General features: G+C 40.0%; 5 protein-coding genes, 2 long non-coding RNA genes and 1 other non-coding gene across 10 annotated transcripts; 3 read left to right on the top strand and 5 right to left on the bottom strand.

Annotated features, from left to right (window-relative positions):
- Window positions 1-38,483: 38,483 nt before the first annotated feature.
- On the bottom strand, window positions 38,484-39,526 carry LOC115517250. Its single transcript, XR_003969753.1, has 2 exons — window positions 39,098-39,526; window positions 38,484-38,711 (listed from the first exon to the last, which is right to left on the bottom strand). It is a non-coding gene; the product is annotated as an uncharacterized LOC115517250 (long non-coding RNA).
- A 9,070-nt stretch (window positions 39,527-48,596) lies between these two features.
- PLEK2 (pleckstrin 2) lies at window positions 48,597-67,044 on the top strand. Its single transcript, XM_030319362.1, is given in 13 exon segments — window positions 48,597-48,653; window positions 57,472-57,636; window positions 61,075-61,120; window positions 61,123-61,170; window positions 61,173-61,196; window positions 61,199-61,253; window positions 62,510-62,601; window positions 62,863-62,908; window positions 62,910-63,048; window positions 63,280-63,381; window positions 64,816-64,899; window positions 65,782-65,860; window positions 66,569-67,044. Coding segments are annotated over 13 exon segments (1,050 nt in total). The 5' UTR covers window positions 48,597-48,611; the 3' UTR covers window positions 66,697-67,044.
- A 541-nt stretch (window positions 67,045-67,585) lies between these two features.
- Window positions 67,586-89,814, bottom strand: EIF2S1 (eukaryotic translation initiation factor 2 subunit alpha). The gene is made up of 8 exons (XM_030319363.1): window positions 89,680-89,814; window positions 85,262-85,503; window positions 81,388-81,467; window positions 78,153-78,304; window positions 74,422-74,528; window positions 72,749-72,846; window positions 71,457-71,600; window positions 67,586-70,547 (listed from the first exon to the last, which is right to left on the bottom strand). Exons 2-8 carry the CDS (start codon window positions 85,500-85,502, stop codon window positions 70,422-70,424), a joined length of 948 nt encoding a protein of 315 aa, XP_030175223.1. The 5' UTR covers window position 85,503; window positions 89,680-89,814; the 3' UTR covers window positions 67,586-70,421.
- A 530-nt stretch (window positions 89,815-90,344) lies between these two features.
- ATP6V1D (ATPase H+ transporting V1 subunit D) lies at window positions 90,345-112,857 on the top strand. The gene is made up of 9 exons (XM_030319364.1): window positions 90,345-90,502; window positions 95,130-95,247; window positions 104,511-104,590; window positions 106,358-106,425; window positions 107,346-107,390; window positions 108,513-108,616; window positions 109,210-109,276; window positions 110,588-110,666; window positions 111,609-112,857. The coding sequence occupies exons 1-9, from the start codon at window positions 90,462-90,464 to the stop codon at window positions 111,748-111,750; spliced, it is 744 nt and encodes a 247-aa protein (XP_030175224.1). The 5' UTR covers window positions 90,345-90,461; the 3' UTR covers window positions 111,751-112,857.
- Window positions 112,858-114,060: 1,203 nt separating this feature from the next.
- MPP5 (membrane palmitoylated protein 5) lies at window positions 114,061-208,686 on the bottom strand. 3 transcript variants are annotated; one of them, XM_030319359.2, is made up of 14 exons: window positions 208,478-208,686; window positions 171,134-171,664; window positions 157,230-157,438; window positions 149,584-149,661; window positions 148,346-148,492; window positions 146,705-146,866; window positions 144,947-145,024; window positions 133,245-133,428; window positions 129,494-129,565; window positions 129,065-129,136; window positions 126,678-126,845; window positions 125,553-125,755; window positions 124,188-124,298; window positions 114,061-116,938 (listed from the first exon to the last, which is right to left on the bottom strand). In XM_030319359.2, the coding sequence occupies exons 2-14, from the start codon at window positions 171,498-171,500 to the stop codon at window positions 116,762-116,764; spliced, it is 2,028 nt and encodes a 675-aa protein (XP_030175219.1). In that variant the 5' UTR covers window positions 171,501-171,664; window positions 208,478-208,686; the 3' UTR covers window positions 114,061-116,761. The 3 variants fall into 3 exon arrangements, with proteins under 3 accessions (XP_030175219.1, XP_030175218.1, XP_030175220.1); XM_030319358.1 differs by having other exon boundaries at window positions 208,600-208,657; XM_030319360.1 differs by having other exon boundaries at window positions 171,134-171,421; window positions 208,600-208,654.
- LOC115517316 lies at window positions 122,351-122,457 on the bottom strand. The gene has a single exon (XR_003969780.1). It is a non-coding gene; the product is annotated as a U6 spliceosomal RNA (small nuclear RNA).
- Window positions 125,690-134,285, top strand: LOC115516584. Its single transcript, XR_003969591.1, has 3 exons — window positions 125,690-125,773; window positions 133,295-133,444; window positions 134,070-134,285. It is a non-coding gene; the product is annotated as an uncharacterized LOC115516584 (long non-coding RNA).
- A 922-nt stretch (window positions 208,687-209,608) lies between the features above and the next one.
- On the bottom strand, window positions 209,609-238,427 carry FAM71D (family with sequence similarity 71 member D). The gene is made up of 8 exons (XM_030320230.1): window positions 238,269-238,427; window positions 235,743-235,942; window positions 234,286-234,820; window positions 230,986-231,236; window positions 221,485-221,552; window positions 219,865-219,963; window positions 218,460-218,494; window positions 209,609-209,722 (listed from the first exon to the last, which is right to left on the bottom strand). Exons 1-8 carry the CDS (start codon window positions 238,425-238,427, stop codon window positions 209,609-209,611), a joined length of 1,461 nt encoding a protein of 486 aa, XP_030176090.1.
- Window positions 238,428-239,735: the final 1,308 nt, after the last annotated feature.

Here is a 239,735-nt window from a genome sequence, read left to right as displayed (position 1 = left end):
GAGGGGATAGGGAAGAGAGATGGAGAGAGTTCTTAAGGATGGAAAACTGTGAGGTCCCTCCTGAGGGAACAGGACCAGGCAGGGGAGGACTGCAGGCAGAGCCTGGGGTCCCTTGTACCCTTAGCATGTCCTCCTAGAGGCTGGGTCATGGATGGGGTTAGCATAACTGAAGAGTGGGTCTGTTTGGTTTCTGCAAACCCTTCTCTTTACATAAGCATTCCCAACCTGGAGAAGATTGCATGCAGGGTCCTGCAGAGCTCTACAAATGAAACCTCTCTCCTTCTCTCTCTCTTGCACGCACATGCACACACACACACACACACACACACACACACCTCACCTCACCTCATATGCTCTAACCTTTGTGAGATGGGCCTTCAGAGGCCCTCCTGAAGCTACCAGGAAGCTCAGACCCCCATCCCACCCACAGACCTTGGGGTCTCCAGGGACTGGTAGTATTAGGACACCCCAGAAGAGGGCAATGGTGGGGGAACGGCACAGGTATCGAATCAGACTTAAGTCTAACCTTGGCTTTGCCACTTACTATCTGTATAACTTTTTTTTAAGTTTATTTTTATATATTTTGAGAGAGAGAGCACAAGCGGGGGGAAGAGTAGAGAGAGAGAGGGACAGAGAGAATCCCAAGCAGGCTCCACACTGTCAGCACAGAGCCTAACGTGGGGCTCGAACTCATGAGCCGTGAGATCATGACCTGAGCCGAAATCAAGCTGGACACCAACTGAGCCACCAAGGCAGCCCAACTATCTATATGACTCTTGACAAGTTGCTGAGCTCCTCTGAGATTTAGCTTGGTGGATGTAGTTCAAATTTAGTCAGCTTAGTTTAATTCACTGGGAGCACATTCTAGCCTCCCCTCTAAGACTGAATGTAAGAGTGACTGCATCAAAGGCTTGGAGCAACAAGAAGGGCATTAGATTCCGGTTCAGTGCAGAAAATATTGTAAAATGGAATAGACATTTATGTTATTAAAAGTTTTGTGAACATTGCCCATGAGGAATTTTCTCTGGTCAACTCTGGCCCACCACCCTGCTGGTTGTAGGATGACCAGTCACCCTGGTCTGCCTGGGACCTTAAAGGCCTTTCCTAGGATGTGGGACTTCCTGTGCCAAAGCTGGGAAAGTCTTGGGCAGACCAGGGCACATTGGTAACCCTAGTTGGTGAGAGTTTAAAACATCCCACCATTTGGGTTTTTTTTTCTAAGCGTGTCCTTTGGCCTTTCCTTTGACTCCTTGAGGTGCCCCTCAGCATTTTCCAATTAACTCCTTTTTGGTTTATGTTAGTTGACTCTGTTGCTTATAACCAACCCCATCCCCTGCTCTCTGCACAGTAGTAAGAATCTTCTGTAGGTTGACAATCCAGATCCCTGCTATATACCTGACTTTTAAACATCTGACTGTTAGCTGCGATCAGACCTTAGCCCTCACACTCCCCCTTCCTAACCTTCATGAGATGCTGCTCAGGCCTTGAATTAAACCTCCCATCTAGTTCCTGCTCCATCTCCAGGAGACCTTGCCAGTTATGGTGTATGCTTGGCACCCCTGCACCTGTTTTTGAGTCTTAGGTTGATTGCTGAAAGCTAGAGGAAGCTCTGACATGGGAGCACCCAGACCTAAGCCCTTCTTTCATAAACTATAAAGCACCCAGAAGTATAGATCAGGACCTTTCAAATTTTGCATATATCCCAGGATTCAGCTCTAATCCAATTGGGATTAATCTGATTTAGGACCTATCCTTTTCTGTAGTAGGGTCCCCAAGAGTCCTTTAAAGATAGGCAGTCTGCCAGCCACCTCTGGGTGGACAGTCAAGGACATCTACTAGTGCCTACTACACCTCCCTGGCTTGCCCGCAGGCAGCTCCCTGAGACAGTCCCTCCTGCTGAACCAAAGGTCAAGGCAGGGGACAGAACTTTGTCTAGACCTCTTTGATACCAAAAACCAAACCTCTTCCTTGGATAACTTTAGAAACGAAAACGAAATGACATTAGGTGTTATTTTGCTGACTTTCACTCAATCTGTTACCCCAAGGTCTTAGGCCTGCTGACCAGCAGGACCAGATGGTGCCTTTTACAGGAATATCTCATCATTTCTGCTTTTGTGTAGGCCCTGAACATTCTAAGAAACAACACGTTTTCTCCTTCTGATTGACATATCTGTGCATCAGATATATTTTCATATATTTTTCCTATGACTCTGCTGAAAGCACTTGGCACCCAAGCCTAGTTTACATTTCATGTCCTCGAGATGAGAGCTGACCTCGTTGAACAGAAGGGAAGGGAAGGGAAGGGAAGGGAAGGGAAGGGAAGGGAAGGGAAGGGAAGGGAAGGGAAGGGAAGGGAAGGGAAGGGAAGGGAAGGGAAGGGAAGAGGAAGGATTAGATGGTTCCACATTCATGACTCTATTTTGCAACCAGCCGTTTTTTGGTCTCCGGAATGTGACCATCTACACTCCACATTGCCCTAAGAACTTCCTGGCTGCCTCATGAAAGATGCAACATCTCTGACTTTGAAGTCTTTAGACCTGAGTTTGAATCCCAGGTCCCTGACTTACTTGGGCATGTTATATAACCTATCTAAGCCTCCATTTTGGCTAATACTAGGCCAAATCTCCCAGAGATGTGGAGATCAGATGAGGCAACGCTTGACAAGTGGTTGGCATGCACTCAGTGTCAGATATTAGGAGAAACATTCTCGTAGTCTCACAAGTCAAATGCAAGCAGATGTCACTCCAGCAAGCATTTTTGGACTCCTACATGCTCATCATGGCCAAAACCATGGGCTTTGAATGCTTCTGATCTGAACTGGCCCACTTATTAATTGGGAGGCAAATTAATCTCTATACACACAAGTTTTCTCATCTGTAAAATGGGAATGATAAAACCTACTCTGTAGGATTATTGTGAAGGTTAAGTTAAATAAAATGATATGTCTAACATGCTTAGTACAGATCCATGATTCCTTAACTCAAAACCCATGGGGTTTTGCAAAGCTTTTTGGATTTCAGAAAGATAATAACATTTATATGCTGTATATTTTGTAGTTTCTGGACCAGGTGTGAATAGGACCTCACAGTCCAACACATTATTACTTCTACATGGAAATCTATAAATATCATATTAAGTGGGGGGGGGGTAAATAAAAACTTGAAATGGCCTTACATCCTACCTTGTGAGACAGGACAAGTGTAAAATTCACACTTGACAGATAACAAACTAAAGATCAGGATAGTGGATGGTTCAAGATCACATGGTCCAGAATTGACAACATGAGGGTCCCTGGGCCATCTAAGTCCAAGGGACTCTCCCCCTTACACCACACAGTGTGACAGATTCGACCCTACCTACAACCATCCTCTTGGCTTAATGAACTTTTCCCCCTCCATATACACACAAAGTGCCTACTAAACAGTTTTCTTCTCATCTTTTGAAGTGTATGTATGTATACTTCTGTGTTCTTTGCAGATTCTGCTTTTCTTTACTTTGGTACCTGGTACACATTTCTCTGTGTGGCATTTTAAGATCACTTTTAAAAACTAAAGAGTCTTCCAGAATCATAATATAACCTTAATATAGCTTAGTTATTCCCCTATCACTGAGTATTTGCATGTTTCCAATTTTACGCTGTTCTAAAATAATGCTCAGTCACTCACTTTAAACTTTGCCTTGGAGATGAACAAGCACATCCATCAGAAAACACCTGTCCCTTGAGCCCCTGGCTGGCTGGCAGCCTTTGGGAGATTGTATTTCCAGGCACTTCAACTATATATTTGTTGTTCCCAATCAAGTAATCAATTAAGGTTTATTGATTACCTGCATGGGGAACAGGGTGCTCTTTGGTGCGGAAGGAAGCACAGAAGCACAAGCATAGAAGAGTAAGATTCTGAGTATTATGAAGTGTACGTGTAACAAGCAGGTGTTTCAACTTCAAACCAAGTTGGGTTTGCGTCCAGCCGGTGAGGTCTTCTAAGAAAAACTGATCAGGGTGGGCACCAAAGTGTGACATTAGGGGTGAATGGCAAGAACTTCAAATAGGTCTCTGATCTACCTTTTTGCCTGTCAAGGGTGTTGGTTCTATTCAGGACTAAGGCACTAAAAATGAAATAGTGAATAGGGAAAATAAGGTCAGGGGTTCCATGAAGCCTTCCCTAATTTGTCAAGTTTTACTTTCCGACTCTAATGGTAAGGGTGAACCATTAAAAATCAATATAGTACCACTTCCCTGACTCCCCTTGGTGGGGGCTCAGCAAAAGGATAAACAAGACCCAGTTGTTGGTTTTATCTTGCTTCCCCTTAAGCAAATTAACCTTTTTTCCCCATCCATCAAATGGTAACAACAGTAATGCTCTCATGGGACTCCCAGGATTGTAACAAGGATTGCTTAAGATCCTGACGAGTTTTTTAGAAAGAACGAAATGTTGCCCAGGTGACCTGAGGGAGGTCAAGGACCACATCTCATTCACTGCCACATCACAGGCAACCAGCACAGTGTGGGTCTGCACAAAGTAGGAGCTCAATAAACATTTGTTGAATGAACAAGGGAATTGGCAGGTGTTATCATGAACCCATAAAGGGCAGAGAACTGCCCATCATTTCATCAACTCTGAGCCTGAGGGAGAGGCTCCCTCCACTCCAGCTGCACCCCCATGTCCATCCTCCCTAGAGCAGTCCCCACACTGACTCTGTTACCCATGTATCTACTATAAGGAGTCCCATGTTCAGGGCAGTAAAGATTCATAGCCTAACATTCACCCCCAGTGGGGAAGCGTCGGCAAGCACTGACTTCAAGCCATCTCCTCAGGTTTCAAGGCTGCAGGACTCACTGTCACAAGGGACTGGCCAGCTCAGCCCTCACTTCCCGCTCCTGGCTGCTGAGGCAGGGGTACGTCAGGCCATTGTGTCAGCAGCAAATAGAAGCTCTCTGGCCAGCGGAAGACACCTGGCAACAGACAACAGCTGTGCCTTATCTACCTCCATCTGGGGCCTCAGGTGTCCCATCACCTCCTAGCCCAGCCAGCCTGCTGCTTCTCCTGAGCATTTGGTGCCAACAACAGAGACCCACCCCCCCATACACAGCCCCCCTGCAAGCCTGCACTAGGGAGCCAGTTCCAGGTGGCTCAAGTCCGGAACACTGGCTGGACTTTTCTAAGGCGCTCTCCTGGATTTCCTGAGTCATTCATGCTTCTCCTTGAGATATCCTAGAGAACAGGATGAGCTGTGAAGGTCGGCAGCTGTGGGGTTATAACAGCTGGTCACTTTCTAAAGCCTGATTTCTTTCCTCATGCCTTTGTCACTTTATGCCTTTGTCTCTTTATTTTATCTTCTCCACCAGACACACGGTCCAGAGAGCACGGCGCATTGCTAACTCATTGCTTTCTCATCCCAGTGCTGAGAACTGTGACCACCCCCAAAGAGGTGCTTCATTAATATTTGTGAATGAGTGAACAAATGAACTTTTTGCAATGCTTATTACATATAATAAATGATAGTTATTATAAATAAGTGATTATGATAAGTACCTTTAAAAGGAAGCAGAAATTTCCAGTCTTTCAGGATTAACATACACATTGTCCCACCTTATTCAGTGATTATGTATTCATTCATTCAGTTATTCATTTAACCTTGTGTTTGATCTGTAAGAGATGAGAATTAAACAGTTGTATAATGTAGTCAGGGCTACAAAATAGGGGTGCAAATTTTTAGGAGTGTGTCTGATGGGGAGATTTAACCTAGTCAGAGAGGTCAGGGGAAACTACCTGGAGGAAGTCCCATTTGAACCCAGATCTAAACAAAGTCATTAACTGGGAGCCAAAGAATACTGCTGGGAGAGGGGATGCCATGTGAAAGGCCTAGTGGCAGGAGGGAATGTGCAAGGAGCAGAAACTGAGGGTCAGCTGGGGAGTAGGACTGAGTCAGCCACCTTGGAGAGGACAGCACAGCAGATGGCCAGCAGTGTCCACAGGTGCTCAACAGGTGCCCTGGGCCAGGGCATGGTGCCCTTTAGGAGATGTCACCTCTTCTAGGAGACTGTTCCCAATCTCCCCTTCCCCTCCTTGGTTAGAGTCCCTCCTTTGTGTTCCCATGGGACTCAGGGCTTCCTCTCATTGTTTAACCTATACAAGTCTACTTTAATGATCTGTTTTCTCACTTTTTGACCTCCTCATCTCTTGACTTGTGAGTTCTGTAAGTGCAGAGAACTTGGCTATTCATCTTATGCCACCAGTGCCTAACACAGTGCCTAGGACATGATGGGGACCCCACTAGTGTTTGATGAATGAATGAACAGACAGCGTTCCAATCATGGAGCGAACTGGACAGGTATTTGGATTTCTGCACACTCAGGAAGCCCCCGCTGAGCCCAGTGCTGCAAACAGGAGAGAGTGGACAGCGATCTATGCTGGCTTCTGGAGACGAAGAGAGCCAGAAGGCTGGGGGAAAAACAGTCAGGGGATACTGTGCAATTAGTGACACATGAAGGAAAGGACTTACAGTGCAATCCTTAATAGGAAGGAGAGATGACAGTTTCAAGGAGGATATGTTTACCAGATGCGGAAAAGAAATTTCAACAGGTAAAATTGCATGAGTTTACATGGATGAAAAAGAACATCAGCTGGTATTTAACAGATTCTAGTGTATTATGTGCCAAACGCTGTTCTAAGTGTTTTTCAAGTACTAAACCATTTAAATTCTCATAACAATTGCAAGAAGCATTTGTCTGTGTCTATTTTGTCAGTGAGGAAACTGAAGAGCAAAGTACTCCTCCCCAGCCCCCCACAGTACCTCCAGGTCCAAGCAGCCAGAAAGTGACAGAACCAGGGTCTGAGCCCAAGCACTTTGATCTGGAAGCCAGGCTCTTACCCCCACCCCATCCTGCTCGCAAGCCAGCCCCTTGCTCTGCAGCTGGTATACCTGAGGATTTGGTATCTTTTCAAAGATCCTCCTGAGAGGGAGGTATGATTCTTCCCTATTTTGCAGATAAGAAAATTGAGGCTCAAAGACATTAGTTTGCCAGAGATCAGCCAGCTGGTAAGTGGTAGAGCCAGGGTCAAGGATGACAGCCACCCTTACTACCTTTCTTATTCTCTCAATGCTCTCAGCTGAGCTCTAAACCTGGGTCATCTTCTGTGCCACTCCTTTGGCAGCTTAGGAACCACAGCCCCGGCCTGGCAGATGGCCGTACCTTGCACACATTTCTGATCAGCAGCCCCTTATCTACTCCCTGGCTTCCTATCCCAACTCTGAGCCTCTAAACCGCATGACAGAGACGGGGACATCACCCCGACCTGGCATGGGATTAGGAACAGCCAAATCCATCAGCAACTTTTGGGGGAAAAAATAGGTACAGTTGAAATCTATTTATACTACCCTGATGGGCAGGAAGGCGACAGCCTGATCTAGGGAAGGTGGTTGAGGATTCAGCATCCCAGGGACCTGTGAGGCCAAGGTGAAGCATTCTGGGCAGGGCTTGGAGCCTCAAGCAGACCTGCTGTCTCACCACTTGGGTGCCAGGGTGCTTTTCCTAGTGCTGCTGTATCTTTGCTCTCTCCTGCTCCACCCCTCAGGGGTTCCCTCTTCCAATGGCTAGCAGGCTCATGGTGACCTGAAACCAGGGCAAAGGGCAATTGGACCCAATCTAGCCTCTTTACACTGAGTCCTAGGGCCAAGTTGATAGCTCAGGCCTTTATTCTGTATCTTGTGGTTACTTTTCACTTCAATAACCTGACTCAAAAGCCATCTGATGCAGGTTTCACTACTCAGTTCCCCTTCCTGAAGGTGACATGTTGTTGTGACAGTCTGTGCCTCAGTTTCCCCATGTGTGAGAACAGAAACTTCTCAAGCTTCTAGCACATACAAGCTTGACCAAGGGAGCCCTCCCTGAGAAAATAACTGAAAAGATTTCCTTTTATGGGCTGAGAGAGGCAGCCTGGTGAGGGTAAGGGGCAAGAGACACTTGGCTTTTAGGATCAAACAGATCTGGGTTCAAGTCCTGGATTTGCCTCTTCCTATCTATGTGATCTCTGAGCCTTGGAAATCACAACCAGTCCAATCCTCAAAACAGCCTCTGAAGTAGATGCTATAATTGAGAAACGGGTAGAGAGGTAAGTTAGCTTGCCCACAGTCACAGAGCTGGTAGGTAGCAGAATCAGGTGGCCGAGCTCTGGCCTCTGCGCCTAACCACCACCCTACACTGCCCTGCTTCCTATAAGACCTTGAAGAGCAGAATTCTGATCCTGGCCCGGCCAGTAGCTTAAGTTGCATTGTCGCTTGGGCCTCATCTATAAAACGAGGGAAGAAGACCCCTGATTCTACACAATGTAGCACTATCTTAGTCTTTAAGTTGTTTCTGGGAGTGTGTTGTTTCTGCCCCTCAGACCACAAGGTCCTGGGACAGTTGTTAGGAGATCTCTCCTCCTTGCCCCCCACATCACTATGCCTTGCCTCCTAGCCTTGGCTTCAAGGATCAGCAACCAGGGCTGTGAAAGAGCCTGTTCCCAGGGTCTCCTGGGTGTCCACAGCAGCCCTCTTCCAGGGCTCCAGTGTGCTGTGAGGAAGGAGGCTGTCTCTGGACAGCGTGGACCATGATGTGCCAAAGTTCACTTGGCCTTTTGGTCACATCAAAGTTCACTTGGCCTTTTGGTCACACTGGGTGACCAATTTAAAGTAATTCTGAGAATCTCAGTATTAGAGGGGAATGGGCAACCAGGACAGGAATGCAGGAGTGTCATCTTCAGCGGCTCTGACCCACCTGGCTGGTGTGGCCTCATAACAGCCATCTCAGCCTAACCTAGGACTCGTTAGGGCTAAAAGAGTCAGCCCCTCCTAGCTGGTCCAAATAGAAAGTTCTTCCTCAAGTTGTGCTGCAGTGTGACTTTCCTGTCATGTTCACCTTCTGGGGCGAGTGTGGCCCTTTGGAGAATGGCAGGGTCCCTCTCATGGGATAGTCCTTTATCAACTTGAAGAGAGTCCCTGTGTCCCTGCCAACTCCTCCATTTCCTAGATTAAACGTTCACATTTCCTTTAATTCTACATCTTGGGTCAGAGTTCTTTGAGGCTTTTTCCTCACCACCCTACTCTCTCTTCTTTCCAATCTGTCTTAATGGATTTTCCAGGAATCCCAACTCAGGATCTCTTTAAAGATACTATTCTCAGAGGGGTGCCTGAGTGATTCAATTGGTTAAGTGTTGACTCTTGATTTTAACTCAAGTCTTGATCTCTGTGTCATGGGTTCGAGCCGTGTGTTGGGCTCTGTGCTGGGGATGGTGCCTACTTAAAAAAAAACAAAACACTATTCTCAGAGCATAACACTCCAATGCTTGGTAGGCCAGGACTATTGTCTATTGTCTCCCTTTGCCATTTCTTCCCTCCACCCCCTCCAAGTCTCCAGGCTTTCTTCTGGAAACTGCACCCCCCAAAACTCCACCACGTGGTCCTTGTAGGGATTGCCTTGCTCAGCTATGATTCTGTCCCCAAGGATAGCTGATTGGCCAAGAGGTTGGTACTATATTTAAGCTGCTCCAATCAATTAATTTCTTGGGATCTGGGGACTTGAGTGCCTCTCTGGTGGCTACAACTGTGAGATACAAAAACTCAGCAGCTATTGGCAGCTATATTGATCAGGACAGAGTAGGCTATGCCGTGGAAATGAATCAATCCTGAGATGTTAGTGGCTTATTCCAATGAAAATATATTTCCTTTCCATGTAAAGTTTGATGGGGGTTGGGTACTTCTCCTCGGAAGCTTTTCTCCAAGTGGTGATTTAGGGATCCAAGATCTTTCCACCCTAAGGTTCCATCCTCTTAAAAGTCTTTCACTTCCAGGGGCGACTGGGTGGCTCAGTCAGTTGAGTGTCTGACTTTGGCTCGGGTCACAGTCTCACGGTTTGTGAGTTCGAGCCCTGTATGAGGCTCACTGCTGTCAGCACAGAGCCTGTTCCAGATCCTCTGTCCCCCTCTCTCTCTGCCCCTCCCCAACTCACAATCACTCTCTCAAAAATAAACATTAAAAAACAAAGTCCTTCACTTCCAGCTGCACAGATGGGGGTGAAGGAATGGAAGGGGTGGGGGGAGGACATGGAGAAATCCTGTCTGCTTTGAACAGCTTCTACCTTAAAGGATGCACATCACTTCCACTCACATTCCCCAGTCAGGCTGCAGTCTAAAGCCTCACTTAACTAACTGCAGGGTGGAGACTGGGAGAGGTCATCCTTCTTTGTGCTGAGGGAGAAGAGAAAAAACAGAGATCTGTGAAAATTATCAAACTTGGGATAGGAAACTTGCTGTTGCCATGTTATGTGCAGAAAGCTGGTCTGTACTGAGAGAAGCAGGCATAGGCAGGAGAGGTGAGAGATGGGGAGAAAGTTCCTGACTAGATGGCTCCTGAGGTTCACCACCTTCTCTAGGGCTTCTTTTCTGTGAGATACCACGGCATACCTCCAGTACATTTCTCCTGTGGTAATTCTGTATTACTTTTGGTCACCTACATCTAAAAGGAGACTTATTGAAAGCATACCTTGTCTTCACATTATAATGCTACTCATGCAGACTAAATGATTTTTTTTTTTTAACCTTTTCACTCAAGCTGTTATAAATTCAAATCTCTGCATCAGGACTTGTCTATTTCATGTGACCTCTGCTAGCAAATATTTTAGACATTGTAGACCATACGATCCCTGTACAACTACTCAATTCTGTTGCTGTAGTGTGACAGCAGCCACAGATAGTATATAAACAATTGAACGTGGCTGTGTTCCAATAAAATCTAATTTTACAAAAACGGCTGCAGGCTGGATTTGGCACACAGGCTGTGGTTTGACAACCCCTGATCTAGGTGGTCTTTTTTAGATCTGAGCTTGAGATTCTCATATCTCCCTATAAAACATAATCTTGTTAACTTCGACCCATCTTTCATGTCAGCAGACATATTTTTGGATCCTGACTCTACCATTAGCATAGCAGATTCCCCTCCCAGCCCCTGCTCTGTGTCATGTGCATATTAAATGAGATTTCAGTGTCTTAACAGTTTGTCTAGACTAGCAGGCCCTTGAAAATGTAATAGGTGGTGACTGTGCTGCCCCTCCTGAGAAAGGACACACTGGGAAGCCAGGACCCAAAGATAAGATGTGTGACAGGACACCCTCCTAATCATTCCATGCCCGGCCTCTGCTGACCTGGGCCTAACACCCTATCTATCTGTTTCTCTGATTTCATGGAGGGCATCTGGCTCAGGGGTGGGGCGGGAGTAATTTGGGGCTGTTTGCTTCCCTGAAGAATTCCTTTACTCAACATTAATTGTGATTCAATGTGATAAGCCCCAAAGGGACTTATTCCTTAACTGTGTCCTCCAGCAATCTCTGGGGCATCCTCCATAGGTTAGAGGCATGGATGGCAATCTTAGGGCTGGGTGGAATTTAGCAATCATCAAGTCCAGTACCCCCCATTATGTAGATGAGAAATCATGAAGGTGGAGATGTGAACAACTTGCCCAAAGGCAAGGAGGGCATCTGTGGAAGAGGCAAGCTGGAACCTGGTGTCCTGCTTCCTCCTTCCACATCCTTCCAAAAGGAACTGCTTCCAGTGAGCTTCCAGGCCATGAAGCCCCAGGAACCCTGGGTACTCAGTGCCTCTATTTGGGCTTTCCAGCTTAGCATCAAAATGAACAGAAGATCTAATTTTTCTTGGGGAAAAAACTGGTTTTGTGGACTCTCATTGCCTTGGCTGTAAAGCCAAAAGGACTTTGAATTAGTCATAAGAAAACTGTGAAGTCCATGAGCTGCTTTGTAAATTGTCTTCCTTAAACCAAGGTGATGATGTTTCCTTATGAATTGTGATTTCTATGTGCATGTTTTTTTTTTTTCTGACTCCCATGAGTGTTTTTTCCCAACACCAAATATGTGTTGTTTTCTCCATCAATTCTCCATCACCAACTAGGTGTCTAGCAATTCAATTCAATTCAATTCAATCCTGACACTATCTACCTGGAGTTAGCATCAGATCCCACAAGCTTTAGGACTCAGTCCCAAAGACTCTCCCCACTTTAAATACCAGCAAGTGGAATCCCCAGATGACACTTAACTTTTACCTGACCCATTCAGAGGTTTCCACAATTTCCCCCAAACCAGGTCTGATAATTCACTGAAATGACTCACAGAACTAAAGAAAGTCCTCTACTTATGATTACCATTTCATTATAAAGGATACAACTCAGGAAGAGACAAATAGTAGAGATACATAGAGCAAAGAATGAGGCTAGAGGGGAGAGTGGAACTTCTATTCCCTTTCAGGGCACATTACTCACTGAACACTTTGATGTGTTCACCAACCTGGAAGTTCTCTGAATCTCATTGTTTCAGAGTTTATATAACTGAATCTCCAGCCCCCTCCCCCACCCCCAAGAGTTTGAGAGCTGGGGCTGAACATTTCCACCCTCTAATCGTGTTTGGTCTTTCTGGTGATCAGCTCCCCATCCTGAAGCTAGCTGGAGACTCTACCCTGAGTCACCTCCTTAGCATAAACTACTGTGTGTTCAAAAGGACTCAGTATGAATATCAAAAGACATTCCTATCAGGGAATTCCAAGGGTTTGAGGAGTTTTGTGCCAGGGACCCAGGATAAAGAACCAAAAAGTACATATATTTTTATTATACCGTATTATACTATATAGCTCCTAAATCAGCTAGGATATTTATAGCTGGATCCCTAGAAACACACTCTGGACACACAGTTTATCACACTTATCACTAAGAGGCCACCCACGTACCACAAAAGGCAAGGATACTCCTTGTCTTACTTAGTACCTGTTTCCTCATTTGGGATATGAGGCTTGACTGGGGCCATGCTAGTGTTATATTCCTGTTTCTGACTTGACAGCATTACCGCCATTCCCAGAACCTGGCCCTCCTCCCCTTTGCCTGTGCCAAGCCATCTCCTTGGAATGCTCTTCTTTCCCCTCTTTTCCTGTCAGATTGCAGGTGAGTAAAAAGACCTCAGGACACAGAATAGTTTGTGATAGTGGTAGGTCTTCTATGACAGGATGCTCTTAATTTGCATTTCTTTCATTTTTCCCTTTGGCTAGAAGAAAGTTTTACACTGTCAGTTTTACACTGTCACAGAACAAACACTTGCACTTTTTGGCTCACAACTTACAGAGCTCATTTAATGCAATTTTGTTGCTTCTGTCACATTTCTGACTATCACAAACAAATCCTTCCCTATGGGGGTTGGAAGGACACATGCCCATCCTCCCCTTTTCCCTGAGGCTACATTTGTGGTAAAAATCATATTCATCTTCACAAGCCCTCCTCAAGTGCTTCCTCCTCTGTGAAGCCTTCAGGGTTCATCCAGGTAGAATTAAAAGGATCTTTGCATAGCACTTTGCACCCTGGGCTCTAACATCTTGTTTATGAGGCTGTTGCCTGCAAAGGCTGCATTTGTTGTTTACCTTTGCCCTGAGGAGTATCTGACACATAATGTGGGCTTACTAAATATTTAGTCCTGATCTATAGGAGAGAGAAGTCAACCTAATTAGACAAGAACCAGGACAGGACACAGAGGAAAACTGGTGGTGGGGGCAGGGAAGGTGCTCCTTGATAGCCATCCTCTTTTCAGAGGAGAGGCTATTACTCATCTATGCCTGGTTCTGGTTTACTCTGCTTTTGGCACTGCTGGACCCACCTCCCACTAGACACACACATAGTTCTATTAATAGATATAACTCAAAGACAACAACTCCAAAAATAATCTCTTCTTCAAGGTCAATGCAAGGCCACAGAAACACCATCCTGGTCAACCCATGGAACCAATGGGTGGACATTGGGTCCTAGGCAAAAAGACTCCCAACCCTCAAGGATGGGGCACTGTGGAGTGTTAGAAGGGCCACATTATGACTTTCATGGGACTTAGGCACTTGTGCCTTTATGGGCTCATCCCTCCATAAAAATATACGTAAAATTATATTTTACAATTACGTTGGCATAAAGACAAATATAATCCAGTCTTGACTCATTTTTATATGTCTATTATTATTACATTCATCTCCTGATTTTAAAAGAAATTAAAACATTTTCATGGGTCCCTAAAAGTATTGTGGGTCTGTATTTGCCTGGGTTCTCCAGAAAAATAGAACCAATAGGAGATATATAGATTATGTACACATATTATAGATATGTACTATAAGGAATTGGCTCATGCAGTATTGGAGGCTGAGAAGTCCCACAGTCTGCAGTTAGCAAGCTACAGACCCAGGAAAGCCGATGGTGTAAATTCCAGTCCAAGTCTGAGATCAAAGGCAGGAGAAAAATCAATGTGCCAGCTCAAAGACAATCAGGCAGAGAAAGTGAATTCTCCCTTACTCTGCCTTTTTTGTTCTATTCAGGCTTCCAACAGATTGGATGAGGCCTACCCATGTTGGGGAGGACAATCTGCTTTACTTGATCTATGGATTCAATTGTTAATCTCATCCAGAAACGCCCTCACAGACATACCCTGAATAATGCTTAACCAAACATCTGGGCACCTAATAGCCCAGTCAAGTAGACCCATAAAATTAACCATCACAAGCTCACCCTTCATCAACTAGGCATCCATACACATCTTCTTAAACCATACTTATTCTCCAAATACAGACAATAAAAAAGGCCATAAACCTGCCTAACATGATACAACAATCTTGCATACAACCAAAAATGCACTCCTTCCCCAGAAGCGATAAACTCCTTTAATGATGTTTACTCTTCTTTCTGATATAATAGAACTTAAATACTATGATGTAAAATTAACAAATCTTTAAAACTATTATAGAAGGACAATATATCTTATGTTACATGATAAGAGAATGGGGGGAGGGAAGAAAAAAGATATTTGCATACCAGTATATTCATAAAAAAATAAAGAGGAAACATTCTTTACAATTATAGCCCTCATTTCTGTAACTGGTCATGTGGTCATAGCCTGTATTTATTTATTTTTAATAATAATGTCATTTTAAAAAATTTAATTTTTTTTTAATGTTTATTTATTTTTGAGACAGAGAGAGACAGAGCATGAATGGGGAAGGGTCAGAGAGAGAGGGAGACAGAGAATCCGAAGCAGGCTCCAGGCTCTGATCTGTCAGCACGGAGCCAGACGCAGGGCTGGAACTCACAGACTGTGAGATCATGGCCTGAGCTGAAGTCACATGCTCAACCGAAAATTTAATTTTTTTTTAGAGAGAGCGAGAGAGAGCACGCACATGAGCAAGGCAGAGGGGCAGACGGAGGGAGACAGAGAATCTCAAGAAGGCTCCACGCTCAGTGCAGAGCAAGACATGGGGCTCTATCCCATGACCCTGGGATCATGACCTGAGCCCAAATCAAGAGTCAAATGCTCAACCAACTGAGCCACCCAGGTGCCGGCATAGTTGGTATTTAGAACGATTTTCTTCCATTAACCACTCTGTATTCCTTTTGCCTTCAGCAAGCACCTCAAGTAGTCATGGTTCTTTACCTGGTGGGGTGACCCAAACCTTCATTCCTGTAGGATCTGGGCCATTTAGAAGCCGTGCCTGGACTGAGTTGTTGCAGTTTTTCACTGACCTTACTCACAGGTCATGGTAATACCAAGAGACATCCTGAGAGAGCTCCTACATTCCAGACACACTCTCCTTTACCTCAGTGTGCATTCACAGTCCAATTTCCCCTTGTTAGTGAAGACCAATCATCCCCTTTAGTGGGGTAACTTGGTCTTCTTTGCCTGTTGATTCAGGGGCGTGGGGAGTCCAAACTGGCTGGGCTGTAGTCTTAACTTCCAGTTCAGTAGAATAATTGTTGTGTCTCCAGGTGAAAACATTCCTCCCTTTGGAGCTAAGGCCTCTAGGCCAGCAGAGCATAAGGTCATGGGAACAGGAAGCAAAAATGTTGCTAGTGAGTAAGTAGGGGTAATAGTGAGCAGTGCCACTCCCGTTTCTATCTCTTGATTCCTGGGTCTGTGAATCCTGGCTATGGGGGAAACAGCACCATATTTTGACACTAATTCAGAGTTTATACAGCCTTCTGGAGAACTTTATCCCAGTCCTGCAAGGTATTGCCACCTAGCTGGTACTATAAATGAGTCTTCAAAAGATCACTCCACACTTCTATCAAACCATATCAAACCAGAATGGTGGGGAACATGGCAAGACTAGTGAATTCCACAATCATGGACCTATCGTTGCACTTCTTTTGCTGTGAAGTAAGTTCCCTGATCAGAAGCAATGTTGGGTGGAATTCCATGATGGCGTATCAGGCATTCTGTAAGTCCCTGGATGGTAGTTTTAGCAGAAGCATTGCACTATAGGTAAGGCAATTCTGTATCCAGGGTATCTATTCTAGTAAGAACAAAATGCTGCCCCTTCTACAACAGAAGTGGTTCAATGTAATCAACCTACCCCAGGTAAGTGGACTGAGCACCCTGGAAAGTTGTGCCGTATCAGGGGCTCAGTGTTTGCCTCTGCTGCCGGTAGTTTGGACACTCATCAGTGGCCAGCTAGGCTAGCTTTGGTGAATAGAAGTCCATGTTGCTGAGCCCTATATAACCACCACCCCTGCCACGATGGCCACTTGGTTCATGAGCCTGTTGGGTGATGGTGGGGTGGGTGGGGAAAGAGGCTGACTGGTATCCACAGAACAGGTCATCTGATTCATTTGAATATTAAAATTCTCCTCTGCTGAGGTCACCCTTTGGTGAGAATTCACACGGGACACAAATATCTTCATGTTTTCCCCTGCTCCATTCAGAGAGGTTTATCCACATAACTCTTCCTCAAATTTCCTTATCACCAATTTTCCAATCATGTTCGTCCCAGATCCCTGGCCATCCAAACCATTGGCCATAGCCCAATGGATCAATGTATAATCACATGTCTGGTATTTCTTCTTCCACACAAAGTGAAAAACCCAGTGCATCCTCCCAAGAGTTCTGCCCACTGGGAGGATTTCCCTTCACCATTGCCTTCAGGGATGTCTCAGAGAGGGGCAGCAGTGCTGTAGCTGTCCACAGTCAGATGTGCCTGCATGCCATGCAGAACCATCTGCAAGCCAGGCCTGAGTCTTCTCTTCTCCTGTCAACTGATCATAGGGAACTCCCCATGAGGCTGTATGTGCAGGCTGGGAGAGAGAAGGCAGTGGAGCAGGGGTGGGGACCATGAGCATTTGGGTAACTTACTTTTGCCTTCAGGGTCTGCTCAAGCAGGATCATGTATATATTATTCCCATGTGATGATGGAATACATGCTGGACTTCATGGTTTGGTAGGTCAGATAACATCTGGTTCACGACAGGGAGCTCAGGTTGCCTGATAACTTGGTTAAGTGTTCAGTCTCTGCTGAGGCCCAGTAGCAGACAAAAAGTTGTTTCTCAAAAGGAGAGTACTTAACTTCAGAGGATGGGAGGGCTTTGCTGCAAAATCCTAAGGTCCTGGTGCTGTGATTCACCTACAAGGGCCAGTCAAGGACTCTGAACAGCATGTCTATCTGCTGCTGACACTACAAGCATCATTGGGTCTACTGGATCATATGCCTAAGTGGCAGAATAGCTGTGTGGCAGCCTGGATCTGTGGCAGAGCCTCTCCTTTTCTGACCCCACTGAAAACTAGCAACTTTTTGGGTCCCTTAGTAAATGGGCTGGATAACATACCCAATGAGGAATATGTCACCTCTAAAATCTAGAGGCACTACAAAGCATTGTGTTTCTTTCTTGGTTGTAGGAGGAGTCAGATGCAACTAATCCTTCACGTTTCAAGGGCTATCTTGACATGTTTCACACTACTGGACACGTAGAAATTTCACTGAGGTAAAGGGCCCCTGGATTTTTGTGGGATTAATAAATCCTACCCTCCGACATGCAAATGTCTTACCGACGACTCTAGAGTCATTGCTTTTTGTTCTGTAGGTCAGTTAGCTAATGTCATCAATGTAATGGACCAGTGTGACATCTTGTGGAAGAAAAAAGTGATCAAGATCCCTGTGAACTAAATGATGACATAGGGCGTGAGGGTTGATATACCCCCAAGGGAGGACAGTGCAGATACATTGCTGGCCTTGCCCACTGAAAGCAAAAAGCTTCTGGTGAAATTCTGTTGTCAAGAAAAAAGCATTTGCCAGACCAATTGCTGCATGTGAGGTATCACGGACATGCTAGTTTGGCACTAATTCCCAGTCCCTCCAGGAATGTGGTATTGCTTTTGTTTCCTTTTTTTTTCTAGATAGATGCTTCTAGTGGACTTTCCCACCATAATAATCCTCACTCCACAGGTCAGGGAACCCATGTGGGGATTATACCAGCTGCTGAGTAGATCTATTCCAATCATGAATTTTGGAACTAGGGAAATAACCACAGGATGGGTTTGAGGACTGCTAGGGTCTGAATGTTTGTTTTAAAATTCATATGTTAAAATCCTAACCCCTAAAGGTGATGGTGTTAGTAGGTGGGGCCTTTGGGATGTGATTAGGTCATGAAGGTGGAGACCTCATGAACAGGAGTAGTGCTCTTGTGAAAAAGATCCCACAGGGCTCCCTAGCTCCCTCCACCATGTGAGGATACAATAAGAAGTCTGCAGCTCAGAAGACAGCCCTCACCCAACCATGTTGGCACCCTGATCTTAGACTTCTAGCTTTTGGAATTGTGAGCAACAAATTTCTGAGCCACCCAGTCTGTGGCATTTTGTTATAGCAGCCTGAATGGACTCATTCCCCACTGGGAAATGAATCAGAGTTAAAATTCCACTGATCACCTGACTTCCATAAGCCTCTGCTCTGGTAGACGACAGTGACATTTTGAGTCTCTCGGAATTAATGTCACTTTGGAGTCAATGCCTAGTAGTCCCTGAAGGGCCTGATTATTTCCCAATTCACAATTAAAAGTAAAAAGTTAAAGTTTTTTATTTTATTTTTTAAAGTTTATTATTGTGTGTGTGTGTGTGTGTGTGTGTGAGAGAGAGAGAGAGAGAGAGAGAGAGAGAGAGAGAGAGAGAGAGAGAGAGAGAACAGACTTGGGTTGGGGAGGGGCAGAAAGAGAGGGAGAGAGAGAATCCCAAACAGGCTCCGCACTGTCAGTACAGAGTCCAAAACCTGCTTGGGATTCTCCCTCCCTCCCTCTCTCAAAATAAATAAATAAATATTTAAAACAATTAAAAAGTATACGTAAAAGGCTGTAGGTCTCTTTTGGAAAGGCCAGGAGAAAAATTCACAGTATAAATTCTGGCAGTGTACTGGGGTTCTTCATTAAGGGAAACTGACTTCTCCTTCATTCCCGGGGTTCTGGGTCTATAAACCTGCTCACATTTGGGAGTTGACTGAGGGAGCATGACTTTTTTTTATGATTCAGGTTAAACTTTTGTTCATTTGACCCAGAACTTGTCTGCTTATACAGATCAAGTAAGAATTTAATAGGCTCCCTATCTATTTCACTTCTAGGTACACCATGATCAACTAGCTAACACCATAGATCTATGGGAGTCAGACTATTCTGATTGCTGCTTTGGATCTGCTGTCCTTTACCATAACCATGCCCACTTTGCTTCCGGTAGTTGAGCGCTGACATTTGACCCCTACCATACCAGGATACAATTACTCCCATTGCATTTAGGTTTCCTGATTCAGTGACTGTGGTCCTTACTATAAGGTCTGGCCTACAGATAAGAGTGATCCCAGAGATTTTCAAGGATTCCTGGGCTCGTTTCACAGATTTATTTCTCACAGTAGTGGTGAAGGGTGGGTATTCTGGACTCTTCCAGTGTGGGTGAGTAAATCTTAAATGATTAATCCACTCTAAAATTCCAACCCCCTTAACCTTTGACTCTCTTCCTCTGCATTAAACTAAGGCTGGCATGGCATTTGTAATTCACCCACCGTGGGTCACCTTTTGATCCATATTTTAGCCAACCAGACAAACTGTTAGAGCCCTTCACGATGCCCTCAGCTGAAACATTAAATGCAGAATTTCTGCTTAGTGAACCCATGTCAATAAATTTGGCCTGATCCAACTTTACGTTCTTTCCACCATCATCCTACACTCCCAAGCTTCATTTGCACAAACATTACCCAAATTTTTGTCTGTATAAATCAGAAAACTCAAATAGTTCTTTTGGAGTGCAGCACACCTCCTCATGGGTCCTACTTTGTAGCTCATCTTTAGGGACTTGAGTCTGGCTGTAGGTCTAGGAGCAGAGAGGTGATGGAGGTGGGTCCTGAGGAGAATCAGCATCGTCTTGCACGGCAAATGCCTCAGGGGAGGACATTACTGTTTCTTCAGGTTGTGCAGGGTTAGTGCCCTCAGATGAGAGGGAAAAGTTACTACTGGAGGTGGGGAGGCTGCTTCCTCTGGCAAAGAAGACTCTTCAGAATTTAGGGCCTTACCGTCCCCAGCTTCATCAGGGTCTTCTTACCTATCCCCACTCCAATTTATAGGATCCCATTCTTTCTCAGTCAATGCCTTCACATTAACAGTAGACACCTCGCAAGAGAGGGAGCTCAATTTGTGCTGTAACTCAGCTAGTGGCACTTTTTTATTTTAAAAATGTCATCCAAGGGGCGCTTGGGTGGCTCAGTGGGTTAAGCAATCAATTCTTGATTTTGGCTCAGGTCATGATCTCACCATTTGTGAGATGGACTCCCACATCAGGCTCTGCGCTGACAGCATGGAGCTTGCTTGGGATTTTTACTCTTCCTGCCCCTCCCCTGCTTACCCTCTCTCTCTTACAAAATAAATAAACTTAAAAAAATTATTGCATTAATTGCATATAATTATTGCATTATTGCATATAATCCAAATTTTGCATTATACTCCATATTTACTTATTCTTCCCCTAAATATTTGCATAAAAGATGATGCTCCATTTTTATCCCATAACTCCACAAGTCCTGGAATACAGGTCCCCTACTTGAAGAAAAATGGATTAGAGAGAAAGGCCAGCTCTGAGGCTCTTTGTCAGAGACTAATGACACTACAAAAGTTAGGATCAATATTCTGCTGTCTTTCCTGCCTTCTCTTCTATCTTCCCATTTTCCAGATGGGGAAAGTAAGGCCTAGAGAAGGGTGCCTATTTGCTTAGTGTGTCAAGGCAGGGGATGAGACAGAATCAGAGCAGCAACACAGCAAACCAGGAGATCTTCTGGGTGTGTCTTCCATATCCTAAGCATCATCCAGAGACAGACAAATCCTACCTACCTATGTATTCAAATAGACCACACTCCATGTACCTAAGGCCCATTTAATATAACTTCACATCCATATCAAGGAAGTTCAATCTTTGAGAAAATAAACATTGACCCAGCTTCAAATCAGTGAGACCTTCTGCTGTTTATTTTTAGTTCTCTGGATGTGTGATCATCACTAATGCAATAAAGAAAATGCAGATGCTTCCCATAATTACCCAGATAATAAATCATGGTTGAAAGGCTGCTAGGGACAGTGTGTTCTGATGGCCTTGGCTAGGGAGGTAGCTCTGTCCCTGAGGAATAAGTGAGATGCATTGGATGGGGAATGGATTAGACACTCCTGGCTGGTGTGTCCTGAGAGAAGGCTTGAGTGGGTATGCAATGTGTCAAAGAATGGATCTTAAGGGGTCTACATAGAATGAGTGTGGTGTGGTGTGTGTATGTGTGGTGTGTGTGGCATGGTGTGTGTGTGTGTGTGTGTGTGTTGGCATGTTTATGTGGCATATGTGTGGTCTGTTTATGTGGTATATGTTTTTGTATGTGGGGTGTGTGTATATGTGGTGTGGGGTGGGTGTAGGTATTGTGTAGTACGTGTGGTGTGTGGTGTATGTGTAGTGTGGTATGTGTGAATGTGTGTGGTGTGTATATGTGTGTGGTATGTATGTGTGTGCAGTGTATGTGTGGTATATACGCAGTATGGTATGTTTGTGTGTGGTGTGTGTGTAAATGTGTGATGTGTGGTGTGTGGCATGGTTTGCATGTGTATGGTTTGTACAGTTTGTATGGAGTGTGTGTGTGGTGTGTGTGGTGTAGCGTGTGGTGTGTATGTGTGCAGTGTGCGTGTGGTGTATGTATATGTGTATTGTAAGTATGGTGCATGTATGTGGATGTAGTATATGTAGGTTTGTGTGTATGTATGTGTGGATTGTGTATGTGTGTGGTATGTGTGTGGTGTGTGTTGAATGGTGTATATGTTTGTGTGGTGAATGTTCGTATCTTGTATATGGGGTATCTGTGTCTGCTTGTGTGGTATGTGTGTGTGTGCTACATATGTGAGTAGTATATGGTATGGTATGTATAGTGTGGTATGTATGTGAGTGTAGTGTGTGTGGTGTGTGTATGTAGTGTGATGCATATGTGTGGTATGTGTATTGTGCAGTATGTGTGTGGTATGTGTATGGTGTGGTGTCTATGTGGTGTATGTATGTGTGGAGTGTGTGTGGTATGGGTGTGTTATGGTGTGTGTATGTGTGTGATGTGTGCATGTGTGGTGTGTATATAATATGTGGTGTAGGGGCGCCTGGGTGGCGCAGTCGGTTAAGCGTCCGACTTCAGCCAGGTCACGATCTCACGGTCCATGGGTTCGAGCCCGGCGTCGGGCTCTGGGCTGATGGCTCAGAGCCTGGAGCCTGTTTCCGATTCTGTGTCTCCCTCTCTCTCTGCCCCTCCCCCGTTCATGCTCTGTCTCTCTCTGTCCCAAAAATAAATAAAAACGTTGAAAAAAAAAATTTAAAAAATATGTGGTGTATATGTGGAATGTGTGGTGTGTGTGGTGTGTGCATGTGTGGTATGTGTGGTGTTTATGTGGTATACGTTTGTGTATGTGGCATGTGTATGGTGTGGTGTATCCATGGTGTGTGTACATTCATGAAGTGTTTGTGTGGTATGTGTATGTGTGGCATGTGTGTGGTGTGTGTATGTGTTTATGGTGTGTGTTTATGTGTGGTGTGTGGTATGTGTGGTGTGGTGCACATATGTGCATGTGGTGTATGTTTTTGTGCTGTGTATGTGCATGTATTATGTTTGTTTGGTGCTGTGTACGTGTGTGGGGTGTGTGTGTGTGTGATGTGCTATGTGTGTATGTGTGTATGTATTTGTGGCATGTTGTGTGGTGTGTGTAGTATGGTGCGTATGTGCACGTAGTGTGTGTTTGTGTGGTGCATGTGTATGTGTGGTATGTATGTGTGGTGTGTGTGGTATGTGTGTATGTGTGTGGTGTGTAAGTATGGTATGTGTGTGGTGTGTGTGTGGTGTGATATGTATGTGCATGTAGTATGTGTTTGCATGGTGTGTGTGTGTGTGTGTGTGGTGTGTGGGGTATATGTATGTGTGTGGTGTGTACGTGTGGTATGTGTGGTGTGGTACATGGATGTATGTAGTGTGTGGGTGATGGATGGGTGGTGTGTGTATGTGGGGTGTGGTATGTGGGGTGTGGTGTGTATGTGGTGTAGTGTGTGTTTGTGCGGTATGTGTGGGGTGTGTGTGTGCACTGGAAGGGATGGGGGTGGGAAATGAAAAGACTGGGGGAGCCAGCTGATGGGTTTTGAACCACAGCGGGGAGGCTGGTGGCAATGGCATCTACTTCCAGGTGTCTAATGAGCATCCAAAGTGTTTTCCTGCCAAGACCCTATTTCTCTTTCTTTCTGGTTGAAATTCTTGAATTTCCCTTTTGCCAAAGACAGTTTGAGTTTAGTTTCAGCCACTGGCAAGTGAAAGAGCCCTAGGCAGCCATGGAAGAGTCCTGTGAAAAGAGCATTAGGCTGAAAGTCATGAGCAGAGGCTCTGTCACAAACTGCACTTATGACCTAGACTTAGTTTCTCCATTTGTAAAAAGATGAGTCGTTCCAGATTTTGGATTTCATGGGCCAGTTAATATCATTGCAAACAACCATGTCACCCACAACTATCACTAACATTTTATAAAGAGAGAATATTTTAATATTGAAAGTGTGAAGGACAACATCTCAAAATTAAAAAACAGAATTAAGCTGGATTTTAAGAAAAACCCACCATATCATTTGTATTTTTTCTCCATATTGCCCTAGACTGGATAAAACATCATTGTGCACTGGTACTGTTCTGGTGCCTGGGGTTTGGAGACTTTTACATTTCATGAACTCTCGGGTCCATCTTCAAGCTCCAATATGGTAGCATTAATCTTCCAGCTCTGCACCTTCTTTCAAAATTGTCAGTCTGTGACTTGTCACTAGCCTAGCCCTTAGCGATTCTTTCCTCCTTCTGCAGCTGAGAAAACAGAAGTGTCTACTCTAATAAGGAGACATTTCCTCCTCAAGCACACACACTGATGAAAACCTACTGCTACTGCTACTGCTGCTACTACTACTAAAATATGGCCAAGAGCCTATTCCTGACACGATTCTAAATGCTTTACTTGTTTCATGTTTAAAAAGCTAACTCACTTCCATTTCACAACAACCTTATGAGATAGGTGTGATTGTTATCTTCATTTTGCAGATAAGGACACAGGCACAGAGACCCAGGGGAGGGCACTGGAAAAGGCCTTCTGAGAAAAGGAGGAAGGCTCAAGGGGAGATTAGGGATGGGACAAAATATCTTGGGGCCAGAGCATCCTACCCTGGGAGCTTTGCCAAGATGAGTCAAAGTGGCCTTGGGGAGATCTCTGGGAGACAGCTCCATAGCTGGGCTGGGAAGGGTGTTAGACTGGATGCAGAACACAGATGGCAGATGGACTCTTTGGTGTTATCTCAGCCCAAACCCTTGACTCACTGGGCTTAACCTGTAAAATTGGGTTAACAGGACTTACTTGAGGCTGGGAAGGAAGATGAGATAATAACTTCCTTGACTTTGGAGTCAGGGCAGGTCTGAAGACATTGTCCTGTTCTCGCTCCCCACTCCTTGTCCCCCTGGCCCCTACCAACCTTCCCCACCTTGGTAAATGGCACCACCCAGCACTGGGCTGCTCAAGCTGGAAGTCAGAGATTCAGCCTGACTCCTCCCCATCACCTACTCCAGCCCAGCAGCACGTCCTCTGGGTCCAACCTTCCAAACACGTCTCCAAATCCCCACCTCTCTCTCAGCTCCACCAACAATTCCAAGCAGCATCCTCTTTCACTTGGACACTGCAGGGGTTCCTAAATGTTCTTCTTTCTCCCACTCCTGCCCCTAAAGCCTGTTCCCAGACCTGCAGCCACAGTGATGCTTGAAAATGTAAGCCACAAAGGGTCCCTTGCTTAAAGACTTCCAACGATTTTCTGTTCTCCTCAGACAAAAATAAAAATCCCTAAACTTAGTCTGATTGGTCTGGTCCCTGCCCACCCCTCCAACCATCTCAGGCCACAGGTCTTGCCTTCACTCACTGAACCCCAACTCCGATGAGACTGCAGTTCCTAGAACAGACCAAGCTCTTTTCTGCAGGACCTTTGCACCTGCTGGTATCTCAGCCTTGTGCTATTCCCTGTCAACTGCTTCTATCACCCAGACTCAGAGAGGCCTTCCCTGACCATCTTATCGGAAGCAGAATTTTATTTTATTTTCTATCACAGTACCTGTTTGTTTCCTTTGAGCCCTCATTATAATATAAACATGTCATTCCCTGACTTTGCCTATTTTTTGCCTTGAGTTCACTGGACTGTAATGTCCATGAAGGCAAGGTCATGTCTGTCTTTTCATGGTTGTAGCTTCCTTGCGCAGCATTTGGCACACAGTAGGCACTCAAGAAATACTTTTGGATAAAAGATGAAAGATCTATTCCGCAGGTCACAATAGGATCCCATCCCAGTGTCTCTTCTTGTCCCCCACCCTGCCTGCTTCTGTCCCTCTGCTCTCTTCCTCCAGAGGGTAGGTCACCACACAGGAGGCTGGGAAAGTGCTGAATCCACTCTCAGAACTGGTTTCTGACCTCATGAGGAGGGCTTACACAAGGTCTGAAGGTGGCAGTGAGGTTATGGGGTGGCAGATGGAGGCTGGGAGGAGTGACAGCTCCCAAGCACCTACTCTGACATCCTGAGAGAACTCTTTCCCCAGCCTGATCTCCCTTAGAGAAAAGGCGCCCCCTCTGCTGGACTGTGTGAAGCTGCTAAAGATTGGGTACCACCCGGGGTGCCTGGGTGCCTCAGTCTGTAGAGTGTCTGACTTCAGCTCAGGTCATGACCTCACTGTTCAGGAGTTCGAGCCCCGGGTCAGGCTCTGTACTGATAGCTCAGAGCCTGGAGCCTGCTTTGGACTCTATGTCTCTGCCTCTGCCCCTTCCCTGCTCGTACTCTGTCTCTCTCTCTCAAAAAACAAAAACAAAAACAAAAACAAAAACAATTTAAAGAATGGGTACCACCCAGGGGAGAAGTGGTCAGGTATCCAGGAAGAGGTGAAACTTGGTATTTCAGGGCCAGGGAACCGATGTGCTGGTTTGAGAGGAAGAGTTTAGATTCTTCCCCAGGGCTGCAGGACATCAAGAATGAAATCTGGGGTATGTTGTTGCCTTGCTGCCCCCCTCTCCCCCAGCAACTCTGTGGTACAAAGTAGACTCTCCCTTCCTACATAGATGCCCACTGGCCTGGCATCCTGGGCATTTGCCCAGCCTTCATGGGGAGGCTGGCCAACCTTGACTGGAAAGTAGTATCTTGTGACATCCACAGATCCTGGCAAGAAGCCCCAAGGCTTCAGGCAAGAATGGATCTGTAGGTTCCAGGAAAGAGGCTTCTGTGGGAAGCAGAGCCACAGTGGCATTTCTGCACCTCAGTGATCAGCCCACAGAAAAGTTAGAATCGTCTGGGAGCCAGAGAAGTTCAGAATCGCATTTGCAACACTCCCCATCTCCTCTGCTTATCCTGAAAAGTCAATACTTAACAGTCTCCACCATGCTGCCTTCTGATCTCTCTCCCTGCTCTCAATTTGGTGCAAAAATGGGTGATCAGAAAAATATCCTGATGCGCTGATCCCACACAGCAAGATTCAACACGAGACATGACCAAGGGTATAGTGGGATGACGCTTATGGGATGCCAGGCCTTGGATCAAATCCAAGGCAAAAAAGACCTGTTATCACCCAGGATCTGGGGGCCCAAGGGAGGAAAAGGACAGGGGGTGACATCCAGGCAAGGATGCTTTGAGGCGGGGACCCTAAAGATCTGGTATTCCAGGGGTGCCTGGGTGGCTCAGTCAAGCAACCGACTCTTGATTTCAGCTCAGGTCATGATCTCATGGTTCATGAGTTCGAACCTGGCATTGGGGTCTGCACTGTGTGGAGCCTGCTTGGGATATTCATATTCATATTCATATTCTCTCTCTCTCTCTCTCTCTCTCTCTCCCCCCTCTCTCCCCCTCCCTGGGATGCGCACGTGTGTGTGTATGCCTGTGTGTGCACGTGAGCACTCTCTCTCAAAATAAGCTCAAAAAAAAAAAAAAAAAAAAGGAAAATAGTTAAAAAAAAATCCAGTATTCTGTTAACTCTTCATGTGACCCTCCTAGGAGTTTGACAAATACCTGAAAACTTGTATTACCACGATGGAGTTTAAAAACAATTTATAGAACAAAATACAACATGATGAGCACCCAATGAGTGCTCTGTTACTCTGTCCTGTTGTGGCCACTGCTCTGTGGGCATCTCACACACGTGCATTTGCTGCCCACAGAGCTGGGTATTCTCTCTGCAGTCCTCATAATTTATTCCCTTTTCATTTCTGTACATGCACAGGGGCTGTTGCTTCAAACACAGTTTGGTCCTCCAAATGCCCCCCTGCACTGTGGTTGGCTTACAGTATAGTGGCTCTCACATCAGCACAATTATGAGTCATCTAGCCTGCCTGATAAAATGAATATTCCTAGGCCCCCTTCAGATTATGATTTACGAGGTCTGAAATGTGACCCAAGAACCTGTCTTTCCACACCATCCCAGGGGATTCTGGTTAGAGGGTCATAAGACGCCCCTGCCCCACCCTTTGAAAGGTACTGACTTAGAAGTCATTGTGCAAATGGTTGGTTTCTAATGTTTTCCTATTTAAATAATACTGCAATGAAAACTTTGTAGAAATGATTTTTTTCTTTTACATTATTTTCTTTAGACATTTCCTTATAAGAAGTATTATGGAATCAAAGGATAGGAATTACTTTGTAGTTTTTGCCAAATTAGTCTCCAGGGAATTTGAATAATTGAACATTAAGTCTTAGCATTTAAATTGATTTTTATAACAGTATACAAGTTGCTAAAACTGCAAGTTCAAGATTTATAGTGGGGCTGCACATTTTTCTATGTAGAGGTTGGTGTGTAAATGATGTGCTCACTTCCTTTGACTACTTATCAAAAAAGGAACAGGATACTGGCCTTTTATAGTTATATCAATTCCTTAGCTTTTTTTGGATAAAAAGCTTTATTTGCCACATAGAATTCTCCTCCTTCTGTGGCTTTCATTTTTATGTTTGCTTTATTACATTCAGTGGCACAAAAGGCTCTTAAAAACACATTTGGATCCATCTACCCTGTCTGTGATATCTCTTTCATCAATAGTCAAAATGGTTTCTCCTCTTCATGGTTGAAACACATTTGCTTTTCCATTGTCTTCTCTGGCTTTTTATGACCCATTTCAAATGTATTGTAGTGCACGAGGTGAAAAATATGAATATAAGCTCATTCTGATTCATGCGGATGTCTCACTATTTAGATGAAATTTATTCAATAATGATTCTTATAGCATTGTGTTGATGCTTATTCATCTTACATAAAGTTCTTAAATACCTTCAACCTATTTTTTCAGTATATTTCCCTCGTCAATTTTTCTTGTCTTTACCCTGATAGATTGTAGTGATAGCTATCTGGTTATTTTAAGTTCCCTAAAACATTTTTTTTTCTAAATATTTTGCCCATTCATACTCCAGATGAGTTTTACTATTTATTTGTTAAGCCCTGCAATGCAGCTCATTGTGTCTTTATATTCTATTGTAATCTTAACTTTATTTAGATTTCACAATCAAGATCAAGGTGCAGCTCTTCAGGGGCACCTCAGTGGCTCAGTCAGTTAAGCGTCTGACTTTGGCTCAGGTCATGATTTCATGGTTTGTGAGCTGGAGCCCCACATCAGGCTCTGCACTGACAGCATGGAGCCCGCTTGGGATTCTCTATCTCTCTCTCCCCCAATAAACAAACAAACTAAAAAAAAAAGTATAGCTCTTCATTCACTCATGTTTTCCTTTACACCTTAACATTTTCTTTGAAAAAAATCATTTATTCTAAGTTAAATTAATTCCCAGCTATTTACTTTTTGTTGGTTTGCTTTTTGTTGTTCTTTTTTTCAATGCAGAAAAGGAACCTACAGTGTGTGTTAAGGTTTGATTAGCTGTTATCTCCTCTTTATCTGCCTAGGACTTGGCCCCAGCTATTTACTGTTGCGGGGGACAGGAGGAGATTATTCTTGTGACTAAGCCAGCTCTCTCCTTTCTTCTCTCCACCTCACTCCTATTCTCATTCTCATGTTCACTAAAACACAAGCATTTTGACCCGAAAGCCTTGCAATAAAATGATACACTGTCCCCCCAAGCCCAGCCCAACCCAGCTCATGCTATTTCTTGGTTTCAGCCAGCAGTAATCTGTACACTCCTCTGAGGAGTCCTCCATTTATCTTTCTCTCCTTTCCTTTCCCTCTCTTAAGATGGGCAGAATTGTCCTGCCTTCAGGACTCAGCATATTCCATTTATTAAATAAAACAGGAAGACACAGTATACTAGGTTGAATAAGCATCCTCTCAAAACTGATGTCCACGAAGGACCTCAGAATGTGAACTTACTTGGAAATATGGTCTTTGTGGATATAGTTAGTTAAGATGAGGTCATGCCTGGATTAGAATGGGCCCTAAATCCAATGACTGATGTCTTGATAAAAGGGATAACAGAGACACAGGCAAAAACAGGAAGATAGACAGACAAACAGGCAGACACACACACACACACACACACGGGCGAAGGCTATGAGACAACAGAGGCAAAGATTGGACCAAGGAATCCCAAGGATACCTGACAAGCACCAGAAGCCAGGAGAGGCCTGGAGACCTGAAACAGATTCTCCCTCTGAGCCTCCAGAAAGAACCAACACTACCAATACCTTCTAGACTTCTAGCCTCCAGAGCAGAGAGAAGTTGTTTCTGTTGATTTAAGCCACCTAGTCTGTGGTACTTTGTTATGGTGGCCCTAGAAAACCAGTCCACACAGCATCCTTGGTCTCGCCTGAAAGCACCCCAATGATTTTAATTGTAGAATTCTCTAAAACACAGGGAAGTGTCTTTGTAAATCTGCCCCAAAGCTGAGAATGAACAGTTCACTCTGGAATGTAAACACTTAAGAAATGATGAGGTTTTTCCTGTTTCCTGACCAACTAAAAGTCTCTCTCTGTAGAAGGCAAACTATGTATGGCATATTCCAAGTTCTAAAAACCCAAGACTCTTTCACTAAGGGAGGTAGTGTGGTGTATTTCAAAAGGTTCAGGGGCGCCTGGGTGGCGCAGTCGGTTAAGCGTCCGACTTCAGCCAGGTCACGATCTCGCGGTCCGTGAGTTCGAGCCCCGCGTCGGGCTCTGGGCTGATGGCTCGGAGCCTGGAGCCTGTTTCCGATTCTGTGTCTCCCTCTCTCTCTGCCCCTCCCCCGTTCATGCTCTGTCTCTCTCTGTCCCAAAAATAAATAAACGTTGAAAAAAAAATTAAAAAAAAAAAAAAAAAGATTTTCAAAAGGTTCAGAAGGTGGTCTCAGATGACCAGGGTCTTAATCTTGGCTCTGCCATTTACTAGAAGCCTAAGTGAGCAAGTTATAATCTCTTTGAGCTAGGCTCCCAATTTGTAAAAGGAGACAATAAAAACTTATGCCTAACATATTTTAGGAAGCTGTTGCTGGAATCTGATGAGATAATTTCTGGGAAATTATTGTTTAAAACTGTAAAGTGTCGGGCGGATGTTACCAATCAATAGTGGTTGCCTGTGAGGTTGGAGGAACAGGGTAAAAGGGTGTGAGGGAAACTTACTTCTCACTGTATCCTCTTTTGTTCCATGTAGTAATGGAAATAATATGTTAAAGAATATTTAATGTGCACCCACAAACATACGGCCAACTAATCTTTGACAAAGCAGGAAAGACTATCCAATGGAATAAAGACAGTATCTTCAGCAAGTGGTGCTGGGAAAACTGGACAGCGACATGCAGAAGAAAGAACCTGGACCACTTTCTTACACCACACACAAAAATAAACTCAAAATGGATGAAAGACCTAAATGTAAGACAGGAAGCCATCAAAATCCCTGAGGAGAAAGCAGGCAAAAACCTCTTTGACCTTGGCCGCAGCAACTTCTTACTCAACACATCTCTGGAAGCAAGGGAAACAAAAGCAAAAATGAACTACTGGGACCTCATCAAAATAAAAAGCTTCTGCACAGCGAAGAAAAACAATCAGCAAAACTAAAAGGCAACCGACAGAATGGGAGAAGATATTTGCAAACAACATATCAGATAAAGGGTTAGTATCCAAAATCTATAAAGAACTTATCAAACTCAACACGCCCAAAACAAATAACCCAGTGAAGAAATGGGCAAAAGACATGAATACACACTTCTCCAAAGAAGACATCCAGATGGTCAACCAACATATGAAAAAATGCTCAACATCACTCATCATCAGGGAAATACAAATCAAAACCACAATGAGATGCCACCTCACACCTGTCAGAATGACTAACATTGACAACTCAGGCAACAACAGATGTTGGGGAGGATGCAGAGAAAGAAGATCTCTTTTGCATTGCTGCTGGGAATGCAAGCTGGTGCAGCCACTATAGAAAAGAGTGTGGAGGTTCCTCAAAAAATTAAAAATAGAACTACCCTACAACCCAGCAATTGCACTACTAGGTATTTATCCAAGGGATACAGTATGCAATGTTTCAAAGGGACACATGCACCCCAATGTTTATAGCAGCACTATCAACAACAGCCAAAGTACGGAAAGAGCCCAAATGTCCATCGATGGATGAATGGATAAAGAAGATGTGGTATATATATACAATGGAGTATTACTCGGCAATCAAAAAGAATGAAATCTTGCCATTTGCAACTATGTGGATGGAACTAGAGGGTATTATTCTAAGGGAAATTAGTCAGAGAAAGACAAACATCATATGACTTCACTCATATGAGGGCTTTAAGATACAAAACAGATGAACTTAAGGGAAGGGAAGCAAAAATAATATAAAAACAGGGAGGGGGACAAAACATAAAACACTCTTAAATACGGAGAAGAGAGGGTTGCTGGAGGGGTTGTGGGAGAGGGGATGTTTAAATGGGTAAGGGTCATTAAGGAATCTACCCCTGAAATCATTGTTGCACTGTATGATAACTAACTTGAATGTAAATTTAAAAAAGAAAATGAGATAAAATAAACAATAATTAAAAACAGACAGACCTGGGTTCAATCCCAGCCCTATAGCTTAAAGACCATGTGATCTTGAGCAAGTTATTCAGTCTCTTGGAATTGGTTTCTCATTTGAAAAATACAGAACAGAGCTAGGCCACAGGAACATTGAGTTAAACAAGATAATGCATTTATGGGGTTTAGTGTTGGCACCCAGCGTGTAGTAAGTGTTGAATAAATGTTAGACGTTGTTGTTAGCAGAATAATCTGGTTGGTTGGTTTCTAGTCATGGCTTTAGCCCACTTGAGTTTTGTGAACTTGAATGAAGTATTTCACCCCTGCAAGGCACTTATTTCATATAAAAAGAGAGGATAGGTCTTGAACCTTAATATTCCTCTGACTCTAGGATTCTATGATCCCTTTAGTCCTAATGGGATAATTCCACTTGCCATGAGAACCAACATTAGGATAATCACATGAGGTATCTGCCTAAAAGGCAAGATAAGAGAGGTTGCCAAAGTTAACCTGGCTTCTGCAGACCAAAGCCCATCTCTGTCTCCTGTCCTAGATCCCAGGCAGCAGTAGGGAGGCGCTGTGGGGAGCTGGTCTGTGGAGCATCCTGGGAAGGAAGGAAGGAAGGAAGGAAGGAAGGAAGGAAGGAAGGAAGGAAGGAAGGAAGGAAGGGAGGGAGGGAGGGAGGGAGGGAGGGAGGGAGGGAGGAAGGAAGGAAGGAAGGAAGGAAGGAAGGAAGGAAGGAAGGAATGCATGCCAGGCCCTTAGGGCTACCTGAAAAACAGATTCAGAGGTCTGCAGGAAGGGGAAGTACTGGGCAGGGCAAGAGTCTGCCCCAGACTGAGTGCCAGTGAGAAAGGAGGCTGTGAGGAGGCTGAAATTGCAGTTTCTGGAGCTGTCTGAAGAGGCATTGTGTGCACTGGTTAAAAACCTAGCTGCGGAGCCAGATTGCCTGGGTTTGAATCTTGCCTCTTCCATTTATCAGCTGTGTGATCATGGTCAAAGTACTTAACATCTCTGGGCCTCAAATCCTCCATTTGTGAAACAGGAGTAAGGATGATAGTTCCCCCTACTGGGTTGTTGTGGAGAATAGTGTATATAAGAACTTAGCAAAGTGCCAGGCATATGATAAGTGCTACACAAGTGCCGGCTGTGAATATTTTTATGATATTGGGGAGCAAGATATCATTTTGGCCTTGGAACACTTGAGAATACATGTGTAGGTAGGTGGGTGGGGGAGTTGTCCCTCTGTTGTTTCATTAGAAACAGTTGGCCCATCTGAGGGAATAAGAACTGGAACTGGTTGGGGCAGGTCAGTCCTGCCATGAGCTCTGTGTGAGACAGAAGGTGGGTGGGGTCCTGGGTGGCAGACAAGAAGTTCTAAGTGTGCTTTGGGTGAGATACGAGGATGCTAGAGAGTAAGGAGAGGGGCATTGACAAAGGTGGCCTGCTTAAGTTTGGCCTTGGAGCCCCTGGGCCTTGGGTTGGCTGAATTTCCATGGCCACAGCCCATGAGGGCTGTTCCTCTGGCCCTCCTCCCCTGGTGGACCTTACTTGCCAGGGATATCTCAACTGCATGGGACTTGGCTGCCTCCTAGTGGCCACTGGGCAGACGTTCTCTTAAAATGGGCAGAAACAACAGGAAGATTTTACAAAAGCCATTTGGATAGTGCTTCACAGTTATAAGGCACTGTCACAAAAATGACAGTGTAGCTTTTCTGCTTGAATATGCCCCCTGTCTTCCCATAGTCTTCATCTAATTTCTCCTAATAGGTGGAGAGGGTCCTGGAGCTTGGAGAAGCAAGGGAAGACTGGTGAGCTGACTCCTCCAGGGCCTTGGGTCCTTGCTCTAGCCAGAGATTAGAGAGTGTGGCTGGAAGATGACAGTCCCCTTCACTCAGCTTGTGCACACTCTCCCCTCTTCACATAGTGGTCCTGGTTCCCTGGACACGCCTCAGGACTAGAACTGCCCTGAGCTGCCTTCGCTTCCAAGCCACAAACCCCAGGAGTCCTTAGACTTTAAGTTCCTCTTAAAACCAGACTATCCACCACCACTCCCTTCCCCAAATCAGCACAAAGTCTGCCCTTTCTCTGATGCTATGGAAGGTACTCACACTTGGCCATTTGAGAGGCTTACCAATTGTCCCTATAGTGAAGGTGGCAGCAGGCAATGAAACATCCATCACAGCAAGATACATAGGGTCCCACACTTTGAAAGGACTCAGTCATGGTCCCCAGTTTTTGGTTCCTAACTTTGCTGAGATCACTGAAAACCCCAAGGGTGAGGCTGACATCCTGCTCCCTGGGTAGCTCAGCCGAGATGCTATCAGACCCAACAATACGCTCCCTTGTGTGCAGAGTATCCTAGTAACCATTGTTCTGATTGTCTTTCCACAGGAAAAGGTAATCTGAGAGTCATACTGAATATTTTAAATGTTGGATGTTGAGTGTGTTTTGGTTTCTGATGTGTTATCTTGAGAAACCACTTAGAGATGTTTTATTTGGGGCAGCACAAAGCAGCCATTAAAATGGTTTCATTTGCAGTATTAAACTTTGTTTCTCCAGGCACAATACAGCAGTTGAGCCTGTTGGGATGATGTCCCTCCTTTCCAAGTAGGACTTGAGAAGAATTAAGGCAGAGAAAGGCAAGGATGCAGTGGAGGGGGCCTCGGACTTCTCTGATGGACAAGAGCTGAGCTAGGACCATGTGGAACCAACTTCTAGGCACAAAGTAGGGTCAGAGCAGAGGGTCCTTTCTGGTCCAATGGCACCCCAAGAGCCAACCCAACCCTGTCAGATTCATCCCTCCATGGAAGCCTCAGTAGGGACCCTGTTCAGGCAGGTCACGACCCAAGAGAGAATGCCAGATGTTGAGCATGGAAACGAGGGGGAAAATGAGGGTGGGGGGTGGGATCAGTGGTTTTACTTCCTTCTCTCTTAACAACCCTCAATATTTTAGCTTCTCTCCCCTGCCTGCTATTGGTATTCAATTCCACAGGACCATAATAGGTGAGAATGGAGAAGAGGATTTCAATTCGTTTCATCACTCCAAATACTGCAGGAGCTGTAGAAATACCCACCAAGGACTCATTTGCACTTGGATGCTTCTGAGGAGAGGGACAGCCATATACTTGCCCTCTCTGGAAGGAAACAACACCCACTGAGATGGAAGAAAACCTCAGGACATATAGGAAGCTGGATTGGCACAAACCCCTGGGTCTACACCCTTCCCTTTTTTTTTTTTTTTTTTTTTTTTTTTTTTTTACAGCTCCTTACCAACTGTGCCAGTAATCACCACAGCTCCCCCCTTCTCCTCTCAGACTCACTACTTCCTGTTTCCTGTGCTATGAGCACCCTGATGCCCACTTTCCCTCCGAGTTCCCCAGTTCTGGCAATGGACACAGCCCATATCCCCACTTCAGACCTTCCCGGCCTCTCTCACTCTTGGTTTCCCCCTTCTGCAAGCACCATGGCTGCCTGGGGACTGTGCTAGAGGCTGATGAAGGGCATTTCCAAAATAGCCTCTGTTAGGAAAAAGCTGGTTGGGGAGGTTACTGGGGAGGGGTGCTCATAGATAAAGAATTAACTGCAAAACCATGTTGTTAAGTACTATCCTAGAGGCTGGTACAGATGGTCATTTTATTCTTTAAATTCATCTTGCAAACAAACACCCTCCCAATCCCTTCTTGTCCCTTTCCTTCCTGCTTGAGACAGTGTTTTGAGAGAATGATGTTTGTTGCTGTGGCAACAAATGCCTGAATGAGGACAGGGCAGGAAGTTGGGAAAAGCCTGATTTGTGATGGCAGCATTGAGCCATTGGGTCAACTCTGATGTCACCTACCTCCAGGCTCCTTGTTAAGTAGATAAACACATCTCCCTAGGGTTTAAGCCATTGTTGGTGGACTTTTGGTTACTTGGAACCCAAAGCATTGTAACTGATTTTCTTCTAGGTATGAATGAAGAAGTTAAGAGTGACTTAGGGACAGACTCATCACAGTTCTGGTGATCAGTCTGGGCAGAGTCAACTTCTTTGTGGAAAGGGACAGAAAGCCCCATGGTGGATGGACCCACTTAACCTGCATTCACTGAACTTATTCAGCCCTTATTTATGGAATGGTGCCTATGTGCCAGGCATCATGAGGAGTTGCTGTGGCTAAAATCAAGAGTAAAACCACACATAGTCCTAGTTTTCATGAAGCTTAGAATCCAATGAGGGAATAAGACATTAATCAAATAATAACAAGTAAACAATTAAAAGATGAGCTAAGCACATGGAGGAAAGAAGTTGCCGTAAGAACATGCAACATGATACATGTGAGAACATGCAACACGATACATATTAAATAAAGCCTGGGAGCCAGAAAGATATCCTTGAGAAAGTAATCTTTAAACTGGGACCTGAAAGAGGAAGAGGAGGGGTGTGCCAAGCAGAGGCTAGTGAGGCTTGGAGTACAGGGAGCTGTGCATGCAAAGGCCATGGGGCATGAGAGAACCAGGCTGGCATGAGAGCCCTGAGAGGAACAGACTGAGTTTAGGTGGGTTGAAAGTTTGCCTTCAGTGCCTCCCCAAAATCTGGCCTACTAATACTCTTTGCCATGTCCCCTGCTTCTTCACTCATCCCACACTGCCCCCCCCCCCCCCCCGCCGGGAACCCTGTGTCTTCAAGGCTCTTTGACTAAAGTGCCATGCTGGGGTTCCACCCAGTTCTGCCCTTCCCTCTACTCTACCTTGCAAATGACTCTCCCCTCTATCAAAATCTCCTTTTCCTCTCCATAAATCAAGCTATTAAAGAATCTCTTCTACACTTTGTTGAGAGAGAGAAAGAACCATTGGTGGAATTCAGACAGCAAGCAAAGAATTTCAGGCAGGAGGAAGGCCTTGGACATATGTCCCGCTCAGCGGTCTCCTGGCCTCCTCCATAAGACACTTGTGGGCTGGGGTGCAGGTCAGTCTGTGCGGGTGAACTGGCCACTCCCCTCCTTTCCTGGATAGGCCAGTAACTTCCCCTCAGCAGCTGAACTCAGAAGTCTCCATACCCTAGTTTTTTTTAAATTTTTTTTTTTCAATGTTTATTTATTTTTGGGACAGAGAGAGACAGAGCATGAACGGGGGAGGGGCAGAGCGAGAGGGAGACACAGAACCGGAAACAGGCTCCAGGCTCCGAGCCATCAGCCCGGAGCCTGACGCGGGGCTCGAACTCACGGACCGCGAGATCGTGACCTGGCTGAAGTCGGACGCTTAACCGACTGCGCCACCCAGGCGCCCCTCCATACCCTAGTTTTTTACTGCAGCAGCACCCAGGGCTTTGTGGGAGGGCTGGGCCACCCTCTGATGAATGGACTTCAAAGCGCCTAAAGAGAGGCAGTGGGAGGAGCCTCGCTTTGGAACCAGAGCAGGAGCCACACAGTTCTGGGGATGAGGCTGATCCCCAGTGTGCTGCGTGAGCTCAGGCTGTCACTTAGCTCTCTGGGCCTCAGTTGCCTCATCTGCAAAAATAAAGATGATCTTCTTTACAGAGTTGCTGGGAGGATTAGAAATAAAAATCTATAGGGGCGCCTGGGTGGCTCAGTCGGTTAAGCGTCCGACTTCAGCTCAGGTCATGATCTCGCGGTCCGCGAGTTGGAGCCCCGCGTCGGGCTCTCGGCTGATGGCTCAGAGCCTGGAGCCTGCTTCCGATTCTATGTCTCCCTCTCTCTCTGCCCCTCCCCCCGTTCATGCTGTGTCTCTCTCGTCTAAAAAATAAATAAACGTTAAAAAAATTTAATAAAAAAGAAATAAAAATGTATAAAAAGGGGGACAAAGATGAGGTTTTAAATCTGAGCTCAAGCACAGATGTAGCATAGAGATTAACGTCCAGTCCCAATTCCAATAGATTGCCTATACATCTACTCCCCACCTATCAGGCCCCTGGGGTCCTGAGTTTTTATTGGAAACCTGACAATCCCTAGATCTGCATTGTCTGATTTGCTAGCCCACTGGTCACAGGTGGCGGTATAAATTCTAATTAAAATGAATAAAATTTAAACTTCAGTTCTTTACACTAGGTCTCATTTTAAGTGGCTCAATAGCCTTTCATGGTGTCGGACAGAGCAGATATAGAACATTTCCATCAGCAAAGAAAGTTCTATTGGACAACAGGAACTTAGAGAAAGGAGCCACTTGTAAAGAGGAGGTATGTTTATTTTACTTGTCATCTCACTCCTGGACCAAGACACTGATTGGGACAAACTGGCAGTTAGAGATCAATGCGAGTTTGGCACACATGAGTGCACGTATGTGTGTGTGTGTGCCTGCACATGCATAAGTGTATGGGTAGCAGACAGGCCATGGGTCCAAGCCTTCAGGCCTTCCAGATGATCTCATTGACAGTCACCACTTGCAGGGCTCGACCTGGTGAGTAAAGTCACAGAATGAAAAACCCACCACAGAGATCTCAAACTTGCCCCACCTTGAGACCCAGGTTGGGGACAGGGAAGAGGTCCACAATCCTGGAATCTAGTCCTGACTCAGGACCCAGGAGGAAAGGATCTCCTGGTGTTGCTTCTAAGGCAGAAGGAGAGAAGACGACACAGAGCTACAAGATACAAGTGTGCCGCCCCTTAGGACAGAGGGACATGCAACCCTGATTGCTACCTTGATTCAAGGGCTAAGACAAGGACTTGGCAGATAAAACAAATGGGCTCCCCAGGGAGTCTGCTCTACAAAAGATACATAAGGAGGGGACTGGGTCATTCCAGAGCCTATAGTAGGTCTGCCTCCGTGGGTTTCTTACTCACAAGTATAGCAGTCTCTCAAGCTGTTCCTGGTCATGAGACACAACGTGGACTGTTTTCCCAGCAGGCCTACTTCCCAGAGACCTTGGCATCATAGGTGACAGACTTCCTAGCTGACTCCACTTCCAAGAGCCACAAATGTCCTGAGCGGGCCACAGCCACAAAGAGAAATGCCCAGGGAACCCCAAAGCATTTCAGTGCTGTAGACTCAGCTCCCTGGAATTGTGCTGCAGGGATGCCTGCCCTCCCAAACGCCTCCCTCCTCTGCACTCACTCATGAGTTTCACTCAGAAGTCATTGGAGCCCCAGGCCTCTAGTCTGCATCTTGAGAGATTGTCTCCATAGTATATGATATTCAGTAAACCTTTTGAGTTAAGAGCCCAAAATTTGGAGTCAGCTCTGTACAAGCTTGGCAAGTTACTTCCATTTCATCATCTGCAAATGCAAATAACAGCATCTACTTCTTTGGGCTGTTGGCATTAATGGATGACTTAGCACAGTGGCCCAAATATGGCAGCTATTACTATTATTAGTTCTACCAAGATGCAGTGACATACAAGGCTGAGCCCCAACTCTGGGAGAGAGCTGGAGAGAGCTTCAGAAGAGGGGCCACAGAGGTGGGTCTGAGAGAGAAGCAGGATCCTGCTAGAGAGGGAAGTGGGGAAGACCATTCTTGGAGGACAGTTGTCTTGCTCAGCACTTAGGTCTACCTGACTGGGCAGACACCTGAGGCTCACCTTCTTCCTTCCTAAGCAATCATGAGACACCTGGAGGGGTAAGAGGGAGAGAGGGAAGGAAGAGGTAGCCATGGTCTGTGCCCTGGTTTGGGGTAGACACAAATCTGAGGGCTGGATAACTCACTACCCCATCTTCACATTGCTGGCTACAGTGTATCCCCATGTCTGGAAAGTGCAATTAGGGGTCAAGAGCAAAGCGCTGTCTTCAATAGAAGCTGTCTTGAGAGCGGCCTCTAGAAAGAGAAGGCACTACTGTTACCATGAAATGGCTTCCCCTGATTTATAATAGGAAGTGAAGAGCTGGTCTTGTTCTCAGAACGGCCTCAGAAATTCACTGTCAATTTTCCTGTCCTAATAGTGACGACTAAAATAGTAATAATGGCAATAATTCTTAAAACCTGCAATTTTTCTATTATCAATTTCCTTATTGTTACAGTGATAACTCATTCATCCAGAATTCAATATTTGGCAACCTCACTCATGCAAAACAAAGCACAGAATCAGAAATCAGGTGAAAAAGCAAAAGCCTGGAGAAGTTTTGGAGCAGCACATATCATGTGACGAGAGCACTCAGACACCATTTATCCTTATTTTCTGCACAGTTCTAATACCTTGGGTTATGTTTCTAAATTTAATCCGATTGTAAGCAATTTATAGAGTAGCTGCTGGAGATGGGCACCCTGACAGCAGTAGGTGGCAACAAGGGAGGAGGCAAAGAAACTTTGAAGGGCAGACCAAGAACCGCAAAGCACAGCAACTGGATCTGTTTAAGAGGCAGTGGTTGAGGGCACCTGTGCCATTCCCACAGGATGCTAGGTTCTTACCAAGGAGCTCAGGACATACATCCCAAAAGTCCAACAGGTGTGTGATCCAATGATTTGGACTGTGTTCCTGCAGGGACAACCGGCACCCATCTAGTCTCAACCTCCCCTCAGCATTTCTGAGATGCTAGGTTACCTTCCTGCTGCCTGTCCCCCACCCCCACCCCCACCCTCCCACACACATACTGAATACAGCCCAGGAGGAAAAGCCCTGGCATAGAGGTCTGAGTTCTGAGTGTGACCTCACAAGTTGTCCCTCTGACCTATCATTTATTCTTTGAACTCTTCCCAGGAAGCTCAATTTCCTCCCCCGTAAAAGGAATGTTGGACTACATAAGGTCTGACAGTCCATGTGTTCAGGGAGAGGCTGTCTGGGGCTGAGGGATAATGATCACCGACATGATCAAGGACATGCACAGGTGATATCTAAGTGCTTTACGGGCTAACCTTTAATCCTCTCAACAACCCTGTGAGGCTCCAACAGTGGCATAGGGCCCCACGACTGTTTTAACAGTCTGCTGCTGATACCTTGAAATTCTTAAGTTTTGAAACTGGAGCCTACCTTTTCATTCTGTAGTGGAACCTGCAAATTGTGCAGCCAGACCTGAGTTCGAGGTCTCCTCTTTACAGGAGCTAAGTAACTTCTGTGGTTCCTGACCAAGGACAGTAGCATCATCTGGTGACTAGTTACATGTGCAAAGTCCCAGGCCCAGCATAGCTCTCTAGAGTCGGATCTGCACTTTAAGGAGATCAAATGCAGAGTCTGCCATCTTAGCCACTGTTTGTCTGCTATTTTCTTCCATGTCTGCACTTGCTGGAAACGTATCCTTAATTGAACAGGAAAGATCTCAATTTCTGATCTTCAAGTGAGAGGAGATTCACCTTGCTCGTGGGAGGTGGGCTTCTACATGGCCGGGCAACCCCAAAAGCTGTGGAGGAGCCAGGTAATTCAGAAGTTGCACCCACGGTGGTCAGGACTCAGGCTGGGACTGGGGCGGGACTAGCAGGAGAAACAGCACAAAATTTAAGGAGACACGCGCTTTCAGGGGTGGACCTTGCACCTCCACACTCCGAGAGCCTCCTTAAACTCTTCGTCCAAGGCTCCCGCTCGCCAGGTGTTGGTGGGAAGTCTGCCTCGGCCTCCACAGCTGACCTCTGCGCGGCGCCTGCCCCGCCCAGCCCACGTGGTTCCGCGTTTGGAATGCGGTGAAGCGTCAGCCTCCAGTCCTGGGAAGTTCTGGCCCCAGCTTCCCCCTCACTGGAAACTCCCAAAAGGGGTGTGAGTGATTGCTACTTTGAGAATTCAGTCTTCACGCCATCTCTTAGCATTTTTAACCTCACGAAGCCCGCAGCAACCCCCTACTCCTCACTTTGTCTAGGTTCAGAGCTCTGTGTTGGGGATTGTTGGGGCAGGCTTCGCCCTCTTCTAATCTCCCGAGCAGACCGCCCCACCTAGCAACTGATAGCCTCTCCCGAGGGCGGAGCTGGGTGCGTGGGGGCTGGGGACGCTTTAATGCCGCCCGGCCTGAATGCAGGTGGGAGACCAGCCTGGAGACTGACTTGCACACCCGAATTCAGCTCGAGCCACATCACCTGGGGGACGCACAGGATTTCCCTCCTCCTGCCCCCGTCGTAGTCAGCAATGGGGCTGGTCTTCAGTCGGCACCCACGTTTGAATTCAGAGGGCCCTTCCCCCTAAGAGGGCTGAGAAGCTCAGGGGGTTTTCAGGACTAAGGTTCCCAGAGCTGACCCACCTCCTCACCAGGACAGGTTTCTTAAATGAGGCTTCTCCAATCCACAAATCAGAATCTCCTGGGGATGGGCATGGTCCCTGCTACTTTGTATGAAATAGAAGAAGGTGCCTTCTCTGGGCAGAAGCAGTCTTGCTAGGAGGTGACTTGGCAAGTGGACAGAGACTTTAGGTTAAGAAAAATCCCCCCTCCCTTTAGAGAATGCAGCCCTGAGTTGAGGGCATGTGTGGACTGTGGAGCATAGCTTGCACTTTGGCTTCCATTTGCCCTCTTTATGCAGTACACAACCTGCCTTGTTATGAGTGGAGGCCCTGAGTGGGGCTGGTTAAAAGCCCTGCAGGTGATTCTGATGATTGGCCAGGTGGGAGCCTCTGAGACCAGAGAACAAATATGACCAGATGTGATAGTGATACACGGTGGCCAGCACATGGCACCTTAGCCAGCCCCTTCCTGCTGGGGTTCCTCAGACATTCCCAGGCCAAGGTTCTACCACCCCCCCCCCTTTAAAAAATGTATTTATTTATTTTGGGAGAGGGAGAGAGAGAGAATCCTAACTAAGCAGGCTCTGTGCTGTCAGTGTGGACCCTGATGCCGGACTCCATCAGGAACTGTGAGATCACGACATGAGTTAAAATCAAGAGTCAGATGCTTAACCGACTGAGCCACCCAGGCGCCCTGCTCCCCCACGTTGCCCCCCCCCTTTTTTTTACACACACAAAATAAGCCAAAAGAAAGCCTAACCTCCAGGAATGACATTTAGAGAAGGGGGGAAGGGGGGAGAGAAGGAGGGGAGGGCCCTTATCTATATTAAACAGGTCCAGTTCTCCCTGAACAGACAGCTGAGTCATGAGATGCATCCTGCTCCACCCCCTGCCCTTCCTGTCCAGGAGACAGCTGCCACAAGTATTTCTCCTAAAAGGCTGGGTTCTGAGGGACAGGCAGGATGGAGGGCACTGGTGGGGAAGCAGGGAGTCTGGGCTGTCCCCGACCAAAGGCTGGCTGAACACCCTGGAGAGACTGACAGCTCTCTCAGGGTGTTTTGTTTCAGCTTTGCCAGTGGAACAGGGAGGTGAGTTTCAGGGTGTTCATGAGAGGGCACTCCACCCGTCCATGTTAGGTGTTCCAAGCTGCACAGTCCTGGCATTGCCCAGTAGCGTCCAGGATCTGGGACGCAGCTGAGGTGGAGAGCTGTGGGTATCAATGAACTTTCACCAGTTACACCGTGGTAGCAAACAACCCTCCCCCAACCTCAGTGTCTACAACAACAAAGGCTTACTTCTTACTCACGTTGGCTGTAGTTCTTTTCCCAAGTTGTGTGCACTCCTGGACCCAAGTTGTGGAAGCAGCCCCGATTTGGGCCATGCCGGGCTTGTGGAAAGAGCAAGGGTGGAACCAGGTGATGGCGCTTAAATCTTCCACTGGGATGTGCAGGTGATGTTCTGTGGGTCAAAGCAAGTTACAAGACCCACCCTGAGTCAAAGGGTCAGGGAAGCCTACCACAGGCAGTGAATAATTGGGAACAAGAATGCAACTTACCACAGTAACCCTCTGACTTAGGCCAATGGGATTCCTTCTCCAAAGAGAGAACATCCTTTAGCCAAAGGAGACAGTATGAAGTAGTGGAAAGAACAAGGCTTGGAATCAGGTCTAGATTTTAACCTGGACTGAGCCATATACTAGCTTTGTGATGTTGGCCAAGTTATTTAACTTCTCTGAATCTTCATTTCCATCTACAGAATGGGTATAATCCCCAATTCACAGGGAATTTTTGAGGATTAGATAAAATAGTATATGCTAAGTCTTTGGCACATAATAGGAACACAGTAAACATAAACTCTCTGCTCTTCTACCCCCTTCCCAGCTTTGGTATTTTATCCATAACTGTGGGGTACTTACAACCAATACTCCTACTAACTTCACAAGGTTGGGATCAAATGGAATTGAGGGAATTTATTGTGTCCTACTGTGTGCCAGGCATTGGCACTACACAATTTACTTTTATTCATCTCATTTATTTTACCCAATAACCCCATGAGACAGGCACTTTCTTACCCCATTTTATGGATGAGGAAAATAAGGATCAGAGAAGATAAGTAATTTGCCAAAGGTCATGTAATGGCTGAAATAAGATGTGAAGTTTCCAGAACTCACACTCGAAGTGTGGTTTATTTTATGAGTGGTCTGTTTGGTACTGCTCTATGATAAGCTAAGAACAGAAATGGAGAGTGTTTGGAAACTTTTATGGCAGCTGGGCATTGCCACGACATTCAAGTGCATGATGGATGGTTTTATTTCATTGAACAGAATATAGATGAGTTTGGTTGATGCAGAAGTCTCTGGTAAGTTGCCTGTGGTGGAGGCTATGTTCTAGTCATGCACACTAGGACCACACAATAGTCCACGACTCAGGGGAAATCAAAAGCACTGGTCTTCAGCACAGATGGTGTGGGTAGCACTGTTCTGGAACACCACTTTTTGTGTTGGTGGGCCTGCCCTGCCACCTGTGGCAGACCAGGGGGATATTCATGGTTAATCAAAGTGGTACTTTGTCTACACTGATGTGTAAGGCCTGGGGCCAGGCTCTGTGTATTCCTCCTGGCAAGTGGTTTGTGCTTTGTACGTGGAACATATTCAATATGAGTCTCCACCTTGGTGAGTGAATGAATGAAATGATGAATGAATGAATACGTTTCTGGCTGTAAGAGAGCAACTTGGGATGGCTTTGAGCAAAACCATGAATTGGGCAAAATTTCTCTACCGGCTCTCTCTGCTGCCTTCACTTCTAGCTCCCTTCTCCTTCCTCTTTTTTCTGCCCAATGCCTTCAGGGTGCTTTCCCGGCTGCCCAAGACCCCACATGCCCCCCTTTTCCTGTGAGTGGTGCTCTACACTGCACCTCTTCGCTGCCCTCTTTCCTGGCCACTTCCCAGTTCCGAGTCTCTTCCAGGGGGATTTCCCCCAGCTAGCCATCCCCTGATAATGACAACACAGAGCCTATACATCTAGGAAGGGGCTCTGCTCCTCCCAGTAAAATCAGCAAAGATTTCCAAAAATACTACAGGTAATACTGGTGTAGACACCCGAGACTGCCATTATCATATGCTGCTGGTAAAGGCATCTTGTGGTATGTTTCTAAAAGGCAGTTTGGAGATGTGTATCAAGAATTTTAAAAATACACCTTTTAACCTAAAAGCATGCTTTCAACATTTATCCAAAAATAATCAGGGATGTGGCAGAATGTTTATGTACTGAGGTATTTATCATAACATCATTTACACAGTAAAATAGGGAATTCAACCTAAATGAAAATGATGAAATACATTATGATATAGGCAGGATGAAATGTTATTCAACCATTAAAATTATGTTTTTGAATTATTTTTAATGATCTGCTAAGATGCTTATTAGCTATTATAAATGAAAAAAAGACAAGGTTCAAGAATTTTTAAATAAAAATACAGGTGAATGTAAAAATATTATCTGCCTGGATGATGGGATTTGTGTGGTGTTATCTTTTTTTTTTTTTTTTGTAATTTCTAAACTTTCTATAATGAGCACAAAAATTATTTATGGTCAGAAAAAACATGGAAGACATTGTTTAAAGTCTTTTCTGGCTTTGCAGACAGAACTCTTTCCAGTGTGTGTAGTTAATACCCTCAAGGCAGTCCTGTTCTGATGCAGGACACTGCTAGGGAAAGTGCCCTTGGCGTTTGCTGAGAGCTAGCCTTGAAGTACTTGAAGTACCTTGAAGTACTGTTAGCCTGTTTCCTGGTCTTGCATTGCCACTAACTGGCTGTTGGGCCTTGGACAAGTCATTTTATTTCTCTGGGCTTTGGGAGTCTTCATTTATAAAATTCTGATTAGATTCTGATTCTGGATTCTGATACACTCATTAAGTCAATGTATTCATTGTGAGTAAGGATTCATGATTTACCGTTCTCTACTGTGAGTATCTTAAACAGTGGATCCTTATCTATAGCTAGAGGAATGACTCTCTAATGATGGAATTTCACATTGGAATTTCACATGAATCACCTACAAGCAAACACTGACCATATAGCCCTGTACAACTCACACATTCTAGATATTATCTGACCTTCTGAGAGAGTCAAGGATCCTTCCACATCAGCCTAAGTCTTGAGAGGGAGAGGAGAGTTGTCTGCCTGGAAGAGTAAGATAAGCTCTTGTGTTCTGAGCTTCCTTACCTTTCCCTCTCCTTTCTCCAAGTCTCAGCTGTTCACCACTGTCTGCTACCTCTGTCTTCATCCTCTTCCCCATGGTTGAGTTGGGCTTATGTCAGTGTGGTTCCCTGGTGGGCTGGTGGCTCAGCCACTACAGCTGGGTGAGGAAAGAGTGTGACTCATGCCATGGGTCCAGTGAGTCAGACGGGGTGGGCTGGACCAGGGGCTTCCCCAGGACAGGAAGCAGGTTCTAAGTATGCAGAGGCCTTAGTTTCCTCCTGGTAGGGGGCACTTCCAGGAGAGAGGACCAGTATTGTTCCCTTTTCCATCTCTGTGAACTCATTCAGGAACACTTCTTGTCAAATGTATTGCCACCTCTTCCAAGTCTTAGTATGCTGTGTTAGTCTGTGCCAATCCCCTGCTTTCCTGGATTTGAGAGGAAGAAGGAGATGAGCAGGCCACAGCCAGAGCCAAAGAAGATAAGAATTTCCCATTCTATCCTCCCATGTCCTAGGTTTGAGCCCAGCAAGATTTCAGAGCTCATGTGATTCTTTACTCCTCCTTCTAGCTCAAGAACTGAGAAGTAAGTGTAGTATCCACACTGCCCTGGAGTTAAAATCCTACGTTGTGTGACCTTGGTCAAGTTATTCAACTATTTTGAGTTTCAGTTTCCTTTGCTGGGAAAAAACAAATAAAGGGATAATAAACTCACCTAATGGGATTGTTGTACATTAAATAAAACCTTGCACCACTACAGACCTGGCTTCAGAAGGTACTGAGTCTATGTGCGTTTTGAAATGGAGTGGAAGATACATTCATTACTTTTGGAATCACGGGGAGATCTGAAGTCAGTCAGTGAGAAGGCATTTCCGGGGCATTGGCACCGGTTGGGAATTGTGCACCAGGCTGGTTCTGAAAGGCAACCTGGGGTACTTTGTTCTGACAGAAACTTTTCTTCTCTTCTAAGCAGCTAGGGCCTTTCCGCTTCCTGGTGAACAATCCTTAGGGGGCCCTTCACACCCAGTGCAAACAATGAACAAGCTGAATGTGTCCTAAGGATTACTAGAAAGAATCAGTATTGCTATGTTTCCTTTTGTTGCAGGCTCCAATATGGTCTGGTAGGACATGACTGACCCCGTCCTCATTTAAATTTTTGTTATTTTGTTCATCTGGGGATTTTTTTTTTTTTGCATTATTTTTGATTTTCAAAAATACTGCATTAAAATATAATTTATCTAGATTACTGAGTTCCTCGGCATGCCCTTAAATTTTGCACCTAATGAAGTAATCCCCAGCTGTAGCTTTTTTGGGGGTGGGTGGGTATATTCTGGAGGCAGAGGGCTCCTGCAATCTGCGCCTGCTTCTTTAAACCTGTGACCGTTTGTTTTTTTTTTTTTTTTTTTTTTTTTTTTTTTTGTCAACGGGAACTTTGCCCTGCGCCCACCAGGGGCCAGGATAAAGTTCCCAGCTGGTTCCACTCCATCCATTCTCCCCCACCCCCATCCCCCCCCATTTCCACTGAGCTCGGGATTACTCGGAATCCCTGCAAATCCTTTCAGTGCCGTTTAATTCCGTAAGTATTACTCGAGGGCCATACACTAAGTGCCAGGCAGGCACCTGGTTAAGGCTGGGGGCTGGCGAAGATGGGCAAAGACCAGACAGCCAGAGGCGCCGCGCGCGCTCAGGGGCACCTGGATGGGGCACCCCGCCCGGTCGGAGAGCGCGGGACGGGGAAGGCTCCCGGAGGCGACGGCAGGGCGGGACGCTCAGAGCCCGCAGACTCTGTACCCGGAGGCCTAACCGCAGACCCTAGCGCGCCTTTGCGGGGGCGACCACGTCAGAAACGCCGACCTGGCGTGGCTTCCTGCCCGGGAGGCCCCGCGGTCTCGGGCTCTGGACGCGGGCCAGGGAGGCGTCGCCCGCGCGGGGTCGGAGGTGCTTCCTGGGCGCCGCGGGCGCGCAGAGGAGCGGGCGGCGCGGGGACAGCGCACCTGGAGCGCCCGGAGGCCCGGCTGGCGCGCGCAGCGACATGGAGGACGGCGTGCTCAAGGAGGGTTTCCTCGTCAAGAGGGTGAGCGGACACTGGCCCGGAGGGCGGCTCCCGGAGCCGGGTCCCCAGCCCGCGCCCGACGGCGGTCTCGGCGGCCTGGGGACAGCCGGGTGCCAGGGTTGGAGGGCGGCTTCAGGTGGAACAGAGCGGCCGGGGCACACAGGCAAGGAGGAGAGTTCAGCTTGGCTAGTGGTAGGAGGCGGGGGGCGACTCCTGAAGGGTTATGTTAATTAAAACAACGTATTAAGCTGGAAAGAGTACAGTATTTAAATATGCTATATTGAAGCAACCTAAGTGTGCTCGCGGCGCCCGTCTATGCACGAACGCATCATCTCCTGTACTATTCACAGTAACCCCTGAGCGAGGAGGCAGCCCAGGCTTCTGAATGAAGCTCTTAGCGTGTAGGAGTCCCGGACCTCGTGTTCTTCAGCCCCCCGCAGTCCCACACGTGTAGCACCACTTTCCTCCCTTTCCCCAAAGGAGAAACTAGGTTCGGGGAGGTTAATTAAGCAGCTTGCTTAGGATCTGGGTGCTAGTGGTGATGGAGCGGGTGCAAACCCATAAGGTTGACTCCAAATCTTATTCTGTCCACAGCAGGGTGGGTGTTGTTATCACTGAATTACAGATGAGGAAACTGAGGGGCAGAAAGATGAAACCGCTTGCCCAGAGCCGGGGGACTAATAACTGGGACTGCAGTCTCCATCCTCAGTCCATGGCCCATGGCCTCATGCCCATGGCCCATGTCGCCTTTCCCACAGCTTACAAGACTTCAGACAGACAAAGAGCACACAGATCAAGGTGGAAAATGAACCAAAGAGCAGCAGCAAGAGGAAGTTCAATATTTTAAAATTCTTTTAACATTGATGTCCACACTAAGGGTTTATACTAACATAACAGCAGGGCATAAAATCTGGGGATGAGACTTTTGGCTCTTCTACCGAGATTGTAGCTTTGGGAGGGAGATGGATGAAGAGAGATGACGGGGCTCCCCCTTCCATTGCCTCCCCTGGCGGTCAGAGCAGCCCTGAAGTCTCAGATTGCTTTCAGGTCCATGGGTAATGTAGCCATGCTATGTTATACATTATTTGTATAGGAGGGCAGGGGTGTTGTTTGCTCAAAACTACAAGCAGGAGATCTAGTAGGAGGCTGATGCCGGATCAAGGGTCAGGCTGGACACAAGCAGGTACCAAATTCCAAGCCACTGTGGTTAGTCCTTCTCGTTCTGTGGAAGCATCTGCACCTCAGAAAGACAACCTGTGGCGGGGTTGCTCCAACTTTCTTGCACCTTGTGAGGTGAGAGGGAGAGTGTGAGCTGGGCAGGGCATCTGATAGGCATCTTTGATTGTCCACATAGCTTGGCCCTAGTAGGGGTCTCCCCCAGTTGCTGGAGTTTCCTCCCAAGATTCCCCACCACCACCCCCATGCAGAATCCGGGAATGCTAGAAGCAAGGATGTGAATTCTCTTCTGGATGGCTGCCCAGTCCTGGGTCGCTGGCCAAGGGAGTTCAGGGTGCAGGGAAGTGAGAACAGTCTACAGGTCCAGCCCAAACGCCCACAGAAGGCACTTGGCTGAAATACTGAATGCTCATTCCAGCTAAACCCAAAGCCTGGGGTTTGGAGGCTGGCCCTGAAGCTAGCGGAAGCCACACCCTTTCCTGCAAGGTGAGGGACCTGGCTGGGTGCCCCTGCTAACAGTTCCCGCCTATTGATCAATCTCAACTTTTTCTCCCCCCCACCCCCACTCCCTCTCCTCCTGGGTGGTGCCGGCAGCAGCTTCTGTATCCACTGGACTAGTTTCAAGGCTAGGGCCATGGGATTCCATAGATTTAGGACCGTTTAAAGCCTGGGGTGGGGGCAGGGCCTGAGCTGGAAGCCCAGAGTACAAAACAGTCATCACCCAGGAGGGTGAAAGCAGTTGACGGGCAGGGGCATGATAGATCTGGCTCTCACTCCCGCCCAGACAAGAAAGAAGCAAAGCTCCAGGCAAAATGCAGGGCACTCACTTGGCCTGGCTTTAAAGGAGGGTGAGGGGGAAGGACGTGAGATCAGCACGGACAAGATTGCTTTTCCTTTAAGAAGACACTGAGGTACTTCAGGCCTTGCTGCCTGGCTCATACCTCTGATGACCCTCTTAGAAAATGACATGGCAATGCTAACACCCTTTGGCCTGAAAATGTCCTTTGTAGGAAGGACTCTATCCCAAGAAAATACCATCAAAGCTTTATGAACACAGTATTATTTATGTAGTGAAAAAACTGGAAACTACCTATATGTCCGCACAAATAAACAAATGACTAAGTATATTATGGTTTTGCAGATGTTAAAAATGCTGATAATCTAATAACCCAAAAAGTGAAAATATAAAAGGTATTATTAGTAAGGAAAAATAGGCATAGAAGAAACAAGTCTGGAAGGAGTTCTGCAGGCTAGAAGTCTGAAATCAAGGTGTTAGCAGGGCCATGCTTCCTCTGAAACCTATAGGGGAGAATCCTCCCTTGGCTCTTTTGCTTTGACGTTTGCAGATTTTTCCTTCCCATGTAGGGAAAACCTTATAGGGAACAACCTATTGTTTCTTTATCCTGTGAATTTCCTTTACTTGTACTCACAACACTTCCCTTCTGACGCTGCTGGTCACCAAAAGTGTAGAGGTTTTCCCCAACACCAAGCAGTTCTCTGTGATACCAGCTACATGTCCTGCCATTTAACTCAATTCTGACACTATCTACCTAGAGATAGTATCATATCCCATGGGTTAAGAGATCAGTCCCACAAAACTGCCCCCCTCCACCCCACCCCACCCATACTTTAGACACTAGCTGCACTTCTGACTGACCAATGGGCTATCGATTGGAGATTCCAATACACCCCCTTTTCCATTTCAGTTAATTTGCTACAGTGACTCACAGAACTCAGGAAAATATATTTACCAGTTTATTAAAGGATATGATAAGTGATACAGATGAAGAGCCAGTTGGAAAACCTGGGTAGGGCAAGGTATGTGGGAAGGGGCATGAAGCTGCTATGTACTCTCTAGGCATGCCAGGCTCAGCACTTCCATGTATTTACCAACCCAGAAGCTCTCTGAACCCTGTATTTTTGGGATTTTGTGGAGACTTCATCACATAGGCATGATTGATCATTAACTCCATTTTCAGCCATTCTCCCTTCTCAAGAGAATTGGGGTGGGGCTGAAAATGCCAAGCTTCTAATTGTGGTTCTTTATGGTGACCAGCCTTCATCCAGGAGCCCACTTGAGTCACCTCATTAGAAAAAAGACGTTCCTATTACCCAGGAAATTACAAGGGTTTCAGGAGCTCTGTGCCAGGAGCAGGGGACAGAGACCTAAATATAAAACCTATTATCTCACGCAGGCAATTCTTGCCATTCTTGGTTTGTAGATGCATCACTCTAATCTCTGCCTCCACTGTCCCATGACCATCTTCTTCCTGTATATCTCACTGTCCAAATTCTCCTCTTCGTATAAGGAATTCCAGTATTAGTATTAGGTCCGCCCTAATCCTTTATGACTTCACGGTATCCTAATTACATCTGCAAAGACTCTGTTTCTAAATGAGATCACATGCATAGGTACCAGGGGTTAAAACTTCATACCTTTTGGGGAGGGAAACATAATTCAATCTGTAACAAGTACCATCTCTGCTTTTCTAGGGTTGTAAGGTCTTGGGTAAGACCTTTATGGGCCTCAGTTCCCTCATCATTAAAGTAGGGAGTAGTATGGACTTTCTCAAAGGGTGCCTCCAGCTATAATATTCCATGCCTCTTGAACCCATAGGTTTGTTATCCCAGCTATGGACTCTCCTCCCTCTCCCTAAAGGGGTTCTAGGGACTCTAAGCACTTGTGGTTGGTCAAGTGGGCCTCTGGCCTTGGCCAGTCATTTGCAGACAAGGAGCCTGGAGAGGGAGGAAACTCCCTGGGTAGAGGGAAGCCTGGGATATCTTTCAACTTATACCACAGTAGTTTTGGCCTCAATCCCTTTACCTGGTGACATTAGACCAGTTCCTTATTTCTGCTGAACATGGTGTGCTTTTCTGTAGACCAGGGATAATGGAGTTCTCCTTCCCATTTTGTGGATTATTATGGCATCTGCCAACTGAACTGCCTGCTCCAGTCTGGCCCACTTCATTCAGCTGTTCTGCCACAGTGTGGTCAAGGTGATCTTCTTAACATGAGAACCTAAGCCTTTCTTAGCAGCGTCTTCTTAGAAGTCTTCCAGGACTCCCCTCTGGCCACAGTATACAGATCAAACTTTACTGCATGGAACTTGAAACTGACTGTGCCTGCATCACTTCTGTCCTTTGCCCACAGGCCTCTGAGCCTCATCCATACAGAACCAGTTGGAGTTTCTCAAAAGTGGAAGTGGTTCAAGCTCTCCTTTCCCTGCTTCCTGACCTGACCAACTCTACACAACCTTCAAGACTCAGCCCCAGTAGCAGCTCTTCAGGGAGCCAACCTAACCCCACTCACTCTCTTTTGAGCTTCTTCTTCCACCTAAGCTGCTTTTCGGGGTTTGCATCATGACCTATATCACTTCTCTATTGTTCTATAATAGTTGCCTCAAACCTTAATGTCTTTTTTTTTTTTTTTTTTTTTTTTTAATTTTGAGAGTGAAAGAACAAGCAGGGAAGGGGCAGAGAGAGAGGGAGACAGTACTGACAGTGCAGAGCCCAGTGCAGGGCTCGAACTCATGAACCTTGAGATCATGACCTGAAGTGAAACCAAGAGTCAAGACACTTAACTGACTGAGCTAGCCGGGTGCCCTGCCAGAGCTTAACATCTTAAAGCCATAAACATTTATTGTCTCACATAATTTATGAGGGGCATGTATTCAGGAAGAGCTTAGCTGCAAGATTCAAGTCTCTCATGTAGTTACAGCCAAAATATTGCCTAGTGTGGCACTCTTCTGAAGGCTTGGCTGACTGGAGGGTCCAATTCCAAACTCAATCACATGGCTAGTGGCTGGAGGTCTTAGTTCCTCACCTCTCTATAGGGGCCGGTCATGATGTGGCATCTAGCTTTCCTCAGAGTCCGTCTTTTCTAACCTAACCTGACAAATCATTACTCTGCCATATTCTCTTGGTCACACAGATCAGCCCTTGTACAACGTGGGGAAATATAAGGTTGTGAATACCAAAAGGTGGATATCCTGGGGGACCCCACCAGTCATCTGTCCTGGAACTTATCACATTGAGTGGCATCATTGTGTGTCTCCTCTGCTGTCTTGGGTCAGTATCTTGTTCATCTTTGTCTCCCTGCTGCCAGCCCAGTGCTTGGTGCAGTAGTAGTTAGTCGTTGATTGTTGAATGAATAGATAAGTGAATGAATTCTTTCCCTAATCATCTCATCAGGATTTTTGTTTGTTTGAATTAAAATTAATTTTCCATTATAAAAATAATACATACTTTTATTAAAAAAAACTAGAAAAGGACTCAAGGCTGTATATTGAAAAATAAGTTTTCATTCTTGTTGCCTTATGTCCAGTCTTAGTCCTTAGAGATGACTATTAACAATCCTGAGGTATCCCTTCAGAAATTTTCTAAAATAGCTACTAGAGTCATTTTTAGGTATCGTATGAAAAAATGTAAGTAAAAGTGCTTTACCTGTGTTAAAGACCATTGGCGCTGTGATTCTTGTTGACTCAGACTGCTGTGTTTGACCTTGAGGGCTCCACCAATGACCTTTCCTGCCATCTGTAAGGATTGGAATGCCTCCCCTATAGCCACAGTGGGCATGGTATTGTTACACAGTTAGAATATTTTGCATTATTTTATTATAAGCAATGATCCTAAGTGTCTCAATACATAAAACCTTTTCCCTCTCCTAGATGATTTACTCCACACACATCCCCGGAAGTAGAATTATTGGGTCAGAAGATTTGAACATTTTTTTTGAGGGTCACAAGCTGCTTCAGGGTTTCTACCTACACAGTAAATCCTTTCTCATCAGCCTTTCTCCTCAGACCTCTCACCCTTACTGTCAGGATCTGTAGTTGCTCATAAACACATTCCACTCTAGTGAGTTTGAACAGAAAGGGATTTCATGGAGGAATAATAACTATTAAGTAACTCAGGAATATTTGGGAGGGCCAGAGAACCTGGCTGGGATGCTATAAAGCCAGAGATGATGTAGCTAGACAAAAATACCTACCAGCACCAGCAGACATTTCTAGCGGAAACATCATTGCTGACATTGTTTGCTATTTGTCCCTGGTAGCCCTGGGGACTGGGTGTCAGAAGAAACTATTCTTCCAACATTGTTCTCTCCAAAAATTCCTGTTTCCCGTGGGAAACCGTGCATAGGGGTGGCAGCCACTTGGTCACCTATCAGTTCCCTTCGTGCCAGGGATTCCGAGAAATGTAGCATTTTGTCCAGGAAAGTACAGTATCTCCAAACTGGTTTGTCCTGTTCAACATCTGTTGGTGACACTTTCTTGAACGTCTCCAGCCCCATTTCTCCTCTCCCTGTTGCTTTAGTTTGCTAGAGTGTTGAAATAAAATACCACAGACAAGACAGCTAAACAGATTTATTTTCTCACAGTTGTGGAGGCTAGGGTAAAAGGTCAAACTGTCAGCAGGTTTGGTTTCTTCTGAGGCCTCTCTTCAGCTTGCACATGGGCACCTTCTTGCCATGTGCTCACATGGTCTTTCCTCTGTGCATATTCCTCCCTGATGTCTCTCTGTGTCTCTGAGTGTCCTTTTCTTATAAGGACCCCAGTCAGATTGGATTAGGGTCCACTTGATGACCTCATCCTAATCTAATCACATTTCTAGGGCCCTATCTGCACCTACAGTCAACACTGAAAGTTAGGGCTTTAATATGTGAATTTGTGTGTGTGAGGAGTGACATAATTTAGCCTGTAACACCTATGTTTTAAGATATAAGATTATTTGACCTTCTTCACTTCTCTACCTCACACCAGCCCCCATTCCATCAACTAGGATTGCCTTCTCCCTGTACACAATCTTTTAAGCCAACAATCTACTGCTAATGCTGCTTCAACAGCCCCTCAGAAGGGGGTCATCGAAAAAGAGGACCCGAGTCTGGGCCATGTGGGGAGCAGTAGAGAACCCCAACTGCTGAGACGTCAAAACCAAATCTTCTTTGTTTCTTGAAACATGTCTGCCCACATCAAGAAAAGCTGTCACCCGTCATGTTACATGTCGATCCTAAGTATGGGAGAGAGCAAAAAATGTAAACTTGAACTTGACTATGAAAGTTATCTTCTGTGAAGAGCTTGATCGCCATGCAATGTAATAGCACTTAGTCATATTAATAAATTCTTGTCATATTAACATAGTTAAAAGTTTTATTGAGTTGCCACAGTAAATTGTTTGGGCATAGCCCAGTGCTCACTCGGTCAATTCCCACAACTTTTGGTTCCCTAACAGCACTGTGCACAGTACACATCGAACAATCACAGTTCCACAGATGTGAGAACACGAGGAGACTTTGAACTTAATAAATGCTAGGAAATGTAAGGAAAGGAGTGAACTAGGGAAATGGTCTCTGATTCAGATAAAGCCCATCTCTCTTAGTTAGAAGCTCGCTCTTATTGGGCTCTGCTCTGGGAAATATGCCATGAAAGTTGCTTTCATGAGTATGTACTAAACCCATTCCTTTCTGATTCCTCAGCAGACATTCCCTCATCTGTTGGTCTGTTCTAGAAATAGGCTCTTTGCCTTTACCTTACTATCCTGTCCATTGGCTCTATGACTCACTTGAGAACCCCCAAACTACCCTGTCTTTCAGTCTTGCCATACCAAGCTAAGCAAGATTATTAGGGTCCTTAGCACTGGTAGACTGTTTGTGGCTTCAACTTTACAAATTGCCTACATCTTTGACTAGTGACATTCTTTCTAGGAATATATGCTAAGGAAAAGAAAATCTGAGATGCAGATCAGAATTTATGTGCAAGAATATTCATTGCAGAATTGTTTATAACAGTGAAAAAAAGAAACAACCTCAGTTCAAACAATAGAAGATTGACAAGTAAATATTGCATCCACCTAGCGGTCATTCAAAAACATGTTTTAAAGAAATACATCGGTGTGAGACGATGCTCAGCAAAGCTCAACAAAACAAAAACTAGATAATGAAACGATATGTAACATGGTCGTGATTTTTTTTTTAAACCAGAAAGTAAAAACTAAGGAAAAAAGACAATAAGAAAACAAAATGTTAGCAACAGCGGTCTCCTAGTAGTAGGACTTCCTCTTCAGTATACTTTGTAGTTTCTTTCAAGGTTTATAACCACAAACAAGGTCAAATGGGAACTGGAAGGTCAATGCCAAAGGTCTTGGTTACATACTCAGATGACAAAGAGATCCAGACTGATAATGCTTTTTTCATGCACATGAAAATAAAACGTATGATTCTGAACTAGATCCTTTGGCTATTGAAGATATTACTAGGGCAATTGGTGAAACTTGGCTGGGGGTTGTGGAATCGATGATAATAATATATTAATGGAAATTTCCTGATGTTGATGGTTGCATTGTGGTTATGTTGGAAATATCCGCCCCCTTTTTTTGTAGGAGATGCACAATAAAATATTCAGAAGTGTTGGAGCATCATGTTAAGAATTTACTCTTAAATGATTCTATCATACAAGTTCTTAATACTATTCTTCAGCTTTTCTATGAATTGAAATTATTTTAAAATAAAAAAATTAAGTGAAGTTAAAAAAGATAATGCTGTCCCCCTTTCTGGGCAGTTGATCCCACGGCACAGTCTGGCTACCTGTGCTGTGGGACACCTCTCCCTGAACACAGTGTCGTCCCCTCAGCCATCTCACCACAGGGCTGTGCTGTCCATCCTCAGGGTCACATTGTCCACAACTGGAAAGCACGATGGTTCATCCTCCGGCAGAACACGCTGCTGTACTACAAGCTCCAGGGGGGTCGGAAGGTGACCCCTCCCAAGGGCCGGATCCTTCTGGATGGCTGCACCATCACCTGCCCCTGCCTGGAGTATGAAAACCGACCCGTAAGTGAAGGCCCCTGCTTCTCGGCTCCTTTCTGCCCGGGACCCTCTCATCTCTGGCCTCTTTGGTGAAGGTGATGTGGATAATAGGAAGAGCTGAGTTATCATTGAAAAAACCTAAATTCAAGTCCTGCTGAGCTGTGTAGCAGGTGTGACCGTGGGCAAGTAATTGAGCCTCTCTGAGCCTTAGTTCCTCCTCTATAAAATGGGGTAAAATAGTGACACCTCACTATCCCCCATGATTGTGTTGAGAATCATGCAGAAGGTAACAGTCTGTCAAAGCACCTTGTAGGCTAGGAGGAACCTCACAAATGGGAGCAACTATTGCTATCTTGGGGTTCAATGTGATGGCTTTCATCCTCTAAGGGGGTGAGTGTTCTAAAAGTCAGGCGCAGCTTCAACCCTACCATGAAAAATTATCTGAATCAGTCGTTTTTTGTAAGGGCCCATTTTGTGCCAAGAAATTTGCTAGGCTTGGAGGAGTCAAGGAAGAAAATGGTAAGAGTGCTTTCCCTGGAGTTAGTCATCTTATTATGAAAACAAGTGGTTAATCGAAAAACATTCAGAGTTCCAAATGTTGGTATAAACATGATTAGTCATAGAGAACACCATATTCCTGAAGAGGAGGAAGACGTATTTATAGGCTGTTGAGTCAGGTACAGCATTGGGAGGAATAGAGACTTGGCAAAGATCTGAAAGAGGAGAGACGCAGATATTCTGGCATGTCAAGTGGAAAGTCTTGAGTGAAAGTGAGGGGAGAGATAGGGATAGATTTGGAGATGACGATGGCCAGTGTGGCAAAAGGAGAATGTTCACCAAGGGAGCAATGGGAGATTGGCTGGGGCCAGATGGAGGTAATGGGGAGTCACTGAAGGTTCTGAAGTAAGAGAATGGACTGGTGGAAACACTCTTAGGAGGACTAAAATGAGGAACTACGCTCTGATTCTAATAGGTTACTAGATCAATAAAGAAGGGATCTAACCACTTATGTTTTTCTTCTTTGACTTTTCTAAACCAATTGACAAGCCTTCTAAGTATAAGAAAACGTTTGTGACAGTCCATTCTGGGAGGTGGGTTTCCTGGTATTATGTTAACTGCTGTACTCTTTCGTAGTTTTGACTTTTTCTCAAATAAGAAAACAAAGGGAGCTATTAAAATAGTGAGGCATGAAATAAGGCAAAAAGTAGGGGGAAACACAAGAAAATGTTATGAAGGACATGTCAACAGGACCTGGTTGACTGGATGTTGAGGACAAGGGAGAGGAAGGTATTGAGTGTCATTCCACCCTATGAGGCTGCAAAAATGAAATGTCATTCTACAATTTCCTCTGCTAATCTGGAAGTGCCACTGATTAAGGGAAAAAGTCAGGTGGGGTAGCATTCTGTTGGGTGGAGGTGGGGCTGCCGGAGGATGCCCAGCCTGGGAAGACTGGGGCTGTACCTTCTTCCTTGTGGGTCAGAAGACCAAACACAATGTCTGGACACATAGCAGATGATTAGTAAATGTTTGTTGAATTGATGTTTAAGAAAGAAGAAACATTTACAGCGGAGACGTTTTTAAGAGGAAAAACCCCTAGTTTTCTAAGTGAAGTTAAGACTCTAGTTCTCAATAAATTAAACCCCAGACCTTGTAGGGTTGCTCGTTAACCTGATGCCCTTTAACAATCTTTAAGGGACAGTGGAAAGCAAGAGTGCTGGTAGAACGGGCTGGAGATAGAGAAGCTTTCAAAAAAGGAAATAAGTGAAATTTGCTAACTGGAGTTGTGAACTTCATGTTAGTTTTCCCTAACATTCTCAGATTGTCATCCTCCCAGTTCAAGAGTACTTGACCTGCAAGAGGTCAAGAGGAGCCAGCAAGTTCGCTAAGAACACGTTATAAAGTATATACATGTGTATGTGAATATATATATGTGTATACACACACACACATACACACATATATATATTTATTTATTTATTTTATTTTTTTAATTTGGGAAGCTATGAAAGAGTATGTGTGGATTTCACATGGAATTATATAGTCTCTCCTGAAATTCTTTCATTAAAATGTTGATTACAGACTGCCAGTGCAGGTGCAGGGAGCTGGGTGAATTTGTTCCCCTACGATGCTGATGAGTGAGTCAGTGTTAACTTGGAGGAACGGATTTGTGGTATCCTTTGGGACTGTGAACCAGCCTCATCTCATCACTGTTTTTACTGTTAGTTGAGGTGAGGGATGTTGAGTCTGCAAACAAAGCAAGTTGGGAATTAATGCACTGGAAGACAGAATCAGAATGAAATAGAATGCATCCGCTTTCCCAAAAGAAGCAGTAGGCTTCTAAGATGACATTTAATAGGGTCAACATCAGAATCCCACAGTGGCCAAAAATAACCCAAAAAACCCTAAATGCACATTTAAGGAATGGAGGAGATGTGGCCTACATCAAAAAGACTGTCTGCTGACCTCATAGAGTGCGAGTCTATGGTGCCACCAGAGCTACCTCGGGCCGTCAGCCGTGCCACCCTGTGCCCCTCAGAGCTTTCCTGGAGCAGCCGGCTCCATTCCATGGGTCATAGTTTATGAGAATGGCAACCACCTGCAGAACATGTAACAGAGCATGAGCTGATTAAGGGTTTAAGCCATATGATATGAGAAGTGTGTGAAAGATGGGGGATGACTGAAGAAAAGAGGACCAAAAGGAGCATAAGGAACAGTTCCTCCAACGTAGGTGTTAATATCCCCATATGACAGATAAAGAGACTAAGGCTTGGTGGGGTTCCTTTTTTGTTTTGTTTTGTTTTTTGAGAGAGGGAGAGGGCCCAGTGAGTGAGGGGCAGAGACGGGGGCTGAGGGGGGGAGAGGGACGGAGAGGAGGGAGAGAGAGAAAAGTGGGGCTTCACCCGAAGCAGGGCTCATGGTTTACCCGAAGTGGGGCTCGAGCTTACTCGATGAGGGACTTGAACTCATAAACCGTGAGATCATGCCCTGAGCCTAAGTCAGATGCTTAACGGTCTGAGCCACCCAGGCACCCCTTAGTGAGGTTCCTTAATGTGCCCAAGCGTTCATAGCTAAGTGGCTAAGCTAGGATTTGCATTCAGATCAGTTGGACTTGAAAGCCAGTACACTTCTCACTTCAGCACAGGGGCTGTCATGGGAGGTAAGTTTAGTCCTGTGTGATTAGAAGCAAGGAGGCAAAGTGCCCAATGGCAACAGGTCCCTACGCTAACTAGTCTGTCCAAGAGGGAGAGCTTGACTTGTGAGCCATGAGCTCCCTGTTGCTTCAGGTTGACAAGTGAATCTTTGAAGACCACCCCCTGGGACATGGTTGAGGGGTTGGGAGTTCGGCAGCCACCAGATCTGTGTGTCCTGGGCTTGCTGTGGCCCGTCATCTTTGTTTGGGGCCAACATTCTCTGGCCTGCCAGGCCTTGAGTGCTGGTCTGACGAGCCATCTCTTCCTGCAGCTTCTCATTAAGTTGAAGACTCAAACATCCACTGAGTACTTCCTGGAACCTGTTCTCGAGAGGAGAGGGACGCCTGGGCCTTTGAGATAACAGGAGCTATCACGCTGGTCAGCCGTGGAAAGTCCACAACTCCACATATTGAAGAACTCCTTCAAGCTGCCCCCTCACATCAGTCTGCAGTGAGTACCCAGCCCACCCCCCCGCCCCTCACCCTGCCTGGCTTTGTGCAGCCGCTTCTGTCAGTGCTACTGGGGAGGGGGTGGGTTCTGTTGTTACCACACAACGCCTTCTGGTGCCCACCATTGTGCGTCAGGGTTTTCTGCTGTCACTGTCCTGTTTGTATTATTTTTTTCTGCCTGGGAGTGGCCCTCCCTCCCTGCCCTGCTCCTATGTATATCTTGGGGGCCTCTGCTGCTTTCCTACCTCAATGTCTTGAGACCCTCCTTCAATTTTAGCCAGGGTGCCTGGGGCTATGTCACAGCCCCCTAGGAATCTCCACGCACCAAGTCACTGGTCTTGTTTGCAGCCTGGTGGCAAGAATGGTGTGTTCTGGTAGTGGCTGCATTCTTGCTCTGTGAGGTTCCTCATTCATCCATCCATTCATGCATGCATGCATCCATCCATCCATCCATTCAGGAAATAGTTATAGAGGGCTTCTTGAATGCCATATACTGTACTAGGTGCTCAGGAGATGCAAATATGAATAAATAAGGTCTCATCTCAGTGGCTTTCCAACTCAGGGGCATAAATAGAAAATGAGAAAAGATCTTCCATTGGTGGCGGGAATCATCTCACAGAACAGAAAGGAAAGCAGATCACTGGTGGAGGCAATACTCTAAAGTGGGGACGTCAGAAAGGGAGTGCCATCATGGAAACTGTTACATCTACAGGAAACACCCCCTAGCCTCCCAGGCAGCAGAACTGTTACACCCATCAAAGACAAGGCACGAGTCCATTCCTGGGCTCCCAGAAAGCTCCATGCCAGTCCCTGAAATCTTGATTGTGCAGCCTGGGTGCTTGCTAGACCATGGTGAGTGCAGGAGGAGCAGTGGAGGTAGAGGGGTTGAAGTGGATGGGTGACTTTGAGAAGTAGCTGGAGGAGGTCCGACTTCTGCAGATCATAGAGAATCATTATTGTATATTATTTGCTTTAAGTTGAAAGTAATAGCTCTTAAGTTTTGCTACAAAAGTAATACCCATCTAGTGTAGAGACATGAGAGCATTTAGATGAGCAGAAGAAAAGAAACAATCCTGAAATCCTACCTCTCCAATCTGATGCATTACGGAAACGCCTCTTGCTTTGTGATGTGTATCACACCGGTTGCCACTTGCTTTATACCTGTAGCAGCACTCTTGGACTCCCCCTCCTACCTGCTGGTGTGATGTGGGTATCACACACTGTGGGTCCCCTCTCCTTTGCCTTCCTTCTGTGTAGTCGCATTGTGGACAAGATGCACGACAGCAGCAGTGGAATCGCGGCCAAGCCCCACATGGAACAGGGAAGCACCTACAAAAAGACCTTCATAGGTGAGCATCCCCTCTTGGGGGCTGGGCTGGGCAGTGGAAACCTGGGGCGTGGCGACCTGAGACTCAGCCATGCTTGCCTTGCTGTGCTGAGGCCAGAGCTGCCTGTGCCAATGGTCCTGGTCTGACATGGCCACATGCTCTCGGGTAGGAACCCAAGGCTGCCCAGGAAGTTAGGGTCCAATGAGGTCACAGCCCAAGCACCCCCAGGGAGGCTGGTCTGTAGCCTGTCATCTGACTGCTGCGGCCCTTGCCCCAATGCATGCTCCGCCCTAGTGGACTGGCTCATCTCCACAGCTTTTCCGCTAACCGTCTGAGGCTGTGACCCTGGCCTCCATGCTCATGGAAGAGAATTTCCTTAAGCCAGTAGGCGTCCGAAGCATGGGAGCCATTCGCTCTGGAGACCTGGCCGAGCAGTTCCTGGATGACTCCACGGCCCTGTACACTTTCGTAAGTTAGGGAGTGGGTTCTTCTTGCCACTGGGGCAGAGGGAAGGAGAAGGTAACCGAGTGAGGGCCAGGGGATCCACAGTCATGGGCCAGAGGCCTAGGGTTTGGGGACTTCTTCACCCTCAGGGGGAGTGAGGTTTCTGTACCAAGGATTTTCCTGTCCCCTGTGGTAGTCCCAGAGCCTGGAACTGGAGCCTTTTTGTAACAGAGCCCTGTTCACTCCTTCCACTAGGCTGAGAGCTACAAGAAGAAGATAAGCTCCAAGGAAGAAATTAGCCTCAGCACTGTGGAGTTGAGTGGCACAGTGGTAAAACAAGGCTATCTGGCCAAGCAGGTATGCTTGTCTTGGAGAGGGAGATGGACAGAATGCCCCCAAAGGGTGGGAGGGGCTGAGCTGCTAAAGGGCACTCATTACCAGCAGAATCTGCTAAAGCAGGAGCCGGTGGCGGCTGCAGGGAGCAAGTCAAGAGGCATGAATGTGCCCGTTCACACACGTGTGTGTGTGTGTGTCCCAGACAGGGGAAAGTACGCACAAGTCAGTATCACAATGCTAAAAAACGTCTGCAGCACTGCCCAGTTCATGCATTTGTCTGGAAGGACATTGCTTACTGGATCAGTGTTTTGCATTTGCTGGCCTTCAGCTCCAGGATGCTTCCTGGGGTTTCTGTCTTCTTCTGTGGGACTCTGCATACCCTCCAGATACACTTTTCGAAAAAAAAAAAAAAGTCTTTTAAGACAAAATTCTGCAGTGTAATGTCAGTGTTTAAAACCTGTCTGTGGTCACTACCGTTAACCGTGTTTGGAGAGAAGCCCTGTCCCAGGCACACATGCGGCCTTTCTACCTGTGCCTGACACACAGGCTATTCTGTGAACAGAATCCCCACATCCCAGCATGTGACGTGACCTCTGCACACCCCTCGTGTTTGTGCATTTCCCACACACCGTGCGAATGTGCATGTCTGTACCATGGACACACGTGCTGCTCAGTGCCCTGCCCATTTTTACTTGGAGCACATGGCTGTCCTTGTCACCTGCTTCTTGCATATCAGGATCCCCATCTGCTCTTGGATTATTTACTGTGCATGCAACTGCCTGTCTACCCCAGATAGATCTCTACTGCCGCTCCCAGGCCTGACAGGAGTCTAGTGAGGGGAGGCAGTGAGGCCCTGGAAGACCACGAGGAAGGTGTGGGAGGGGCTCTGGGTGTTCCAGGCTAAAGGGTTGAGGAAGCTTTGCGATCCAGGGGGTGAAGCCAAAGAGAGTTACACACACACCAATGTCTTACACATTTAGATTTTAACATAAAAGTGATCATTTCTTTTGCTGATGCAGAATGTTGAAGTGGTTTTCGCTGTATTTGTGTGCACATAAGTACATGCAACTGTGTGTAGGTTTGTTTTTTTTCCTAAGTTGACACTTAAAGTTGGTGCCCTTGGGTTCAAGTTTGCCCGTGAGCTCTTAGTGTAGCTGACACCTGCTGCCTCCCTGTCCACCTTACACGCTGAGTGGGCTCTGAGTCATGCTCCCCTCTTCCTTCAGTGTGACCCTCTTTGGTTCTGGGAACTTGGCTAACTGTGACAGTGTTTTTGCTAATGTGTCTCTGAGCAGGGAAGTCCAAGTCACTGCAATCCCTGGGTCTCCAGCAGACTCCTCTTAGAAAGTAGTCTGTTGGAGCCAGCTGGCTTGGATGTTTGGCATTAGCTGCATGGAGGTGGGAGGAAGGGACAGAGCTGTCACAGATGAGCCTTGAACCCTTTCTTTGCCTCAGGGACACAAAAGGAAAAACTGGAAGGTGCGGCGCTTTGTTCTGAGGAAGGATCCGGCTTTTCTGCATTACTATGACCCTTCCAAAGTGAGTGTCACATGTTCACTTGGTACCCGTGTGTGATACTTCCAGACCCTTCTGTCCTGGGCACAGCAGGCAGCTGGCTGTACTTCCTTCCTTTCTCTCAGCATCCCTCCCTCCCTCTCCTCCCACAATCCAAGCTGCACTCAATGGTCTGATCATTCCCTTCAGCACACTGTTGCCTGCGCAAGAGGGTTATCATTATTTTGAGAGGAAAGCATCTTTTAGTTTCTCCAAAGCTTTTTGTGTGGCTGGGGAGGGTGGAGCGGGCTGATAGACTCCTAACTAGTGCTTTCCAGCCACTTCACCCCTTTCTATGAGGAGATCCCATGAACCCTGCCCCTTAACCTTTTGTCCCCACCAGTGTTGTGGAAAGTTTCTTTTACCATGTACTGTTTAGGCCATAATTTACTAATTTTGTTTTCTTTTTTCTAATTGGTCAAAGGATTGCTACTCTGAGTTTCGGATATAAGAATTATTGTGTGATGAGTTAATTCCAGTCAAAAGCAAAGAAAAATGGCCTTTTAGTTGGCCTGTCCAGCCTTGTCTTGGTAGATGTAGGATTTTCATTCATTTTTTGAAATATTGGAGAGTGGGCAGTTCCTCCATCACCAGGCTTCAGTCAGGAATTCCCACCCTAACAGTGGCACACGAAGGAGTGAGGGGAGGAATGTGGCCCTGCCACTGCTGGCAGTGAAATGAAGCCCAGATTTCCTTACTGGTGCATGTCACATGGCCATGTAATGTCTAAATTCAGCCTCACCTACTCTTCCAGATGACTCTCTGACTTCTTTAGCGGGCCTCAGGGTGGTTACAGGCAAGAGTTCAACTCCTTTTTCCCTTTAATGCATTCACACTATGCCTAATGAGGAATCCTTTCCGCTGCAGGAAGAGAACCGGCCAGTGGGTGGGTTTTCTCTTCGTGGTTCCCTCGTGTCTGCTCTGGAGGATAACGGCGTTCCCACTGGTAAGGTGCAACTTCACGCTGGCCTGCAGGCCTCAGGCTCCTCCTCAAATCCCCCCCCTTGCTGTGCTGTCAGCAGTGCTCTGCTGATGGACTGAGCTATGGGAGCGGAGTATGCTCTCTCAGTGAGACGAATGGTGTGAGTTTGAAGCCAATTTCAGAATTAGGGAAAAGGGCAAGGGGGGTGGTGTTCTTAGTCTTTTAACAACACAACTAAATAATCCTTGTCTCTGGTATTCTTTCCCCTCAGTTTCTGTGCCTACTGGCAGATAAATTGCCACCTAAGAATAGAAGCCTACAGTGTTTAAGGGTTAGCAACACAGCTGAATGTCTATTAGCACGCTAATTTCACAATGGCCAGCTAAGACAGTATTATTCCCATTTTATGGACATGGAAATTGAGGTTCAAAGAAGTGAAACAAGTTAATATCAGGTCCCAAATCTGTGCCTGCTTTTATCATATGCATACTGGATTCTTTGATGTGAATGGAACTGTAGATCTGTGGTTGGTGCAGGGAGCAGGCCAGGAGGGCACAGGTGAAGGACAGGGAATGGAAAGGAGGAAAAAAGGGAAGCGGGCATTGGGTGGGATTCCCTAACCACATATGTTGGCATTGAAAAACACTTCATGTGTATTTTTGTTTTTGGCTCAGTTGACTTCTAGCTGAAAGCAGACATGGATACTCACTCACTGATTTTTCTTCTGCCCAGGGGTTAAAGGAAATGTCCAGGGGAATCTCTTCAAAGTGATTACCAAGGATGACACACACTATTACATCCAGGCCAGCAGCAAGGCTGAGCGAGCTGAGTGGATTGAAGCTATCAAAAAGCTAACGTGACAAGGGAGCGTGTTCCTGAAGGAACAGGACAAGGTTTCCTCCCTCCTACTGGATGGTACAGACAAGATTTCCTGGAGAATGGGTGTGTGCAGACTTATAGCTTCTTTGTATATTTTGCACTGCTTTGCAGTGAGACTGGTGATCCTTAGATCACAATCGGCAGTGGTGCTATTTCCTTCCCCACCTTCCTGTTAACAGCCTGGAAATGCTAGAACAACCATTAGGCGTCAGCATCTTGACTTTCACCCATCTTCACAGCCAGCCATTCCTCGGGCACCAAGGTAGGGTTCCCTGTTGTAACACTAACTAGCCACGTTGCAGTACTAAATAAAATGCTAATATCGTGTTGGCTGTCTCTGAAGTGCTGTTAAAAACTAACTCCTTCCTTGGAATTAATAAAAACTGCCATGTTTTTAGCTATTAGAATTTCCTGGACAAAGGTGTATGGTTTTCAAAGGTTTTCCATACTCGAGCCTATGTAAATTACTATGCAAGATTATGAAAACATGTCAAGTGACCTGTCACTTCATCTTAAAATGCTTCATCTTAAAATGGGGATGATGGCAAAATTTTGGTTGAACATTCCTTGAATATTGATTTGCTTTGAAAAAGAAGCCTGCATAAGCATATATACTGCAGAAATCATGGGCTCAGTTGGGAGAGATTACTCACACATACAAAAAAGAGTGAAGTTACAGTGTTTCTATGAAAAATGGCATTCAGAAAGAGATGCAGAGCAGAAGCTGCTAAAGGACAGAGAAAGATGTAAAAGAATTAAATTAAGGCATGAAATTTTTGTTTTAAAGTTAACATTGAGACATGTAAGTACCAAGAAGCTTCACCAGTGGGGTTAATCTGAAGTAGTGAAAAGTCTGTTTCATACAGTATCTTTAAAAACATTTTTATTACTTTCAAGTTTATACAGTAATCTGGCACAAGCTACTGCCAGCATTCTTGCCAAGTACAAGTGCTTAGACTTCCTTTAATGAATAGATATGTAACTTACATTTAAGGGGAATAGTATTTCCAAAGTGCTTAAGGAAAAAATTTTCCTTTTAGTTTGAACTGTCTCCTCTTAATCTGGTCTAGAAATACCTGACCTGAATGATCAGGAATTCCAAGCTAATGAGGTTTTATTTTATTCCTTACATTGTAAGAGACTGCCTTTTAAAGCACCATTTTCCATTTGGCATTTCACCAAGGTCTAATGTCCCTGGAATTAGTTTCTTTATTGCTCTTTGAATATCAACAAGTGTTTATCTAAATTAAACCGCATTTGGCTTGATGGCTTGACTCCAAATTGGTGCAACGGCACCGTTCTATATAGGTGTATTAGAATCTTCATGCATTGAAAAAAGTAGATGGCCATCACCTTGAGGCAAATCAGGGGGCAACTGTTGCCAAGGTACCAGTACTTGAATTTTTAAAAATCCCAAACCATTTTAATTGATGGATCTTCATACAAAAGTAGCTAAAATGTTTGAAAGTATGGCAGCTGAGTAATCATTATAATGCTTGGCGTGATTTAGTGCTTAGCAGGTCTCTGTAGGTTTCCCCTAAATGAAAATGACCCATGTACGTACTGGTCCATCTTCTTTTGCTATAAAATACAGCAAATGAAATGTTTTGAATGTTCCCACTTTTTCTCGGCTGGTTTTGACTTTCAATTATGATTAAACGAGACCCAAACTACTGCTAATTTTCAGTTGTGTGAGCTGATATAACTGCTTTTACCTCAAAGGCAGAATGGGGAGTAGATGAAATTGTCAGTTTTTAATGAAAAGACGCTGTGGGGAGATGCAAGATTTGGATAAAGTTGTCAATTGTCCTTGTCAATCTGTTCCTCAGGTTATTTGGAGATGGGTGTGTAGCTTGTCCTCACGTTTGAAAGTGATCTTGTTAGGGCAGCAGGGTATATGTATGCTTTTGCTTAGTTCTCTCCTTCAAGGTATCAGTGAGGTATTAACCTTTTCTCTGGGACGGGTCATAAATTTGCAAAATTGTTGTAGAGCTGAGCAAAAGGCTTGCATGGGATAAAATCACTCACCATAGAGGTCACCGGTACTTCTCAACAGTTACGCCTTCGAAGTACAAAAACGTCAGTAAACAAGGTGAAAATTCAATTCTCCTGCCTACAGCAAACATTTAGGGAGCATCGGTTATATTTTGATGACATTCTTGATGTCACAAGCCTTATAGACTAGTTTTTTGACTCCTCAAAAAGACCAAAGTGAAGTGAAAATCATGTGCCAATATTTAGATCCTCCTCTAAATATTCCCAGTATGGCATGCTAGCTGGCAATCAAGGCTATCTCGTGGAAATAGCCATATGAAGTTATACTTTGGGATTTAAAAAGCTACTAGAGGCTGCTGAATTAAATAAAGGGACAAACCTCCAAAAATGGCATTGACTGTTTCACCAACACACTCTTCTATTTCCTAGTCCCTTTAATAACTGAATTAAGTCTAGTCCTCAGTCAAGTAAGGTGGGTTAGGTTTAATCTTTTACGTTTTTAAATAGCTATTCTTAGGAGTAATTAATAAAATGAATACATCTAGTACCTCAAGTATCCAAAGAGATTAAATCTATGAAACAGACCAATCTTCAAACTCAAGACTTTCTACACCCTGGCTACTGTAACTTAACTTCAAATAGTAACTTAGATATGTATCTAAGTTCCTATGTTATCTATGAAATTTCTTTACATTTCTTTACCTTTAGATTCATATACCTTTAAAACAATTAGCTCTTAAACATACAAATGATGGAAATATAGAAAAATCATTGTAATTGTGTTCAATCAGATCCCTATTTGTTATAAAGAACTAAAGCTCTAGGTGGCACCTAGTGAATGATTTAATGGGAGAGAGAAAAAAAAATCAAAAGCTGAGCAATGATACTCAAAATAACTAAGGCAGCATCTTTAAAAACAAACAAAAAAAACTTTACCACCCTAAATTACAAACTCAGGGCGAGCAGCTTAGTACACCAACAAGAACCAGTGTGATAAATTCTCCCTCATACCATGTAGTCTCAGTCTCAAACTGGCAAAAGGCACACATCCTATGTAATTTTTATATTGTGTTTTAAGGCTTTTTCTCCCTAAGAGTCAACTGTAACTGTGGTTAAAATTGAGAAATTATTTTCTCCAAACCCTTCTTTGAAAGGATCCGCTGTATAGATCCTTTGGTCACCTGCCCTTATGTTTCTTCTACATCTAGACTAAAAGGAAGATAATAGAATTAGGATCTTAGTAATCATAATGCTTTTAACTGGTGACAAGAAGGAAGAAGCCTATAGTTAAATATCCCAGAAATTTATTTAATGTTTGCTTGATACATTTTATATAGAAAGGTTGAGGCTATTTGCTTTGGGTGCCCCCTTGTAAATCTCATGGAGGCACTGAACTACAAAGGGGTGCCAATCTGGAGACATCAGAAATGGAAACCACAAGCCCAATTTTATGTTCTTAAAGATTTATCTCTAGTGAAATTAGGCCCACTCCCTTAAAAAATGCTGAATGTTGGAGCTATTGTGTGAAAACAGCTGACTTTTTGACTTTTAGGAGGGCATTTCACATTTTGGTCTGTTGGAACATTTAAATACTTGGAAATAAAAAATATTCAGCTTTGAAGTTTTCAATACTGGAAAACTTTCAGTCTAGGGTTTACAGCCAGGAAGGGCTGTTCTGTGTTCCTTAAACTGGACTCTGTTTCCCACAAAGTTAATCTTCGGCTTTGGCTTCCATTTCTTCTGCATCATCATCTCCATCCACTTCTGCATTCTCTCTCTCAAGCCTCTCAAGCTGCCTTGCAAGTTCGGTCTCATCTGTATCTGTGACCACTTTAGGCTGTGGAAGCAGAGGCATAATTTCAAAGTGAGATGGTTAAACAGTATACGAATTCAACTTTAATACTCTTATTGCCTAGTATTTTAAGTCTTAAAAAAATACTTTTCCTTCACCAACTCTGCCATCTGTTCACTCTTGAGTGCTGCTGCATCATTAACAAATTCCATTAGATAAATAATGGGAGAAATGTAAAAGAGTGAGAGTATGGGGAAAAGAAATGTGTATTAAAAGAAAATATTCCCTTCTATCATTTTTATAAGCCAAAACTGAAAAATATGAAAATCATCTCGGTGGCTGTATCTTTCAAACCCATAAGATGTCTTTTATAAAAATGCATCCTCTGGGTTTAAATTACTTACCATTTTTTTCTAATTAGGTTTCATTCTTGTTGAGATGAAGAAAACATTACTCTTGTTCCTAATCCTTAGATCAAATTTTAAGCCTTCCACATTAAATTCTGACAATAACCACTCATTTTTATTGTCTATTTTTTTTCTCTTTTGGGGGGATAAACCCAACATCCATCAGTGACCTTACTCCTGAATAACCATCATAGTTCTCATTTACTTCTAAATGAGTGACAGTTCTCATTTACTTCTAAAAAGCCCCTTTAAGGGCCCTCTGAGTCAATGATTATTTTATGCTTAGCAGAATTATAATCCTGGATGTATCTCATGTTTTAAAAGGCAGTGATTAAGTATTTTAGAATGCAAATCATTTAGAGATTTAAATTCCGTATGTATGTACATACATACATATGTATGTATCTAAGTAATCTCTAACCCCAAGATGAGATTTGAACTCATGACCCCAAGATCAAGAGTTGCATACTCTACTGACTGAGCCAGCTGGGGACCCCTAAATTTCTTATATATTTTAAGAACAAGGCAAAAACAGTATAGACCTTACCTCCATTTGGACATTGAAGACACCCCTCTTTTCCTCAATCTTTTCTTTTATAACAGCCATAGCTTGATTGAGGACAGAGAGGCCTTCTGTTCTCTCCAGGGTTGTTGTTGTCATCACATATCTAGGAGGAGCTATTAGATTAATCTAAGAAAGAAGAAAAAAATCAATTATGAACATAACAATACAACACAAAACCATCAGCATGTTTGAGAACTTTTTTGCTAATCTGCTGCCTTAACAAATCACCCTAAAACTTAGTTTCTAATTCTGTAAGTCAGCAATTGGGGCTGGTTTGTTAATGCAGCAAAAACTAGTTGATACAGTGATATAATCCAATGTAAACAGTCCACTGAAAGACAATATATACAATTAAGACTTCTCCCTCTTTGGTGGCTAAAATAACTACAGCCATCATCAGAACAATGGATAATTTGTTTCTAAAAGCAACAAAAATTCTTATTTGGTTCTAAACTAAACTGACAGAAGAAAATCTAAGATTCTGAATAACAACCATCTGGTTAATTGTACTGCTTAGAAGATTCAGACCAAAACTCCTAAAAGATGTGTGAATATGAGAATATGTTATCCTTTTCATGATCCTATGGGCATTATGGGCACAGCAATTCTTTTTTTTTTGTTTATTTTATTATTATTATTTTTTTTAATTTTTTTTAACGTTTATTTATTTTTGGGACAGAGAGAGACAGAGCATGAACGGGGGAGGGGCAGAGAGAGAGGGAGACACAGAATCGGAAGCAGGCTCCAGGCTCTGAGCCATCAGCCCAGAGCCCGACGCGGGGCTCGAACTCATGAACCGTGAGATCGTGACCTGAGCCGAAGTCGGACTCTCAACCGACTGAGCCACCCAGGCGCCCCTTTTTTGTTTATTTTTGAGAGAAGAGAAGAGACAGCCAGCAGAGGAGGAGCAGAGAAAATGAGGGGGAACAGAGGATCTGAAGCAGGCTCTGTGCTAACAGCAGACAGCCCAATGCGGGGCTCAAACTCACGAGCCACAAGATCATGACCTGGGCTGAAGCTGGACGCTTAACTGACTGAGCCACCCAGATGCCCCATAGCAACTCTTTATATTATAAAGGAGGTTTAGCACAGCCGGCACTCTGGCACTAAATACCAATAGAAATCTTTATCCACTGTGACAGTAGCAGTAGCATCCTTTAGACAACAGCACCAAGAACCACTCTGCCCGACACCTGTTATGAAACATGATCATAAAAAGAATCTGATTTGGTTTAGGTTGGTATTTTAGCAGGGAGAGAGAAAACATTACTCACCTTGATGGGCATGGTTTCTGTAGAACAATTCAAACCTGCTCTCAGGGCTTCTTTTACAGCATCAATGCCTTCATAACCATAACAAGCCACTTCAATATCTAAAAGTACAGAAATTGAAAAACGTATACCAAATAATGCAAAAAAGTACTGAAAGGCTTAAAAATCAGAGATGTGGCAGATACACTAGCACTCAAACACTTATGAAAGCTTTCATAATCCTTTCAGTATAGAAATAACCCTATATGTTAACTTTCATAATTATAAAATCTGAATATGCAGTGAAATGATATCTTTTCCTCCATATCAAGCCCCTGAATGATGACTATAAAGGAGAGAAATTCAACAAACACCTTGATTTCTGCCTATGCCTGGGTTAAAATCATGATTCCAACATCTCTATGCCTCAGTTCCTTATTTGTCAAGTGGAGAGGAGGAGGAGTGTGATAAAGGCTGAATGAAACAATAACTGCAAGTTGCTTAGAACAGTTTAGAAATTGCATACCCTCTGACCCAGCAATTGCACTTCTCGGAGTTTCCCTAACAGAACACTCATATAACTGGGTAAGTGTCTATGTTACAAGCATGCCAATTTGTAATATTTTTTTCTCACAGTGAAAAAACTGGCAGAAGATAAATGTCCATCAAGAGAAGACTGGTTTATACTGGTTTCACTGTTCTATAAAATATCACACCTAGCTGGGGCGCCTGGGTGGCTCAATCGGTTGAGCGTCCCGACTTCAGCTCAGGTCATGATCTCATAGTTCATGAGTTTAAGGCCTGAGTCGGGCTCTGTGCTGACAGCTCAGAGCCTGGAGCCTGCTTCAGATTCTGTGTCTCCCTCTCTCTGCCCCTGCCTTACTCGCACTCTGTCTCTCTCTCTCTGTCAACAAACATTAAAAATATCACACCAAGCCATTAAAAAAAAATGAGAAATAGTCCCATGTTTTGCATGGAAAGGCAACCATGCTAGTTGAGGAAAATTTTTCATAGTATGATCCCATCTTTGTAAAAAACAAAAAAATCAGGGGCGCCTGAGTGGCTCAGTCGGTTAAGCGTCCGACTTCGGCTCAGGTCACGATCTCGCGGTCCGTGAGTTCGAGCCCCGCGTCGGGCTCTGTGCTGACGGCTCAGAGCCTGGAGCCTGTTTCGGATTCTGTGTCCCTCTCTCTGACCCTCCCCCATTCATGCTCTGTCTCTGTCTCAAAAATAAATAAACGTTAAAAAAAAAAATTTTTTTTAAATTTAAAAAAACAAAAAAATCTATGAATGTAAATAGCATATATTCCTATACAGTGTATATGTGTAGGAAAAATGTCTGAAAGAATATACTCCAAACTATATTAACAGTGGTTAATCTGCAGGCATAAAAGGATATTACTGTACTATTAGAATATTTTAAAGTTATTTTCTAAAACAAAATTACACCCCCCCTTTAAAAAAAGGGGCTAACTTAATGTTAGTTGAATGCATATATGACAGTTTTCCCTTGTGTCAATATATACATTTTATGATTCAGTAGAAGCAAAAATAATTTCTTCAACTTTTGTTATAAGAAATAGACATTTAGAAAAATTTATAGATGTTGATATAGCAAAATATTCTTTGGTAAGTCTCATCATTTAACAACTTTTTAATCTATGCAACGTATTTTAAACATTTAAAAAATCACTTACCTGCTCGAATTTTGACAGCTTGTGGTGTCAAACGCCTATTAATATTGTTAATAAGTACTCCCCGTTCATCTTCATTCAAATCTAAACTATCCAAAATAGATGGGTCTCTAATTAAAGCAAAACAAAACACACACACAAACATAAAAGATCAAAGTTACTTTACTAATAACTGACATCAAACACAGTACCACAGAATGTTTAAGAGCACAGGCTTTAGTGTCAAGACTGAGTTCAAATCTTAGCTCTGCACTTTAATAATGGTGTTTCGGGGCCCTTCCAGACCTCAGTTTCGAAACTTGTAAAATGAGGATGAAAACTCATTCACCCAGTCACTGGACTGTGGTATTAAATGAAAGTGCAAGTAGAGCACTTAGGACAATTATGACAAATAGAAAACACCTAACTGATTACTATGTAAAGAAAAATTTTAGAGATCTGGCTAAAACAAGGAATTTAAAATGTCTTCTAAAACATCTGGCATCTCACAATAATTAAGCATTTCCATGTAATTAGCAGTCTCTGTTTCAAGGAGCCTGAAAAGAACAAAAACATACAAGCAAATTTAAAAATAAAAGTGCATCCTTGGGAATCAGTAGAGGAAGGGATTACTTTCAGTCAGTGGGCTCAGGAAGGGCTGCATGGACTAACGTGGCATTTCACCCAACCCTTCTGAGTGCCACAAGGCAGGGACCAGGGTCTTAGTCACCAGCATGGTTGCGGAACATGAACAAATGAAAAAACTGAATGACTAAAAGGATGGTAGGACTTTAAAAAGCAAAGGTAGAAGTGTTGTAAGAAAGTTATAAAGTATTAAAGTAGAAATGGCATGAGCAAGCATCAGGCCTAAACAGCAGGGGTTTGGGAATGAAAAGCAAAAGAATTTGGGTGGAGGGAACTTTCATTCAGCTAATACTGCCTACAAAATGTAACAAGACAAACCATCAGAAAATGAGCAATAAGATGAACAGATGTTTCATAGAAGCAGCAGTAAGCACAGGAAAACTGTTAACTTCACCAACAACCAGTAAAATGCAAACCACAACAAGATACTATTACACCTATCAGTTTGGCAAAAGGGAAAACAATCTGAGACATATACCAAATGTTGGTGAGGATAAAGAGAAATAGGAACGCTCATACATCTGCTAGAGGAAATATAAATTGTAGAACCAATTCGGAGAATATTTTGACAAAACTGAGTCAATTTAAAGATGTGTGTAATCAGTCCTATGAGCCAACAACTCTACTGCTATGTGTATACCTCAGAAACTCCCAAACATAGAGAAACGTACATGTATATTCTTAATAGCACTGTTCAAAAATATGGGATAAGGGTGTGTGTGTGACCTTATATCTCTTAATAGAGGAATAAAGTATATTCTCGAAATACTGTATAAAAATTAATATGAAGTAGGCACACATCTATCAATTTCGAGAATCTTGCTCTTAACAGCCTTATAAGTAAAACTGTAAGGTACAGAGATCTGCAATGACAATAAATTTTGTTTTTCAGTTTACATGAATAAGAAATATTTTTAAATACAAAAATTCTATATGTACTTTACAGATATATATATGTAATAAAACTATAAAAATGTAAATAATAATGATGCATACTAATTATAGTAGTTACCACTTATGAGGGGAATGGGTTGGGAAGGGTAAAATATGGTTTCCAACTATCTCAGAAATTTTATTTCTTAATTAAAAGAAAAAAATATGAAGCACATGTGGCATAGAATTATCTTTAAATGTGGTCACTCCATGGCTGATGAAACAAAAGAATGTTAGGGAAAAGGAAAGACAACATATACCAATGCCGAGCAGTAATGGAGGGGGTGCTGGAGGTGGAAGTGAGAGAGCTAAGCCAGGACTGGAAGATGACAGCACATCAAATTATGAAATGTACTGGCTGACAGATGCAGGACTGAAATCAGGGAGGAAAGAAATATACCACAGTGCTTAATGGTTAATAGCATAAGCTCCATATGGAGCCAGTATCTAGGTCTGAATCGGGGCTCTACCACTTGCTAGCTCTGTGCACATGGACAAATTATTTAATCTCTGCTTCAATTTTCTCACCTGTAAGACTGGGATAATAACAGCACTTATACCACAGGTTGTTGTGAGGCATATATAAATGTTAGCTATTCTAACTATTCTTCTTACCTTTCCCACAACGTAATATGAAGAAAAAAGTCACATGGGGGGACCAGGGGGACTGTAAGGGATTTGGAGCCCCAGATGAGTTGGCTTGCTGGCGACTCTAACAGTCCCAGGTCTTACTTGGCCATTCTGAGAGCTGAGGGGACCAATATCCTTTGGCAGCACAAAGGCTGGGAAATTAACCTTGGTGTAGTGGTGAGGCTGCTTGTGGGGCATTAACATTTGGGAAAGAGTAGGAGGTGCAGAAGGAGAGACAGGAAGTACACAAAAGTGAAGGAGTCTGGCTATTAGAAAGGATACGATACTTGCTACAGGAGAAAGTAGAGGAAGGTAGTAAAGAAGTTTGCTTTTAGTATAAATGGGAGAAGGTAGAGCATATTTTTGTACTAATGGAGCAAAACCAACAAAGATAAAGGCTGAAAACCCAAAAGAGAGAATAATGGATAAAAAGAGATCCCTGAGCAGTAGCTGTGCACAGGTGGTAAGATTAGTTTGAGAGCAGGAAGGATATGAATTCCAGCACAGGAGGTAATGATGGATGGGAGGGAGAAGTTTGCTGAGATAGTGGAAGGACTACAGGAGATCCTGTGCAATGGCTTATATTGTCTTTATAAAATAGGTAGTGAAACATACCAGTTGAGAGGGAGGGAAGAGGGGGGGGGACTGGGTATCTGATGGAGAGTGTGGAAAAGCTCTAAAATAGCCACTCTAAGAATGGGAGAAGAACTGACAAAGAGCAGAGAGAATGTGAGGCAGCAGTGAAGGCGCAGCTGAGGTTGGAGACCATGAGTATGCAGTGGCACCAACCTGCAAGACTGTGGTTTTTCCTAGCAGCACCCAGTAGTCTACAAGTGTAGAGAAGGCAGGAACATCGATCCAAGGCTGGATGTAACAGAAGGAAAAACAGGGCAAAAGCTCATGACATTGGCAAGAAAGTTGTTGGAATGATGGACCATGGTATGTCTATGCTGAATAAGAAAGAGAAGGCAGGAAAGGGTGAAAAGACAGGGAGGAAAAAAAAGGTCTGGAATCATAGACTGGCAAAAGAATTAGGAAGACACAGAGTAGAGCTAACTATGGGGGAGCTGGAAGGACAGGAAGCTGTGCTAAAAGAACAGAATGTATGAATTACAGGTTTTGGAAACACAGCAAATTCTGGTGATAATAAGACCCAGGGTGAGGCCATATGAAGACTAGCTTAAGTGGCATGGGCTGAAGGCCAAAGGAACTAAGGTAAAGAAAATAAGGTTACTGTTATAGATGAGACATTTACACTGGACCTGAAGTTAACCAGAATAACAAAACTAGGAGGGGAAAATGTGTAAGCGGATAATGTGAAACCATATGGTTTACAAAAACTATGGTGTACAAAATTACAGATGCTTGGTTATATAGGATTGGCCCATATTATGGGCCTTTTATACGGAAATGTTTTAACCTAAATTTGGCAAGGACAGAATACGTGGATGTTGTGCTTTTATTACATGTCAGGCTCTCAACCCATGTGCTAGACCTAGCACAGCTGTGGTATCAAGGTAGAAACAGAGCCAAGAAGATGTTCTTACGAGACTGCATGCTTAAATGCATCATAGGCACCGTATCCGGGTCTCTTGTATTTGTCATCAAAGACCCAGGCAGTCCTCTGGAACAGGCTCTCCAGCTGCTCGTCCTTGGTGTACTCTAACACCTCAGCAACATGACGAAGAATACTGTAAACCTAGAAACAAAATGAAGAGTTCAACAATTCAAAGATTCAAGAGAGCTATTAAAAAATAGGTATTTTTATATTTCAGTAGACAGCATATAAAACCTTGGTTAATTAGACTACAATAATTTCTTAACAAAAGATTAACATACAAGTTCTTTTTTCATAGAGAAATATTGGCTTTCCAATAGTAGTTAACTCAAGTAGGTATAACAAGTAGAAACAGGATGTAATTTAGTGTCCTAAGACCCAGACTATGAGTTGACTCTGGGACTAATTAACCTCTCTGAATTTGTTTCCTCTTCTGGAAGAAGGAACTACTAACATCTCTCCTTGTTACAGCAGTGAGCTCTCACACAGGTCAAATATATCCAAATGCAGCACACTATAAATGGAAAATATTGTACAAATGTACAAAATTTATAAATTATACAAATCCTCTTATGCAAGTGCAAGCTATTATTACTACTCCATATGACAGCATGGAACCAGAATTGAGATTTTAATATTTTTCTGCTCTGTTATCATTTTAACAGTTATCCTTCAATCCTACCTACCTCCCACTCACTGCTGCCAAACCCTTTTTTTAATTTCCTAAAAATAAAAGGGCTTAAAGACAAGAAAAGAGGTTTTCATATTACATATGAAAATTGAGTGAGGAGAGGTACTAACATTGCCTATTTCATTCTATCACCTTATCATCCTGATAAGATCTACTAACATACTCATTTTACAATATTCTAAGGGGACAAAACAAAGTGAAAGTTTCCTAGAGTGGAGCTTATCAAACTTAGTGGGACTTGAAATACTGCATTAAGTGGTCAGGTGATGTCAATGCTGCTGGTCCAGAAACTACATTTTGGTTTTTTTGTTTTGTTTTTATTTAAAAAAATGTCTTTAATGTTTACTTATTATTGAGAGACTAAGAGAGACAGAGCATGAGCAGGGGAGGGGCAGAGAGAGAGGGAGACACAGAATCCGAAGCAGGCTCGAGGCTCTGAGCTGTCAGCACAGAGCCCATGAGATCATGACCTGAGCGAAAGTCAGACACTCAACCGACTGAGCCACCCAGGTGCCCCTAGAGACTACATTTTGAATGGCAAGGGCCTCAGATTATTATTATTTTTTAATTTACTTACTTGTTTTTTAAAAGTTTATTTATTTTTGAGAGAGAGAGAGAGAGACACACACACACACACACACACACACACACACACACACCATGCGCTTGAGCACACAAACAAGGGAAGAGCTGAAAGAGCGGGAGACACAGAATCCGAAGCAGGCTCCAGGCTCCAAGCTGTTAGTACAGAGCCTGACGCAGGGCTTCAACTCCAGAACTGGGAGACCATGACCTGAGCCAAAGTCAGACACTTAACCAACTGAGCCACCTAGGTGCCCCAGGTCATCAGATTATTAAGAAGGGATTTTAATGATTGTGTTTTCTAATGTGTAAACCATACTGCAGTAATAGTAAACAGATCAGTAAAACAAAAGGAAAGGTTTGGATAATGGTCTTTTGGTTGTTTAGATTTGTATTCTCTTATTTATTGGGGTTAATCAAGATTTCAAAAATCTCTTCATTTAAAGCATTGTTTTCTTGGCATTTTACCTTGAGGACAGAAACACACAAGAGAGAGAGAACAAAAGAAAAAGAAAACAGAAACAATGGAAACAGTGCCATTAAGAACCTAAGACCTAGAGAATAAAGGATAATCTATATGGGACCAGAGAAGAGAAAAATATAGACAGAAGATAAAGAATGAAAAAAATGACTGTTCTTGCTTAATTAAGGCTTACTGCACAGAAGTAGGGAATTTCAGCAGAAATTAGAAAATGAAACAGAAAAGATCCCTAGCAAAGCGGGGGAGGGGAACTAGTAACAGGCCCCTGCCTGCCTTGCTTTCCTGGATTCACAAACCCTTGCTTATTCTTTTTTTATTTTATTTTTAATGCTTACTTCTTTTGAGAGAGAGAGAGAGAGAGAGAGAGAGAGAGAGAGAGGGAGGAGACAGGGAGAGAGGGAGAAAGGGAGAGAGGGAGAAAGGGGGAGAGGGGAAGAGAGGGAGAGGGGGATAGGGGAGAGAGGGAGAGAGGGAGAGAGGGAGAGGGGGAGAGGGGGAGAGAGGGAGAGGGGGAGAGGGGGAGAGGGGGAGAGGGGGAGAGGGGGGGAGAGGGGGAGAGAGGGGGAGAGGGGGAGAGAGGGAGAGGGGGAGAGGGAGAGAGGGGGGGAGAGGGGGAGAGAGGGGGGAGAGGGGGAGAGAGGGGGGGAGAGGGGGAGAGAGGGGGGGAGAGGGGGAGAGAGGGGGGGAGAGGGGGAGGGCGGGGAGGGAGAGAGACAGAACAAGCAGGTGAGGGGCAGAGAGAGAGGGAGACACAGAAACTGAAGCAGCCTCAAGGCTCCATCTGAGCTGTCAGAGCCCAATACGGGGCTTGAACTCACGAACCATGAAATCATGCCTGAGCTGAAGTTGGATGCTTAACTGACTGAGCCACCCAGGCGCCCCTTTCATTTTATTTTAGAGAGGGAGGGAGTGCAAGTGGGGGGTGGGGGAAGGCCAGAGGGAGAGAGAATCTTAAGCAGGCTCCACTTTCAGCATGGAGCCCAACTTGGGGCTTGATCCCACGACCCTGGGATCATGACCTAAGCTGAAATCAAGAATCAGATGCTCAACTGGCCGAGTGACCTAGATGCCCCGACCCTTGCTTATTCTTAACATACAATAGCTGGTTGTCTCGAATATCACCAAACAGGGTTTAAAGCCAGAAACTACATGTTACCGTAAGTCAAGCTGACTGAAATCACCCACAGTTAATTTAACCTAAAATAACTTAAAAACACTAACATCCAATATACTCATTATAGAATAGCAAACCATAAGCAATGCCTTAAGGTAGTACCACCACCAGATAAAACACTGCAGTCATAACTCTTTTGAAATTAAGACTTCAAATTATTCTTCTCAACTCATAGTTGTAAATGGAAATACAGTTACAGAAAATTCAGGGGTTTTTTTTTTCCTGCCTATAATATTACATGCTGATTATTAAATATATTAAATAGTGAACTAATTTCACTCAAATATCAAACTTACAGTTTTGGATTTGGTGAATTTATCTTCACATTTGATTGCTTCCTCTGGAGAAACTCTTCTTTTTGACAAATCAATATATCCTGTATGAGAAAAGTTTGAAAAAAAGCTTAGCACTGTGATAAATTTTTGCAACCATGTTGTTTGGTTGGCATATCTACACTTATTTCCCACTAAAATTATTATCAATAAAATGCTGCATAAGAAATATAAGATGAGAGATTTCTGTTTTCAGAAGGCACTTGTATCATGTAACTGCATATTCTGCATCACTTTAGTAGAGGGAACTAATACTTTCAATTACCCAAATGAAAGTTAGTCAAAAGATTCTCTATACTTGTCTTTTTGGCATCCATCATCACAAGGTCAATTGTATTATCTATTTTTTCTGTATTCTTGATGCTCCTTCTGTCTCCTGACCAAAACTGGTGCTTCCTCATGGTGGCCCTACATGGCATGATGTGGCCACAGCACTGGCCTCTTCATGTTGTCAATCACATCCATAAATTAAAATCCCATGGGTATATAACGAGACAAGCACTTAAATGTATTTTGAAGAATTTAAGAGAAAAATAGTCTTTTACATTTACCCGCATATTTCCTATGTCGGGCCTCACAGCTCATCGGCCTGCACAACTTCCTTTATTGTTTCTTATAATGGAGATTTATTAGGTAATACATCCCCTTAAGTTTCTATTTACCCAAAAATGTCATCATTTTTGATCTTCACTATTGAATATTTTCTTAAAATATAGAATTCTGGGTTGACAATTTTTCTTTCAGTGCTTTAAATGGTCAGTCATTCAATGCTAAGACAGCCACTATTTTCAGTAATACCATACTAATTCATATTACTATTCCCCTGTAAATGAGTCGTTTTCTTTTGGCTACTTTCAAGATTTTCCCTATCTCTGTTTTTCAATGGTTTAACATGCCTAGATGTGGTCTTATTAGTATTTATCCTGCTTGAGGTTTGCCAAGCTTCTCCAGGTTGTAGATGTTTTTTTCAGTAAATACAGGAAACTTTTGACAACTATTTCCTCAAATATATTTTCTGCCCTTTCTCTCTCTTCTTTTGGAATAGAGCTTTTAATATTTGACACATTTTTTTTTCCTGCTCTGTTCTTCAGATTGGTTCTTTTACATTTATTTATTTATTTAAATAGACACATATTATTATTATTTTAATCTTTATTTATTTTTGAGAGAGAGACAGCGTGTGAGCAGGGGAGGAGCAGAGAGAGAGGGAGACACAGAATCCGAAGCAGGCTCCAGGCTCCGAGCTGTCAGCCCAGAGCCTGACGCGGGGCTCGAACTCACCAACCGTGAGATCATGACCTGAGCCAAAGCCAGACGCTCAGCTGACTGAGCCACCCAGGTGCCCCTATTTATTTTTTGATAGTGAGAGACAAAGCACAAGTGGAGGAGGAACAGAGAGAGGAGACAGAATCTGAAGCAGGCTCCAGGCTCCTACCTGTCAGCACAGAGCCTGACGCCGGGCTTGAACTCACAAACTGCAAGATCATGACCTGAGCCGAAGTCGGATGCTTAAGCGACTGAGCCACCCAGGCGCCCCAAAACTGGCTCTTTTAAATGAACTCACTGCAAGTTTGACTTGAGCCTTCTGCCATCTATGCTGTTAGCCCAGTGAGTTTAGATATTAAACTTTTAATTTTAGAATTTGTATTTAGTTCTTTGTGAGAGTTTCTAATTTCTCTGAGATTTCATTTTTTTCATTCATTACAAGCTTATTTTCCTAATATTCTTGAGCAGTTAACAACATCTGCTTTAAAATCCTTGTCTGTTAACTCCAATATTAAGGTCACCTCTGGGTTGGTCTCCACTGACTGACTGCCTTTTCTCTCCTGTTTTCTGAAATGTTTAGCAATTTTGGACATCGTGAATAATATGTGCCAGAGAGTCTGAGTTCCTTTATGTTCCTCTTGATACTGATTTTTTGTTTTAGTAAGCAAAACTTGTCTGAATTCAAATATTAAAGCTCTGTTTCCCCAGGTGGAAAGCAACCAAAATCTGTTTAGATTTTTACCCTGTTGCCCCTCATGGGGCTGTACCCCATCCTATACATTACTGGTTCAGGGTTCAGGCAGAGATTTGAGAATTTATAATTTAAACTAAGGGGCTCTCCTTGAGTTGGTCCTTTCTCTAATCCTCATCACTACCTTCCAAATGTTGTGGTTGTCCAGAACTCTCATCTGATTCTCAAGCCATTGAAACACTATAGACTTTCCACTAGAATTTTAGCTGCCCTGCTGGAAGCTATCTATGGCATGCACTCAGACAAACAACTGTAAAACTTATCCAGTGCAGTTCCTCTCTTCCAAGGGTTGACCTACCTTCAGTTTTGGCCTGCCTTTGGTTGCTCCCAACATCTTTAGGCACTTTTTTTTTTTTTTAATATATATATTTGTTCACAGCTTTTCACTGTTTAACTGTTACATTGGAACATTTGTCCAACAGAACCTAATCCTCCAATATCAGAAGTGGATGCCCTCTATAGGATCTTCTGTACTTTGCTTGTATCTTACTCTAGGATCTTTCCATATCAGAACACTGAGATCTCATTCCGTACAAAGTTGCTCTGCATGAATGTTACAATTTATTTAACCATGATTTTGATTGTTTCTTGTTTTTAATTAATACTGTGCAAACAGTGCTGCTATGAAAATACTTTTACATCTACTGTACTTAAGTATACCTTTTCACTTTTTTCTGATTGCAACTGAAAATATATTTGATTCCTTCTTGTGTATATATTTTCTATGATAGAAAATAAAATACTAGACAAGACACCATCACAGTGGGGCAGTGATATGAAGACTTAACACAAGTTTAAGGTATAGTTTGTCTTTAGTAGTTTAATAATAGGGGGATCTAGAAGTTAAGCCCTACCAAAACATATATAATAATCAATATGCTAAGTGGTAGTCACTATCTAAGGGATAACAAAATGTCTCTAAAGTTTATCACCTACGACTATAATCAGAGAAAAAAAATGTCAGTTATGTATAAAACCAATCACTTGCAGAAGTGTCACAATTAACTAGATGGCTGAGGTATTCAAAAAGACAAGTTCAATCAAGGTGATTGGTCTTTTAAGCAACGATGGTAACTACTATGTAAAACTAACACCTAATAAATTATAGTGAGACAATTATAACCAATTATTTTAAGGAAGTTGAACCCCAAACTTACTTAATGGTATTGTACACCGTGTCTAGAAAAAAATGTGTTCACAAAGGTGAAGATTTACATGGAGTCCAGAAAAAAGGGGACAAGTAAAAAAATGAATACACATTCAGCACTATCTGAAATCTCCCACATGATTTTGGGGGAGTCACAAACATTCTGATAACTGAAGAGATACAGAATACTGGGTTTTGGGTGTGTGTTTGCAGCATATTGCTTTTTCAAAGCTTATGTAAAATGTTCCTAAAATCCACTGACCTTTGCCCCATTTCCACGTTCATCCAATAATCTCATTGCAAATTTAGCTTTAAATCAGGAAAAAAGCATCTTACAAATCTAAATGAACTAGTACTCTGGTTTACTTATCCTATCTCTTCTGAGTTTAGCCAAAATGAGTCAACTACCAAGATCCTGTAACCTCTGGGAATAAAAGTCATTTCACCACAGAAACTAGTCCTGGGATGTGCTAAGTAAGCCACTACTAACTTAAGAAGTCTTACTTAGATGGCTAATCGGCATCCTTCTCTAACAACTCTGTATGTAAAAAGAATTTAAGCATAAAAGGAGATGTTTTTGTTTTGTTTTTACAGCAGCCAGCAATTAAAAAGAAAAACTAAAATAAAACATTTTTAAATCCAAAATAAGTATTTTAGATATTTTTCCCACTTACCTTTTTCTTTGTCCACTCTAATGACTACCACACATTCATTCCTGCCAATTCTGATGAGTTTGTTTATAGAACGGATACGCCTTCTGGACAACTCACTAAGAAGAATCATGCCTTCAATATTGTTGTATTCCAGCAAGCTGACATAAGCCCCCATTTCAGCAATGGACCTTACGTTCACCATCACTACATCTTCCACCTCAGGAAATTTGTGTTGATAAAATCTACAACTTAGACCCGGCATTCTGCATTTTAAACAAAAGAATCAAGTCAATCAGTTAAGGTCAAAATAAAGAAATGTCAATTTTCCACATCTTGCCACTGGAAGAAATGATTAGTCTTCTCAACTCTTCAAACTTCTTAAATGGTACCAGAAAACAGATGGATGTTCAGGAACGAAGCTTTAATTTTTACGTTGCTCCACATTTTTGTAGGGCTTGAGTGATTCTCTGACATCAGTTTTAGAGGAATCATAAAAACTAATGACCATCTATGAAGTACTCTGAGACTTAAGGATTAAAGGTACACCTTGAAACACTATTTTAAATACCACCACTTTAAGAAATAACAAATGATGGGAAGCATCACTACTACTATAAACCTATCAACAAAACCAAAGCTACTCATTCTCCAAGTCAGCTAAGATTTTATATACTACCACCCACATAAAGGGAAGAATCTTCCCACTACTTAAACCACAACCCTCACCATATATCAAACAATATACCCTATCATTTATTCTAGCCAAACTCACAGTATCATGTTACGACAAAGACCAAAAACTTATTAACAAAAAAATAAATATAACTAAATACAACTAAACACTTTACTTCTAAAAATTTTTTTTTTTTTCAACGTTTATTTATTTTTGGGACAGAGAGAGACAGAGCATGAACGGGGGAGGGGCAGAGAGAGAGGGAGACACAGAATCGGAAACAGGCTCCAGGCTCTGAGCCATCAGCCCAGAGCCCGACACGGGGCTCGAACTCCCGGACCGCGAGATCGTGACCTGGCTGAAGTCGGACACTCAACCGACTGCGCCACCCAGGCGCCCCAAAACACTTTACTTCTATTGAATAGGTATACCCAATCTTGAGAATAGCTTTATAGAACTCCATTACTATAAAGTTCAAGCATCTCTTAAACTCCAAGCACTAAATATATTTATTTATTTTTATTTTTTATTTTGGGGGGAGCACACGCGTGAGAATAGGGAAGAAAGGGAGAGCGAGAGACAGAAAATCCTGAGCAGGCTCTATGCTCAGCGTAGCCCAACAGAAGGCTTGATCCCACGACCCTGGGATCATGACCCAAGTGAAATCAAGAGAAGGATGCTCAACCAACTGAGCCACCCAGGCGTCCCAACCACCAAGCATTAAATATATTTAAAACTATTCCCTTTGATCTACCCAACCTACTTTCAGCACCACTCCTTTCATGACCCACAAGACTGAAATTATACCATGCACAGGAACGTATTTTTAAAAGAAAGCTCTAAAATGAATCACAGCTGATTTTCATGTTTTTCTACTAACCTTAACCAATTTACTATTGTCAAAGTTCAGAAAACAGGCAGTAATAGGATCTAAAGGCCTACGAAAAATGTGTGAAAATTCACTTACTTATTTTTTTCCTAATTGGGCAATAAGGCTGCCATTACTTGATCTTAAAGACAGACCAACCACATCCAGCCCACAGAACACCAGAGTTCTGCTGCAGTTCAGTTTGAGAACTAATTGCATCCACATGTATCTGCACAGTGGCTTCCCACTGATTTTTACATCTACCACCTATAGGTATTGGCTACTGCCTGAGTACCACTCTTCCCCTAGTTCTATATTATAAATGAAGAAATTCAAACAGGCTAAGCAACTTGTTCTGTCATATACTGCTAACAACTGATAGTCAGAATTTGAACCTATGAAGTCTGGATCCATAGTCTGTGCTCTGATTCATCAGGCTATATATTCTCTCAGTATTACTGATAGATATATCAGAAGCATCTTTAAAAAAATGCAATATACATATTCATTGCTGAATCATAGATCATAGATTAACGCAAACTTTTAGTACCAATCTATCCTGTTTAACAACAAAAATAAAGTGGCATATTAATAATAGGGCCAAAATGTAGTTCTCTTGTAGCTTGACAAAATAGGGATTTAGCAAATAAAGGGAAGTAGACATTCAATGGCCAGAATTACCCAGCAAGAAACAGCTGAGCTGGTTGTTTCATTCTTAAATGGCTTTTTTTTTTCTTTTTGGACAGCTGTTGTCAAATATCTGTATGTAAAGCACTAAAATTTGAGAGCCAGAAAAGTCTCAAACTGGGTATCAAAGTAAATGATGTCACAGAATGTGTGAAACAGTTTTAAGAGATTTAATAGAGGCTAACCACATTTACTTACCAAATTTATGCAAATAGTAAAGCTGATAATTCTGGGGAATCAAGGCTTAATTTGATAATTAAAGAATACCAGCAATACTGTAAAAGAATCCTAATGGGAGAGATGAATGCTACTGCTCTAGGAGGTACCAGTCTCTTTACAATATACAAAGTAAAAAAAAAAAAAAGAACATAGCTGATGGTATGTTATTCAACACAAAGAATAGCCAGTAAGTACAAAATAGCTCTAGACATGGGTTTCAGCCCTTGCTCTCCTACCTCCAACAACTACCTGTTGTTGCTTGGGAAATGCATTCACATTAAACTGTAGTTTCTAGTCTGTGTCATGGACCTTGCAGGTTTGTGGAGTGTATCAAATTAGATTAAAATATATGTAAATCTGCAAAGTGTACTGTGCTATACAAATAATGATGATAAAAGGCAAAGGAGTAATTTTTTTGTATTTTGTAACTTAATTCGTTAAACAATTATTTTTGCAGTATCTACTACGTAGTATTACTAACACTTAAAGATTCTTACCTAAGGAAGTTAATCATAGAGTGGGAAACAAACTGGTAAGCATATCAATTGCAATATGGGGTACTAGGAAAGGAGTACAGTGAAGCAGGGTTCCAGGGAACCAAGGAACAGAAATATTAAATGACTTCCTCAAGGATAAATACTTAAAAGGTACTGGAACAGGAACTAAAACCAAGACTTCGCATAGTAAATCCAGAATACCTTTAACCCACAGAATCTCAGTATGTCAGAATACTGCAATATGGTATGTGTTCTTCAATGCTGAATATCCACCTTTCAAAATGTATTAACTGAACTCCAAGCCAATTTCAAATACCTTGTGCCTGGTCAAATGGTAGGTAGGACTCCTTAAACCAGTGCATGGTCAAGTAACCATAATAGATCCAGGACGTCCACATTCCTTTCCAAAGTTAAGTGTGTTATGTGACAGAGACAATTCACGATAATTTTAATTTGTCTCTCACTGTCACCAGTAACGCTCTCTGAATGGTAGTTTCTAGAAGTGCTACACAAATAAGCTTTTAAACTATTTCACTGTAGTTGAAATAGGAAGCCCTGATTCCTACAAATATTACTGGGTGTCTTTTTGAGATCTTAGAATCAGTAACTGTCACTTGGCATTATATCAACTCAGTAGTAAAGCTCTATATAATTCACACACTGTTGAAAGACACATAATCACAAGTTTTTTTCCTTGAACAACTTCAATCGGGAGAAAAACCAGGACTTCTCTGCTACAACTTTTCTCCAAGAAACAAAGTAGCCTAAGTTTGGGGGATAATAAAGGGGACCTGAGGCTGAATACGCATTTAACCCTAAAATTCCCTTATCTTTTTAGTTATGTTTAACTGTGAGGCCACAGCGTGTAATTCTCTTCTCATTGGTGCTGAAATACGGCAAACCGATACTAAGATTAGTGAACTCTTCAACAGTATGTTTTAGCTTCGATGCAAAGGGTGACTCATTCTGTAAAAATGCACAAGTCAAGCGATACAGTAATATGAGCATCAATTAAAAAAAATCAATTATCGGACAAATAAACTATTCTTGGATCTTTCTAACCCAGCTCTTGTCAACGTTACGGACCACCCCAATGGTCCCTTCACGTGTCTGGTCTGGTTTCCACTGAGAGGTAGCATTTGCTTGGGGCGGAAGGAAAAAAAAGGGGTGGGAGCGGAATTCTTAGTGTCCTGGGGTGGGGGTGTCACAGCGTTTTCCCAAGGCCACCCCCTCGTCTCAAGGTACCCTCACTTTCAGTATATTGAAGGTGTACAGTCGTTTGGCCCACTTTCCTTCACAAGATCCCTCCGCTCGTATAATGACACCTCTGTTAACACTGCCGACCAAGCCGGCGCTGGCGGGTGGTGTCGGACACTTCCCGCGCAGGAACGGGAAAGGGAGGGGTGTTAGCCCAGGGCCTACTCTCTCTCGACCACCAGTCAACCGACACAACCAAAGTGAGTTCTTGAAGAAACCGATCTGGGGGACTAATCACCTGAGGTATGTATGTGAATCCCGCGCCGGGATCCCGTGCCGTGCTCTTTAATCGCAGAGATTAGACAGTCCAGCCGCAGCGGCAGCCGAACCTCAGCGTGCGCTTCGCTCTATCCCACCGCGCATGCGGAACCACCTCGCATTGCGCATGCGCCAGTGGAACAGCGGTCCCTCTTCCTCACTGATCATAGAGTCTAGGTCCTCCGAAGAAAAGGAAGAAAGTAGATCATAGGAGGACCTGAAAAGTACGTTTTCTCGATTATCTGTCGTTTTCGTTAAGTAACCTTCAAGGCGCAGGGAACTGGTAGGACTCTGATTCCTTGTCCTTGAAGAATTAAGTCTCTCTCAAAGCTTCTGTCAACCATGAGGTGGCGCTGTGACCAAAGACGAAAAGTGGAGGAAGAGAAGGAGTGTACTCCTCCCCTGTTCTTTCACCTCGCGCGTGCAAAGCCTTACTCAGCCTCCTGGGAGGGGGAGGGGGAGGGGCTAGGAGGCGAACCGGAAGTGAGGGGCGGTTCGGGGGTGGAGGGGGGCGAGGCCTCAACATCCGGGCATCGCCTTATTTTTTTTTTTTTTTTTTTTTGTCCTCCCCAACCGCCCCCGCCAAGTGCCAACAGGAAGCGGAAGTTAAGAATGCGTTTGTAAGAATCCCGGCTGCCACTTAGCAACGCGAGGAGGTCAGGTGATACAACCAGCTGACTCCCGTAGAGGAGGTCCCTGTGGCTGTGGGTGTTGCAGCCACGATAGCCCGGCCCAGACTCGAACCGAACTATCATCGTCAGAATGTCGGGCAAAGACCGAATTGAAATCTTTCCCTCGCGCATGTAAGTAAAAGAACGGGTCGAACAGCATTCATAGGTTCATGAACGCCTGTTCGGAGCAGCGACCCCTCCATACCCTGGACTAGCAGGGAGGTTCATTGTTTCCTGGGTAGATCCTGAGCTCACCCCGTACCTTTTCGTGAGTCTGGGACGACGCTTCCTGATGACCCCCTCACATATTCCTTTGAGGGAACCAGACTGGACAGATCCCAAGCCGTAGGAACAGTCTGTCCGAACTGCTGGTTTTTATGGAGGTCCGCAGTCTTTATTCATTAATCGAGCCATTCGTTCCATATTCCCTTATTGAGCTGGGCACTGGGTTTATAGAACTATGAATCGTCGCCAGTTTTGCCTTAGAGAGCTTACAGTTTAGCGGAGAGATGGACAGGCCAGCGAGCTTTCATAAATACTTTGAGAAGGGAAGTTTACTGTGGTAAGCACATAGAAGAGGCTTCTAGGCCAAATTGGGTGTTGAATCGAATTGCACTAGCGTGGACGTCAGATTCGATCTTGGATCCCTTTTCTCATTTTCTAAGATCCCATGAAATGTCACCTGCGGCTGGAAGATATCCCTGAGTTTCCCAGGCACTCTTTTTTTGCTTCATCACCATTGCCCCTTGTTCAGACATCTGTTAATACCACCCATCACACTGTAAAGTGGATATTTGTTTACATATCTTTCCTCCTGGACTGTGAGCTTTCTCCAGGAGAAGAGTGTCTTAATAATTAATCAATAGAAAGTCTACAAAAAATGTTCCTTGAGTGAACCTATGCCTTGGAATCTGCCCAGTTGTGGCCTGCCTTTCTCTTTTGTCTGAATTCTTTGGCAGGAGAAAAAGCCGTAAGTGTTTGAACAGTTGTAAAAGGTTTTGTAGTTTTCTCAAATGTGCCTAACAATGTGTGGAAAGTATAGATTGTTGTTTTCTCTCTCTTCTTCCACTTCCTTTTGTCTTGTTTGTTTGTTTTTTCCAGCAAGGAGCAGGAAATCAGGTTTGCCTCTGACATTTAGATCTTTAGATTGTGGTCCTATTTCTTTGGGGGTGTTCTGTTCTTTTTCTTCATCTTGATCTTTTTCTTAGAGAATCTGAGAATGCTTAAAATAAAAGAATTATATTCAAACTCACTCCTAGATTTCTTTCCAGGGTGGCTGCAGTTCTTAATGAAATGAAAGCGTTTTGGGATTTTGTTATTTTTTACCTTTACCTGCTGATTTTCTAATAGATATTTGTATTAGGTGGGAAGCAAGCCCATTGTGGAGAAAGGCACTGCCTGTAAAATAGGTCAGGATCAAGGCTACTTTGAAGTAGTGAGATCTGCAGAACTCCCAGTACTTGAGTTTGAGTCTTACCAAATGTCTGTGCTGAGAGACCACCAAATTCTAGCATGGCCTAAGGCCATCAACATGGCTGCCTGAGAAAGCTCAGTGCTTCCAGGAGAATTTATTGTTTGTTCTATCCAGTACTTTTTTTTTCTTTTCTTCTTTTTTTTTTTTTTTTTTTTTTTTTTAGAGAGACAGAGAGCAAGAGGGGGAGGGGCAGAGAGAGAGGGAGACACAGAACCCAAAGCAGATTCCAGGCTCTGAGCGGCCAGCACAGAGCCTGATGCGGGTCTCGAACTCATGCACTGCAAGATACTGACCCAAGCCAAAGTCAGACGCTTAACCAACTGAGCCACCCAGATGCCACGATCCAATACTTGACAATAGGCTCCTGACTTCCCTTTCTTAAGGCATTCAGTAAAAGTAGCTTACAATTATGAATCCTTTCTTTTCTTTTTGAGATGTATATGTCTATTCTACAACTTAGAAGTCCCTTTCTCAAGGACCTGAAAGCCATTTCTTTGAAACATAGATATTAGGAAGGATAGGGCCTCTGTCTGCCAGTCTCTGTGGGAGGATAGAATCCTAACATCATGATTGCCAGCTAGTAGACACAGCTTGCCTAAAGTCATTTTTACTGACTAACCCTTGGTAATTTTTCAGTTCTGTGACCCTTCTTGAGGCTGCTCTTAGTCCTCTCCCTTATTCCTTTGAAATACCCAACCACTTCTGCACAAATCAGAATGGAGCTCAGCTCTTTCTCCCACTGTTAGTGGTTACTGAACAAATTCTGTTTTCACCATTTTAATGTCTGGCTGTGTTTATCTTTGATAGTAGTCAGAATGTTAGCATTTTTGTTTTGTTTTTACTTTGAGACTAAAGTGAAAATAAACTTCTTTGGGCTTATACAGGAAGACTAATAGGTTCCAAAAGGTGAAAACTGCTATTTAAGAGCACTCAGCTTGCTGATTGAGAGGAAAATCAGGTGCAGGAAGTAACTGCTTCTCTAAATATTTTCCCTAAGGCTTAGCAGTGGGTATTTTGTCATGCAGTCAGATGCGTTTGATTCAGCTGAAAACAGTCATCATTCTAGATGAAGGTCATACATTTTTCCTATGGTCAAGTGGCTCTGAAACTTCTAAAAGAATATGTGTTTTAAGAGCTAGGAGAGAAAATACTTTCGTGACTTCTGTGTCAGATACTTGCATCTTACAGGTTTTATGACATACTGGCCGTAAGTCCTTGGGCAAGTCACTCTTCAAATCTCAAGAATTAAAATTTGTCTGTTTCATAGAAGTGCCATTAGCTGGGAGGAAATTAAAATTAGCATGGTAAATTCAGTTTTATCAACCAGATTATCTTTTTTACAATAAACTTGCTGGAATCTGCAGTACTGGGATTTGACTTAAATTTGATCCAACCCTTCGAGCTCAAATTCTGGTCCTTAGTGTCAACAATATGATATGTTAAATGTACACATTGGGGAGGATAGCTCCAGCTCAGGCTGGAAACTGAACCAGCTTTGCTTAGACCTTCAGTGAGGCCAGTCAGTACAAAGTCAGCCACTGATAGTTTTCAAAGAGAGAACTGTTCATCTGATGCTGTTTCTTTTTTTTTTTTTTAATTTTTTTTAACATTTATTTTTGAGAGAGAGAGTCGAGAAGGGGCAGAGAGAGAGAGAGGGAGACAGAATCTGAAGCAGCCTCCGAGCTGTCAGCACAGAGCCTGATGCGGGGCTCGAACCCATGAACCGTGAGGTGAGACCATGACCTGAGCCAAAGTCTGGCGGCTCTCAACCTACTGAGACACGCAGGCATCCCCCGCCCTGGCTGATGCTGTTTCTAATAGGCAGCGTGGCATGTGGTTGGGATACAGTGGGACTAGGTTTGAGCCTTGATTTGAGCCTTGGACAAGGCACTGGAGTCAGAAATCTGTTTCAGTCTGTTTATTTTTTTCACCTAGAGTGAGAAAGTGTTTCGTTTTTCTAAGTCTCATTTTCAAGATAATGTTTAAAGTTTCTTCCAGCTATAGAATTATCTCAGTAACGTTTCCCCTATGGTAAAAGATGAGTAAAATCTAGGAATTTACCCAAAAGTCCATTAATACATGATACTTTGCAGTTTGTTACAACACTGGTAATATGAAATTATATCCCCTTATACAAATCATTTTATCAGCATTATACAACATATTGTTAAATTGTATTACCCACTTTTTTTAAAAATTAAATTTTACCTGGCATAGGGTAGGAAGGACAGAAATGTCAATTTCTGCTATTACTTTCTTGACTTGTATTGGGATTTCTGATAGGAAAAGATTGGAATAAGGAGGTAAGGAGACTTCAGTAGTTTGCCACTTCTCAGAAGTCTTTACTTATATGTGTCATTGTTTCCTAGAATCATTTATAAATTAATAAAATGATTGCTGGTAGGATTTTGACTGATGATATGAAAACATTAGTGCCACACTTCTAATAGAAAAAGTAATAAATGGTTGTGGTATAAAACTCAAAAGGTTCAAAGGAATATAAATATAATAGTAAAAAGTAATCCATTTTTTTTTCACTCAGTCCCATTTCCCAAAGGAAACTTATCAGTTTCTGTGAATCTTTTCTAGAACTATTCTCTGTATCAAAATAAGCATATTTATCCCTTATTTTGTATGAGTAAGAGAATATAAAATAGGGAGCATATGTAGATCTACCCTCCTCTTATTTTTTTTTATGACTGCATAACATTCCCTTGGAAGAACCATGATTTATGGGACACTAATATCCACCCTTTTGCTATTACATATAAGGCTGGAGTACTCATCCTTAACCTTGTGTATATTTTTGTGTATATGTGGGAGTAAATCTGTAGGATAAATTCCTCAAAGTGGAATTGTTGGTCCTGAGGTAAGTGCATTTCAAATTATGATATTTATTAGTGGACAGATTTTTTTTTAAAATGCTTAATACATGTGTAATGGAAACACAGATATTATTTTAACTTACAAATCAAATTAATATTTTAACTATGGTGGCATTATAAGATAGAACTCCTGATAAATTTTATCATAATTTAATAACTAATTCCAGATATTGGTTAAAGAATTGTTTCTGTTTTAAATAAATGAACTTCTTATTTATGGAATGCTGAGGGTGGAAATCTACAGTATTGAGAAACCAATTAATTGTAACTCAGCACAAGTGCTATATATTCTTATTCTCATGACATCAAAGAATGAAGCATGATTTTAACACTGTATTGGGGAGATATTTGTATGTCTTTTAAACAGTGTGAATAAATGTCTCTAACTTTGTTTGTGTAGGGCACAGACCATCATGAAGGCTCGATTAAAAGGAGCACAGACAGGTCGAAACCTCCTGAAGAAAAAATCTGATGCCTTAACTCTTCGATTTCGACAGATCCTAAAGAAGATAATAGAGGTAGAATGAACTGTTTTTAGAACAGATACTTTAGAGGTATCTAAGGAAAATCTAGCATGGCTATTGGCATTTAAATTTTTCTTTAAGTTATTTTAATTTAAAATTTTGTCTTTTTATTATTTAAAAAAATTTTTTTTGTGTGTTTATTTATTTTTGAGAGAGAGAGACAGAGTGTGAGCAGGGGAGGGGCAGAGAGAGAGGGAGACACAGAACTGAAGCAGGCTCTAGGCTTTGAGCTGTCTGCGCAGAGCCCGACGCGGGGCTCGAACCCACGAACTGTGAGATCGTGACCTGAGCTGAAGTCGGACACCCAACTGACTGAGCCACCAGCTGCCCCTAATTTTTTTTCTCTCAAAAGTAAAAATACCATTATCACTGTAACAAGTTTCAGATTACTTAATAAAATTCAAACTCATTACTCTTGCCTGCAAAGCCCCACTTGATCCCATCTGGCCCCTGCCTGCCTCTCTGATCTCATTTGGAACATTCTCCCTACCATCTTCCTCCAGGACCTTTTCAGTAGCTGTTTCTTCTGCCTGAAATGTTCTTTCCTCAGAACTTCTTGTGATTTGCTCCTCTGGCCATTCTGGTCTCTTCAGAGAGGCCATCCCTCATTACCTAATCAGAAGTGACCACCATATTTACTTCTGTCACATTTCCTTATTTTAGTTGTAGTATGTATTACTGCATATTTTCTTGTTTGGTTGGTTAGTTCCTTGAGAGCAGAGACTTTCTTGTCCCTAGAACATTGCTGGCCCATAGTATGTTTCAATTCATTGCTTTTTGGGTAATTGCTATGTGAATATGGAAGTATATTTAAAAAGTGAAAGTGACTCCTCTTCCCCTCACTACCCTTGTTTCATTTCCCAGAGGAGTTCTTCATGACACTCATTTTTAGTCTTTCAGTCTCCCTGTCTGTCTTTCATGATGTTTTTAGCAACAGACATGCAATTGTTATATAATTCAATAACGTTTCCTGGCTGCTCCCCCTGGCAGAGTTTGGACAGCTATCTACATCAGTGCATAGATTTTCCTTTTTCTTTATAGCAGCTGCATGGTACTCCATTGAATGGACAATGGAATTTAGCCGTTTTCCTGTTGATGAATGTGTAGTTTTACTATTTTGTGGGGGAGGGTACTCTTAAATCCTTTTGTGTATGTGTAAGAGTACTGACAACACTGACTCCATCTTTGGCCCTCCATCTTGTTCATGCCTGCACTGTGACTTTGGGGCTATGTGTTCCAGGCTCCATGGAGGTTAATGTTTGCCGTAACCAGAATGTGGGAAGGCTTGTCTTGATCTTTCCTAAAGTGGCCCACAGAGGGCACCACTTTAGGTAACTAGTAGAGATGGCTGGCACACAGAAGGTGCCACTTTAGGTAAGTAGTAGAGGTGGTTGGAGGAGCTGCTCGAGGTAACTAATGGGGTGGTTGGTGCACAGAAGGTGCCACTTTAGGTAATTATCCTGTAACCGCTCCACCATGCCCCTTGCTCTATAAAAGCAGGGGATTATGGGCCAGGCTTGGCGGACAGTAGCTCTTTGGGTCGTTAGGCTTCCTGATCCCCCCCAGTCGGTAAGTTACTGTGAGTAAAAGGGTGTAACCGGTTCTGAGAGGCTTGCATTGTTTTTCTGAGTGCCTTCTCAGTGTCCCTCCTCCATCTTCTACCAGCCGGCAAGCCAGCCAGGAAACTGAAAGTGAAGCTAGCCTGGTCTAGGGGCCAGGGGTGGGGGGAGCCTGAGCTGGCTAGCCACCGCCACGTGGGGAGACTTGGCCGGGTGTGTGAGTGCGGGGGTGCCCTGAAAATGGCCAAGGGGTTGGTGTATAGCCTGCCTGAAACCGGGAGAGGGGGAGAAAAGGAGAAGGGAGAGTGGAATAGCAGTTGTGGCGGTGGCTTGGCAGTTGGTCTGTGTGTTGTGAGGTGCCATGGAGGGAGAGTTGGGAGTAGAGAGGGATTTGGAACGGACCGGAGAGGTGGCATTGGCTTTGTAAGAGGATGTGGGAGCAGCACGTTCTTCCCCTAGGGTTGTTCTGTCCGGAGGAATCCAGCAGCGGGGTTGGGGGGGTGGGGCACTTGGGAATGATGGCCGTTGGTGGTGGGCGGAGGAGGGTGAGTGCCCACTACCTCGCACTAAAGGGAGAACTGTGAGGTCTCAGGAGAGTTGGCGTCCTGAGGCCTGCGATCCCTGGGGTAATGGCTCTGATGAGGAGGATGTTTTCCTAGAGGGGGAAGATGATTTATAGGCATGCCCTTTGGTTGGAACAGAGCCCCAGGCTGCTTGTTTGCCTGAGGATGAGCAGAAGAAATTCCCATGCTCAGGAAACGACTGTGAGGGAATATTCTGCCCCTGACGTAGTGGAGCCAGTCAGCCACTTTAAGAAGGAGGGCCGAAAAAGGGGTGGCAGCTTGAGTGTTGGGACTGTGGGATACTGGGGAAGATGGTGTTCTGGTGGAGGTTTGGGACGTCAAAAATGGCCTCAGTCCCTGCTCAACCTGCCTTGTGACAAATACATGCCACAGTCCTAGGTGAGAATCATGGGCACTTAGCTAATTTGACTGGATAAATGCTAATATTAAGATAACTTGGCCTAACTGAAGCCTGTCTCTGGCTTGCAGATGGCTGTGTCCTCACATGGTTTTTCCTCTGTGGTGTCTCTCTGTGTGTTGTAATGTTCTTATTAAAAGGACGTCAGATTGAATTAGATTCCAGCCTAAAGGCCTCATTTTAACCGGGGTTAGGACTTCAACATATACCTCATGGGGACCCAATTCAGCTTTAATTATATATGTATATATTCTATATATAGTAATGAATAAACAAATTAGAGAATAAATAATGCGTTACATACCAGTGTGCTGAACTTGTGACTGTGACGGTGAGCCAACCATTAATAAAAACTGAAATATAATGGGAATTAAAAAAAAAAACTTGGCCTAGCAAAGGGGATATTCCCTGATCTCTATGCAAGAACTACAAGAAATTATACGTGAACTGGGAATGAAACCTGCCATTTATGCCTAGCATTTTAGAGGCCTCAACAAAGAATTATTTTTCTCTGGTATTGAAGACCTTATATTACAGTCAGCCCCAGGGGCATGATATGGGACTTAGTATCTGTTCTTGTCCCTTTGGTTAATCAACCCATTTGCTATAGTAGCTACTATGGTGGCTGACTTAAGTCAAACCAGAAGAATCTGTCATAAGGGAAATAGGTTGAAAAATGGGAAAACAAAAGGTCCTGCCAATGATAAAATGGCAGAGAGGGGGTCCATCAAGGTCTCTCAAAAATTATTGCCAAGATCTAATTTTACATAGATCCCGGAGAGAAAATCTGCACAGCCCAGTTTGGTCTTGGTAAGCCTATGGAAGACACTGCTTAAGGGAAAGCAGTTTATTCCCTTGGAGGAAAGCTCAAGAAAACCAGGTGTGTTCCCCAGAGCACCTCTGCTAACAGGAATTTTGGGAGCAGATACACCTTACCCCTAGAGACTAGGGATTATGCTAACATTGCTTGCAGTAGGGGGCAAACAGAGGCTGCATGTTGAATTAACCATTTATTGGTCTTGCACTTACAGACTACCAGCTCTAATAGACACTGGAGCTGAATGCACACTTACGGAAACCCCTTGAAATTTGGGGGAAAAGTAAAGGCAGTAGATATTTATGTGGGGCAGATTATCAAAGTTCTGCAAACTAGTCTTTACTTACAGATTGCAGGCTTCCTGCCTGTTGTTTTCTAGTGCATATCTCCCACATTTCTGAGTATTTTGGGCATCAATGTTCTGCAGGATCTGAATCTAACAACGACAAGTGGATTCAGTTGTGTTTCCAAGTAGTGAAACTTGTTGTGGGTCATGGCAAAATGCGCACCTATACAGCTGCTGGTTTCTAAAGAGTAATAAACATAAAATGATATGAGCTACTTATTGGGGGGGGGGGCATGATGAGATTGCCACCATTAAAGAATTAGAAAAGGTGGAGGTAATCAGGCCTGCTCAAAGCCCATTCAGTAGTTGGTTTGGCCTATAATGAAATTTAATGGGACCTGGCAAATGACAGTAGATTATAGGGAACTCAGTAAAATTACTCTGCTCATCCATGCCATGATACCTAATACAGCCTTATTGTTAGGGGAAATCATGGCATCCATTAAGACTTATCATTACCTGCTAGACTTGTCTGATGCCTTTTCCAGCATTCATTAGGATGTGAATCCCAAGACCAATTTCCCTTCGTGTGGAACCCGAGTGACCTTCCAGGTGTTGCCCAAGGGTATCTCCTTAGTCCCTCTGTTTGTCACAGGATGGTAGCCAGAGATTTGGAAAAATGAATATTTTCAGAAGAGATGGTGCTTTATCATCATGTCAGTATTATGTTAACTTATGATGATTTATCCTCCCTGTCTCAAGCAGCCACCTCATTCCAGGTGTGAAGTCTTGAGGGTGAGAGGTAAATACCAGCAAATCCAAAGACTGGGTTAATCAGTAAAGTTCCCGGGCATCATCAGTTTGTGTAAGACCAGTGATGCCACAGATGGTCATTGATAAAATGTAAACCTTCCTAGTCCCTAAAACGGTAAAGGAATTATAGGCTTTTTGTTGGTTTACTGGGTTACTGAAGACTACTTATTGCCTGTCTAGTGATAGGGCAGACATTAAGACCTTTTATATGCCTTGGTTAGGAGGGGAAGCTAATGAGATTGGGGTGCAAACCAACAAGAGGCTATCCTAAAAAATGACAGTAAAACAAGTACAGACCTTGGGGATATTAATGCCAGCTGTGACTTGTGAATTAGATGTAAATTCATGTCTAGAAGGGTTTGGTTGGGGCTTGTGGGATGGATGAAATGGGAAACGGATCCTGTTAGGATTCTGTGGCTTCAATTATGGAAGGAAACAGAAGCCAGGTAGAATCCGTGGAAGCACAGGTATTAGTTATATATCTTGCACTGCAGCAGATGGAAGGCCTGAGTGCTGATTTGCCTGTGATGGTACGAACCTCTCTGCTGGTAGGAGGATGAACTAAGGACAGACATGTTCAGCAAACCTAAGAGTGCCTGTGCCCAGGTAAGCACCTTACAGAAATGGCATGCTTATCTACAGAGGAGGAACCTCCTCTCTCATGAGCTGCACCTGGTACTAGGGCTGGTCACTTAAATCGACCCTGCCCAACTTCAGAATTGTCTGACTTTATGCTTCCTCCCCGCCCCCAGTAAGGGAACAGGTAGGCTCATCTCCAGCAGGTGCATAGTATACTGATGGCTGTTGCTGGGGAAACTTGCCTATTTGGCATTCCTCTGCCATCCAGCTGGATTCTGATGTACTTTGGTTTGAAGGAACTAATCAAAGTCAGTGGGCAGAATTGAAAATGGTATGGATTGTATTGACACATGAGCCAGTGCCCATCAGTTTGGCTGCTGACAGCTGGGCAGTGTTGTAAAGGTTGACAACATAGATGCAATGATGGCACAAAGAAGGCTGGGCTATATTAAATAGACCCCTGTGGAAAGTAGAACTGTGAGAAGATGTTTGGGTAGTATGCTCTAAGCCCAGTGCAGCCATCGAACAGCCATCCAAGTATGGCATATGTCCCTGCTCACTCCCCATCCACACTACCAGGCAATCCTGAGGCAAATGCTCTAGTCTGGGTATGAGCCCTTCAGCTGGAGAAAATGCTGACCCTGTCTGATGTAGCAGAATGGGTCCATCATAAATCAGGACACTGAGGTCCCAAAAGTACCTGAGAAATGAGATTACATTTTTCTGTAAAATATTCAGTCTACAAGCTGCTGACAAGAACTGCCCCCAGTGCCATCTCAAGCGATGGACCATATGCCACACCCTGGGGTGTATTGGGTGGACTATAAACTCTGTTTCTCACTGGCAGATCTATTACATAAGCCCTTTGCCAGTAATTGGGAGGGCACAAATATGTACAGACCTGTGTGGACACTTGCACAGGACTTGTACAAGCCTTAGCCTATAAAAAGAGCTAATCAGGCTGCAACTGTAACAGATTAACAAAACTGGAGAGCATGTACAAACACCCCCTACTCAGTGATCAAGGGACACATTTTACTGGCCATGATATCCAAAAATGGGCAGAGACCTGGGTATATTCTGGACTTCCCACCTGCCATACAGCCTCACTGTTGCAGGCCTAATTGAAAGGATGAATGGGCTAATAGCACATTAAAGACTTTATCACGGGTGGATCCCTGAAAGGATGGTCTCCAAGACTAACCAGCAATTCATCTCCTTAAAGCTATGCCCATAGCAAGACAGACATCTACATATGAACACCTCACCAGCAACACCCATGCAGTTTGCAGCTCTTGTGCAGGTGTTATCTGGAGACCCATGGTCTGTTGGGGGAGGAGGGCCTCCTTTTGTGATTGCTACAAGACCTCCCACGTGGTAAGACTTTAGTTCATTGGAAATAAACTTGGAATGCCTCCTCCAGGTGGCTTGGTATCCTAATCCCTTGGGGCCACAGCCTCCCATCCAGTAGTAGTCTTAACCCTTTATTATGCATTGGTCAGGGCCCAGCACATGCAAATAACTGCTTCTGAATTTCTGATGCTTGGTATTGAGGTAGGGTTGTTAGTGCAAACCGAAATGCCCCTGTACAATATAGGTACACCCTTTGATGATACTAAGGGGCAAAATACATGGGGTCTTTTCCCAGGGAAAATACCTAAGCCAGGGGTGTTCTTAGCTCATGGGGCCCAAACCACTACCCTGTTGTTTATGAATGAAGATTTGCCACACCTGTTGCCTGTAAAACATTTCTTACTGCCCTTAACCTTGCATCGTTAATGTTTCTATTGTGTCTGGAAACGTCTTCTTGTCATAGGCCACCACTTACGCTGAAGTTGACAATTGCTCTGACTGCTGGGTCTGCAGAAAGCGTTGCTGGGAAATTGTAGTTCTAAGTATTTTCTTTGGTTGTACAGATCTGTTGTTGCTGCTGTGGTATAGAGATGCAAGTCCCCTCCCAATACCTGTCCGTAGGGTCATTGTGGAAGAATGGTGTGTAAAGGTTATACGGGCCATAAAGATGTTGAGGGTAGTGTGTAGTGATGCTGACAACACTGACTCCCATTTGTCAGTGCTCCATCTTGTTCATGCTGCGCAATGACTTCGCTTGGCAACTGGTAGAGATGGCTGGTGCACAGAGGGTATCACTTTAGGTAACTCCCTTGTGATCTCCCCACCATACCCCCCACCCCCTCTATAAAAGCTGGGGGTTTATGATCCAGACTTGGCAGAGATCGCCGCATAGCTGCCTGGATTGTTGGTCCCTCCCTGCATAAAACTGTAAATGGTCTGCAGTGCCTTGCATTGGGTTTCGGTCTCAGACTGTCGTCTTAGCCTGGAAGATGCTCGACTGTCCCTTCTCCACCTTCTGACAGTATATGTACTGGCATTTCTCTGGAGAATCTTAGAATCTCAAGGATCTATTCGTTTAAATTTTTGATGGATAACTGTCAAATTGTTTTCCAAGTTGTTATACTAATTTACATTCCTGTCAAATGATTATGAGAGCACCTATTCTCTCAAATTCATCATAACTGGGTATTAGTAATCTTTTTTATTTGTTGCCAATCTATGGGACTAAAATTGGTATCTTTTAATTTGCACTACTTTTGATTGTCAGGTTGAGCATCTTTTCATGTTTACTGGTAATTTGATTTTCTTGGTGAATATCTTTTTGTAGAAGTTCTACAATAGTCTGGTTAGTGTGTAAAATGCCAAAAATATTTTCTCCTAGCCTTTTTAAAAAATATTTCTTGTTTGGTGAAGTCTTTTTTTTTCTTTTTAACATAGTACTTGGGTTATACATAATGCTTAGAAAGGCCCTTTTAAAAAGATTAAGAAAATATTCTATGCTTTATAGTTTTTTTTGAAACTAATGACTTCTGGAGAGAGAGAGAGAGAGAGAGTGTGTGTGTGTGTGAGTGAGAGAGATGTGAAGAGGTAGGGATTTAGCTTTATCATTTTGTAAGTGGGTGGCCAGTTGAATGGTCTCTTTGTTACCAAATTCCCATATAGGCTTGCGGCTCTTTCTGAGTACTGTTCTGTTTCATTGTCTTATTTTTCCCATATCGAATGAATTTCCTTATTGTAGGTATACCTTTTTAAAAAATTAAAAAAAAATTTTTTTTTTTTTTTAGCGTTTACTCATTTTTTGAGAGACCAAGCATGAGTGGGGGAGGGGCAGAGAGAGGGAGACACAGAATCCGAAGCAAGCTCCAGGCTCAGAACTGACAGCACAGAGCCTGACGTGGGGCTCAAGCTCACAAACCTTGTGATCATGACCTGAGCCGAAGTCGGACGCTTAACCCACTGAGCCACCCAGGCACCCCATTAAAAACAATTTTTCTAATGTTTATTTTTTGAGCAAGAAACTGAGTGCAAGGGGGGGAGGGGGCAGAGACAAAGGGGGACACAGAATCTGAAGCAGGCTCCAGGCTCTGAGCTGTCAGCACAGAGCCCATTGCAGGGTTCAAACCCACAAATTGTGAGATCATGACCTGAGCTGAAGTCAGATGCTAAACTGACTGAGCCACTTAGGCACCCGTGTAGCTATACATTTTTAATACTTGGCAACTCTGCCCATCTGCCCTAACTTTTTTTTAAAAAAGGTTATTGAATATTCTCAAACATTAAATATTTCTTTTTTTTTTTAATTTTTTTTTTTAACATTTATTTATTTTTGAGACAGGGAGAGACAGCATGAATGGGGGAGGGTCAGAGAGAGAGGGAGACACAGAATCTGAAACAGGCTCCAGGCTCTGAGCTGTCAGCACAGAGCCTGACGCGGGGCTCGAACTCACAGACCGCGAGATCATGACCTGAGCCGAAGTCGGCCACTTAACCGACTGAGCCACCCAGGCGCCCCAAACATTAAATATTTCAGGTTTATATTAAAGCCACTATGCCATTAAGATTTTGACTGCATTGCAGTGAGCAAATTGGCATGAACTCATTCAGGAATAAGGTTGGTCCTTCAGTGAAGATCATATTCTATTTCTTAATGTCATTATTCTGATGTTTTAATTATAAACTGTATGGTTTTGTAACACTATTAACTGACCATAACCAAAACTGTTAAAACAAAATTGGATATTTTTGTTATCAAGTCATTATTTTAGGCACGCACCTGGCATAAAATACTGGTTATTAAAGAAATGTAATTTTGATGTTTTTTCCTTGTAATAAACTTGGTTGGATCAGTTGTTGGTTTATGCTTTTCCAGACTAAAATGTTGATGGGTGAAGTGATGAGAGAAGCTGCCTTTTCACTTGCAGAGGCCAAGTTCACGGCAGGGGACTTCAGGTAAGACTTAATGGGGTGTTTTGAAAAATCAAAGTGCTTTCATGTTCATAATTTCACTTCAAAGCTGTTCTTAATGAAAACCATAGAAGCAATAAAGACAAACGATGGGGGTGCAAGTGTTCGTTGCTACTACTCTGTCACCCTAACACTAGTGCCTTTATTATCATCCACATGTGTCTGTTACACAGTTGGAGGCACAGCGTACTTAACATTTTATAGTTTTCTTTTTTTTTTTATAAATTTTTTTTTTTAACGTTTCTTTATTTTTGAGACAGAGACAGAGCATGAACGGGGGAGGGTCAGAGAGAGGGAGACACAGAATCAGAAGCAGGCTCCAGGCTCTGAGCCGTCAGCACAGAGCCTGACGTGGGCCTCGAACTCACAGACCACGAGATCATGACCTGAGCCGAAGTCGGCCGCTTAACCTACTGAGCCACCCAGGCGCCCCTAGTCTGTTTTCATTTAACATTGTATCATGAAAATTTTTCCTGGTTTTTACATAGCTGTATAACCTTTCTCTAAATGTACATAATTTATTAACCATTTCTAATGGTGGACTTTTGGGTTGATTTTCAGATTTTTTGAATATTAGAAAAGATGTTGTAAACATCTTCATGTATATATATTTTTTTGTTTCTGTAGAATTACTTCCTTAGGATAAGTTTGAGAATGGAATTGGTTGTTAAAGGGCATAAATTCTCTAAGGCCTTCGTCACATCAGTACATGCTTTACAAAGAATATAAAATGTTTTTGTTTTACAAAGGGGGTTTTGCCAGTTACATTGTATGATTCTCCCCAAATAACCTTGTGAGGTAAAGCAGGCAAGCATTGTTATTCCTCATTTAAATTCAGTGCCTTCCTGAAGGCAAATGGCTATTTGGGGGCAGAGGTGGAAATTTTCAGGGTTTTTCATTTTTGTTGTCTTTACCCAATGACACAGTGTCTCCATTCTTAGTTTGTGTTATCCAGGAGCATTACCTAATGGGCAGGTCTTACAGCCTCAGGGGCAGAAGGCCTTTTGTGAAGAGATGGACTTTAATTTTGCCAGTGTTTGTGGGACAGCACCTTGCATTGACTTTTCTAGCAGAGACAGGGAATCAGTAGTATGAGTGGAATGTGAATGTGTTTTAGGGTGGTTATGGTGAAAACACTATAAGAACAAACTGGGGAGTCAGACAAAACCAGATGGAAGTTAGGTTCCAGGTTAAAGGAATTAAAGTCCTGCTTAGCCAAATCTAGAAGGTTAGAAGGAACGAATTTTCTCTAAATTACATTAGCTGAATAAAAGCCCTTAAATCACCTTTCTGGCACCACATGCCTGACTGAAAACTCAATCCATGTACTTTAAAATAATTTTTTGTTATTTTCTTATGGTTAATTTTTTTATATTAAATATAATTTGTTGTCAAATTGATTTCCATACAACACCCAGTGCTCATCCCAACAAGTGCCCTCCTCCATTTTCCCCTCTCCCCCACCCCCATCAACCCTCAGTTCTCAGTATTTAAGAGTCTCTTATGGTTTGCCTCCCTCCCCCTCTGTAACTTTTTTTTTCCCCCTTAATGTTTTGAAAAATTGTTCATTCTTTACTCTCTGAGGCCCTCTTCTGGCAGCAGTGATTTTTTTTTTTTTTCTTTTTCTGGAAAGACCATTCTCGGAACATACTTAATTGTGCTATCTCATCCTTGTTGAAATTACCTGATCGGTCTCTGTAGTTTTCTCACTCTAAAATCTCAACTAAATCATGGCCTTTTCTCTTTCTGCAGCACCACAGTAATTCAAAATGTAAATAAAGCCCAAGTGAAGATTCGAGCTAAGAAAGATAATGTAGCAGGTAACTTTTCAACCCTTTAGCATGCCTGGGAAGAAAAGATGACGTTTATTTATTTTTTTAATGTTTTTATTTTTGAGACAGCACGAGTGGGAGAGGGGCAGAGAGAGAGAGAGAAATGTAGACTGAGAGTCCAAAGCAGGCTCCAGGCTCTGAGCTGTCAGCATAGAGCCTGATGTGGGGCTCAAACCCATGAACTTGCGAGATCATGTCCTGAGACGAAGTCGGACGCTTAACCGACTGAGGTGCCCCAAGAAAAAAATGACATTTAAAAACTAATGTGTTCATACAGCAAGATCTTCATGTCCTAACTAATCTCTTCTACTTAGAACAAGTTTATTGGCTTTACATGTTGAAACCATTGCCAGAGGATGGGGGTGGGGGAAATGGGGAGCTGTTCAATAGCTATAAAGTTAGTTACACAAGATAAATAAGTTCCAGAGATCTGCTGTACAACATAGTGCCTATAGTTAACAATGCAGTGTTGTGTACCTAAAAACTTAGGGTAGATCTTGTGTTGAGTGTTCTTAACACACACGAAAAGGGACACAATAAATCTTTTGGAGGTGATAGATGGGTTGATTGCCTTGATTGTGGTGATGGTATCATGGGTGTACCCAGGTATCTAAATTCATCAAAATGTATGTGTAAAATATGTGCAGTTTTTTTCCTGCATTTTATGTATACCTCAAAACTGAAAGGAAGAAAATTGTGACAGATCTCTTATGACTCAGGATAATTTGATTATTAAATAGGAATGAACGCTTAAGATAGCAAGTTCCTAAATTCATTTATTGAAACCAGGTCCAGACAGACTCTTGACTTTTGAGTATTTGCTGAAAAAGAAACACAGGGGAAGAGTGGTGATTAAGAAACAGTACTTCAAGGGCATGTTTGTAATTCACACGTTTTGTATTTAACAGGAGTTACTTTGCCAGTGTTCGAACATTACCATGAAGGAACTGACAGTAAGTGTGAAACTTGGGTAGTCTGTGTCTCTGGATTCTCCAGGTTCCTCTTTAAACTTTTTTCTGGAAAATGGTGCTAGATAGACCTTCTTTGATTTTAGTGGCTCCAGTGTGTTAGCAGCCTTCTCATCTGGTACAATTGGGACGATGGTTAGTTAAAGTGTTATGGCAGGGGTCTTAAAACATTGTGATGTCTTAAAATGTTTTATTTCCACCTAGATATACTTAAATATACAGTCATTTGCTATTAAAAAAAGACTTCTGTGTTGTCTTTCTGCATAAACTGCACCCATAATGCATTGTTTATAATTTCCAGTTTGAATTTCTTTAAGGTTTTAGACTCTCTGCTGAATCTTCCTAGATTTTATAGCTCAGCCTCAATTTTTTTACAATTGTATTAGAATTTCCTAATTTGATAGCATTTTTTGGGTAGTAACACATCTTTGTTGAGTCTTTTCAAAGTAATCAACTTTTCTTCATAGAAACAACAGTTTTGGGTACTATTCTTTCATTGGCTCACAGAGGATATTTAGTACAGCTTGAATAAAGAAATGGAGCATCCTAGAGAGTCACTTGTTAATGGAGAGTTACTGTACTATGGGCAGGCATCAGGCCATATGATACAAGGGGATGGGCACAATGTGAATAAAGTGAAGGTTGGTTAAAAGCTTCTTCTATAGTTATACTTAGAATAGCTTCCTTGGGGAGAAAAGTATGTTCACTGTTAAGTCTGAACTCTGGAGAACAAACTGATGGCTACCAGAGAGGAGCTGGGTGGGGGGATGGGTTACATAGGTGATGGTGATGGGGATTAAGGAGTACATTTGTGATGAGTACCGGGTATTATATGGAAGTGTTGAATCACTGTATTGTATGCCTGAAACAAATATTACACTGTATGGTAACTAACCTGAATTTAAATAAAAACTTAAATGCTTAAAACTTCACATCAAAACAAACATGTTCACTGTTCAGCATGCCTAGGGAGTAGGATGGGTACTTAATGTTTCCATTTAACAGGGGTTAGTGAATTTGTTTCTTCTTGGTTGGTATTATTCTGACTTCGTTATCGGGAAGATTATTTACGTCTACCTACAAGTGTTGCCTAACTGGTTCTTTCAGGTTATGAACTGACTGGTTTAGCCAGAGGTGGGGAACAATTGGCTAAATTAAAGAGGAATTATGCCAAAGCAGTGGAATTACTGGTGGAACTGGCTTCACTTCAGGTCAGTAGCAGGAGAACTAGAGACCTGCTTCGGTTTGAGAGCTGAGAGCTGAGAGCCGAGAGGGGAAGCTTCAGGTCTTGAATCCACACATCCTGCACTTACTGCTTTAAACTGTTTCCGTGACTTTATGTAAAAAAAAGCCAGGGATGTTTTGATTCCTTAAATGATGGCTTCTGTACCTTTGTGTCTACTTCTTACTACTAACAAAATGTGTGTGCAATGGTATAGTTTCACTCTTGTGTAGGTGAGAACAGCAACAGTGGATACTGGATTTAAATGTAAATATAACCTAGTTTATGCATGAAAGCTATTTTTTCCCTTTTGTGACCAGTTAATGTAGATCTATGTAATAGTGCCTGATTCTTTCCCTTTGCCACTTTTATAACATTAGGCAAATCTGAAGTGAACAAATTAGAATAGCATAGAAATAGTGTTAGCTCTGTGGCAATCTCACGAGAATTTTCCTGTTTAAGCAGATTGAAAAGTAGTCTTGGTTTCCAAATGTTCTCTACAAGTGCAGTCTGAGTGAAGCCAAGTGAACAGGACATGATTAGGAAGACTTCATGCTTACATTATTTGTTCTCTTATTTTAGACTTCCTTTGTTACTTTGGATGAAGCTATTAAGATAACCAACAGGCGTGTAAATGCCATTGAACATGGTGAGTGTAAGCTTCTGTGAGGCTCTTTGTTCACCCGCTTGTCCATACCTCCACATTTGTTATGTAGCTGCTGGGAATCCGGCACTGATCACAAGGTGAATAAGACCTTGCCCCCACAGTGGGAAGGGCCATGAGTCAGCAGTAAAGTGTTACTAAGTGCTTTGATAGAAGTATGTTTATGATTTGGGGGTGAGTTACACAATGGAATGGGAAGTTAAAAGTTCTGAAGTGTTTTATTCATTCCTGGTTATGAATAAAGGGCAAAACTATTTTTCAAGAGCTCTCGTGTTTTCTCTAGTTCTTTCCAGTGATTCAGTAATCTTTTGAACACATTAAATATTTAACTTTAAATCCCTTTTCCTGTAAGCTTTATGTCCTGCTCTTCTTGATTCCTAAAAATTTTCCCATTTGATGCATTTTTTTTTCCGCCTCTTATTGTTCTAAAACTACACTTAATGTTGGCACAATACTTTCCGTTCAAAGAACTCCGTTTTCATTAAAGAAATGCTCAATTTTAAGGTAAGAAAGGAATAGATTTTGAACAGCACAGAACTTATTTTGGTCTTTTGGTGTTAAAGATGAGGTTATCTCATTTTTCAAAACTCCACACACATTTCCTGGCTGGTTGCTAGTGCCAGGCTTTGTCAGTGGAATTGCAAGCAAAACAAAATGGGTAAGGTTATAAATCGTTCCAACTCTTCAGTCAGTTCAGTTTTTAGAAGCAGATAGGCAAATTCTATGTAAAATAGCACCTTATGACTACCGTAAAACTCTACAACTTAGTGCATGCTCTTTGCTTGATGATCTACTTTTTATCTTAATTTTTTTTTTTTTTTAAGAGTGCGAGTTAGAAAGAGGGGCAGAGGGAGAGAGAGAATCCCAAGCAGGCTCCATGCTGTGCATGGAGCCTGACATGGGGCTTGATCTCCTGACCCTGGTATTCCCTGATGATTTACTTTTTTACAGTGGATTGGTGTTCTGTTTAAACTAGCATCTGTGGTTCAGTGTTACATATTCATATAAATCCAGTATATTCAGTGTTGTGTATATTGTGATTCAGTGTTATTGGTCTATAGAAAGGACACTAGAAAGGTATATACCAAAATATTTACAGTAGTTATTTTAGGGTGGTTGGATTATACTTTATTTTTTTTGTTTTCCAACTTTCCTGTATTAAATGTACATTAATTTTACAATTAGAAAAAGTATCTATTATACAGATGAGCACTGGCAGTTTGAAAAAAGGTTTGAAGTTCTCATATATATATATACACATATATATATACACATATCTATTTTTTTAAACCCTAGTCATCATTCCCCGGATCGAACGTACCCTTGCTTATATCATCACAGAGCTGGATGAGAGAGAGCGAGAAGAGTTCTATAGGTTTGTTGGAATTGGTCATTTTTTTGTTTTCATATTCCAAAGGCTAGATTTTCTCAGAGACATGTTGGCTTATGTTCTTTAGAATTAGCACAGCCTGTATTTTATTGTGATAAATGAGAAGCAAGACCTAATATTGGCATAAGGCTATGGAGACTAATGTATGCTGAGTTTTGCATATACTTAAAATGTGGCACTCTAGAAAGGCCCTTAGGAGAAACTATTGATAGACTTGATTATTCTTTAAAATGAAATCCTAATTTAGATCAGGTGTCTCCCACATAAAAAGAAACTGGAATTAATCAGTTAACATTTATGTATTGCATAGTGAACATGCTCCAGGAGAAAGTATAAAGTACTGGGGGGCATTATGTAATTAGATAAATGACACCATTAGAGGATTAGCACAGTCCTCAGAAATGATGCATCTACCTGAGTCGGTTATCAACAGTTAGGCCTTGTAGGGACAGCAGATCCTCTATAGGTATAGTACACAGGGGTCAGTGTGCCAGCTTCCGAGAAGTGGGAGACAGGTGAAGGCAAGTATTCAGGAAGGATGTGGCCTTCTTGGATCTTGAGTAGCATCTGAGTATGATTTATAATCTTAATTATAAGAGGTTATTGTGTTTCTGTCCTTCAGTGACATTCAGGGTTGTAGTGATCCAGATGGAATGATCCAAAATTTTATTAAATGTCTGAATGCTCAAACGCTGTTCCATTATTAAGGGGCGGATTTCAAAGTTTATTCAGTCTGGGATAGGAACTTTTGAAGTCTGTTACTAGCTTAAAATGTCTATGTTCTACCTCAAATACTTTAAAAATGGGTTATAAATCACTAAAAATGAAAGTTTTCTAGTTTGTAGATGTTATTGTTACAAAACTAGAAGAAATCACATCTACTTAGAACTGAAACCATGTTCAGAAAATCCCCTCCTTGTTTCACAGGTTAAAGAAAATCCAAGAGAAGAAAAAGATTCTCAAGGAAAAATCAGAGAAGGACTTGGAACAGCGGAGGGCAGCTGGAGAGGTGATGGAGCCTGCTAATCTTTTGGCTGAAGAGAAGGATGAGGATCTTTTGTTTGAATAGTTTCCTGCTCTGGTTCTTTCATAAGCCCTAACATGGCACCATTTTAATTCACGGTGTGTAGGTTTGGTACGTGTGGCTATTTATTTTTTGGCCTAAGAATTTCACTGGTGGTAACATTTCCCAGGATGTTGGTTATGGGGCTGCCTTTGCAAAATCCTAATTCAGCAACCATTTATATCATGTGAGATTTGTAGACCTTGCCCAGGAACCTGTAGAATTTACTCTGCAGAAATGGTACCCTATTCTGTTTACATCTGTTACAAGTGCTCTGCTTACCAAGCATATTAGGAAATTCCCCTTAGAAAACAGCAGTGGCCTCAGGCCAGCTGTCACTGTAGCACCCTTTGTTCCTACCTGCTCCCTGAGATTGCTGCAGCCATCCTTGTGTTACCGTGGTACTTCTCTCAAGCTTTACGAAACCTTCACTATTTTTCCTTGCATGACAGGTCTCTGTCTTGTCTGTCATGGGAGTTCTGCCAATTTTAATGTGACTATGGTGTAAACAGTAAAATGATTTAAAAATGAGTTGTTCCTTTATTTAAGAAATTTACTGCTAAAATCAGTCACGTTCTGCTCAGATTGGCACATGGGATTGTTACCTAAAGCGTTTTCTCTGCAGACATGCAGGAGGTGGATAGCCTCCCTTTATCCCCTCTTCATATGAAGTGCTTTACTGATAAACTTACTGAGAGGACTGTTGAATTTTGGGGTACTCATAAATATGAGTGAGTTAAGGGGGGTCATTAATATTTTCTCATCTAAGAAAAAATACCTTGTTTCTTACTCTCAGGTGGTAACTTTTTATCTTCTAAACTATAACAACTTGCTGTCTTCCACATAGGAAGATGAGGCATTTGAGTGGCTCTGTTAGAAGCAGACCGAGGTTTTTGGTGCTGTTTGATTTGGTGTGAGCCATCCATGATTACTCAGGCTTTCTTGTACCCACTGTCTGAGGTGACTGGCTGTGGGAGAGTTTTTAGTGAAATTGTTAACACTAGGCTTATGAGTATTTAAGTCCATTGATAGCACAGCCAAGGCTTTTTAAAGTACCAAGTAATCTTGCAAACATTTAATACCTGCTATAAAATAATCTTAGTTGTGTGCCAACTGTTTTAAGTGTTTTATTTATCTTGTCACAACAACCATAAAGAGATACTTATTTTAACGCCACTTTTCACAGAAGAAAACTTTGAGGCACAAGGAGCTTCAGTAATTGGTCCTAGGCCAAAAAGCTAGAAGTAGTGAATCTAGGCAGTCAGCCCTTAGTGTTTTGATACCTTTAACCTCTATCCTTTTTTGCCTCCCCTAGATTTAAAACTTTGGGTAAAGGTAAGACACAAGGCTTGCGCTGGAGGAGCTGAGTTTTAGGAAATCCTGTTACATTGAATCTGAGCTTTTATTCTGTAAGTAACTTTGATAATGGTTGGAAAACCAGTGAGTGAGTTCCTGAGCTTTGAAAATAGGTAACCTTGACCTGCTTACATTTAATCCTCCCACTATCGGAGTAAGGTGTAAATCCTATCCTCTCCATTTTGCAGATGAGAAAACTGAAGCTTTGTCAGGTCAAATAGCAGAGCTGGCATGGAGGCATTGGTTCTTAAGCAGTATGTACTGCCTCTCTAGGAGGCAAAAGTTAGCTTGAAGTGTACTTATAGAAAGCCAGGTTACTTAAGTTTTTCATTTAGGTAAAATTAGTGTTCACCTTAAAGCACTGAGGCCAGAGAAAAACCTAGATTTTTCCCATGGCTTCTTAAAACTCCATTTTTTATTGGCCTTGGCCAAACTCCCTACACAACTTCAGATGACTTTATAGTTTTAGTATACTGATCAACTAGAAATTGTGAACAGTTTGTGTGGGGTGATGTGATCCATAGGGGAAGGGAATGATCAAGAATGGAAAGCCAGCTGGGTAGCAGGTATGAATATGTGTGACACTTTTTGTTGGTATGATTTGCTTCCTCTGGGAGATCTAGAGAGGTAGAGTAGAAAAGGGAGAAGTGAATGTAGTCTACTTGAGGCTAGGGTGGGAGTTAACCATGTCCTACAATCCTTGGCTGCATAGAAGTGGAATTTGCCTATTAATGTGATTAAGTTCACAATGTTAAGCTATCTTTAATTTTTTAAAACCAGGAGACAGAACCTACTTCTGTACCAAAAGGGGGCACTCCCCCGCCATTAAGAATACACGAAAAGGTATTTGACGTTTCACCCAGAGAATCCAGTGAGTGAACTTTATGGCAAAAAGTTGAAGACAGGGTGGTTACGAGTTGAAACCTTGAATAGTGGACATAAACACAACTTACTCAATGGTTTTATTTGAAATATAATTTTACTTTTGTTTTTACAAGACAGTGTGCAGTAGGACAACTCAAAATAAGAGTGCAGATACAAGATAAGAGTACAAAGGAGGATTAACAATAGATGTCAAGAATGGTTACCTTTTATTAAGGCTAAATCCCTGGTTTATATTTTCCATACACATTCAGAAAATTACATTCAAATTATTCCTTATCAATATTCCTTAGGCCATAAGGAAAAAAAATCCAGACATTACATTTTTCATATAAAGCAAATCTGAATTAGTGTTAAGTACTGTTTTCCTTTCCAGTTGTTGTGACTTATGAAAATTTAGCAAAGGAAGAGATTTCCTTATTTGAACTAATAGCATTTTTGTAGCTATTGATACCATTCTATAAGTGGATAAGACCTCTCCCACACTGGAGTCGCCAATCAGAACCACAAGGGACAGGAAATGAACTGTGGCCAGAGCAGTTGGACAACTGGGTGTATAGCAAGGTTTTTTGTTTTTTTTTTTAAGGAAGTCAAAAACAACTAAGTTTTCACTTTGTGTAGGGGGATGCTGTGTTGAATATCAACACAATACATCCATGTTACTGGGACTGAAAAAAGTTTGGGATGTGAACAGTTCTATCCCTCTACCAGTGCTAATGAGATCTATAGGACTTCACTGACCCTCAAAAAGTATACTTTGACATGGCATGTGCCTTGGTAGGAGATTTGCTTTTAAAGCCTGCAGGCTTAGGAACTGGCACAAGAGCTACTTAAACTGCCACCATTTTAGATGCTAGGGCTGAAAACAGTCTTATGAAAAGCAGCTCAAAAAACTCCACTGTCTACCATAGACTACTTTCGCCTAAGGAATGAAAGGTAAACTGGAGAACTGAAGAGTTAAGTGCTAATATTCCTTGGTTTTCACTGCCCGAAGCTGGAGTGTTTCAGACCTGAAAAATAGTATGTGTGGCATTCCTTCCCTTAACCCAGGAATGTTACTTTCAAGATAACCTTTCCTTAGGAAGAATTTCCACATAAGACACATTGCAGCCAACTTCAAGGCCATGCAAATTTGAACAGAGAACGGCAACATAAACTATCTACATTTGTTCAAATAAAATTACACAGAAATCAAATACATACACGACACCAAGAAAAACACCTTAAAAACAATTGCTTATGTTAAATTAAGTGACAACTCCATGTTATTCCAGTGTTTAGCTTTGGGAACAGGAAATGCTGTAGCTAAAGTCATCATAAAAATAAAATCAAGACATTCACATTTGAGGTCATTTGACACACATCACACCATCCCTAAAGGCTTGAAAAGACTACAAAATAACTTTCCATGCCAATTACAGAAGCTAAAATTTAAAGCTACAGCTATAGAGATAGTATGAAAATCCCATTAGCTTAAACATTTATGGTGTAGCAAGCTGCTGCATTCTGGTCATAAGAGGCAGACCGTGATAGGATAAAAACCTGTTTCTATATGCTTAACACCCCCCCCCCCCCCCCCCAGTTCTTTTCCTACAATGTTCAAATGACTTTCAGGTCATCCTTTCCTTGTGATCTCAAAGTCAATTGTTCTAGCATTTCCCCTTGGATATAATTTTATTCCAATGCTGAATGAGTGTTATCAATAACCATTTGTCAATCTATTAAATATCAGTATACAGTACAGCAGCTATATTCATCACAGAATTCCAGTTTATTACCTATATGGCATAGTCCTCAAATTCTACTGTGCTCATATATAAAAATGCAAAAACTGTCGAATGTGCTGTCTTCTCATGTATATGAAAAACTACTTGCATCATGAGGAAGAAACGATCAACAGTTTATGACCATCTGCCATTCATAAGTGTAACTTATACATTCTATTGTACTATACAGATTAAAGAAAGCAAGGTTATAGAATCAGTTGTGACAGTTTTAAAAAGATCAGCATATGCTGTGTAAGTTTAACTAGATCAGAATCTGTTGAATGTGCAGTGAAATCTGATCCACAAAGTAGCTAAAAAAACTGGTGTTTCTAACGGAATGTTTTAAGAATTAAAAGACACACAAATGAATTCAAGCCTAACAGAGTAGCTTGAGACCAAAGTGGCACCATTTTTCTTACTTTTCAGGAAAACACATTTTTTAAAGTATCTCTACACCCAGTGTGGTGCTCCAGAGATCAGTTTCATGCTCCACCAACTGAGCCAGCTAGGAATCCCCAGGAAACGATTTCTGATGACAAAACCAGCCTTCTAACCAAATACTGTCTTGCCCAGTGCACAGAAGCACAGTCCCCATCCCCCCAATTCCCACAAAGTCCTTTAACTGTTAAATAGCATCAATATTTATAACTATGCGAGATATGGCCTGTTGGGTACAGTCCCACAAGTTTTTCATGGAACTAGGGCCAGGCAGAAAAGATTTAGTTAGGTGAAAACAGAATTAAAGTTTTTACATGGATAAAATGGAACTGGTCTGTTGAAAGCTTCCATTTAGAATCCCCAAAGGAGCCAAGAACCTCTGAAGCCATGTATACAGAATAATAACCGCTATGAACAAATTGCCTAAGGGGATTTTCTTCTCCCTAGTTTGAGATCAAAGAATAGCTTATTTGGCCTTCCACCTGTACTCAGGGTCTTGCTGAAGTATCAAGGCTATCTTCCTAGTGGTAGGCTGCCAGATCAGGTCCAATCACACCACAGAACGGATGTTTCCCTCACCTGAGCCAAGTGGATGGCACCCACTGAGGTTCAGTATCGAGTTTGTTAATTAACCTAAGCAATTCTTGATAGGCTTTATCAAGATCTGAATTCACAATTGCCGTGTCAAAGTAGTGCCCATTGTTCTGCTCCATCTCTCTAGTCTTCTCGATGATTTCTCTCAATTCTTCAGGCTATAAAAAGAAGACAAAAACAGGTAATTCCGTTAACAAAATAGACGATGAGTCAGAGATGACTCAAGAACAAAAAATGACCTTATATTGCCTGCTGTCTCAATATATGCAACTTCAGGAGCTCCTCCTCAACCCTGTCTTGGCCTCAGTGATTTCCTTTGCTCTGGCGTCAATTAGGACTCATACTGAATTATTTGGAACGCAACATAATCTGTTTGTACTGTTACTCAGGTTTTCAAATATTTCTGTCTTACCCACTAGACTAGAGGCTTCAAGAGCAAAGACTGTTACTTTGAATTCCCTACAGACCTTCCTTTTCAAGCATTTTAGGGCATTATAAACTTTCCCTAAAAAATAACATCTTTTGTAATACAGAGTGAACCCTTCCAGTTGAAGCAAGGGTGGTAGGACCCAAAATGCCATCTACTCTTGGCTTTATAAAGAGCCACTGCCCTTTATATCTGGTCGGCAGGGTAAATAAACATCAAGGGAAAAGAAAAGGATCAACAGAGTGGATATCTTTCTATGAAAACACTGGTCAACCCAAGATTTAATAATCTAATAAATGTTTACTTGCCTTTAAACTGCTTCTCTATTTTCAGTACACAAAGGAGGTCTTTAAAGATGCAAAAGAAGTATCCTAAGAAGAGTTTCAGAAATGATACAGAGTAGGCTACTTTAAAATACTGGGTAAAGGAAACAGCTGTTTCATATAGATGAGCCTTAGAGATAAAGCTAGGTGCAAAACTTCTTCAGAATCCTCTGGATTACCAGGCACATGTGTTCAAGAAAGTAAAACAGCACCCAGATCACCCCTTGTCAATGAAGAGAACTAATTAAACTCAAGTCCAAATGTCTCAGATATAAAAGACACACCAATACTATATTGGACACTCAATGCAAAACAACTTCTATCATTCAACTGGTTGAACTTCTGTAACAGTAGGAAAACCTATTAAAAATATGACAGCTCTGGCTTGTCCTGCAGCAGTTTCTTGTGTGGCTCTCTAATTTTCATTCTGGAATGTTGTGCATCTGGCTGTGGTACACAGAATCCTTTGTTTCCTAGGGGATTCTACTACACCATGATAACTAAATACACTGTAACATTCTTGCTAAAATTTATTCTACTCAAATCTCAGTATTATTGAAAGAACATTCCAGAACTCAAAACAATCTAAATTTTGTGGTGCTAGAGCTGAAATGTAAAACCCTACATCTTACGAAGATTCACATGAACAATCCATCTGTTTTTTCTTTATCAAATTTAAGACATTATTTTGTCCTTTGCCAAAATGGCATCTACCATTTGGTACTTTTAATTTCCTCTTATTTTTCAAATAACAATTTATAACTAAGATGAAACAAAATGTTTTTGCTCAAAAAGTTTTGGACTGAAAAAACTGGCATAGGAGTTTATTAGCCCTCTCAGACCCCCATTCTAGCAGGAATTCAGAGTACAATCAGATTAACTGATTATTTACATTCTGCATCCAGGGAGGAACACCATCACTTTCCTGACTGGTCCATGTGGACTTGTTTTTGCTCAATACTTCTATCGTATGAGTGACAAAAAGCACTACTAGAAATACCAAAGGAGATAAAACATAAGTGGAATAAAAAGGCAATCAGATACACCACCCTCTATACATTCTAACCATTACATTTATGGAACATGCACACAGAACTGATGTTGGGTCATAAAAATAAGGCTCAAACATTTTTGAAAGGCTACAATGTTCTTGGACCATAATGGAATTACAAATCAATAAAGTATTTTTTTAAATCTCCAAATTGGTGAAAATTACATTCTTCTAAATAACCCATGTATTAAAGAAAAGGACAAAGGGAATTAGTATTTCTGACAAGATGATAATGGAAAAATTACCTCAAAATTTGTAGGATGCCATTAAGGAACTGCTTAAAGGGATTTATAACTGCCTATTAGAAAAGAAAGATTTTAAAATCTAAGTTTTCTTCAGGAAACTAGAGCAAGTGCAAATTAAAGCCAAAGTAAGTATAAGTTAATGAAATGAGAGACCGACAATAAAGAAAATTAACAAAGACAAAAGGCCTCTGACTCTGTTCTTTTTCTAAAGTGTTTGTTTATTCTTTTTAATTTCCATATAAACTTTAAAGTCATCTTTTCAGAAAAATTTTTTTTTCATGTTTATTTTTGAGAGAGATAGTGTGAGCAGGAGAAGGGCAGAGAAAGAGGAAGACACAGAATCTGAAGCAGGCTCTAGGCTCTGAGCTGTCAGCACAGAGCCCAATTCAGGGTTTGAACCCACGAACCGTGAGATCATGACCTGAGCCAAAGTCGGATGCTTAACCAACTGAGCCACCCAGGTGCCCCTGAAATCATCTTTTCAATTTCACAGAAACATCTGGGATTTTCTTTTTTGATAACACTTTTCTTGAGATACAATTCATTTATAATTCACCCATTTTAAAATGAATGACTCAATCATTTTTAGTATAGTCACAGAGTTCTGCATTCAACAGCACAATTTTAGAATATTTTCATCATCCTCCCACCCCAGCCAAAAAACCCATACCCCTAGGCAGCCACTCTCCATTGTCTCCCAACCCCCAGCCCCAGGCAACCACTAATCTACTTTAGGTCCCTACAGGTTTGCCATAAAATGTAATCATACAACATGTAGTCTTTTGTGACTGGCTTCTCTTACTTATAATGTTTTCGAGGTTCATCCATGATGCACCATGTAGGAATACTTCATTCCTTTTTCTGACTTTTTTGAAACTTCTAAATAAAACTGCAGTAATCAAGACAGTGTGTAATTAGCATAAATACAGCATGGAGTCCAGAAATAATCCTACCCCACTCTCCACTGTATATTTGGCCAGGTGATTTTTTAAAAACATGCCAATTGAATTCAATGGGAAAAAGGACGGTCTTTTTCAAGAAATGATGCTAGAGCAACTGAACATCCACATGTGATTAAAAAAAATAATAAAAAAACCACCAAACCAACACCATCCTTACTTCATACTAAAACAAAGACATTTTAGAGATTGTAGACCTAAGAGTAAAAGCCAAATACAAGAAAGCTATTACAAGAAAACATAGGATAAAATCTTTATAATCTTGGAAGTAGGCAAATATTTTTAGACAGATGCAAAAATCATTAAAAGAAAAATGAAAAAGAGTGCTTCTTTAAAATTAAAAATATTTTGAGAAAATATTTCCAGAATATATAAAAAAAATTTACAACTCAATAAAACCACCATTTTAAAAAATAAGACATGGGGCGCCTGGGTGGCACAGTCGGTTAAGCGTCCGACTTCAGCCAGGTCACGATCTCGCGGTCCGTGAGTTCGAGCCCCGCGTCGGGCTCTGGGCTGATGGCTCAGAGCCTGGAGCCTGTTTCCGATTCTGTGTCTCCCTCTCTCTCTGCCCCTCCCCCATTCATGCTCTGTCTCTCTCTGTCCCAAAAATGAACGTTGAAAAAAAAAAATAAAATAAAAAATAAGACATTTCACAAAAGAATATACTTAAATAACCACATGAAAAAATACTATCATTAGTCATCAGGAAAATGCAAATGAAAACCTTAATGATACTTCACACTTATTAGAATGGCAAAAGTTGTTGACAAACCAACAAAAGCGAAAGCTGGTAAGATGTGAAGCAAATGGAACCAAAGTGGGAGCAAGTGGAACCAAACTGTTTTAAAACAGCTTTACAACTTTATACAGTTAAAATATACACTCACTATTTGATCCAGCAATTCAAAAAAACCCGAAAACATCCACGTCCACCAAAAGACTGAGTATTTCAAGCTGCTTTAATCCCACCAGCTCAAAATTGGAAACAACCCAAATGGTTTTTAACTGATGAATGAACCAACTGTGATATATTTAGCTCATGCAATATGTAGGTATGAACTGTTAGATGCAACACTGATAAATCTCAGTAACACTATGCTAATCAAAAGCCAGATGCAAACTTAATTATACACTATGGTTCCACTTAAATGAACTGCTAGAACAGACAAATCCACAGTCACAGAAAGGAAATTAGTGGTTGCCTAGGGAAGAATGGAGGGGTATTAACTTCAGAGAAGCATGGGGGCACCTGGGTAGCTCAAGTAAAAATCTCGTGCTTGTGGGATGGAGCCCCACATTGGGCTCTATGCTGAGCATGGAGCCTGCTTGGGATTCTGTCTCTCTCCCACCCCTTCTCTTTCAGAATAATAAACTCTTTTATTTTTAATTTATATAAAGAAGCAGGAGAGAATTTTCTAAAGTGATGAAAATGTTCTAAATCTTGACTGGCATGGCAGTGACACAGCTATACATTTTGCCAAAACTCACTGAATTATACAGGTAAAATATATAAAATAATTTCAATAAAGTTAATTTTTAAAAATTAGAAATTTCTCATTAGAAAATCAAGCATACTGTAAACTAGTAAAACATCTTGGTCCTGATTAAGTTCTTCATTTAAAAATATGTATAACTGGTATCATTCTAGACCTTACTCAATTTGGGATAGCTAATTCAAAATAAATAATAGGATAAATAATCCCATGAGAGCACTCCAGACCACCAACCCAAAGAAGGTTGCCTAACATGTTCTGGAATGGTATACAGATAGCCCTTTGCACAATACTGAATCCTTGGAGAAGAAAAAACTAACAAAAAAGTTAAGTGTGCAAATTAGAAAATTGAAAAATTAGGCTGAACAAGTAGGATGAAGTCCACTCTCGTCCTTAATATCCAGCCTTTTCCTTAAGCAACCATGGTATTTCTTCTGGTCTACCAAAGTAATTACTGGGCACTAAGTTTCATAGAGTATCAGTTTTGTTTTCTTTATTGTGACCCCCTCAAGAACAGCCAGTGACCATGTCTCATTTTTTTGGGTATCATCCCAAGTGCTAAGAACATCAGATACTTTGACTCTATTAATTAATGAACTTAACAATTATGTTGCAAAAACTGAAAAAAGCGTGAAACACTACTTTAACCAGATAGCCTACTTTAACCAGATTGCCTAAAGAAAGCAACCAGAATTACGCTCATCATGTAGGATGAGAAAGTCCTTGATTGTCTATAGCCTAAGACACTGAAAAATATGACCTTCACATATAGATTGAATAAGAAACATAAGCAGACTGAGAACGGGAAAAGATATTATCTTGGGGAGGAAGAAAGAGGGCTGGTGGCTATGGTGTATAGCCAAGAATCAGGAAAGGAGTGATGTTATGCTTTTAATGACTTTTTTTTTTTTAATAAATGTTAAAAAAAATTTTTTTTTCAATATATGAAGTTTATTGTCAAATTGGTTTCCATACAACACCCAGTGCTCATCCCAAAAGGTGCCCTCCTCAATACCCATCAACCACCCTCCCCACCCTCCCAACCCCCATCAGCCCTCAGTTTGTTCTAAAAAATATGGAATGCTTCACGAATTTGCGTGTCATCCTTGCACAGGGGCCATGCTAATCTTCTCTGTATCGTTCCAATTTTACTATATGTGCTGCCGAAGCGAGCACGCTTTTAGTGACTTTTAAGGATATTATACAAAAGTGTGACGATGTGTGTTTATGGTTTTTTTTTTTTAATTTTTTTTTTTAACGTTTATTTATTTTTGAGACAGAGAGAGACACAGCATGAATGGGGGAGGGGCAGAGAGAGAGGGAGACACAGAATCGGAAGCAGGCTCCAGGCTCTGAGCCATCAGCCCAGAGCCCTACGCGGGGCTCGAACTCGCGGACCGCGAGATCGTGACCCGAGCTAAGTCGGACGCTCAACCGACTGAGCCACCCAGGCGTCCCTGTTTGTTTTTTGAGAGAGGGCACAAGTGAGTGAAGAGCAGAGAGAGAGAGAGAGAGACAGAGAGAAAGAGAGAGAAGCCGGGCTCGCCAGCGGCTTGTGTTTTTTACCTGAAGCAGGACACAAGCTCATCTGACATGGGACTCGCACTCACCAACTATGAGATCATGACCTGAGCTCAAGTCATATGCTTAACGACTGAGCCACCCAGGCACCCTGTTTATGGTTTTTAAGGAGATTTAGAGAGAACAAATGAAATGAGGAGACTAAATGATTCCTCTGTAAAACAGAAATATTTAAGATATTTGGGGCATCTGAGTGGCTCATCAGTAGAGCATTTGACTTTGGCTCAGGTCATGATCTCATGGTTCCCTGAGTTTGAGCCCCCCATCAGGCTCTCTACTGTCAGCAAAGAGCCCGCTTTGGATCCTCTGTCCCCTTTCTTTTTGTCCCTCCCCCACTCACACACCCTCTCTCTCAAAAATAAGCATTAAAAAAAAGCGGGGGGGTGGGGAGTGCCTGGGTGGCTCAGCTGGTTAAGCATCCAACTCTTGGTTTCAGCTGAGGTCATGATCTCACACAACTTGTGGGTTTGAGCCCTGTGTCAGGCTCTGTGCTGACAGCATGGGGCCTTTTCCTATTTGCTGGCTGATGATTCTGTATCCCTGTCTCTCTCTGCCCCTCCACCCTCATGCTCACTCACTTTCTCTCAGAAATAAACATTAAAAAATAAAAAATTAGAAAAAATTTTTTTAAAAATCAGCAAAAAACAAGGGAAAGTACTTGTTACTTTGATATAGTAAGTCACTTGACAGTTTTCATTTCACATATTTAAACAAAGTCAATGCTTTCTGATTAAGTACATCAGTATAGTTTTGTTACTAACAATGTTTAGTAAAATGTGAACTACCTCAACCATGTCCAGCATCTAAAATAATTAAAAAAAATTTTTCCATTTCAGGTCATTTGAGAAGACCAAAGGGGGAAGGCAAATAGAACATAAATTTCAATGAGAAAAAAGAGAAAAAAGAAGAGAAAATCAAGAGCACCCAAGTCGGCTCCCCACATATACAGAGTATCTAACAAAGAAAAGTGGGTAATCCCTAAGAATCTGCTGAGAACTTTTTTCTTTGGGGGTAGAAAGCAGGGAGGTCACATAATCTCTATTGGAAATAACAGGGACCCATGTAAAGAAGGTTAAGGAATACCAAGAGTAACCACACATTTGGGATAACAATAGAGACTGTGTGGGGAACAACAAGGGAAGTCCCTGCTTTGGAGAGCTGTCACAGTCCAGCCAGAAGCAACAACAGAAATTTTGGGAAAAGTGACAGGGCTCAAAGAATAATCAGTTTGAAAGCTCAAGCCGATGTAGCTTTTAAGCACTTGTGACATATTAGGTCATGACTCTTTCATGTTTACTTTCAGTGGAACAGTACAACATTATTACCTTTGGATTCTTGCCTTCCTTGGCCAATAATGCACGAAGTCTCTCTTGTGAAGGGGGTGCAATGAAGATAATATAAGGTTTCAAGTCTGAATTCCGGAGAGTCTTCAATGACTATTAAAAAAAAAATATTTTGGATCTTTATAATAATTTTCATCATTTATTTGCTTCCCAGTAATATACTTCAAATAATATCATTTAAAAAAAAAAAAAACATTGCCTATGAATGTTTCCAAACATCTTTGTAACAATTCACAATATTTTAAGATCCTACCATTCACTGTAAGAATATATTATGTACCTATGCAACACACACACACAAATTAGCTTGCCCTGTTTATATAATGAAATAAAAATGACACTGAAGGTATACAACTATGTGATGCTAAAATATCCTCTAATAAGATCACATAAAGATTATAAATAACCATATTCAAATTCCATTTTGGAGGAAGTAGAAATAAGCAGTAATGTTATTGGGTGCTGGGATCTAAATACAAGCAGAATATAAAGAAAAATTTCACACACATATATAAAAAGAAGTTCTGGAAAAGTACACCCAAGAAAAAGCAGACTGAATTAGGAGATTGTGGTTTTCACCCTGCCTTTGCCACTGCATGACTGTGTGTTCCTCAACTGAAGCACACTGTCTAAACAGGGATTACAGGAACATGCTTTTTCTATCTAATAACATTATTAAGACAACACGCTTTAACTACCCTAAGTTCTTTGATAAATGTTTTCACCCAATTTAACATTAAAGAATTCTGAAGGCATTTAGTGAAAGCATTTATACTTTCTTTAAAATGTTTTTAATGTTTATTTATTTTTGACAGAGAGAGACAGAGACAACAGTGTGAGCAGGGAAGGGGCAGAGAGGGAGACACAGAATCTGAAGCAGGCTCCAGGCTCTGAGCTCCAAGCTGTCAGCCCAGAGCCCGATTTGGGGCTTGAACCCAAGAACTGCAACCGCAAGATCATGACCTGACCTGAGGTTGGACGCTTAACTGACTGAGCCACGAGGTGCCCCGCATTTATACTTTTCTTTTTTGTTTTTTTACATTTATTTTTGAGACAGAAAGAGACAGAGCACAAGTGGGGGAGGGGCAGAGAGAGAAGGAGACAGAATCCGAAGCAGGCTCCAGGCTCTGAACTGTCAGCACAGAGCCCGACGCGGGGCTCCAACTCACAAACCATGAGATCATGACCTGAGCCAAAGTCGGGCACTTATCCGACTGAGCCACCCAGGTGCGCCCCTGTACTTTTCTTAAATCAAATGTTTATAATTGAAATAGTAGAGACTAAGTTCTTTTGTCCACTAAAAAAACAGATGACCAGTGGAAAAAATAGTATGAGAACTTTATTTACCTGTGTACGAAGACTTAAAAGACATATTTTGCCAGAGTTGATCACTTGCCGTACAGAATCTATGCTGGTTCCATACAGATTCTTCTCAAATTCACCATGTTCAATGAACTTTCCAGCTGCTATGTCTGCCTCAAATGCTTGCCGTGAAACAAAGTGGTAATCTCTACCAGCTACTTCGTGGTCTCGCCTACTCCGAGTTGTATCTAGGCAAACAAAATCAGGTAAAAATAACGGGCATGGATCAGAGTAAAGATGGGGGATATTTCTGCTAGTCAGGAAAAATTTTAATTTTGTAATACAGAGGAAATGTAAAATGACGAACTGAGGAAATGTTAAGAGCCCATGTGTTTAACACTGACTGGTTTTATTTCTAGACTGAGAAATGAACAAAAATGTGGTTTTAGTATCTTAATAATAGTTACATTTAATTGCCGTAACACATTTTATGCTTACACTTTAAATTGCTTCTTGCATTTAAACACTACCATTTTTTTCCTAAAGTTTATTTCCATAAGATTAGGCACTGTGTAGTATTTATTCACTTACTTACCTATTTATTATTTACTTATACTATTTAATTTTAAGATATAGCTTTTTTTTAAACGTTTATTCATTTTTGAAAGAGACAGAGCACGAGTAGGGGAGGGGCAGAGAGAGGAGACACAGAATCCAAAGCAGGCTCCAGGCTCTGAGTTGTCAGCATAGAGCCCGATGTAGGGCAAGATCATGACCAGAGCCGAAGTCAGACACTTAACCAACTGAGCCACCCAGGCACCCCTAGGTACTATAAAATCTTTAAACAGAACTTCTGTGTTCAGACATTCGGTCTACATTTCTATCTTCTGCATCAGTTTAAAAAACAGAAGCTGATTCCATATTGAATAGGGAATCGTAAGAAACCCAAATTGAAATTCATTTAGAAAGTAATTAGTACCACAGGAAAAATGGAAATTTCTCAATAATGACTATCTTGAGTTACATATTCTCAAAAGATTTGATTAAAACAAAGTTCCTCTTTTCTGGGCAAAACTATTTTTGATGAACTGGATGAAAAATTTCCCTCCAGTTAGGTTCTAAGATAGAAAATTGAAAAGCACAGGAAAATGAGAATGCATCCAAACTTACGAGGAACCGCAGATGCAAAGCGGTCTTTTTCCTTGTTCATGAGCCTCTGACGCAATTCATTCTGGCCACAGTTCTGTGGACCAATCAGAATGATAGGTCTTTTCCTATTTGCCGGCTGATGATAAAGTGACATTTCCTCATAAGTTAAGATCTCTTCATTGTCATAATCTTTGAAAAAGAAAAAGTTAAGCCCTTCAGACAGAATTATTGCCATGTAATAAAAATGTACTCAAATTTTCCAAAAAATTGGAGAGAAGACACTTTATTATCATTAAAAATGCTTAGCTTTTTGGATCAAGATAGTAATAACTGGGTAGGATTAGATGAATATTTTCCAATATGAATATATACTTCCCAGGATACTACGAAAATAAATCAGACAATATACTGATCCTTCTGGAAGTGTTTACTGCTCCTTATGCTTCATAGTTTGTTTTAATACAATATAACTACACTCCTTCTTATGTAAAATAACTAGTTTGCAGTCAATACTCTGTCAGAGGGTGGGCACCAGGGGATAAACTAATGAGAATATTATCTGCCATTTTTTAAAATGGAGATAATACTTCACTTAGAGGGTTGGTTTAAGGATCAGACACAATATATATGTTGAGCACAACACCTGGCACTGACAAACATTTACAAATAGTAGCTACAACTAGTGTTATCAGAGAAAGTAGGGATACTTTTCTGTGATTATATAACTTGAAATCAGATCATATGTGTGCTATCCGAACTTGGAATACTAACTTGAGGTCACGATTCAAGATGTATAAATTGTGAAAGGTGGGGTAACATTCCTAAAGCCCATAACCCAGATGAAATCAGAGCTGTCAAGTGGTAAGAACAAAGGCAGAGAACTAGCAGCCTGCTATCTTCTCACTCCTGTTCTCACTCCCTGACGGGGAAAGAGCACCAGATATATGGTCACACTTGGCTGTAAGTTCCACGGGGTCAGGCAATCATTTTAGTCTTGCCAGTGCTTTGCACAGAGTGCAGAGTAGGAACCCAAACTGTCTAGATTCGAGCTCAACTATATATGCTTTAAGAACTAAAGCAGATTTTTAATATTTGAACTTCAGTTTGTTAATCTGTAATCTCAAGGAATTTATTGTGAGGCCTAAATGGATGAAAGTATCTAAAGTATATAGTTACTACCCCTGGAATAGAATGGTTATTATAAATGATAGTTATTATTGTAGAAATATAATTCCTGCCTTTCCCAAAATACTTTACACTCTGAAAAATCTGAGTTCTTCCTTCTAACATATACAATCAGACTGTGGCAGCGTTTTTATTTATAAAGACTTAGTTTATAGATCTGTAAGCTTCAGATTTTCTATAATCTGAATAAGCAGGTTTTCTATAATAGCTATTAGAGCTGAACCAATTTAGTATGTTTCAAAAGATGCAGAAACATATGTTACTTATCCAAATATAGAGCAAAGGATTAAAAATTCAATAAATCTTAATGACATAGTGATTTAATTAGCATTATGGATATTTATTTTGGAAAAAAATTTTTATTAAAGTAGACTGAATCTCTTTTAAATAGAATTTTTCAATAACCTATAATATTTTATTTTTGTGTTTAATTTATGCTACCTAAAAAAAAAAAAACTCAAGATATTGAGAGAATAATAAGCCTTATAAATTGTATAAGAAGTTAAGGAGTGCCTTTGCTTTATTATTTGGCTTGTTTCTGACATGAAGCAAAGCAGGGGGAGAAAATTCTAATGCACGTTAAGGACCAATGAAGAAGGTAATGAAAAGCAGTAAATGAGGTTGGGTTTATAAAAATTGGATGAGGAAACTGCCGAACTAAGGTAGTTGGTGCCTAATAGAGAGGCAACAGTCATCACTCAGGTCCAGCAGACTGCTGTCACTTGTGAACACAAACCCTGTGTTACTAGAGCCTTTGATGTGTAGAGAAGCTACACTTAAAAATTTTTTTTAAATCTTAGTAATAAAACAAAACAAAAACACTCTCCTTTTGTGCCTGACTCAGCCAACAGGTAGCAGGCTCTGTGGAAGGGTTGTCTTGGTGACATGAGTTACTGTAAACAAAATACTCATTTGGAGGCATGTATTAATTTTGCAAAGAATTTAAGTAGGAAAAACAGGAATCTATCAAACACTACATAGTGCTAAATTGTACTTTAATTTTTATGCCAGTTTTTCTCTAAACTCAAAACACTGCATTACTCATAGGATTCCAAAAGAAAATAATTTCTGCTAAACGACTTTCTTAAGCACATATGTTACATTAAGAAGCAAAATAGGACTAATAGTATAACTCCCTAAAAATAGCAGTTTAATTTCTTTCAAGTGTTAGATATAGACCTCTTTGAGATGTAAATCCAGCTATATCTTAGAGGAGAACTCACCATCATTTTTATTTGCATTATATAAAACCTTTTTCCTCTTCTTTTTATTCTTCTTTGCACACCATAGTTTTCCTGTTGAACAATCAGAAACAACTATAAATGTGGTACTTGTTTCCTTGAACAAAGCTATGTTATTTCAAATTGAAGAACTGAAATGGTTTTCCATTGAAATTTATAAACACATATTACATTGTTCACAGAACTATTTTTCAGGGAAACAGTTACAATTTTCCATTAGTCTCACATCACAGACACTGTTTAACACTTAAATCTTGTTCTTCATTTAGAGTCCTAAGATAATCAGTTTTGCTGCTATGATCATATCACTCTTACCATGAATACATCTTTCTTGACAGTTCTAACTGATTTAAACAGTTCAGATGGAGACCCAAGAAACCTCTCATTAATGCCAAATATTAAGTGTCCAACCTGATTTTTCTGGCTCCTTATCTTCCTCTATGGTTTGCTTCATAGCTTCCCTTTGCTGCTGAAAGCTTTTCCCTTAGTAGCAGAAAGAAAATTATTAGTATAATTAAATTAGTATAATTTAAGACAAAAGAATAGAAGGGTTTTTGTTTTTTTAATCAAGGGGAAAACACCAGAAGTAACTCTTCACTTATATTCCTTTTTTTGGTTATGGTAATCTTCTTTTAATATAAACATATAAACCACAAAAGAAACAAACAGGCAACAATAATACAATCCATTATAAGATGTTTCTAATATGTCAAACACTAATGTTGGACTATGATCAAATGTAAATTAGAGGGTACATTATTTAATGGTAAGACACGTATTTTAAAAAGTTCTTGTGAATTCCCCTCTGTGGTCTCAGTCTAAGAGATGGATTGTGACAAATAGTTTTCCTTTTCACTCTCTTTTCCTCAACATGCAATTTTCAACAAAACTTAAAAGTTGTATTCTCTGTATTCTAGCACACAGTAATGTTTTATGACTAAAAGTATTAACTGGCCTCTTTTCAGCATTATTGTTATCAGTAATAATTACTGATATTTATACATTATAACTGTTTGATTCTTTGGTTCAAGGTTTCTGTGAGTAGGATCAACATTTATTTGCTTTTCAAAGAACCTTCCAGCCCTTACCTCCCTACCCACTTTCCAGTGGTTCTTATTTATTTCCCTTTCTCATATACAAACAAATGAAAAAACAAAAAATTAGACACAGAAATAACTGGATGGATTCAATCATAAGATATAAATATGTTCTAGAGATTACTGGGTTAACTCCCAAAGAATAGATCGTACTTACTTGACACAAAATTTTATCCAAAACAGAGTCTTTTTAATTTTTCAATTTAACCAACAAGTAGCATTTGGAAAAGGTTTTTCTGAGGGGAGGATCACCATAAAGTAAACTAAAATAGTGGTAGATACCATTTGTTTCCAGTTACGATTTCTTATCAGGCCCCAATTGACAGATTTTTATGCATAACACTGATGTTTTTATGAAGCATTATTTTCTGAATTTACAGGTGAGGTAGCTACACCTCAATGAAATTAAATGATTTACTGAAGACTCAAAAGGAGCAGAATTAGGATTCAAATTCCTATCTCTTACTCTCCAAGACAGTGCTCTTTTCATGGTACTATGAAACCATAACATTTTATTTCCTCTTTTTTATGTTTTCCTCCCTTCAATGGAATTGACTGCTCTTTCTTCTCAATAACTAATAATGTATAATGAGATCAGTTTAATTTTAGATCATGTAGTAAAGAATCTGTGATACATATGGAAGACACCAGGCTATGTGCTGAGGGTACAAAGACATGAAACTCAGTCTAGTTGGCAGAATATATTCCCTTTTAAATCTTCCTGCCATCATATGAGAGTATGTCAGCTATAATTATAAGCCTCCAAATGTTTAAAGTATTAAGTTTCAGCCTCACTATCAACCAATCCTAGGACATGTTTTACTAGAATATAGTATCTTCTAATAGAAGATAAATAATAAACCAGTGTTAGAAAATTTAATAGTTCAATTTTTACAAAGCTTTCATTAAGCATTTACTATGTAGAAAGTACTACGTTGGATCTTGGTTCTGGATCATTTAAAATTATCTCAAATTAAAGAAATTAATTCCAGGAGATCACTTTACAAAATAATATGTGAACATTCACCATTTGAATTTAAGATACTACTCAATGTATTCCCTTGCATTTATTCTTCTCAATCCCTTTTTCTTCACATATACATATGTACATATATATGTTTTAATCATTTTTTTACTTCCACCTTTCAGCTACCAATGATACAAATAAATGAAAAACATTTCATTCTAAGTTTTTCCTTTTAGAATTAAGATTTTAATATAGGCGGCTTTCAAAGTTTTTGATTTTCATCTTGTTTTCAGAGATCTACCTTAAAATCAAATGTATTTTTTTTGAAAGATAAAAGTGGTTTTACTTAAAAAACTTGGACTAGAGTTCAACTTTTTAAATTTTTATATCTAGTTTTTTTTTTTTTTGTTTCAAGCCAAGGATTCTTGGAAATCAATAAGCAAATTCCATCTATGTTGGCGTAATCTGCAGAACTCAGTGTATTTCATAAGAACAAAAGCAAAACCATTAATACTGAGTCTGATACACTCAAGAAGCATTAAAGATAACCAAGTTATCTTCAGGAGCTATACAGATTGCATTCCTATTAAAAACAAGTAACTATGGTGATGGAAAATTTTAGAGCACTAAAATTTTAAAGTAAGTAGAAAAGAAATAAATATAAGTATCTGATGTTAACAGATTTAGAAAAAATAAGGAGCAAAATAATTTTGATCAGTTACCTATTAAAATGTTTAAAAGCATTATAGTCATGTACTTCTATGGCACATTTTTATAGTACATATGGATGTAGACTGTTGTTATGACAGCAGACATTAATGGAAGGTAGACAATATGACTTCTTAAGAAGTCTTCTAACAAAACCATCATCAAACTCAAACTAAGGTGGGTTCATTTATTTGTCCTATAAAAAAACCTTTACAAATGATATCACTGAAATCTCCTTGGTGCATCTCTATACTTTTAGAAACTCAATACAATCAGTCAATATACTCTAGTTCTAAATATTTATGGGCTAAGGCTGGCATGATGAGAAGATATAAAATTGATATTTGGCACAAGCACTAAGTAGAACATGATGGCTGCTAAATACCACAGGATTTCTAGAGGAACATCTCATGTCTGTTACTGTGAAGAATCAAAGGTGTAGCATCATCCCCTGAAGTTAATATAAGAAGCCCATTCCTCATTCCTTGAAATATGACTGAGTATAGACAAAATCTGTTTTCAGCTTTTGGATTTTAAAGCAGATGGTTTGTGGCCTTCTGTGGTTTTATACACATAGACTCAACTGCATGAAAAAGTAACTACATCCGTTTTTAAAGGACATGAAAAAGTGAGTTCTTCTCTGTGAAGCCTTATATTTTAAATATATTTTTTTTAAGTTTATTTGTTTTTAGAAAGAGTGAACAGGGGTGAGGCAGAGAGGGAGAGAGAGAAAATCCCAAGCAGGCTCCACACTGTCAGTGGCAGAGCCTGATATGGGGCTTGATCTCACAAACTGTGAGATCATGAACTGAGCCAAAACCAAGAGCCAGATGCTTAACTGACTGAGCCACCCAGATGCCCCAAAATGATTTTTTTTTAATTTTTAAAAAAATTTTTAAAATTTACATCCGAGTTAGTTAGCATATGGTACAACAATGATTTCAGGAGTAGATTCCTTAATGCCCCTTACACATTTAGCCCTTCCCCCCTCCCACAACCCTTCCAGTAACCCTCTGTTTGTTCTCCATATTTAAGTCTCTTATGTTTTGTTCCCCTCCCTGTTTTTATATCATTTTTGCTTCCCTTCCCTTTGTTCATCTGTTCTGTGTCTTAAAGTCCTCACATGAGTGAAGTCATAAGATATTTGTCTTTCTCTAATTTCGCTTAAAATAATACCCTCTAGTTCCATCCACATAGTTGCAAATGGCAAGATTTCATTCTTTTTTATTGCCGGGTAATACTCCATTGTGTGTGTGTGTGTGTGTGTGTGTGTGTGTGTGTGTATACACACACACCACATCTTCTTTATCCATTCATCCATCGATGGACATTTGGGCTCTTTCCAAAATGTTCTTTTAAATATGTACTTTATACTATATTGTCTTTTTACCTGGAACAAGCCCAGCTAGAGGTTGATTATCTTCGTCCCCTTCTCTATAGGCTTGCCACCAATTTGGATCTTCTTGACTGATGACATGAAGTATATCGCCTTTTTGAAAAGATAGACCTAACTCTCGACACGGAACATAAGGGTCATCTGAGGGGTCATAGTCAAAATGAGCTTTCACATGGATCTAAAAGATAAAAAGGGTAAAAATCAAAACAACGGTAATGATGAAATGGCAACACAAAATATTCAGCATAAATATAATCAAAATGTTACCATTTTATTAGTGCAAAGCAATTATGAGTTGAAAGAAGGGAGGTTTAGTTAAGTAACTGCAGTATTTTCTCAGGCTTGTTTTCTTCAGTTAAGTTCATCACTCTGTTGATTACAAACATGTACTAGAGTACAAACAACAAACAAAAACTGTATAAAAGTATGCACAGGACTGCACTGTTAGCTGCCAACTGAGCCTGAAGTGCTAAGGGGCCTCAAAGGCTTGAGAGAAGCAGAAGGAATGTAACTGAGACCCTTTCCCCCTCTATTCCTGACCTTTGAAAACAATGACTCTGCAGTAAGGTATGTAATTTCTAAACCACTACTATCTAGAAATGTGGACTAAACCTCACCACATCTGTCACCTATGCAGGAGAGTGTCAGTTTCCCTGGTGCTGTTACCCTTTGAATACACTGTCAGTGCGACTGTGCCTTAAACTTCTCTCAGTGTTTCTTTTAAAAGGGATCTGTTTAGGTTCAGAAACAATCACACCCCAAACTGCTAAAATCACCTAAATCAAGTTTATAATAAATTCCTGTGTATTCTATTTGCAGGCTTTGAAATTTAACTAGTTGTACGATTATAATTTTTGCTAACAATTTTTCTGCATATCAAAAAAATGTGTTACACTTGCAGCATTAAAGGTAGGTAAGAATTCACATGAATCTTACTGAGAGCTAAGTTATTCCTATACTATTTCCTCCAATATACCTCTGTAAGATGTAACAAAGTTGTCTTAATTTTAATAAAGTAAAAAGAATTAATATTAATATTCTCTTTAACTTTCCATTATAATTTTCATCCAGCCTGGTTAAGGGACATGTGGCATTTCCAAAATCTGTAAGAAGTCCATTTTCATCTAATGAAATCCAGCACCTATATGCAATGAGTGTTTCTGCCCCATAGAGGTTAAACTTCAGGTTTCAGCTCAATGAGCCAAGCAACTAATTGACAGCTTAAGAATTTTATTATTCGGAGTCCTTTTCTATCCAACTGTTATTGCCTTTTACATCCTCACCATAATTGAGGCCACCTATCATAAAAATAATACTGGTCTGCTTCAAGAATTGTTTTATGAAAGTACAGTATCTTTTTTCAGCTCCTAAAACACAAAATTGAGTATTTTCAATGATGATGGATATATGAAATTTGATAAAACACTTTCTAAGTGATAAAAATATATCTCTATCGGGGCGCCTGGGTGGCGCAGTCGGTTAAGCGTCCGACTTCAGCCAGGTCACGATCTCGCGGTCCGTGAGTTCGAGCCCCGCGTCAGGCTCTGGGCTGGTGGCTCAGAGCCTGGAGCCTGTTTCCGATTCTGTGTCTCCCTCTCTCTCTGCTCCTCCCCCGTTCATGCTCTGTCTCTCTCTGTCCCAAAAATAAATAAATGTTGGGAAAAAAAAATTAAAAAAAAAAAAATATATATATCTCTATCTATCTAATCCATCTCCCTCCATAAGGCATAACCAAGAATCCTCATGAAAGTAACAGCCTCTTTCAGAAATTATGCTTGAGGGTGTCTTAAATATTTTTATAATTTCAGAAAAATATTTTACTAACTACTATATATAGGAAATGAGAAAATCCAACTCCCAATATAAAACTGGCAATACTGAAATAAAGCAAATGATCCAGTTAAAAATGCAGAACTTACATAGCTAGTCTGCTTTTTTGGGGTTATCTTTTCATGGATGTACTCTGTGAGTTCAAATAGTACACAAAGTCATAAATGTATGGCTCAATGAATTCCACAAATGAAACATACCTGTATAACCAGCATGCAAATCAAGAACGAGAATATCACCAGCACGCAAGAAGCCCTGACTCCTGTACCTTTCGGTCACTAACCACTCTATGTCCTCCAAGGGCAAACATCATCCTGATTTCTAGAAGCATAGATTAGTTTTCCCGGTACTTTGCTTCATACAAATGGAATCACAACGTACACACTCTTGGATTAAATATGGTTAAGAGACCTCTTTCATTTGGACTGTGTTCTGCTGCATTCCAGCTAGAGAGTGCCCTAAAGAGCCTTACTGTTAATGTGAAAACAGAGTTTTAACACCTTGAAAACTCTGCCAGGTAAAACCAAAAATAAATTTTAGAAAGTTATATAAAAGTAGCAGAGAATCAAAACACAGTTGAGACTTTGATTAAAGAGATTATACATACAATTTATAACCTTGGCATAAAATGTAGGATAATCTAGAAGTCCCTGTCAACTATCCCTGTCAACCAACCTTCCAAAATCTGCTTAAATTGTTGCCTTTTTAGCCAAAGAGTCTTAGGAATCTAATTATGGAATCACAGGGATTATTTAAGGAGGTAGAGAGATTTTTGTTATCAGGCTTTTATTTTAGACATCTAGGAGATCAGACTAATTTGGTCACCTGACTGACGATTTTATCAAATAGCTTTCTGAAAGCAATACAGAGCATGTTTTCAAAGTGTTCTGCTAAGATCACTTGCCTAGAATGTTTATCAAAATACTAAATTCTTATGCCACATCTCTGACTTTGACTCTGCATTTTAACTAGGTTCCTCGGATAACTGTTACACACATGCCATTTAAAATGTACCCTAGTGCCTGGGTGGCTCAGTCGGTTAAGCATCCAACATCAGCTCAGGTCATGATCTCATAGTTTGTGATTCGGGCCCTGTGTTGGGCTCTGCGCTGACAGCTCAGAGCCTGGAGCCTGCTTCAGATTCTGTCTCCCTCTTTCTCTGCCCTTCCCCCGCTTGTGTGCTGTCTCTCTCAAAAATAAATAAATAAGCATTTAAAAATAAATAGGAAGGAAGGAAGGAAGGAAGGAAGGGAGGGAGGGAGGGAGGGAGGAAGGAAGGGACCCTAAAATCTTAGGGAACTACTACCCTAAGGGAAACTAATTAGACCACTGTGGAGGCTGTATCTAGTTCAACGACCTTTGCCAAAGTCCAACAAAATCAGCCAGAGATGCTTTTCACTCTACTCCTGCCTTGGGGTCACCCCTTGACCATTCAGATTTAGCTGGTTTGGAATGGGGCCTCTCTTTGTGTAGGCTGAGGAAGAGTACAGAGGGGAAATGCTTTGCTTATGTGACAAGTTTATCTAGAGCTGTATACAATGTACCCTAAAATTAAGAGCAAAGCAAAAAAAAAAAAAAAAAAGCAAAGTTTTTTCACAACAGAGCTTGACCATTTGGTTGAGTTAAAGTCTGAGCATTGCCTTGCCATACTCTATGTGACTTCTATCCATATATTCTACCGATCAACTCTTATCAGTGCTAGAAGGTATCTCCATCCATTTTTCCTCTCCAGCTCCTTTAGTGGCTATTTTTTTTTTTTTTTTTTTACCATACAAAGGAAAACAAAGCCTTTTTAAAATGGAGAGATGCTGACCCTTCTAGAAGACTCCAGGGTTTAACAATGCTGCAATATCAGTACAATGTATCTCATGTTCAAAATATTGTTTGGTTTCAAAACAAAACAAAATCTTGTGTTTATATACAATTACCTTCCAGCCCAACATTTTTCTCTGGGCCTTTTCATAGTACCTGTAAACTATTCACATTCGAAGTCCTAATGATGGGGATATGGTAAAGAGATAACAATTCATCAATTTATTTACATCTTTCCTAAGGGAGTCCATGCTCCAAAATAATTTTTCTTTGTAATTTTTATTTCTGTATTTCTTATTATAGATTTATCTTGAAGTTTTAAAATTATTTGTGGAAGAGAAAAGAATGAAAGTCTATCTATCTTCCTTTAGCTTTGGCCTAAACTCTACCCCTTGCTCACACTGTAAAATTAAGGGCAGCATCAAGAAAAGCCTTTCCAGTGTGTTATAACAGTTTCCAAATTCCTCCTCCAACCCTAGATTCCTCCGCCCGATGCCCACTCAAGGATTATCTTTGTCTGCTTCCATATTTTATATGAGAAGTTTTGGGTATCTGTGGGACATCCAGAAGTTGTTTAATAGAAGGGAGACAGAAATATGAACCTTAGAATAACAGCAAACTTAACACAACAATTGCCCTAACTTGAAAAGGGATGTCCATCTAATATACACTGAAATTTCATAAAAATCTTAAATTTTTAAAAAATGTTTATTCTTGAGAGAGAGAGAGACAGAGAGAGCAAGAGCGAGAGCATGAACGGGGGAGAGGCAGAGAGAGAAGGAGACACAGAATCCAAAGAAGACTCCAGGCTCTGAGCTGTGAGCACAGAGCCCGATGTAGGGCTCAAACTCACAAGCCGTGAGATCATGACCTGAGCTGAAGTCGGACGCTTAACCAATTGAGTCACCCAGGCGCCCCAGTATTCATAAAAATCTTACTGCATTATAAAATTCCAGATCCTCTTCCAAAGGAGAGAAAAAATTAAGATGAAAATTAGAGAATACATTTTATACTTCTTAACAGAAAAGTAAATACATTTGACAAAGGCAGTTCTCAACTCTTTAAAAATTGTGAACATCCTTAATCATTTTTTTTTAAACTGTAGAATTTCTTGCAAACACATAATACATATAAACAGACTGCTCCCCTGACCTGCTCTCCCCACAGTAAATACAACTATAGCCCAGATCTCTCCTTAGAATTACAGACTGATACATTCAATTCTATGTACTCAACTCAGTATGTCCACATGAATGCCCTTCAACCTGGAAAATAGACCTCTTCATTTTTCTCCCCAAATCTATTTCCTCCAGACTTCCCTTTAGTAAGCAGAACCACTATCCACTCAGTGGGTTATTCAAGCATCCTTGCTTCCTCTTTTACTCTCTGCATTCTTTTTTTTTTTTTTTTCAACGTTTATTTATTTTTGGGACAGAGAGAGACAGAGCATGAACGGGCGAGGGGCAAAGAGAGAGGGAGACACAGAATCAGAAACAGGCTCCAGGCTCTGAGCCATCAGCCCAGAGCCCGACGCGGGGCTCGAACTCACGGACCGCGAGATCGTGACCTGGCTGAAGTCGGACGCTTAACCGACTGCGCCACCCAGGCGCCCCTACTCTCTGCATTCTTTACAAGGTCTTGCCATCTCTACTTCTAGAACACAACCTGATCTATTTTCTCTATTGCCACTGCTATCATCCTAGTTTAAGCCATCATCATACTTTATAATGATTTCAGTTTCCTAAGTCTCCTTGCTTCCCTTACTGGCTCTACTAATCCAATTTCCACACAGCGGCCAGATGATTTTTTTTATGTGTATTTATTTTTGAGAGTGAGCATGAGTGGGGGTAGGGGCAAAAAGAGAGCGGAACAGAGGATCTGAAGTGGGCTCTGCACCAAAAGAAGAAAGCCTGACATGGACCTCAAAGTCACAAACCATGAGATCATGACCTGAGCTGATGTAGGCCACTTAACCGACAGAGTCACCCAGGCGCCCCAAAAATTGTTTTTTTAAATTTTTTATTCTTATTTATTTAAATATATGTTTTAATGTTTATTTTTGAGAGAGCCAGAGACAGAGCACGAGCAGGGGAGGGGCAGAAAGAGAGAGGCAGACAGAATCTGAAGCAGGCTCCAGGCTCTGAGCTGTCAGCACAGAGCTCGACATGGGGCTCAAAATCACGAGCTGTGAGATCATGACCTGAGCCGAAGTTGGACACTTAACCGACTGAGCCACCCAGGCACCCAAGAAATGTTTTTTTTTAATACAAATCAGATCATGATACTAGATTTGATATCCAAACTTCCTGCTGTGGCCACAGAGATCTACTTGACCTGGTCCTACCTACCTCTCCAGCTTCATCTCTTTGAATCCTCTCCCCACCTTTCCACTCCCCCACTTTCCTCCACCTCCAAGGATTTCCAAATAGAAAGGTCTTCTGGCAATTAATAGGCCTAGCTTCATCTCTTCTTGCAGGTCTCAGCCTCATGTTGCCTCCACCCAGAGGACTTTCCTGACCACTTAATCCTATTTCTTTTTATTCTTCAGTGTTCAAGGCTGCTTATTTCCATTTTATCATTTACTACAAGCTATAGCTATTTTATATCATGTTAATTATTATCAACTCACTGCTTAGCATAGTGCCTAGTACACAAAAACAAGATTTTCACTGTAAGGAAAAAACTGGGGACCCCTAAGAATAGATTTCAATTATTAATACCATTTGGCTAGTGGCTAATTCTGTGTTTTGTATCCCTGACCTGTGATTTTTAGCATTCTCCTTTCCTAAGCCTATAAATTCCCCTTAAACCACATCTCTCTCCTATCCTCCCATCCCAATCCCCACAAATGAAGACTTCAGTCATGTTCCCAGTCTTCTTAAAGCTGTAAGTCTTCTGTAGGCAAAAGAGACCCCATGGCAATTTAAAACACTAATGTCTTTAGTATGCTTTTATTGTACTCAGAATCTAGTATCATTATTTATATAGCTACTAACAAGTTTTTTTTTTTTAAGGTTTATTTACTTTTGAGACAGAAAGAGAGAGAGAGAGCACACACGAAGAGGGGAAGAGCAGCGAGCGAGCAAGCGAGAGAGAATCCTAAGCAGGCTCCGTGCTATCATTGCAGAGCCTGACGTAGGGCTCGAACTCACAAACCATGAGATCATGACCTGGGCCAAAATCAAGAGTTGGATGCTTAACCAACTGAGCCACCTAGGCGTCCCAGCTACTAAGACGTTAATTCATCTATAGCTACACTTTTCTATCATGGTATTCTAATTATTTTCTTTAGATTGATAATAAACAGTAATGCAATATTTAGTGGCTTTGTGGGACATTACCTGTTATACTATACACTGTTAAAAGCATAATTTCTGGAATAAGCATAAGATTTAGTCCTTAGTCACTTATTAATAGTGGGCTTGGGCAATTAACTTGACCTAAGTTCTAGTTTCAATGCCTGTTGAAGGGGTTAAATAAAAATACCTGTATTTTTACAGGGATGCTGTGGGCATTAAATGAGGTAAAACCTATAAAAAACAATTAGTACCATACCCGGTACTGAGTAATCACAATAATAGCTAATATTTATTGGATAATCAATAATCTCTGAATTTTCTAGTACATATTCCATCACTAATAAGCATTGTGACCCCTCACATTTCAATTTATTTCTGTTAGATCAGAGCACTGGACTACATGAAAAAAGTGCCTTCATGTTCAAATAGTTTATTTCTTCCTTCCATATTATTTCAATTATATGGTAGAATAATCTAGAGTTTTGCACACTTGTCTGAGAACTCCAACTTTTTTTTTCAAGTCAATGCAGACAGAAGGAAACTGCCATTTATTTATATATATATATATATATATATATATATATATATATATTTATTTATTTATTTTTTCAATGTTTATTTATTTTTGGGACAGAGAGAGACAGAGCATGAACGGGGGAGGGGCAGAGAGAGAGGGAGACACAGAATCGGAAACAGGCTCCAGGCTCTGAGCCATCAGCTCAGAGCCTGACGCGGGGCTCGAACTCCCAGACCGCGAGATCGTGACCTGGCTGAAGTCGGACGCTTAACCAGTCGACTGCGCCACCCAGGCGCCCCGGAAACTGCCATTTAAATGATGTTATGTTGGGGCACCTGGGTGGCTCAGTCGGTTAAGCGTCTGACTTCGGCTCATGTCATGATCTCATGGTTCATGAGTTTGAGCCCTGTGTCAGGCTCTGTGCTGACAGCTCAGAGCCTGGAGTGTGCTTTGAATTCTGTGTCAAATTCTTGCTACCCTCTCCAGCTTGCACTCTTTCTCAAAAATAAACAAACATTAAAAAATAAATGAATGAATGAATGATGCTGTTTCCTGGGACAAATGTGCCCATCACCCAGAAGTGAACTACAAAGGTGCCAAGACTCTTGCCCTCTGTGACTGATAGAGCAGCCACTGGTTGCTATGTGTGATGCAAAAGAAACCTAAATAAAGCAGTACTTCTGACAGAGCTGACTCCTGCTGTCTGTGACGTCATAATTCAGCAAGTAAATATAGTGGGGTTGGCAAATAACTCCCATTTTCTCTTAAACACACATTTCTTCAAACATCACAAAACATACATCAGAAAGAAACCTTTTGCTGCTCTTAATAGATCCTGACTTGTACCATAACAGTGGTCAATAAATTGTTTTAATTTCTTAAATTCAGCAATCTCACAGATAATTATTCTGCATATTCTCCAATAACTAAAATTATAATTTCCTATCACTGTTTTCTTTGTGCAAGCTTTAATAACAGTAATTCATTTTCAGCCAGTTAGGTTTGATAGAAACTTTCCAAGAGATATGGCAATTTTGAGAGTTCTTCACAATTTAAGAAGGAAATGAAGGAAAAAAAATACTGTACATCATCTTTTCATTTTGAAAAGCATCTCTAACCTAAAGACACCTACAGATTGAAAGTAAGGGGATGGAGAACCATCTATCATGCTAATGGTAAACAAAAGAAAGCCGGAATAGCCATACTTCTATCAGACAACCTAGACTTTAAAAAAAGACTGTATCAAGAGATGAAGAAGGGCATGTATATCATAATTAAGGGGTCTATCCACCAAGAAGACCTAACAATTGTAAACATTTATGTGCCAAATATGGAAGCACCCAAATATATAAATCAATTAATCACAAACATAAAGAAACTCATCGATGAAAAGCATCTCTACCATCAAATGCTGAATCAATGTGGGGCTTAAACTCACAATCCTGAGATCAAGGGCCACATACTAGTCACCCCCAAAATACTGTATTTTAAAATGGATAAACCTTCCATCTTTTCCTTTCTCTCTGTCCCTTTATTATTTTTTTTTAAAGCCCAGATAAGTAAATGCATATTCTAACCCTCTTCTGTGAAGTCTACTCAGATTGCAGAGCTACTTTTGAAATTAAGGCCTCGTTTACAGGGAAAAAGGCATAGAGAATGAGGCTGATGGAATTCAGGGACAAACTATTTCCTCATTTTTCTTCCTACAAAGCACTTTAAACAGAAGGAAGCTTGCAGATGCAACATCAACTTCAATATGTTCCATAAGGAATGAAGGGAAAACATGGAATGATAGCCAAAATATGAAGCATAACTGTGATGAAATTTTTTTTTTAAATTTAACGTTTATTTATTATCGAGAGACAGAGAGACACAGAGAGTGAGCAGGGGAGGGGTAAAGAGAGGGAACACACAGAATCTGAAACAGGCTCCAGGCTCTGAGCTGTCAGCACAGAGCCTGACGCGGGGCTCGAACTCATGAACTGTGAGATCATGACCTGAGCCGAAGTCAGTCGCCCAACTGAGCCACCCAGGTGCCCCATAACTGTGATGAAATATTGACAAAAAAAATGAAACTGTGTTCTTTCAAACCATTATGCTTTTGTAGAAGTTAATAATAACAACAGACGCAATACACATCAGCCTTCTACATCAACTCAGCATTTTGAAGTCTGTAAATTTCCGAACAGCTTTACTGAGAAATAACTCATACATTATAAAAGTCACTACTGTACACAATTAGATACTTTTTATTAATTCAGAGTTGTACGACCATGAACAATTTTGTAACATTTTTTTATCACCTCCAAAGGAAACCTCATACTGATTAAGAATCACTCCCATGCTCTCCTAACTCTCCATTCCGACACCTAAGGATCTACTACCTCCTGTCTCTACAAATTTACCTATTCTGGACATTTCATATAAATGAACCAATATATGGCCTCTTGTGACTGGCTTCTTTCATCTAGCCTAATTTTTTCAAGTTCACCCATGTTATAGCAAGTATCAGTACTTTATTCCTTTTTACTGCCAAATAATATTCCTTTCAAAAAATGGATAGATCATATTTCATTTTCCATTCATCAGGTAGCAGACATTTGGGCTGTTTCTACTTTGTGGTTAATAAAATAATGCTGCCATGAACATTCACATACAAGTTTTTTTGAGGATGTGTTTTCAATTCTTTTGGATATATATCTAGGAGTGGAACTGTTAGGTTGTATGAACTTTGTCTTTTACCATAGCAGTTGAATAAATGTTTAACATAAAGAGCAATAGATATTCTAAAATTAAAGCTGTACATACTTTGAAAAAGCACTTTTTCCTCCTGCACTAAGTATGTTTAAGTTAAATAAACCACCTATAATGACAGAAAAAGAAGTTGCAAGTCATAAAAATTCTGGAAGAAAACTATGTTTTATTTTTTACTTTTCAGTGCTCGCTTCGGCAGCACATATACTAAAATTTTTTACTTTTCAGAGTTTACTAACTTTGAAATATTAATATTTATGTTTATTTAAATGAGAACTGCTGAATTTACCTTTTACTTGAGTGTTAAGAAATAATTAAAGAGACATTTCTAAGACTCAAAAGTAAACATATATGTACAAGTTTTTGTGTGGACATAAGTTTTCAATTCCTTAGTATACCAAATGAGACAAAAACATATCCACACAAAAAAACCTGCATAGGACTACATGGATGGAACAAGAGGGTATTATGCTAAGTGAAATCAGTCAGAGAAAGACAAGTATCATATGACTCACTCATATGAGGAATTTAAGATACCAAACAGATGAACATAAGGGAAGGGAAGCAAAAAGAATATAAAAACAGGGAAGAGGACAAAACATAAAAGACTCTGAAATATAGAGAACAAACAGAGGGTTGCTGGAGGGGTTGTGGGAGAGGGGATGTTTAAATGGGTAAGGGGCATTAAGGAATCTACTCCTGAAATCATTGTTGCACCATATGCTAACTAACTTGGATATAAATTAAACAATAAATTAAAAACCAAAAACCAAAAAAAAAAAAAAAAACCCAAAAAACCTACACAGGGATGTTTACAGCAGCTTTACTGATAACCACCAAAACCTAGAAACAAGCAAGATAGCCTTCAGTAGGTAAGTGGATAAGCTACCGTATAACCAGACAATGGAACATTATTTGGCACTTAAAAAAAAAAAAAAGGAGCTACCAAAAGCTAAGAAAAGACATGGAGGAAACTTAAATGCTTATCACTCATGAAAACAGCCAATCTGAAGTGGCTACCTACTGTTTGATTCCTCCTATATGACATTATGGAAAAGGCAGAACTATGGAGATCAGTGGTTGCCATGGACTGGGGTTAGGAAGTGCCGATTAGGCAGAGCAAGACAATTTTTAGGGCAAACTATTCTGTATGATAAAATGATGGATACATATGAACTATACACTTGTCAAACCCATAGGATGTACAACACCAAAAGTGAATCCTGATGTTAACTATGGTCTTTGAGAAATAATGAAACCGTCGATTCATCAACATAACAAGTGTTCTACCTGGTACAGGATGCTGATAGTGGAGATAATTATGTGCGTGTTGGGGCAAGAGATATGTGAGAACTCTGTACTTGGTGTTCAATTTTGCTGTGAACATAAAGTACTCTAAAAAAAAAAAAAAGTTTGTCAATTAAATAAAAAAGTAAACAGTAGCCACCAGAAAATAAATAATGGGACATAAAAAAATCACTTACTACTGTTTCCTTGGCTGGAGGAGGCTTGATCTGTTGACTGGGAATCAGAACAAATGTCAGAGTACCATGCATATCAGACTGCAACAGAAAGATTAGGTTATTTAAAAATTGTCACTTACAAAAATCATTCTATGACCTTATAATCAATATTCCCTAAACTGGACTATTCTGGATCCCCTAGAACACTTTCTAAAAAGTTGGTAAAGATGAATGCTGTTTCATAAGGAAGCACAAATTGGGCCTTTCATGAACTCCATTATATTAAGCTACTCAGGAATGGGACATTCTGCAATTCTGGTCCACCAGAGAAAGCCACTTAGCTTATAAGTCTTTGGTTTTTGTATTCCATTTGGTGTAAGCTTAGAAAAATTGCACAGTGAAGGATTGAAAGATACCACAGTGCTATAACAATTCTAGGTTATCTACTCTGGCACACATCAATTTTAATAAAGTATAACTTGAAATAGTAATTGTGACCAGGATTAGAAAAATGATGCAAATATACACATATTCTCACTTCCCAGATACATGGTCTCTGTCATTCATTCTATTTTTTAACTGTATGGAGTTTTACTGTCAGGTAACTATTATTTCCCAGTACACCACTGACTGCCTTGTTCAGATACCTCCAACCTGAACAGTAATCACAAATTCTGGTCCAGAGATAGCAGGGAGCAGTGTTCAACATAGAGACAAGAGCCAATAAAACAAGGCCTAAAAACAATGACCACTGACACTGCTCTACCAAAGCAATGAATGAGTTTGAGTGAAAATAAGGACATTTTATAGATTCTTCAACAAACATCAGTAGATAAGACAGATTCTATTGTAACAACTGATATTAAATAAATAAGAATAGAAGTCTGGTTTGTGGATATATACAAAGTGATCAAACTGCCCTCAAAGACAGACTATGAAATGGCTTCCTGATTATACCAGCACTGTCCAAAAGAACTTTCTACAATGTTCTAATACGGAAGCCATTAGCTATATACTACTCTTGAACACCTGAAATGCAGCAAATATGAATGAGGAATGTAATTTTAAATTTTACTTAACTTAAATCTAAATAACTAGCACCAGGAGCTAGTGGTTATTATGTTGGGCAGTGTACATCTATACCATTACTATTACCTAATATCATTAAGGAAACAGCAATCAGTTGAAGAGAATTAAAAAAAAAAAAAGAACTTAAAAATGATAAGGGTATGGACTTTGTTTTATCACTATTTTCCTACTGGCTAGCACATGGTAGGCACTCAATAAATATATGTTGAAGAAATAGCTATATTGTGATTTCAGAGGCAATATACATAGTAGTAATAAAGCTCAAAAAAAGAAAAAAATCAGTGGTAACCACCCCAAAATGAAACTCTACTAATAAGTATTACAGAAATAATTATATCATGTGAAAATTCAGTTAGAAATTGTCTAAGAATTTTTAATATTTTTAAAATATTTTATTTTGAAGTCTAATTACAAAGAAACAGCTTTTAAGAATCTAACAGTTCTTTTTATTTTTTAACATTTATTTATTTTTAGGAGACAGAGACAGAGCATGAGAGGGGGAGGAGCAGAGAGAGAGGGAGACACAGAATCTGAAGCAGGCTCCAGGCTCTGAGCTGTCAGCACAGAGCCCGACATGGGGCTCAGGCTCACAAACCGTGAGATCATGATCTAAACCGAAGTCGGACACTGGGTGAGCTGGGTGAGCCACCCAGGTGTCCACCTAACAGTTATTCTCCTGTATTAACTTACCAACAAGTCAAAAACCTCATTGACATCTTTCCCTCGAATTTCAATGCCATTAATCTCCAGAACTTCATCTCCTTCATGTAATAAACCACTTTTCTCTGCAGCACCTCCTTTTACTATCCGACTAATGATGACAGAATCCATCTCATTACGAACTGTAGCACCCTAAAAAATTTTGAAATAGAAATGCACTTTTTTGTTAAACATTTCTTCATTAATTTTTTTCTATTGTTAAACATTTCTTCATTAAATTTTTTTTCTATTCAACAATACTAGCTTTCAGTTATCTTGAAAAAAAAAAAACCTAACTTACACAACTAGAGTAACCATGGTAATTAGCTTTCAAAGTTCATCATTTTCCTTACATTTTGTTTCAGACACACTATGTATTCATTAGAATCAAGCAGACTTCTGAAGTATACAACAACAGAAATATGCACTTAAAAACAACGTGAAGACCTATAATCAAATTTGTTCTCTAGATTCTGGATACTATTCATGGTTATACTATATTTAGACGTACTTTGTGAACATGACTTGTAACTATAAAAGTCCTTTTTTAAAATTCAAAATATGATTAAGGGATGAACAATAATCTGCTTGATTATTCAAACATTATATATTATAGCTGCAACCAATTCACATTTAAATGTATCAAACATTAGCATTCATTACATAAATTGAAAGCACAACTGAAATACATATGCTCAAAAAATGGAAATATGAAATATGGATTAAAAGCTTAAAAGCAGACAGAGTTCGTAACATTTTTCTCCTAAACTTTAAAAAAAAATGTTTTTTTAATGTTTAGTTTTGGAAGAGATAGACAGAGGACAAGCAAGGGAGGCGCAGAGAGAGAGAGAGAGACACACAGAATTTGAAGCAGGCTCCAGGCTCTGAGCTGTTAGCACAGAGCCCTACTCAGGGCTCAAACCCAGGAACTGTGAGATCATGACCTGAGCTGAAGTCAGATGCTTAAATGACTGAGCCGCCCAGGTGCCCCTCTCCTAAACACTTAAAATTTTCTTGTAACTTTCCCAATTTCTTTTTCTGTGGGGGTAAAAATCTAATTACATAACTGCCCATAAGATACAGTCCCTAACTTATGTACCACACTATTCAAGATGTAATTTGAGACATTGTTTCTCTGAAAACAAAAGAAAGAAAATTGAGACAATGATAGCAGATTTAGAAAAGAGATCGAAAAAAAAGTTTTACATATGACAACATTAAAAAACAAAAAAATTAAAACATTAACATTAAAGAATACATATTTCTAAGTATATGTGGAAAATATAAGTAACTGTATTTCAAGAGATTTAATGGAATGAAAATATCAGAATTTCTAATTATTGTTTTTTTAAAAAGCTGGGAGAATAAATGAAGCAGATAATTTGTCCCTTCTTCGTTCCTCAACAATTATTTTACAAGCTATTATTTTCATCAAATCATAGGTAAGAAAACATGAACAAATTTTTCTCAACTGAATAAGGAACATGAGCAAGAGCAAGAACATAAAAGAACTCCAGCAAATCAATCTCAAAAAAGAAAAACTACCAGAAATGTAAAGGGGTCTTCAATTATCTGCCATATAGAAGATCTCTGTGTAGAAAGGATCTCAGATCAGAGATGTGGAACACTTACCAGCGGAATATCTCGAGCCTTTTCGATACGAACTATTTTTACAGTTTCTCTTCCATATTGGCCAATGCTTTCATAAATTCTCTCATCTGAAATGGGCTCTAGCTGCATTTCCTGCTCAGCAACCTTATCATGGGCCAATAAAAGTGCCTGTTTCAAACAAATCCACAGCATTTACAGTAGCAGCATGATTTCTGTAGAGAGATTTTTAACCTAATCATGTAGATTAATATTCTCATTTAAACCTTTAAAAGAGGTGCTATAATTATTTATTCAGATCTGTTTCCAAAGTTTCTAACTGAAGTACATATGCAACCCTGTGTCTTTTATAGCTAAAAATAAAGATGTGTTAAGTATAACAGGGTAACTCTCGGATGAGTTATCAAAGTCTAAAATGCTTATTAAACTTCAGGGGCACCCAGGTGGCTCAGTTGGTTAAGCATCCGACTTCAGCTCAGGTCGTGATCTTGCAGTGTGTGAGTTCAAGTCCCACGGCAGGCTCTGTGCTGACAGCTCGGAGCCTGTAGCCTGCTTCAGATTCTGTGTCTTCCTCTCTCTCTCTCCCCCCCTCCCCCCATTAACGCTGTCTCTCTCTCTCTCAAGAATAAACATTAAAAAATAAAATTTAAAAAATGCTTATTAAACTTCATAAAAACAAAATCAATTTAATGGACCAACACCATAGAAAATTAAAATTTATGGAAAAATATAGCCAAAAAAGGGGAAGAATTTTTTTAAATCTTTATTTTTTAGAGAGAACATGAGCAGGGGAGGGGCAAAGAGGGAGGAAGAAAGAGAGAATCCCAAGGAGGCTTCCCACTGTCAGTGCAGAGCCTGACGTGGGGCTCAAAATCAGAAACCATGAGATCATGACCTGAGATAAAATCAGGAGCCGGATGCTTAACTGAATGAGCCACCCCCACCCAGGTACTCCCAAAAGGGAAGAATTTTTGTGAAAAATATAAAGTTGTTTCAAAACTAATGTGGTTAATTTTAAATACAAAAATAGATAATCCAAAAAATACGTAACTATATAAATAAATATCTATATCTATATTATATATCTATATATATATTTCAACATAGTAATTTATTTTGCAGTGGGAGGTGTAAATAAAACAGGCTGGATAGATAATGTTTGAGGTTCTTTCTAGCCCTAAGAGATTTTGATTCAAAGAGATTTTGAGTGCTAGAAAAATCACATGTATATATACATACATATGGTTCTGTTCATTTTCTACCTGAATATGTGGAGCATTCAGCAAAGCAGTTAATTCTTGTCCTTCCTTCTGGTGGATTGGCTTCAAAACAGTTTGTACCTAAGAAACAAAAGATTATTTTTCCTAGGTTACAGGAAACATCACCAGCATCTATACAAGTCTTAAAAAAAAAAAAAAAAGATACAATTTAAATTAGTAAAATCTACTTATAAGAAAGGAAAGCACTACAAAGAATTATAAGAGAAAAAAGGAATGTGTTTTTTCTCAGAGTTTTCCATCTTGCTATCATTGTTAACAGTGTTTTTTATTTAAAAAAATACACTAAAGATTTTGGTATTTATGACTATGAATGAACTGTTTTTTTTTTTTATTTTTTAAATCTTTATTTTAGAGAGAGAGTACAAGCAGGAGAGAGGGGCAGAGGGAGAGAATTTTAAGCAGGCTCCATTCTCAGTGTGGAGCCTGACGTGGGGCTTGATCCTATGACCTTAGGATCATGACCTGAGCCGAAATCAAGAGTCAGACAGCGACTCAACCCACTGAGTCACCCAGGTGTCCCAAACTGTTTGCTTCTTGGAAGTTTCCATCAATGTACTATAAAATAGACTAAAAATGATTACATAAGGGAAGAAAAACTATCTTAACAGTTACTTGCTATTTTGTACTTTTAAAATATGTTTATGTATTTTAAACCAGAGATGACACTTTAAAGAGTTACAGACTAACAAGATAAGCTTACATGAGAGTAATGGAACAACTACAATACCACAGGCACAGGTAATTAAAAAAGTCTCGAGGTGGAGCAATTCTTGCATTCATAGGAGAAACACTTAATTATGATGAGTTTCTTTTGGCCTTTGTTTCCTTACCTATAAAATGGCACCTACCATTCAAAGTTTGAGATAATCCATATAAACTGCTTAGCACAGTACCTAGGCACACAGTAAAACCTTGGTCTGTGAGCACAATTCACTCAGGAAACTCGCTTGTAAACCAAAGCACTCATGTATCAAAGCAAATTTCAAGAACCATCGGCTCAGTTGTGATCATGTAATGTTTGGCATCACATTATTACTCATATTGTAAGAGACTGCCGTTTATCATGTTAAAATGTATTAGAAATGATTGCTTGGCTTGCAAGACACTCACAGAACAAGTTACAATCCAAGGTTTTAATAATAAATTACTATTTTAATACATTTCTAGATGTGAGTTATTCATATTTTAAGATTTCTATATTAATGTTCCTAAATTTCTATATTAATGTTCCTACACTTAAGTGTTAAAACAGTTTAACACAAGAATTATGTTTCTTAATGTTTTGATAGAGCTTGTACATAAAATCACCCGAGCATGGTGATTTTTTAAAGGTGGATTTCCGATTTCTTAATTTTAACTATATTTTGATAGTTACTTGTCTACTTTTTTGGGTTATCTGTCCTTAAATCACTTTGGCAATTTATATTTCCTTAAAAGAACCATCCACTTCATAGCACTTGGACATTTAACACCATAAAGCTGTAACTGTATTATTAATTTTTTAATCTCCTATGTTTGCATTCATGCTTTTTTCTTTCCTGATGTTACTGGTATTTTTTTCTTTCATGTAAGTTGGCAAAGGATTCTCTATTTTCTTGTACTAAAACCCAGTCTCTAATTTTAAATCTACTGTTCCTTCCATTTAAATAATGTAATTCCTGGGATGCCTGTGTGGCTCAGTCACTTAGGCGTCTGACTCTTGACTTCAGCTCGGGTCATGATCTCATCTCATGGTTCATGCGTTGGGCTCTGCACTGACAGTGCACAGCCTGCTTAAGATTCTCTTTCTCCTCCTCTCTCTGCCCCCTCCCCTGCTCGTGCTCTCTCAAAAATAAATAAACTTAAAAAAAAATTTTTACAACTCAGACCAACAATCTGATTTTTTAAGTGGTAAAAAAAACTCTGACAAGCTATTTTACAAAAGATAGGGAAACAGCCTATAAAAAAATGCCCACTATATGTTAATACAAACTAAAATGAGATACCATTACACATCTGCTAGAATGATAAACAGGAAACAACTCAAATATCAACAGGTGAGTGGTTAAACAAATTGCGGGATATTCATACAATGGAATACTACTACTCAGCAAGACGTTACAAATACTGATAAATGCAACACATGGATAAATATGAAAAAGAAGTCAGACACAAAAGACTACATATGATCTTATTCCATTTATATGAAATGTTTAGAAAAGGCAAATTAGTAAATAAAAACAAAACTGATCAGTGAAGACCTAGGGCCCGGGAAGTGGGAAGGAGGTGTTACTGTCTCTAAAGGGCCATGAGGGAGCTTAGCAAAAGTCACTGATGCTTCTGTAACGACCACAGTGATAGATTACACAGGTGTATATCATGTGTCAAAGCATACTGAACTATACAATAAATGTACCCATTTTAAGCATATGTAAATTATAGCTCAATAAAGTTGGTTACCAAAAAAATATGTCCATAAACCCCAAAACTATGGGAAAATCTGGGTGTATCTCCTTTACGCTTAGTTTTACCAAAATAAGATCATACTATTTATATAATTTTATAACAGCATTTAATAACTACTTTGATATTAATTATAAAAACATTTTTCTATGTCATTAAATATCTTTTTCAATTCTAAAACAGAAATATAAACATTTTAATTTTTGTTGGCTGTCACTTACAAGATCATGTCCAAGCTCCTTAGTGTTATTCTTAGCATCATCTGATTTCTGCCTCTTCTCCAGCCCTATCACCTGGCACTCCTCATGCTATAACCTTTTTTGGTCCAGCCCCAAACTGCTGCTTCCTCCCTGCATGCATCAGGCTGTCTCCCTATGATGACCGTGAATGGTCCCTATGATGCCAGCTGTTCCAGCTACCTGAATTTGCTTAAATAACATGTACTCATAAGTCTGAACAAACTTGATTTAAAATTGTTGATGGGACCAGACTGAGCTCATTATAGATGGAACTCATCTTTTTCAGCTTTGTTTGGCTATTCACAGAATGGCTGGCAAACTGCATTCAATGTTTGACAAATTCAATAAAAGAGGACAGGAAGTCTTCCTTGATGTCTCCTTTACCTTTAGTCTCCATATAGGAACAATAGGTCCTATTAGTTTTCTATTTAAATATTTCTTCACTTCATGTTCAACTGCTACTCAAAATCTTACAGCTGGACAATTACAATAGCCTCCATACTTTATGCCTCCATTCTTGACCTCACACAATTTCTAAGTTTTTTGCTTTAAACTTTTCTTTACAGTGACTTTTTCATATTAAATTTGGGAAACATAAATATCAAAATAAGAAAATTACCTATCACCCACCACTTAAAGATAGCCTTTTTAATAATTTATTTTTTCCAATATCTCTCACATGCATGTTTGAAAAGGATGTTTGCATGTGTACAAATTATATCCATATTTTAATAGGCATCATGTTGAATATCAAATAAACCAATGTTTTTGCTTCTGAAAGTAACTAATTCAACCTACTGAAATTAGAAACAAATTCATAGTTTCCCTGTTCTCCCACTTTATATTTCACTATTATATATACTATTATGTTTTTACTTTTTCGTTGTAGTAGCTAGTGCCTCCAGAAAAATGTTAGTACTAGAGGTGAGAGTCTGTAGATTGTCCTGTTCCAAGCTTAAAAAGCAATGTGGTGGGTATTTCACCATTAGGCAAGATGCTCCCCATTGATTTGATATTATTTATCAACTTAACAAAATGTACCTGGCTTTCTAAGAATTTTCACCACCAAGGGAAAGGTACTGAATTTATTTTCAGGTATCTTTTCTGCATCATCAAGTTGATCCTATGGTTTTTTCCTTTCATCTATTTGTGTAAGTTAATTATTTAAAAATATTTACCAACAAGGATCCATTATAAGTTAAATTTAAACTTATTAATATGGCTTATCTGGCCTTCAGGATCTGGACTCCAATTATTTAAGACTATATCCTACCCTTTACTCATTGTTGAACAAATATGCCAGAAACTTTCTCAATCACTATGATCTTTGTACCCTTTGCCAATGGAATGGCTTTTCCTCTTTCTTGGACTTCCTGGTAAATTCCCAATCATCCTTCAAGATTCAGCAACTTAAATTTTCTTCAAAATTTTTGCTTCCTCCCATCACTGCCCCTTGAATCAAGTACATCTATCACATGCTCTTGGTACCTTACTCATACTGCCATCACAGTACTTCTCATTAGATTGTAATTGATTCACTGTTCTTCCTCAGTGATAGCTTAACTCAACTTTCACTGGTCAATGGACATCTGGGTTGATTCCAGTTATTATCTGAATGCTAAAACAGTATTTGTACCTAAGCCTTTGTGTGGATACGTTTTCAGTTTTCTCAGGTGTGTAACCAGAAGTGGAGTTGCTGGTTCATAATATATAGGTACGTTAAGCTTTAGTAGATATTGCCAAAAATTTTCCAAAGTGGTAGTACCAATTTATACTCTATGAGAGTTTCGGCTGCTTCATAAGCTCACAAACATTTGATATTGCCAGTTTTTTTGTTTTTTTAAGTCATTCTGGTGTCTCTGTAGTGGTATCTCATTTTGTTTTAATTTGTATTTCTCTGATAGGAATGATCTGAACACCTTTTCATACTTATTGACCATTTGGATTTTTTGTTTCTGTGTCTGTTCAAGTCCTTTGCCCACTTAAAAAAAAAAAAACAGTCTTTTTATTAATTTGTGAGAGTTCTTTTGGATTCAAGTTTTTGTTTATACATGTATCCACATGTATATATCTCAATATCTCAAAATCAAATAATAAAATAAAATACTATTTCCTAGTCTGTTGTCTTACATTTTTACTGGACTAAGCAAAAAGTTCATTAAATGAAACCCAAGTTTTCAACCTTTTCTTGATAAAAGCACTTTAATGACAAAAATACTTGTTGTGGGGTTATTAATACATTTCCTATATTTTCAAAGATTTAATCTTGATTCAATATATAAATTTTATTATCTGTTATAAAATATTTAGTGTTTAACTGACACACAAAAAACTATAAAAATACTATTTTAAAGAGCTATAAAAACAGAGAACACTTCCTAATGTTTTAAGACATTCTTTCACTATATTCCTTGAATTTTTTTACTTAAATTTTCATGTAAAAGTGATACAACTAAAGCATGAAGTAACCTCTTCTTTTAAATACTGCATATTAAAATAGTTGGAATTACGAATGCTAAAAAGCAGAACATTAGGTATTGGACGTATGAACAGCCTAGTTATTAGTCTTATGCCATTCACAAACCCTCACCTGACCTATCAATATCCAGAAATATAAAACAGAAGGGTTGAATTAGGTGACTGCTAACATTTTTCCAGCTGTAAAATAAAGGCAATGAATGAGTCCATTTAACTTTTAGAATTTCGTTTTCAGATTTAAGACTTTTCTTTGATGAGTTCTGAGTATATACTTTTTTTTTTTTTATAATTTTTTTTTTCAACATTTATTTATTTTTTGGGACAGAGAGAGACAGAGCATGAACGGGGGAGGGGCAGAGAGAGAGGGAGACACAGAATCGGAAACAGGCTCCAGGCTCTGAGCCATCAGCCCAGAGCCCGACGCGGGGCTCGAACTCCCGGACCGCGAGATCGTGACCTGGCTGAAGTCGGACACTTAACCGACTGCGCCACCCAGGCGCCCCTATACTTTTTTTAAATGTTATGCACTCTAAGCCAGGGCTGCCACAGAGTTGTGCACGCACAGCTACAGGAAAGTTATTTACACTGCAGTACAACCACACACATTGTGACACACTGACTAGATTCATCAGTTTGTACTCATTTTAAGAACAGTCTCAGTCCAAGATAACTATCACCCACATATCTTACCACCACCAAAGCAACACAATCTCAAGTGTTACTGAAGATACTGTAAGGATGTGAAAGTAAACGTTCAGAAAGTCTCCTTGCTATGGCACTTTTAGAACTATGAATCATGTAAATACGTTAGCTATCTTAAAACTAATTTTCAGATTAATTTTTTAAAGTCCTCAACCCTTTCTCTCCCAAAGCATTTACTCTTTAAGCCACTTCTAGTTCTTTGTCTCACTCAACTCCTAAAACTTTTTAAGCTATGTATGCCTTTTTTATTCCTATTTCTTTTCACCCTTTCTGTTGTCTGTGTCACTTTCTTTAATTGGAACAATTCTGATCTCTCCTGCTTATTTCATTCTCTTTCCCACCCATTGTTCCATTCAACAAAGGCCCAATAAGACAGAGAAAAGAATGATTATAATTATTTATCATGCATTCCTCCCAAACCTATACAATGAAAGTTACGCTGTATTTGTGAGTAAATAAAATCAAAGTAATGTCGGTTATTTTGATCTCTGCAAGGAAAGTAATTTTCAGAAAAACCATTTAAACTATAATAAGGAAAACCACAGAGATAATTTTTTAATTAAAAATTTTAAATTTTAATTTCATATTTAATTTCAATAATGAAAGATGAGCACAAAGAATGAGTTTCAACTAGCTCTTTTAAATTCGAGTGGACAGAAAACTTCCTCTCTAGGAACAGGACCTTAGGTCACACTCTCCTGCCCTGGGTAATAATAGACTTCTCTCAGTTACTCTTGTCCACTGTATGCACCTAAATAAATAAAATACATTCTGTGCTCATCTGAAAAAAATGCCTCCTAAGGTATTTTATAGGTCTGTAGTTCTGAAAGTACTACTCTTCCCCAGAGCTCATTTTCTGTCTAGTGTCTGGGTTTAATCAAATAGATTTACTTGATGGGCTTCCAGAATTATTAGTTTCCATAATATCAAAATAACTTAAAATCCTATAATGACAGAATTCTACCCCCCAAAACAGGAAATGACTTATTTATATCTTTTTAAAACCTTCAATTTATTATTTTATTTCTAGACAGAGAGAAAATCTTAAGCAGGCTCCACGCTCAAGTGTGGAGTCTGACGTGGGGCTCGATCACACAACCCTGGTATCATGACCTGAGCTGAAATCAAGTCAGACACTTAACTGACTGAGCCACCCAGGTGCCCCTAAAACCTTCAGTTCAAAAGATGTTTGCAGAAAACATTAACACTGAACATCAACACCAACAAACAGTAGAAACTAGAACTTCAAAGTCAGCATGTTAACAAGAGAATGTCTCACTGTACATCAAATTTCAATTATTTTGGAGCTTCTATAGTTTTTAAAGAGGAAAAACTTCAAAGTATCTACAAGCAACAAATTTCAGAAGTTATATATTTATGACACCTGATTATCAGACAGAATTTTATCTCATTAGTACTCATCTCAGTTTATAATGTATAATGCTTAAAACTATACATTTATAAAAGTACTAAAACACTTCCCTTTAGTAATTTAGACAAATATTTCTCTCACTATGTAAACATAATTTATATATAAAACTAGAACTTCTTTTCATGAAACAGAGCTCTGACTCTGAACTAAGTATGTATTTTTTCAGGATAAAATGCATTTGGCAAATTTTTCCTAACACAATAAATTAGTAACATGTGATCAGTAGTAATTAATTCAAACAAGCCTTATATTCACATCAGTATTTTCCAATAATACTGCCTTACTATCGCTAACAATTAGCTTGTATATGTCAAGCAGATGTTCAGAATACATACCTCTTGTGCAAGATCTTGTGCATTGGAGATAAGAGGAAAAGGAGGACTGGCCTTGTTCATGTGTACTGTGACAGCGTTGTGTATCTTAAATGCATTCTGGAAATCTTTATTTTGTACGAGTTGTAAAAGCAGTGAGATATCCTCCTGGCTCTGAGAATCTACCAAAGTATGTTGGATATGTTTAAGTGAAGAAAACAAGTCTTCCACTTCTAGTAGGAGAAGGAAAAGTATCCAAAAATTAATTGTTTCTGTTTTAATTCAACATATTTTAAGATAAACTTTCTTGAACCAATAACAATTTCTCAAAAAAAAGTTCTCAAAAAAACTCCTTGCATATATTTTTGAGTTAATTCACTGTCATTTTTAAGCAGAACTCTACAAATTATACAAAACAGAATAACATTTTTTCAAAAGTGTTTTAAGTATAAAACTAATACATATGACAAAAATAAATGAGCAGGAATACAGACATGAATAAATAAATTTAAAACCAATAGTCCCATCATCTAGAGACTTTTTTTAACATCTTAGATCATTTCCTTTTTTTTTTTTTTTTTTTTTAAATTTTTTTTCAACGTTTATTTTATTTTTTTGGGGGGACAGAGAGAGAGCATGAACGGGGGAGGGGCAGAGAGAGAGGGAGACACAGAATCAGAAACAGGCTCCAGGCTCTGAGCCATCAGCCCAGAGCCCGACGCGGGGCTCGAACTCACGGACCATGAGATCGTGACCTGGCTGAAGTCGGACGCTTAACCGACTGCGCCACCCAGGCGCCCCGATCATTTCCTTTTTAAACAGTACTTTTTAATTATTTTCCTACATCACCAGTCTTTTAAAAACATTATATATAATTGCTCCATTACACTAAAGTTAAGCATTCAGGTTGCTTCCCTCCAATTTTTTGCTACTATACGTAATAAGCATTTCAGTACATAACGATTGCTGAATACAAAGTTGTTTGAGATTCTGATGTTTTCCTAAAATAACTCCTAGAAATAGAATTTTTAAGTGAGATTCTGACCTTTTAAAGACCCAACAGCTTTCCAGGGAAGTTTTACTAATTTAATTTACATCCCATTAGCAATATTTTCCCCAATATTCAACATTACAGTTCTATAAAATCAATTTATTTAATGGAGAGGGTGAGATTTAGTAACATTTACCAGGCACTTCTTTGTGATTCATAAAACTCTTGTGAACATGAGTCTCCTAAAATTATATTGAAAGCTGTGGGCACATATTATGTGTGTGCATGCCTGTTAGTGTGCATATATAGCACATGTATTTTTCTGGGAGGGAGTTATCCCAAAATGGTTAAGAACCACGAGTTGTCTCTTCCCTGTCCCCCCAATAGATGTATGCATGTGTTTGCATACACTTTGTCACATTTGTTGGCAACAGTTTAATTTTTTCATTTGTTAGCTGTATATATGGTAGCCTTTACTACAGAAAAATTATTTCACTGTTTCTATACTTACAAACTCCTTCTCCCAGGTCATTAAATATCTGCCTATATTTCTTTTGGTTTCTACTTCATAATTAACTTTGACCTATCTGAAATTTACTTGGTAGAAATTTGAGGGGGAAACTTTAACTTCAATTTTTTTCTTCCAAGTGGTTAACAATTATTGTAATACCATCTACTGAATAATCCTTCCTGTTCCACTGATGTATGACACCACCAAATTCTTACATATAATGATCTGTTTCTAGTCCACTGGTCTAATCAGAACCACAATATCTTATTATAGTAGCATTACAGTCTTTCCTCATATTGATAATACAAGTACTTGCTCGTTACTTTTTCAAAAATGTCTTTTAACCATTCAAAATGAGTTACAGAATCACTTTTCAAGGTACTTCCCAGTGTCTCCCATTTCTGCAAAAAAGAAAAGTCCTATTGAGATTCTGACTGAAACTAAACCTGTATACAAGTCTGGGAAAAACTTACAGTGGATACTACCTGTCTCATACTCAGTCACATGGGAAAAACCCTCTCAGCTTAAGTCTTTTTTGTTAGTTTTCTTCATTAAAGGTTTGCAGAAAAGCTACTACTTCTTATACACGTATCTTATAACCTACTACTTAACAGTTAAGTTTTTTCATAGATTCGAATAGTTCTTCAGCTGATTCCTGAGGTTCCTTATCTTTTCCCCCCAATCAAAACAGGTTTAGTCCTTATAAAATAAACAGATATGCTCTTTAGTAATCTAAAATAGCAAATAATCTAAAGCAGCAAATAATGGGGGGATAAAACTGGAGAGTCAAAACTGTCAATCAGATAGGCTAAGAAGCTGTGACCCAGAGCTAAATAAAACTTAATAAACAGCTAGAATTTAACCATAGCTAAGATGGCATCTTTTTTTTTTTTCATGTGCATTTATTTTTGAGAGAGGGACAGAGCTCGAGAAGGGGAAGGGCAGAGAGAGAAGGAGACCTAGAATCTGAAGCAGGCTCTAGGCTTTGAGCTGTCCACACAGAGCCCAATGTGGGGCTCGAAACCATGAGTTGTGAGATCATGATCTGAGCTGAAGTTGGACACTTAACCAAATGAGCTACTCATGTGCCCCTTTAAGATGGTATCTTTAACAGTAGACAGAAAGAATACAGGTAAAGGGAACTAGGAGATGTTGGTCAGAGCACAAACTTGGTTTTAAGGTGAATAAGTTCTGAGGATCTATATGATGACTATGTCAATAATACTGTATTGTGTACTTGAAATTTGCTGAGTAGATCTTAAGCATTCTCATACTACACACAGTAACTGAGGTGATGGATGTGTTAATTAACCATGTATACATCAAATTATCACATTATACACTTTGGATAAATACAATTTTACTCGTCAAATATACTTCAATAAAGCTGGGGGGTGCAGAAAAAGGTTATGGACTATCAGATTCGACCAAATTCAAAGAGGTCACCATGGAATTACTAAGCGAATAAAGAATTTCTAAGAGCATAAAGAATTCAATAGGCTTAAACTATCTTTAGAGCAAAACAGGAAAACATTTAATTAAAAAGGAAAAAGAATTACAAAACCAACAAAGTAGTTAAGATACTTGGGAGACTATCTTAGATTTCACTGGGTGGATAATGAAATTCCTGTTTTAAAATTTTAGTAATTAAGAGCTCCGACTGGCTGTTGGGGCAATGAGAAAAATCAAGGGCTTCAGATCGCACTGCTCCCTGAAATCAATACACAACTTTATTCAGCCCAAAAGATAACCATCTATTGTCTTTTCAACCCCAAGATATTTAAACTTTTAAAGGCAAAGGAACTTTTGCATTAATCTCTTTTGTGTACCAAAGTCACCCATAAACAATACTGACATTGTAAAAAACAAACAAACAAACAAACAAACAAACAAAACTCTATTGTTGTATCTTCCAGCTAGAATTACTGGTGTTAATTTGTTATACCGCCTTTCAGATTTTTTTTTTTTTCTTTTAAATCTGGGGCACCTGGGTGGCTCAGTTGGTTAAGCATCATGATCTCACGGCTCATGATCTCATGGCTCAGATCTCTGTGTGCTGAGAGCTCCGAGCCTGGAGCCTGCTTCGGATTCTGTGTCTTCCTTTCTCTCTGCCCCTCTCCCACTCACACACTGTCTCTCTCTCAAAAATAAATAAAAATTACAAAAAAAATCCTGATCTAACTGTATAGGTCAGAGTAAATGTTTTGCAATCTGATATTTTCCAATTTCTTTAGAATTCGTAAAATAAAATTACTGATCAGAAAACAACATTTAAAACTTTGATACATATTGACAAATTGTCCTCCAGACTGTTACTAATACTCCTACCAGCAATTAACTTGAGTGCTCATTCCTACAAATGACCAAATTATAAGGATTAATTTTTTCATTGTTGGTGACCTGGTTAGGAAAAAATATATTTCTTAGCCTAGTAGTGAGATTGAATATATTTTCACAAGGTTAACAGCCATTTGTATTTCTTCTTTCATCTTTTTTCTGCTTCTCTTTTGCCTATTTTTCTATTGGAGGTTTTTTCCCTTAATGACTGAAATGACACTGATTATATAAGTATCTTAAGTCTTATGCAGAACTTACTGAATGTAACTATCTTTTCTTGCTTTAACAAAACAATAATTTTAATTGAGGATATTTACGAGAATTACTAAAATAATGTATAAATTTTTGTCCTGAGTTCTACCTCAAACACAATCAGAATCTGTGTCTTTTTTAATGATATACGAAGTATAAATATAAATACATATGTATTAAGTTTATTATAATGTACCCTTCTGGTTAAGAACCACAGACTTAAAGGCTTTATTAACCTCAGTTACTATAATATTTTAAGACATGATATACTGGGTACTAAGGTAGTCAAACCTATTTTCTTCTATACTAAATGACCTTGATTGCTATATTGAGTTTTGTGTCTGTTTTTTATAGTTATTCTATTGCTGCATTGGCAACTGGTTTCTTTTGTTGCCCTCTTCTTGCTTCTATTGTAAACACAGCATATAATTCTTATTTAGAATACTGTAAGTATAAAATAAGATACTGTAGTCATATGCCATAAAGAAAGAAAAAGGGAAAGTAAGGTAGAGTACCTCAAACTAGGAATGGCTTAATGAGAGATGCAACTTAAAATCAATGACCTTATTTCAGGAGAGCAGTTAACAGTTGAGACACCACTCAGATAGGAAATTTTGTGGAAATAGGAAATTTTGTGGTTAGTCCAAAATGGATAGCGTAAGGAATGCAGGTTCAGAGAAAGATGAAATCTGGCCAATTTGTGCATATTGAGTTCTAAAGCCACAAAGACCACCTAGGAGAGTTTAAAATCCAAGAGAAAAATAACACTTCTCAGTCAAACTGGAAATGTCTTTCACTCAGAAGGTCAGGGACCAAGGTAAGGTCTATAGGAAGAGGAAAGCTATAAAGCATAATACAACAGAGTCCCAAACAGGCTAAAAGACCTAGTAGCTACCTACATTAAGTAATATGTTGTGGGAGAACCTAAGGATCTTACCAATGCTAGAAATATTAAAAAACTTAACTAGGCCTAAGGTTCAAGATTATTAGGCTAACATCAAGACCAATTTAAACTTGTTATTTTTCATTCTTTACAACTTCACTCACCTCTTTGAAGTCCTAGTCACATTTTTGTTTAGTAAAAACTGTCTTCATTGAAATTATCTTTTCTTAGGAACTATCTCTAGACTTATTACATTATGAATGTTGCCAGACTGAATTGAGATCACCTGCACTTAAGCTCAGCTTTTAAAATTAAACATCGTTAACCATTTTTTGAAAACCTACAAATACGTATTCAGCCCATATTAGTCATTGCCATTAGTGAATAGTAAGATACAGAATATCAAATTATGTACATATACATTATTTTATTTAATTCTCATAAAAACCCTCAGAAATATTTCCCAATTTAAAAAAACAACCCCCAAACCCCCAACTAGAGACATATATAATTCAGATCAAATCTCTGGAGGATATAAAGCCATACAGTAAAAAATGGCACCCAGATAAAGAATCCATTTCTTCAACTTAAAAAAAAAATTTTTTTTAATGTTTATTTTGGAGAGAGAGAGAGGGAGAGAGAGCGCAAGGGGCAGAGAGAGACAGAGACACAGAAACCAAAGTAGGCTTCAGGCTCTGAGCTGTCAAGCACAGAGCCCAACACAGGGCTTGAACTCACAGACTGCGAGAACATGACCTGAGCCAAACCAGGAGCCCCCATTTCTTCAATTTCTAAGGCAGTACTTTTTCTACCACACCAAAGAAATAAAAAAAGATAATTTTTTCCCTAGATTCTAGGGCTTGATTAGGTTATCTGTTTTGGAAAAACTGTCCTGAAATGTCTTTTTGCCCAATACAGCAGCATGTAATGCACATAGGTCAGTAATCAGAGGAGCTCATACATTTTAGCTATCTTATGTATCTTTAGAAGGAATTTCCTCTAGTTAACTCTTTGTGAATGTTCATACATATAATGCATATAATGCATGTGTTTTACTTGCCCTACAAATGCTACTTTTATAATATTATGCAGGAAAGCTGCTCAAAGTACTCTTATCCTTCCAATCCAAGTTTCCATTAAAAATGTTCAGTGAACAAGTAGAACAGCTTAAATTAGCACTCAGGGAGTTTTTAAACTTCATTAAATATATGTAGATTGACAAGAAGATATGGACTAAAACTACACACAGTTGAAACAAATGAATATTTAAGAGAAAATAATAAGTAATAGAACCCAATGATGAAATCAGTGGGTTTTGTTTTTTTTTTTAATTTTTTTTTTTTTCAACGTTTATTTATTTTTGGGACAGAGAGAGACAGAGCATGAACGGGGGAGGGGCAGAGAGAGGGAGACACAGAATCAGAAACAGGCTCCAGGCTCTGAGCCATCAGCCCAGAGCCTGACGCGGGGCTCGAACTCACGGACCGCGAGATCGTGACCTGGCTGAAGTCGGACGCTTAACCGACTGCGCCACCCAGGCGCCCCAGTGGGTTTTTTTTTTAAGTTTATCAATTTAAAAGACATTAAAAATGATGCTGTTTCTGTCCAGTTAAGTTTTAAAATCACATAGGAAGCAACAAATACCTACAACTTTAGTCTTAAAATATGGATCATGATAAATGAAATGGGTTCACGGTCTTTACTCAGTTCTTTACTAGAAAATTCTCAATGGAATTTTGACAAAGGTCTTTGATATTAAAGATTATGTCTAATGAAAAATTATTGTGGGTAACATCAACTCAGGGATTCTCACTTTGACACATATTCACATTTTAAGTCTTCATATAAAAATTCTTAATTTCAAAGGTCACAGTAGTTAATTGTAGGTTAAAAAAAACCCTTTGTTCCTCTATTGTACATCTTTAAAAGCACTTTACAAATACATTATCATTCAAGAACAGTTAATTTTCTATACAGTTAAAGAAATGTTCCATTGTCTGATGGAAGCTGTATCTGTTTACTTAAAGCAAATAAAAAGCCACCTAAGTTCTTCAACATTCTGTACAATTCCAGAAGGAATTTTAAAAATCCAATTGGATGCAACTAAATCATTTGTCAAATATGTACCCTCTTCTGTAATTATCAATGAAGATAAACAATAAAGAGAGAACAGAATCCAGAGAACAGAGACTCCCTCCCCCACTCCCATAAACAGCGAGACAGACAAAGGGGAAACACAAGGAGAAGCCACGTGGACAGAAAAATAGATAAATGGAGAATCACAGGGTTAGTGAGAAAGAATGACATCGGTGCAGAGTGGGGAGTGGACAAAGAAGAGAATACTGTAGCAGAGAGATAACCACAATAAGGCAGCATAGAGGGAGGACAGAAAAGGGGATATTGCAGAGGAGAAGGCAAAGGCAGGTATAGGAAATCTGGGTCTGATGATAAATTCTAGTCTGCTACAGCTTCCCTACAAGAAAGTTCTTTATCTAACTTAAATTCTTTGTCCCACAGTTAGATCTATTTCTTCTCACTTGATGTTTAGTAGAAATTGTTTTAAGTTTCCATCATGTTCTCTAATGTTTCTTGTAACACTTAAATCAATTATTTATGTTAAGATTAACATAAATCAAAAATTTATGTTAATTTATCTAAAAGAAAAATTACTTACATTTGGCATTGGAATAAAATTAATCAGATAAATACAAACATACACACAAATCCACAAATTCACCCCGTGAACCCTCTCCTTTCCCCTCAGCCCTCTGCTAGTAGCCTAAAATGTAAAAGAGTGAAGATTTAAAATAGGCAACAGAAAGCAATCACCCAGAGTTGCTCTATCTGAAATTCTATCTTTGAACACCAAGACTCTAGGCAGCCATGTGGGAGAATTTTTCAGCTTTAAGGGTAAACAATAAAATTACCCAAAGAAGCTAAGGAATCTCCATCTCTGGAAAAGTTTTGAAGTAATGGTGATAACCCTGGATTAGCTCTGCTTATTTTTACTTATGCTATCATTTACCCCACATAAAAACACAGTTTCTAGAGATCTATTCTAGCATCAAGATTCTTACATGTCATTGCTTAAATAATACAGATTCTTTTAACCTATCCTCAGAAATTTCTAGATTTCAACCAATTTTTTGACTTTTTTCTGAAACTTTTTAAGATTTCTTTTCTCCTAAACTGTACAAACTGAATATTCAGATGAAGACCTTAATATTTCTGAGTAGGAGGAAACTGTATCAGCTCCAGTATATCTATCGCTGAATCAAAATTAGAACATTCATTCCGGAAATCTTTGCTTAAATAGAGGTAGACTTCTTTTTTCTTTCCAAATTTAAGAATACAAAGTTCAGATCTTTGAATTCTGGTTGTCAGTGGACTAAGTCAAAATAATTTCTTTAAATGTTTATTTATTGAGAGAGAGAAACAGAGAGAGCACACGCGAGCAGGGAAGGGGCAGAGAGAGAGGAAGACAGAATCTGAAGCAGGCTCCAGGCTCTGAGCTGTCAGCACAGAGCCTGACAACACAGGGCTCGAACCCACGAGCAGCAAGTTCATGATCTGAACCAAAGTCTGACACTTAACCAACTAAGACACCCAGGCGCCCCAGTCAAAATTAACTTTTTAAAAAATAATCAGGGGTGCCTGGGTGGCTCAGTAGGTTAAGCGTCTGACTTTGGCTCAGGTCATATCTCGCAGTGCGTGAGTTTGAGACCTGCATCGGGCTCTGTGCAGACAGCTCAGAGTCTGGAGCCTGCTTCAGATTCTGTGTCTCCCTCTCTCTCTCTCTGCCCCTCCCTGACTCCTGCTCGCTTGCTCTCTCTCAAAAATAAGTAAACATTAAAAAAAATTAAAAAATAATCAGAAGCTCATGAAAGATCCTGAACAATATTCATTAACAAATTGGGTTACAAATTAAAAACAAATACCAGTTAAGTATATAGGCCAAAAATAGTTAAGAGAGCACAGCAAAAATCTTACCCCTAAATATGGTAAGACAATGAAAAACTGTTACTGAAGCCCCAGATCTGGGATGAGAATACGTGGGTCCTACTTACTGCTAGATCACTTATTAGCTGCATTATATGTCATTGGACAACCCATCTCAAGTCTATGGGCCTTTCTATAAAATGGGTGGGTTTGACTAGGATAGTATTTCTCAAACTTTGCTGCCAATCCATTAAAAAGTATACATATTTGATTTCAACCCAGCATATTCATACCTATTTGAAATATAAGATTTATAAATACTCATGTGAAATATACTTTAATATTTTCTATTTTATTCTAGTTCTTTAAAAATTACTGATAGGATGGCTAGAATTAAAAGACACATAATACAAACAGAAGCAATGATGTAGCTTAAACTGGAACCCTCAATACACTGCTGGTAAGAATGTAAAACAGTGCAGATACTGTGGAAGGTAAGGCAGTTCCTCAATAACTTGAACACAGAATTACCATATAACCCAGCAATTCCACTCCTAGGTGTATACCAAGAATTAAAAACAGGTGTTCAAACAGAAACTTGTACAGGAATATTCATAACACTATTCACAACAGCCAAAAGGTGGAAACAACCCGTTCCATCATCAGATGAATGGATAAACAAAATGTGGCATATATCCATACAATGGACTATTATTCAGCCATTAAAAAGGAATGAAGTACTAGTTTGTGTTATAACATGATGAATCCTGAAAATATTATGCTATGTAAAAATAAGCTAGTCACAAAAGGCGACATATTATATGACTGAGTTATAGGAAATTTCCAGAATAAACAAATCTACAGACAGAAAGTAGATTAGGGGTGTTGGGAGAAGACTAGGGAGTGACCGCTAATGGGTACAGTTTCTTTTTGGCGATTATGGAAACACTCTGAAATTATACAGTGGTGATGGTTGCACAATTTTGTGAATACACTAAAAACTCAGGAATTACACAGTTTAAAAGAGTGAATTTTATGGTATATGAGTATCTTAATAAATTTGTTATTTTAAAAAATAAAATGAAAATTTACCAGTTAAGATCAACAAATTAATTTCACAGACTAGAAAGTTAAAGGATCTCTGGTGGCTTCTAATTCTTACACAAGTTAAGTTCTAGGGAGGCAAATCAAAAGAGACTCTTAAATACAGAGAACAAACTGAGGGTTGCTGGAGGGGAGGTGGATGGGGAGATGGGCTAAATGGGTGATGGGCATTAAGGAGGGTACTTGTTGAGATGAACACTGGGTGCTATATGTAAATGATGAATCACTGGGTTCTACTCCTGAAACCAATGCTACACTGTATGCTAACTAACTTGAATTAAAAAGACAAAGTTAAATTTCAGTCAAACCTTCAGTGTGCCACATATGTATTTACATTTTTTCACTTGGTCCTCAAGAAAATCCAGAAACTGTAGTGGAGGCTCAGAAAAGTAACCTGTCTAGTGTCAACAGCAATTAAATGAAGATAAGTATTAAACTCTACATCTTACTCCAGACACCCCTTTCCAATACTCAGTGATGTGAACATATCATGACATAATGATGCAAGTCTTTGTAAGAAGAGAAAAAGCTAAAATCTATTAATTTTTTAAAAGTTGTATTTATTTGGGAGAGAGAGAGCACGAGTGTGCACATAGGGGCAGGAAAGGGGCAGAGAGGTAGAGAATCCCAAGCAGGCTTCACACTGTCGATGTGGAGCCTGATACAGGGCTCAATCCCACAAACTATGAGATCATGACCTGAGCTGAAATCAAGAGTCAGACACTTAACCAACTGAGCCACCCAGGTGCCACTTAATAGGTAAAATGAAGTTTTTGATGCATTGTATCAAAGACTGGTAACACTTAATTATTCTTCAGTAGAATGATGCTTATTTAACCACCAAACATTACATGTCTATCCACATATCCTAATGAATTTTCTATTCATGTTAGATTAGCTCTAATTTTAGCAATCTGAACACATGAGAATGTGTTGGGTTCAAATAGACCCAACATGTTAAACATTAAATCTAGTACCAATAAGTCTAATCATGTCACTCAAAGAAAAAAAAAAGTTCCTCAAAGAATGGCTAAAAGAGCTTGGTAATATCTACCACAGCTGAGCAAAAATTTAATAATAATTAGCTTCTCAGAAGTAGGCTGAACTCAAGGTTTATTGGCACTGGAAGTTTGTTTGTTGGCTTTAAGTAAATGTTGCTAAAAGCCAATCTTTAAAAAAGCTTATCACAATCTAACAAAGTTCTAGTATATCCCATGGTCAGTCAGAAGCCAAATAACATCAGAAAGAAATGTAGAAGAGATATTTTACTTTGTAACATCAAATACAGGAATACTATTGGCTTCATAGCTGAATATTCAGACACATGGCAAAAATATGCAGATACTAATCAAAACTGAAACATGCTATTATTAATATAATGAAATATTTTATTCATCCTTAGTTTTCTGCCCCTTGGCGTATCTTTTATCTTCATACTAACAACATTTGGTGTGAATTAGCCCCTCTTCACAAATCTCAAAGGTCTCCTTATTAACCACAAAACAGATAGCTCACCATGGGTGTGTTTGGGTGGGTGGGTGTGCCTTTCCTAAGGTCTCTTCATATGTGATAGATGACTTTATTCCCTCTAAATATTCTACTGTATTTACTTGTCTACAACCTTGGCCAAAAATTACTTCTATGTGAATACAAAAACAAAAAAAACCAGTGGCACCTGTAAATTACAGGTATCTGAAAATGATTCTACTGTACTTCATTCTACTCTAACCTGCTTTCTGTTATTTTCTCAGGATTTCTCTCACAAAGTAGTTTGTTTTGCTTATGAAGAGAACAATCAGATTTTATTCGTACCAAAGCAAGTTTTAATAGTTCATCTCAATCTTAAGGAAATCTTCCCTAATATATCAAAATTCTTATAATTTATAATATTAATATTGATCATTTATTTGAAATTAAATTCCCACATCACTATTTTCTAATTTTCAGTAAGATTCTGACTGCTTCTAAACAAGAAAATTCAGTTCATCCTTTTGGAATATTTTCTATTAATTCCATCCCTGCACTTTTATTATTATACAGTGTCTAATTTATAAATCCTTTCATTAAAAACCACTATCAGACAACTAAGTTATCAACTTTTCCAATCATGTTTTCAATTCTTAAAATAGTATTTTCTCTACTCACAGATAAATGATGATGTATCACTGGAAACTGAGGGCTCCCTCTCAAAGAAATAAATTAGTTGTTCAATTCTTAAAATAGTATTTTCTCTACTCACAGATAAAAGATGATGTATCACTGGAAACTGAGGGTTCCCTCTCAAAGAAATAAACTGGTTGTCCCATCCTTCCCTCATTTAAAACAAGGTGGCTGTTTCTGGCTGAAAAAGGCTGAGAAGGTGCCTCCTGGCATGTGTTTATTAATCAAAATACTGGCAGGGAGACACATAAAACTTTAAGGGAGTACTTCTGTTGTAGTTTGATGAGTTAGCAAATTATGCACAGGAAAAAATGTTTGGTACAAAGCTATTACACTTCATTTTAAAATGAAAAATTAAAATTTAATATATTCAAAAACTGAAACTTTAACTAAATAGCAATAACTCTATAACTTACACTAACTTTTCATGTTTCCTAGAATTAACACATTTGTGTTGAGTCTATTAACATTAAATTTACTACTTACTTCTCAAAATGTTAAATATTTTCTCCTAGTCAAGAACTGAATTACAGATACCTGGTACTACATTTTGAACTACTTTAAAATATGTGAAACAGTGGGTTTATTTTTTTTTTTTTGTAAATTTTTTTAAATATCTATTTATTTTTGAGAGAGACAGAGTACAAGCAGGGGAGGGTCAGAGAGAGAGGGAGACACAGAATCTGAAGCAGGCTCCAGGCTCCAAGCTCCGAGCTATCAGCACAGAGCCCAACGCGGGGCTTGAACCCAAGAACCATGAGATCATGACCTGAGCCGAAGTCGGACGCTCAACCGACTAGGACACCCGAGCGCCCCACATGTATTTGTTTCTTTACTGAGATTACATGAATATTACCTATTAGATGGACAATTATGCCTGATCTACCTCAAGCAAATGGACAAATACTTTAATCTTAAAGAAATTTAAACAAAAAAAGGAAAAACCAATCCAGGCTTAGGCTGGATATATTACAATGTAATACAATGTAAATGTATATTCTCAATATATTCTCAATGTAAATATTCTCCGAATCATAAAGAATACTTACCAGAATATTTTAATAAAAAATAATGGGATTGGTGTGCAGGAAGGGAGGGCAGTAAGTTCAATGATCACATATTCTAAGTTTGGAAACATACATCTGATGTCAATCTCTCTTGTAGATTCAGAATGCCTATTAGTACTCTAAAGGATCTAAAGAAAGTCCTATAATAAGAGGTTTAATTTATTTAACCCACTGTTGTCAAAATTTATTTGGTCACAGAATTCTGTTTTGTTTACCTCTATTAATATCTCATACCATTAGTTTTTTGGTTTTTTCACAGAATGGAATTTGGAAATTCTGAGCCATGTTTTATGTGTATGATGCCATATGAACAGCTCCAGTTCTTCTTACTGGCAGTCATTAAAGAAAATCAAATAGATTATAAGCTACAGATGTTAATTTTATTACTATTTTACAAACTATAAGGAAATCAGAAATCCAAAATCTGAAAACTGCTTTTCAGTAATTTTGACATAAAAGTTTGAAATAAAAGGTGAGTTTCAAGGCTATGTTAGGCTACATGTAGAAATTTTTAATTCAAAGATTGTATCTAAAAACCATGTTGCAGTGACTGAATGTTTAAGCCATGTGCTTTAGCTCTATGTAACTAAAAGTAAACAATCCCTCTTTCTTCCTGTACACATTTATGTTAAGGCAAGAGAAACAAAGTAAAACATTTTCCATAATTCTGCTGTATTTACTTACCTAATATTTTCACAGCATAATGAGGACTTTCTAAGACAATTCCTTCCTCTGTATCAAATATAGGGTTATCTATTCCAGTCTTTGGAGGAATTTGGGCTAGTTTCTTAAGTCTCATGGAAGAATTAAGGTCAAGTTCTTGTTTTTTCCCTTCTTCCTCTCGCCTACGCCTCATGTCTTCCTGTTGTTGCCGAATACGTTCCAACTGTGCACTTCGACGTACTGGCATCATCCTGGTGCCCAAATCTCCGGGGCAGTCAACAGCCATCTCTCGATGCTTCTGATGTTCCTCTGGTGATGCAAGATCAACATTTTTTACTTCGCTGTCTGATTCCTCAGTAACATGCCCATTCATATGGGATGTTGTCATGGTTATCTATAAAAACCTGTACCACTTTTTATAAATCAATTTCTCCTATAAAGCCAATCTCTTGATTCTGTAGTATAAAATCCATGTTACTTCAAAAAAAAACAAAAAACAAAAAACTTCTCACATCACATAATAATGCTATGAAATGTATCCATGAAGGAAATCTAAGGGGAAAAATGGGGGAAAAAAAGTGTAAGAGTTAGAATATAAAAACAGATTTTACACAGCACACTTCCAATCTATGCACAATACAGTAGCTCATAAGTGTACATTTGGCTATACATATTACTTTCTTTTCATTTTACAGATAATGCTGAAGAAATCAAATATTTAAAAAAAATCCTCTCCCAGGAATTTGAAACATACCATTTTTTTATAGCTGAGGAAAATCACGTATTGCAAAGTTTAGCAAAGTGGGAAAGTAAGAAAGTTTTAGGTACTAGTCTAGTAGAGAATAGGTTGCTTAAGGTATAAAGATGTTTTAGTCATCTCTGTATAGTTGTACTATACTATACACTATACTGTACATCTTTGTACAGTACTTTATACTCAATTAATACACAAGATTGAAATAACTTCCTAGTTAACTGCTAAAGAAACTGGCATATAGCAAACGATATTAGTGGCTCACTTGAGATTAAGGCAGTATTATGGAGGACAATTAACTTTTAGGAGTTCATGAGATGCAGGAGATACCTAATGAAAAAGAAACTTTTAATTAGCAGCTAAGGCATCTATAGGATAAAACCACACTAAGTGAAAAAATATATGTGGGTTATCAGTATTCACAACCAGTCAACATTAAAAAAAGAATTAAAAGTTAATTTTTTACAAAGATTCATTCAGAGAAAATGGTAGTATCTGTCACTGCTCAAAAAAACTTTAAAGTCACACTGTACAGCAAATAAGAATATATAGGACTTTGGGGCACCTGGGTGGCTCAGTCAGTTGAGCATCTGACTTTGGCTCAGATCATGATCTCATAGTTCATGGGTTCAAGCCCCACGTCAGGCTCTTTGCTGACAGCTCATAACTGGAAGCCTGCTTCAGATTCTGTGTCTCCATCTCTCTCTGCTCCTCTCACTCGCACTGTCTCTCTCAAAAATAAATAAAGATTAAAAAAAAAAGAAGAAGATACAGGACTTATAGACCAGAAAACTGAATTTTAATTGACTCTGCCACTTCCTCTAACTTTAAGACTTAAGACTAGTCAGTTTCTCTCTCTGAACCTTAGATTCCTTTGGAAAATTTATTCATAGGATTATTCTGAGTTTTAAATGAGATAGTGTATGTAAGTTTTAAAACTAAAGAATATATATATATATATATATATATATATGTATACTAATTCTTAGTATAAATTTGATTCTCTTATTTTAAAAATCCTTCAACATATTTTTTATTTTTATTTTTTATTTTTAGAGAGAGGGATAGCTGGAGCTGGGGAGAGGGGCAAAGGGAGAAAGAGAATCTTAAGCAGGCTCCAAGCTCAGTGCAGAGACTGACACGGGGCTTGATCCCATGACCCTGGAATCATTACCTGGGCTGCAATCAAGAGTCAGACACTCAGCCAACTGAGTCACCCAGGTGCCCCTCCTTCAACATACTTTAGACAAGAAAAATATTTCATGGATGACACTGGCTTTTCATCAAGCTATTTCTTAGGCATAAACAGGCAGACTGTTTGTATATGTGTAAACCCACACATTAAATCTAATTAGTCTTCTCTGCTCAAGATTTTAAAAATATTTACAATAATAAATCTGCTTCCTCCTTGAGTTGAACATCACTTCAGTAAATAGATTGGTTCGAGGACATGCCGACTCAGCAAAAGCAGAGTTTTCAGATAATATTCCTAAATGCCAGCCAATCTTCTGTCCAACAAACACCTTGTCACAGACTTCTTAAACCTACCTAGAATATGAGGTAAACCACTAGACCAACAAGCAGGAGAACAGATGCAAGCTACATAAGTCACCAGAATTACAAACAAGAATTTTGGTAGACTTTTCTGTCTTATATCCAAATTTTAACTTCTCTCTTTATAATTATGTGACTTACACATAAACACCTTATAATTAGATTGCCTTCTTTTTCATTAAAATGAGAACTATCAGAATTACGTTAGGTTACTTACTTATTTATTTATTTATTATTTATTTATTTATTTATAGACAGAGAAAGCATGACCAGGGCACAGACAGAGAGAAAGGAAGAGAAAGAATCCCAAGCAGGCTCCGTGCTCTCAGCACAGAGCCCAATGTAGGGCTCGAACCCATGAATCATGAGATCATGACAGGAGCCAAAATCAAATATCAGATGCCTAACCAACTGAGCCACCAGGCACCCCACATTAGGCTATTCTTAAGTTTTATATATTGACTATATGTAATGCAAATTCAGCCTATTTAAGTTCTCATTACACCTAAGCAGAAATTTATGTGGGAGTTACTGTAGTGCTATACTTAATTTTGATTTTAAAAATCTAGGAGTATGCATATTTCCAGAAAAATAAAAGTCTGAACTCTTCCTCTAATTATAATATTTACTGGATATTAAAAATCAAATTTAATAATGAATAATGTAATTTTTGCCTTAATGCTATTCTACAAAATTATGATCTGAAATTAAAACTCTCAGCATAAAAACTGTAAGGCTGTGTCCATATTCACCATAACAGATCATCAGGGAGGGGGTGATTATAGCTCATGCAAGAGAGACTGGGCCAGGTGATCTGGGTCAGGGTTTTCATGCTTGGACTATTAGCATACTTGTCTTTCTCAATCTAATCTCTTACTCTCAGAAAAATTTCTGCAACCTGATATTAATCCATTTAAAATTCCATTTTGGTCATTTCCCTTGGAGTGTTCATTCTACTGGGAGAGAGAGCAAAGAAAATGAATGATTATTCTTCCCCAGTTGGTTTCTCCTCATTAGATTCTAAATTCATTAAAGACAGGAGTCTGGTCTTATTTTTATACTCCCTAGTGCTTAACACAACGCATATCATAAAGAGAATGCCCAGTAAATACCTGTTCAAGTAACAATGTCAGAAATTCAGAGGACCGCACAGACCATAGACTCTAAAACTTAGTATATGGTAAGGAGTCACAGCAAATACGCAAAACATAAGGATACATTTCTTTGAGCAACATTTCAAAGAACAACAAAAAACTGGCCAGATAGAAGAGTCTGTTCCAGGGGTGCCTGTGTGGCTCAGTTGGTGGAGCATCCAACTTCGGCTCAGGTCATGATCTTGCAGTTTGTGGGTTCAAGCCCCACAAGCTCTGTGCTCAGAGTCTGGAGCCTGCTTTGAATTCTTTGTCTCCCTCTCTCTCTGCCCCTCCTCTACTCACGTGCTGTCTCTCCCTCAAAAATAAATAAAACATCAAAAAAAAAAATCTTTAAAAGAAGAGTCTGTTCCAAGCAGAGGGAATCACATGACCAATAAGAATGAAGAGTATGAAAATATGGCACTTGCAGAAAACAGAATAGAATGCAATAGTCTGGATGTGACAATGAGAGCATATCATACATGAGTAATGATAAAACTGCAAAGGCAAGCAGGGGGCCAGAGAATTTAAGAGCTAAAGACTTTGATCTTTATCCTTAAAGTAGTAAGAATTATTATAGGATTTAAAGCAGAGCTGAAATGATCACATTCGCTTTTTCAGAAATATCACTCTGGTAGAAGTGTACAAGACTGAAGGGTGGTAATGAGACCAGTTTGAAGGCAACTGTAAGAAATGGGGTACTGAATTAAGAAAGTGATGAAGAAAAGTTATATTAAAAAAATATATAGGTTATAGAATTGCTAAAAATTGGCGTCTTTATTTCATATAGCCAAAAGAGTCAAGAAAGAGAAGAGGAGAAGAAAGAAGTAGTAATAGCAACAGTAGCAGTAGCAGTAGCAGTAGTAGTAACAATTACAACTTTAACATTTACTGAGCACTTACATGCTGGAGAATATTGCAAACACTTTACACAGTATTCATTCATTTAGTAATCTTCATTACTACTCTAAATACAGTTCCAAATATGCCTATTTTGTAGATGAGGAAGTAGGTCTTGAAGATAAAATGGAGAAATATAAAAGAGGCCATATGAACAAAAAGACTGGAAGATAAAAGGTGTGGGAAAAGTACAAATAAGGCTAGTTGAACTAAAGCAGTCAGCTTGTACAAGAGAATAGTGGCTAGAAAGTTTGCTTGGGTCCAACTTAAGGAAGGTCTTGAATAAAGTCCTTAATTCTCAAGACAGTAAGAAAGCCATCAAAGATTTAGAAAAGAGTGATTCATACATAAATATAAATAAGCATTTATTCTTGGCTAGGTACTACATACAGTTATACAGATAGGATTCCTGACCATTAGCCTATCTACCAAAAGGTCCTCAGGGATCTAGAAATTAATGCGTCCAGAGTTATACTCATTCTTTCCCTTTAATCCTCTCATATTCTCTTTAATCCTCCTCTTCTACTCTCAATTTTAATTAATGCCATTATACCTACCCAGTTACCCAAGACAACATAATGGTTAGGAAAACACGCTCCAGAATCAGACTACTTAGGATCTAATCCTTTCCTACTCTCCTTTTAATATTTTTTAATTTTTTTAAATTTATTTTTGAGAGAGAGAGAGAGAGACAGGGTGCGAGCAGGGGAGGGGCACAGAGCCTGAAGCAGGATCCAGGCTCTGAGCTGTCAGCACAGAGTCTGATGCAGACCTTGAACCCAGGAACTGTGAGATCATGACCTGAGCCTAAATCAGATGTTTAACAAATGAGCCACCCAGGTGCCCTGCCTAGTCTCCTTTCAAAAGTCTCAAATACATCCTCGTCCAAATTTCTAGGCCTCCCCAAACTGGTTATATGCCTGCTCTGGAATCCCACAATTCCTATCACATCTCTGATCAACCTAGACTACAGCTATTTGTATCTCTGTCTGCCCCATCAGACTAGAAGCATTTCAAGGTCAGATACCACACTGACTCATCTCTAGATGCATGATATTGCCCAGCATAGGGGCCAAGCAAACAGGAAGGCTTCAGAATAGGAACCCAAGCAGTATGACTCCAGGACAACTATCTTTGGGTTAGTAGGTGGCAAATATCATTAAGATGGAGAATACAAGAGAAGAATTAGATAGAAGAGGACAGAAATTGAAGAGTAATATGGGTTTAGTTTTGGACACATTAATTTCAAGGTGATTGCACTGTCTTATTCACCTAGTAAGGGATATCTAATAAGGAATAAATGCTTATTTCAGTATTTGAGCAAATCACTCCTCTGTTCAATACCTCTGATGGCTTTCATATTGCCTACAGAACAGAGTCCCAACTCACAAGGTAAATCCAAACTTTCTATCTTTTACTACTTTTCCTGCATAAACCTTCTAAGTTAGCTTCTTTTTTATGCCTATCCCTTATCTTTTTTCTTCCTGCCCAAGTGCCTTATGAAATAAGAAATAGGATATGCTTCTCCTTTCATCTCCTGCCTTCAAGATCTACCTCAACCCCCATTTGCTTTAAGAAACCTTTCTAGACCACCTCAATTAAATAATGATCTCATCAAACACTCCAAAAGACTTTGTAATGCTCACAAGTTAATTCATAAGGGCCATGAATGTTTCAAAAGTTATTCCAGAATCAAAGAAACAATATGCTACATCCTACGGTTCTAGCATCAAGATCATAATTCTCAAACAAACTGTGAATACTCTAGCTCATATATGTAGTCAATACACATCAATAAAATGTGACAACCCAAAGGAATTATATTCTCCCCCTCCAAAATACACATACACACACAATAAAATGTGGCAGTCCAAAGGAATTAATACTCTCCCTCTCCAAAACCACACACACACACACACACACACACACACACACACACACGAAAGAAAAAGAGAAAAGTCCTTTGACAATTGAGAAGCTGGTAAATAACTGAACTAAAGAATTACCTCCTTATATGTAAATAAAAGACCACCTTATGCAGATAATGTAGTTACAAATTCCTGGCCCTTAGAGTATTCCTCTCTTCTCAATCTTCTAGTTGTAAATTATTTTTATTTTTATTTACTTTTTTAACATTTTATTTTATTTTTGAGAGAGAGGGAAGGAACGGAAGCGAGGGGGACAGAAGATATGAAGCGGGCTCTGTGTCAACAACAGTGAGCCTGATGCTGGACTCAAACTCATGAAAGGTGAGATCATGACCTGAGCCAAAGTCAGACGCTTAACTGACTGAACCACCCAGGTGCCCCATAAATTGTTTTTAAAATGCCTCAAAAGCCCACATTTCAAATCCTCATCAGACTCCCAGCTCACACTCGTGCTCATGAAAGAAAAAAGAAAGAAAAGAAAAAGTTAAAAATCTTTACATAGTCCAAAAAACAAGAAAATGAACTTTCAGGTTGGCAGGCCAAAGTTGTTTCAATGCTAACTTCAAACCAGCAGGGGAAAAAGAGCTTTGCTTATGCGAGTTGGCTATAGGAGAAGGGAGTAAAAGGAAGCTAAATAAGCTTCAAATAATTACAAATCATTAAGATTGGGAGGCCTGAAATAGCCTCAGGGATGGAGGGCCACTGAAAACTCCACACCAAGAGAAACATTTGTGTGACAGCTGGGGAATATGAAGATGGTTGTCTACACTAGTGTCCAGAACTCAAAAAAAAAAAAAAAAAAATTTTTTTTTTCCCCAATTCATCCTTCCTCCCCTACTCCCACAAGTAATGCCCTTTGACTAGCAGCTGGGAACTCTCATTTTAAGTGATCAGCATTCCTCTAACATTCTAAGAAGTTGGACTATTTGTTTCCATAGAAACAGCTTTGTCAGCTAACAGAAGATTCAAGCCAAGAATAGTGAAAAGAACTTACGTTATGCAAATTGGAAAGCACTAGTCTACTATCCTCTTAGCTTTTCTTCTCTGTTTTTTCACAGAACTCAAGCTAACTTTCTTACTCTGTAAAACAGAGGACAATGAAGTGTAAAGGTCTGCAGTGTTTTTTAGAGGGAGAGACTGAGAAATGTTAACTCATTAAGATATCTAATTCTGTTTGCAGATGGCTAGGATTTCTTGGTATGAAGTAGTAAAAATGTAAGTCCTCCTATATTTACTGGTCATCAATTAAAGTTCAATACAAATTACCTGAAATCAGTGAGAAGAAAGAGGTAAACATAACTGATAAGACCCTTTACAGATTATTAATGATAACCTTCTGACCTCTAGGTTAAGGCTCAAACAAAAATGCAATTTATATTTTTCTTTAACTATAGCTTCTGGATCAATTTTATTTTTATTTTCTTAATTTTTACTTCTTTTTTAGTTTACTTATTTATTTTGAGAGAGCAAGAGAGAGTGTGCAAGTAGGAAAGGGGCAGAGGGAGAGGGAGAGAGAGAATTCCAAGCAGGTTCCACTCCTGATGCAAGGCTTGAACTCAAGAACCATAAGATCATGACCTGAGCTGAAGTCAGACACTTAATCGACTGAGCCACCCAGGCACCCCTGAACCAACTTTAAATATTAAGAATAGCTTATGACTCTGAAAGAATGGGAAGTGAAGGATCCAAAAAGATCCAAAGGAATATGACAAGTCAGGAACCACAGTTAATTCAGAGAGGGAAACTTTTATGCTACACTGGACCAAGACAGGAGAGGATCCTGTCCTAATGGAGCTTTCTTTCTGGCAGAGTGATAGGTAATAAGGAGCAAATATATGGTAAGATGACTCCAGGTAAAGAGCTAAAAAGAAAGTGAAACAGTAATATAATAAACAGTGTGATGTTTAGAAGGGGTTGCAACATTAGATAAGATGGCCAGGGAAGGCCTATTTTAGGAGGTGATATTTGCACTGAGACCTGAATGACAAAAAAATGAGTCAGCTGTGGGAAGATCCAGAAATAAAGGGTTCTAAGTTGAGGGAACAGAAAGTACATTTCTACACGAATATCACCAGGAATCTCAATTTCAATATATCCTAAATGACTTCAATTTCTTCCCTACTGCTGTTAGTTATACCACTATCTCCAAGATTTTTATCTTTTTCAAGCCCTATTATCTAGTCAGTTGCCAAGACTTGTGGATTCTACATGGTTTTTAGAATCCACTGAAGGGTGGAAAATGTGCCACCCCAAAATATCCCACTAGAAGATACTGTTCAGAAAACGAAAAGGTATCCTAGAAAGAGGAAGAAATATTTGCAAATTATTTACATCCACTATAAATACTAATAACCCCTCATATCAAATAATCCAAATTTTAAAAATAGTGCAAGAGACTTGACCACTTCACCAAAGAAGATATACAAGTGGCAAAAATGAACATTTGGAGGGGCGCCTGGGTGGCTCAGTTAAGTGTCCGACTCTGGATTTCAGTTCAGGTCATGATCTCGCAGTTTGTGGGTTTGGGCCTCACGTCGGGCTCTGTGCTGACAGCTCCATGCTTGACATTCTGTCTCTCCCTCTCTCTCTACCTCTTCCCTGTTTGTGCATGCTCTCGCTCTCAAAAAAAAAAAAAAAAAAATACAAACAACTTTTTTTAGAAAAAAGAACATTTGGAAAGAAACTCAAAATAATTAAAGACCAATGTATATTCATATACATTGTGTATTCAAAACGATTCACAAACTGACATTATATAAAAAATCCTGCAGAATGAATTAATGGTCCATACACGGTCTTCACAGAGGAGTTTTAGCTATATGTAACACTAAGTAAATACAAGTTAAAATTCAAATATATTTGGGTTACTCATGCAAAGTATTAACTCAGAAATTATTACTGACAACTTTCGTTTTTAATCCAGTGAGAAAATTTTCCATTTGCTTATATCAAACACAAAGTTGAAGGTCTTTGGAGACATTTAAGATGGCGAATTCACAGCAGGAATTGGTTAAAAGCCAAACAGTATCAAAGATATCAAATGGTTGGTTACTTGAACTCCCCATTATCACCTTCAACAACTTGGTAATAAAAGATTAAATGAGTCCAAAAGGTTAGGAAAGTTTCTAAAAAATTATTAGGACAAAAGGTAATTTATAACATTTCTAAAATGACCAGAAATGGATTTTTAAACATGTGGGATAAAATTACTTGCAACATTATGGCTTTTCAGCATATTGCTACCAATCAAGAATATATATGGCCTAGTTGGAGAATAAGGACAGTCTTGATAAGGAACAGAGCCAGTGTAAGAGATAGACGATAAAGCCAGAGTTGACTCTGAATGCTAAGCTAAACTGTTTGCATTTTCTCCTGTAAGCAATGGGAAACTATGGGTTTCTGAGTTAAAAAAAAAAAAAAAAAAAAAAAAAAAAAAGCAAAAATGGGCTCTTTAGAAAGTTACATCTACACTGTAACAACCAGAGTTGACCAGGGGAAATGTAAGTAGAAGAGCCAACAGAGATAATGTTTTAATACTTGATGCATGGGAGGATAAAGGAAGTAGCAGAAGGAATGAAAAAGGGATAACTTCAAACAATAGTTATTACAAAGGACGATCTGGTAGGATTTGGAGACCAGGAGCCAAATATAATTCTAAAATACTGAGCATGACAATTGAACCTGGGAAAAATTATGGGACCTTAAAATAGAAGAACTCAGAGAACAAGGTTTTTCTCCTTGAGAGGGAGAGGAGGAGGATAGGGAGAACTGGAAAGATGATAAATTCCATTTTACTTTTTTTAAAAGTTTATTTATTTATGAGAGGAGGGGAGGAGGGGCAGAGAGAGAATCCCAAGCAGGCTCCACACTGTCAGCACAGAGCCTGATGTGGGGCTCGATCTCACAAACTGAGATCATGACCTGAGATGAAACCAAGAGTCCGACGTTTAACCGAGTCACCCAGGCACCAGATAAATTCCATTTTAAAAGGGCATTTTTGGCAGGTTGTTAATGCTAGACAGGGAAACCAAAGAGGACAAGCTAGAGATGAAAATTTATAAGTAATTTACATATTCATACCTTACATTTGTAAAGCTTTTCAGTTTCCATAATAAATTCAAGTACATTATCTCATTTGAGCTCCAGTTTGCCTGAAAGGTAAGCAGGTTGGATATCTACACATTTTCCAGAAGATGTGGAGGCACAGCAAGTTAAGTCACAGAGCTACAAGTAACAGAACAGGAACTAAAATCCACATCAGTGAACTCTTGTGTGGATCCACAGTCCATTGTTAGTTACATCTCTATAAGATGATACTACACTGACTACATACTTCATTCAAAACTCACATAATTACATCATTCTTTCACTTTTAAAATATGATTGGAGAGAATTCATCTTTTCAACTGACTGCTTCATAAAACAAATTTTAACCCAGTAATTAATTTCGCTTATATGTTAACAGACTACAAGTACCAGACTGTGGTAGCATGACGTCTATTGCTCAAAGTTTCTAAACACTCAGCAGAGGAGAGGTCGTCAAGTAGAGAAATGGTAAAAATTCATAGAAACTTCTCTCATTTGAAAACTAAAATTAAGCTACAAACACTTCAGTTTCCTAGTGACATTTAAAAAATGTTATTCTCTACTCTGTATTGCTCCAATTTCAGTATGTGCTGCCAAACTGAGCCACATGTCCTACCGTGACAAACTTTTTAATATTAATTTATAGCTTGAAAAATGAATACCATAAAAATAAGACAGACTTGACAGATTAGTCTTGTCAGATAAATTAGCTGTCCCTGGGTGCAAATTTAAGTACTAAGAATCATAACTGTAATATCCCTAAATATGTTAATAATTAATTACACCAACACATCAATTCTCCTTCCATAATATCTCACACATATACCCTTAGCTTCTCCATTCTCATACCACTACCTTAAATCATATTCACATTATCTCTTTCGTGGGTTATTCTATGGACTTAAGTTGCCCCAATCTTGGTCTTTCTAGTTGCCACTCACTTTACACAGTTGACCCTTGAATAACATGGGGGTTAGGAGTCATAAACTACTAACAGCCTACTGTTGACAGGAAACCTTACTGATAATATAAACAGTTGATTACCAAGTATTTTGTATGTCATATGTATTATATACTATATTCTCTAGCTCTAAAGTAAACTAAAGAAAAGAAAGTGTTACTAAGAAAATCATAATAATACATTTATAGAGCTGTACTGTATTTAAGGAAAAGAAGAAAACCCTCATAAGTAAGTGGACCCATGCAGTTCAAACCTGTGTTGTCCAAGGGTCAACTGTACTAAATAAATTCTCCTGAAGCACACCTATTATCATGAGTGTCCCTTTCCAAAAGTTTTTTTGTTGCCATTCCCTTCTCTTCAGCTACTGTTTACCAAGCGTTTACTGTGTATCATTCATTCACTGTGCTAAACACCTAGCCTGCATTATTTCATTTTACCCTCACAACCATCTTCTTGCCGAATTTTGTAACTTAGCTTAGTAAAGACACTAAATTGTCTAATGTCAAAAACTAAATGGCACAGTTGGGCCTCAAACTGAATTGTTTGACTCCAGAGTACTTTAACAACTTCTGGAGAACCCATTTCAAGTTCCTTAGCCTGTCATTCACATGGCTCCCTTGAATTAGTTCTAAAATACCTTCCCCACTCTATTTCTCCCTCCCTTATCTTCCAAAACTACCTGCTATTTCTAATACAAGCCCTGCAATTTCCCACCTCCACAGCTTTTTACATATTATTTCTTACATCCAGGGGGTAAAAAATCCTCCTGTTCAACTCCTTATCTGTTAAAATTTTCCTCTACCATTAAGAGTCTTATGAAATTTTCCTTATTCCTGCCTGCTCAAATCCACAACCTACACTTCTAGGGTACTTAATCTATGTCCCTGCTGTAGCATTTATTTATACATTTTCTTCTCCCCATAAGTTATATTTTCCTTTTTAAATCCCTAATACATTTCCATGTGTTCTGGTAAAAGAATCAATTTACTCTTTAATGTACACATTCAAATAAATCAGGTAACCTATTAGTTTCTTTCTTGCTTTATAGTCATCTCCTTTCTGGAGCCCTTCATTCTCTAGCTCTAAGCTGGATATTTTCTTTTTGCCCAGATTCACTCATCCTTCTCCATCTACTCCAGGTCTAAGAAGGCTGACCTCTACAGACTGCATTACCATGTTTTCTTATCTTCTGGCTTCCAGTGGGCTCAGCTAGGGCGAAGTACTCATTGGGAGGGAGGAGAGAGGATTGGGTTCTTTATACCCTCACCTTTCTCCTGTGATATGGCAGGGGTTACGTTCCTCTAAGGCCACAGTTCCCACTAGGTGGCTCCTCGACTTACAGTAGCAGCTCTAGTAAATTCCTGTACTGCTCCCTCCCTGGCCCATTCAGGCCTAAGCTTAGTAGGCAGCCGGCTGTTGCTAACGCTGGGATACTTCTTGGTTCCCTTAATTCACCCCACATCTTTTAAATAGTCCCTTCATTAAAACTCTCTTCCATTACTCAGGTTGATTTTGTCATCTGTTTTCTGCATGGGATCTGACAAAAACATGCTCCAATCTGAATTTATTCTCTAAGTCATCTTCATTCATGTATCCATATTCTAAGAAATTTTCCTCACCTCTCTCCTCTTTCTTCATCTACTTCCTTCTCCTTGAGAGACTTCCAAAAACTTCCTAAGAAAGGGCACGTGGGGGTAAATTTTTTAAGACCTTGATTTACTTGGTACTAGAGCAGATTAAATCTTCTTTGTGTTATTCTTTTGCATCCTTGCACCCAACCTTAATTCCTCACAGCTTTTTATGACTTCTGAGCCTGCTTTTTGTTGTTCTCCGCAAGGAAACATTTATAGTGAGTGACCCTTTTCTTCCAACAAGTAGGAAGAAAAACAAGTAGTATAAATATGTAAAAATATTTACCTTGGTAAAAAGTTTCTGTGTGAGTAACCAATCATCTTCAGTGTTGGAAACATAGGAAAACAGACATTGTGTACTGCTGACTCTATAAGACAGTACAATATTATGAAGAACAATTTTGCAAAGTCTACCAAAAATTTTAAATAAACCAGGAGCACCTGGGTGGCTCAGCTGGTTAAGTGTTCAACTTCGGCTCGGGTCAAGATTTCACGGTTCGTGGGTTTGAGCCCCAAATCCAGCTTTGTGCTGATAGCTCAGAGCGTGGAGCCTGCTTTGGATTCTGTGTCTCTCTCTCTCTCTCTCTCTCTCTCTCTCTCTCTCTGCCCCTCCCCCACTCATGTTCTGTCTCTCAAAATTGAATGTACGTTAAAAAATTTTTTTTTTAAATTTTTAAATAATCCTATGATCTATTAATACTTTTTCTAGAAATTCATCCTATAAAGTATGTTTGGAATAATCTGGGTATGTTAATCTATGTTTTCAACTATAAATATAATAAAACCTAAATATAGATCAAGTATTTCCAATGAAAATTTATCATTCTGTAAATGTTTTTAAATGTTTATTTCTGAGAGACAGAGTGTAAGCAAGGGAGGGGCAGAGAGAGAGAAGGAGACACAGAATCCAAAGCAGGCTCCAGGCACTGAGCTGTCAGCACAGAGCCTGATGCAGGGCTCGAACCCACAAACTGTGAGATCATGACCTGAGCCAAAGTCAGATGTTTAACCAACTGAGCCACCAGGCACCCCTGAAAATTTATCATTCTAATCGAGATGTGCCATCAGTGTAAAATACACACTGAATTTCAAAGACTCCATATGGAAAAAAAATGGATGTAAAACATCTCATTATTTTTAATATATGTGGAAATGGTAATATTTTATACATTATGTTAAATAAAATATATTACTATATTGCCACTAACTGTTCCTTTAAAATTTTTTTTTTAAATTAAAAAAAAATTTAATGTGGCTGCTAGAGATTGAAGCTCTGTATGAAAGAACTGACATGGAACAAAAGCAAGTGAATAAAGATAGCTTCAGAATGGTGTTTACATTTCATACCATTTTTACAAATGCACATAAAAGATGTTTATGTGGGCACGTGAGTGGCTCAGTCAGTTGGGCATCTGACTCTTGATTTCGGTTCAGGTCATGATCTCCTGGTTCAGGAGTTCAAGCCCTGCATCAGGCTCCATGCTGACAGTGCAGAGCCTGCTTGGGATTCTCTCTCTCTCCCTCTCTCTCCGTCCCTCCCACACGCTCTCTCAAAACAAATAAATAAAAACTTAAAAGAAAAAATAAAAGATGTTTATAAAGTTATTAACAAAAAATCTAGAAGAATATACACAATACCGTTTTCACTTAATATCTCTGAAAAGTAAAGATAACAGACCTCTCAGGTTTTACTTTCTACTTGTACTTCTGTACTATTTGGATAACTTACAAAATGCTGACCAAAATAAATGTGTTACTTTTATAATCTGGAGGAAAAACACAAAGATATTACCTTTTGAAAGAAAAAAAAAAACACAGAAACTTTTAATTACAACTACTTTCTTAAAGTCTATAAAAGTTTACAGCACCAACAAAGCCCTTTCAAGAGTTCTGGAATCTTTTCACAAAAAGAAGTAATAAAAATATTATCCCTAAGGCCCTAAACAATTTCATAAACAATAAAATAAGAATTCCTAAAAGAAAAAAAAATTCCTAAATAAAGAACTTAAACCATCAATATGAGCAAGACTCATACTCAGAACTGCCTCTACCACACAGTAATGACTATATAACATCTTTACCTAAAAATGAGAGGAAACCATAGGAATAAGAGCAATAAGGGGTACCTCAGTGGCTTGGACAGTTAAGTGTCTGACTCTTGGTTTCCACTCAAGTTATGATCTCGAGGTTTGTGAGCCTGAGCCCCACATTGAGCTCTGCATGCAGAGCCTGCTTGGGATTCTCTCTCTTCCTCTCTCTCTCTCTCAAAATAGATAAACATTTAACATCAATAACAACAAAAAGAGTAAGAGCAATAATAAGAAAAACTTCCAAATGGGACCACTTACACTTTAAAATACAGAAGTCAGGTTCACAATTTTGATAGCACTGATTCTTTCATCATGTTAATAATGCACAATGACAACTCTTAAAGAATCCCAATTAATCAAACTCTCATGACTATTCCTTTGCTTTCTAGATACATTATTTCTATACTTATCCCATATAGATTTTCTCCATTCCCTTTAATCTTGAGTGTCAATCCTTTAGTCAATTGCCTTCCCTGGAACACATGTATCACAAGTTTCAGGTCTGTAAAAATGCATTGTAAGAGACTCCAACTTTTGACCTCAAGTGATTTATAGCTTACAAGAAAATAATACACTCTAAAGGTCAGCAAATTAGTAGATGATTACCTAGACCTACATGGCTCATTGGTATGCAATTCAACAACTGGCCATAAAAAAAAAGAGAATAGTTTGCCCTGTCATTAAAGAACTACCAAATAACCATTTCTGAGCTATTAGGACAAGAATATTAAGCAAAATTGGGGCACCTGGGTGGCTCCGGTTAAGCAGTCCACCTCTGGATTTCAGCTCAGGTCATGATCTCACAGTTTGTGGGATCGAGCCCCATGTCAAGCTTCTTGCTAACAGCACAGAGGCTGTTTTGGATCCTCTGTATCCCTCTCTCTGCCCTTCCCTAGCTCACATGCACGCTTTTTCTCTCTCTCTCAAAATAAATAAATAAACTTAAAAAAACAAAAACAAACTTAAAAAAAGGATATTAAGCAAAATTAGTAACAACTATTCCTATCTACTGCTATCTACAAATCTGACTAAAGAAGGAACACAGTATTTTTCAGGACCAGAACTAGGGTTATATCAACAGAATAGGAAGGAAGAATCTAAGAAAAAAGACTGATGAGGATACAAATGTCACCAAGTTTAGAATCCACTGAACTTTTAGTACTATAGTACTGCAAATTCTGATTTTGACCAGATAGTAGTAGAAGGCAAGAAACATAAGGGAAATACTATGCAACATGAGTAATAACAACAAAAGGTTAATTTTAAAGATTACTGTACTGCAAATTCTGCAGTTAAAAAGAGTTATTTATAAAGTACACTTTATCCAACAACGTAAGTACCCACTTGGCATAAAAGCTTGGATAGTTGCTGGCAAGAAAAAGACTAAGACAGTCTCCTTATCCTTAAGAAACTTAAAATCTAGTATGATAATCAGATAAGCAAATAAAACCCTATACAACTGCAATGTTACTTGGTAAGTGCTATACTACAATGGCAGAAAATGCTATAAGAATTACTTGCAGAGGAAGAGCATTCTAAGAAAAATCTGTATAAATGGGAAAGAATAGAAGAGACAGGTATGAAAGGCATCCATTACACAAGGAAAAAAGTAAACAAAATATTAACACAAGCACGTTGATATTTGTAAAATTAAACAAATGCTTTATCTAAATAGAAGACTTTAAATCATGGTAATGAAACTCAATTCTGTGAATGCCTATTTAAAAGTGTACAGTAAAAACAACCTAGGGGAAAACACCCTAGAGTAATGCTTCAGTCAATAAGAGAAACTGATAAAATTGAGTAAAACTTACCTCACTACATATGTGAGTTGTTTATAAATAAGGTAACAATTATTTCCCCCACTGACTTTCACTATTAATTCAGAGATGAAAAGAACTTTACTTCAACACACAATTACAATTTTTCATCACCGACTCAGTCTATGACAACCAATTCACACAATTCCTATAAAACTGCTTAATCAAATTAAGCAATTAATTAATTAAGCAATTGTTAATCACATGATTCACTAAAAGTATTTATTAAAATGTAATGCAGTTCATTGCTATTCCATGTGAATATCACAGGTTTATAATCTCTTATCTAACATTTATAAAGTGCTTAATAAAGGCACTATGCTACTCATTCTTGATACAGCAGCTCAGTTAATCCTCAAAATAAAGCTCTGAAGCGTATTACACTATGCCACCCCAAAATGTGACACTTTGGCATAAGGATTTTTTTGAGCTAAAGGCAATTAAGAAACAGCAGGGGTGGCTGGGTGGCTGAGTTGGCTGAATGACTGACTCTTGATTTTGGCTCAGGTCATGATTTCATGGTCAGGACTCTTGCCAGCTCCACACTGGGCATGGAGTCTGCTTAGGATTCTCTCTCCGTGTGTCCTGGGATAAGCCGGCCCTGGAAACAGCACAGTGAGACCCTCCCCAAGAAGATCACAGTGGGTCAAAAACGTGGGGGTCTCTGATGTGTGGGGTTTTGAAACACAGCCACTCCTTAGATAAAACTCTGGAGAGAGGCACCACCTCGTAGGTGGACAGCTCAGATACAGACAGGGGGAAGGCGAGAAGCTGATTTGGGGGTGGTGGGGGCGACACGGGAGGTGTCTGGTCGCTCATCTGTTAGGGGGATGAACTTCCGACTCTGGAGACTAGAAAACAGGTGAAGCCATTTTCACCATTAGCCCACCAACACTGATTGACCCCAGTGAGCTACAGAGCACCACCAAGTGGAGAAAGGAGCTGTTATACCAAGCCCTGACCCACTGTGCCCTCTAGGCACATCTCCACTAGAGCAAGTTGGCCTGAAAACCAGAGCAGCAGGCCCCTCCCCAAGAAGACCAGCACAAATTCCTATGAGGAGCTTAGTCAACTGACCATAGACTGCTGCAAAATTTCAGCTCTAGGGGAAACTGGATCTAGCTTCATCTGGGTTGATTTGTTTGCTTGTTAATTTTTGTTGTTGTTTTTCTTCTCTTTTGTTTCTTGCATACAAAAGCAAAATCTATTATTTTATTTTATTAGTCTTAATTTTTTTCTCTTCTATCAAGCTTCTCTTTTTAAAAAAATGTTTATTTTCAGAGAGAGAGTGTGCATGCACAAGCCAATGAAGGGCAGAGAGAGAGGGAGAAAGAGAATCCCAAACAGGCTCTGTGTTGTCAGCACAGTGCCCAAAATGGGGCTTTATCCCATGAACTGCAAGACCATGACCTGACCCAAAACCAAGAGTTAGACGCTCAACTGACTGAACCACCCAGGTGCCCCTCTATCAAGCTTCTCTTAACAAGCAGACCAAAACACAACTTCCTTTATTTGATTTTTAAATTTTTAGTTCATTCTATTACTATTATTTTTTTCTTCCTCCAAAATGCCAAGACACAGGGATTCACCTCAAAAAAACAAAGAAAACACAGGAGAAACGACAGCCAGGGATTTAGTCAATGAAGATACAAGTAAGATCTCTGAACTGGAATTTAAAACAACGATTATAAGGACACTAGCTGGGCTTGGAAAAAGCATAGAACATATCAGAGAATCCCTTTTTACAGAAATAAAAGAACTAAAACTAGTTGGGCCGAAATTAAAAATGTTATAACCGAGATGCAAACCCATATGGCAACCATAAAAACAAGGATGGATGAGGCAGAGGAGCAAATTAGTAATACTAAAGATAAAATTACAGAAAATAATGAAGCTGAAAAGAGGGAAACACGGGTCAGGGATCATGAAGGCAGACTTAGTGAACTCAGTGACTTATCAAAACATAATAATATTTGTATCATAGGAGTCCCAGAAGATGAAGGGAGAGAAAAAGGGGCAGAAGGTTATATGAGCAAATTATAGCTGAAAACTTTCCTAATCTGAGTAAGGACATGGACATCAAATCCAAGAAGCACAGAGAACTCCCATTAGATTCAACAAAAACCGACCATCACCAAGGCATATCATAGTTAAATTCACAAAATACGAAGACAAGGAAAGAATCTTGAAAACAGCAAGGGACAAAGTCCTTAACCTACAAGGGAAGACAGTCCACAGAAACTTGGCAGGCCAGAAAGCAGTGGCAAGATATGTTCAACATGAACGTGAAAAATATGCTGCCAAGAATACTCTATTCAGCAAGGCTGTCATTCAAAATAGAAGGACAAATAAAGAGTTTCCCAGACAAAAACTAAAGGAGTTGCCCTACAATAAGTTTTGTTGTTTTTTTTTTTTTAAACCCAAGTTAGTTAACATATAGTATAATAATGGTTTCAGGAGTAGAATTTGGTGATTGATTACTTACACACAATATCCAGTGCTCATCCCAACAAGTGCCACCATTAATGCCCATCACTCATTTAGCCCATCCTCCTACCCAACACCCCTCCAGCAACCCTGAGTTTGTTCTCTATACTTAAGAGTCTCTTCCCTGGGCATTATATGTAAGTGAAGAATCAGTGGGTTCTATTCCTGAAACCAATACTACACTGTATGTTAACTAACTTGAATTTAAATAAATAAATAAATAAATAAATAAATAAATAAATAAGTAAATAAACAAACAAACAAGCAAGCAAGCAAGCAGGGGAGAAAAAAAAAAAGTATCTTCCAGTTTGCCTCCCTCCCTGTTTTTACCTTATTTTTCCTCCCCTTCCCCTATGTATGTCTATTTTGTTTCTTCAAGTGCTACAAGAAATTTTAAAGGGGACTCTTTGAGTGGAGGTCGGGAGAAAAAAAGACCAAAAGCAACAAAGACTAAAAAGGACCAGAGAACATAACCAGAAACACCAACTCTACATGTAACACAAGGGTACTAAATTCGTATCTTTCAAGAATTACTCTGAATGTAAATGGACTAAATGCTCCAAAAAAAAAAAAAAAAAAAAAAAAAGACATACGGGGGTGGGACAGCACCCAGGTAGTTCAGTTGGTTGAGTGTCTGACTTTGGCTCAGGTTATGATCTCATGGTTCATGAGTTCGAGCCCGCATCAGGCTCTCTGTTGTCAGCTCAGAGCCCGCTTTGGATCCTGTATCCCCTTCTCTGCCTGCACCTCCCCCACTCATACATGTGCGTTCTCTCTCACTCTCTGTCTCAAAAATAAATAAATATTTTTAAAAACCATACAGTATCAGAATGGATTTAAAAAAAAGATCTATCTATATGCTGCCTACAAGAGACTTATTTCATTTTATTTTAAGTTTACTTATTTGAGAGAGAGAGATAAAGCACACATGTGCCAGCGGAGGAGGGGCGGAGAGACAGAATTCCACGCAGCCTCCAAACTGTCAGCACAGAGCCTGATGCGGAGCTCAAACTCACAAACTATGAGATCATGACTCGAGCCGAATTCGGATGCTTAACTGACTGAACCACCCAGGCACCCTGCAACTCATTTTATTTTTTTTTATTTATTTTTTTTTATTTTTTTTTTAAAATTTTGTTTTAACGTTTATTTATTTTTGAGACAGAGAGAGGCAGAGCATGAATGGGGGAGGGGCAGAGAGAGAGGGAGACAGAATCAGAAGCAGGCTCCAGGCTCTGAGCCATCAGCCCAGAGCCCGACGCGGGGCTCGAACTCACGGACCGCGAGATCGTGACCTGGGCCGAAGTCGGACGTTTAACCGACTGAGCCACCCAGGCGCCCCTCATTTTAGAGCAAAAGACATCTGCAGATCGAAAGTGAGAGGATGGAAAACCATCTATATCATGTTAATGGACATCAAAAGCAAGCTGGAGTAGCCATACTTATATCAGACAAACTAGATTTTAAAACAAAGCCTGTAACAAGAGATGAAGAAGGGCCTTATAATTAAGGGGTCTATCCATCAGGAAGATTTAACAATTATAAACATTATGCCCACAACTTGGCAGCATGCAAATATATAAATCAATTAATAACAAATAAAAAGAAACTCACTGATAATACAAAAATAATAGGGGACTTTAACACCCTACTTACAGCAATGTACAGATCACCTAAGCAGAAAATCAACAAGGAAACAAATGGCTTTGAGTTACACACTGGACCAGATGGACTTAACAGATATGCTCATAACATTTCATCCTAAAGCAAAATACACATTCTTCCAAGTGCACATGGAACATTCTCTACAACAGATCATATACTGAGTCACAAATCAGTCCTCGACAAGTACAAAAAGACTGAGATCATACCGTGCATATTTTCAGACTACAACACTATGAAACTTAAAGTCAACCACAAGAAAAATTTGGAAAGCTCACATACATGAAGGTTTTGAACATCCTATTAAAGAATAATGTGTTAACCAGAAAATTAAAGAAAAAATAAAACAATGCAAAGAAGCAAATGAAAATGAAAACATGCCAATCTAAAACTTTTGGGATGCAGCAAAGCCAGTCCTAAAAGGGAAGTATACTGCAATTCAGGCCTATCTTAAGAAGTAAAAAAGGTCCCAAAACACAACCTAACCTTATACCTAAAGAAGCTAGAAAAGGAACAGCAAATAAGACCTAAAGCCAGGAGAAGAAGGGAAATAATAAAGTTTAGAGCAGAAATAAATGATATAGAAACAAACAAAAATCCAGTAGAACAGATCAACGAAACTAAGAGCGGGTTCTTTAAAAGAACCAACAAAACTGATAAACCCCTAGCCAGATTTAACAAAAAGAAAAGGCACAAATAAATAAAATCACAAATGAAAGAGGAGAGATCAGAACCAACACCACAGAAATACACGCAATTATAAAAGAATACTATGAAAAATTATATGCCAACAAACTGGGCAATCTGAAGAAATGGAAAAATTCCTAGAAACTCACAAATTACCAAAACTGAAACAAGAAGAAATAGAAATTTTGAACAGACCCATAACCAGCAAAGAAACGTAATTAGTAATCAAAAATCTCAGAACAAACAAAAGTTCTGGGCTAGATGGCTTCCCAGGGGAATTCTACCAGACATTTAAAGAAGAATACCTATTCTTCTCAAACTGTTCCAAAAAACAGAAATAGAAGGAAAACTTCCAAACTCATTCTACAAAGCCAGTATTACCTTAATTCCAAAACCAGACAAAGACCCCACTAAAAAGGAGAATTACAGGCCAATATCCCTGATGAACATGGATGCAAAAATTCTCAACAAGCTATTAGCAAACTGAATTCAACAGTACATTAAAAGAATTATTCACCATGATCAAGTGGGATTTATTCCTGGGCTGGAGAACTGTTTCAATATTCATTCATCAATCAACGTGATACACCACATTAATAAAAGAAAGGATAAGAACCATATGATCATGTGAAAAGATGCAGAAAAAACATTTGACAAAATACAGCATCCGTTCTTGACAAAAACACTCAACAAAGTAGGGATGGATGGAACATACCTCAACATCACAAAGGCCATGTATGAAAGGCTCCCAGCTAATATCGTCCTCAATGGGGAAAAACAGAGAACCTTTCCCCTATGGTCAGGAACAAGACAAAAATGTCCACTCTCACCATTAATGTTTAACATAGTACTGGAAGTCTTAACTTCAGCAATCAGACAACAAAAATAAAAGGCACCCAAATTGGCGAGGAAGAAGTCAAATTTTCACTATTTGTCAACAACATGATACTCTATGTAGAAAACCAGAAGACTCCACCAAAAATCTGCTATAACTAATACATGAATTCAGCAAAGTCTCAGGATATAAAACCAACATGCAGAAATCTGTTGCACTGCTACCCATCAGTAACAAAGCAGCAGAAAAAGAAATCAAGTAATCGATCCCATTTGCAATTGCACCAAAAACAATAAGATACCTAGGAATAAACCTAACTAAAGAGGTAAAAGATCTATACTCTGAAAACTATAGAATACTTATGAAAGAAGTTTAAGAGAACATAAAGAAATGGAAAAGCATTCCATGCTCATGAACTGGAAGGAACTGTTAAAGTATCTATACCACCCAAAGCAATCTACATATTTAACGCAATTCCTTTCAAAATAGCACCATCGTTTTTTGCAGAGCGAGACAAACAATCCTAAAATTTGCATGGAACCACAAAAGGCCCCAAATAGTCAAAGCAATCCTGAAAAAGAAAAAACAAAACTGGACGCATCTTGATTCCAGATTTCAAGCTATATTACACAGCTGTAATCAGCAAGACAGTATGGCAATGGCACAAAAACAGATTAATGGAACATAACAGAAAACCCAGATATGGACCCACAACTACACGGTCAACTAATCTTCAACAAAGCAGGAAAGAATACCCCACGGAAAAAAGACAGTCTCTTCAACAAATGGTATGGGAAAACTGGATGGCAACATGCAGAAGAATGAAACTGGGCCACTTTCTTACCATACACAAAAATAAATTCAAAATGGATGTGAGACAGGAAACCATCAAAACCCATTAAAATCCTGGATGAGGAGAACACAGGCAGCAACCTCTTTGACCTCGGCCAGAGCAACTTCTTACTAGACATAAAGGCAAGGGAAACAAAAGCAAACATAAACTATTGGGGCTTCATCAAGATAAAAAGCTTCTGACATCCACCAAAAAACTGCTAGAACTGATCCATGAATTACGCAAAGTTGCAGGATATAAAATCAATGCACAGATACCGGTTGCATTCCTATTCACCAACAATGAAGCAACAGAAAGAGAAATCAAGGAATCGATCCCATTTACAATTGCACCAAAACACATAAAATACCTAGAAATAAAATCAACCAAAGAGGCGAAAAATCTATACACTGAAAACTATAGAAAGCTTATGAAAGAAATTGAAGAAGACACAAAAAAATGGAAAAAGATTCCATGCTCCTGGACAGGAAGAACAAATATTGTTAAAATGTCGATACTACCCAAAGCAATCTACATATTCAACGCAATCCCTATCAAAATAACACCAGCATTCTTCACAGAGCTAGAACAAACAATATTAAAATTTGTATGGAACCAGAAAAGACCCTGAACAGCCAAAGCAATCTTGAAAAAGAAAACCAAAGCAGGAGGCATCACAATCCCAGACTTCAAGCTATACTACAAAGCTGTAATACCAAGACAGTATGCTACTGGCACAAAAACAGACACTCAGATCGATGGAACAGAATAGAGAACCCAGAAATGGACCCACAAATGTATGGCCAACTAATCTTTGACAAATCAGGAAAGACTATCCAATGGAATAAAAGGCAGTCTCTTCAGCAAGTAGTGCTGGGAAAACTGGACAGCGACATGCAGAAGAAAGAACCTGGACCACTTTCTTACACCATACACAAAAATAAACTCAAAATGGATGAAAGACCTAAATGTAAGACAGGAAGCCATTAAAATCCTCGAGAAAGCAGGCAAAAACCTCTCTGATCTTGGCTGTAGCAACTTCTTACTTAACACATCTCTGGAGGCAAGGGAAACAAAGGCAAAAATGAACTACTGGGACCTAAACAAAATAAAAAGCTTCTGCACAGCGAAGGAAACAATCAGCAAAGCTAAAAGGCAACTGACACACTGGGAGAAGATATTTGAAAATGACATATCAGATAAAGGGTTAGTATCCAAAATCTATAAAGAACTTACCAAACTCAACACCCAAAAAACAAATAACCCAGTGAAGAAATGGGCAAAAGACACGAATAGACACTTCTCCAAAGAAGACATCCAGATGGCCGACACATGAAAAAATGCTCAACATCACTCATCATCAGGGAAATACAAATCAAAACCACAATGAGATACCACCTCACACCTGTCAGAATGGCTAACATTAACAACTCAGGCAACAACAGATGTTGGGGAGGATGCAGAGAAAGAAGATCTCTTTTGCATTGCTGCTGGGAATGCAAGCTAGTGCAGCCACTATGGAAAACAGTGTGGAGGTTCCTCAAAAAATTAAAAATAGAACTACCCTACAACCCAGCAAGTGCACTACTAGGTATTTATCCAACGGATACAGGTGTGCTGTTTCGAAGGGACATATGCACTCCGATGTTTATAGCAGTACTATCAACAATAGCCAAGGTATGGAAAGAGCCCAAATGTCCATCAATGGATGAATAGATAAAGAAGATGTGGTACATGTACATATATATACAATGGAGTATTACTCGGCAATCAAAAAGAATGAAATCTTGCCATTTGCAACTGCATGGATGTAACTGGAGGGTATTATGCTAAGCGAAATTAGTCAGAGAAAGACAAATATCATAACTTCACTCATATGAGGACTTTAAGAGACAAAACAGATGAACATAAGGGAAGAGAAATAAAAATAATATAAAAACAGGGAGGAGGACAAAACATAAGAGACTCTTAAATATGGAGAACAAACAGAGGGTTACTGGAGGGGTTGTGGGAGGGGGATGGGCTAAAGGGGCATTAAGGAATCTACTCCTGAAATCACTGTTGCACTATAGGCTAATTTGGATGTAAATTAAAAAAAAAAAAAAAAGCTTCTGATAGTGAAGGAAACAATCAACAAAACTAAAAGGTAGCCTACAGAATGGGAGAAGACATTTGCAAATAACATACCTGGTCAAGGGTTAGTATGCAAAATCTATAAAGAACTTATCAAACTCAATTACTCCCCCCCAAAATAATAATCCAATGAATAGGCAAAAGACATGAACACTTTTCCAAAGAATACAGATGGCTAACAGACATATGAAAAGATGCTCAACATCATTCATCATCAGGGAAATACAAATTAAAACCATGATGAGATACCACCTCATACCTGTCAGAATGGCTAAAATTAACAACACGAGAAACAACAGGTGCTGGCAAGGATGCAGAGAAAGGGGAACAATCTTGCACTGTTGGTAGGAATGTAAACTGGTGTGGCCACTCTGGAGAACAGTATGGAGTTTCCTCAAAAAGCTAAAAAATAGAACTACCCTTTAATCCAGCAATTCCACTATTAGGTATTTACTCAAAGGATACAAAAATACAGACTCAAAGGGGTACATGCACCCCAATATTTATAACAGCATTATCAACAATAGCCAAACTATAGACAGAGCCCAAATATACATCAACTGATGAAGACATAATGTGGAATATATACACAATGGATATTACTCAGCCATCAAAAAGAATGAAATCTTGCCATTTGCAATGACGTAGATGGAGCTAGAATGTATTATGCTAAGTGAACTAAGTCAATCAGAGAAAGACAAATACCATATGATCTCACTCATGCGAAATTTAAGAAACAACAAATCAACATATGGGAAAGGGAGAAGAAAACAGAGAAACAAACCACAAGAGACTTTTAATGATAGAGCACCATGGGTTGATGGAGGGAAAGTGGGTGGGAAATGGGCTAGATGGGTACTAAGGACAGCATTTGTGATGAGCATTGGGTGTTGTATGTAAGTGATGAATCACTGAATTCTATTCCTGAAACCAATATCGCACTATATGTTAACAAAATTTAAATTAATTGGCCCCTGGCTGGCTCAGTCAGTTAAGCAGCCGACTCTGGAATTCGGCTCAGGTCATGATCTCACAGTTCTTGAGTTTGAGCCCCACTTTGGGCTCTACACTGTCAGTGTAGAGCCTGCCTGGGACTCTCTCTCTCCTCTCTGCTCCTCTCCCATTCTCTCTCCCTCTCTCTCTCTAAGTAAATAAATAAACAAAAAAAAAGTTCTCTCTTCTTCTCCCTCTGCCCCTCCCCCACTCACACGCTTTCTCAAAAAACACAAAAAATTGGGGTGCTTGGGTGGCTCAGTTGGTTAAGTGTCAGACTCTTGATTTTGGCTCAGGTCAAGATCTCTTGGTTGTGAGATCAAGCCCACAGGCTCTGTGCTGGGTGTGGAGCTGCTTAAGAGTCTCTCTCTCAGCCCCTCTCCCCAGCTCCTCTGTGCCAGTTCTCTCTCTTTAAAAAAAAAAAAAAAGGAAAAGAAGACAGTACACACAGGGGGAAAAAAATTCAATGCCCTCCCCTTATCTGGTTAAAAAGCAGGCAGAGGGGCGCCTGGGTGGCTCAGTCGGTTAAGCGTCCGACTTCAGCTCAGGTCATGATCTCACGGTCCGTGAGTTCGAGCCCCACGTCGGGCTCTGTGCTGACAGCTCAGAGCCTGGAGCCTGTTTCAGATTCTGTGTCTCCCTCTCTCTCTGCCCCTCCCCTGTTCATGCTCTGTCTCTCTCTGTCTCAAAAATAAACGTTTAAAAATAAATAAATAAATAAATAAATAAATAAATAAAATAAAAAGCAGGCAGAAACTTCCCTTTGTAAAGGTACAAGGAAGAGGACTCAATCCTGGGAAGTTACTCTCATCAATGGAGAAGGCACCAACTTCAATCTGTATAACAAACCTTACTAAAATAAACTTTATCTTCCATTAGTTTTCCCCACATACTTACCTTCCCACAATTTATATTCCTTAAAGGCCTAAACCTCTTTTCCTCTGTCTTGTCACTTTTCCACAATTTATTGCTCAGCCTCACTGTTTCTTTGGGACTTCAATTCTTTTCTATGAGGATCTCCATATGCACAGTTAGTAATAAGCCACTTTTCCTGTTAATCTGTCTTTTGTCACAGTGAACCTAAGAGGATAGAAAAAGGTTTGTCCTCCCCTACCACCCTCTGAATTGGGCACTGACACAATTCCATTCTGCAAATAAGGAGTCAGACTTTGATAAGTTAACATACCCAGAGTCACACACAGGACAAGAAGGTATCGCAGCATAACTCTGACTCTATATCCTGAGTACTTAATCTATGCAAGGACTGTAACTACACTGTAATGCCTTTACACAGTAACGGCCCTTGGAAAAGCAAGAAAAAGCCATTAGCAAATTTATCTGTTTATGTTTATATCTTTGTAGAAAGTTAATCAAGACTATGTGAAAGTTAGACACCGCCATTAAATACATTTATGGCCAACACAGGATATACGGAATTGCGTTTTGAATCTCAAATTCTATCAAGTTCCAGGGGGTGACTAGGTTAGAACAGTCTCTGATATTTATTAAACTCACAAGCAAGGCTAAAATTTAAACAAATAATAAAAGTGCAAACTGGTAACATGCATCTACTATGGGCCATATTAAGCAGTGAGATATCAAGATAAAGACAATAGCTCCTAATCCTTAAGGAGCTTACAATTTACAGTTTCACTGTTCTTCACTTTAATTCAAGTACATTCAAACACTAAATCAAACATGGCATTCCTCAAAAAGATTTTCATCATACCAAAAAGACACTGTTAAAATAAGTCTTAAGGCAGACTAAAATACAGTCAAAGTAGAAAAATCCAAGGTCTCTGGAGTCAAATAAACTGAATTCAAATCCTTGCTATCACTCACAATAAGACTTTGGATAAGACAATTAATCTCTCTGAGCCTCTGTTTCTTCATTTGTAAAAGGGGGAATAAAAACCTTACAATGTAGCTGTTAATACTTAAAATATACACAAAGGATATACATACTATATAACACATTAAGAGATGGGGCAAGAGATACTGTTCTAGGTAAGAGTTAGGGGAAAGCAAAAAGTACTGTGATTTAGCCAAATGAATTACTACTTTTACTATAAAGTTTAAGTGTAAAAGGATAAGGTATTATGTCTAAATGGTAAGGTATAAAAGGAACACTGTCCCTTCAAGATACCTACAAAGAATTATCAAATTTCCTTTCATAAACTCTTAAGTATCTGTTGATTACTTTTAAAGTGAATCATTATTTTGAAAAACATCTGTAGGGGCGACTGGCTCAGTCAGTTAAGCATCAGACTCTTGATTTTGGCTCAGGTCATGATCTCAAGGTTTGTAGAATTGAGCGCATGTCAGGCTCTGCACTTACAACAGTGAGCCTGTTTGGGATTCTCTGTCTGCCCCCAATAAATAAATAAACTTAGAAAGGAAAAAAAATTTTTTTGAAAAATATCTGTAGGATATCTATATAGTGAATAGAATCACGTGATGAATCACATGATGAATCACGTGAGTTAGAGGTTTGAATTTGGGGTTCACGACCTAATTTCCATGAATCCCCTAATACTCTATGCCCAATAGTGTGTGTGTTACAGGTGAAGGGTCCAAAGAACCATCGGATTCACAAAACATTAATAATAGTTAAATTTACATGTCCAGTATTAATAAGGTGGAATTTATGCAATTTCAGTAAGGCAATTTAAGGAAACTCAATAGTTTGCTGCTAGAAGTATGTATTAATAAAATGAATCACACTGAAAAAGTTTGGCATTATCTAATAAACTGACAACATCTATACCTTATCATCCAATAATTTCATTCCTAATTATATACTTGGGAACATTATTGGCCAATAGAACTTTCTATAATAATGGAAAAATTCTACATCTACACTGTGCAAATAATAACATAGCCCTGGCCATATATGGCTACTGAGCACTTGAAATGTTGCTCCTGCAACAGAGGAACTGAATTTTTAATTTCAGTTAATTTACATTTAAATAGTCACATGCGGCTAGTGACTGCCATACTGGATACTGGAGAGCACAGCCCTAGAGAAACACATGTACTTATATACACCATGATGAATGTACAGAACACTCATAATATTCATAGCAACCAAAAACTAGAAACAACTCATAGGTCCACCAACAATAAAGTAATATGGTTAAATAAACTATGATATATTTAAATAAATTTGTAATTCTTAAACATTATAAACTCAATCCTTAAAGTCACTTGCATACTATTGAGTTAATTCCATGATCCTGCTTCCAATTTTGAACAACTAATAAGTTCTCTTAAAACAATCTAATGTCGGACCACCTGGGTGGTTCAGTCAGTTTGAGCATCCTACCTTGGCTCAGGTCATGATCTCACAGTTCGTGTTTCAAGTCCCATGTCAGGCTCTCTGCTGTCAACACAGAGCCCGCTTCGGATCCTCTTTCTCCCTCTCTCCCTGCCCCTCCCCTACTCGTGCTCTCTCTCAAAAATACACATTAAAAAAAAATAATAATTCAAAGCAATTTAGCTATAAACACAATTATTTCTAATCCTTATTCTAATAATTTCTAATGTTTGGAATAACTTTAGATATACTACAAACTGTAAAAAACCTGAATCTCCTTAATTATTTAATATCTGTTGATCACAAAGCATTACACAGCAACAAAATTGGAGGAGGAGAGGCAAATACTTATTAAGTATCTACCACCTGTCAGAATATTTTACTCAGGGCCTTCAATACCTTATTTTAATCTTTTTAATCATCTTCTGAGGCAGCTACATGTTACAGACGAGGAAAGTGAGAGCCTGGCTGGGAATTACAGCATGGACTAATTTCCCAACTAAGCCCATCCTAATGCTCTTACCACTACATTACTACAATTATTTTCATTTCTCCTGCTGACTTTTTGCCCAAAACAAAAGTAGGCAAACTAAAACCACAGGTCAAGTCAGGCAAACCCTGTTTTTATAAAGTTTTACTGGAACATTCACTTCTTTGGCTGCCTTTACACTGCAACAGCAGAGTTGAGTACTTGCAATAGAAATGATATGGCCCCCAAAGCTTAAGTATTTACTATCTTAGCCCTTTACAGAAAGTTGTCAACCCTTGTCTTAAAGGATCAAAATTGCCAAGAACCTCAGAGGCCTCAAAACTTCAATGTTCAGGGTCTTGGGACAACTAGTAAACTAAAAAGAAAACTTTAAAATTATATGAGACAGAGGCCACAATGCTTGAATTTTATGATTAAATCATATAAGCCCAAACTTATAAAAATGTTGAAATTAAACAGCTTGATTATGAAATTACTGAAACTTCATTTTCATAATGAAGGTTTAGTTTGAACTGATGGAGGAAAAACTTCCCAATTCCAAATGTTAAAATGAACATGCATCTTTTTACCATATACCCAAAATTTGCATGAAGGAACATCTTCAGTACAGCAAAAAAGAGCCTTTTTCTTACAGGTAACTTATATTTCACTTCATATTTTTTATTTAATACATCGCTAAATTCATTCTACACTAAGACAAACATTTATGTGATTTCTCAAAGGTCTGTGGTTGATTTTCTGATGTGAGGAAAGAGGCTGGGTTTTTGTTGTTTTTTAAAATTCCCATTGCTTTTGGGGTGCCTGGGTGGCTCAGTCGGTTGAGCATCTGACTTCAGCTTAGGTCATGATCTAACGGATCATGAGTTTGAGCCCGCGTCAGGCTGTGCTGACAGCTCAGAGACTGGAGCCTACTTCAGATTCTGTGTCTCCCTCTCTCTGTCCTTCCCCTGCTCACATGCTCTGTCTCTCAAAAATAAACAAACATTAAAAAAAAAAAATTAAAATTCCCATTGCTTTTATTCCAAGTAAAAATCTTCTAATTAAATAATTTCATCTTCATTCCAAATTTACTTCAGCATTCAAATAAATTTAAACAGCTTTCCTAAATTAGCATGAGAAGTATTTGATTACAATGATACAAATAATATTTTCTTCCTTCATTTAGTAATTTTAGACAAGAGTCCTGCAGTGGTAAACTACAGTGTACAAACTCCAGTGTAGACCAGGAAAACTTAAGTCCTACCAACATGTAAAATGTACATAACTATTAAGGAATATCTTGACTCCTCTGCCTTTATAAACACTTTACTCGCAGGGCACCTGAAGTGTCCAACTTCAGCTCAGGTCATGATCTCATGGTTCATGGGTTAGAGGTTATGATCTCATGGTTCATGGGTTAGAGCTCCAGAGCCCGGAGCCTGCTTCAGATTCTGTGTCTCCCTCTCTCTCTGCCCCTTCCCTGCTCGCACTGTCTCTGTCTTGCTCTCCCAAAAATAAATATACAGTAAAACAAAAACAAAAACAAAAACACTTCACTCACAAAATTAAAAAAAAAAATTTTTTTAATGTTTATTTATTTTTGACAGAGAGAGAGAGAGAGAGACAGAGCATGAGCAGGGGAGGGGCAGAGAGAGAGGGAGACACAGAATCTGAAGCAGGCTCCAGGCTCTGAGCTGTCAGCACAGAGCCCGACATGGGGCTTGAACTCACAGACCCTGAGATCATGACCTGAGTCCGACACTCAACTGACTGAGCCACCCAGGCACCCCTCTCACAAAATCTTATATTCAGTTTCCTTCTTCATTGTTAAGAATAAATGCTAATGTATACAAGTCAAAGAAAAATAACCCAAAATTACTTTTATTTGAAACAACTCCAGAGCCTTCCTAGAAATATGCAAGGCTAGTTCAGCATTTGAAAATTGCTTAGTGTAAGTCACCATATTAACAGATTTCAGAAAAGATACCCACATGATTACCTCAACAGATACAGAAAAGGCATTTGACAAAATTCAACATCTACTCATGAAAAAACCCCAGGCAACCTCAGAGAGAATTTCCTTAACTTGATTTAGAGAATCTATGAAATTATCTACAGCTAACATCATATTTAAAGGTGAAAGACTGAATGATCTCCCTTTAAGACTGTAAACAAAGCAAAGATGTTTCCTTTCATCACTCCTATTCAAACATCTCATTAGAATGTGAGATGTGCAGTAAGTGCAATAAATCAAAAAAAGAAAAGGCATCAGATTAGAAAGAAACAGTTCTTTATTCACAGATGACATGACTGTCTACTTAGAAAACCCCAGGAAATCCACCAAAAAACAAACAAACACCCCTAGAACTAATGAATGAGTCTGGTAAAAACTGAGGGTACAAAGTCAATACAAAAAAAATCTATTATATTTCTATATACTAGCAATGATCAATTAGAACCCATGCTTTTTTAAAAAATCATTTATAATAGGACCAAAAAATTGAAATACTTAAGTATAGATGTAATCAAGTACTTACAGGATTTATATGTTGAAAACTACAAAACATATATGAAAGGAAGACCTAGGTAAATGGAGAAAAATACTATGTTCTTACTGGAAAAACTCAATTTTGTTAAGATGTCAATCATCCTTGTTTATCTATAAAACACAATCCCAATCAAAATCCTAGCATATTTTTTTGTGTGGATATTAACAAGAGGATCCTAATATTTATATGGAAAGGCAAAAGAACTAAAATAACTAAAACAATTTTTAAAAATGAATAAATATGAGAGAACTCACATTACCTGATTTCAAGATTTGTTTTAAAACTATAGTAATCAAGACATTGTGATATTGGTAAAGGATAGACAAACAGATCAATGAAACACAAGAGTCTAGAAATAGGCCCATAAAAATGCAGTCGAATGTTTTTTGACTAAGAGACAAAGGCAATTCAATGGAGAAAGGATATAGTCTTTTCAACAAATGGTCATGGAACAACTGGACAAATAAATGAAACTCAACCCTAAATTCTCTTTATGTAAAAATTAACTCAAAAAGGAAAACAGATCTAAATTTAATATACATAAAACTATAAAACTTGTAAACAGGAAAAACCTTTGTGACGTTGGGTTAGACAGAGTGCTTATATACAATGCCAAGGGATACACATACACACACAAATACTGATACTTTGCACTTCATCAAAATGTAAAACCTGTTTTCAAAAAGCACGGTTATGAGAATGGAAAAGGCAAGCCACAAACTGGCAGAAAAATCACTGCAAATCACCTGTTTGACAAAGGACCATGAAAAACTCAAAACTCATCATTAAGAAAGTCCAATTCGGGGACAGCGCAATCAGGATAGGGCCAGAGGGGAACAGAGGATCTGAAGCCGGCTCTGCGCTGATGGGCTGACAACAGTGAGCCCGATGTGGGGCTGGAACTCACGAACTGGGAGATCACAACCTGAGCTGAAATCAGATGCTCAACCAACTGAGCCACCCATGTGCCCAAGAAAATCCAATTTTAAAATGGGCAAAAGATTTTGCTTCACCAGAAGAAGATATACAGATGATAAATAAGCATATGAAAAGATGTTCAACATATTAGTCACAAGAAAATGCAAATAAAAACCACAATGAGATAAGGCTACAAACCTATCAGAATGTAAAGGTAAAAAAATCTGACCATACATAGTGATGAGGATGTAAAGTAACTGGAACATTCTTCACACATTGCTGGTAGGAACACAAAGTGGTTCAGGCTCTTTGGAAAAGTATGCTGTGTAACAAATTACCAAAGATTTAGTGGCTTAAAACAACACAAATTTATTATTTTCCAGTTCTTTTCGTTAAAAATCTGAGATAGGTCTCCCTGGGCTATAATCAAGATGCTGGCAAAGCTGTGTTCTGTTAATCCATTTCCTAGCCTTTTCCAACTTCTAAAGACCACATTCCTTTAGTTTATGACTGACTCCTCTCTCCATCCTCAAAACCAAGAACTCTTCATCTATCCCTCTGGTGCTGCTTCTGTTTTACATCTTTTTTTTTTTTCTTACTATACTGCTTCTCTCTCCCTTTTAAAAAGCACTTTCATGATACATCGGATCTACCTAGACAATCCAGGATAACCTCCCTATTTTAAAGTCAACTGATTAGCAACCTTAATTCCACTGCAACTTTATTTTGCCTTTACCGCGTAACCTAATTTATTCACAGGTTCTAGGGATTAAGCTATCTTTGTGGGCCATTATTCTGCCTACCACACACCGGTTTTTAAGTTTAAACACACACTTACCATATGACCCAGAAAGGAAGACTTATGTTCACACAAAAACTGTTCCTAGAGATTTATAGCAGCTTTTTCATGGTTAAAAAAGTCTTTTTAATTTAAAAAACTAACTCAAATATCCTTCAACTGGCAAATAAGCTAACTGTGGTAAATCCATACAATGGAATACTACATTCAGCAGTAAAACAGAAGGAATTGCTGATAGCCTCACAACATGGATGAATACCCAACTATATTATGCTAAATGAAAGAAACAAGACTCAAAAGGCTAAATACTAATTGATTCCGTTTATATGATAGTCTGGAAAAGACATACTCCAGGGGAAGACAACAGGTCATTAATTGCCAAGGGTTACAGGTGAAAGAAGGGTTGATTACAGAAGAGCAGCTTAAGGGAATTTTGGGTGCTGGATCTGTACCCGATTTTGGTAGTCACACAGCTCTATGCATTTGTCAAAACAATTGTCCAAGAAAAAGCATTAATTTCATTTCATGTAAATTAAAAATAAAGTTAAAATCTTTTTAAAACAAAGAAAACAAAACATCATTTATCAGATTGGCATAAAATTAATTATCTGACCATGCCACCTAACAATCCCAAGTGCGGGCAAGGATGACTTGTATACTGTTGGCAGTAATGCAAATTGTTACAACTTTAGAGGATAATGTGATAGCAGCTAGCAAAGCCGAAAATGTGCATCAACCTATGGCCCAGCAATTCCACCTACAGGTAGGTATACTTTCTAGGGAAACCCTCATACATGTGCTTGAGGAAACATGCACAAAGATACTCACTAAACATTGTTTAAAATACTGAAAATCTGAAAACAAAATAATTGAAAAACTGAAAGCAGTGAAGTAATTGCATTCAGTGGTTATTTAAAAAAAGAAAAGAAATGCAGGAAGATTCAATCAGGCTAGCTACATATATGATTTTGAGAAGAATAGTTTACTGGTTTGTTTATCTAACAATAGTATATAGTGAAAAGAGCACTGTACTTGGAATCTGGAGACAAGTATTCAGCATTTAGTTTCAACTTTGCCACTAATAAGCAGTCAAACTATGGACTCCTTAACTCTATGAACCTCACTTTCCTTTTCCTAGAAAATGAAGACGTTAAGCTATTCAACACTAAGATTATTTCCAACTCAAGAATTCTATGATTCAATAAATATATAATCAAGAATTATAAAGAATCTATGTTGAGAAACTATTTTTTCTCAGACACCCTGAAATCAGAAACTATCAGAGAAACAGAACATCTTAGTATATTGATACATAAAATGGACCGAATTTCCTGGTTTGTGATGAACTTTTTAATCAAGATAATTTAGAAAGAGCATATAAACTGCAAAACCCACCATACTGACTTGGGTCACCCTCAGGTAAAATTCTCCCATTTTAATATTCTAAATCAAGTTAATATTATTAATGAGTCCATCTTTACTTGTCAAGTTCAGGTCTGTCTACCAAAAGTCATTTAGATACATGATAAAAATTATTTTTTTAAAAAAGATAAAATAATGAATTGCTTTTCGTATTTTTGCCTGTTCATCTATAAAGATCTTACATTATAATTTAATAGCTTCAGCCTACTACAATAGTTTAAAGAGCCTTTTAAAGTTTATTATGCCATGTCCACAGGGAACTAGTGAAAAAAAAAAAAAAAACCACACACGCACACACACAGTAGTTCATAATTCAAAAAAAGCTTACTTAACAATTTCATTACCACCAATATTTAAACATCAAAGACACCAATAACCACATGTCATTTGCTCCTACTGCAGAATTTAATAGGTTATTAACTTCTGGTATATTCCAAAGGCATAATTAGGATACTATTATTAAAGCATGAGATTACTTTTTTAAAAATCAGAAATATTAACACCTTTTACCTTGTCAAGAAAATCAGTATTTCAAAAGTCCTGTTCTATGGGCTTTCCAAATCTAAATTCTTACAATTCTAAACAAGCAAGGAGATAAAACACACACTTACATACTTCTAAAAACCTAGCTATCAGATTTTAATTTTAGCGCCACTGCCAAGAAAAACCTTCCGACCGAAACCTAAATTCCGTACACATTACTGTATGCCAATCAACTAAACAGAAGGTGAGTTGTTATTATTATTAGGAAGTTACATAATTTGCACCAAAGATTATTTAAAGCGTCTTTCATTAAATGAAGGTTACAACAATTTACAGGCTTCAAAGTTCACCTTGCAAACTTGAAGTAAATTATCAGAAACCATTAACGACATTAGGGTTTTCTTTAAAAGTGGACACAAGGAAGTAAGAACTGTTTATTTGTTTAAAGAACGCAAAGAGCAGCCGAATACCAGGAGCTGAGTCAGGCAGAGGAACGCTGACTACATTCCGTCTTCTAAAGGAAAGTGTTCGCCCCGCCGATCTCCCCTTCCCGCTTTAGGGGGAGTCCCAGGAGTCGCGAACTCGGGGCCGGGGGCGCAGAGAAGAGGGTACTCCCTGCTGTGCCTCCGGCGTCTCGGGCCAAGCAGGCAGGAGCCCCCGCCAGGGTGGTCCCACGCCAAGGCAGACGGAGCGGGCAGGGCCTGCCAGCGTTCCCCCCGGGGGACAAAGGTTGGGCTCACGCCCTGCGCCGCCAGCCCGCGGCTCCCGCCGCCTGGAGACGCCAGCAGAGCAGCCGCCGGTCCCGCCCGGGCAGTGCGAGCGGCGGGTGGGGGAGGGGACAAGCCCCGCCGCCCCTCCCCCGACGCGCTCCCGGGGACCTGTTGATTAAGATCTCTACACAGAGCCGCCGCTGGTCCTCTTACCTCTGCGCCACGGCGGCCGGCGATCCTCCCGCCCCGGCCGCTCCCACACACTGCACAAACGACAGCTCCCCTGCGGCACTTAAAATACCGGATAAAGAACCCAGAAACTCCCGATTCCCCACCTCACAATCCTTAGACCCCGCCTGCGCCCCACCGCCAGTCGCCGCCGTCACCGCCGCCACCGCCGCCAGCAACTCCGCCTCGAGACCGCGCGAGACCGGCCCCCGCGGCCGCCGCGAGACCGCGCACGCGCCCCCGGCACGCTGGCGCAGCGGGCGCGCCTATCCCAGTTCCCTCCTCGGCGCGCCCCGCCCGCTGCTAGGCCCGGAGGCTGGCGCGGTTCGCCCAATCCCGCGCCGGCGTGGAAGGAGGGCCCACTCGTTGGTCCGCCCCGCAGCCCCGAGCCGTGGGTCGCGCGCACTCGCGCGCCTCTAAGTGAGACGCGAGCTGCTTTTTGCTCGTCCGCGTGAGGCGACCGCTTTGAGGTTGAGCCGCCCGGCCGAGCCGTGTGGGGACGTGAGATTTCCCTGAGACTTAGTCCGACGCGGGCTGTAGTCGGGAGAGCCCTTGACCTTAGTCTCCCTGACTGCCCGTCAGTCAGCTCCTGAAGAAAATCTGATTCCCGTTGAGGCAACTCCAGTGTTCTGTGAGGCACGTCACACAATCTAACATTTGTTTAAAGAACCATGACATACTTAAACACCTGGATATGTGTAGCGTCCCACAGAATTCTCTGTTACGGCAGAAAACTCCAAAAAGCTAGCAGCTAGGACCGAGTTCTGAAAAACGGAAAGGAAGAAGGGCCACAGCTGTTTCACAAAACTCGAGTGAATGCACTTAGTTACCTGGGCCACCCCGTATGCAGTGCAAGGAAATCCACAAAAAGTCTCCAGGACTCCTTACAAACGGTTAGTCACATCCAAAAAGGAAATAAAGGCGTGTATGTGACCTATTTTCTCTTAAATGCGTAAAGTAAATAATAATTCAAGAAGCTTCCTCTAAGCTCCTCAGTGAGTTCTTCCTCTGGCACAGGGTTTCCCAGTCTTAGCGCTATTGAATTTGGACCAGCTAATTTGTCATGGGGGCTGTTCGGTGCATTGTAGGGTGTTTAGCAGCATCCCTGGTCTCTCCCTATTGGGTGCCAGTAGTACCACTACCCCCATTGGTGACCAGCAAAATGTCTCTAGACGTTGCCAAAGGTCCCCTGGTGGCAAAATCGCCTGCAGTTAAGAACCACTGATCTACCTGTTCAGAGAAATGGCCCCTTAGGAAGATAGTCACTCTTTACCCATATCTTCCAATTGCCTGGCCCCAAGCAGGTTTACAAAACACCACCGCCCAAATGAACCCTCCAGCTACCTAGCCTTGCTTCACCAGCTGCTTGGACTCCTCTGTCACAGGACCCCACCCTAATAGAATGGCGGTCACTATCTGTGTGAGAGAGCAGCTACTGATCTCAAAATATGGGGAAATACCTTTCTAAAGTGCTTTCCAAATATTATTTTTACTTCCTAAAGGTATTTTCGTTTTAAAAGAGGGTGGACCCAATGGCAGATAAAAAAAAAAAAAATGTATTCTCTGCTAAATATTACATTCCCAGAATCCCCAAATCATTCAAATTACTATCCTTGTGTGAAGAAGAAGAAGAAGAAGAAGAAGAAGAAGAAGAAGAAGAAGAAGAAAAGGTATAGAAAGTGGAGGTAAGGTGATTCTATTTGAGTTGTAGTTTTGATGATAACTACTAGTTCTGTGATTTGATGATAACTACTTCTGGGATACATGACAAGATTCCTGGGCCTAAATTTTCTCATCTGTAATATGTTTCTTGTTTCTGGGTTTTGTTTGTTTGGTTTTAGATTTAAAATTCTGGTAGCCTCTGTATATGGAATGTAACATGGATGGCTTAGGGGGTTAGAAAATATAGTATTCATCCTTAAAAAAGAATGAAATGGGTAATCTGTGGTTTAAAACCTCAAAAGAGTCATTCATTCTTGTCATAGGGAAGTTCACCCACTGAATCACTCTGGCAAATTTGTAACTAAGTATTTTGGGTGAAGTAGTAAAAGGCAAACTGTAAAGTCAAGTGTACAGTGGAAAGTAACGGCAGCAAATACCCTTCTGCCTTCCTTATTTTGGCATCTGCCAACAGCCTCTATTATATGTTTATATAATATAATGTTATACTATTTTATTTCATTAAAGTCTTGAGGAAATATGTTAATATTTCATTTCAGACATTTGCAACAGATCTGAAATCTCAGTTTTCAAGATTCTACCATTCACCATTATATGGGAAATCCTTAACTAAAGGATATAAATCAATATCCCTCTGGTTTTCTTACCTCTAGGCACTAGTGAAAGCTGTTTCCATAACTGAGTTAGCAGCCTAATCTCTATAATTGTATGAACCAGAGATCAGAAATAATGTAAACTAAAAGAATACTCACTGATTCATGTATGTTATGAAATAAGCAATTAGTAGGTGAGTTCATTATTAACTACATATATTTAAAAAGTATAAAATAGCCAAAAAAAGCAAACCAACAGGGGTGCCTGGGTGGCTCAGTTGGTTAAGCATCTGACTTCAGCTCAGGTCATGATCTCATGGTCTGTGGATTGGAGCCCCATGTCAGGTTCTGTGCTGACAGCTTGGAGCCTGGAGCCTGCTTTGGATTCTGTATCTCCCTCTCTCTGCCCCTCCCTACCACCCCGTGCATTTGCGTGCACACTCTCTGTTCTCTCTCAAAAATAAATAAACATTTAAAAAGTTAAAGAAAGCAAACCAACAAGCCCTGAAGTTTTTGAATTTCATTGTGTTTAGTTATTATTTTGATGTGTTTCTTCACCTTTCATCTAGCTAAAAAAATTATGTCTCTAAGCTAAAAGCATTATGCAGTTGTTGCCATGCGGAATGAGAGGTCCCACTGTCTAAGGTTAGCGGCAGTATTATTTAATACAGGTCAGTATCATTCAACTCAAATAGCTTTACTATTCACACATTAATTCAAAAAATATATACTGATACTTGCTGTACTGTAAGGAATTAAAACGTGACAGTTCTCATCCGGGAGGAATTAACAGGCAGCTTGGGAAAGGGACAAGACAATCCCATATAGATAAAATACATTAGGAAAGTATGGCAAATGAAAATAAGGTGTTCTGTGGACTCAAAGGTAAAGTCTTATACTATGTAATGATGGGTGACAAAGAAAGGAATAGAGAATAAACTATTATGAAAATACCTTCAATAATAGAAAAACCAAGGTCTTGTACATGACTTTAAAAAGATTAGTAAAAAACGTTTATCAATTTAAATAGGTGAAGTACGCAAAGAAAAGTATGGGCTTATTATGGGAACAACAAGTATCAACCATAACTTCAGGGTAAGATATTCAGTATTTAGGATGTGAGTCATTTATCACACTTTCATTTGTACCTTACTTGGATGGTTCTGTGCCAGGCTGGGGATGAGTAGACACATAAAACATGGTCCTGGAAAAATTTTATTTTGAAGAGAGGAGGTAGACAAATTCGGAACTTTGAAAAAAATTTTTTTAATTTATTTATTTTGAGAGAGAGAGAGGGATAGAGAAATCCCAAACAGGCTCTGCACCGTCAGCACAGAGCCCCATATGAGGCTCAAACCCACGAACCACGAGATCTTGACCTGAGCGGAAATCAAGAGTGAGACACTTAACCAACTGAGCCAACCCCTTGGAAATTTTTTAAATGAAGATCAAGGCTTAATGCCAAGAGAAAGGAAATCAAGTTTGTTCTCCTTGAAAATAGCTATAAAAATTTCCCATATCTTTTCCTCACTAAGCTCCCAATCAAATCTCTATTTTGTCTGTACAACAAATCTTTGCTGCTGCTTTAATTCATATCTATATGTGAATATCTATGACTGGGAATGGGATGTTATCTGTGCTGAACTCCAGAGTTGAACTTAAATGCCTCTTTTATCCTCTCTTGGACTGACTCTGAGCTTTAACTCCACCACTGCTTCAAAATAACCTTTGTCAAAGTCATTAATTAGAGCCACTTTGTTAAATGCAAATGTTAATGTTTGGTTCTCATCTTACTTTGACTTGCCAGCAGCATTGGATGCCACTGAGCATTTTCTCCATTTTATCCTCTGGGCTCTTGAAAAGAGCTTCTCTTCCTACCCACTGGAACCTCCTCCTCATCTCCTTTGCTGGTTCTTTATCTCCCTGAATGCTTAAAATTGGAGTGTCCCAAGATTCTAACATTCAGTGTTTACTTCCTCTCTGCCTGGCTTTCAATCCCAGCTCTACCACTTGCTGACCGTTTGATCAAAAGAAAGTAATTTCTCCGAGATTCAGTTTCCTCATTTATAAATTAAGGATCATGAAAGTAGCTACCTACTACAGTGGTTGTAAAGACTGAATATATATGTAAAGTGCTTATAACAGTGTTCTACACTGAATACATTAATCATTTGTCCTTATTCTTATCATATTCTTCATCGTTCACTCCCTACATGATTTCATCTGATATCATGGCTTTAAATTCCATCTATACACTGTCAATATTTTTTTTAAGTTTATTTATGTTGAGAGAGAAAGAGAGGGAGGGGTGGAGAGAGAGATGGAGAGAGAGAGAATCCCAAGCAGGCTCCACGGTGCCTGATGCAGGGCTCAAACTCAGAAACTTTGAGATCATGACCTGAGCCAAAGTCAGACACTTAACTGACTGAGCCAACCAGGTGACCCTACACTGTCCATTTTAAATTGATCTCTAGTCTGAACTTCTGCTGCAAACTCCAGAATCATGTATTCAACTGTTGGCTCAACATTGCCGTTAGAATTTCTAATGAGCATTACAAATTTAACATGTCAGAACTTTTTTAGGAATAACTTCTGTCTAAAGATGATTGTTTTTGTTCCTAAGTGGTCCTCTGTGTGGTGAAGAAGGGAGAGGGTATGGCAAATGCAAAAAGAAAAAGGAAAAGAAAACTATTTGCTCTTTACCACCTCCTCCTATGCTTCATGGTTGATTTTAACTACTATAATAATCCCTCATTTATTTATTTATTTTTTAAACGTTTATTTATTTTTGAGACAGAGAAAGACAGAGCATGAACAGGGGAGGGGCAGAGAGAGAGGGAGACACCGAATCTGAAACAGGCTCCAGGCTCTGAGCTGTCAGCACAGAGCCCGACGTGGGACTCAAACTCACGGACTGTGAGATCATGACCTGAGCCGAAGTCGGACGCCCCAATAATCCCTCATTTAATTAATACAGCTGAGAATTAGAAGGCAGAAAGCTCCTTCAAAAGTCAAAATTAGTTGCACTTCACTTTTATTCCTGAACTGACAGAAGTCTCTGACAAGCTTAGATATCTTTTTTCTAACATCTAAGTGATTATAAGGTCTTATTATATGTGTGATTCTTTAATGGATGTGTCAGTTCAAAGCAGACATACCCCTGCCATGAGACAGGGTCAAGGAAGTCAGTCGGAGGAACAGTTTCTGATGGAAATTACAGATCAGATAAAGGAGGTAATTCTAACTAGGAATTTGCAAAAACTCAGTGGAAACAGATATCTGGGATTTACAAACTTTTTTCCTCATCAAAAAATCCAAATCTTTAGAAGGTAAAATCCATTCAGTGGTTGTAAGGGGTGAGAGTAGGCTGGGGTAGGAGTTGGGGGGGGCGTGGTTAATTGCAAATGGTACAAGGAAAGTGGTTCATTTAAATGAAAACATTTAGGGGCACCTGGGTGACTCAGTTGATTGAGCATCTGACTCTTGATTTCAGCTCAGGTCATGAACTCATAGAGTGAGACAGAGACGCAGAATCTGAAGCAGGATCCAGGCTCTGAGCTGTCAACACAGAGCTTTACGCGGGGCTCCAACCCACAAGCGATCAGATCATGACGTGAGTCGAAGTCAGATGCTCAACTGACTGAGCCACCCAGGCACCCCTTCTATTTCATTCTTGATTGTGGAAATGGGAAAGAAATGCCTTTTACCTCTGGAGCAAAGATAAGAGGAGGAGTAATTCCCTGGGATTGTGAGCCGAGGGGAATGGAAAGAGGATTTTCCTGTCCAATAGAAATGTAATGTTAGCACATATGTAATTTTGTGAGATATTATTTAGTAGCTAATGAAGAAAGTAAAAGGAAACATGAAATTAATTTATAAGTTTTAACCTGATATATCCAAAATACTGTAATTTAAAGACATAATGAATATAATTATTGAGATATTTTCTTATTTTTTTTGTACTAAGTCTTCAAAATCTGATGTATATCATATACTGAAAATATATCTCAATTCAGGTGCTAAATTTTCAACAGTTAAAGTGAAAAAATGTAGCCGTACCAAAACAATAAATTTATGTTTAATGAAAAAATATTCTATGCTGCTTCAGCTTTTAAATTTAAATTTAATTACAATTAAAAGAAATTTAAAATTAAGTTTCTCAGTTGCACTAGCCACATTTCAAGTGCTCAGTGGCCACATAGACCCAGTTGCTACCATACTGGACTATATAGTTCTAGAGATTTGTCTGTGGGACAAGAAGGAGAAAATGGAGGTGAGACATATTCCTTGTTGCGACTCAGGACACAGTAGAAATACCAGTACAATTTGTGTGAAATTTGAGAGAGAGAGAGAAAGAGAGAGAGAGATTTCTATGTATATATCTTTTTTCCCCAGCTACATGATTTTGAACAAGTAACTTGGGTAAGCTCCACTTTCACCACCTATCTGTAAAAGAGAAAAGTAATAATACCCCTTTAGATTGTGAAGATTGAGAAAGCATGCAAAGCACATTGTAGAATGACTGGCAGCTTTTTGAAAAGGAGTAAGTGGTGGCTTTTAAAAATCCAAACTATTCTTCGGATAGGAACTGTATGTAATTCTTTTTCTATATTTAAAAGCATAGGAGTTTTAGGGGTGCCTGGATGACTCAGCTGGTTAAGCGTCCAGCTCTTGATTTCAGCTCAGGTCATGATCTCATGGTTCATGGGACTGAGCCCCACATTGGGCCCTGTGCTGATAGCATGGAGCCTGCTTGGGATTCTTTTGCCCTCTCCTGTGCCCCTCCCCTGTTGTGTATTTGTGCGTGTGCACTCTCTCTCTCTCTCAAAATAAATAAACTTTTTTCTTTTTTTTAAGTATAGGAGTTTTAAAAAACCTGTTTGGAAGTGGCATTCATTGATTCAGCAAATACTGTCTCTCAGACCATGTGCTCAACACTTAGAACACAAAGACTTAAAGACCATGGTCCCCCTTCAAGGACCTCATAGTGCTTAATGTTAGAAACAACACAGAGTTGGGCTAATGTCCAAGTGAGAAAAGTAAAACCAAAGAGAATAACAAATTTAACCAATAACTCCAAAGCAAAGAAGCCCTATAGATAAAAATTGAGTTTATAATTTGAAAACCTTAATAGTTCTGTATGTTTCTCTACTTTTCCTTGAAAACTGATATCCCCAATTATAATAATCAAGATGTAAGAAATTAGATTGGCATGGATTTAAATACTTAATGATTGATTAGTAGTAGCCTTTATTTCTGCCACATGGAAGACACTGCCTTGTTTTTCTCTTCTGTTGGTTATTATTTCTTGAGTTGTTCTTATTTTTTAGTTTAGTAGTTTGTATTTATCTGCCAAAAAGATGGAAAAGTCAGTTCAATTCAAAGGTCTAAAACACAAAATATTTTTAAAGTTATTACTGTTAAGTGTAAAACATTAAAAAACTAAATATAAGTAAAATAAGTGATTGAAATAAGTAAAATTGCATTTTTAATATAGCTTCTCTTCTTAATCTAACAGTAAAGATCCTTTGGACAGATAAGATCTCATTTTTTAAATCTAGAGGTTGAAGTGATGTTAAAGGAACCTCTTATAATTTCTTAAATTTTTTGTTTTTAAAGGTTGTTTCTACTCATATAAGAATCTAATAAATCAAGATGCCAAGATTAAGATTATGGGCTTTAGTCTTTAAAATTTATAGATGTGTCACTGAATTATTTGCAAGTCCTTGATCTGTCCTAGTCTGAGTCCTAAAATAAGTCATATATATATATTTACATACACATAATATATGCTCACTATAAATAAGGGGCCAAGTAACTTTCCTACTTTTTCAGTTGTGATAATATGAAGTCTTGATTAGTACCCAAAATTTTTCACCATCAAAAAAAATCATCTGGGGCGCCTGGGTGGATCAGTCGGTTAAGCATCTGACTTCAGCTCAAGTCATGATCTCACAGCTCATGAGTTTGAGCCCCATGTGGACTCTGTGCTGACAGCTCAGAGCCTGGAGCCTGCTTCAGATTCTGTGTCTCCTTCTCTTTCTGCCCCTCCCTGCTCATGCTTTGTCTCTCTCTCTCTCTCTCTCAAAAAAAAAAAAAAAAAAAAAAAAAATTAAAAAAAATTTTTTTAATCATCTACTTTTTCTTATATATCAGCAGTTCACAATTTAAATATCTTGGAGCCACTTTTTAAATTTTAGAAGCCAAGAGTTAAATATGGTATGTATATTACTATTTTTGCCCTTCTTTGCATTTGCAGATCTCTCTTCATAAGACCCTGGGGTTTGAAATTTCATCATTATAGAAAATATCATCAAAAGATGGGATCATTGTAGAATATTGAGTTATCTTTAAATGAATTTCTCTTTCTAAGTGCTGTAATATATTGAGAAATGACAGGGGTTGGGACCCTCCCTAGGTACCAACACACATCACCCTGAGTGCCTCCTTTACTGTCCACCGCCACCACAGAACAATATTAAGAGCACACTTATGGGAGGAAAGAAATGATGAAAGAACAGGCCTAGACGAAGGAGTGTGCAGAGAGGCCAGGGGGTATTGTGCATGGGCTTTTATCTTTTGGCTACACTGTTTTCCTCTGGTGCATTACGTCTGGCCCATGGTGTGCATCTGGGTGAGTTCCTATTAATAAGTGCCCAAATGCTAAGCTGACTGTGGTGGCAGAGTGACACAGAAGAGTGGAAAGAAGGGTGGGCACCTCAATTCCAACATCAGAGTCCAGATGAGATATGGCCATGTGGTTCCTGCCAAGGTTGGAAAAGAGTTTGAGGAGGGAACAAAGAGAAAGAATAAGGATGAGAATGATGGAATCACTTGTAAAAGCAGTAGCAAGTAATATTCTTCTAGTGCCTCACCTGAAGCTCCCCTAATCCCTGTGCGACATTACATTTTGACACTTGAAGGATTCTAGAGCAGAAACTACAATGAACCCTCAACATTCCATTCCACCTCTATTGTTACTACAATAGAAGCAATAAGATTCAATGTCAAAAGATTCAATTTATTGACAACTTTTTGTGAAAGTGTCATGTCTGTCCTTTATCATCTATAGCAACTTATAATTGTAAAAAATTACCTTTAGGTTGTCTTACATGTTTTTTTCCATTGGCCTTTTCTTTTTCTGTTTTACTTTCCTTTCCTCACATCCATTCCCCTGAGAAAGGGGGAGACAGATGAGGCACAAGTTTGAGGGAGGTAAAAGATTTGACATGAGAGGAGGGAGCCAGAGGGCGAAAAGAAAAATAGTGAGGAAAGTGAAATAGAGATCATTAGAGAGGGGAAGTGAAGAAGAAAGAAAAAAAGCCAAAAGCAAGAGAGAAAAGCACAGGAGAGAGAACTCAATTTGGTCTTAAATTTAAAAATGTCTTTATTTTTCCCAGTGGAGCCCATTGTTAATTTTCACAGCTTCCTTGTTAGGGTCCTCCCATCCTTTCTCTTTTTTAGACTGGGTTTCATAAACAGAATGAACATGGCTGCTTAAGATTGCAAAGAATTTGATTTGCAATAGTTAAGAGGAAAGTGGAAAAGAAAGATGGATATAAATGGGGAGGAAATTCCCGGTGTTTGGTAGCAGTTTTCCCTTCTCTATTTCTTGGATGTCTATCCTTTGTCTGATTGCTTTCCATCTTGGGAAAATACTATAGGATCAAAGGTAAGCCTAAGTTTGGGCTCACCGTAAAGAGATCAACAGAGCTAAAGTGAGTAAAACCTAGATAGGTAAGAAATTAAAAGTCAAGAAAAGGGACAGATGGACCCAGATCCTGAGAGACAGTGTTAGCCTAGGCTCTTCCTGCAGCCTTTTCATGAAAACAGTACATTCAGAGTCCACTTTACCCAAAGCCTTACTCAGAAAGGAGAAAAAGTGTCCTTTTGTCAAACTGCTGAGTGGTTTGAGACATGAATAAGAGACCATGGTCCTCAGGTAGCATTGCCTGGAGTTGGGTGAATGTGAATCTGACCAGGTTAATAGGACCAGGGTTTTGTTTTATTGCAGTGGGGAGCAGTTACTATTCTGGCTACTGCCTAGAATAGAAATCAGATTCACAGACTCATTTTTAGTCTACATTTAGTCTAAATTCAATGGAACAAGGGATTAAGATTCTACTAATCCTTGCTCTTCTTGGGGTAAAAAGTGTTAAGTGTGAGTAAGGGTATGAAAGGGCAAAAAGAAGTGATTTAGAGGACTGTAAAAAGGGGGAAAGAAATGCTAAGCAGAGGGAAAATCAAAATACTATGCAAGCCTAAGTAAGGAAAAATGGGAAGACAGGAGAGAAAAGTGGAAAGAATAAGAAAGTACATGAAAAAAAAAACAGGAAAAATAATTAATACTTTGTGAAAACTGCAAGCCAAATTTGTATATTGTACCATCCTCATGATTTAACAAGCTGAGTGTGACAAACGTCACTGCATGTTTGCTCTACCTTTGCTTAGCTCCTGATTCTCAGAGCCCCATTTTAAGCTGCCTGCTAAATTTACAAAGATGGGCCACCAAGACCATAAACATGTCAGCTTATAAAGTCATAACAGCTGAAAGGGTCTTGAGACAGCTAACCATGCCCTCTTCAATTCCTCACCCATATGCACACATATTTGGCAGCTGAAGAAGCTTGAGGTCCAGAGACATTAAATGACACATCCGTGGAACAGAGGAAGTGCAGTTAGAACTCAAACCTAGGGCTTTTGATTCCAGGTGCAGTATTTAATAGCTGGTTTATTCATCATTGCCTTCCAGATTTCCTGTAATTCATTTTCCCAGCTTGTTTCATGGACTCATTACCTCCTAGTTAAGTTGCCTCTCAAACTCTGTCATCCTCAGTTGTTGTTGTTTTTTTTGTTTTTGTTTTTTTCTCTTGTCCCCACAAGTAGTCAGTCCAATAAATCTTGTTAACTGCATATTCACATCCTTGTTTCCATCTGGCTTTTTTTCCCCCCCTAGGTTCAAGACTGACACATTTCACCCCAGACCATTATAATGATTTCCTACCTGTAGCCTGCTGCAGCTCTCTTAGAGATTGCAGTCAGAGTAATCGTTCTAAAACATAACACTCATTTCGTTATTTGCCTTTCAGTGGCTCTTACCTGCCAAAAGGAGGTCTATACTATCCAGACTCCTTAGATGACCCAAGACTTCCATAATCTGGATCCTGCTTTGCTTTCCAGCTGCATCTCTCACTATTCCTAAATTGAATATGCCCAACACTGTCTTACTCTTCAATTTTGCTCTTACTGTATCCTGTACCCAGGATATTCTTATTTCCCTTTTCCTAACTCAAAGACTGCTTCCTTCATAGACTCTTTCATGATTTTCTCTCTTGAGCTAAAACTATATTCTCCACTTTTCTCTGAAAGCACCTGTAACATTTTACTTTATGTTATTTGGGCCCATCTCTTGAGGCCAGGTGATGTCCTGTTATGTATTTTTAATCTCTCTCAGAGTCTGCCATGGTGCCTCATATATAATAGATAAGGATCAAATGCTTCTTCAGTTCAACAAAACTAAGCCTGTGCCAGAAGACAGGTGAAAGAATCAGTCACATATGGAATGAAAATAAATGTATCAATATCCTACATTAATTATAAATTCCCAATGCATAAATAACTAGTGCTTCAGAATGTATGTTGTATGTGATTGTACTAATTATGTGCTAATCATATGCTAACATACTAATTATCAGTAATAAGGCTGCTGCAAGATTTATCCTTGCTTTTAGAAAGTAAGACAAAAATATCTGGCTATTGGACATCTCTAGAATTTCTATAAATTTACTGTGATTTCGTTTTGAAATAGAACTTGAGGTAAAAATTGGTAGGTGAAAATTCTATATATTGCAAAGGAGATTTTGCATTTTTCTTATAAACTACAATGGCATTTCCCTACAATGTTCTAAGGTTCAATACTGTAGATTGGAACTTCACATCTCAGTGAAGTTCATTTGGTACTTTTGGACACCAAAGCTCAGTGGTAAGGTCTACAGACAAAAATCCCATTTATATAAACACTATCCTCTAGTTGTTTGCTCTTCTTTGTAGGACTCTTGCAAATGTGACTGAGAATGCCTTCACGGGTTCTTGGATTTTAAAGCAGAAGTATTTTTTTTTCTCTCCATGATGTTCTTTTATGTGCATGACTGGAGCTGAGGCCTATCCACCCCTCAACTTAGTAACTTAGAAGTAGGTCAGCAGCAAGCAAGGGGACAGATCTCCACTGGTGCCATATGACAACCCCATGTTAAAAACTTGTTGCTAAGAAGTTAAAAGATCCTCAGACACGAGAGTATGTAAAGAAACAACTGCTGAATAAAACATTAAATAGTATCACCCGACAGCAAAGCGGAGCCCCAGATACAAGTAAGGACTATACAATTGTAGATTTACCAAGAAATTTAGTGGTAGACCACTTTCCTTCCAAACCAGCAAGGATACAAGACCCTATTGTTTGGGTTCTGCCTGCTGAGCAGGCCTGGGAGTGGTTCATGCCCAGTGAGCTGGATTCAGGGAACTGGGAAACTGACTCTATCAGCACAGAAAAAGTGCAGTGATGCCTACCACTTGCAAGATAGCATGAGGACAGGCTTTGAAGAATAGTTCCTGCATGGTAGGACTCTCAGAATGGAGCAAAGGGGACACATCAAAACATCTAGCTGGATTCCTTTGCTCATAACTACTTTCTTCCAGGACCCAAGGTTGACTACTGGATACCAGAGATCACAAAGAAATGTAGTGGAATTTGTTCCATACCTGAAGTGCCTGAATCAGTTCTCATGCTCCTGCAAAAATAAACAGCACATTTCAAAATTTTGCCAGTGTAACCACAAATATTTAGAAAAGAATTACTAAGTAGGAGGTAACTGGCCTTTCCTAAATGCTTTGTAGGTGGTAATGAAACATGTGTAGCAAGCTAGGGTATTACATTATTAACACATATTAGAGTAAAATTACCTAAAATTCTGTCAACATGCAAGCTATCCAACCTGTAAAAGCCATAAAAGTGAATAGTATATAATGACACATAATCTATTTTTATTTTCTCTATCACCTGTCACTCGGTGAGGCTGTGGGCATCCCTATCCTGCTGCCTCTCCAGCGTTGGAAAACTCATTTGGGGCTGAGGCAGAGAGAAGCTAATCGCTGCTGCTCAGGGGCTTCCATAGAGTCTATTGTGTTGGGAATATAGGCCCTCATAGAGACATGGGAGAAATTCTGGAATAGATGGATGCCTGGGGTTAGAAGGTGCCCACTTCTTCTGGCTTCATCACAATCTCTATGGCCCTGATGGAGGTGACAGCGCTTGGGAATCTTGCAGGCAAATGACATGCTCAAGTATTTGCCTAAGTTAGTACTTGGTTAGTTTACTTAGCTTACTGGATAAAATAGAAAACTATCTCTCAGGTGTTCAGACCATTTCACTTTCGGAAATGCCTTTGGATAACTAAGCTTTTGGATGTCTTTGGACAAAGAAGTATTCTGCATTCCTGATTTTAAAATTAATAACAATAATTAAAATACTTGTTTTCTTAACCTCATTAGCATGCTAAAACAAATTTTCACCAAATCTTTGTTTCTTGGCTACATTTTCTTTTTTTTTTTTTTTTTTTTTTTTTTAATTACCTGCCATTTATTAACACAATGGCATGATTCTGTTAAGGTATTTATAGTATTTGAATAAGAAAGCATATTTGTGTCAGAAAGGTAGTCTTGGAGATCTGAACACTCACGTCTTCCCTTACATAATCATTATTTTTTTTTTTTATGAAATTTATTGACAAATTGGTTTCCATACAACACCCAGTGCTCATCCCAAAAGGTGCCCTCCTCAATACCCATCACCCACCCTCCCCTCCCTCCCACCCCCCATCAACCCTCAGTTTGTTCTCAGTTTTTAACAGTCTCTTATGCTTTGGCTCTCTCCCACTCTAACCTCTTTTTTTTTTTTTTTTCCTTCCCCTCCCCCATGGGTTCCTGTTAAGTTTCTCAGGATCCACATAAGAGTGAAACCATATGGTATCTGTCTTTCTCTGTATGGCTTATTTCACTTAGCATTACACTCTCCAGTTCCATCCACGTTGCTACAAAGGGCCATATTTCATTTTTTCTCATTGCCACATAGTATTCCATTGTGTATATAAACCACAATTTCTTCATCCATTCATCAGTTGATGGACATTTAGGTTCTTTCCATAATTTGGCTATTGTTGAGAGTGCTGCTATGAACATTGGGGTACAAGTGCCCCTATGCATCAGTACTCCTGTATCCCTTGTTGGCTACATTTTCAATAAATATTTTGGAAGCATGGCTGTTTGAGTAAAAAAAAAAAAGCATTTGGGAAGAATAATTACCCTCAGATAATAGCTTCCCAGATAAATGTATAAAGACATAATTATGATCCATTTTAAGAGGTCTGGCAAATACATCCAGTTGGAAGTCTACAATGGATCTTTCTGAAATAAAGGTAAATTAGTCATTTTCTAAGGCATTTGCAAATAAATTCTCCTGTAGCCTTCACCAAATAGGTCGGTGATTTAAATAAAGGTTGAGCTTAATGATAAAAGTTTTTGAGACTGAGAAATATTAAGTAAATGTACTTTAAAAAATTGGTGCAAAATTAAAATGAAGCCTGATATTATCCTCTTTAAAACAAAGGAAAGAGTCACAGTAACAATATTGTCAAGGTATAAGAAGGAATAGAAATAGAAATGCTCTATAAAGTAAATCCTAAGGTAATGTTATAGAAGTCTCCATAGTCTTTCATTCATCCAGATCGAAACTGCTCAGTTTACATTTTAAAACTAATACATCTGAGGGCAAAATATTCAACAAGCTCATTGTTTAATTTTTTTTTCATTTTCCCAAAGTACGCAGTTATAAAAATGTCACTGAAATCCATGGTCTTGGAGATGAAAACTAGATAGAACTTACTTATCACTTTCAGTGTCTTGACTTAATTTTACAAATGTCCGAGGAATAAACTGAATTCTATTCTGTTCTAGGATATTACACCTTTCATTCATAATGAACATTCTCAAATTAGGCTCTGGATAGTAATTATGTTCCAGATGCAAATAGGCAATAAAAAAAGAACCCATACTTGACTAAATTGGGGTTAAGAGGATTACTTGGAACCCACATTTGTTTTTTGCTTTGTTTTTCTTTCTTTGTCCCCAGTACAGTCAGCAGAGAGAGGAAGCTGAGAGACTGAAAGGCAGAACCTTGAAGAAATTGGGATTTGTTAACCTTCATGATCCTTTTTATCTGTAAAATTCTATGATTTTTGCCATTTATATAGAGATTCATTTTCTCATTGTTTCTAATAGTGATCATAATAATTAAACAAATCTTTGCGCCTACAGAACATTTTACATCCTAAAAAGTTAAGTTATCCTTATACTTTTTAATATTTTAGTTTTATTTATTTTTTAGTTTTTTTATGTTTAAAAAAATTTTTTTTTCAACGTTTATTTATTTTTGGGACAGAGAGAGACAGAGCATGAACGGGGGAGGGGCAGAGAGAGAGGGAGACACAGAATCGGAAACAGGCTCCAGGCTCTGAGCCATCAGCCCAGAGCCTGACGCGGGGCTCGAACTCATGGACCGCGAGATCGTGACCTGGCTGAAGTCAGACGCTTAACCGACTGCGCCACCCAGGCGCCCCAGTTTTTTTATGTTTTGAGAGAAAGAGGGAGAGAGTAGAGGAGGGGCAGAGAGAGAGAGAGGGGGGGGGGGGGGAGGGGGAGAGAGAGAGAGAGAGAGAGAGAGAGAGAGAGAATCCCAAACAGGCTCTGCACTGTCAGCACAGAGCCAGATGATTTCAAGATGTGTGGTTCTCCTAAGGATCAACCTTATTCCTTTGCTTTCCTTGACCCCTCCTTGGCCAGGAAAAAAGGTTAAAAAGAAAGCCAGCTTTGAGTAATTAATCCTCAGTTGCTTAAGATATTTTTGAGTAAAGGTTTTTGGTGTTGTGCTTTTTTGAGCCAGAATAGCCAAATTTCTTTTATCTACACTATTGGAAATGAAATGAATTATTAGTGATAATAATGCCCATTTACTGGGCATCTAATGTGTCCCGAGATCGTTCCATACTTTTATTGCTCTATTTCTAAGAACGCTGCAACACACTCAGGTGCATTTACTGTTTCCATTCCGTTCCACTCCTTTAAGGAGTCCTCAGGATGTACTTATATTCGACTTCACCATGCTTTCTGTCATTCACTGTAGCAGTAGATTAAAATTACATAAGAAACATGAACAAGTCTTGACCCCTTGCAGAAGAATGTCTGAACTCTATCCAGGACAAATGGCCTGATGCTTGTTTTTGAGAAGGTTCCAAGGAGAAAGATTCTACAACCTCCAGAAATTAGTTCCGTTGTTTATTAATATCTAATCAGTAATATGCATTAATGCTTTTTTTATAGATTGGTTGATTGTCTGCTATATTGTTTTACTACATAATAAAGTTTTCTTTGTAAACTGTTTAGTTAAAATAATTTTCAGTTTAAATCCACTTTTTTAAATTTAGCCTTTAAATTTGGACTTCCTCATATGCTGAAGATGGTAATTGTCACCTATTCCCATTTTCTTCCTCAATTTAAATAGCCTTGATTTCTTTCCTGCATTAAAAAATATTTAAGTTTTGTGCCCCCCCCACCCTGGGTTCAGTTTTTGGATAGTATAGTAGAAAGATTACTTCAGAGGTATAGAATCATCTTTCTACTGTATTCAGTGTAAGTCAAAGCTATGTTAGATTTATGTTCAGTCTAATCTAGAATCTGAATCCTCCCTTCCATCTCTCCCTTTCTCTCTTCCTTCCTCCCTACCTTTCCTCCCTCTTTTAATCTATTCTCTCTCTTTTTTTTTTTTTTTTTTGAGTAATTACCAAGCGCCTGGCATTGTGAAGTTTTTAATATCAGTTTATTTAATCCCTGTAACAACTACATGGTTAGTGTTATTTTCATTTTACAGATAAGGAAACTGAGACCTGAAAAAACTAATTTAACTTGCCCTAGAGGAGGCAGGTGAACCCTGCGTTCACCCAGGGTTGTCTGACTGCAAAGGTCATTGTCTAGCTGCTGTGTCTTCCAATTAATGCATCCTAGCATCAGTTTTGATTTTTAAATTATACATGTAATTAATTGTCCAATAAAAGTTTAATGGAAACATCTATCAAAAGCTACAACAAATATTAATTCCTTTAATCACCAACTATGTCCAAACACTGTGGTTTCTTATCATCCTGTCTGCAGAAATAAAATACCGTTGTATATACATTTTTCAGAATTTCACACTTCCAGTTTGCAGTTCCTTATAGTCATATAGGTCTTTTTATTGAAATTTTCTGATTCTTTTCCTAATGGGGATCTGCTGTTTCACTAAATTAACATACTATTTCCTGGTTAGCTATTCTTCTGGCAGGGGTTGTTTGGATTGCTTTCAGGTTTTAATTACAAAACAGTATGTTCAATTAAATTATTTTCTGTTTCAAATTACTTCTTTGCCACATGTTCCTTTAAGTCAAGGGGTATAACTATTTGTAGTGTGAATTGCCAAATCACTCTGTAGAAAGTTCCCACCATTTACAGTGTCCCCATCAATATTAGATGTAGTTAACATCTAATCAAAAGCCAAATGGTAAATGCTTAACTTGTATTTCTTTAATTATTAGTGAGATTGATCCCTCACTAAGTGTTTATTTGTCTTCTGGAGTAAATTTTCTATTCATAACTTTAAACCATTTGTTAATTGGATCCTTCACAAATTTCCATCAGCTACTCATATATATGGAAAGTAAATCCTTTATAGATTATTTATTATTATTCTTTTTCCATTGTATTGTTATGTATTTATTAAAATGATTTTTTGGCAGATATTTATAATTGTTTTGCAATCAATCAACCTGAACTCTATTCTTTGAGAGCCCCACCTTGCTTTCAGATCTCTGTCCTTCCTCAGAGAAGCTTCCAGACCACTATAAGATATCCTTCCTCCTCCTCAAATCACCCTCTATTCTGTTATCCTATTTTTGTTTTGGGGTTTATTTTTGAAGCTTTTTTTTAATGTTTATTTTTGAGAGAGAGAGAGAGAGAGAGAGCACACGCACATGCACGTGCAAGTGGCATAGGAGCAGAGAGAGGACAAAGGATCCAAAGTGGGCTCGGTGCTGATAGCAGCAAACCAATGTGGGGCTCAACCTCACGGACCGTGAGATTATGACTTGACAGAAATCAGAAGCTCAGCCGACTGAACCATCCAGGTACCCCGTTTTATTTTGTTTTCTAATGTTTATTTTTTTCTTTTGAGAGAGAGCGTGAGTGGGGGAGGGGCAGAGAGAGAGAGGAAGAGAGAGAATCTCAAGCAGGCTCCCAGCTGTCAGCACAGGGACTCAGTCTCACAAACCATAAGATTATGACCTGAGCTGAGATCAAGAGTCACACACTTAACCTGACTGAGCCACCCAGGCACCCCTCTATTTTTGTATTTATCACAGCACATTCCAGCTGGCATAATGTATTTTATTTGTGTATTATCTAGATCCACTAGAATGAAACATCCTATAACTTATATTCACAGCTGTATCCCCAGTTCCTAGCACAAAGAAAGTGCTCAGTAAATATTTTTGAAAGAATGAACCAAACTTTGCCATTGAAAATTTCTTCTGTTGCTTCAAAGGAAAAGAAGTGATGTTTCTTATGCAATTGAGGCAATTTCAACTGTTCCATTTTCTTCTAGCTTATTTTAGTTTTAAAATATTTTATTCTTTTGGAGTACCTGGGGGCCCAGTCAGTTGAGCGTCCAACTTCAGCTCAGGTCATGATCTCACAGTTGGTGAGTTTGAGCCCCCAGAGCCTGGAGCCTGCTTCGGATTCTGTGTCTCCATCTCTCTCTGCCCCTCCCCTGCTCACTCTCTCTCTATCAAAAATAAATAAACATTAAAATTTAAAAAAAATATTTTACTCTTTTCCCATCTGAAAATTTTTTTGTGGTACAGCATAAATCTCTGACATTTTGTAGAGTTTTGCTTTTTTTCATGTTTTTTTTTGAACCTCTATCAGTTTGACTCAGTTTTATTGTCTTAATGTCTATATCCTAAACTTTCTGATGGCCATTTAATTATAATACGGCTTAAGATTTTATACAACTGAGTCCCTCGATATATTCCAGCCCCAAGTTTCCTTGAGATTCTTGCTCTTCTCTTTTCCACATACTTTTTATATTATAATTTCTATGAGATATCCTATTGAGATAATTGGTATTATATTAAATTTATAAATTAATTTAGGCTTTGTCATCTTTGTTGTCTTAAATATACCTACCCAGATAGAAAGCTTATTTTTCCTTATTGAAGTGTCTTTGGTTTCTGCCACTAGAGTTTTGTAATTCCATGTATACAGGTCTCTTATCACTCTCACTAAATATTTAATTTTTATTGCTGCTTTTGAAAAATACATTCTCTTTTGTCAATGTATTTTTGGTTTGTTAATAAAAATCATGAAACAAATGATATTTTGTGAGTTTATCTTCTAATCTGTGACTATCCTAAAGTTGTTTACAAACTAATATTTTTGATGATTGTCAAGTTTTCTAAATATAAATTTCCATTTGCAAAGAGTGATTTTCAAAAATCTCATATTAATCATATTTCTTTGTCCTATTGCAATTGCTAGACTAGACTCCCTTAAATTATATTACATAGAAGTGTTAATAAGGAACATCTTTAATTTATTCTAAGTTTTAAGTAGAACACTTCTATAATTTTTCATTAAAAACAATTTCTTCATTAAATTTCTTGGGGCACCTGGGTGGCTTAGTTGGTTAAGCATCCAGCTTCAGCTCAGATCATGATCTTGCGGGTTCCTCAGTTCGAGCCCCGTTCTGTGCTGACAGCTTGGAGCCTGGAACCTGCTTCAGATTCTGTCTCCCTTTCTATCTGCCCCTCCCCAGCTTGCACTCTGCCTCTCTCTATCTCTCCCCCCCCCTAAAAAATTAAACATTTAAAAAAAAAACCCACAATGCTGTCTCTGGTTGGGAATAATTATTTAAAAAAAAATTTGGTTGGGAATAATTATTAAAAAAAAATTTTTTTTTAATGTTTATTTTTTGAGACAATGCGAGAGACAGAGTGCAAGCAGCGGAGGGGCAGACAGAGGGAGACACAGGATCCTAAGCGGGCCCCAGGCTCTGAGCTGTCAGCACAGAGCTGGATGCGGAGCTCAAACTCATGGACAGTGAGATTGTGACCTGAGCCGAAGTTGGACGCTTAAACGACTAAGCCACCCAGGCGCCCCTGCTCTTCCTTTATATAATGACTTATATTTCCTTAATTTCATGTTAAGCGCTTGCTACATTTTGCCCGCTAAGATTCTATGAATTTAACATTTATTGTCTTAAGTAGGGATTAATCTAGAATTTTATTTCTGGTCAGTCTTTATAATCCAAACAAATTATTTGCTTCAAAAAATTAGGAGAACATAACATAATTTTTCTATATTTAAAAGAGAATTTTACATTAAATAGAGATAATTCTTAGAGTATCTAAAACCCTGTCCAGTAAAAGTCACAACTATGTTTTTCTCTTTCATGGGAGCTCCTGGATGACGTTGTTCTATGTTCTCAAGTTGTGACTGTGCCAGTTTTGCCTCTTTGTATTTTTGTTAAAGTCATTTATTTAACTTAGGGTTTCAAAGCTATTAAAGAAAAGCTGTATGTAATATTTCTCAATAACATTTTACTATTGTTCTTGTTAGTTGATGATGACCTCTAAATTTCTAATTTTATTATTTAAAAAAAGTTGTCCAATGGTTTGCCTGTTTTGTCATTCTTTTTGAAGAACCAGCCAAACCCTGTGGAACGTCACATTACTAATAATTTTTCTCGTTTATTTATTTATTTTTTTTGGTTTGTTTTTGTTTTCCCTTGCTCCTTTTTTATATTTAAAAAGAATTTAGACAGGGGCGCCTGGGTGGCTCAGTCACTTGAGTGTGTCCAACCCTTGACTCAGGTCACAATCTCCAAGTTCGTGGGTTCAAGCCCCACATCAGGCTTTGCACTGACAGTGCAAAGTCTGCTTGGGATTCTGTCTCCCTCTCTCCCTGCCCCTCCCCTGCTTGTTCCCTGTCTCTCAAGATAAAAACAAACAAACAAAAAAGAATTTAGACATAGTTCATTACATTCCCTATTTTCAGTCTTGCTATTGTAAGCATTTAGACCTCTGTATTTTTCTTTGGTTTCTTTTTAGTAGTTACTCTGAAATTATTGGATTAACTTTTATCTTTAGAATACATCAGTGCTCCCTCACATTCAGCTTGCAACTGTGTATTAAAATTATGAAAAATTTTTTTTCAGATTATTAACTTATTAGTTGGAAATGTACAAAAGCATGAGAAACACATAGAGGAGAAAATAGAAGTATAAAGATGAAAGAAAGAGTTCCCATAGTCTAACTCCAAACTGTGGACGCTGATTCTATCCTGTATTTTCAGCCACACACAGTTGATACCAGATAGACTCAAATGTGAACTGAAGGGTGTGAGAAGTTGATAGGGAAATAAAAATTTGGCAAGGTTAAACTGAATGTGGATAATTTAGTTTTTTACAAAATTTTATTTACTTTAAAAAATTTTTTTATACATTTATTTTTATTTTTGAGAGACAGAGAGAGACAGAGCACAAGTGGGGGATGGGCAGAGAGGGAAGGAGACACAGAAACCAAGGAGGTTCCAGGCTCTGAGCTGTCAGCACAGGGCCCAATGCAGGGCTCGAACTCACAAACCGCAAGATCATGACCCAAGCCGAAGTCAGAAGCTCAACCGACTGAGCCACCCAGGCGCCCCTAAATTTTTATTTATTTTTGAGAGAGAGAGAGAGAGAAAGAGAAAGAGAGAGATAGAGTATGAGCAAGGGAGGGCCAAAGAGAGAGGGAGACACCGAATCTGAAGCAGGCTCCAGGCTCTGAGCTGTCAGCACAGAGCCCATTGTGGGCCTTGAACTCACAAGCCGTGAGATCGTGACCTGAGCCGAAGTTGGATGCTTAACTGACTGAGCCACCCAGGCTCAGTGGATAATTGAGAGTTAACGATGGCATCATTCAATTACATTGTATTTACAGCTGAGACTGTTCAGTAGCAAGGGCCAGAGTTGCGGGGACCTTAAAGCACACACTTACATTACTTCATGTCTTAGCATCCCTGACATTTCCCTGCCTCACATACCTGGATTCCTCAGCCTTGAAAGCTGTGTTGCTAAAATCAGTTGTCCTTATTTCAGATGTTCTAATAATGCTCATCCTTTTGAATGAATTTATGTCACTTTCTTCTGGAGTCAAAGTAGAATGAAAACATTGTTCACCTTCGAAAGTCAGTGTTACATTTGAGATGGTGACATGTTTTGAGGATTCTTTGCATTCATTCTTAATTTTTGTATCTCGTAGACACCCAGGCTTCAGAATGTTTTCCATTTTTTCCTTTGAAAATAATAAACAGCAGCAAATCAGGTAACAGAACAGTGTCACACAGAAATAGATGATTTCTGGAGCAATATCTAATACAGTAATCATGTCATTCGTATTAACTGAGTGCCCTCGAGTGCCTGGGCGCAGTAATAAGGGAATGACGCTTGGTGTTGTGTGGCCACTGAGGAGGCCAGGCGGGCATCAGAGGCTTCTAGTGTGGGACCTGACAAAGCCCATTCAGAAGCTCATGTGGTCAGGCACACCGCTGTCATCTCGCATGAGAAAACTAGTATTTAATTACAGCATTTCCTCTTTCTGAATTGTTGGGGCATGGAAGGTTGTCTAGAAATGCCTTGCCACCTGCTCTCCAATCTAATGTTGCTCTTTATTTAAGAGCATTTACCAGATGACATGAGTTGGGAGGTTCACAATAAGACAAAAGCATTTATTTCTCAAAAGACTTAGAACCAATACCTAGAACTAATACTATAAAATCTCTCTGGTTGTCTTGATTTCTTGGTTTCTATTAATGCATTACCTCTCCTCACCACTCACTGTCTTCCTCAGAATCTATCTCGGGCCTCAGAGGAATTGGTCAGTGGGTCCTAAGGACTCCGTCTGTCTGACATCCCTCATACCTGTACCCTCCTCCTCCCATCAGCACCGCCTAGTCCATCGCCTCTCCTGACTTCCCTCTAAAATAACACAATACTCTTCTTCCTTAAAGAAAACACGTTTTTTCCGTAACACATACTTACTGTAGAATATTTAGAAAATCCTGGAAGATATAAAGTGAAAGGGAGAATATTATTGTCTGCTTAAGGCCACTGGCCAGAAATAACTACTCCTATGGCACATGTCATTTAGTCTTTGTGCCCATTTATTTATTTTGTAAGTGTCTTCTTTGTGATAACATTTCAGTTCTATATCCTAATGATTTTATTAAAAGCATTCTCCTCATGTCATTAAAAATTGTGTAAAACTGCTTGAATTTTTTTGAATTAAAAATTATTTCTAGGGGCGCCTGGGTGGCGCAGTCGGTTAAGCGTCCGACTTCAGCCAGGTCACGATCTCGTGGTCCGGGAGTTCGAGCCCCGCGTCAGGCTCTGGGCTGATGGCTCAGAGCCTGGAGCCTGTTTCCGATTCTGCGTCTCCCTCTCTCTCTGCCCCTCCCCCCGTTCATGCTCTGTCTCTCTCTGTCCCAAAAAAATAAATAAACGTTGAAAAAATAAATAAATAAAAAAAATTATTTCTATTGTAGGAAATAGAAAATTCAGAAAAGTGTAAAGAGGAAAATATTAATCCCAGAATCTAGAAATAAACTGCTGTTAACAGTATGACTTTCTCACCTTCTATTGTTTGTGAGCATGAAATGTATTTTCATGTAATAGGAATCATACTCACTTTTCACTCAACTTTTCCCAATCATGAAAATTTCTGCAAGAAAAATTTTTCCAACAATTTTAATAACTAGAGAGTAGTCATTCATTTAATAGATATTTACTGACTTCTATGGTCTTGCCTGATACTGTCGTTGCTCCTGAAAAAAATAAAGAAGGCACCTGTCCTTCGTAGATTTACATTAGTTTAGCAATTCCCCTGTGGTGGATATTTAGGTTACTTTCAAATTTTCGTTACTTCATTTTTACCAACATGGTATAGATATAGTATAATTAACATCTTTACAGCTAAATCCTCATTCTTATTTCTGATTAATTCCTTAAGAAAGATTCCTAGAAATGGAGTCACTGAATCAAAGGGTATAAACATTTTTAGGTTCTTGATTCATAATGATTTCAAGAAAGTTTGGGCCAATTCTCATCCCTACCACAAACCTATAAGAATTCCAAGTTGACCACATCTTTACTAACACTGACTATTTTTCTTCTTCTTTAAAAAAATTTTTTTTTAATGTTTATTTATTTTTGAGAGAGACAGAGAGGCAGAGTGTGAGAGGGGAGGGGCAGAAAGAGAGGGAGACACAGAATCAAAGCAGGCTCCAGGCTCCCAGCTGTCAGCACAGAGCCTGACACGGGGCTCGAACTCATGGACTGCGAGATCATGACCTGAGCCAAAGTTGGATACTTAACTGACTGAGCCACCCAGTGCCCCTATTTTTATTCTTTTAATTAACAGTTTTATAGGTTATTTTCCCCCCAAGTTTGCATTCCTTTGATTACTAGTGAGGTTAAATTTTCTCCACGATATTTATTGCAGTTGCTTCTTCTGTAAAATATTTATCCTTGCCCTTTATGACTTTTCTCTTGTGGGCCCCATGGAGATTTTCCTCAGTAGTCCTCAAACTTCTCTCTTTATCTACATTCCATGTTACCGTCAGGTTAACCTTTCTAAAAACACAGCTCCTTCACTCCCCCACACAGAGGTTTTCTACAGTTAAAGTTTGCCCAAAGAGCAAAGTCCACGCTTCTTAATTTGGCATTCAAGGTTTGCAGACAACTTTCGAATCCTATATCCCAATATTTTCCGTATATATTATGCTCCAGCCAAACTGAACTAACTGTTCTTGGATATGGCTCTGTGGTTTTTCACTTTCTGGCTTTTTCTAAAGCAACTTACTTCTTTTGGTATTTTATTTTTCTATTTCCACCCTCACTTTTACCCACTGAAATTTCACCCCATCCTTCAATGTAGTGTGTACTTTTATATACATTTAAACTTTAAAATAGCCCTTACATATCAGTATCCTCGCTTTGGAGATGAGGAAACTGAGGCTCACACAGCTTCAGTGGATTGGTCAAACAGATACGCAGCAGGGCAAGTTTCCAACCCAAGTCTTCTGACCCTGGTCCCAAAGTTCTTTCCATCCCACCACAGCTTTCTGATACTGGGTTAAATCTGATGGTAAGCATGGTCACGCCTCTTTCAGGACATGTCTTACAACTCCTTTATACTGGGGCTCAGGGATGCTATCTCATTAAAATTACTCAGAGCACATTTCACAGCATTTTGATAATCAATGTCAAGTAGCTAACCAAGAAGGGCAATCTTGGTTATCACTCCTGTTCTTGATTATTAAGAATGAGTCTTCCATGTCACATACCTTTTCCTCTTGCTTGGCCCTTAGTATGTCATCGTTTTCAAACACCACTGTAACCTCCGAGTTGTTTGGGACATCACAGACATCCGTGACTTCTGTGACTTCTGTGACAATTTTTATATCTGGGGCCTCTGTGACCTCATTTTCTGGAACATCTGTGACGTCTGTGACATCGGTGACATCTGTGAATTCTGAGAAATCAATGCTTTCTATGGCATTTACAGGGTCTGAACATGTGTACATGTGCGGGGTCTGTATGGCTGCAAATGCTGCAATATCCATGATGTCCACTGAACCTGTGATATCTGTGCTATTGGTGATTTCCGAGAGGCTTGAGACTTCTGACAGTTTGGAAGCTTTGGCTTTCTCCTGATTCAAGAGGGAGATGAGTTCCACCCATTGACAAAATAGGGTGTCCTGTTTACATGCAGGGGCACAGAGCTGCAGGTAGTAGGCTCGACCACTGACCAGCTTTACTTTGAGGCGCATATTCTCAGCATCGTGCACAGAAAGAGTCACAAACTGTAGAGGGAGAAACCTGCAAACAAACACAAATGTCATCTGGAGGCCTGATTGGAGACCTGTCAAAAGGCCTTTCCTTTTATGTTGCATAGCAGTTGTGACAGTGAGGTTCAGGGAAACAGGCTTGTCTCCCAGACGGGCCTGGTTTGGGACAGGCACAAGGTTGAACAGTACCTTCTTGTGGCCACCATGTTCCCAGGTCTGGTCCTTAGCTTTTGAGGCTCAAAACTTTGATTTTTAGTACATGTATCCAGGCTCCTGAGGGCCATCTCGCTCAAAGCATCTCCTAAGACTCTGATGAGCTTAAAAAATCAGAGTATCAACTATTTATCTTGAGAAGTTGTCCTACTTAGTTAATCCTGGAAAGCTGAGAGAGAAGTTGAGTGATTGCTCTAGGTCATACAGCAAGTTAGTGGCTTGAGACAAGACTAGAGCTAATCCTTTTTTTTTTTTTAATTATTTATTTTTGGGAGAGTGCAAGTTGGGGAGGGGCAGAGAGAGTGGGACAGAGGATCCAAAGTTCTGCACTGACAGCAGCAAGGCTGATGAGGACCTGGAAGTCACGATCTGCAAGCTCATGACCTGAGCCGAAGTTGGACGCTCAACAGACTGAGCCACACAGGTGCCCCAAGACCAGAGCTAATTCTGATGGAGGCTGAGATGCTGGGGAAAGAAGGACATGCCCTAGAGAGGCAGTTTATTATGAATCTTCAGTTCCTGTTACTTAGGTTTAGTTTTTTAAAAATTAACTACCTGTTTGACTGCCAGCTTGTCATAAGCTATTTTCCCAGACTTTGAGGACATGACTCTATCATTTGTCACACAGTGCAAGTGAGATGCTCCCTTGGAGCAAATATCATTGGTGTTTCTATTTTCAGTTTCTCAGGGGTAAAGCATGTTTTCTGAGAGATCCTTAACCTCTTCCCTTTGTAACTCACCTGGTGAGCACCAGGTTCTCTGGAGAAGGAGATGTCAGGAGCCTTTGAAATAGGGGTTCTGTATCTTTCTGGGCTTCAGGTGTCAGATGTGCCAGAAGCATCACATTGGGGGTCTTGTGGGTGCTACTGGAAGAGCAGATGCCTACAGTCACCCAGTTGGCTCGGTTGTGAAGGTAAATGGATTCACCTCTCCTATTAACCTAAGGTAGAGAACAGGAAGAGGAGTTTTGTGATAAAGTATATGGCCCCAACAACCTGGCTTACCTGAGCAGTGCAGAAAATAATGGAGAAATGAACCATGATGCATTTGTTGAATCACTTGTTGATGTGAATGCTTAGAAATATCACAGTGTGGGATGCCTAGGTAGCTCAGTTGGTTGAGCGTCCAACTTCAGCTCAGGTCATGATCTTGTGGTTCATGAGTTCGAGCCCCACATCAGGCTCTGCTGACAGCTCAGAGCTTGGAACCTGCTTCAGACTCTGTGTCTCCCTCTCTCTCTGCCCCTTCCCTGCTCATGTTCTATCTCTCTGTCTCTCAAAAATGAATAAACATTAAAACATTTTTTCAAAATAAAAGAAATATCACAGTGAATGGACGGACACAGTCCCTGGGCCATGGGGGTTCTGTCAGGGAAGGTGAACATTAAGCAAACATGTCACTAATCATTATTGCAAGAAGTATTCGCAAGTACAAGGTCAGGGTGCTGTGCTGTGAAGCATATAACAGGAGACTTGATTTAAGAGGAGATATAGGCAGTGGTGTGCTGGTAAATGTGTAACAACTATCTCTTGGAAGATATGCATATGATAATTACATATTTTACTGCTATAAAAGATGAGTAGCACAATTTACAAAATATGATATTTACAATTTTCTTCATTTTAAATTCAATATAGTCAATTGATTCTCACACAAGTCTTCACTGACCTTTGCCAAATTTTTATATCCATAACCTCAAGAGCATAAATAATAGTAAAATGTAGTAAAATAATAGGAATGATGAGGTTTGAGTATATAAGTTTATACAATCTAATTTTTAATAATGGCTGTGTTAAACAGTAGACCTGCAAACTTCCAGAACACTTAGCTGCTCCAGCACACCCTGGACATAGGGTCAGAGAAATCTCCCAGAGGAAGAGACCTCTCGCTGAGACCTGAACAATATGAGATAAACTGGCTGGACAGGAGAACTTTCCAGGCAGAGGAATAGCATGTGCAAAAATCCCCAAATCAAAGAATCTTGGCCAGTAAAAATCTCTGCCAGTTGGAAGATGAGAAGACTGAAAAGTGGCTAGACAGGGATGTGAAGGAAGCCAAAGAGGGGCAACACTTGGTTTCTCAGCTGTACATTCTCAAAAAAAAAAAAAAAAAAAAAAAACAAAAACACACACACACAAAAACCACAATCACTTAAAAACAGATATACTCAGAAAAAGGTTGTAGCCCACACTATGGACCTACCCAAAGCCATGCCTGATTAACAGCATTCAGAATTCATCCATTATTTGCCCCTCAGGGATGGTGCTCCAGCTCTGGGGTTAAATACTGATAAACCTAAACTGGTCATGGTGATTTCATCCCCTTGCCAATGCTTGCTTTCAGCAGGGGCATGTGACCCCCTCCTGGCCAATGAGACACAGCGGGGGCCTCCTGGTGGCTCTGGGAACAGTTTCTCAGCCCTCACAGAAAGTTGCTAGGATGGGAGCATTTCGTCTGTTTCTGGCAGCTGTCACCATCCTGTTTGCATGTAATGTCCTGAGGGGAGCCAATCTGAGGGTAATAGAGCAAAAGGAGAGGACCAGGGTCCTCCATGACTCCATGCAAGGGAGCTGTGCTCTTTTACTTTGAGATCATTGTTCTTTTTTGTTTAAACTTGAGGCATAACCTGTGGCAACTTGCTGCCAAAGACATACTAACCTTGAGAGGTTGTGTACGTCGAAGGGAATAACTTACCCAGTTATGATATGGGGTGCGTCTGGTCTACAGGGTGCTAACTACCTCTCCCAGTGTTTATTAGAGGTTGCAAAAGGTTATTGGAAAAGGGTGCAGGAGGAAGTGAGCTCTTGGTTTTGGGGGTAGATTCCTGTGGTTCATCGCTTACATACAATACCCAGTGCTCATCCCAACCAAAATTCATTTTAATACTCAGTCATGTCATACATTTTATTCTTTAAAATGTCTTCTAAATCTAAGAAAGGAGCCATCTGAATGCTTTCCTGTGGCGGGATGTTTGAATTCATTGTAATTCCTTCATGTCATTTTGGGAAGACATGATAGAATGACAATTATGGTAGAGTTAGAACAGAATTCCCGGGTGAGAGTTTGCTGGGAAAAATTGAGGTGAATTTTCCTTTAACATTATAATTATTTTAGGTTGGTTAAAGTTCCAAAACTATTCCCTTTAACTGTCTCATGCAGTCCTTTATCGCATTTAAAATAATTCTCCTCCCAACCTTTTCAGTTTCTTTGAGAAAATTAATTACTGAAGTTACTGGAACTTAATTCAGGGCTCAAATATGATTTACCTGGATAAAATTGCTCTCTAATATGGGAGGAGATACAAAAGGGGCATACTCTCCTCCATCCAACATATTTTGAAGATCTCCTGCATCTTGGAAGGGTGGGACGGAGATGGCATCTTGCTTATTGATCCTTGTGGTAGAGTTCCTATTGTTCTTCTTCATGGTGCTTACTCACAAACATCAGAGAGTCGAGGGGATGGGAATACAACGAACAGATACAGAGAAAATTTAATATGATGAAGTTGCCTCACTTATTAATTCAACAAATTTTATCAACATCTCTGATATGCCAGTCACTGCTTTGGGCATTGGTGATACATCTGAACATGATTGAGAAGATCCCTGTCCCCATGCAGCTTACACTCTATAGGAAGAATAAGCAACTTAAAAAAAAAAAAAAAAGGATACTGGATGATTAGAGCTCTCAAGACTCTAGAAAAGATCCATGTAACAGAAAATGCCTGGGGAATGGGGCTGGCAACACTTATGTATTTGGGCAGTTAGGAAAGGGAAAGAACCTCTCTAGGAGGCCTTGAAACACACACACCACATCCCCCAAACCATTATGTTCTGTCTTCCTAATTAATAGTACCACTACTCCTGCCATCATGAAGAGTTCTCAAATCCTTTTTTGTGAGAACTGTATCAAAACTACACTACACTGAGAATGTCTTTTCCTGACCATACACCCTTGACTGATCCTTAGCTCTTGGATGAGGATTTCTAACCAATGACTGTTGTCTATCTCCTCTGGTCTCTCGTTCTGGCTGTCTCCCCAGAAACTGCTTCAACAAAGAAAAATGGCTATACATCATTGGATTTCGCCTCTTATCTACCAGAAATGACAGAATTCCAGGAAGGGAACATGGTCTCAGAATGTAATTCTGTTCATATTTTCAAAAGATCACCCTTCCCTTTTCACAAGTTCCCTGCCAGTTAGAGGAAGGTTCCTTAACCAGCAAGCTGCTTATGTGTTCTGCCTCAGGTGTATAGTTCCACCTCAGTCCTTCCTCAGAGACTCTTTTTTTCCCTTTTGCTCAAGTGAAGGGGTAAGTAGTGAATGTGTCTTGCTGCTGTCCCAGCCAGGGCCATGGGATGCACACACCACTGCTACATGACATCCCATTAAGCATATGAGTGTGGGCATGGGAATTCCCCATCAGACCTTCTGCTGGTGGCAACTCAATGCCTCCCTTCAACACATCTGTACATGAACATGGGGAAAGTAAAAAGAGTCTGGAAAAGCAAGGAAGTAAAACAGTCTAGAGTGAAGCCAAAATGGAAAAAGAATGAGAAAGAAAGAAAGAGCATTAAGGGGATAAAAATGGGAAAGAGATAAAACCACCACCACCACCACCACCACCACCACCACCACCATCTAAAACAGAGAGGATGGGAACTAAGTCCCCATACCAGGATTCAAACCCTCATAGTCTGACTGGTGGAGCTTATGCCACTGTCCATGGTTCA

This window comes from Lynx canadensis, chromosome B3 (genome assembly GCF_007474595.2).
Source record: "Lynx canadensis isolate LIC74 chromosome B3, mLynCan4.pri.v2, whole genome shotgun sequence".
Taxonomy (NCBI): domain Eukaryota; kingdom Metazoa; phylum Chordata; class Mammalia; order Carnivora; family Felidae; genus Lynx; species Lynx canadensis.
Note: the sequence above shows the minus strand (reverse complement) of the source record. Positions and strands in the feature narration are given on the sequence as shown.

Bases quoted from the DNA above. Each gene is read 5' to 3' on its own strand.
- EIF2S1 (XM_030319363.1), bottom strand. From the start codon at position 85,502: ATGCCGGGTCTAAGTTGTAGATTTTATCAACACAAATTTCCTGAGGTG. The intron at 74,529-78,152 runs GTAAGAACATCT...TGCTTTAATTAG, and splicing joins GCATTTAAGCATGCAGTCTC to AGACCCATCTATTTTGGATA. The intron at 71,601-72,748 runs GTGAGTAATGTT...CTTCTTTCTTAG, and splicing joins CAGAAACCATGCCCATCAAG to ATTAATCTAATAGCTCCTCC.
- ATP6V1D (XM_030319364.1), top strand. From the start codon at position 90,462: ATGTCGGGCAAAGACCGAATTGAAATCTTTCCCTCGCGCAT. The intron at 90,503-95,129 runs GTAAGTAAAAGA...TTGTTTGTGTAG, and splicing joins GAAATCTTTCCCTCGCGCAT to GGCACAGACCATCATGAAGG. The intron at 107,391-108,512 runs GTAAGTGTGAAA...TGGTTCTTTCAG, and splicing joins TTACCATGAAGGAACTGACA to GTTATGAACTGACTGGTTTA.
- MPP5 (XM_030319359.2), bottom strand. From the start codon at position 171,500: ATGACAACATCCCATATGAATGGGCATGTTACTGAGGAATCAGACAGC. The intron at 148,493-149,583 runs GTAGAAAATGAA...TGTTTGAAACAG, and splicing joins TGAATGCTCCACATATTCAG to GCACTTTTATTGGCCCATGA. The intron at 116,939-124,187 runs GTAATAATGTTG...TTCTTTTTATAG, and splicing joins AGGAAGGCAAGAATCCAAAG to CCTGAAGAATTGAGAGAAAT.
- FAM71D (XM_030320230.1), bottom strand. From the start codon at position 238,427: ATGAAGAAGAACAATAGGAACTCTACCACAAGGATCAATAAGCAAGAT. The intron at 221,553-230,985 runs GTATGTGAGGCA...TTATTTTTGCAG, and splicing joins TTCAAGGCTGAGGAATCCAG to GAGCATGAGAACTGATTCAG. The intron at 218,495-219,864 runs GTAAGAGCCACT...TTACCTATCTAG, and splicing joins TATAGACCTCCTTTTGGCAG to GTTTTACTCACTTTAGCTCT.